Source organism: Episyrphus balteatus, chromosome 3 (assembly GCF_945859705.1).
Source record: "Episyrphus balteatus chromosome 3, idEpiBalt1.1, whole genome shotgun sequence".
NCBI lineage: Eukaryota > Metazoa > Arthropoda > Insecta > Diptera > Syrphidae > Episyrphus > Episyrphus balteatus.
In genome coordinates, this window is record NC_079136.1 from 76191030 (window position 1) to 76479387 (window position 288358).

Below are 288358 nucleotides of genomic sequence, written 5' to 3' on the forward strand. Positions count from 1 at the left end.
CTGGTGAGCTAAATCGAATTAAAAATTTATGGCTCGGGTGCATTTCTCCATTAGCCTACTTAAAGAGTTTTTTAGACGTGCAATCTGTCTCTATCTTTTCTCTGTAAGTAGAGTGAGATAGAAAAGTACACAGGTACAGCTTTTATCGATTTTAATTGGATCACCAAAAGTGTTATACTTTGTAGGGAACATTGACTGCTAGTCGTTTGACTTTTCCATACAAAAATTTGAAAAAAAATGATTCCACATCTTACTAGCTCTACTAGTGGTATAACCTTAGACGGCGAAAAGAGGAAACTTTTAGTGAATAACATCTGTCGTTAAAAGGTAGTGCTTTCTCTGTTTTTCTATATTTGTTCCTTTCGCACTTCGTCAAAAAAGTTGCACTTATTCTCCGCTTTTTTTTTAGGGCGCTAGTATCGCGAAGAAACAAGTGGAACCAACCTGAATATGCTTCTAGCAGTCCATATATCAATGGTAGGGAATCTATACTATCCAGTATTCCAGCTGAAAAACTGGATAGCGGATTCAATAGGTTGTACCTGCGCAGAATTCTATCGCACTTTTGTCAAAAGAAAAAAAGAGATTATTCAATTCGAGCCATCATTGTTATATGAGAGTCCACTATCCATTAATTTATAAAGATCAGTGCAGTGTTCCCATTCGTTTCATAACACACATGACGTCTTCGAAATGCCAGATGTCAGCTTTAATTGGATCAGCAAAACTGTAGTACTAAGTAGAGAATCTAGTATCCAGTGTTCTAGCAGAACCGTTCACTGATCTCTGTAATAGTGGATTTTAAAAAAAATGACTAATTGAAGGACTGTTATAATCAGTTCATCTTATTTCTTCTTTTGAGAAGAACGTGAGTGTACTCTGTCTCAATTTTGCTGTTAATATAGAAAGAGATGGACATTGTATGAGTATCACGTCAAAAATCAATAGGATTCAAGGAAACTGTTATAATTTGTATGAAATGCACTATACCCAGAGTATTACAGAGATCAGTGATTCACCCTTTTTGTAGAGTTCCTCGTAGCAAGTTGCGATTGTAAAAATCAGCAAGGAATAAAAAAAAAAATATCACCCAAAAGTCTGTCAAACTTCCTGTTCATTCGGGACTAGTGATACCATATTTCACGAACTACTACCCGTATGCATTGATGGTGGTTAGAGAAAAATATACAACAACAAACATTACAGAACTTATCTTCTATACGAGCAGGCGATGAAATGGCTAGGTAATGGAACCCCAGAGGGACGGGCAATAGAGGAAGATCTCTTCTAATACTTATGTTTCCACCTACCCTAAATCCGAGATTTAAGTAGATTTAGAATAAAGGTATAACTACAACGGCCACTTTTTGCAAAAAGTCAAAAAGTGAAAATTTTTAAACTCATTTTCTGCCAGTTTTTCCGACCAAAAAATTAAAAATAATGATGCAGAAAGCTTATTTTATGGTTTAAATTTTTGTAGTTGTTTCCGAAAACAAATAGCACTAGAAAGAAATAAAAAAAATTTACTTTTGTAAATTTTCCACTTTTTAGGTCATTGTAGTTATGGCTTAAATCTCGAGATTTAGAACCTAAATCCGCGATTTAGCGAAGTAGATTTTTAATATATCTCGAGATTTACGGCCATATTATTCACTCTGGATTTAGATTGAAGTTAATTTTAAATCCAATCGCTTAAATCTATATTTCATAAATTTAAGAATTCAATTTTTTGTTCATATTATTCACTCATAAAAAATCTTGTGATTATTAAATAAATTTTGTATAATTTGCAATTCTCTTTATTTTTCCTTCACAAAGTACTTGACAAAACAACTGAACACTGTGAAAAGAATTTTACATCTGGATTTATAAAGTTAAACAGACCTCCAGAGGGCAGTTTAAATTTATTTGGATTTAACGAGATTGGATTTAAGATTGGATTTAAGCAGTGAATATTATGAATTTGGATTTATTTTTGACATTTGACATTTCTTTACATCCAGATGTATTTTTAAACTAGTGAATAATGTATCCATTGTTCTAAATCTACTTATCTAAATGTGGGATTTAGGGTAGGTAGAAACGTAGTATAAAATGGCGCAAACAACTTGGAGTGTCTAACTGGCAGCAGCTGGCTAAGGATAGAGTTAGCTGAGAAAGCTTTTTATTATTTGAGGCCTAAATCCACAATGGATAGAAGCACCTGTCACCCTAAGAGGTTTATCCTTGTGTAGATTCTTTCACTCTGGGATATAAATTTCTGATGTTATCCCGCCTTGATAAATTGGGATGATGAACTCGATCAGCCTGTTCAGCTGCTCTAGGCCTGTTTAAGGTACGGATATTCTTTGTACCGATCTAAAATTCACTGTGCAAGGTCGTCAACATTTGGATTTTCCATATCCGAAACATCTAATTGGTTCATAACTTTCAGATTACTCCTACTTAGGATAGTTACCCCAGTGACAGCAGCCTCCATCCTGGAATGCTGATTCCTTCAACTCAATACTACGTTTCCACCTACCGTAAATCCGAGATTTAGCTAAGTAGATTTAGAATAAATCTCGAGATTTAAGCCCTAACTACATTGGCTCAAAAAGTGAAAAAGTACAAAAGTGAAAATTTTCAAACGCATTTTTGTATAGTTTTTCGGGCTGAAAAATTAAAACAAATGATGCATAGTAAGCTTATTTTATGGTCTAAAATACAATTTGTATACTCTTTTTCACAAAACAATTGCGCTAGCCATTTTCACTTTTGTACTTTTTCAAAAAGTGATGTATGTAGTTAAGCCTTTATTCTAAATATACTTCGCTTTATCACGGATTTGGGTTCATTTACCCTAAATCCAAGATTTTCAACCATTTTCAATCTGAGATTTAGAATAAATCTCGAGTTTTTTGTTAAATCTACTTAGCTAAATATCGGATTTAGCGTGGTATAAGGACGAGAGGTCAGTATTGCCACTCCTTATACTCAGAGTAGCCCATATTAGGTGTTCGTCTGCCAAGTAAATTGGCATTCTAGAATGTAACGATACCGTTGATTCCAAAAAATAATTCTTCTACTGCAGTCGGTCACAAAAGTAAGTAAGCACGTCAAAGCTTGCGGGGAAATTTGATTGTTTTGGCTGTTTAATTTTCATGGGATATTTGATATTACTTATTTGTTAAGTTCTTTACAATGGCAAGTCACAGGAGTGAATGTTTATTGAATGCGACTTTAATAAGCATAGTCTTATACACTTTACCTTGAACCTGTAAATATGACTTACATAGCTCTTTCAAATAATGTAGGCAAGATATTACGAATTATACATCTCTTGTCTCGGGAAAGTCCGGGTACATTGCGAATAAAATGTGAATATGATTAAGTGTTATATAATAAAAACAAAAATCGGTCGTTTGCAATTTGTTATACTAGACTAAAAGGTAACGTTTTAATAAGAGAAAATTGTTACTCTATAACAAACCATAAGATACAAACTGTTCTGAAACAAAAAAATTATTGTTAAAAAGTTAAAACAAAATTCTTGAAATGAGGTCTTCTATCTGTTTTTAATTTATTATTTAAATTAGTTTTCGTTTGTCTAGATACTAACAATTTTGGTAAAAAAAATCCTAAATAAGGATATAATGGGCATTAGTTTTCATTTAAATTAATCTCTTTATCATTATTTATTATAAGTATTTTTCAATAACCATAGAAAAATCCCATAAACAGTAGCAAATCATCAATCAGAAAACTTTTTGATATTGTGTTTGACTAAACAGGAACTTTTGATGTTACAAAATTCACCAGCTCATCGACACGTTCACTCATTCCTGCAAACATTTTTGGATGTGGTCCAATCATTTGAATGAATTGGCCAACGTCATTTGAAACCTGTAAAAAAATGTTCAAAATAGGAATTAATATATTTTGAATACACTTTAATAAAAAGCTTAAATGATTTAGGTATATAAGGGCCTGGCTACACAGTGTTGTGCCCAATCACTTTCCAATTCACATTTTCTAGGAACAAACGTCAAAAAGAGGAAAATCCTCACCCGTCTTGCCTACAAACTGACTGGTGAGGCGATTGAAAAATCACCGTGTAGCCCGGCACTAATAGGGGTATTCACGATCCGGGGCAACGAAAAAGTGTACAATTGCTAAATTTTATTTTTCTACTACAACAACTACAATATACAAATTTTACACCATTGTATTTTATATTTGCAATAGGGTTAGGGTATAGCAAAAGTGTAAACAAATTTTAGTCTGTATACAAGACCATTTGCATCGAATCGTGAATACAATAATATTTACTATCAAGAACGTACAAATTTTTCGCGGGAGAGGGGAGGGAGGATGGTGAATTATGAGTGATTGATATGATTTTGAAAATAATTTTTAACTTGAAGTATTTAATTGATAACATATTGCACTTTGCTTTTTATTTCAAACTCTTTTTTTTTTCAATTCTCAATATTTAAATTTTTTTTTTTTTGCTTCAATTTCAAAAATTTCAATGGGGGTATTCATGAAACGGTTTAAACTCTGGGTAAACTCTGTGAATTCATAAATGTGGTAAACGAACTGTCAAACTCATACAAATTTTTGACATATTTACCACTTTACAATGTTCAATATGTTTACCCAGAGTTTACACTGTTTCATGAACACTCCTTATACCCACAGTACACATAATAAGGTAATATATTCCGAACGTTGTCAAAATTTGTTTGTCAAAAATGGGCACCAATCTGTCAGGTCGGCCTTTAATTTTTATATTTCAATCGCAGTAAACAGGAAATTTGTTTTTGTTTTAATTTATAAAATGTCATTTAAAAATATTATAAATTGAAAAATAACAAATTTTCTTCGTGTTTCATCGCGGAAAATGGTAAATAATTGTTTAAAAATTAGTGGTGTGCGTGGTTTATCGGTTTTTGTGCGTTTTTCGTCGGTATTTTAAACAATTAAGAATTTGTTAGCTGACATTGGTCGCCAAAGTGTCATGTTTTGACAATCTGGCGACCAATGTCAGTTCGGAATATATTACCTTTTTATGTGTACTGTGCCATATACCTTAGTGCCTGGCTACACAGTGATTTTTCAATCGATTAAAAAATCGCATGTCATGGCTACACACTGTTGTGCTCAATCACGTTCCACTTTTACATTTTCTAGGAACAAATGTCAAAAAGAGAACAAATTTAGCAATGGAACTGTACTGCCCTCAGTTCCCTTCATGAGCATCTTCCCCCTTCACTCTTCATCCCTCTTGCCTACAAACTCACTACTTAGGCGATTGAAAAATCACCGTGTAGCCAGGCACTTAATATTTGTATTTTCAGAATCACATTTTTTTCATACTTAAATTCATTATAAATACAAAATATTATTTACGATTTTCTGAAGAAATTGGACTATACATGATTTATTCACTTCATACAAACATTTTTGCTTCTGTTAAGTTTTACTCAATCCACGGTTGCATCTGTAAAGCTTTATAAAAGCAAAATTGTTAGTCGGGATTCGAAAAGATGTCAGAAGACAGTAGCTTTAACCATTTGAAAGCTTTATGTGTAAAATTGATATATAAGACATTTGCCATTGAATAACTTATGACGCATGGTGAAAAAAAGATAATTCTTTCTAAAAATCTTTACTTCTTAAAGTTTTTTCTGCAGCAAATTTAAATTTTACGTGAGCTAATAAGACGTTTACTTACTTCCATAAATCGGACCAAAGCTTTTAAGGCTTTAAACACTTGTTCTTCATTTGGACTACTTGTGAAGAATTGAAGGATTGCCATCGCCACTTCTACTGCAACGTCATCGAAAACCTGAAAAAATTGTTTTATTAAAATATATTTGTTAATAAGATAAGAACTTATTTTAAATAAATAATAGCGGTATTCATGCAACGGTGTAAACTCTGGGTAAACCTGGTAAAATCCAAAATGTGGTACACGAACAGTAAATCCATACAAAATTTGGACATATGTACCATTTTACAAGGTTAACCAAGAGTTTACGCCGCTTCATGAATAAGGATTATGTCTCCGTTTTCATCTAGTAAGTCAATGTCTGGTTAGTCAAAGGAAGTGTAGTAAAAGATAATGCAAAGAAATGTCAGAAAACTATTTACAGTTTTTTTTTTTAACCTGCACGCTATGCGATGACTTGGTTGGGATAAAGCATCAACTCATCTGTCCCTGTTGCTAGGGGAAAATCTTAGCGAAAATGATTAGGTTAAAATATCTACAGTGAAATTTTCCAGGTCCATATTCAGTGATTTTTGATTCAGGAGGTTTTCTTTGATTTTTAATTTTGCAATATTTCAGGAACTCTATGTCTCAGGCATACAGGACTGTAAGTTTCAACTTGGTAATTTGGTAGCAGGACCAGAAATGCGGTTAAAAAAGATAGAGCAGCTGAATCAGCTGCTTTGCACGCTTAAAGTCCTTCGCCTCTTAAAGAACCGTTATGCCTACTATGAGAATTGTCACTTTAGTCACCCATGGCTTTTGTTCACATGAGTCGTATTAGGCCGAAAAGTCGACATTAGGGTCTTAAAATTAGGGTTCAAAAGGGATGAGTAAAGAGAATTCCTGGGGCATGGGCTAAGAGTTGATGTTTTGATGGACAATATAACTGTTATATTGTTTGATTGGGCATTCAAGAATCATTAGGATGATATGTGTTCATGTCGGTTTTCCTGGTGCTTTTCGGCATCGGGCTTCTTAACACAGCTGTCTAGTGATGTATGTCCTCAATTGGGAGCATTGTGGTGGCTGTCATTTACTCCAAACGAGGAGACTATTTGAATCTAATAATACGTTCTGTTTTGTAATCATATGCATGCGTTACATGTCAGCATAAATTAAAAAATTGTATAAGGAATTAAAATTGTCGTTCAAAATTTTAAACTTACCACAGTTTTTACTTCTTTGATGGCCAAGTTAAATAAAATTGATGTTCCAATATTTTTCAGAGTGGGGCAACTTGAAAGTACGCAATGGACTGTCACTTTTGTTGTTATCCTTATATTGGACAATGTTTGGTTGTTATTCTCCCATTCAGATATGTATAACAGCCATTCAGATGGGCTAGGATTAGCAAACAAATTACATATCTAAAAGATATAAATTATTGAATTAACAAAATAAAACAAACAAAAAAATCAAATTCTAACAAATATTCCCCATGCTTGTTGTTCTTCGGGACTGTGTTTGTCAAAGTCATTTGCAAAGTTCATTAAAGTATGATCCCTTCTGTCTTGGTGCAACAAAATAATAACATCATCCTTTAAGGCAGCATATGCAAGGATTCTTATCAAATGAACTCTGGTGGTTGAAGAAAATGCTGCATCTCTTAATACACGACCTAGAATAATAAAGTTCTTATATACCTCTGAATTATCTATTTATAGGTTTAATGTTTATTACCAACAAAAGTTAAAAAGTTATCACTCAGTGCCCAGCAACCGTCATCTTCAATTAAATATTGGTGCAGTTCTTCCATTGCGATTTCTTCTTCCTTGTATATTTTGCCATCTAAAAGTTTGACAAGGCTTTCTAATTCAGTTTCCACCTGTAAAAAGTGTATTTAAAGAATTAAGTAACACAATTAATTTTAACTTTATAAGTTAAGTAAAATTAGTATGATAAAAAAGTCCGATTCAACATAAACATGAAAATTTTCACTTTTTGACTTTTTGCAAAAACTAGTAATAACTTAATAATGCATAAAAGTAAAACTTTTGTAAGATGCTGTCTTAAGACTTGTGTAAGATGTTTCAAACAAAAACTCCTGTTAGTCCCCACTCCTGTCTAAATCTTTGCAAATATAGGTCTGCCTTTGCCGATAAACCAAGCGGCACCTCAGTCGTTTGGTTTCATGATTCTCATCAATGTTGCTATATACTTATACATTAGGGCGTTCGTTATTTTTGAATCAAGTTCCTAAGTGGAAAAACTGTTTCTAAATAATAAAAAAAAATCCCCTAATATTTTCAAATTTTTATTCTGACACTAGATGGCGCCCCAAGAGGGTTAAAGTTTTTTCTCATTTGAAAAAGGTATGTGTTGACTTATGAGGCCTTTTTTTTACATATAGAATTAAATCAAATATTTTTTATGAGGTTCTTGTCTATATTAAACAACGTTTTCAGAAAGGTATTAACCAATTTTCTAGGACCAGGGGTTCAGTCAGGGCATGCATGTTCTTTTTGGGTTTTATTTTATTTTTCATACTATTTCATATGCTTGTTTTAATGAAAGATGCTTGCTTTAATAAACCTAAAGAAAACATGCATCCAGACTGAACCCCTGGTCCTAGAAAAATGGTTTATAGATTTTGGAAAACGTTGTTTAATGTAGACAAGCACCTCATCAAATTTGAATGGCCTCATAAGTCAACTCATACCTATTTCAAATGAGAAAAAACTTAACCCTCTTGGGGCGCCATCTAGTGTCAAAATAAAAATCTGAAAAAATTATGGTATTTTTTTATTATTTAGAAACAGATTTTCCACTTAGGAACTTGATTCTGGAAAAAAAACTTAAATAACGAACACCCTATTATACATATACAAGGCATAAACATACATATACATACATATTTTTTTTCCTCCTTCATTCGGAAGATATTTTCGTATCAAAACCCCGAAACAAGTTTTGGTTTACAGATATGCGATCACAGTGATGAAGCCTATGCATTCATCTTAAAAAGATTTTCGAAAAGTATCCAAGGGGTACCCCTTGCCTAAAAAAAGGAATTTTCAAAAATTTTCTAATAATCCATAGATTGAGGCATCAAAAGAAAGTACTCTTTAGACTCTATTTATAACTGAAAACCAAAAGTTTGTATGAGTTCTGGTTGCTGAATTATTTGCAATCGAAATACCTACATATTTTTTTTCTTTATTCACTCGGAAGTAGATCATTTCGGCTCAAAGTCCCAAAACATGTTTTGGTTTATAGATATGAGATCACAGTGATTAGGTCTATTCATTCATTACAAATTTATTGTTTTAAGATTTTCGAAAATTATCCAAGGGGTACTTGTCTAAAAAAAAGCAATTTTCAGAGATTTTCTCCAAATTCATCGAATGAGACATCAAAATAAAGGGGTCTTTAGACACTATTCATAACTGAAAACCAAAAGTTTGCAGGAGTTCGGGTTGCTGAATAATTTGCAATCGAAATATATTTTTTTTTCCTCCTTCATTCGGAAGCTTTGGTTTACAGATATGAGATCACAGTGAAAGCATAGGGCTGCATTCAATTCAACTAAAAAATTACAAATTTATTTTTTTTAAGATTTTCGAAAATAATCTAAAAAAAGGAATTTTCAAACATTTTCTCCAAATCCATCGTATGAGACATCAAAAGATAGGACTCTATAGTGTTTAACTATATAAAAGAAAGATTTTGAATTTTTCTTTGAGTAGGATTTTTTTGTTTGTCAAAAATTTCTTTTCAAAAATTGATTTTTAAAAAGGTTTCGATTCATTGGATTTGAACATCTGAAGTGACCAATTATTTATTCAGCTTTCAGGCGTGCGTCGCCGCCGGTTCTTGTGTTAAAATTGGAATACTAAGTATGCTTGGAAAAACAACGACAACAAAATTTTTAATGTACATACCTCGAAAACCTATCCAAACATTTTTTTCCGATTTTTTTTTTTGTAAACTAGAGTAAATGATGAAAAAACACATGGACCATAGAAATTTGTTTTCCTAATAAGTACAACAGAATTCCTCATTAACATTCAATATTAAAACTCAATAAAATAAGAAACTAATTTACTTTTACAAAGTTCTCTCTGTAGTTGGATTTATTTTTTTTTATCGCCAACTGCGTGTAGCTTTTGTAATTCATTATTCATTTAAACTACACCACATAAGGAAAGATATGCCAAAAGAAAAACACCCGGCATGAATTATTTTTCCATATCAAAAATATGCAGGTATTTATAATGTATGTATGTATATTATAAAAAAAAAAACAAATATTTTTAATCACTTTTAAAAATAGTATTAATATTCACTCACGTCAATATTATTGTAGACGATTGCAGGCTCTTGAGGAACTTTTTCTCTCGATGAATTTCCATCCATTTCGTTATTGCCTTCAGAATTTCCAGAATTATTACCGTTTTCAGACATTTTTCTTAATTTAAACTAAAAACATATAAAAAAAATAAAATAATTTGCAAAATATGTTTCTTATTCTTATATTGTCTTCAAAATAGTATTCTATTTTAAGGCATTTTTTTAAATATAGAATGTATGGATATAATATATCCATCTGTCAGTACAGTTGGTAATAATTTATATTTTAAACACTTTTTAATTGATCAGAGTTATTACAAAGTTTATAGTTTTTTATATATTTTTTAAATTAATTAAATAAAAAGGTTATAATTTTATAGTTTGTCAATATACCTTAGAAACACGAGGACTTTGAATTTTTTTTCAGCTCAAAGAACTACCGAAATGTCTCCACGGCAGAAAACTATAACAAATGAAAAATAAATCTATATTTAGAAAACGAGTGAATAGATCGAATCAAAACACACTGCAGGGACCGGAAAAAGGAAAGTTCAAAAGTATCTGTCATCTTTTCTTACTAAAATTAACGCAATTTCATTATATTTGACAATCTTTAATACTTTAGAACTTTTCCTAAGATATTTTGGGATTCATACATAAATAAAATTAAAGATGTTTAAATTTAAAAATATTATAGGTTTTTAAATAATTTTTGGGTAGGTACCTAGCAAAAATTGCTTAAAATTTAAATTTCTAAAAAGACTATTTTAAATTATGTTTTATAGACAAATTTAATAAAATATAAATTTCCGTTTTAATATTACTAAAACATTTTAAATGATGCTTAGTTTTAAACCAAATATACCTACATATATTCGAACTTATTTCTTGTACCAGGGATGCAAAAGGCGCCCATTGCTTAAGATTTTTACTTGCGATACAGACACTTTATATCAAGCTATGGATTCGTTAAGATCAGGGCCGGCCCAACCCAAACGAGAGCCTTGTGCAAACTTAAGCTAAAAGGCCAGGGGAGTATGCTACTACGCATACTCGGACTTCTTATGGTCTTCTGAAATTATACTTACCCATACTAAATTTATCTTTAGAATTAAATTTTATAAATTTGACAATAATTAAAAAATAAGTTTGCGCAAGTGAATGATTGTTTGGTATTTAAGAAAACCGGAAGCAGGTAAAGTTTAAAAATTAGCTTGGGCAAGAATAATGAAAACACCCAGATGTTGGATGTTTAATATACTGAAATAAGATATCGACAGTTACAAAGACTAGTATTATATCTAAAATTTTAGTTATAAACGAAGTTTTGACATTTTGTATTGGAATAGCAGTTTTTTGTTGAAACAAGTAACAAAGTAACTTTGTACAACTTAAAGAATCTCAACTTTTGCTTTTTCTTCGAAAGTCTGAAAAAAATAAGTTTGTAGTTTTTTTACCTATACTTACACAAAGGCCTGTTCACTGTGATGTCATATCTTTAAATCAAATAACTCGAGTAAATCGAGTTAGGGAGATTTTTCTTGTTTAACTTTCCAGTCAACTTTCCAATAAAATTGGAAGGATTTTGATTGACCGCTAACCAATCAGAGACGCGAAAATTACCTTAATATTAAGTCTCTAATTTTTCTGAACCTGCCCAATCACCCCTTGCGAAAGATTTCCTCGCGTTACGTTGAAAAATCCATAATGCCGACTTTTCACGAGTAGATTTTAGCCGCACGATATGTAGGTCGACTAGGATTTTTCTATGGGGAATTTCACTTTAGTCGCCTGCGACTTACGTTCACACGAGTCGAAAAGCTTCGCCGCACGGCAAAAATCGACTCGTGAAAATTGCCCCAAGGTGCAGCGCCTGAGATGGCTAGGTCACGTGGAGCGCATGGACAACAATGCTCCGGCCCGGAAAGTTTTCGACTCCAACCCAGAGGGACAGCGCAGTAGAGGAAGACCTCGTCTGAGGTGGCGCAACTAAGTGGAAGGGGACCTCAATCAACTTGGCGTGCGCAACTGGAAGCAGCGAGCTAAGGATAGAGCTGGCTGGCGAAGCTTGTTGGTTGAGGCCCAAATCCACAGCGGATTGTAGCCTTACGGCGCTGGTCACCCTAAGTAAGTAAGTAAGAAAATTCCCCATAAGACCTTTTTCTGTCACTTTGACTTTCTGAAGGTTGTCAAAAAAAAACAGTCTATCACAAAATTATTGGGCCAAATCTTTCACATTTGAGTGAGTGAGCGAGTGGCTGTTATCATGTCCATGTCTGACAACGTGAAATATGTCAAAAAAGCAAGAAAAGGTTCAGCATAGATATCGTACTCGTGCTTTGTATATAAAATCTATAGTACTATCATGAAAAAAAACAGCGCCACCAAAAAAGTAAGCTAGCGAACGAACTAAAAAATATGTCAAATTTCAAACAGAAATGTATATCTCATCTCCTTACTCCCATTATTAATTCGATCTAAGCGCCCTCGCGACCACTCAGGTAACGAACAAACTAAAAAATTGCACTTCATGATAGTACTATAGGTTTTATATACAAAGTACTCGTGCCACTATAAAGATTGACGATTTCTATTTTTTAGTAAATTTATTTTTATTTGGTCAATTAAATATTTATTCAAGCATTTAGGCCCAATTTATTCACTCTCCATTATTTTTAAAGGCTCCATTAAAAATTATAAAACTGTCAAATCGCATACAAATTTTAAAATTTCCCTTTTTTAATGGCGACTTTAAATTTAATGGAGTGTGAATAAATTGGTAATAAAAAAATAGGTAGGGTAGAAGGGGGAGCATTTGCCAGTGGGGTGCCTTTGCCAGTCCAGGTTTTTTTCCAAACCAACAGAATATTAAATACCGAAAAATCATTTTCTGTTGCACATTTATGATTGAAAACTTTCCACAAAGTTTGACAGCTTTTGGCTGGACACGAAATAAATTAGACGCTTGTGTTTTTTTTTTTAGTTTTTTAATGTTGAAAACCAAAATATGAAGGCACATAATCGTCGTAAATTTTTAATATTTGTCTTGTTAAATTACTTTTTTATACAAATATCTTTTGAAAATTATGTGTACCATGCTGTGTAGAAGTGATTTTTTTATTGTTTAACTTATAAAAAAGTTATAAGTGAATTTTTGAAAGATTAGCTTGTGGGGTGCATTTGCCATTTGTTTTTGGGTAGGTTTTGCTCTGGCAAATGTACCCCATGGGGTACATTTGCCAGAAGCAAGCTTCCTCAAAAGAGGATGACAGAATCCTTAAAAATCAATCCCTTCTTCGTACTTTCAGCTAAAAAGAAGTTTTGTTTATGATTATTGGTTTTATTTGTATTAACTTTTATATTTAGGTAACTGGCAACCCCTCCCCACCCCCGTGGCAAAACCACCCACCTGGGGAGGCTTTGCCACATCACTTTTCGTTTTTTTGAATAAATTATTAAAAATATAAATAATTAATATATCAAGATGAAAAAAATATTTAAGTGAAGATGATAAAGTCAATAATAATATCAGATATAAAAAAATTAAAAGAAACGTAAAAACTTTGCGTTATATCAATTTTCCTAAATCCTGGCAAATCCTCCCCCTTCTACCCTAATAAGTTTATTACATTTTTATTAATAAATATTTTTTTTTTTATAATAAATTTTGTATTTATTTATTTGAAACAAAACTCAGCAAAAACTTAATTTCTTTCATATTGAAAAAATGGTGTGACGAGTCGTTCCGTATCTTAAAATAACAGTTGAGCCTTCGAGAAAAACAACTCTTGATTTCTACTTTTCGAAAAGTCTGTCATGTAATCAAATGGAAAAAACATTCTCCTAAAAAAATTAAAAAAAAAAAATACATTTGCTCATTTTTGCAAAAACGCTTCTCTATTGTATAAAAATTTTCAATTTACCAATATTTCATTAAGCTTTCTCTTATTAATTTTGTTATACTTAGACTTACCTCTATAAACAAAATGCAGAACTGGGTCACACAAACTTTCTGTTGTAGTTCAATATACTTGAACTTGAATGTAAAATTATATTATAACAACTATTAATGAAATATATGGGAAAAGCCAAAATCTGGGACAGCTTTTTTCAACGGAATTAAAACGCACTTCTGCTAAAACTACCTACAGTATTAAGGCTTAACTACATACAACACTTTTTGAAAAAGTACAAAAGTGAAAATATTTTTTTTCTGGCTAGCGCAATAATTGTTTTGTGAAAAAGAATGTACAAATAGTTTTATAGACCAAAAAATAAGCTTTCTGCATCATTTCTTTTAATTTTCCTTTCCCAAAAACTATACAAAAATTCTTTGAAAATGTTCACTTTTGTACTTTTTCACTTTTAGAACCAACTTTACGTATATCAAATTTAATCGAAATCCTTAGAGCAGTTTTGCAATAACTTTAAAAATTTGTATGGGAGGTACACGTTCTTAGGGCGATATTGAAAAAGAAAAAAAAAAAAAAACAAACAAACTTGGTAATAACGAACAGACCGACGAACGTATGGCGAAAAACTTTTTTTTAATGATAAATATTGAATGATGAATGATGAATGATGAGTGATGAATGATGAATGATGAATGATGAATGATGAATGATGAGTGATGAATGATGAATGATGAATGATGAATGATGAATGATGAATGATGAATGATGAATAATGAATGATGAATGATGAATGATGATTGATGAATGATGAATAATGAATAATGAATGATGAATGATGAATGGTGAGTGATGAATGATGATCATTGCAGCTGCTAAATTCAAGAAGTGGCGCTGACTCGACAGTAAAAGTGCTGTATTTTATAAATATTGTTTAACTTTTTATATATATGCATTACAATGCACTTACAATGACTGAAAAAGTAACAATAAAAACTTAACAAAAACATCACAATATTGTTTTCATTCATTTATTTTATAACATCGTGAAGAAGTACAAGCAACACCGTAAAATTACATACTTACATACATCCACTTTTAAATAAATATTTTAGTTATAATTTTAGTATTTATTAGTTTTTCTTATTACTCTTACGATTTCATACAGTAAAAGTCTCTTCAATTTATGTGTCATCATAAAATGTATACATTAATTTTTTCATATTTTGATAAATCTATACACCGAGTTCAATATTGTTTTTTTTTTTTGTTTTTCTATACCTAAAGCTATTTTTTTATATGTAGATGATCAATTTTTTACATCAGTTTTTTTTTTTGTTTTTTTGTTTTTACATTAATATACTAACGACGGATTTAACGTTACATATTAAAAAATATAACGTCAATTCTTAAGTCTTTATAAATTTAAAACGATCGTTCATTTTTAACCATTCATGACAATATTTTCAATGCGCTTCGAAATTGGGCAATGATCTCCAAACCTACCAAACCAAAAAAATCAAAAAAATCTGAAGTTGCATCAAGTGTTCGATGGAAAGTTAACTACTTTATTTTTTAACAATATTATTTGATATGAAAAAAGAATGACTCAATACGACAAAGTATAGGTATAATTGATTATTAGGATGGAAGACAATATGATCAATGAAACGCAGCGATCTTCGCTTTTTTTTAATGTCTTTGATCAAGTTGTTCATAATAATTAAACATTTATTTCGTTAATTTTCTGTCAAATTTATTTAATACAATGATTTTTTAAATTTATTTTATTTACATATTTCATAATATAGCAACCAAATATAGTATATTGATCCTTCCCGGAGATCTTATAATATTATTCCTTCTTCTTCTTTTCCAAATCAATTTTAATGATAAACACCAGTCTTTTTTAATCTTTTGATGAACTATGGGTTATTATGTACATTCTTAACGTTTACTTAGAAAGTCTTTATTTTTTGAATTTTACTAGTTTTTTTTTTTGTAATTCTTTTCTTATTACTGTTTTGAAAGATCATAATGTAGGGTGAACTGTCTCTGTTTGGTTTAATGTCAAATGAATTGTATCTTCGGTTTACTTTTTCTTGTATTTCATCAGAAAAATCTTTATAGAGATCTTGGGAAAATTCATTTATATTTTTTGTTTCTTGAATATTTTCGTAATTCAATAAGTTTTTCGTGTACAAAGTAGTGGTCACAACGAACTACAAAGTTGTTTAGAGTATATAAATTATGTACCAAAAAGTACATTTAACAAAAGGAACGAAGATGGCATGTGAGACATGACTCTTTTATCTTAATGTTTTTTTTTTTAATTTTAAATGAAGAATTTACGATATTTTAAAATTGTTTCTTTTGACCTATATAATGTCCAAAACATTTGCAATTTTGGGAAACCAATTTTGAGTCGCAAAATTAATTTCAGTGTATTTTACCAAAGTATAAAGGCAGAATTATTATAGTAGGAGGAAGCAGTCAAAAAGTCAAAAGCATAAGTTAGGTACCCATAGTTAAATAAATAAAAGGAATGCAAATCTGTTCTGCCTTAACACTTTGATAAGTTTAATTCAGTCAAGTGCGGTTCCGAATGCTGTTTCACTTTTTTCGTTAAGTTCTTATCCATTACATTTTCTATATTTGCACCCTGTAGCGTCAGCCACCTTCCGTCAATTATAGTTTTCCCTAAACATTTAAAAAAAAAGATAAGCTTAGGGCGACATCAATAAAACATCAAATTTTGCTTTCTGCGTAATTTGTACCTATTCCTAAAGTTTATAGTAAATTTATATGTACATTTGTATGTTTTGTTTATTAATACATGTACATTAAATATTAACTTGGTTACAATTTTTAAACAATTTGCACAACATATTTTAAGCTTTTTCATTGATCGGCAAGTATTGGTTTCATATCAAACCAATTTCGAGATTTCAAACAAAACCAATACTACGATGATTGAAACCAGTGTTCATAGTGTTTCGAAGAGAAATTCCTATTACAAATTTAAAAATTTCCTTATTTATTTTCTTAAGAAAAAGTTGATAAGAAAATAATTTTTTTAATTAAGTTAAGATTTAATTCTAAATCAAACTGATTAGAAACCGAAATATGTCCGGGACAAATCAGGACATTTGGTACCTAATTCGGAACAACCACTTTATGTTTCGGGACTAGCCCGCCAAAATCGGGACGTCTGATAGCCTGTGCGTGGACCACTAAACTTCTCTTTTAAAATTTAATTTAATTTTTCTAAGTGAGTGTCAGCTGGATCTTAAACACCATTGCCAGCTCATTTTTTTTTAGTGGACATTTAATTTTCTTTATATATGGATAAGTGATAAAAAGTGTAGATCTACCAGTAAATGTACTAGATCTACTACTCATGAGTTAATAACGGTTAAGATAAAAGAATCGTTTTTAAACAGAAAAAATGTCTTTAGGAATATGATTTTATAAATAACTCTGATACGGTTTGAATTATTCAAATAACCAAAGTGCCTGTTATATGAATTCTTTTAAAACAAAAAAGTGTTGAAAGAACAAATTAATATGGGTCAAAAGAAAATTCCCAATTTCAAAGTGAATTTCAACTCCCATCATAAATGAATTTTCGTAGTATTTAAAAAAATTTTAAACTTAAAAAAAAACTTTGGGAAATGCAAGTTCCGAAGAAGATTGATTGAAGAGAAACGCAAAAATAAATTTATTAGAAAAAACAATGTCGGCTGTTATATAAAAATAATATATATATATATTTTTTTCTCTCTATTAACAGGTACCTTTTAGAAGTATTTTATTTGTCAAACAAATGCGCGCAATTTAAATACCCTTTTAAATATATATTTTTTTTTCTAGATAAATTGTAATAGTTTTCATATTTTTAATTGTCACATGGAATAAAAATGAAGCTTAAAAGAATATATATTTTCAATGAAGAGGTGAAATTAAAAAAAAAATATATTTTTTTTTTACAAGCATGTTCTATATCCTACTGATATTTACCACAGTTTTGAATCACAACATTACTCTGCGGCTTTCCTGCAGAATCTCCTGTTTGACTTATTTTCTCAACTAATTCTAGACCATCAACAACGAATGCAAAAATGCCAGTAAATCCACGCATTTCTCGAAGTATTACACGAAATTGAGAACCAACCAAACCCATATTATCATGTCGTTTCTGACTGCGGCGCATACCGACTGAACCACGAATAGCTAAAATTTTTGTATCGTCAGGCATGAAAAAATTCTCTTCAAAAACCGACCGTCCACCACGGCCATTATTAAGCTCAAAATCACCAGTTATAATACTTTCATTTTCCCAGCACTGAAAAATTTGGCAACCTTTGTATCCAAATCCAAGTTCATGAGTGGCAAGTGCTCCAAAATTGTTAGCCATTTTTGGCGCAACATCGTTTCGAACTTCAATCAGTATACGCCCAATCGTTTGACCATTCATATCAATGTTAAAATAATAAATCGGATACACATGAATACTGGGACTGCATAAAAGATTAGCTGTTGTATTCGCTTGTTGCTGCTGTTGTCCTCTAGATTTTTGTATTTGGTTGGAATGTTGTTGTTGTTTTTGATGCATGTGTTGTATCATTGTAAGTGTTGGAACGGTCAAGCCATTAAAGTCATTACCTGCATAGGTATCTGTTGGAGGTGCTGACATTCGTACCCCATTAGGTGGAGCTACTGGTCCTAAACCACCTTCACCATGATGGTTTTCAAATACATTGTTAGATGATGTCGTACTGCTCGGGTGTTGATGATTTTGATTCGATTTTAGCGAACTGGTTGTTATATCGGCATAGGTTTTAACTTGAGCAGTTCCTCCTTCTTGTGGTGGGGACTGACTACTATGATTAGGTTGCGGTGGGACCTTGGCTTGTGATGATTGTGTATGATGAAGATTTGATTGATAGTAAACACTACTGCCATTACTAAGTAGTATTTGCTGTTGTTTCATAGTCAAAACGTGTCGAGAATATAGTTGTGAAATACAGTAATTTGCCAGCAATAACACTGGATTCTGATGGTGCATTGTTGCCCCATTCAAGGAGCTAAATGTATCAAAATTGCCACCACCTATAACGCAGCTATGTAATTGAACAAGGGCTTGTTTGATCAGATCAAAATCAAAAACAATGCCATAATTTTTAATCAAATCATCAAGTTTGCATTGTAGGAACATTTCTTGGTACCTGCTTATCAAACGTTGCTTCTCTAAATGTAATGTAGTATACAACTTAAGTGCATCGGCGGGCGACTGTTTATCCAGCATATCTAAACAAATTTTAGCTTTGCATAAACTTTCACGCATTTCAGCGATTTCAAGGGTGGGTATGTGATTGATTAACTCTGTTTCGATTTGAGTTTTTAATGCTGTACATGATTCTAAAATCTTAAGCAAAAAATCTCGTTGTTTCAAAACTAAATGTTGTACATCGTTTAGTGTTTTTTGCATTGAAAAAAGCTCATTAGAAATATCGGTTTGAATAGTTTCTTTAGCCTCGCCGTGGCTTTTAACTATATGGCTTCTGTGGTCCTCAGATGCTGCACATGCTCGACACACAAGTATACTGCATTTGGTGCACCATAACGTATTTGGCATTGCATGTGTCATGCAGTTTTCGCCCTTTTTAATTGTAGTATTTATGTTTGCTTGTGCTAATGTAACGTCTGATTGAGAACTGGAACTACCACTATTTCCGCTGGTAGTTGTTGAACTAGAATTACTGTTTGTGGTGGTGTTACCGCCGCCACAACCATTACCACCACCGCCATTGTTCGAATTAACAGATGATGTTGACGATGATGAACGCTGTTTGCCAGATGATATTTTCGGTTTACATATGCTCAGCATACTCATATTCTGTGTTAAAAATAATATTGCACCATATGTTGGCAGATTGTCCGGTTTCATTTCGGGACCGGGTACTTCCGTACGTTTCCAACAGTGCATACAATAAAGTTCGCTACCTTTTTGCATTAACGAATTGACACATTTTAAACAAAAATAATGACGACAACTTAAAAGTTTTGGAATGGAATCGGTGTCGTTGAAGGGCAAAAAGCAGCAACTACACAAAATAAGCTCTTCGAGCTCTGGTGGCACAGTTAAGTCCATCTGTAAGGAAATAAAAAAATAACATGTTGAAAACGATGTGTAATCTTTAAAATACGATTATATTTTCACCTAAAATACGAATAATTTTACATTAAAGATAGAATTTTAGTAGTTGGAAGTGATAACGGACAGAAAGTTACACAGCTATCATATTTCATACGTAAGGTGTACTCTTTATATTCGAAAGCAACATTTATCAAAACTAAACCAAGCAAAGCAAAACTCACAGAATCAGAAGCAGAATCACTCAAACATTCATACCATGTTTGCAGCACAAAAACAAATGAAATTTGGTGCGAATACACATATATGTGAAACATGTCAAACTCAACCAATACATTCACACCAAACTTCAGATTCTTCGGAATAAAAAAAATTCCGGATTGCCAATTAAAAACGCCATAAATTAGTAAAAAATAAAAAGAAAGAAATATCAGCACAATAAACTGAAACGTAAAATTCAGTCAATATTAATATTTAAATTGTCAAAGTGAAATTTTCACTATCAACTTAAAATTAAATAAAATGAACGACTGGGTCGCACGAACTTGCTCTTAGAGTTCAAGTTGCTTAAATGACCTTTTATAGAAAAATTTGGGAAATGTAGGTATAAAAAAAAATAAATAAATAAAATAAAACATAAATTTCGTTTTTCAAAGCAATAAAACAACATCTGAAATCAAACTGCCCTACAAAACAAGTATGCAGTTTTATTTGATATAATATATTGAAGTTTTTAAATAAAATGTTCAGTGTATTTCTATTTCATCATCTTACGATTTTGTGCTCCACAACCACGAATGAATGAATTTTATCAATTCCTTTTCTTTATAATATTATAACCATTGCACCTTTTCTTTAAAAAAAAGTTTTGCCCTCGCCCGGGCGCCATTAAAATTCGTAAGTAATCTTTACCACACAATATAATTGCCTTATACGCAATTCTTTTATTCAAATCCATCTCGTTTTATTTCTCGCTTTTTTAATTTTTTTAATTCGTGAAAAAAGTAAAAAAAGAACATTAATTCGTTAAAAGGATTACGAATTATCATACAAAATAATAACAAATATTTTGCGTAGCTGTAATATCGGATATGAATGGATTAGGTATAGATACTTCATATTTTGAAGGTTATCTATAGAATGACTGTAGTTAAAAAAAAAAAACTATTTTGAAAATGAATAAATTTATTCATTTAAGTCGCCATTAAAATTTGAAAATCTGTCAAATCACATACGAACTTTTAAATTTCCATTCTAAATGGCGACTTTAAATTTAATGAAGAGTGACTGAATTGGGTCTAAATTAATATTTTTTTTAATTAAAAAAAAAAACAGTATTTTAATGACGATTTTCAGTTTAATAGAAATTCAAATAATTTGCCCTAAATAAATCAATTTAAGCAACTAAAAAAATTCTATCATCTCCCATGGAATTGGCACCAAATTGACTTTAGAAGAAATGTTTAAGTAAGTAAGTAAGTAATTGCGAATAATTTTGCAGTTTAGTGAGTTGGAATTTCTTCCAAACTGATTGTTTGCGGACTATCCAAAATTATTAGATTTTGGTTTGTATTTTCAAAGTAGATACCTACTAAAATTTTCTTTCATGGTCAGTAACAATCATTTAATTTCAGCATACCTTTTAAAGAAAAAATTAATGCTGTTGAGTACGCACATATGGGTTATCCACTTCATATACATTCCTATCTTTTATATCGCGCGGGTCACTCGGAACTATTTCATGACAACGTATAGTCTTACTTATTATAGGGAATGGATCGAAGCTACAAATATTTTTTATTGATATGATGACGTAGAATATTGGAAAAAAAAAGACACAATACACAGAAGTACACAATGTTCGGAGATCGGACTTTTAATTTAATTTATCATAAACTTGTATATTTAGAGGTACATGAATAAAATACCTACTCCATCAAACTTTCAACGCCCCAATTGTTTATTTCTTTGTTGTTGTTTGGACTAAAGCAATCAGCGATGCACATATCTCTACACACACTTGACCTTGAAAGTTTGTGTGTCAGTGTGTGCAAAATAATTAAGTAATAAAAAGTAGTAGGTATAAGTATTTCAATCCTAGCATTTACATATGTATTTGTATTAACTCTTCCTATAATTGAGAACTGAAGGCTGTTTTTTTTTTCTTCAGATAGGTACCTATTCGTTTTTTTTTTCTTACACTTGTAGTAAAATTTCATGAATTCAAAAATCATACTGATTGTTTAATTTCTTTTTTTTTTTTTTTGGTGATGTCACAGAAGTAGATAGCTATACAACACTAACAATTTTATTATTATTGGATTTTCTTATCCTTATGGTTTGTTTGTTGTCGTTACTGTTTTAATTGTCTATGTTATTTTTTTATTATAATTGTAGTTTAATTAATGTTATTTCTTAATTTTATTGATTTTTGATAAAATTTTGTATGCACAAAACTTTCATAAATATAGTATAAGGTCTTCCAGGAAATATATCACGAAAAACATTGATTTTTTTGTATAAATTGTTTACTTAATTTAAATAGGAGCCAAAGCCATTTTGAATAATATATGTACCTAACAAATTTATTTTTCAAGTGTGCACTTTTACTTTCGAACCAATTGAAAAAAAAACATAACAGGAAACAGAATTAAATCAACAGCTTATCCATCCAATGTTTAAGGAACTTTGACCTTTCACATTTTTTTCTATTTCCTTTGTTCTTTTTTAAATACGAAATTTTTTTTTAAACTAATGAACTTGAAATTTTTTTGTTTATAGAAGATGAAATATTTTGTTTTATTTTGTAAACATGATTGTGAGAAAAACATGTTTAAAACACTTATTTTTTAAATAAAAATATTACATAACGAAATTTACTTTCATTTATACTAAATAAATAAATACAGATAAAAATAAAACAACATCAAGAAAAGAAAAATGTAAATAAAATTCAGCAAAATATTTTTCTGTGCCTTACACACCAAAATATTTGAATGCAAGGTTATTTGATTGTTGGACAGTAAAAAATGTTATAAAGTAAACAAAAATTAAAACCCAAACCGCAAATGCAACATCAAAAAGTAATCCTTGTCTTTTTGTGTTTAAATCTCATTTTTCCAAAAAACAATCGATGTTTTTTTTTTTCAAATCTATATTAATGTTATTTAAACTAGGTACTTTTTTTTTTCTTGGAACTTTTTATTACTTTTGAAAAATATTGTACGTCCTGTACCCATGATATCCGTCTACATGACTAGTGACTCTCTATCATATAAAATTGAACTTCACCGAGATGTTGTGCTCAATTTTCTTCAATTTGCCAGTGTGTATGTGCGTTTTTTCGATGACTCTCGAATAGTAGGAAAGATATTTGTGCTGCTATAGCTATTTAGGGGATGAATTAACAACAATACACAAAATTGTCTGTATATTAAAAATGTCTCCACGAATACACTAGGTTTGCAAATGAAGAAGAACCATGATAAGCCAGAATATATCATGGAGAGAAAAACTAGGAAAGCTCTATATTTCCAGCGCTTTTGGAGGTTAGAAGTATAATTTTTTAGTGACGCACGCGTTTTCTTATGTTTTCTTTAGCTTTTTTTTTTTTGTATTTTTGTACGTCGTATGAACAAGTTCAACATGAGCAACAGAGCAGCAACATAGAATTTTATGGAAGCTTTTTTAGTAGATATTGATACTTAATGCATCCTAGGCCCAACAATGAGTACATATATCTATGTTTATAATATTTATATGTGTATACTACGTTTTTAAATTGAGATGCTTACATGCAGAAAACGCTCAACAGATTGTTTGTTTCGAAAGGAAAGTTTAAGTTAACTTTTTTGCTGTATTGGTCTGAAATGTAGGTACCTATAGGTAGTAGCTACGTATTGTGAGGACAAGTTCAATTTAAATTTTTTTTTTCTTTCTCCTGAACTTGACCTTCAAAGCTTTATGATTGTTTTACTTTAAATATAAATTCTTATATATTTATATCGCAGATAAACATATATATTTGTTTATAATTGACTTAAAATAATTTAACTTTGCCATCTATGATAACAGTTAAAAAAGCATAATACATATATACAACCAACAAGTGCTTTTACCATACAACACCAATCTTAAGAATGCAATTTGTTATAGAGTTGTTAAAATTCTATGAATAATAAAAATGTTCATTACCGCAGCTTTGCTGCTGCCCACGCATAGTGGTCGATTTTGAGCTGAACATTAATTCTTTTTTGTCTTTTTGCTTTTGAAAAAGTTTTAATTCATTTAAAACAATTTCTATAACTTCCAAGGACTGGTATTCGTTTTGTCGAATTATAGCATTTCCTTCAATTCGGTTATTTTTGGGTCAGAAGAGATAAACATGCAATGGAGAAGATCAGTATGTGTCGCATTTCTGGACACTTTTTTTGAAAATCCGAATCTGTGCCCATGTTCTGTAACTTTTATCACTGGCGATAAAATATTTGAATGACTTTAAAAGAAATTTTGTTCCAGATCATAATTTATTAATTCATGATATCTGAATTTGAAAGACATTTTGCTTTATTTATGGAAGAAAATTGATTTTGAAGACGTTGAAAAACGTTTATCGCCAGTGATAAAGTTACAGAACAGGGGCCCTGAATATTAAAAAAAAAAAAACATCTTCTCAAGGCTATCTGATAGGGATTGGAAAGCTTACAATCAGACCAGCATCGTCCAATATAATTTTGTGTAAACTAACATGCATTTTAAACCAATAACACTGGTCAACAAGGTTTTTGCCACAACAACCAAAATATACTTTTCTAGTAGTTTTTGATGTGCTGCAGTCAGAAAATTGTTATTGGCCTCCGTTTTTTAAATATTACCGTAAGAAAATGTCAAAAAACGTCATTTTGGCTGATTTCCAGGTTATGTTTTTATGTGGGGTAATACATTATGATAAATAAATTTGTAACGGTGGCTATAAGAACTGATTTTATTCTTTCAAAAAATGTTTAAATCTTTCCGATATCTCTTTTACTGCCCGAGATATTTAAAATTTAAATAGCGGTCTTTGAATCAGAAACAACACTGGCCAACCAAATTAAACTTTTTTTGCCACAAGAATCAAAATATACTGTTCTGAAGGTTTTTGGGTTGCTGAGCTCGAATCCGCAATCAGAAAAATTTTATTAGCCTTAGTTCTTGAAATATTACCGTTATAAAATGCAAAATAAACGTTTTTTTTATAACGGTTATATTTCAAGAACGGAGACTAATAGAATTTTTCTGATTGCGGATTCGAGCTCAGCAACCCAAAAACCTTCAGAAAAGTATATTTTGGTTCTTGTGGCAAAAATTCTGTGACCAGTAACTTAATCTTTAAATTAAGTTTAGTTTCTCTTTGGCTTATTAACTGAAACTTAAGATATCTCTAGCAATAAAAAAGATATCGGGGAAATTTAAACAGTTTTTGAAAGTAGAATATCAGTTCTTATAATAACCGTTACAAATTTGTTTATAATGAATTACCCCACATAAAAACAGAACCTCGAAAACAGCAAAAATGACGTTTTTTAGCATTTTATAACGGTAATATTTCAAAAACGGATTCCATTAAAATTTTTCTGACTTCAGATTGGGATTTAGCACCCCAAAAAGTACTAGAAAAGTATATTTTGGTTCTTGTGGCAAAAAAAAAAGTCAAATTTTGTTGACCAGTGTAATTATATTATGAAATGATACAAACAATTTTGCTATATCAGAACTTATGTGTACCTTTCAATTTTCAAACCCGAAGATTGGGTTTTTATAACAATAGAAAACGTTCTAATGTCCAATATCATAAACAAACACTAAAATCACTTTGATGAGCAGAAAATCGGCATTAAGTTTGTAAGGGTGTTTAAAAGCTTATTGAATTTAAAAGTGCTTGGCGAAACGAAAAAATCCAATTTTGTATGTTTAAAAGTCCTTGGTGAAATCGGCCATTAGAGTTTTGAATATAGGTAGGTACACCAATAGTTTAATCATTTGTATTACCTTCACCTTGCTTTACAAAATCCTCTAAGATTTCCGATTCTGATCTCAATTGATTTGGTAAATATTTTTTTTCTTTTTATCTTTTTAGATCTAGAACATATAGATATTTGCCTGGTGTCCGAAACTCACTTCTCCAATGGACAAAGTCTAGATAATGTAATAGAAAACTATTCATGTTACCACGCTCCACATCCAGCTGACAAGGCAAGAGGTGGATCGGCGATTCTTATAAAAGAAAGCTTAAAACATTATGAAGAAACCAAGCTTACTAATGAAAATATGCAAGTAACAACTATTAGTATTGGTATGAAAAAGAAAGAGTTTAAGATAGCAGCTATATACTGCCCACCAAGGCGCTCCCCGACAGAAGATGACTATACAGATCTATTAAATCTTCTTGGGCATAACTTTCTTGTTGGTGAAGACTTCAATGCGAAACACACCCATTGGGGTTCAAGACTTATATCAACTAAAGGCAAAAGACTTTTCCAAGCAGGCCGTAAATACAATTGCGAATTCTATTCCTCCAGGTCGCCTACTTACTGGCCTTCCGATACTAACAAAATACCAGACCTTATTGACTTTTTCGTAGCTAAAGGAATCAAACGAAATCACATTAGTGTCGAAGGTAATTATGACTTGTCATCAGATCATACTCCAGTGATTCTATCACTAAGTGAATTGGAAGTAATAGAAAAAAGTAATCCAAAGCTTGTAAATAAGAAAACAAACTGGAGTGATTTTAGAGAAAGGCTTTTAAGTTTTATAAATTTAAGATCTCCTATGGATACAATCGAGCAAATTGACCATGAAGTGGAACAATTTATTGCTGATGTGCAACAGGCCGCTGAAGAAAGTACTCCAACATTTTCTAATAGAAGACAAAATGAAATAAAATATCCTTTAGAGATAAGAGAGTTGATAAAAGAGAAAAGAAGAGCTCGAAGAAAATGGCAAAATACTAGATTTCCAGATGATAAAACAACGTTTAACCGTATAAGCAACAATCTTAAAAAACAAATTTATAAATTCAAAAATGATTCACTCAGTACATTCCTAAAGAATTTAACGACTGATGCTTCAACCGATTTTTCGCTATGGAAAGCAGCCAAGCGCCTGAAAAGACCGCAGTTACTAAACTCTCCCTTGAAATCTCAAGATGGGAAATGGATCGGTAACCCAAAAGAAAAAGCTAACCTTTTCGCGGAGCATCTTGCGAATGTTTTTAAGCCATACCCAACAAACGCGGCTGAAAATAGCTTACAGCTTGTTGATAAGATAGATGAAAGTGAAATACCAATTGTAAGATTAAAAGAAGTAAAAAGTATGTGTTTACATCAACTATCAAATAAAAAATCACCAGGTTACGATCTTATTACTGCTCAGGTTATGAAAGAAATGCCTTTGAAAGCCTTCATAAAACTCCAATATATAATAAATGCATGCCTTAAGCAACGGTATGTCCCACACCATTGGAAAATTGCTGAAGTTATTGTCATACCCAAGCAAGGTAAGCCACCTACAGAAGTGACGTCTTACAGACCAATATCGCTTATACCAATTATGGCAAAAGTTTTTGAAAAACTGCTTCTGAAGAGACTTAGCAAAATTATAGAAGAAAGAAGGTTAATCCCAAATCATCAGTTTGGCTTTAGAAATAAACATTCCACGATAGACCAAGTTCATAGAATAACGGATGTAATAGAAAAAGCATTAGAAGAAAAACAAGTCTGTTCAGCTATTTTCTTAGATGTTGCTCAAGCCTTTGACAAGGTTTGGCATGAGGGACTTGAGTACAAACTGCAAAGGGATCTTCCCAGACAGTACTATGAAATATTAAAATCGTACATCTCAGACCGATTGTTTAGAGTAAGGTACGATCAAGAATATTCGGAATTGAAGAAAATAGAAGCCGGTGTACCACAAGGAAGTGTCCTAGGTCCTACCCTGTATTTACTATACACAAGGGATATCCCAGTTGGGAATCACACCATAATGGCTACTTTTGCAGATGATACCGCAATTTTGGTACCCGACAAATGTGTCTCTAGGGGAGCAGTAAAGCTGCAATATGCCGTCGACACAGTCAGAGATTGGACCGAAAAATGGCGTATCAAACTCAATGAAACAAAATCTTCACATATAAACTTTACAAATAAAAAGATAAACAATATTCCAATATTCATTAATAATCAAGCTGTACCTTACGCCAATACGGCCAAATACCTTGGAATGACTTTGGATGCAAAGCTAAAGTGGAAAGAGCACATCAAAAAGAAAAGAGAAGAACTAAACTTGAAATATAGAAAAATGTACTGGTTACTTGGTAACAACTCTGATTTATCAACCCAAAACAAAATAATGCTGTATAATCAAGTACTAAAGCCTGTTTGGACCTATGGTATCCAATTATGGGGCTGTACAAAGAAAACAAATACCGAAATCATCCAAAAATTCCAAAAAAAAGTCCTTCGTGGAATAGTTAATGCACCCTGGTACATAAGAAATAGCGATCTACATCGTGACTTACAAATAGAAACGGTTACAGAAGTTGTTAAAAAATACGCTGTATCCCATAATCAGAGACTGCAATGTCATACCAATTCTGAAATGGTGTCCGTCTTGAATACAAGAAACCATGTTCGGAGATTAAGAAGAACCAAGCCTCATGAGCTTATGGTCTAAAAAAACATGGGAAAGTATTAAATGTTTAAACTTCCCCCAAAGTGATTTTACAAAGTTAAGAAAGAAAAATCTGATGTCGATCTCTCAAGATTGGTCCTGATAAAGAGGTGGTTTTAGTGGTTAAGAGTCCCACACTACTTGGTGTCGAATACTGCCAAGTGTCTTTTGAAGATTTCCTCCCGTCAAAAAAAAAAAAAAAAAAAAAATCTAATTATTTGTTATTTTTTCTTTATCCTCATATCTCCTCCAGCATGTCAGCTTTTATTTTCAATTTCATAAGGTATCATATGCCCTTGCAAAAAAAAAATTAATTTCGTTCAAGATTTCGCTGTGCTATTTTTGTATGAAAACTTACGTTTCGATTAAGCTGCGTAGGTAGGTACTAGGCTTAGTAAACAAGTCTACCTTTTTTACTTTCAAATTTTTAAATTTTACTTTCAAATGAAATTTAACCATAAACGTCGGGACAAAAATTTATGTTTTAATTTTTATTTACATAAAGTACACAATTTTAGTTAAGAAGTATATTTATGGCCTCCTCTAAGTATTTTCCTCTTAAGTCTAGTACGCAGCTGAAGCGAAACGAAAAATGTTCAAGTCTCCAAAGTCGACAACGAAAATGCTAACGAAAAAATATCATCGAGTATTCTGTCAAAGTTAAAATAAAAAAAATTCCAAATTAATTTAAAATCAAGAAAAACAACAGAAAATTAATTAAAAGTAAGTGACAAATGAGTGAAAACTCTCCAATTTTTCGCTAGAAAAAACGAAATTTTTCGTTCAAGATTTCGTTATACTGTTTTTGTATTTTTGAAAATTTCGTTTTGCTTGAGCTGCGTACTAGACTTTATCCCGTCTTCAAAAAGCAGCATCTCTCTTTTGATGGCTTTAATTAGTGGCGTTTCATCAGCTGCTTCTATATTTTGGTGGGGTCCTGTGTTTTCGAGACTATTTTTATTTCATTTTCTAATTTTTCTTTCAAGGAAAGTTGATGTTTGCAGCTTAGAACAGCACCAGGTTAATTTTCTTGAATATTGACAGCACCCACACGTTTTAAAATTGATGCATTTTGCTTTATTGCTAGGACTCGAAAATAAATTTCTTACTTCTGGGCTTGAGTTTTCGAAAATTACTGTAGGTAAGCAAGAACACCAGATAGCTCTGCTCGCTGCCGCAAGCTCAAGCGATTAATGAAAGCTGTCTTCAACTTGTTACTTATTGTTGAAGTTTTTGACTCTAACTGCTTAAAAAAAAATGTAAGAGCACCATCAGCCCATGGTATAAAAAGACAAGGTATGATCATTAGAGCCGCCATCTTACAAAATGAGGTAATAAGGTTTTGACGTTTAATATTTGACAAAGTCAAAAGCAACAACAACTTCCAAGACAAATTTGTTTACAACAACCATTTCAATGGGCAGCTGTCAAAACCTTAAGTAGGCATTTTTAAGTTTTGACAGTTCTCGATACAGAGTTTTTTCTAATGATCATACCTTCTCTTTTTATACCATAGAGGAAGGAATACCTTTCCTTCCTCTATGTTTTATACCATGCCATCAGCCAGCTGTACACAAGTTAGAATCAGAACGGCAAAGAGATTCAACTGTTAATTTTATGGGAGCCAGCAGCCAGTACTTCAATTATCTCATTTATTAAATCAAAATCTGTTTCTTCAAACCTTATAGGGTGATTCAGATCGATAAGCGATTTTCGAATGCTCTGTTTTAAAATTGCAAAGCGTTCAATCATCGCTTTCCGACCTTGTTTTGCAATAAAGTAATAAGGAATGTTATTTCCCATGTTCCATTTTAACATTTTTTTGTAGAATTGCGTTATTTTTTGTTTGCGAATATTTAGCCACCAATCCCAAAAATCCCGGGATTGGAGAGCTAGAATCCCGGGATTTTCGGGATCAAAAAATGGGCTGGGATCCCGAATCCCGAGATTGCAATCTCTAATCAGGAGTTTTCTGTAAACATAATTCTGGATTATTCATATCCTTAGGCCTTGCTTTGCATATTACACCAAACTGCGCTTCCTCTGCTTCAGTGAAACAGTTTCTACACAATTAATTTCCGATTTCATGAGGGTAAGCTGTAAGCTCTCTTCTTATTGTCTCAATGTTTTCCTTTGTAGATTCAAAGTGCACTATAGGGTAGAGTTGCTAGTAACCGGCCTCTTAAGGATTTTGTCTTATAAAATAAAGCACAGAAACGTCAAATATCAACATTTTCGAATAATTCTTGAAATAAAATGTACTTTTTATAATAATTTTTTAGTATTCTGAAAGGTGGCCGGCTTCACATACAGGTTTTAAAACTATTAAAACTATAAAATTGTGTTACAACATTAAATGTTGTTTAAATTTTACACAGTGATAGATTTATGAAGCACGTTGTTTTTGTTTTAAATGTCACCTTTGTTTGTTTCATTTTATTTTATTAAACTCGCACTGAAGATGAACTTTTAATATTAAGTTCGAAATGCATTCGATAGAAAAATAAATATTTAAAAAATAAATTTCATCTTATGTTTTTATATTTGTATGTATCGATGTTTTGGGGTCAATAAAAAATAATATCATTCTGTTTTTAAATAAATTATAAGGACCACAAATTTACGTTGTTTTTAGTTTAGGTTATTGAATATCGATTTTTTTTTATAGAAAATAGTGATAGAATCTGAGTTTTTTTTTTACAAATAAAAATAAATTGCATTTAGAAATACTAGGAGTATTCATGATTCAGGGCATACTTTACCACATCGCAAAATGGAAAATTTTAACTTGCATGTTTCATGAACGCCCCTTAAATAAATGTGGTCGACGGTAATTTATTTGGGGTCTATTTGGAGTTATAAACTGAAAATAAGTAGAATTTAAAATGTTTTTTTTTTCTATTTTATTATATTTTTTTAAAGTTTATTCCAACCTCTTCAATAATTTTAGTTCAGTTTATCATCGAATTTATAGCCTTTTCACACCAAGCCAAAAACGCGGTTTTTGCGAAAAACCCCAAAAACCTATATCAAAAACACAAGTTTTTCCATACATTTTTCATAAACCACAAGTTTTCGTAAAACACAAGTTTTTGATTAAACTCGTCAAAAACCTGAAAATGAAAACATTCAACTCCAAACGAAATAACCAAACAAACCTTTTGAGGAATTCAGCAACAATTCAGCAGACAAAAAAAAAAGAACTGACAGCAGACAAAAAAAAAAAAAAAAACTGACAGGCAAAGATAACTAGTTGTTTTACAAATGCGGTTTGTTGATTTTTTTTGATAATATAAATCAAATTCGTTTTTTTATTTCTTTCATTAATTATTATAGAAAATGGTAGAGCAGAACAAGAAAAAACAAAAAAAAAAGATGTGGGGGACCGAAGATGCATCTTCTCTCTTCATGAAGAGTTTCTGTTGGAACTTTGTCTAAAGAATTTGAGGGGCGGCCAATATATTATTCTCCGGAAGAAATAAAAATGAAACTACATTATTTTACGACCAAATAAATAAAATTATATTTAAATTGTCAGAGTTTATTTTATTTGATCAATTTTGTGAGCTGATTTAAACAAAAATAAATAAATCCCACCCAAAAATTGACATTTGGATGTCAAAATATTTTAAATGTCAAACAAAAACCTGTAAACTTGTGGTGTGAACGCTTTTCAGGTTTTTGAAAACTTTTTGCCATAAACCGCGTTTTTGGGTTTGGTGTGAAAAGGCTATTAAGAAAGGCTCTATATCGTTGAGCCTATGAAGCTAAAAAGCTTAATTGAATTAATTTTCCATACAAAATTGCGTTAACGAAATCTTCAACGAAATTAAATTTGTTTTGTTTTTGCTTTAAAACTTATTTTCTGATGTTTTTTCATAAATTCTTTGATTTGAATTTTTATTATTTTTTCTTTGCTACCCGATGGTATTTTTTGGTTAACATGTTCGCTGTTGACTTTGGAGACTTCAAAATTTTTCGTTTCGCTTCAGCTACATACGTACTAGGCCCAAGAGCCAAGAAAGCCGTCATGCTAAAAATGGAACACCACCCACTCAGTTGGTATTGGCGTGTTCAAATGATACCCTGATGACAACCCAGTCAAAAGGCCAATATCATTACTACATTTACCATATACCAGGCTATACAGAATACAAGATATACATCATTTCAATGACGTCACGTGTATTATAAATCGAATGTGAACACTGCCTTAAAGATCAAAGGCAGTAATGGGGACTTTTCACTAGCCGATTTTTGCCGTGCGGCAAAGCTTTTCGACTCATGTGAACGTAAGTCGCAGGCGACTAAAGTGACATCCCCATAGAAAAATCCTAGTCGACCGACATATCGTGCGGCTAAAATCGACTCGCGAAAAGAAGGCATTATACTCGAACTCGTTATCTATGGAAAGCAACAATAACAACCCTTAAAGCAAACGAGTCCGACCTCGGTCCGAATCGGCTCCGAAGTGAGTTCGACCTCGACTACGAAACGGGTCCCACGGCGGCTCAAATTAGTATGGAAATTATAATCACCGCGGAGCCGATTGCATATGTGTTGGTGTGGTGAAAATCTGCACTCCAAGAAAACGGAGCCGAAGTCGTACCCGAGTCAGAACAGCGAAAACCTACCACAAAAAGGAACAAAAAAGGAATGACCTTTCGCATTTGAAGGTTGAAGCCATTTGCAACAAAAAAAAAAGAACACTATTTCTTACATTTCAGCAATGTGTACCTTTATTTTTAGTTAAAATTTTATAATTTGTTGAAAGAATTTTAATATTAATAACGAGCTACGACCACGACACGCGAGATACTGCAATCTGCAATAAATAAAAAAATGGCGCTTTGTCATTTTCTTGCCTTTGTCCTTCTTTCTTCAATTCTCCTTTTCGCACTTTTCACCACGCTTCTCCTTCGATTTTGTGTTCATACACAAAAAGTTGCAAGTGTGTGAGTGCAACCTCGTATTTCGCGTTTTGAGGTCGGATTGTCAGAAATGATCTCCGTTTTCTTGCTTGAAGAGAAGACACAACCATAGACAAACCACTACCAAGATCGTATGCTTTTATATGTTAAATCCATTGGGACTTCGGAAATAGCTTTCAACACCATCTACCACTTGAAGCGGAAACCTCAAAATGATATAGATTTTTTTTCGATTAGACGTTAATGTAGAAAAAGAAAAAAACAAAAAAGACCTCGAAAAACATTTATTTTACGAATTAATAAACAAAATAAAGAAACTATTTTGGTCTTTTTTTTTCAAAATTGTTGCAAATAAAAAAAAAGTGCTTATTTACTATTATTTGTGAAAAGGCAAAACAAATAAAAGAATAATTTAATAATTTCTATATTTTTATAGTATTTTTTGATGTTTTCAGGCAATTCGATTACACTTTTTGGAGCCAAATTACACAGATATTATTATACATTTTGATATATTTTAAACCTGATTTACGGACATATTATTCACTAGTTTAAAAAATACATCTGGATGTAAAGAAATTGAAATGTTAAAAATAAATCGAAATCCATGATAGGTATTCACTATCACACAGAGAAAAAAATAGTCATTTTTAACTATTTTTTAACTATTTTCATAGTTAAAATCGGGATAACTATTTTGGATTTGGATTTATTTTTGATATTTGACAATTTTACATACAGATGTATTTTTTAAACTAGTGAATAATATGGCCGTTAGATATAAAAACATATTATTATCATTTTACAATCATAGCATTGATACTCGTTCATATAAAATTAATTCGTAAAATAAATATTTCTTGAGGTATTTTTTTGTTTTTTTTCTTATGGAAACTACATTGAACGGCAAATCGGAAAATAATCTATGTAACTATGTAACGCTGTCCACCAGGTGCCGTGACTTCAAGTGTTAATAGGGATGGAGACAAATTTAGACAAAGAAATACCAAGATCGGAAAACATTGTTTGCTTTTATAAATTTCCCACTTTTTGCAAGAAATGCCCGTTGGTGTTGTCTGTGAATGTATGTGAAAACCACCGCTGTGGTAAATGACGTTAACACGCACAAATAGGTAGATTCCCGACATTCACCACACCTCCAACACTCACACATAGATAGATTCACGACATCAACACACCTCACAGCCCTTCAAGCAAACAAGTCCGACCCCGGTCCGAATCCGCTCCGCCTCAGGCGGAGCTGAGTCCGACTTCGGCTCAGAAACGGGTCCGAAGGCGGCTCAAATTAGTATGGGAATTATAATCACCGCGGAGCCAATTTTATATGTATTGGTTTTTTCACCATGATTTCTCCTTCGACTTTGTGTTCATACACAAAAAGTTGCAAGTGTGTGAGTGCAACCCCGTTTTTCTCGGTCGGAGGTCTTTTCTGAACTCCGTTTTCTTGCTTGAAGGGAGCTTCCCTTCAAGCAAACAAGTCCGACCTCGGTCCGAATCCGCTCCGCCTCGGGCGGAGCTGAGTCCGACTTCGGATCAGAAACTGGTCCGAAGGCGGCTCAAATTAGTATGGAAATTATAATTACCGCGAAGTCGATTGCATATGTATTGGTGTGGTGAAAATCTCCATTCCGAGAAAACGGAGCCGAAGTCGGACCCGAGGCGGAGTATCGAAAACCTACCAGAAAGAGGAACAAAAAAGGGATGACGTTTCGCATTTGCGACCAACAAAAGAACAAGATTTATTTTTTCTTTCACTGAAATTGTTTTATTTATTTAACTTTCACAAACACAAATGTTTACAATTATTTACTGGAGAAACAGCATACAGGCCAGCGCACAATGGGGCATAATGGCCCAATCGGTGGCAATAAATCGAAAAATGAAATTGCCTGTATGGGGTCATTGTTATTTTTATTTGATAGTCAAATATCCCACTGTTAATATTGTAAAAGCTTAAGACCGTTATCATAAACACATTTCGCATGACATGCATCGGCGCAAGCTATTCTTGTTCACAGATATCTGGTGTCAGTTGTGAGGAAATTTGTAAGGTGTTTTTAGCGGCAGGAATAATTGATTTTCCAAAATTTTATTTGTTGAATGTTGTTCGTGGTTGGTGGTGGAGTCAGGCTGCAGGAGAAGATGACTTCCTACGAAAAACATAAAAAAGATTAATAATTATTGATTAGAAATTTGCTAAGCTACATTTCATCAATGCATACCTGCTTTTTATTCCAATTAATATTAATAATATTGTTATTATTATTTTTGACGAGTCACGAGCACGACACGAGAGGAACTTCAACAAATAACAAATAAATAACAAAATGGCGCTTTGTCATTTTCTTGCCTTTGTCTTTCTTTCGTCAGTTCTCCTTTTCGCATTTTTCACCACGCTTCTCCTTCGACTTTTGTGTTCATACACAAAAAGTTGCAAGTGTGTGAGTGCAACCTCTTTTTTCGCGTTCTGAGGGACTCCGCCATCAGTCTTTGTTGAACTCAGTTTTCTTGCTTGAAGGGTTGTAGGCAAACGTCATTTGACTACTCAGTTTCCAGTTTTGGTATAGGTTGTCGATGCTCCATAGATTAAACATACGAAAATTTATAGTCCTGGTATTTGTTTGTCTATGGTTAAGTCTTGTATTTTTTTTTTGCTTTCCATAGATAAGACATTCAAATATGACTGCGACTGCCTTTAATCTGTAAGGCGGTGTTCGCATTTATTTTATAATACGTATGACGTCATCAAAATGGCTGGTGTTGGGCACAGTACACATAAAAAGGTAATATATTCCGAACTGACATTGGTCGCCAGATTGTCAAAACATGACACTTTGGCGACCAATGTCAGCTACCGAATTCTTAATTGTTTGAAATACCGACGAAAAACGCACAAAAACCGATAAACCACGCACACTACTAATTTGTAAACAACTATTTACCATTTTCCGCGATGAAACACGAAGAAAATTTGTTATTTTTCAATTTATAATATTTTTAAGTGACATTTTATAAATTAAAACAAAAACAAATTTCCTGTTTACTGCGATTGAAATATAAAAATTAAAGGCCGACCTGACAGATTGGTGCCCATTTTTGACAAACAAATTTTGACAACGTTCGGAATATATTACCTTATTATGTGTACTGTGGGTGTTGGGGTTCTTGTTTTCTTACACCTGGGACACACTGCTTCTGCTAGTATGGGGATCGTGAGTGAAAATTTACCTGAGAATGTTTTAAGAATGAGAATGATCATAAAAAGTATCCCTCGTAATTTATTGGTATCGGCAATCAATTTTCCAGGGGAAACAAATTGCTAGTGAGATTCACGGTTGCAAAAAAATATACAGAGGGGAACAAAATGTTCATAGAGATTCAAAAATTCACGATAGGACCCAATTAATAGTATGTTTTCACTAAGTCCTGGTACGCAGTTGGAGCTAAATTTTAGCCGAAATAAAATTCCCATACAAGTTATCGATAATTTGTATGGGATCCATTTTAGCTCAGATAAAATTTTTCGATAATTTGTATGGGAGCTTAAATTTAGCGCGAGCTGCGTACCAGGCTACACGGAGAAAAAAGTGTCACCTTAAAATAAGATGATGCGTACATTAAATTTCACCACCATAAAATAAGGTGATATCCTCTTAAAATAAGGTGATTCCGCTTAAACTCAGTAAAATTTAATGTAAACTTCATCTTATTTTAATGTGAATGTTCATCTTAAAAAAACCGACCAAAAATAAAAATAATAAAATTATAGTATATATTATCATACTCATTTCCAACACTGAGATAGCTCAGTGGTAAGGCAATTGCCTAGTAACCCAACAGTTGTAGGTTAGATCCCCGGTGGCTGCAAGTTTTTTTTTTTTTTAATTTGCGCATTCAACAAATTAATGTGACTTGTCACCTTAATTTAAGGTGATACCACCTGAATTTAAGGTGAAAGTCATCTTAGCAAAAAACTATGCAGAAATCCGCTTATGTCGAATTCCTTTCAATGCAAAAATCGAATTTTCGGCGATCTCGAAGCGAATTTTTTCTGAAAATCATGTTCCATAGAAAAAAAATTCGCCTCAAACGAAGCAGAATTCGAATTTTTTTTAATCCCTCTTTTTTGAGAGATTTACACGGATTTGCACACACACTTGGAACATTTGACATTTCTCAAACGTCAAGCTGAAAGATTCCTTCGTGTTGTTTGTTTATTTGGGAATACCAACTTCAAATAAGGAGTAAATTATAATGGAATATCGTGTTTTATTGCGGAAAATTATGAAATAAATAAAAAAAAAACAATGTGCGATCAAAATATAATTTTTCTTGGCATAGTTCTTGTGAAAAAGTCAAATTACTGTGACTTTTCTTCTCGTGATTATCTTCAGGAAATTTTTTTCTCTGTAAAACCACAGCATACGGCCAAATAATTAACCTTTTACTTCATCTTCATTCAGATCTTAATAATATCTGCAATTTCCTATTGATTTGGATTAAATTAAATTTATATTACCGAAGCAAATAAACAAAATTATTGATCAAAGGAACTTTTGGTTTTATTTTACAGAAATTGTTTTGATTTCAGCTTGACGTTCGTGTAAAAATTGTTGTCAAATGACACACACACAATCGCAAAAAGAATTCGGTTTGTTTTCATGTTCCTTTTTAACACCAAAAATTCCATTTTTTTGAGGCGATTCTAAAAATTGAAAGGAATTCGACATTAAATTAAGGTGCGATCCCCTTAAATCTATGTGGTCTGGTTTTCTCCGTATACACACAAAACTAAAGAACACAACACCTTTTTTAAGATCTTTCATAAAAACATAGAAAAAAGTGCTGTTTATGAAAGAAGCTTTACCGCTGGTAAATTTTCTTATTTGTGATGATTCAGTTTAATACTTCCAATGCTTCGCTTACTAAAAAAACTTAAACAAAAATGCCGTTCTAGATCTGTGGTTTTCTCGTGTATTTCATGCTTTGGGCAATTGAATCATTTATTTGCAAAACATGATAAGTCCATGATTTTAAATTTTTCAGGAGAAGAAAAAAACGTTCTATTTTCTTTTAATATGCGTAGAAAAATTTATAAAAAATATATTCTGTAGAACTCTTGCCTAGCTACAAAATACCGTTTCGTTTTTAATTTTTGGATCGATAGCTCAAAAGATAAAAAATAAAAACGCTTTTGGACTTATCATACTTTGAAAATAAACGGATGTGAAATTGGTTTTAAATGGATATGCAATTTTGCTTTTAGCTCCAATCTATCAAACAATTGTATTTGAGAATAAAATACAATGTCCGGACTGCTTATTTAACTTTAAAGTAGCTTTAAACTTAAGATTTTCAGCCATTAATCTAATATACCATTTACACAAAAAGAAGCTGTTGTTTATTTTCAAAAGATGATAAGTCCGGGACTTATTCTGTTTTTGATACTAAAAAAATATTTCGCGTAGCTGTAAAATCGGATATAGATTGAGTAGATACTTCATATTTTAAAGACAGACGTGGTTATCCCTGGAGTACAAATTTAGTCAAAAAAACGAATTTTGAAAAAAGTGGACTTATCATATTTTGCAAATAAATGATTCAATTGTTATCGCTATGATTTGAGTACTCGCACTAGTTCTAATTTGGCAGTTTATTTTTAAACCCCAACGCTTGTAAAACTCCAACTAGTATCGAGGATATAGAATTTTCGTATGTTGGGGAATCAAAGGCAGAGAAAAGGTTATCCACGTTCTCAGTAGCCTGGGGTTCGAATCACGGCACACGATTACGATCATACGTTAACGTTTTGACTATCGCCGTCTCTATTTAATCAGTAGAAAAAGATAGGGATAGAGAGCGTCCATACGAATTCGATCGTTTAAGGAGGCGAATGTAAAGTTTTGTATTATTATTTTCGCTTTCGTCTACTCTATCGTTTAACCTTCCCATCGATTTACGACTGGCAAAAGAAATTTTTGCTACAGTTTTTTGCTAAAATTTCATAGACATTACAAAAGTGCCGGGCTACACGGTGATTTTTCAATCACCTAACCAGTCAGTTTGTTCCTAGAAAATGTGAATTGGAACGTGATTGGGCACAACACTGTGTAGCCAGGCCCAAACAAATCTAATGAATCCGGCTTTCTTTTGGAAATATTTGCTTCGGCTGTTTTTTGGCTGGAATATTGGAAATATTCGCGAGCAATTCGAGATGAGTCAAAAAGGAGATATGGAATCTTCAACGATCGACTTCGTATTTCATAATCAGCCCACAGGTCCGGTCCCAGGTGAATATTTGAATGGCTCTAGTTTGGATCCTTGTGAAAAACCGGCTCTTATGGTGGAGATTGACAGCTTCCGATTAAACCCTAGTATTCATATAGGGATGAATTTAAGCTCCTATACAAAAATCTTTTCAAATTTTAGCCCAGCTAATACATATGTATTCAAGAATTTCAGCCGACTTGTGCGCAGCTTAAATTTATTTATTTATTTATCAACTTATGTGTTATGTCTAAGTTGTTTTAAAAGTTTAGGCTAAGATTTTTGTTATGTATGAATAGAAAACAGATATATGTATGTATAACAGAAAAAAAAAACAATAAAAATAACAATTAACAGGATAACAATATTTGTTTAAAATCGTTTTTAGATAAATTAAAACGTTTAAGTTTATAAAAATCAAAGGACATTAAATTAACTTCCAAGCGATCAGGACTTGGTATTAACATTGATGAAAGAGTACCCAGCTTTGTAAACTTCTTCAACGTGATGGGTTTTGTTTTGGCCATACGTGATGTATCTGTCTGAACATGGGTTTATGTTTAAAGCACCAATACTTGCCAGCTTCAAAGCACGGCAGACTGTGATTTTAGAATTTTTCCAGTAAGTCTGAAATGAAATGATATTTGTTAGTCAAAATTACTTGACGAATTATTTTAACTAACCATTATTCAGCTAAGATTACTGCCACCTAATTAAAAAGGTCTAATATCACATAAATGGGACAGAACAATTTTGAATTGATAACGTTTGATTTGAATTGAGTTTACTCACTGGAGCTCATTTTTTGAAGACATTCTGAATACCGAAATCTGTAGACATGCAATAACAACCAGGATAAATTCATTTTCGATAATTTTCTGCTCGTACACCTGTCTTCGAAACATAGAACGCAGCCAATTAAGTAATTTCTATAAGCTCCTCTGATTTCTCTTTTTTCAGGAACAACTTAGGATATACAGTGTCGTGTTTTGATATGGTCATCTTCCAATGCCTACGATAGAGCATTTATTTTTAAATCGATTTCCGATAAACCGTCTTTAGCCTGTTTTAAAAATTTAAGTACCAGGAATAAAAGTTTTCCAAATTGAAGATCAAAGGGCAAAAAAAACCAACCGTTTTCGCTGTTTTTATTTTGTCGGCCTATTGCTATTAAAAAGATTTAAAATTATTTATGTTTATATAGAAGAGTTAATCTCTGTTACATGAAGTTGTACAACATTAATGTATATCCTCGTATCTGCAGCCAATTATTTAATTTTTTGTCAGCTATTTCCATTTTCACAATTATATTCTATTTTTAAAAGAAAAAGAGTAGTATTGTGCGTCACACGAATATGAATGAATAAAATATCAGAATTTATGACAATAGGTACTACAATAAATTATTCATTTATGAAAAATATTTATAAACAATTTAAATACAAATTATCGATAACTAAACCAATTTTTTGTTCTACCCCGTTCAAAGAGTTAATTTCCGATAATTCTCGGGGCTTTGCATCTAACCACCCGGGAGTTAAGTTATTGTTATTTTTACATATAAATTTCTTAGATTTTCACTATGTACAAAGGCGGAAAAGAAGTCTAATTGCAAAAAACAAGTTGACTGTATTTTTAATGACTTTAGCAAAGCATTCGACAAGCTTTGCCTTCATATACTTTTAAATGTTCTGAATGGTGGCTACCCCAGGGTACCCACCTTGGTCCGTTATTATTTGTACTATATATTAATGATATTCCGTCCTAGTTAATTGTAGGTATGTGTCTTTTTTGTGTGTATTTTTCGTACAATCATCCCTGTAGAAGACTGTGATCTTTTAAACAAAGACCTTCAAAGTTTCTGGGAATGGTGCAATAAAGTTTCAAATATTTACAAGTGTAAAAAGAATGTCTTCTATACGCAAGAAATATGTGATTGTCTATAAATATGCTGTTCGGCCTTATCACGAATTCCATTCGTATCGGAAATTTGCTACGATTCCCGAAAACAAAAACAATCACGGAATCCGTTCGTAATGGAAAATTTCATACAAATCGTCACTACGATCGGAATTTGTTTTGTTTTTTTCGGGATAAGGTCGATTAATTTGTCAACATCGTAATTTGTATAGTCTTACTGACCTTGGGATAGTGTTGAACTCAAAATTACATTTTGTTAACCATATTATTATCAAGTCTAACATGACTCTTGGTTTTATTAAAAGATTTGCTCGAGAATTTCGTTATAATGTTTTATAAATACTCTTTATGTCTCATACGTAAGATTCTTCTTAGAGTATGGTTATGTTGTATGGGCGCATTTTACGCGATTCATAAAATAGATTGGATTTCGTTCAAAGAAGATCTATGAGATTTTGCTTAAGATTCATACCATTGTCGAATCGAATTATCTTTTCACCTTACGTTCAACATATTCAATTAATAAATCTTCCATCTCTAAAGAGTCACAGAGTTTATCTATTTTTTCAGCTCCATATTGATCCTCTGTCGATTTAATTTCATTGCTATAGTCATTATAGTTTGAGAAGGCACTTCCCAGTTTGTATTTAGTCATACACCATTAAATTTAGAGTCGCCATTTGAGAGTGAATTTTTAAATGTGTATGCAATATAACAGCTTTCTAATATTTTAAAAAGGGATTTTAAATATGATGGAGACTAAATAAATTGGGGCCAAATCTTTTAACTACTATATTTAAAAAAAAAAAAAAAAAAAAAAACAATATAATTTATTCCAGCAATAACAATGTAAGATCACTTAACTAAAGGAAAAAAATTGTTTATTGAAAACAATACATATTGTACACTAGATCTAAGTTTTTCTTGTATATGGTTATTTTTTTTACTATGTATCAACCGTTAGTTTTTAACGAATTAAACCAAAAAAACTTAAGCTACGAGTATTTTCTATTTTTTTAGGTGTTTGAATAATAATCTATTCGTTTTTCTTCGCTAAATATTGCAAAAAAATACTGTTATTGCACGAAAACCCTAATAGTTTCGCATTTCTTGTTGCCATAGGCTGAATTCATAAACGCATCACAATTTTTTGTATGGAAAGAAACACTACCTTACCTACAAAGCATCACGTTTGCACCAGAAATATTTTGGTTCCAAATTTTTGATGCGTTAATGGGGAAGGGTATAGCCCGACTCAGGACAACACGACTCACGACAGCCCGACTCAACCCATAGCCCGACTCAAGATAACCCGACTCATCGCAACTCGACTCAGGTCGAGTTCTTACCTGAGTCGAGTTGCGATGAGTCGGGCTGTGGGTTGAGTCGGGCTGTGGGTTGAGTCGGGCTGTCGTGAGTCGGGGTGTACAAAGTCGTGTTGTCCTGAGTCGGGCTGTGCTTCTACTGCGTTAATGAATTCAGCCATACACATTTTCCTCATTATATAATTTTCACTGACACAATTCTATTAATTTTCGAAATATTTAAAGTTAAATTCAATTAGCACATTTTCATGTTTATCCTATCAATACTTATGTACATTTTTTCGGCATGGCCTCCCCCTACGAAGCAATTCGGATTCAGAATAAAAATCGTCGTTTGTATACCTGGAGTTCTTGATACATATGTACATACCAAAAACCATCGTTTGTCCACCCTTTTCTAGGAAAATATTGATTTATTTTACCAAAATAAATGATACTTACCATATAACTAGTTTTATGTGTATATGTTGGAAAAGTCTATTTTATTTAAAAAGTTCCTAGTTTTAAATTTGTACCTATTTTTTTTTTTTTTTTTCGAAAAGGGATCTAGGTACAAATTTTTGTCTACTTTTTCTTTTAGGTAAAAACTGTAACTCTTAGATAAAAAATTGTTTTTTTTTCTATTGGAAAACCAAAATATATAATGAGCTCTTAAAAAAGTAAATTTAAGTATTAGGTAATTAATATACATACATAGATTTGTTAAGATTAAAGAAAAAACCTACGTAGAATATCCTAAATTAAAACTCAGTCCAAAAAAACTATATTTTATCTGCACCTAAACAAACTAATTTTTACTAAAGATATTTTTATAACATCTTTTTAAGATTTTTACTCATTTTCATAATTGACATTGTGTTCAACGATTGATATTGATATTTTTGCCACGCAGTACGTACACTAAATACTCCTCATTAAAAACACCTCTAAACCGTTTATTAACTTTAAGATGTTTATGAAATATTTTAGATTTTGTTTTAATCAATTTACCATCCCATCTAATGGCTTTTCGATGATAATTTTACTGTTATAGGTACTCCCAATACTCATAATATACTACAAAATCCTAAAAATTACCATAACTTTCGCTATGGTTGTTCGTCGGTATTAGTATTGGCCTCTTTGGATTTGGCATTTAAAAGTACCCTGAGTTCCAGTTTATGTGTCTCATGGTGAAAACACGAGAAAATATTTTTTCTAAAACACATTACCAACCAACCTGCACTTCCAGGTTGGTTGAAAATTGCGACTTGCCGGATTAAAAATCGCGACTTTCCGGGGACCTTTTTCTTGACTTTTGAGATATGTTACAGAATATCCAAACAGAGATATTTATATTTCTAGGCTTACCCTTCTTTTTGCCTAATTTGACAATATTATATGTTAGCTTTGAACATACATGAACATTAGAGCTAAATGGCGCCCCAAGAGAGTTAAATTTTTTCTCATTTGAAATATTTGGAACAGTTTGCCAGTTCAAATAAAAAGTATGAATAGCTTCAATAATTTTAGCAGCTCCTTACTTGAACATATAAAAAATCCATACACAGCTTTGCGTTTTCACGCTTTATTCGTATATTAAATAATTTTTCAAAGATACTAGTTTTCTTTTCTTATTTTAAGTTAATAATTTTTTTTTATTAAACATTTTGCAAAAATGTTTGTAAATATGTAAATATGAATAGAATTTTGTTTATATAGTTTTTAAGTCATAAATGAGATTTCATCTCACGGCTTTTAAAATAAATAAAAATGAAATTAGGAGGGTATTTTTTTAAATATAGCCTTAAAGTAAAATTTTTTGATGAGGTTCTTGTCTTCATTAAACACCGTTTTCAAAAAGGTATAAACCATTTTTCTAAGACTAGGGGTTTAGTCAGGACATGCATGCTTTTTTTTTGTGTTGTAATTTTATTTTTCATTCTACTCATATGTTTGTTTTAATAAAACATGCTCTCTTTAATGAACCCAAAAAAATATGCATGTCCTGACTAAACCCCTAGTTCTAGAAAAATGGTTTATACCTTTTTGAAAACGGTGTTTAATGAAGACAAGAACCCCATCAAAAATTTATACTTTAAGGCTATATCTAATTTTTGCTTAAAGGCTATATCTAAAAAAATAGTCTCATAGGAAAACATTATACATATGTAGCTATTTCAAATGAGAAAAAATTTAAACCCTCTTGGGACGCCATCTAACGTCAAAATAAAAATCTGAAGAAATTAGGAGTTTTTTTTATTATTTAAAAACAATTTTTTCCACCTAGGAACTTGTTTCTCGAAAAAAAAACCTAAATAATGAACATACATGCATACATACTTTTAGTGCATATTATTTCATTTAGAAGCTAATTTGAACGAAATAATCTCATTTGTTCTAGTCGAGACAGGCTATTAGAAATATTTTTTTGTTTAATTTAACTTGATATTTAACACGAATGATAGAAAATATGTCAGAGTTGCCCGCGCTTGTATTCATGGTGAGGAGCTCATGGCTTTTATAGTTGAGCCTTTAGGAAAGTTGAGGGCGCGAAGATTTTTTCCTTCCAATCGCTTCAGTTACAGAAAAAAATAACACCACTCTTGAAATCGTTCATTGTAAATGTGCTCATACATTTGCTTCATAGAACTTGTTTAAACTATTACTCTACTCCACCACACGATGAACATATCCTAGAGTAATCAATGCTACGAATATTTTTATAAAATATTCGACACTCGAAAATTTTATCCGCAACTAGATTCTATTATCGGCAGTTGCGAGTAGTTTTTCTAATACATGTAAGCTCCCACTGCGAATACGGATACCTATACCAAAAAAAAGCACGCCAATTGCTGGATCTAGCTTTTAGTTTTCGATTTCAAATCAATCCTTAATTTCACTTCCTCACGATTAATAGTAATAATAATAAGAAGTTTTATATTTCCCATCAAAATTAATTTACAACAACTCTCAGTTCATTTAATCATTGGAAACCATAAAAAACAAAAACATTTATTTCATACATGTGGAATGCTGCAAAAAAAAGTAATAAATTCATATTTCCTTAAAAAAAAATTAATTTCATTTTTTACTTTTTTTTCAGATTGTCATGTTTTACAGCAGTATTTAAATAAATTCAACGTTTCATCTATGAGTATCTTCTAAGAAAAAAGTTGTGAATACAAAAATTTAAAAAGGCGTTCTAAAACAACATGTTTAAATACATTTATTTCTGCCAAATATTTACAATATTAAACAAGTAGCTAAAAATATTAATAACTACTAGATATTTTGTTATTCTTTTCAGTTTTTTTTTTACCGCAATAGAAAGAAAAACCCAAATAGATATATATTTTTAAGCAGACAAATTTAAATATTAAGTTAATAATATAATTAATTAATAAAAAAAAAAACATTCAACTGAATCATTTATTACTACAAAATAATTTTTTTTTAAAAAATACTGATATTGGAAATGTTTGTATGAAATAACACGTTAGACAAAGTTTGAAGGAAAAATTTAAAAATGTTTGTAATTATTTGTGTAATGCCCATGTCATGATTTTTTAATTTTTTTTTGTTTCTTAAGCTAGGTCTTAAGGAGATTATAAGAAGTCGAAGGGACACATGATAATAATTAATAATAACGATAGTGAAATTTCTCAATCTGTCGAATATGGTATACATGATAATTTCTTTAGTTTTGGTTATAAGAAATATTATTTTTTTTTTATCAACACATAACAACAGTTTATTTCAAAACACTACAGCTAATCAAACAAAATTAAAATCCTTATTCTAGTATCTATTGCGTTATACTTTATGGTGTAGTCTGAAATCAATTGTTAATCAGTCAGTCTGAAAGATAATAGTTTCTACAGATAATATTTTTTTGTTTTGTTATTTCTTATTAAGTACCTTTAATAGTGATTTTTTTTTTGTTTTTTTTTTAAGAAAAAAGGTAAATACAATTTGGTATGCACTTTTTCTACGGTATTTTTTTTTTTGTTTTTTTAATTCTTTCATATTGGAATCAATCGCAATCACAATCGGTGGTTTTGAGATGTTTTTTTTTTTTTTTTTGTTTGTTCATAATTATATTCTTATAATTAAAAAAAAATTAAGTTTGAACTTAATTTTGTTTACTTAATTAGAGATGTGTGAGTGTGTAGTAAGATTATTACTTCTTAAAAATTAATTTACTTGTAAAAATTCAGATAAGTCCTGCCAGAATTGCCAGTGTCTGCATTATTTGTAATTTGGTAAATTAATTCGCTTAGTTATTTTACAAAAATTATAAACCTAAAATACTTTTAATTTTTTGTTTTTTAAGAGATTAAGAAAATTCTTTGAATTCAGGCAAGTTAAACAAAAATAACTAAAAAAAAAATGTTAATTATGCAAACAAACTACATACTTTTGACTTTTTAAATACCATTTTGAAGTAGCAACTCACTACCCCTAAACATACATTCCCATACCGTACATTGATCCCCAGTCAACGCCTTGAAAGCTTGACATATCGACATTCGCTAAAGCATAGCTTTGATATGGATTACCAGTAGCTGCTGCGGCTACTGCTGCATGAGCATTCATTGGATTTGATGCAACTAGAGCTGCCTGTTGCGCAGCCGCAACATGTGCTGCTGAGTTCGCTGCATGAGCAGCTGTATTTGCCGCTACTGCTGCATGATTTGTTGCTTGATTAGCCGTATGCTGATTGACGGCATTTTGTTGTTGCTGATGGTGATGATGTTGCTGATGTTGTTGAGCAGCCGCAACTGCTGCTGCAGCGCTAGCTGGAATTGGATATGGTGCATACCTAAATAAATAAAAGGAATATTATACAGATTTTAAAATTTTTACTGAAAATATTAATATTATTAATATTTAAACATTAGCTGTGTTTTATTTTTCTCGTGATCCAGATCAGAAAATTGTATTTATTTGCGAAACAACAACAACAAAAAAAAAAATCATGAGGAAAATAAAACACAGCTATTATTTTCAACTACACGTACGCAGATTTTTCATTCATTTTTCCCGGTTGAGCTTTCCATGAAAGATCTTGCGATTTTTGATTGATTTTTTTTTGATAACTGATAGTAACATTCAAAAACTACATTCTCCCGTACAGTGATTTTAAACCAGTTGCGCTAACGGATTTCCCGTCAAGACAACTCACGGAAGCAAACCGGGTCATCAATGAAGATAAGTTTTGGTATATACGGACGGGTCCAAAGGAGTAGTGTTAGGTACCTTTTCAGGTAACTCTAACATTAACAGGTCAATAAAACTCCCGAACTTTTGTAGTCTTTCAGGCGGAAGTTTATGCGGTTTGTGAATCCGCATAATTACTTTGCACAGTTGAATTGAATGGGCCATATCTAATTCATAAGCCGATTCTAAGAAAGAATGGGGTTTATCCTATTCAAATAACATTGAATAAACCCCAGTCTAACATAAACTGGTGTCTAAAATGTCTATGCATTTATAGAAAGCTAGGCGGTAATCATGTCCATTTCTTCAACTGTCACGAAGTCCAAACTTGTTTATTGATGAAGACAACGAACACAGTTACCCTTCCCTTGTTTTCGCATCTTATGGTAGTCCTAATTTTTGATATTTTGTGAGAAAAGTGACATACGTCCTTTTTGCTTAGTAAAACACCTAAGAAGTGGATATGTGCGCTTTTTGCTAAGTGAAAAAACTGATTTATGTTTGTATTTTTGTATAAGAATCAAAAATTTGAAAGACATTTTAAAAACATAAACAGTAAAAAGATTACGAGTGACTCCAAAACAAAGAAAGCAGTGCTATGACAGGTACCATAAGTATTTATTTTTGTTTTTACTTTGAAAGAACGATTTTACACACAAAAATTTTAATCAAAATCGTTACATCCTTTTTTGAGGAAATTCAGTTTTTTTTTTTCATTTTGTTAATTTTGCAGGTACCATTAATTTTGGTTATAAAAATGAAATTTCAATTTCGCATCTAAGGAATCTCAGAAAACTCATACATACATATGTAACTACCATGTTTGAAGAAAATCGCTGCAGTAGTTTGAGCTCTAGTTCAATATAGAAATACAGAAAGACCGACAGAAACGCAGTACCCAGGATGATGCAAAGAATTAAAAAAAAGAACAAAGAGTTTTTTTTAAAAATGCGGGTAAGCGTAAGTAAAAAAAGGCACTTAAGCGTATGTGCCCTTTTTCCTTTTTGCTAAGTAAAATTATGGAAAGTGGTGGTATGTCTTTTTTCATTCACTCATTTTTTATTGTTTACTCTTATAACCTTTTTGCTTACACGGCAGTGCTGTAAGGTTGCTTTAAGACGAATACCTGAGTTGTTGGTAAGCATAAGCAAATTTTATAGTTTCAGAAATTTTATAGGTTTAGAAATTCTAACAATTTCTTATATTTAGGAAAACATTAATATGTATATCAGTGTTTACGAGTTCTAATAAGTTTTACCTACAAGTCTTTTAGAATGCATGTTTATGTTTTATGTTTTTCCCTATCGCTTTTTGCAATTTTTTTTTCGTTGCATCGAAATATAATATGTATAAACAAAAATTCTGAGTTTTCTCTTTTTTAAATAAAGTTTATGCCAAACATTTTTTTTCCTATCCGAGTGAAATACACTTTTAGACATTATATCTATTTTACTGTGAGCGAAACTATACACAAAACTCACCTTCATTATAGTCCAAGCAGCGACCGTCGAGTAACTTAGCTCATAAGGTTAGAGCTTAAAATTGTTGTCAAATGAAAGTTAAGTTGACACTGAAAATTAATTAAAGAGGTTTGCCACTTTTAAAATGGAAACTCCTATGTGGCAGCCCTATTATCAAAAGCCTAAATAGTGAAAAAGAATTAATAAAATATTGTTAGGAATTTTGTCCTAAAAATATGGCAACCATATTCAAATTAAAAAAAAAAACACTACTTTTTATTCACTAAAAGCCTTAATAATTACACCAAACTTTAGCTGACACTCACTTCTATCTAAAGAAACACTAAAAATACTATTTTTTCAGCCAAAATGTATGATATTTCATAGAGTTGAAGCCTTAAACTTACATAATATTTAAGATGAGACTTTTTTCTTTGTTAAAAATGTCTGGTGCCAGGTTTAAAATACAGACATGTACTCGGCATTCCTACGCTAATACTAAAAAACACTAAAAATACTAATTTTTTTCAGCCAAAATGTTGATAGAGTTAAAGACTAAAACATACAGTATCGGACAAAACAGTTGCAATTCAAAGTAAAATTAAACAATTTGTTCAGTTTGCGAAAGCTCAGTATTTTAAGAAAATAAAGTTACATAATTTTCAAAATAATAATAAATAAAATATAAATTACGCTGAATTCTATAGGGTATCCTCAAATTAACATGCGACAAAACAATTGCAACTTCTTATTCAACTACACATAAACTAAAAATATAAATCAATACCTATTTAGTGGCAAAAGGTTTGTTTTCTGTCACGGCATTCCACCGACGAGGTATTTCATTTTAAGACTTGTCATATCTTCGTCTGCACTTCTAACATTTTCTCGATTGATTTATCGTTTGACGATCTCCTACAGGGTATCTACTTTGCTCAAATAGTGTGACTGAAATGTACAATCCATAACTTCGATATTGTCATACACTTCCGTATTTTAGGAATGGCTCCTGAGTCCTGACTCAAATTTTAAGATAGAAGAGGGTGTCAGCTAAAGTTTGGTATATAGTTTAGCATTTTATTGTATACAAAATTGTACTCTTTTGTTTGAAGACGAACATTCAAAAAAGTTTTTTTTATTCAAATAGGGTTCTCATATTTGCAGGCCTACATTCCTTATAGTATTTATTTTTCACTATTTCACTGTTTATTCTTTTGTTTGGTATTTCAAAAATTTTATTTGACCAAACTACAAAGTTTTAGTTATGTTACAATTTTTCCATTGAAATAGGGTGGCAACATAAAAGTTCCCATTTTAAAAGTAGCTATCCTATTTTTTTCATTTTGAAGGTTCATTCATTTATTTGAAACCTATTTTAACCTCTAATCTTATGACCTAAGTATAACACTACGGTCGCGGGGTTGCCTCTCCGACTATTAGTGTCTCTTGAACATGAACATCTACAGGGATATTTATTAGATTTTTTTCTACCTAAACACTGCTTTACTTTTTTCAAATTGTAGGAAATATTTTTCATTTAATAAAAGTAAATACATATCACACTATTCAAAGTTAAGACAGTATTTATTTAGACAACAAGTTTGACAGCTATAAAATAGGAAAAACATGGTTTTTGAGGACATTTTCCAAATCTAAGCAGTTGTTTAAAGTTAAACAACGTTTATAAATAATAGCACTAATCTTTTTTCAGTTATTTTTGTATTTATTTTTGTTATTTTTATTCTAATTCAGGAGAATTATAAGACAAATCAAAATGGCGATTTTGAATGAAGTCGATATTCGAGTTCAAGTTGTTTGCGATAGCTTGGCGTTCCACTGTAAAAGAATTATATGCATTCAACAGCATGGCTTTATGCAAAAACGATCGACCGACGGTTACAAACTTGCTTACTTTTTTACATAAGTGTTCAAATACGTTAGAAAATGGACAGGAACTTGACTGTATCTATACGGACTATTCTAAGACTTTTGACCAACTCTCCCATGACATTATAAAGTTTAAAATTAAAAACTCTAGGTTTCCCTTTAGGCTTCGTTAATTGGATTTCTTCTTATCTTGAAAATAGATCTTATCAAGTGAAGTTCAGAGACGCTCTCTCAAAATCGTTCATCGCAAAATCAGGTGTTCCGCAAGGAAGTCATTTAGGACCTCTTCTTTTTATTCTAGCTATAAATGATGCCCCATTATGTATTCACCATAGCGAAATTCTCATTTCTGCAGATGACATGAAAATTTATAAAAGTATCAAATCGGTTAATGATCGGAGGCTTCTGCAAGAGAACATTAATCATTTTTCTATATGGTGTAGTAAGAATAGCTTAGTTTTGAATTCAATAAAATGTCAGACAATGACTTTCAAAAAAACGTGCTCCTAGTTTGTATGAATATAAAATATCCCAACACACATTACAGCGTGTTCAGAGCTTTAAAGACCTAGGGGTTAGTTTTAGTTATAATCTTGATTTTTCCGACCATATCAACGTCATCGTGAATAAGGCCTTCTCTATGCTAGGTTTTGTGAAGCGTTGGTCAAAAGAATTTCAAGATTCTTATGTGACTCTTTCCCTCAACAATTGTTTAGTACGCCCCCACCTTAAGTACGTATCCCAAGTCTGGACTCCTTTTTACGAGACCCATAATGTAAGACTGGAATCAGTACAACGTAATTTCATTTGTTTCGCCTTAAAAGGACTGCCATGGTCTGATCCTTATAATCTTCCTTCTTATGAACATCGGATTAATCTCCTTCAGATTCAAACTTTGGCTTAAAGGAGGGTTAACAATGACATAATCTTCATTCACCAGTTAATCACAGGCGTAATTGATGCACCAAATTTACTTAATTCTGTTGGTTTTAACTATCGAGGGGGTGCTTATAGCCTCCGATGCTTGGATTTAATGAATATTCTACCACACCGAACAAATTATGGCTTGCATGAACCTTTAACACGCATGTGCAAACTTTTAAATTTAAATTCAAACATTTTTGATTTAAACTTTAATAAAAATAGATTAAAAACTGTCTTAAAAACCAGTGTACCACGCTCATAAATGTTTGTGTTTATTTGTATGTCTTTTTGTGGCTCAAGTAATTATTTTGTTTGTATTTCTTTAATGTTTGTTTCATTTAATATTGAATTCAATGTTTTTTTCTTAGTGTACGTTTTTTGTAGTTATTATTTGCTTACTAACTACTAACACTGCACTAAGTGATGAGCCGGATAACACAGTTTTGTGTTGGCAAATGGTCGAAAGACGGTGCTTGCTATAAGCGCTCTTCGGCTATGAACTGATAGTGTAAAAAAAAAAAAATATCTACAAAACTCGCCGCTAAAGAGCAGAAATGGCATTATCAAATTAATCTGTTTTATATGTAAATTTAGAAGTACTTTAAAAAAAACCGATCACTTTTCTCAATTATTATTTTTTTTCGGCAACGACGGTAAAGATTTCGATTAATTTTTCTTTTAGGCGAATACAAAATTTTGGAAGTACTACTTTAATATACAGTACCTGGGTGACCGAGCTTTGCTCGGTATCTTTAAATGTTATAACTTTCAGTAAAAAAAGTCAAATGTAAACAGCAATTTTTTGGAGTGGGTTTGAGTTAGCAATGACCAGTTTTTTCGCGGGTTACAAAACACCACATTCCCACTTTATAATCCAGTTTATTTACGTTTGAATACATACGACGATCAGCAATAAATAGAAGGGTTACAGGAATCTGCATTATCGAAAATGCCTACAGCAATGAGATCCCTTTTTGTTCAAATTTTAATTTACGGGTCAGTGGATGGTGTACATAAAGTTAATATTTTTTTCAAGTTTAGCCTTGTCGGCAAAGCTTAGTATGAAGAAATACTATTTTTTATCCCTGTCTCTGTTTTATTTTGTATCAGTGGATGCTTTACTTCTTTATTTTTTTTACTTAGGTATATATGTATTATAAGATTGACATTAGATCAATGGTGTTGCTTATTGTGAGTTATTTTATTTTTATACGTTAACAATAGTTGCATTAAAACAAAAGAAAAACGTTAAACAAAGATAGTATGTGATACCAAATTAACAAATTACTTAAAAGTTTCAATACATGATCAAAAAAGTCATGATCTAAAAAATTTTGTTTAGTTATTGTGACAAAAAGAAAAAGAACAATGCATAAAAAATGGAATCATCTTTCAAAATTTTATTGAAATTGTTGAATCTGTCTCCGCGAAAAAAAGCTAATGTAAGAGAAAATACTTCCAAAATGTTGTATTTGCCTAGAGGAAAAAACTCTCAAAATTTCATCGAAATCTTTAAAGCAATTACCCAAAAAACTTATATGTGAGAAAAATAAGCGTAGCTGCGGGCGGATATTTCTAAAAGTACTTCCAAAACATTTTATTCGGCTAGGAGACCAAACCCTCGAAATTTCATCGAAATCCTTAGTTGTTACCAAAAAAATTCCATGTTAAAAAAGTGGGCGTGGCAGTGGGCGGATTTTTCAAAAAATACTTTCCAAACTTTTGACTCACTTAGATATACAAACCCTGACAATTTCATCAATATCGTTAGAGCCGTTTCCGAAAAAACTTATATTTTAAAAAAGTGGGTGTGGCAGTGGGCGGATTTTTCAAAAAAAAAACTTCCAAAACTTTTGACTCGCTTAGATAAACAAACCCTGAAAATTTCATCGAAATCGTTAGAGCCGTTCCCGAAAAAACTTATATGTTAAAAAAGTGGGCGTGGCAGTGGGCGGATTTTTCCAAAAATACTTCCAAAATTTTTTACTCGCTGAGATGAACAAACTCTGAAAATTTCATCGAAATCGTTAGAGCCGTTTCCGAGATCCCAATTTTATATATATATATATATATATATATATATATAAACAATTTTATCTCGTTTAAAGTTATAAGATAAGATATCGTCGGTCTCATGAGAAAACCTCGTAACTCCCAAAATCAAAATTTTACAGGAGAGACGAAAGAGTAAACAAACAACAGAGTAGTTGGGAAGAAACGCGCTGTGCAAAATTTGAATTTAAGTCTATTTAGAGTTTTCGGAATGACCCCAAATTTTCTGGGTTGCTCCGCTGACATATTTTCTAAAGAATGGCATTCAAAAGGAATTACGAGGTTTTCTCATGAGACCGACGATACTTGCGGAAACGGATTCAACAATTTCAATAAAACGTGCACGGTTTCTTACTCTTAACTTTTTTTAGACGTTTTTGGTCATGAACCTTTAAAGTTATTTATTTATATAAAATTGATCACGATAGAAAAGAAGAGCATACGTTATTTTTATTTTACGTATTTAATTTATCTAAATACATGTTGTATAACGTGGCTATTGTTAACATTTTGGAATTGAAAGGCTAATTTTGAGTTTTATTGGTCGAATTACTTTGTTTGATAGACTTCGGAATAATAACAGGGAATAAGTCCGCATATTAAAAATGTAAATAAAATTGGATATATTGTAATATAAATGTTTTCATCCTCGAAACCTAAGAATGCCGCGAAAAAAAACTTGTCACTCATCCGAATCTGTAAACAATACGCATACCTATAAAGCAACAAATTCAAATCTACTCCAAAAATTTGAAGTTGGCTATTAGACTATAGGCATTGGATCTTTATACTTTTTTTCACCGAAAGTTGTAACATTTAAAGATACCTAGCAAAACTCGATCATTTTTACTAAACTCCCTCCAAACGTGCTCCACTTTTTTTGTAACTCAGATGAAAACTGCTCATATAAGTTTTTTTTTTTTGAAAAACAAATTTACAAAATTTTTGATTTTTTTTTTACATAATTCTTAATTTTAATTTTAAAAAATGGCATCATTTTTAATTCCGGACGATAAAAAATAACTAAAAATCCGAGTTGTTCGACCCGATTCCGAGATAAGTTATGTAGAACTCTTAAATCTTCAAGAAGATAGTTAGATGACTGGAGTTGAGAAACGTCAGTTTAATCTTGACACACACTCTAAAATAAGTTTACCAGTTAATTTAAGATTATTAAATTTATGTTGTATACATAATAATATTTAACATATCCAATTTCCATTAAAGATAAATTAAGTTTATAAAAATCAATAATAGGTTGAATCACCGACCCTCCCAATAAATTGAAAACTATATAACATAAATAAAATATAAAAGAAAACATTTAAGGAAAATCTAAAACAAGCTAGTATAAATAAGATAAAAGAATTAAATATAATACAAATAAATATAACTAACTGAAGTTAGTTAGTCAGTTAGATGCAGTTGAAATTTAAACTTAATAAGCAGGTTTTATAAACTTTCTTCAACCATCTACCAGTGGCCTATTGCAAAAAAAACTATAAATTACGATCCGATCAGATTATTTTAACTATTTTACTGTTGTGGGGGAAAAAGTGCTTGTTAATTGTAGTTTATAAAAGATCGTTTTAGCGACCATAGAAGACGAAACAAATACAAACATATGTACATACTTTATTTTATTTAGAATAGACTTACCTTAAACTATGAAGTGTTGTTTGCGGGTAGGTTGCCAACAGTTTTCCATATCCTGAGTTAACAGCTGCAGCTGTATTTTGTACGGAAAAAGGATTATGCATCATGGCGGCTTGCGCGGCATGTGCTTGAGCTGCTTGTTGCGACTGTAACAACGCTAATGGGTTAACTGCAGCAACAGTTTGAGTAGCCCCTGGTCCCCCAACTAGCTGTCCTGGGTTAGTTGGTAATCGAACGCCTAATGTACCAAACATCAAACGTTTCTGTAGCAATTGTGCTGCAGGTGTAACTGCTTCTTTTGGCTGAGCTTTCTTGCATTCAACTTTCTTATTTTTGATTGTATGAAAGTGAATTTCGCAAACACGATCAACGACATCCTCATTTTCGAATGTGACAAATCCAAATCCTCGATGGCGTTTTGTCTGTTGGTCCATTAGCATAACTGTTTCCTCGACATTGCCGAATTGACCGAAATATGCTTTTACTTCATCTGCGGATGTTTCTTGTGAAACACCACCGACAAATATTTTCTTAGTCTTGTTCGCTTGTCTTGGTCGATTTTTTGGAGTAGCATGCTTTGGATCGATTTTTTTGCCATCGAGTGTGTGAATTGGCACCTTAAGAACTTTGTCAACGCTGTTTGGTTCTTTAAATGTTATAAACCCGAAACCGCGACTTCTCTGCAAAATTAAAAGTTATATAGAAAAAATAAGTTAGTTACAGACATATACATAACTCTATTATTTGATATTTTAATATTATTACTATTATTATTATGGTTATAGTTTTGTCTTATATGTCTTAATAATTTTAAAGATGATTTTAGATTGTCAATTATTGTATTGAATGTGTGCTAACTAAAAATGTACCAAATACTTAATGCAGTATTTTTCCATACCCATATAATACCCTCAGTACATAGCAGAACAAACCAGCGACTATCGATTTCGGGTACAAAAAAATGCTGTTTTGACTCTGAGTTTATTTTCTCCCTTCCAAGAAAGTTGAGAACAAATAAACAAAAATATCAATTTTATTGGCTCATTACGACGAATCAAATCAAAAATAACAACAAATCACACTTGTTTGAATGAATGAAATGCTAGAGAAAACAATAAACAAACGACAAATCTGATTTTTTTTACTAATGATTTCTTTGGTAATGACTCAAAAATAATTGAAAAATAATAAGAAGATATTTACTGCTCAATTATACAAATGAAAAGAACGAAATAGAATTTTATGTTATGAATTATTATCATATAAACTGGATATTTGTGATGCATCTTCACCCAGTCCTTTAACAATATCTTCGGTAAACGTATCCCTTATTTATCCTGATAAATAATCAAATAATTGTACGCTTTTTTGTATTGCCCGCGGATATGAAACTATGCATACGGGAGAGACTTTTCTCCGCTTTCTGAGGTTAACCCAGCGAATCTCACAGATGACGGATCAATTAATTAAAAAAACGATATCAAGAACTACTGTTCTTTATTATTTTATCGTAATTTTAGAAAATGTTCAGCTGCGTCATAAATGCTTACTTATAGTGAGCAAATGAGATTTTTTTATTTTTTGCTCAATTTTCCATGGGACTTTTGATTTGAAACGACCTGTATTTTTTTATCCTTGTCCCTAGGTTTTTATCCTACCACCAAGTTCTAATGGCTAGAGTTACGGCAAGCTTTAATTGCAAATGGTTATCCCAAGATTATGGACATACAAACTATTTGTTTTTTCATCTAAAAATACCAAGAAATTGTGACTGTCGTAAAATTACCAATCACACCTGGTTTTTACGTGTTTTATTGTCCTTTAGTCACAGGAACTGGTTTTTTTTGCAGTTCTTTGTCGCTATTCATGTTTTTATTCTTCGCTAGAATCTTTGTTTCTCAAAGTAATAATACATCACATTTAAACTGTTTTTTTTTTTTTTTTTTTTTTTTTTTTTAATGTAGGTAGCATATCTTGTGAGTTCTTTATTCATTAATCAATATTTATGATAGTTAAATTGCACTGAGAAAACTCCAATTATTGGTTTTATGTGTAAGTTACTTCAGAATTCACAAAAAGACCGGAAAATAAAGACTCAATTTTTTGTGATGCATTAAGGACATATCTGAGCCTACACATTGACCCAGTTTGGAAAGGTTTAACAATTCATTATGTCCATTTGAAACGTATAGTCAAGATATGTTAAACGTCTTGATCAACCTGGTGTGGACCCATCTTTACAATTCGCACATTTTTTTTGACACAAAACTCAAACTGGTTTAGATCAAGTTACACTAGGAAATAGGAATACTTGCTTACGCATACCTACCTATTAACTATCTACATATATTTGAAAAAAAAAATCCCTATTCATTCGTTGCACTCTGTGTATTTTTTCCTTATTCCTTATCCAAGGACAAATTCTAAAAAGTAAAATCTAATAGAATATTCGTTTCGATAAAGAAGATCGAATGCTGTTCAGTGTTTGATTTTCCTGGAGTGAGTCAATATCATTGGAATTTATTTGGAATTAAAACCACTGAAAAAGTGTACCCGTTTGGGAAGACAAAAAAGTGAATGGATTCATGCAGACTTCTAATATTAAAATTCTCAACTACAGGATATACCTACTTATTTATTACGCTTCTATCGTGCTTTCCCTTGTTCAAAATTTGAAGAGTAGGGTGTCCTATCATTTTATGAAGATTTTTTGTTTTTGCTTCTATTTTATCAAAAGTGGCATCAAAAGTTGCTTATTAAACATTAGTAACTTCTAAATTTGATCTTACTTTTTAATTTGAATTCATCTTTTTAGGATCTGCTAGTCTCTTAAGGGTAAAAATGGGGTATTTATAAAACCGCTGGTAGAGGCCAGAAAGTTAACTCTAAAATAAAAAGTAAATAGGTACATCCTCAGTATCTTCTCGCCAATATGCATCATTTGAGATTTCTTGCGAATAAATAGACTCCTAAATAGAATTTATTTTCGCAAAAGTTTCCAAAGTGTATTGAAAAAAAAGGGTAGGCATGTTATTAAACTGCGGACAAAAATAAGTATTATTATCGATCTTCACTGTGAAGGAAAAATCTTTCTCAAATAGAATTCGCTAAAATTAGCTGAATTTTTCGCGTAAATAAAATTTTTAATTCTGAAAATAAATTGGGAAAGGTTCCCCATGAAAATTTCCACACGTGTTGATAGAGCGATCAAAATTTATCTTGCACGATTATTTGGCGAAGAAAGTGTCAAAGAAGGACACTTAATGATGCTGAGTTGTATAGACGGGAAAGCAAGAAAAACTCAATGTTATAAAAAAAAAACATCATGTAATTTTGAATAAGAGCTTTTAAGAGTGATGAAAATGAAAAAAAAAACCTAAATGTATTGAACCCGATGTATAACATTTCCCCTTCGCCCTAACCCCCTGAATACAATGTTGTAGCTGTGGCTGTAGCTTATAGCGCAAGTTGAAGAATTCTCAACTTTTTGCTCAGTTGCCGCCAACTTTTGTTGTTGTTTCCCTCAGTAAAATTTTGCTGATACCCCTTATAACCCTTTTTTCTTTGCTTCTCTAACTTATGCAAATGAAAAATTTCAATAATGCATTTCAATGATAGCTATAACTGGCCCCTAAGGATTGGGGAAGCAAAATTCAAACGATATTTGGGCTGGAATCAAAGAAGCGTGCCATCCTACTCCATAAAGTAGATGCCAGACGTTAGTTGAAAGTGTACCAAAGAGGTGCCAAGCAACTCGAGGTCAGCTAACAAAGCACATACTAACTTGGCAATACTGGGGTCGAATCACGGCACACGATTACGATGATAAGTTAACGTTTTGACTATTTCTGTCTCTATTTACTTAGTAGATAGGGACACATAGCGACCACACGTTAACGAACATATGCTGTAATTCGACCCCTGAATTTATGGAAATGTATGAATTTTTACTTGGAAATGATTTTTTTTTTACTCAAGAAAAAAGGAAATCTTTACAAATTGTAATTTTGAAAGTTGAAATCATCCCGGAATGAGATTAGAAGATTTTGGGGGATGATTCTTGGGTAGGTATATTCTAAGAAAAAAATGTTTCTACAGTAACTCTCTGGGCCTTACCAATAATCAAATTTAAAGCTCACTTAAATATTTAACCCTTTCGAACCCAAGCTATGAAAATCAATATTAAAAAATGTTTTACATCACAACTAAGAATTATGAATAGCAAAAAGTTATTTTCCAAAATAATAAATAGCAAAACTAATGTGTTTTTCTCATGTTACATTTAAGTAAAATGCACTGCCTATGACCACCAAAAAAAGTCGGAGAACTGAGAAAATAACTTTTTATGAAACTATAATGTATGCTACTTCTTCTAAGCAAAAAAAACAAAACACTTTCTGCATTAACATTTTTTATATCCTTTTTTAAAAATTATGACCATATATAAAAAAAAAAATTTTTTGCAAAAAAAAAAAAATGTGAATTTCAGTCCCTTTCTCAGTAAAAAAAAATTAAAAGTATGATATTTGACTAACTTTTTGTAATAATCCAGTAACTAGGCATTATTATCTTTCAATTAAGCCATCGTAACCTAAAAAATTGTTTAATTTAATATTTTTTACGAATTTTTAAAAAAATGTTACATGAGAGTAACGCTAGGACCGAAAGGGTTAACTGAATTCTACATTTTTCACCCTACCAAAAACCAATTTTATAGTGAGGTTAGAGGCTAACGCTCGGTTAAATTTTGTTGTTGGAAAACTCGACTATAAAATTTAACCGAGCGTTAGCCTTTAATCCCACTATCAAGTTGGTTTTTAGTAGGGTGAAAAATGGAGAATTCAGTTAAATATTTAAGTGAGCTTTAAATTTGATTATTGGTAAGGCCCTATATCTATAAAGTTGATACCCTTAAGCTATGATTTAAGAAAACGCTTACTTTGGTATGCCTTTTCTCTTGTTAATGTTAATAACTCTGTTAATACTTTTGATAAAAACTTCATTAATGTCTTGATTTTTAAAAATCAAGACATTAATGAAGTTTTTACCAAAAGTATAAAAATAAAAACTTCATTAATGTCTTGAATTTTAAAAATCAAGACATTAATGAAGTTTTTACCAAAAGTATTAACGGAGTTATTAACATTAACATTAGTAAAGGCATACCAAAGTAAGCGTTTTCTTAAATCATCGCTAAAGGGTATCAACTTTGCAGATAGAGAGTTACTGTAGAAGCATTTTTTTCTTAGAATATATACCCAAGAATCATCCCCCAAAATCTTCTTATCTCATTCCGGGACATCCTGTATACCTATTTTATGAATCCTCATAAGCTAATTTATATCCTGAAATAAAAATTATCATACCCAAGTTCATAGGTTCCAAATAAATTCAATTTTTGTCAGAAAAATCAAGTGTCCTATTTCTTTGTTCATAGCTGTATTGTACATTCAAAGACCAAATTTAGAAGCTACTCTTTGATACGCAAATTTTGTCATTTTGTCATAGAAGCAAAAACAAAATTCTTCATAAAATGACAGGATACTCTATTGTACAGTACTACAAACTACAGCTAGTTATATTTTGCTCCCATTGTATTCATCCAATTGTTAATCCCCGTAAAAAAAAAAAACATAGGCATACCTAGAATTATTTCAAGTTTTATATATATATGTATTCTTTTCTTACCTGCGTAACCGGGTCCTTCATTATCAAAACATCTGTGACTGTTCCAAACATATTAAAATATTCCTTCAATTTCTCCGAAGATGTTTGCCAGCTGAGACCACCGACAAAAAGTTTACCAGGTGCTGGATCTGTACTACAATTGTTTGGTGTTGATCTGCCTGACGATGTTGATTTCGCAGAGTTGTTTAAATTTATGGTCCCATTTAAAGCATTTATTTGCTGTTGTTGTTGTTGTTGTAATTGCTGTTGAGATTGTTGTTGTTGTTGTTGTGTCTGCTGCTGGACCAAGCAGCTGACATTTTTATTTTGTAACGGTGAATTAGTAGTTACAGCAGCTGGGGTAATAGCCCCATTCACTGCTACACTATTATTTATTGTCGCCACTAAAGCACTATGTAAATCGCGACTATGTTGATCAATTAATCCAGAATTTTCGATCGGATTACTGTGGGTAGAATAAAAAAACGAAGATTCGTCCTTTATATGATGTTGCAACATATTTATAGATTTGTTTTTCAGTTTTTTTATAAAATATGTTTTATTAATTAAAATAATTAATAAGCAAATAAAAAATGAGGCACTTTTCAAATGATTTTTATTTTATTTAACCAAAAAATGTATGTATTTCTTCTTGTCTATTTCATCAAATCGATTGCAAAATAATAATTGTAATTAGAACAATAAAATAACGTTGCCTTGGCAAAGGGCATATTTGGTTGCTAATATAAATAAGAAAGTCAATTGATTTGTTGTCGCGCGCACGTATCTTGTTTCATTTGTTTCTTTATAAAATAAAAATATAATTTAAATCAAAATTAAGTAATCCATGTGTTTTCTTCTTCACTGAAACAGTTATGATTAGTAAATGGAAAGGACAAAAATGCGTTAAGTTAGGGTTGAATTTTAACTAAGAACTGAGGTTATTTCCTTTCATTTTGCAGAAGGACCATGAGCACACTGCTGGATTATTATTTTTTGTTTCGTAGTTAACTGTTGTATTGTATGGGTATTGTAAAAACGTATCGGTATTTCGGTTATTCGGTTGTGTGGAAGAAAGAGAACAAGAGAAGATAAGTCTTTCAAGAAACCAACAAAAAAAAAATAACAACAACAACAAAATACCAGCAAAGTTACTACTATATGACGTCATTAAGTGTTGTCAAACAGACTGATAAATTTTGTGTATGCGATATAAACACTCATACATTTGCAATATATTTCAAGTAGCTGTTATTTTCTTTTAAATTCAGTTTCAAAACTCAGTTCGAGTTTGAGATGTAGCAAAAAATAATACAAAGCAAACATGTTTTATTGTTTTGTTGTAAAAAAGACACACACACATATATTTTTAACTGTGAATCCTTTGGAGTGCACATTTTTAACAACCCTAACTTTAATACAATACATAAATCAGTAATGCATACACACACAAAGATTATGCTTAAACAAAAAACCACTGTGTGTTTACAAAGAAAGACGAAAAATTAAACAACATCTGCGCATTGCCATGAGCCGAAAGCCGATGAACGACGACGTAATGGGATCATTTTTTGTTGTTGTTTTTTTTTTTTTATTTATGAACCAGTTTTATAAAAGTAGGGGTTCTCTTCACATTATACATTTTTTGCTTTCAAACATGTTTGATGTGAATATCGATTTTGGATACGATCGAGTTTTTAAAATTTCTGTCAAACCAAAACAACAACAACAACAACAAAAAAACAATGTGAAATTCATCAAACATGCTTGACAAACATATTGTGTAGTGTGAACTGTGTGAATGTGAACCCCCGAAAAGTGATAGTGACAGAGACAGTACCATACCATATCCATACACTTTAATATCTGTGTTGTAAACAAAAATAACTACCAAAATGTGTGTAGTTCTCAAATAAAAATTCTAGTGTTCGCAGATCGTGGTAAATTTTAGATTGTGTGTGTGAGAATTGGGTGTGAATTACAGTGCCGTCGAAAGTCATCCGATACGAGTATGTATAATACTTACGGTGACCATATTTCTGGAAGTGAAACCCGGGACATACGAAAAATGTATTAAAGCCCTATTCCTTTGGGAGGTAGCAAAGTACTACTAGTAGTTTACTAGCGATATTTTCAATGGAACGCACTTTCAACGAAACGGAAAGAAGAGCATGAGTAGATGATAGTACTAGATTAACCAAAACATCTACGATTAGTAGACTACCACCTCCAATGGACTACCACCTCCAACAGGAATAAAATCGTAACAAAATGCACGATTGGATCGTATGATTAAAGTTGCTTAGAATATTAAAGCTTTTTTATGTAATAATTCAAGCAAAAATATTTTAAAGGGGAAAGTACGTTAATTAAGGCGATGAAAATTAGTTACGGATTCTTGTAGAGGAGTCATATATGTACTAGCATTTTTTTACTATGGCAGGGGGGGTCTATCTCCACCCGTTTAGGAGGCAGAGGCAATTTTCTGAGGGCAATAGCTACAGTTATGAATGATATTTTTTCAAAAGCCACTATTTCACACTTTATTTTAGTTTTTAATAGTAGAGTATCTAAAGCAATTTATTAGGGAACCCGGCCGAACAGCTCTGATTTTGACGATTTTTTTTTTCAAACGTAGGTAATTAAAAATACTTTAAAGTCTATAGATTAAAAATTGCCGGTGTTGCCGTTTTGATTTTTAAAATTAAAATTAATTTTTTTTTTAACTAAACCATTTTTTTTGCTTAAATTTCATAAAACAAATGATAGCAAAAGATTCTCTAGGTAATTTAAGGAAAATATATAAAAGGCAGTAAGGGACAATCTTCCATCGTTTAAGCGATAAATGCAATTTTCTAACATTCTGACCTCAAACACAAAAAAAATATTTTGAAAACAACGGCAACACCTACAATATTTTAAAATACATTTTTAAAAAGCCAGAAGCTCATTCATATCTCTTAAATTTAAATCCACTAAATTTAATCAAGACTTTTTGAAAAAATGGTCCTCAAACTCAGAATTAAAAAAAAAAATGTTATTAGAAAAATTTAAAATGACTTTTTTCCAAACTTTTTCTAATAAAATATGAATTTATTTAAAAAAAATTTTTGGCCATAAATATTATCAGTTGAATTTCGAAGCCTAAAAAGGTAAAATATATCACACTTTTGAAAAAAAAAAAAATGAAAAATTACTTCAATTTCAATGGTTTTTTTTTATTAAAACTGAATGTTTGCATTGAAATAATTAATTTTCTCAAAGACTGTGGTAAATAGGAACTTTAAATGTTTGCTATTTAACTTTCAACAGTAAGGGTTATTAAATGAATAAAAAATAATTTAATGTTTAGATGTTGAACTTTAAAAAAAAAATAAGTTACATTTTTTTCAAAACTTTTATTAAAAAAAGTTCTTTGAAAATGAAATACTTTTTAATTTTTTTCATAAACCGTAATACATATTGACATTTTCTTTTATAATTTGAAATCATAATAAATGCGGCCAAAAAAAATTGAAAATAAATGCATTTTATATTACGACCAAGTTTAAAAAACGACATGTTAAAATTTTTTCAATAATTTTTTTTTTCAAAAATCTGAGTTCAATTACCATTCTTTCAAAAGCCGTTCATTCAATTAACTGAATTTTAATTTTACATATGTGACTAAGCTTCTAGCTTTTAAAAAATGTTTATTTGAATATTGTAGGTGTTGCCATTGTGTTAAAATATTTTTTTTTTGTGTTTGAAGTCAATTAATAAGAAAATTGCATCTATCGCTTGAACTATGGAAGATTGTCCCTCACGCCCATATATTTTTTTTCCTTGAGTTTCCTAGACAATCTTTTGGCATCAATTAATTTATGAAATTTAAGAAAAATTTTTGAAAAAAATTTGTTTTTGTTCACAAAAATCTTCAATTAAATTTAAAAAATCAAAACGGCAACACCGGCAATTTTTAAACTATAGACTTTAAAGTATTTTTAATTACCGACGTTTGAAAAAAAAGATCATCAAAATCTAAGCTGTTCGGCCGGGTTCCCTAATATTGCCAATTTTTGAGCTTTAGTTACTCCACTATAAATCAAGTAATTTCAATCAATAGTTTTTGAAATAATCGATTTCAAATCAAAATTTGATAAAAAAAAAGTTTAAAAAATTATATATATTTCGTTTTGACGCAGCTGCGTAGGCTAGAGTTGCCTATTTGCGGCCGTCTCCAGTTACCGGCCACCTTTCGGAAAATCGTTATAACTAGTGATTTCAAAAGGGTTTATTCCAAATTTTCAATCGTATGCTGTTCTAACATATAAGAGAACAGCATAAGAGCAAGATTTTGGAATAAACCCTACGAAATCCGTAGTTATAACGATTTTCCGAAAGGTGGCCGGAAACTGGAGACGGCCGAAAATAGGCAACTCTACCCTACTAGGCTCAAAACGAAATTTTTCTTACAAGATTTCGTTGTGCTATGTAATTTTTTTATGGAAATGGAGCTGAAGGGAAACGAAATAAATCTAGTGATATATTAAAAGAAAGGTCACTTTGTGCTTAATTCGTAACTAAAAACCAAAAGTTTCTTGCTGAATTATTTGCAATTGAAAAATTTTATTTTTTTTTACATTCTTACTCTCGGAAGCAGATATTTTCAGATCAAGGTCCCGAAACAAGTTTTGGTTTACAGATATGAGTTCACAATGAGCAGGCGTATAAATTTAGGTAAAAAATTACAAATCTATTTTTTAAAGATTTTCGAGAAAAAATCAAGGTTAACCCCTTGCCTAAAAATAATCCATTTTCAAGTTTACAGATATGAATACCCAATGAGCAGACCTATAAATTTAAGTAAAAAAATTACAAATTTATTTTTTAGTGATTTTCGAGAAAAAATCAAGGTTAACCCCTTGCCTAAAAATAATGCATTTTCAAAAAAGTCCTCCGATTCGATCGAGTCATCAAAAGAAAGGTCACTTTGTGCTTTATTAATAACTAAAAACCAAAAGTTTCTTGTTGAATTATTTGCAATTGAAAAATTTAATTTTTTTTACATTCTCTTTCTCGGAAGCAGATATTTTCGGATCAAGGTCTCGAAACAAGTTTTGGTTTACAGATATGAGTTCACAATGAGCAGGCGTATAAATTTAGTTAAAAAAATTACAAATCCATTTTTTAAAGATTTTCGAGAAAAAATCAAGGTTAACCCCTTGCCTAAAAATAATGAATTTCAAAAAAAGTCCTCCGATTCGATCGAGTGATACATCAAAAGAAAGGCATCTTTAAGCTTTATTCATAACTGAAAACCAAAAGTTTCTTGCAGGTCTGGTTGCTGAATTATGCACAATCGATTTTTTTTTTAATTTTCTTACATTCTTACATTCGGAAGCAGATATTTTCAGATCAAGGTCTCGAAACAAGTTTTGGTTTACAGATATGAATACCCAATGAGCGGACCTGCGCTGACTGCAACATACATAGCTGATAATGCTCCGTGTTTTTGGTTGCAAAAGGACCTTGTTCCGAGTCAACAGGGAAAGAAATTGGAGTCGTGCGTTCGTTGGATATGGTCCGAATGGAAACTCGAAAAATTTTTACTGCACATGATGGTAAGTTTGACGAAACTTATTTCCCCTTGAAAATTATATCCAAATTGGAAAAAAAGGAAGAAATGATAAATTTCATTTAACCACGAGCAAGAAGGGAAAGTCTAGTTTGAAATACTAGAGGGCTCTGGTAATGATCATAGTTCAAATTAATTTTTTTGAAGTTTAGAAGGACTTCGCTGAGGAAGATCTTACAGTTTGCGATGGTGCAGTTCCGCTCCCTTCACAGAATGACAACAATAATTTTCTTGTTGAGGTTAGTGAAACCCAAGTGATTTTTCCAAATAAAGCTAAACTAAGTAGGAGAGCCCAAAAAATATAAAACAAGATTGGTAGTTAAGGGATATGTATTTGCAAAAGGCAAATCCATATACGGTTTAAAATAAGCATCTCTATGTTGAAAAAAAAAGCTTAACGATTTTCTCATTCAATTGGGATTTACAAGTTCAAATACCATTACTGTCTCTATACCAAGTTGGGATAAAAAACAGTTGACAATATCCTACTAATACTGTATGTTGATGATTTACTTATTGCTAGAAAAAGAATAAATCAAATATGTCGAAGTATTGCAAAGAAATTTGGAAAAGATATTCAAAATAAAGAAATATTTCCTGGCAATAAAGATTAATGTGCAACAAAAGAAAATACAAGCCGTGTAGTTCAGTAAAATTTTACATGGGAAACAACAACAGATGATTTCTAAGGATAACCGAAAGTTTTTTATTTGTTGATCTACAGAAAAAAATTTTTTTCTTATCTTATTCATTTTTGACCCTTCAACAATAAAGGATTATTAATAATAAATAAAATTAATCGTTTGTTGTTACAGTGTATAATATTTAGTCAGTAAAATACTGAGGACCTATAAAACAAGCCTGCAATTATCAAAAGTATCTAGAATTGATAAGCTGCTAACCAAGTTTGTAATAGAAGACAGTGTTGAAAGAGCCGGCTATATGTATATAGCCAAATAGGTTCCTTGAACATTTCAGTCGCTCCTTAAAATTTTGATTTCCGATTTATCGGAATTTGGCTCTTTTCATTTTGAACTTGGCGATTTATGGCTACTTTAAAATCCAAGCTTTTACAACAAAAATTCACCAGAGATGTGAACAGAAACAACTAATTTACATACATTTTTCGTTTTTATGTATTACGCCTGTCTATGAGCATACAAAATAGAATATATCAATAAAATTAAATACCAATAAAATTTAAACTGAAGACTGCTTAGCAAAGGCTATCTGAAAATAAAAAAAAAAATTATAATCTCTTACAAAAACAAAATTGTTCGCGTTTTTTTTGACCATTTTTGAAAGCGGCTATTTTTGGCTCCAAGATTTTTCAAAATCGGCTTCTTGCCTCTAAAATATTCTGGAACTGTGGCAACAATGATGGAAGAATGTAATTTTTTAAAAAGTCTTATGGAAAAGGAATTTCAACTACAACCAACTAAAACGGACCAAACATTCGACAAGCTCTATAGAGAATTGCTTGGAAACTTGATGTTTATTATCTCTGTGTGGAGAGATATCAGCAGATGAAAAACATTGGTAACACGTATGGTTAGATATATCTATAAGGGCCAGTTGAACAAATATTTAATCCGTGGATCAGCAACTTTTATCTTCTGAAATCGGTAGCAAGGCGGAAGTTTGGCACTGGTTCAAGGTTCATATATGTACAAATAGCCACATTCATGCTTGAACCGAAGTTGACCCGCAGCTAATCCGCCGAAATCGGTGGGTAAAATTCCTGAACCAAGGCTGATCCACGTTTGTACAACTGGCACTAAGGGACAAAAAAGAAAACAACTTATTTTCCAAGTAAAAAAAAAAATTGTATGAAAAATACAAAATTTAATTAATTTACCTAATAATTAAATAATTTTTTGAAATTGTGCATGTGGTTAATAGATGTTGATTAATAAAAAACACAATAATATTGTTCAAATTTGTTTTCAAAAAATTAAAATACTGTATAATCCAGTCAAATAAGGGTTTAACCTCGGAATGAATGTTAATAGAAATTTTTTTTTGCTCAATATCTTCGTTTTGGCATTCTATAACTTATCTCAAAAGTCTAGAAAAATCTCATGTCCGCAAGTTGTGATTTTGAAGGTCAAAGCGCGAAATGAAGATTTTCAAAAATAGACGATAGTATTATTTACACATAATGATACATTTTGTATGCTGATTTTTAATGCTGATTCCAAAAAATCAAGGCAATCGGACGTCTCTGAAAAAAGTTTTACCTGTTTTTCATCTGTCAACCAATATTATTATAACAGTTTCTAACTTACTACCGAAAAACTCTTAAAAGTTATGGCAGCGGAACCAAATTTTGCACGAAGTTTTTGTATCCATTATCATTAAGAATCAAAATAAATGCAATGCAAAAAACATTCATATTTATGACAAAATGGTATTTTTTGAGAAAAGAGGAAATTTTGGGATATGCACTAAAAAACATCCTGGTACAATCTAGGAATTAGTGCTAATAGGCTAATTTTTTTGTTTCTATCTTTGTTTGGATATTCTGTAACCTATGTCAAAAATCTAAAAAAATCTCATGTCCGCAAGTCCTAATTTTTCTGGTTTGAAGATAAGGTGCATATTTTAAATAATTGAAAAACTACACTTCAGATATTTGTGTCAGATCAACAAATAATAAGGTACATTACTTTACAGGGATGGTCAGATTGATTTGTTTGTGGGTCTTGTTGGAATCAACGTTAAAAAATTTCTTGAAATCATATGGGTTATGTTGGTATACATATAAGAATCTAAAGTTTTCTTATTATTTTTTTTTAAATCTGCACCTAACTTTAGTTTAACCTGGAAAATTAGAACTTGCGGATTTTTGACATAAATTAAAGAATATCCAAACAAACATAGAAACCAAAAAATTAGTCTATTAGCACTAATTCCAAGATTGTATCGGGATGTTTTTAGTGCATATCCTAAAAATTTCCCCTTTCTCGAAAAATACCATTTGTTCATAGATTAATATGCTTTTTTCATTGCATTGTTTTGATTCTTAATGATAGTGGATATGAAAACCCTCATGCAAAATTTGGTTCCTCTACCATAACTTTTAAGAGTTTTTCGGTAGTAAGTTAGCAACTGTTATAATTATATGGGTTGACAGATGAAAAACAGGTATAACTTTTTTCAGAGACGTCAGATTGCCTTGATTTTTTGGAATCAGCATTAAAAATCAGCATACAAAATGTATCATATGTGTATGTATATGCTTTCATTCCGAGGTTTACCCCTTTTTTCACCTTATTTGACTACCTATGTTAGTATGTTTCTTTGTAAGGAACTAATTTTTTCTTTTTTTTTTTTTTACTTAATCTGTATATTAAAGTTTTAACAAATTGTAGTACCTACCTAACTTGAACTCTAAAAGTAACTTCCTGCGTTACAGTCAGCACAAAAATGAGAATACTCTATTCCGAATCCTGTATGTACCTATCTTTGACCAAGAAAAATCCGTAAGTATTTAAGTTAAAAAAAAAAAAAATATATGAAGGGGGAGGGGCCTCGAAAAAAAATTTGGATACAGGGCCCCCAAAGGGCTAGGTACGCCTCCGTTAAAACACTAAAAGTATGTTCCCCCTAAAAAAAACATACCGTCAAAATTGTATCCATAGTTTTATGTATGTCTTGATTTTATCGGCAGATGCGTATTGTACTTCTAATAGGTACATCAAAACTCCAATTGCACACTGCACTGCGAGCTGCGACTGCATTAAACTTTGTCAAAAACACACCTATTGGTACAGATGAGTTAAATTCACAATGTTTTGCAAACAAAATTATGAAAAGAGTTAATGGAGAGTGAATAAATTGGGGGGCCTTATAGTTCTAATATCCTACCTTTTTTAGCTACAGGAAAACTATCTCTGGTAAATCTTTAAAATAAAAAAGTAAAGTTGCTAAGCTTCCAAATTAAAAAATTGTTGAAATCAGGTTATTTGGTTGGAGAAAGATTTGAAAAAACCAAAAAAGAAAAACTTTTTACCCCTAAGAAGAGGATATGATGGGATGGTTCTATGTAAACATAATTAAATTATGTATCTAATATCTCATTTGATTCTATCTGTCTTTTAACTGATAACAGATATTTTAATTTTGTAAATAAAGAACGAACATATTTTTTTTTATATATAGAATTGGTATTTTCGGTATTCTCTGGCCTTTGAAAAACGCTTAAAAAGCAGTATCAAATATACACTTAAAAACACTCTTATACACTCTATACACCAAAGATAACATTACTATGCTTAATTGTTTCGATTTCGAGTCAGTGATTAATTGAAACAGAAATGAGCTTAAATAATAAATAAAATTTCATTTAAAGTACCTACTAGTTAAAAATCAAATAACTCAAACATACTATGCTTAACTAACGATGTTTAATAGGTACCTATTATCCTTGAATCAAAAAAATACGTATACGACCGAGTCGTCGTGCATTTCATCTATATTGATTTCGGAAAAATATGACATTTAATTTCGGAAGGAATTGGCATTTCCCGGTTCTTAATGAATTTGATTATACAAAATGCATTTAACGTTGTTGTTAAGCTTTAAATCTATTTGTTTCAATAATATTTTAGTTTAGTTTTAAAAAAATTATCGCGCCGAGTTCTTATGATTTACTAACCTGTATATTCATATAAAAAATTGTTTGTAGCGTCTCAATTTTTGGATATAAGCGAAGCTTATTATCACAGAAATTTATTTTTAACACAGCGACTGTGCTACAACTAGAGGAGCATGTTGTGAAAATCACATATATTTGTCAATGTATTAATGAAACAACCATGCACTAGGAATAGGGGTTGCATAGAAGAGAAAATAAAATGTTCTTTTCGTTAAGTGGTTTTGCGCATGTTCATTAACAAAAAAAAAAAAAACATTAATAAACCTATTTTTCACAAGTATAAGGGAAGAAAACATAACGAAACCAATTTCCAATCGATTTTTTCCACTGCTTGGAGAATATTTTAATTTGTCATTTTTTTTTTTTTGCAAGTATCTAGATTCTAGATATGTTTGAATTTTGAGAAAAAAAAATGAAAGTTACAATTTATCGAAAAAAAATAAAATTCTATTGAAATAAAGTGTTCTTCATGAACTTTATGGAGTAACGAACGTAGATGATTATAAATACAGCATGTACATATCCATATTTCAACAATTTCATATTTCTAATACATAATGAGGAAAATGTCACATTTCACTTGACATACAAACTTTATCCTAAATACATACATATATTTAGTATATATGTATTTTTTTTTGTGGTGGGAGTGTTTATTTCATGTGTCAGAGGTGTGTGTCACAGACGTTTATTTGCTCTTTTTTAAGATAAACTTTCTTAGATTTTAACTAAAAACTTTCAATTATTGTTATAATTATAAAATGTTTCATGTAATTACAAATTCGTCAAGTTATTATAACGAGGATATCAGAGTTATTAAAAAAAAAACTGTGTTATATATAAAACTTATCTTAATCGTGTGGATATGAAAAAAATAGGTTTGCCACTTTTGAAAAATAATTATAAGCATGTGGCAATCTTTTTTTTTTTAAAGTAAAAAAGCTATATCACTTTATTCACATAATACAAATAAGCAGGTATATTTTATACCTATGTCAAACAAACGATGGAAAAAATGTTTAATTTTGAAGAACTTCGATCTTCGAAAAGGGCTCAATTTAAAGGTGTAGACCATTTTTAACCCTTTCGGACCCAGCGTTACTCTCATGTAACATTTTTTTTTAAATTCCTAAAAAATATTAAATTAAACAATTTTTTAGGTTACGATTGCTTAATTGAAAGATAATAATGCCTAGTTACTGGATTATTACAAAAAGTTAGTCAAATATCATACTTTTAATTTTTCTTTTACTGAGAAAGGGACTGAAATTCACATTTTTTTTTTTTTTTTTGCAAAAAATTTTTTTTTTATATATGGTCATAATTTTGAAAAAAGGATATTAAAAATGTTAATGCACAAAGTGTTTTGTTTTTTTGCTTAGAAGAAGTAGCATACATTATAGTTTCATAAAAAGTTATTTTCTCAGTTCTCCGACTTTTTTTGGTGGTCATAGGCAGTGCATTTTACTTACATGTAACATGAGAAAAACACATTAGTTTTGCTATTTATTATTTTGGAAAATAACTTTTTGCTATTCATAATTCTTAGTTGTAATGTATTTGACCCGATAATACCGAAAAAACATTTTTTAATATTAATTTTCATAGCTTGGGTTCGAAAAGGTTAAGGTGTGGAGGCCCTTTGGCAACAAAAAAGTGCAGACCCCTCTTTTACCTAATTATGTACAAATTAAAATGAAGATATTGTTGGTCCAGTTAAAAAAATTTACCTATTGCGAATTCAAATAAGAATATCGACAAGATGTCAGCACTGTTGATGAATGTAGAGAGTTTTGTTTTTAAGAAAAACCTTTGATATTGCTGAATTCGAGCACTCGTAAAAAACAGCTTTAAATGCTGTGGAGAATGTGTACCTTGCAAGCTTGCAATTATCTAAAAGGGGCTTTTACCCGGTTTCCGGTCCGATTTTCTGCTTCGTGTGAAATTGTCCCCAGTGTTGTTAAGCATTGAAATCCTTTATTCCATTGATCAAGTTCATTACTTAAAAACTTAGTTGGTAACTAACGTCAAAATTAGTTTGAAGAAACTAATATCGAAAACTTGTCAAAATTGTTTCTAATTGAAAAATGACAGCGTATTCTCCATACAAACATACTTTGGTGTAGGTATCAAATTTCACGATTTTTCGTCAAATAATTTTTGATGTACATAAACATGCAAAAGGCACTTTGCTTTTTGGTAGGTAGTTACAGGTACAGGTTAGAAGGCACTTACAAAAACAATTATTACTATCCGAATTAAACTTAGAAAAAAGTTTGCTTTTAGAAAAAGAATCAAGAACCAAACGAGTCTACAAAAAAAAAATTGGGTGGGAGGGTGATTTTTCGCTGGAGAGAGGGAGGGGTTAAAGGTCATAAAAACACTGAAAAAATTGTTTGTAGAATTAAAAAACTGAGACTTATTCACTTAAACATTCCTTCCTCGAAAAAGCAAGTATCCCTTCGTCAAATCACACCAATAACTTTTCTTAGAGCAAGCTTTTTGACTTGATGTTGATGTCGTTAGATAAAGCATCAAAAAATAACTTAAAAACATGTATCATATATTTATATTCCAACGAAATTTTTTTTCATTGTTTTGATGACCTTCAGTCCCCCTCCCTGTTTCCCACGAAAAAGCAACATTCCACCCAATTTTCCTTTATATTTGATCTTTGATTTTTATTCCAAAACTTTTTGCCAATTTCAATAGGATTATTAATTTTTTTTATTTAATGAGTTTTTGTACTACATATATTTTACCTTTACCTACTATTTTAAAGTTAAAAAAAAAAAAAATAATAAGATAGTTTGAAAGGAAAACTGTAGTAAAAACACTTGTTTATTACTTCTTCAATTGTTTCAAGAAAGAAATCCTATTTAATCGTTTTAAATGGAATATGTTTTGGTTGGAGAATGCAAGAAGTGACTTACTCGGTCCACTTTTATAACCGAGGACACATTTTTTTTAATGAGGTATTTACTTGTAGGAATTCAAATTACATTATGCCTATTCTGGATGCTCCCATTTTTTGGAGGCACTGGGCTGTAGCCCCTGTCTTCAAAAATAGTAACAAACAAAAATTTGGTTGAAAACACAAATAAGTTAATTATCCAAGAACAATTATTCAAAATCCAGTTGGGACCCATTTTCGATAAGACTAAATTGGGCTTTGGCAACATACTCAACTTCATAATCAATTTATTATCTTACAAACAATACCGAGAGACCTTAGAGTAAGTCCACACAAGTTTTAAAAATATTGCTTTGATGCCAAGCCTACAAAAACCACATTGATTCATCTATATTTCGGAATGTTTTTGCGTTGAAGACAATAATTCTAAAATCAATGTAGAACATAGTTAGTTTAAAGTGGTTTGTCGTTTTAAAACATCCTTAATTCCAAGCATCAATTTAAATAAAATAAAAAAAAATTGGCAGCCACTTGGAATCGTAACTACAACTCTTGGGTCACTAGGCGAATGCTTTACCAACGTGCTTACTCACTGTTGGAAATAAGCTAAAATCCGACAAAAATTCAATTTTTTTAACGTTGTTTCAATTTTAATTTAAAGAAGTTTCATGTTAAGCCTGAACTACATCAAAACACAAAGTCAAAAAAGTAAACACGATGTTTTTTCTTGTTCCCCCTAGTAGCTTGTTTGTATATCTCCCTTTCATTTTAAAAAAGTATTCGATTCAAAAAGCTTGAACAAGACCAAGCTTTCAATTTTCACAAATTTTTAAAAACAAATACACTCAAACTATATTTTATATCCTTTCCGTAAGGTAGCTCGTCGATCACATAGTTCCTGTCATTTTGCGAAAAAAAGCTCTTTTGACAAACAATTGAAATTTCAAATACAGTCGATTCCTTATAAGTCGTACTTCCTTTAGGTCAAATTTTTCTCTAACTCAAATTTTTTTAAAGTTTAAATGAAACCGACTGCAGCAGAAAGATTAAAAAGATTCCTCTTAGTCGAATTTCCCTCTAACTCGAACCAATTTTGGTGTCCTGTGACGATTCGACTAAGATGGAGTTGACTGTAATTTGTTTATTTTTCATTTTTTTTTTATTTGAAATTTAAAACTTCAAAAACAAAAGAGCTTTTTTAATTAATTTTTTTCCAATAGATGTCAGGTAAATACAGGGTGTCCCACAGTCACCGCCCCAAACGAAAACCATGGATTCCTGAGGTCATTTTAAGTCGAAAAACTTAAGAGGTAATTTTCTCGTTTTCGTCCCGTTTTCGAGTTACCACGGTTTTTATGATTTTTGTTCCCTTTTCCCTTATCTAGCTTTATCTTTGCCAAACTACGTTTGATTTGAAAAATTTTTTTTACAACCAATCAAGAATTTATTACAGTTTTAGTTTGTCTCAAAACTTTTTTTTCTGCGGACAACCGTTTCTCCACAATTTTGCATCAAACACAATTTTCTTCGTTTTTTAAGTTGTTTTTTACACTTTCATATCATTTAAGTCAAAAAAACACGTTAATGAGTATTAATTTTTTGTGCTTTTTATTAAAGCCCAGTTTATTTTCATAAAAAAAATAAGTTTTATTTCATAAAAAAGGCTACTGAAAGTAATTAAAAAAAAATAAACAAACTGAGTGAATTAAAAAAAAAATAATTTTTAAATAAAAAATTAGTTTAAATGAATTAAAAACTTTTTCTGAGCTATTGTGGTTAAGAAAAGAACAAATAAATAAAGCTCAGAAAAAGTTTTAATTCATTTAAATAAATTTTGTATTTAAAAATTATTTTTTTTTTTAATTCACTCAGTTTGTTTATTTTTTTTAATTAATTTCAGCAGCCTTTTTTATGAAATAAAACTTATTTTTTTTATGAAAATAAACTGGGCTTTAATAAAAAGCACAAAAAATTAATACTCATTAACGTGTTTTTTTGACTTAAATGATATGAAAGTGTAAAAAACAACTTAAAAAACGAAGAAAATTGTGTTTGATGCAAAATTGTGGAGAAACGGTTGTCCGCAGAAAAAAAAGTTTTGAGACAAACTAAAACTGTAATAAATTCTTGATTGGTTGTAAAAAAAATTTTTCAAATCAAACGTAGTTTGGCAAAGATAAAGCTAGATAAGGGAAAAGGGAACAAAAATCATAAAAACCGTGGTAACTCGAAAACGGGACGAAAACGAGAAAATTACCTCTTAAGTTTTTCGACTTAAAATGACCTCAGGAATCCATGGTTTTCGTTTGGGGCGGTGACTGTGGGACACCCTGTATATATGTGATTTTTATATTTTGAGCTTTTTTTTACTTTTTTGTACTTTTTTGACTTTGTGTTTTGATGTAGTTCAGGCTTTAGTTTTTTCATCATTAAAGCTGCTGAAGCGAAACGAAAAATTTTGAAGTCTCCAAAGTTAACAGCGAACATGTTAACAAAAAAATACTATCGATTACTTTAGCCTATAGCAGAGTAAGAATAATAAAACTACAAAAAAAAAAAATTCAAGAAAATTTCAATTCAAGATTTCGTTAACGAAACTTTGTATAGAAAATTTCGTTTCGCTTCAGCTGCATACTAGGCTTAAATCAACGTTGAGCATATTACATTTTACGTTGTGTTTTTTCCCTCTGTGTACATAGAAAGGCTAGATAGCAATTACTCCTACTCTATTGTTAATATAGGGATCCATTACGTGAGCCTTGTTTCCAATCGGGTTGCTAAGCGAGAAGGCGAAGGAGACAAAAATAAGAATTTTAAATCCTATAGAGATTTTTTTTTCAGGAAAAATTTCTAGACTAGATAACATAATCGACATTATCAACAGATTAACTCAAAAACTTTATTAGTTTGGGGCATCGCACAGTGGGTACCACCATAGGTCAAAAATAAAAAAAAGTAAATGTCAGTTTTTTTTAAATCCAATGATTAAACAACGTTCTACAATCTCCCATCGAACCAAAACCAAAAAAAGTTTGACGGTTACCCTTTTTTTCATTTCTTAATAGCCATTCAAAGTCGGTATATAAAAAAAAGGTACAGTTTTTTTTTATCGCTGCAGTTATAAGGTGTGAACTTGCGATAGTGATAGCGGGTGTTAAAAAATTGTGAACAGTATTAAATTGTTATGGATATTAAACGAGAAGGTTAATACTTTCTAAAAACATAAATTATATTGTTAAATAACATTAAGGCTAATTGTAATGGGGCTCGTTAGCGAAGCAATTTTAATCATTTTTATTTAGCTCAATTTTCATTAAATTAGAGATTTAGTTGGTTTGCCTTCGAGTGCCCTCTACAATTAATGTTCTCAAATGAAGAAAACCGTCCTACCTTTCGAAATAATAGCGGCGTTTTTTCCCCTTTGTTCCCCTTTTCGAGTAATACGAGTTTAAATGACGATACACGGAGAAAAAAAAATTACAACGTAAAACTTAAAAAAATTACTTTTTGGCACTATTATTTTTATAAAAGACTGAACTAGAGGGTAAGGGTAAAGTGCTCCACTGACAGTCAGGTCCATTTCCGGCATTAACTATTTTTTTATATTTTCAAAAAAAAAAAAAATTGTTTTACCTTCTTTTTATTTTTCTTGAAAATAACAAAAATTTAAAAAAAAACTGACTTGATGCATTTTTTTGCAATAATAAATAATATAAAATGATAATACAGGCGTTTTATTATAAAAAAAATGGTCATTATATTTTTGACCGCACTTTGTATGGGAGGGTACCCACTGTGCATCGCTTCCCTTACGATACTTTCCCCCAGTGTGCGACAGTAAACTATAATTCTAGATACGATTTCCACCCCATATCACCTTGAACAAGGACTTGTTGTAATCTGCTCCAGCAATGTTTAAAGTTTTTAAAATTTATTAAGATTATAATTAGTTGGTCAGCGAAATCGGTTAAGACCTTAAAACTCCGACGTCACCAAAAAACCATTCTGTAATGTGAAACCTCAAAACTTTTTATCAGTCAGCGGGAGGTACCTATGTGTCTTGTGTCATCCTTATCGTACCCATTAATGCGTTGAAAACATGTTTGGTTGACGATCACACGACAAAACACCCTTAGGACTGATTTTGTTGAAATTCTATAAATTTATTTTATGGGTTAGCATTTAAATTTAAACTAAAAACAGCTTCGTCTAATGAGTTAATTTTTCCCACAGTCGCTTCTTATTTCATAGACCAACTTCCTGTATCCTGTTCCTACTATACCTCGATTTCTTTCACCCCTATGTGTACATACGGTTCTTATGCAGTTGTAAAACGCGACACTTGGTGCGAGCGAAATTATTGTTGATGAGGTAAACTCATCTAAATAAATAAATAAATAAATTCCGAGCTGCTGTTGCTATTTGGATTTGTTTTTGCAAACTTTTTTTTTCTAGCTACTTTCTCCTGTTTCTGATTAAGTAAAAATTTCTTTCAGAAAACTTTTTACGCACCTTATTTCTTATCCCATGTTGTACCACTGTGCGTGGGGCCTTTTGGCTTTTTAGTTGAATTTGAAAAACATATTGACAAAAGTATATGTTGTTGAATTTATAGCTTTCCTTTCCATCGTTCCCTGTTTTTTTTTTTTTGATTTATTCTCTTGTTAAAGCTTTTTTTAATTTTCTTGTTTGGTCAGACTGAGTTTTTGACAATATACAATAGTATCTTACTATTTTTTTTGTATTGATTTTGCAAATTCCTTGAAGTTCCCAGTAATACCTTTTCTATAACCTGGAGAAAATAATGCGGATTGCTATTATTTCGCTCATTTATATAGATACATGCACATCATTGAAACATTATTTTCAACATCTTCAACAATATAACTAGAAAAATGTTTGAAAATTCTTTTAGCTAGAGAGAATCTTTATCTTATGGAGAAAGTGGGTTACATCTCTATTCCAGTGAAAATTTCAACCCTCGTTCAATTATTGTAAATACAAATAACCGCTCCCTCTTATTCATAAATATTCTGATACTTACTCCTGTATGTTTGTGTGTATGTGTGTGTGTGTGAATACCTCATACCCTTATATTATTTCTGTACGCACATACATCCATGAAATTTTCACCCCTTTTATGTATGTCTTTTGTACTTTGTACGAACAAAAAAAAAAAAAACTCCTTACGAAGAAGATAGTGTATACGTGTATAATATCGTTAAACCAGTGTGCCCAACTTTACTTTAGGTATCTGGTTTCAGGAGCTTTAAAAAAAAAAAAATAAAGGAATATTGTCGCTGAACAAGTTTCTTCCTTTATTTTTTATATATATGTATGTATGTATGTATATCTACATAAATAATGCTATGTCGACCCAGGAACTTAAACACAATGTGAACACCCTCAAAGTTCATAGTGTATGGCATGGTGGAGGCATATTCCATTCCAACCAGCAGCAGCAGCAGCAGCATTACAAACTTGTATATGTGCACTTGAGTTAAATTTTTATTTAACGAAACGAAACGAGAATCCTGCTTTGGTTTTTCGTTAGGAAAATTTTCACCATCAATTGAAATGCAGATGGGGTCTTTCAGTCAGCTTTTGATATTCGTCGGATGTAAGAGGTTTCCTTGATGTCGTCGACTTGCTTGAAAAAAATATCCTCTTTCATATCGGTATATACCTACTTATATTAATTTTTTTCGGATACGGGATATAGATAATTTTTTTTTTTTTTTCAAACGCGCTTTATTATAATTTAGTTTCTATAAAATTATAGTTTTCGCTTTTAGTGAAAAAATAATTATCATCAACAAATAAAATAGAGAGCCAGTGATATTGTCCTGTCACAGCAGTATGAAATTTTAAAAGTTTACTGCTGTACCGGGACATTAACATTGTTTTTCTACACAATATCATCATCAAAAAAAAAACATGGATTATGGATTATTTATATGAAAAACTCATCATTTCCTGCTAATAAAAAATATAAATTTTCTTAAAAAAAAAAAAAATATTGAAAAACGAACACCAGTACCTACCTATTTCTTCATACAAAGGAGGAACAATATGGAATTTGAATATAAAAAAAAGAAACACACCTTATGTGATTTTACATCGTGAAAAGTTTTTTTTTTGTCGAAAGCTTAAGAAGACAATATGAGAAATTGAAACAAAAAAAAAAAAAAATTATATATTTAAAATCACTGTAGTTTTGAAAAAGAAGAAACAATTTTTCAAAAAAAGAACAAAAACACTATTATTCTTAAAATTTTCAAAGAAAATAATAGTGTTTTAGGTAGGTATAGAGTATTTATATATCTATTTTTTTGATTTAAGTTTTTGAAATACCTATAAGGAATTTTAGAATATTTTCTTTGTATATGTAAAAGTTCAAAAATGACGTTGCTTAGTCTTTTTTTCTTTGAAAATTGATATTAATTTCAATTAAATATTCATAAATAAAAATTCGTAAAGCAAGTTCAATAAAAAAAAAAAATGAATTCAAAGTTTCAACAAGTCTTCTTTTTGATTCATATAATAAAAAAAACTATGTGCTTTATGCTTTCATGCCGTTTTTAAACTTATGTAATCCTTTTTTTTTATAAATAATTTATTTGCAAAATATAATGGTTTTCATTTATATAAAAAAAAAAATTAAGAAATGTAGACTCATTTTTTTGCAAAAAAAAAGAAGAAAATTCAATATGCCACTCCCTTAAATCGACTGTACAACAAGCACATCTCCTGTTCCAGTTCACCAATCGCACCACCATCACCACCACCACCACCCACTTTTCTTCCACTCCTCTCCACCCCACCCCATGTTATAATATAGCTTTTAGGTCCATAAAAGAAAATAAGAAAACACACAAAAGGTATGGAGTGGGTAATGAAAAGAAAAAGAATATTTCATAGAAACAATTACCGGACTCTCCTCAGCCAAAAGGTGGCTCCAAGGGATGAATTTTATGTGATATATATACCTATATAATACCTAATGGAACTCTCGTATATACATATAAAGTAAAAAAAAAATAAATAAATGAAATATATAGGGGATGAATGATTTCACATGAGAATTTATAGTTTGAAAATTCTAATTTCTAAAAAGGATAACAGTGAGCTTTGAAAGAAAGATACATACAAAACTGTGAGAAGGGACAGCAGACGAGAGATATAATTTTTAACAAAATTTGTTTGAAATTCGATTACATTTAAAATAATTTTGAACCAAACAAAAAAAAAAACTTAAAAAATCTAAAAGTGTGTTTTTCAAGTAAAACTATCTGCAGTATAATTTTTTTTATACGAACCAAGATCAATAAACCGAGAAACTAATACAATATATCAAAATTTTTTTGCAAAGTTGGATTTAACTTCTATTTTTATCGGCAGCTGCGTACTAATTGTTTTTGTAAAAAAAAACGTTTTTTTCACCCTCTATTTAAATTTTGGGGGTGTAGTGGAATTTTTTCATTACCGTTTCAGTGTGACAAGTCCTTAAAAAACCATTAGATAAATTATTCACTCGAATATATACTTTTTTAGTGTTGCATAGTTATTATGTGAGTATTATGTATGTTGTCTACTTATATGTTTGGAAATATAAATAAAGTTAAATATGAAAATATCAATTTTATTATTATAGACACCAAATAAGAAAATCAGCTAATGTTCGATATTTATCAATCACTCACTTCCTGTAGAGTCGTTTGGTGTAAGTGTGAGCACTTTTGAAATTAAAGAAGAATAACAAGTAAAATAAAGAATGTACATCAATTGATTTATTGGAGATACATGTTTTGACTCCTTAATTTCATAATTAAGGTATATAAAATTAATTATATTTTTTTAAGAAAACCAAAAACAGATCATATTGCCTACACTTGCCCCTGTCAAGAGGTAAGTGTGCACACAGCGCAGGGTGTACGGTAAGTGTGCGCAGGTATTTGCACTTGTTTTTGCTTAGTGAACTTATTGAATATCATTCCGTGAAAAGCATTGATTACACTTGTCGGCAACGGACCAAACCCTACTTTTCGAGAGGAATTGTGTGTGCTGAGTCCGAATCCGAAGTCAAAATTTTCCTGGCACGTCACTTTTTTGAAATAATTGAATATTAATAGGTCAAAAACGCGTGTTTTTGGGTACATTTGACATCGAATTACATCACCGTTAATTTTTTTTTTTTTGTAAAACTACTTATGCAATCTCAAAACGCCATATCAACAGGCCTAAAGGTATTTATATTTTTTCAAAATTATTTTTTTTTCTCAAAGATATTGAAAAAAGAAATATATGATAGATATCTCAAAATCTTGATTATTTTTTTCAAAGTAATGAATGGTTTTTTGAATCAAATTCCATCTTGCGTCTTCTGATTTGGACTTATAAAGAGCAACATATTACGGAAAATATATATTTTTGACTAAACATAAAAAAAACTCAATTAAAAATTAATTTTTGAAGCTTTATAGCCAAAAATAGTGATAAGTATAGCTCAAAAACTAGACGTGATAGAAAAAATCTGTAAACAGTTTTGAATTCAGCACACTAAAGTCAATCAAAATCACCTTATAAAGTTCTTGCTCCCGACTTTTTTAGTTTTTTGCCGACCAGTGTTATTGGAAAGGGAATACCCGAATTCCCTATTCTCTTTACCATATTCTACTTTACAGTTATTTGGTTTACACGTCCAAGAAATGAGTGTTTCTTGGCAAATAATGTCGATAATGGCAAATGGATGGATTTAGTAGGTATTGATAGGTCCGAACACTGCAGATATTAACAAATACATACGAATCTTGTATCCTCTTATAAATGAAAATTCTAAACTGTACAAAGTTAACAAGTTAATACTATAGAAATCATTTTTTAACCATCTTTACTTTACGGGGCTCCTGCTTAGTACAATTGAGCGAAAACTTATAAAAATGAGTTTCAAATATGCCAAAACAAAGTTTTAAAAACAATGCTTTGTATAACATGACTTTTTCTAATACCTACATAATTGCAATGAATATTTCCTGTGCAAAGTTTGATCACAATCGTTCGAATCGTTTTCGAGAAAATTGCAAAAACTTAAAAAAAACATTGTGTGGGAGATACAGTGGCGGATCTAGGGTTGCTGGCGCCCCACTTTTTTTTAATTAAGTTTAGCTAGATTGTCACTTTTTTTAAATTAAGTTTAGCTAGATTGGCAAAATTGCACACTGTGCACGGTGAAAAGTATCCGCCCCTTATAGCAAATTATCATGCCGACAAATGTGTTTTATATGGCTCTAACCATGAAATTAATAAAAATATTCTTTTTGGAGTGAGATTAAGAGTTTCTCTCTTTTTATTGACTCTTTTCAGAAGATAAATGCGGCATCTTTGAAATCGTCAAACAATTCCTTTCCATTTAAATGAATAGTTTTCTATTCAAAATTTCATTATTGTCGTCGAGATATTCTTTGAAGTCGAAGATAAATCCGAAGCGCTCATTCAACACTTTCAAGCTAGGAAAGCGTGTAGAAACTTCGATCGAAAAGCGTTTTGTTTCACCATTGGCATTTTACGTTTTCAATTGACTCAAATTCGTTTTCAGAATATCAAAGAAAAAATGAACATAAAATGAAATATAATCTAATAATTAACACAAAAAGCATTAAGTACGCTGATAAAATACTGCAAAAGAAGAACTCTATTTCAAGTCAAGTCGATTAAAACCTCGAATTTTTTTCGACACGAAACGAATATTCGAGCAAGTAAAAAACAGACTGACACTTTTATACAAAAACAACAAAACGTAGGTACTTAATTTATTTTAGAGGACACGATGCAACTAAAACCGGTATGTTAAATAGAGACATTTTACTATAAAACAAATGGAAAATAATCAGAACGGGACAGGCTGAAAATTTAAAGTTAGTTTCTTTTATATTTTAATGAAACCAAATCTCAGTTTTCCTTTTGTAGAACCAAAGTTTTTGAGGTTTGTTAATTTTTTTGTCAAAAAATCTCAATATTCGATTTTTAAACTAACACGACCAAAAATGTATTTTGTTGAATTTAAACAAAAATACACATGTAAACGCTTCAAAAATGGCTACCGACGTTCTTATCTATTGTCGAAAAGTGTCAACGCAGAAATTGTACGCCACAACGGTAAAGCCGTTTTTAAATGAAAAACAAACAGCAAGAAAAAATTAGCATTTGCTTAAAACGAACAAGACAAGGAATTGGAATTTTGATAATCTGTTATTTTTGCGGAGAAAAAAACCACAGGTAAAATCAAAGGGAAAAATTGATGTTTTTTAAAATAATAATTCTCAACCTTTTTTTTTCAATTCGATTTGTACTGTTTTCGTTTTAAAATTACATGAATTATACTTTTTCGAAGATAAGATAGTGCAAATGTGACGTAGTTTTTTTTTAGATACATAAATAAGTTGTTTTAACAGGAATGGAATCCTTTCAAAATAATCCGAAACACCTATGGAGCAAAATCATAGGTAAAATTATGATGAATCATGTTTATTTTTAATGATTTTACCTTGTTTTTTTTTTTCTGTGTGAATGTGTTTGGATCTAACGGCCCAGGGGCCTATTTCACTGCTTACTACATCAGTTACATCAGCTACATCAAAGACTTAACATGAATTAGTGCGGCGTGCGGACTGTTGAACTTCTCCAATTTAGACCATAACAAGTATTTCTCGACATTCAATCCGACTCAACTATTGATTTTTAAGGGCACTGATTTAGTAAGCTCTGAAACAGGCCCCAGGTAAAGTTTGGCGCAAAGTTAATACTGAGCTGTACAAAGAAAACCTTTTACCGACTGTAAAATATGGTGTAGGTTGTCATAGTGAAGGGCTATAATATGTTCTACTAGTCTAAGAGCCAGCGACCTAAAGTTTGCAGGTAATTGCTTAGTATTCACCCCTATGAAATATGTTTAAGGACATCCCCAGGCATGTTACTGCAAAAAAAAAAGTCTCGTGAGACGTGGCAAAAACGGTCTGCCAAGCACTTGAATGTGAAAAAAATATTAAATTAAGAACTCGACCTTAAAACAAAAAAAAAATATTTAAAGAGAACGGCAACACTTACAAAACTAAACGATACCTTTTTTTAAAGGTAAAAAGTTATACTACTTTTTGGTTTTTATATAAATGTTTTTTGATGAATAGTTTTTGAAACAAAAAATTTCAAACACAAAATTTTGAAAAAAAATTCAAAAAAAGTTCAAACAGTTTTTTTTTTTCATAAAATTTACCCAATCAAGTATTATTTTTTTTTTGTTTTAATTTCTCTTATATATTTTGAGTCAAACACCGAAAACTAAAAGTCAAAATCTCTTTTACTTTTCGAGAAAACTGAAAATTACCAAACCTTCTATTTTTTCACCAACGCCAAAATTACGGCTATTAATTATGTCTTTCAGAAAGGAAGTAAGATGTTCACGGGTTTTATTGCAGGAATCGTTCAATGGGTTATAAAAAAGATAAAACCGCGGAGTGCTATTAAATGAGAGGGTGGGAACTGGAGATAGGGGTGCAAAAGCCCCCATTTTGGTTTTTTCAATATATCTCGTAAACAAAGCATAATTTTGAGATATTGTTCTTAATAAGTTTTGTAGAGAATAAAATTTCCTATAATAATAATGTTTTTTAAAAATTTATAAAAAAAATTTTCTTAACAAAACAGTCAAAACAAACAAAAAAAAAATCAAACAAAATCAATTTTTTTCTTTTTTTTACTTTTTTGGTTGTGTCTCTTATTTGGGCTGAGATAGACATTAACATTGCTCTAATAAAACATAGAAGATTAAATTTTCTTTGAAATGCTGGTCTCATCAAATTTTTTCATTGAAAATTAACCAAAATATGGCCATTTGAACATATCTTTTTTTCGCAGATTTAGTTTTTCTCAAGTAAAAAAGAAAAATTTGAGGGGAAAGTACTATAACTTAGCAACCAAGAATTGATAGCGGTTTTTTGTAGAAGGGTTAAATACAATCATTTTTTACTATGGGAGGGGGTGTCTATCTTCCCCCGTTTAGGCGGAAGGGGTTATTAAAAAAAAGAAAAATACTTAAAATCAAAAAAATTTATTAAAAAACAACGGTAACACTTACAGTTATGAACGATACTTTTTTCAAAAGCTAAAATTATACACTTAATTTAAATTTTTAAGTTAAGTTATTTAAATCAGTTGTTTTCAAAATAAATGAATGAGCCTGGTAAAGAAAGTAGTTTTTGCATTTTTTAATTTTTTAAGGAAAACAAGAAGGCATAGGAACATAATGATTTTCAGTTTTTGATAAGAAATCAATTGAGGTTGTTTACTTTATGGATAAACTTCGTATTGAAACCCAAAGTCATTCTTAAAATAGTAATCAACGTGTTTTTTAAACTTTTTTTTCTAAAATTTTGACTTTGAAATCGTTTATTTCGAAATAGTCGGTTTAAATAACTTAACTTAAAAATTTAAATTTAGTGTATAATGTTAGCTTTTGAAAAAAGTATCGTTCATAACTGTAAGTGTTACCGTTGTTTTTTAATTAATTTTTTTGATTTTAAGTATTTTTCTTTTTTTTAATAACCCCTTCCGCCTAAACGGGGGAAGATAGACACCCCCTCCCATAGTAAAAAATGATTGTATTTAACCCTTCTACAAAAAACCGCTATCAATTCTTGGTTGCTAAGTTATAGTACTTTCCCCTCAAATTTTTCTTTTTTACTTGAGAAAAACTGAATCTGCGAAAAAAAGATAGGTTCAAATGGCCATATTTTGGTTAATTTTCAATGAAAAAATTTGATGAGACCAGCATTTCAAAGAAAATTTAATCTTCTATGTTTTATTAGAGCAATGTTAATGTCTATCTCAGCCCAAATAAGAGACACAACCAAAAAAGTAAAAAAAAGAAAAAAATTGATTTTGTTTGATTTTTTTTTTGTTTGTTTTGACTGTTTTGTTAAGAAAATTTTTTTTATAAATTTTTAAAAAACATTATTATTATAGCAAATTTTATTCTCTACAAAACTTATTAAGAACAATATCTCAAAATTATGCTTTGTTTACGAGATATATTGAAAAAACCAAAATGGGGGCTTTTGCACCCCTATCTCCAGTTCCCACCCTCTCATTTAATAGCACTCCGCGGTTTTATCTTTTTTATAACCCATTGAACGATTCCTGCAATAAAACCCGTGAACATCTTACTTCCTTTCTGAAAGACATAATTAATAGCCGTAATTTTGGCGTTGGTGAAAAAATAGAAGGTTTGGTAATTTTCAGTTTTCTCGAAAAGTAAAAGAGATTTTGACTTTTAGTTTTCGGTGTTTGACTCAAAATATATAAGAGAAATTAAAACAAAAAAAAAATAATACTTGATTGGGTAAATTTTATTAAAAAAAAAAACTGTTTGAACTTTTTTTGAATTTTTTTTCAAAATTTTGTGTTTGAAATTTTTTGTTTCAAAAACTATTCATCAAAAAACATTTATATAAAAACCAAAAAGTAGTATAACTTTTTACCTTTAAAAAAAGGTATCGTTTAGTTTTGTAAGTGTTGCCGTTCTCTTTAAATATTTTTTTTTTTGATTTAAGGTCGAGTTCTTAATTTAAAATTTTTTTCACATTCAAGTGCTTGGCAGACCGTTTTTGCCACGTCTCACGAGACTTTTTTTTTTGCAGTAACATGCCTGGGGATGTCCTTAAACATATTTCATAGGGGTGAATACTAAGCAATTACCTGCAAACTTTAGGTCGCTGGCTCTCGGTCTATACGTGGGAGTTGGCAGTTTAGTCTTTATAGACGAAATTATGAGTCAATTTGAATGTTTGAATATTCTAAAGCAAAATTTACAATAAAGTGCTGCAAAATTGGTATTTGGAAGTAATTTTCAATTTTAAAACAATACAGGAATGGCTGCTTACAAATTGCCCCAAAAGTAATCGAAACACCACCTCAGACTCCGGATTTAAGTCCGGTTAATTTATGGTTAGTTCTCAAACGTGCGGTGTGGTAAGAAAACATATCATAAGCAACAAACCTGGCCTAAAGAAGGTACTACTAGAAGAATGGGAAAAAATAAGGGAAGCAACGACGCAAAACTAATCAAACAGAAGGGTTAACCAAAAAAATGTTGAAAGAAGCTAAAACTGTATTGTTCAAGTGTGTGCTCTATACTGAGTTTTGTTTATTTTTTTATAACGAAAGAATATTATGTATTGTGTTTAATTTTGTTCTTGTTACCAATGGATAGAAAAATAAATTGAGTTTTTTTTTTATTTTTAACATATTTTATGTGTTTCTATTCATTTTTCCACATTCTATCTAAGAGAAAAGCTGTTTATCCCAACTATTTTGTGACTCACAGTAATGTATGTAAGCACCGGCGGATCCAGGGGGGGGGGGGGCACGGGGACACGTGCCCCCCCCCCCCCCCCTTCAGAACTGGTTCATACTTAAATCAAATTATACGAGTTGTTAAAATATATGAATAATAACAGAAAGAACTTGAGTGAAACTCTTGTCTATTTCTGGCTGAAAATGCGAATTTTATTGTTTGTTGCTCCACCTCACAAATAAATAAATCACTATTTGTTGGGTAAACACGATTTTTTTTCGATTTAAAAAAAAAAAAATTTTCTAAGTGTTTTTTTTTTTTTTAACTTCAAAGTGATTTTGGTGAAAAATTTTAATACAATTAAGGTATGAATTGTATTCTAAAAAAAAATTTAATTGTTTATGCAACTCTCTTTTTTCATAAGGAGGGGTTGAAATAGGGTAGAGTTGCTAGTAGCCGGCCACTTAAGGATTTTGTCTCATAAAATCAAGCACAGAAACGTCAAATATCAACATTTTCGAACAATTCTTGAAATAAAATGTACTTTATTTGTTAATAATAGTTCCCAAAAATGTTTTATTTAAGTTTTTGTATAAAAAAAAGTCCGATTCTCCTAAATCCGTCCTTTGTTTCCTATTTTCGGCCATCTAGTATCCCATTTCCGGCCACTGACTTTATTAGGTCAAGCTCAAATAAATTGAATGTTTTTCATTAAAATGTTTGTGTTTTAAGAATTTAGAAACAATTTTGATTGTTAATAAGTTATAACATCGAATGATTCAAAAATGTATATATTTTCCCCCATTTTTTAAACTTTTATCAATAAAAGGGGGCCGAATACAGGAAACTCTTGAATTTCAAAGCTTTTTTTTGTGTTCTATCACCGGCCCCCCTTATAATTACCAAAATTCACATTTTTTCCTATTTAAAACTTATTTTATTTAAAGAATAATATATATTTAATAAGAAAAACAATATTTCAAAGCATTAGCTCTGAAATTGTTTCCACAAAACACTAATTACGATAGTAGGTTTCGGCAGTAAAATTACAAAAAAACCATACCCGATTGGATCACTTCACAAAAAGTTATTTTTTCTAAGAAAACTGAATAACAAGAATAATAAGAATAATGTAATTTTAGGAGAGACATTTCAAAGAACAGCATAAGAGCAAAAATTTGGAATAAATCCTACTAAATCACTAGTTATAACGATTTTTCTAAAAGGTGGCCGGCTACTGAAGGGCCGGAATTAGGCAACTCTACCCTACATCCTTAAAATTTTTTTTTAGATTAGTGTTTTTAAAATAGCGCAACCCGCCACAACATTGCATAACCTATATATTATTGAACTGCTGGATATGTAAAACAATCTTGCATTTCAAGAGTTTGCCCAAGTTTGCACCCCTGAATATAAAGACCCCTTGAAAAAAAGCGACCCTTACTTATAGACTTTTATAAATATTATGTTATTGAGAAAATTTCTCCAGGGATACCTTTATCCTTATATGTAAAGAAATAGTGTTCCAAATTTCAAAAGAATCGGTGCAGTAGTTTTGAAGTTATGAGGGGCACCGGCATGAAAACATTAGTTGTGGGGAGAACGATTTAAAGTTTTGAACCCTGGACTAAAACGTTCGTAAGCGAAGTATTAAAATACTCATAACTTGGTCAATTTGGCTCCAATAGACCTACAATTTGAACACAATATTCTTGAGATATAAAAAAATTGTATTGCAAATAAAAACAACAAAACTGGGTATCCCAGGAAAAAAGTACCTATGTTTCAGTTTTTTTTTTTTACTCTTAGGAACTTTAATATTTTTTATTAGAATGAAGTCTTTAGTATTTGACTAAAAACTACGAGGTCATTAAAAAATGGTATAAATATGTCCATAATATTGCAAAATTTTATACAAAATCAATTAAAAAACGAAAACATTTTTTTTCTACATTTCATCTTTAAAACCTAATTTCTCAAAAACTATTTAATGAAACAACTTGACTCAAAAAATAAAATAAGTAACTAACTATAAGAAAAGTTAAAGCACAGGGTTGTACGTGCATTTTATGATTTTTAATATTTTTTTTCTCCCGGCTAATCGGGAGGTAAATGGGTAAGCACTTAAGTGGCTTTTACTGTACCAAGAAAATGAAAATTTTTCCTTCCTTGTGGAAAATGTGCCCAAATATTTTTGGCCAGGTTTTAGACTAAAAAACAGCACTGTGCGTCGTTAAAATTCGTTGCTTGTCAGTCAGTCGTATGATACTTCACTTTATTTCTAACTGTTATCGCTGATTTTTTCAATCCGTTCCTTGTGCCCCCCCTTACTTATGTTACTGGCAGCTTACAAAAATAAGAAATTTATAACCTAATAGATAAGAGTTGAGAAAAATAGTCAGAGAAAGGAAAAAAATGTAACAGGCTGATTTTTGGAATGCAGGTTGGTATTGCAGTGTTTTTATGTTCTGCAAACTTGTAATTTATAACTAAAATTGTCATATAATGCTTTTTGTATTACCCATCAATTAGATATTATAACACTTCAAATTTCAAATCGATAAATCGTAGTTGAGTGCGACTTCAAGCGGTGCGGGTCACCGCTGCTTAAATGCATAAATGCTAAACGTGAATTGGGAAGTGTAGAAATTAACATTAATTTGTGTAATCAAACGCGAACAGTGAAATGGAATCCCTCTTCAATTCTCCAGTCTCCATTTCTTTCATATTGGAGCAAGAAATTGACAAAAAGATTCTTTTAAAAAAGGAGCGACCCAATATTGAGGCTTTGAGTTAGCAGCTCAAATGTAATAATCGCGAGTATATTTTGTTTAGACATGAAAAAAAAAGCAAGGAACTTGATTTGAAATCTATTGTCTACATTGGATGTGACGACACTCTATCAAATATTTTTTGGAAAGGAAGTGTTATATCTTGAATGGAAAAGCAGTGGACGGATCAACTCCGGGACCTCGCGAGTATTCTGGCCTGATAGGCAAGGCACTAATTGATTGTGAAAATACCACTGTTGCTCAATTTCACCTGTTATGGGCAAAGATCCTTGGCCAGAATCGCACATAACTTTAAACCATTTCAGTTCACTACACTTTTGTTTCAAAGTTAAACAAGCCATAAAAAACAAATCCTCCAGATGTATTTATACGGCCCTAGCGAGGTAATCCGTCGGAGCGGAATTCTCCGATTTCATATTAAATATGCTTCAAGGTGTGTTTCCGACAGGTAAAAACTGTCCGATTTGGATGAAATAGTACAACGCTCCGACGGATTACATCGCTAGGGCCGATTTTTTTTTTTATCAAATAACCATTTGTCTGGACTAATATAAGTTATTACTCTTATCCTAAACCGGCAAACGGGCCGGAAATTGAAAATTTCGTAGTTCTTTTGTATAAACCGAAAAATATCATGTTTTTAAAAAGCAAACTCAAACAAAAATATCATTACATATTTGGTTCTAAGATCTGGTATACACTTATTTAAAAATTTCTTACCAAGCCAAAGTATATGTCATTGCATCCATATTCATTGTGTTTACTGGAGATACATACCTGAAATTAAAATAAAAACAAATATTATTTTAAATTCTAAGTGTTGAGTGCTCAAATGTTCAGTTAGGTTCAAACAGAATACAAAATAGTACAATCCTAATTTTAATTTATCGTCAATAATAGCTGGGTTTTATTTTCCTCGTGATCCGGATCAGATGATTTATTTATTTGCGAAACAATAACAAAATAAAATCCTGCTTTTGTTGTAAAGCTAATAAAAACAATGATCTGAGCCGGATCACGAGAAAAATAAAACACAGCTAATAAAAAAAGTTAAACAAAGCGTTCCCCAAAAAAGCGGAGATGTTTTTAAAAACGACTGCAGGGGTCTAGAATTGTGTAAACTTTCATGATTGGTGTGGTTCGGTGTTCAAGAAAATATCCTACTGAGCAGCTACACAGGTTGCGGGAAATTGAGGAACCATAACCAAAATGCTCGTAGTTCACAAAAGGTTCCACACTTAAAAAAGAAAACACATAGCCAAAAGAATGAAGTTTGCGTGAAATCATTTAGGAAGATCTTTTTAAAAGTGGAAGAGTATTCTCTGGACTGATGAGAGCAAGGGGTTTATTTATGGTGTTAACGGGTCTCGGCACTTTGTGAGATAAAAGATGACCACCGAACACGGAATTTAGCCCTAGAAAAACCACAAAAACCATTAAACATGGAGGATGCAGTATTATAATGGTTTGGGGAAGCTTCTTCGATTATTTAACCGTAATCAAGGGCTCATTGTCTCTCATTGTAAGCTTGGTTCAAATTTTGTTATCACCAAAAATAGCCGTTATAATGGGCATACTCATCAAGTCTCTCAATCAATGATTAAATTAAGTCTTTAATTCGCAATAGTGGTAAAAATACATGTTTTAATAATGTCACCAAAACTGCACAAAGATTTTTTAGTTTTCCATCTTGAAAAATTATCCGAGATATGACTACCTACGGAGAAAGAAGTAATACAATCAATTTTATTTGAGAAGTGTAATTCAATTATAAAGACTCCAGTTATAGTGACAAAAATTGCATCAAACATCTAAGAAATATGGTGAAAACAATAATACCCGTAGTTTAAAATTCAACAATTTAAAGAGGTAGTCACTGGAAAGCAGGTATTCAAGCCTTTTAATAACAAAGTACGCAAAAAAAAAAAAAACATTTTTGGTCGATGGCAGATAAATTCAAAAAGGATGCTTCAAAAAACATATTTATTATTCTTTGCAGATGAAAAAATGTTTACGCTTGCAAATGTGATAAATGATCCAAAATTCCTGCGAACGAGATAGATTTTTTTGTTGATCAAAAACCTTCTAGGCTAATGGTTCTCGGAAATGTTAGTAAAATAAATTGCACGACTGGGGTCGCACGTACTTGCTCTTATGCTTAAAGTAACTATAATGTTAAAGCTTTTTATTCAAGAAATTTAAAATTTGATATTTTGAAGAAATTTCATAAGTAGTATAAAAAAATTAAATCTGTTTTTATAATTAATAAAACACCGTTTTAAAATATCTTAAAAAAAAAAACAAATATGCCATTTTATTTCTCGTATAAAAAGGTATTTTTAGAAAAAAAATTTTTAAAAATTGTAGGAGCCGTTTTTTTAAAAAATAATTTTTTATATGTATATAAAATTTTTTTAACATTTTTCAAAAAAAAAGTTGGTATGCCATTTTGAAGAAATAATTAATTTACACATAAAAACTAAATTTCAAAATTTTTCATTGATCCGTTTTCAAAAAATTGATTTTTCAAAAAAAAATTTTGAAATATTTTTTAAAAAACCAAAAATGCGTTTTTTGAAAATTTTCTAAAATTTTAATATTATCTTTACTTACACACTTTTGTATACAAATTTTCATTTAAATCAGGTTAATTTTGTACGAGATATTCAGAAACGAAAAAAACCGTTCTATGACAGGTACCGTTAATAACGGTACAAAAAATATTTTTTTTATTTAAAAAGTTGGCCCTTATGTGTAATACTACACACAAAAATTTTAATCAAAATCGTTAGAGCCGTTTTTGAAAAAAATTACCTTTTCTATTTCCGTTATATGGCAGGTACCGTTAGTTTTGGTGATAAAAAAAAATTTCAATTTCCCCTCTAGGGAATCACCAAAAACTGCTAACTACCAAGTTTGAAGAAAATCACTTCACTCGTTTAGGCTGCAGCTCCAGATAGAGACAGACACACAGACAGACAGAATTGCCGGACCCACTTTTTTGGCATTCTCCATCATCGTAATGTCATGTAAAATTGTTATCTCGAGTTCGATTTTTTTTACGAATCCTAAACTTGCCCTATAGTACCTATATCGCAAGTAAAAATTAATTGACAAAATTAATCGATCCCAAAATATTGGAGAAAATGAATGCATTCCAGTTTCCAATGGAAATTTGAAATTGAAAAATATTCAACTTGAAACCGATTCTTTCATCCCGAAAAAAAATATGAAACTGAATTTCTGACCGAGCTGGAGCAACATATTTTGAAAGATCTGAGCATTGACCAAAGATGTCTTTATGATATGGTTGATGCAATAAAAACCAGCAACGTAAATGAGTCCTTTAGAGCGAAGAAACCTGGCCCAATTTTAATGGCACGGTGGTTATTGTTGACATCGAGGACGTTGAGACTACTCTCTAGAATTTATTAGCAGAGCTGGATTTCATGGTAGAACTACCAGGATAAAACCATTAATCGCTTATAAGAATAAGAAGGTTCGTTTCGTTCGCAGTCTGCACACACCTTTGTTATGAAGGATGTTTCGTTCTGGAAAAATGTTATAGATGTTTAAAAATGAAATAAAGAATAACAATTTTGGATCAGATGCTAGGGTCAATATATAAATAAATAAATGAAGTGTAATGAAGAGTTGAATCCAAAGCGTTTGCGTTCTACAGTAAAACACGTGTCGGTGGTTTTGGATGCGTGCTCCACTTGTGGGGTAGCAAAATTACACTTTATTTATGAAATCATGGACAGGTATTAATATCTTGACATTAAAAAAAAATTGGTTGATTGTGTCCGAAAAATTGAAAACACTTATCATTTTTATCAGGATAACAATTAATGGTTAGAAAACAACTGTCTAATGGAAATCAACTCAATTCTCGATTATAAATACACTTGAAAATTTGTGGCAAAAATTAAAATTCGAAAACACGAGATTTCCAAAATTGGTGGAATCTATACCAGAACGGCTTAAATCAGTCACAAGACAAAACCCATTTTCTACAAATAATTGAAGTTCACCAGAAATCTTTTATTCATACATAAGTTGGTTAACTTTTATTATTCATTGTGACTATGAATTGTTGATATTTGCTTTTTTTTGTTCTACTGAGAAGAATTTAATGTCGTTTTCGATTGGTTTCACTCGAGGATTCACTCCTTCTGAAATCCAATAAAACGGTGTGAATCGCTTTCACTCAATTCTGTTTTTTTGCGTTTGTGTAAAATTTTAAATGTCAAAAATTTGAATTAATTTTTTTTCTGGCAAACGAATGACATGGTATTAAAGTTGAAAAATTATAGTTATGAGGACGACGACGAAGAAGATGATGATAATAAATAATTCCACCGCTTTAATGCATTCATTTCTATTTTTTAATGAGTTTCAATTTCAGAAAAGAACTGATTGAGTTTTTTTTTGGCATTTGAATATTCATGTAGTAGTACTTTTTGAGTGGATCCTGATTTGAAATCGAGAAGAGAATTTCTCTTCTCAGAATCGTTCTAGCTGTCATTTTCATGCCAATAAAATGGTTTCAGAACGCTTCTGAATGATTCCGGATTCTTCCGGAGAGCCAATCGAAAACGACATAAGTTTATTTATATTTTTTAAACAACAATGAAATTATTTATTTAAACTATAATTTTTTTTTAGTTTAATTTTATTTAATTTTTTTCATTGGTAAAGAATTTATCACTTGGTAGGCCGTTTTCACTATAATTCATTGTAAGTAACTACATGTGCCTTTATAATTTAAATACGTCCCTCATACGTATTATTTTCTTGGTTTGGAATGATTTTTTTTGTATTTAAGTGGTTTTAATTATGGTTTTTCATTTTATATTTCATTTTATATTTTCATTTTTAAGACATTGAAATTAAAACACATAAAATTAAAGATATGTACTCGAAAACGCTTATAGCCTTACATTTTAATAAATCAATTGAAGAATTTAAGTATTGGGCCGCTTAGAGCCTAACATTTTAATAAATCAGTTCATTGACTAAGCATTTCATTATCACTCTTCACTGAATATTTGTTTAACAATTCTTCCATGACATAACTAAAGATATGATTGATTTATTTAAAGATATTATTTATTTTGTAGAACGTTATTTTGTTACAGTAATTTTAGTCAAAAACATTTAACACAAATAGTCTCTTTTTCCCAACAAAATTTTGTATACACAAACTTTTTTTTGTTTCAAGTGAAACCCACTAAGTTCAAAGGTATCACTGTTATGTATATTTTTAAATTTACAAGACTCCTGCGAAAGAACTCTTTTTTTTAACACATTCGACAAATGCGCCAAGAAATGTAAGGAATCGCGAAAGACAACCAACTATTCATAGCCTTTAAATGAATAAGTAATACTACAGCCATATAGCCCGTAAGTGGATCTCGAAAGTGTTGTAAAAAGGAAAACAATAAATTAAATCAAGAGGGTAGAAATAGCAATTCAAGAAGTAGTAGTCTGCATTCGAAAGTTTTTCTACAGCTTTGTTCGTGTAGGATGGTTCTGTCTAATTGGATGCACATGACATGGCATTTCAAAAGAAACCATCAGCGGACAACGACAACACCCTCTCCTTTCGATATGCAGTAGGTATATATGGATAAAAAGAACCATGAAAATTTTGTTCAACGGTTTTTGTTTCTAGGTTCAATAAAATAAAAGCTTAGTTACCTAACTTCATTCAAACATACGTAGGGCATACCATTTTTATGTATTATAATTATGTGTGTTTGCATGTACCTACTTAGTTATTTATAAATATAATGTGGGTTGATATAAGTGTTTACTTAAATTTAACAACTTTTCATATTACCCGAGTTTTCGTGAGACTTAGGCCTGTTTCACAAGAAGCCGAGAACCGTCTAAACGGTTTAGTTAGACGGTTGCTGGCTGCTCCTTTACTCGAGCAAAATGAAAACGAATGTAAAAAACCGGATAAGCGGGCCGTTAAGACCGACTTCGTGTGAATTGGACTTGCGAAGTCCAGTCAGTAAAAACTTCAACAACAAAAACTTAAAGTTAATTCAATTAATTTTCTTGCAGTAAAGTCAGTTGGGATAAATGCTTTGGTTTTAAAATCTGATTGATTTTGAATCGCAAAAAGTGACTCAAACCTTGACTGAATCGCGTCGAAGGAATGTGTAATGACAGGCGCACAGTGGCCCGTTTTGACTTTTTTGCTTGCAAAATTAATATCTTCTAAACAAATAAAGACATCGCCACAATTTTTTTTTTATCTTGAAGGAAATTTCCAAGGCTATGAAAACTGTGAGTTTCAAAAAAAAAAACTTTACAGGGTGTTTCAGAATTTGGTGTTAAAATAAGAAGTTTTAGATAAGGTTGTAAACATAATGGTATTTTGATTACAATCGTCAAAAATCAATTTCTGAAGTAATCTGAGTTAGGTGACACAGGGGAAAAAGGAAAGGAACCAATTCGAGTGAAACAGTGGGGAGAAAAGTATTTTTTTTGTTTTTTATTTGTATGCAATTTTTGATTTTTCTTTATAGAAGAGTACATTTATAATGTATTTCAGTGATATATTACAAGTCAAACAGTGGAAAAAGATAAAAGTAACAAATTAAGACATAAAAAACACTAGATTTCTTTAAAACTATCATCTAAGTCCGGGGTAATTTGTAATTAACTCATCATTTCTGGAGAGTATTGTTCTTGCAGATCTTTTTGGTTTCTTAAGGAAGGAATAGGTGTATCCGATGAGGTTGCAGGCATGTTAAATAGGTCTTCATTCTGCCGAATCCTTGAAACTTTGCACGTATTTTGATATCTGTACTTCTTGTGGTCTTTAACTTTGCACTCCTGGGCTTCTTCTGACAGTTCTCCAAGTGGAAGTGATTGATATTCGATGATATTTTGACTATGGACCATTATTTTGTGAAGAGTAGGCGTGAGTAGTTTTTCAGGATACTTTTTTTTAGAAGCTCTGCTGTTTTCTTAGTATACTCTCCAAATTTAACTGCATTCACTACTTCCCTGCAATTCAAAACATTCAGTAGGTATTATTTTCAGCATCATAATAACTTCTCCATTGACTCCAGTTATTCGAGCGGTTGCATCTGATTGTTCTCCTTGAAGTGTTTCCATTATTAGTATTTCCATAGCCTTTCTTTGGTTTATCCACATCAAGTCCAAGCTCTTCTCGAAAACGCGTTTGGATCGCTTGTTTTCTTCTCTTTTCCATCTCCTTGGTCCCAATATATTCATAAAAAATCATGTTATTGAAATCCACCACTTACAAAACAAAGAACTCTAATTTTCCAAGATTTTATTTTCACACATGAAAAAAAAAATGTCGAAAAAATGACTGACCTTTTCAAATCAAATCGCTCTAGCTCAGTTGGATGCAAAATGACGCAACTGAGCTTTTGGATTTTTATTAGGAAATATATAAGGATTTTGAATCAGCTGAGCTTGGTTTGATTACGTAGGAATCTTTTTTTTCTATGCAATTTGAAGTCGAAAAAGTGTGCAAAAAACAGTGTTTCAAAAAACATTAAATTAAACAATTAAAAAATAATTTTTTTAATTTTTGGTTTAAATATTTACACAGCATTTGAAAAAAAAATAAAAATCAAAACGTTTTAGGAGCCCTCCTCCTAGTTTTAACACTCAAAGCTAAAAAAAAAACAGATTTGGTTTTTCATAGTAAAAAATTATTAACTTTGACTTGCTCTATAAGGCACACTAATAACCCAAATTGAAAATTTTTTTCGAATACTCGAGCTTCAACCATTTGTGAATCCAGTGATCTAAAAGTTTTTCATTATCGACCCACCCGAAAAATGAATATTGCAAGCACTTTTGTCTAAATGGGCCACTGTGAGACGGTTCGGGCCTTTATAAGTCCTTGCCAGGTGAAAGGAAAGATGTACGACAACTTGGGCAACAACAAATATTGCAATTCTTGTACATTAATAAAATATCTGACATAATAGTCATTTAACAGTGCCAACGGTTCTTAAACCTGAGAAAATGGTTGGAACTTTATCGATGAAAGCTGTTTTTTCAATTGGTTTGAAGGCGATACAGTTCTTAATTCTATCTTCGAGATTTTACTTCTACAGCCTACTGATACTGCTGAGAATGAAGTTTTTATTACGGTCGGGGTTTGAAAATTTAATAGGGTTTTATTTATAAGTAACTAAAAAATAAGATTCTCAAAAAGACGGATAATAATTTTGGTAGGAATTTCTACATACTTGCTGATCCAATAAATTATATATATGTATTCTGTAGAGCTATAGACAAGCTTTAGTATGAGAGAGAGCCATAAAATCTGTCGCATGAGTTACGTCGCCGCATTCAACTGACAGATCGATAAAATACACAAGTTCTTATGGGAACCGACCGATAAATCGCATCCGCCGAGAAAAAATTGTGTATTTTTATCGAGATGTAGTCAGTTCAATCCGTCGTCGTAACGGATGCTACGGATTCCATGGGTTGGCCCCTTTACTATTAGCTCTGGTGAGGTAACGTGACTTACAATAGCTTCGAGGTTTCTAGTCGGAATTTCGGAGTCATTACTTTGAGTCGTTCAATTTTAACATAGGTGCTAAACGTCTTTTATAAGCAAAATAATTTCAAAATGTCTGGTGTAAAATTAGTTTGTGTTATTTGCAAAAAGAACACGATAATAAAATGATTGCTTTTGTTGAGAAAAAAAGCCATGAAGTTTTAGACATCCGTAAACATCATGAAATAAAATACTATAATTACACCGGCACACAAAATAAAAAAAGTGTCATGTACCAGGAACCAGACCTATCTTTCTATATGTTTTTGGGCACGCTGAATCCGAATTTCAAGTCCGTTTGGCCCGGTCACCCTCCAGTTTTGTGCTGTGACTGCATTTTGTTTGGATTTTTATGACTTTTTTGGAGGTTTTTGCATTTTTCTCAAAACTGAAGGATGTTCGGGCAAAACGGACTTGAAATTTGAATTCAGCGAGTCCAAAAACATATAGAAAGATAGGTGTGGTTCCTGGTACATGGAACTTTTTTTTTTTGTGTGCCGGGGATGAAAGCGAAATTTCGCGACAGTGCCAGCACACCAAAAAAAAAGTTGTATGTACCAGGAACAAGACCTATCTTTCTATATGTTTTTGGACCCTCTGAATCCGAATTTCAAGTCCGTTTTGCCCGGTCGCCCTCCAGTTTTGAGAATAATGTAAAAAAGACACCAAAAAAGGCAAAAAACTTCCTTTTTTTTTAGTTTTTTGCATTTAACTCAAAACTGGAGGGTGACAGGGCCAAACAGACTTGAAATTCAAATTCAGCGTGCCCAAAAACATATAGAAAGATAGGTCTGGTTCCTGGTACATGACACTTTTTTTATTTTGTGTGCCGTTGTTATCATACAAATTGTTATAAGAATTTTGTATCGTTAATAAAAAAAAATATATATGGCAATATTGTGATTGGATATAATCTCTTATGTTTCTACTCCTACAAAAGGTATTGTATTAGTTACATGGTAATATTTATTGGCAACACATTTAAAGTTAAAATATGATTCGTGTTATTAATATGTTGTAAAAAATAGTGCTGTTGAAATGACTATTGATGACGATATGACCTACATAATAACAATCACGAAGAAAGCTAATAGTACACACCATGTGTGTAACCTCGAAGACGCATTTATAATAATCATGCTTGGAAATATGGACCATCTTCAAAGCGATGAGCTCAAAATTTGAATGGAACTTGGAACTCTTAAACAGGGCTACCTTCGAAGATTTTCAAAAAGAGGCCAAAATAGAGGATTTTGATAAAAAAAAGAGGCCCCGATAAAAAAATGTAAAAATAGAATAAGTGAAGTACCTATTTTTTTACAATTGAGGCCTGGTACGCTGTTCGCGCTAAACTTTAGCCGACATAAAATTCCCATACAAGTTATCGATAGTTTGTATGCGATCGATTTTAGCTCGGCTAAAATTTTTCGATAATTTGTTTGGGAGCTAAAATTTAGCGCGAGCTGCGTACCAGGCTTGAGTCGTTATAATTGAAAGTGGTATAAGTCACATTTTGCTTGATTTTCAAAAAAAATGTCAATTTTTTTTAATAAAACGTAGATATGTTATTTAAAAAAAGAGGAAAAAGAGGAACCAAAATATCAAAAAGAGGGATTCTTTGACAATTTTTAAAAAGTGGAGGAAAAGTGGATTGGGTGGAAAAAGAGGAAAATCGCCTCTTTAGAGGCGCAAAGGTAGCCCTGCTCTTAAAGGTAATGTACCAAAATTACACATAAAATTACGGCCATCTTAATGTATGTACATATGTACGTGTTTACCCGGTTTTCATAATGCAAACTATTGAGAAAACGACGAGAATATCACAGCTTCTGCACATTCGTGTTCCGAAAAACGAAGATTATATATACCTAAGGAAGATCCAAGAAGATCGCAATGCAAACCCGTGTTTGCTCAACAGAGTTCACTTACCATTAGAGAAAGTGATTGCACTAATTCAAATTACTCCAGTAAGGGTTTCCTTCATGACTGCTATCGAAGCAAGTTATAAAGCAAAGAAGCGATAAAGAAACGACTTTAGTCTCTGCTTCGAAATACAATCTCGAATGTTCTTCTAAAGAATCGTGTACTTGTTAGACATTGGCAGCGGAAACTAAGTTCGTTACAATGATGTTACATTTAAATGTAGTTCAAATTCTTCGGCCTACTCACGCCCGCCCTGGCCAACATTTTGAGCAGCAATGATGTGAGCACATCTATGGAAAGATCTTTGATGCATTAGATATTAGACCCGATGAGTCTATAATTGTAAACTGTCGAATGTAATAATTAACACGCCGAACTTAATAACTGGAGTCGGAATTATTCCATTACTTTGTTAAAGAAACATTTTTGACATTCAATTTAAGAATTATAATTGCTGAAAAAGTACATATATTTATTTAATTTTTGTTGCTATAAATTTTTTAAAGAAGTGTTGCCTATCGAGGAGCTCCCGTGTCTCCCAGGAGAGAATTTGATTTTAAAGTTGCTTAAAAGTTGAAAGTTTTTCCAATACATATTTCTTCTTAATGGAATCACCATATATTTTTCATTGAAGAAAAATTATTTGGAAGACAAAAGGGCCCAAGTGGAAGGTCAGAGTACGCCCCTGAACGGTCACCTATCTTTACCATGAGTGTGCTCCATCGGCTCTGAAGCATTTCGTACTACTTGAACGTTGAACCACAGTGTTGAAGTTGTTGAAATCAGTCAAAAGTAGCAGTAGAAAATGGAACTCAAAAGAACGCACCAAATATATTACAAACATTGAAATTAGGCATAAATAAGTAGTTGGCTTGATAAACGAAATAAAATTTCTAAAAAAAAAAGCGCTTTTTATACCTAAAACAAATATGAGAACTTACATTTATAACCAAAGCCATTTATTCATTCTAAAGAATTTTAAAAGCTTTCACATTAGGTATATACCTGCAACGTTTTCTTCACAATTTTGAACACATTTCTTGCTACAATGACACAAGGGCATTGGTTTCACTATATTTTTATGTCTATGTAAGTAGATATGTAAACAACCAACCATAAGTACACCCTCATACATTCAATGAAAGAAGCCTTAACAAAGATATCCATTAAATTGGATTATTATATTATGAAGGTTCTACGTTTTTTTTTTTTTTAACAGCCGCTGCACTTTTTCATATATTTGTTTTAGAGCTATTATATAAATAAAACAAAAGAGTGCACTGTACATTTAGTTACACATAGAGTTCGAGTTAAAAAAAAGAGGTTTCAAAAGAAAAGGAAAGAAAAATAGGGAGAAAACATATATGATTGGTTCTTCGCATAAAAATCTACGATAAATAAAACCAAAAAAGCAAACAACAAGCCTTAAAAACCTATAGAGGACTTGAAATGTGAGGGATATGCTAACATTGATTTTTGAACTAGCTTTCTTATGTTTTAATTATTAACTAGTTTAAAAAATACATCTGGATGTAAAGAAATTGAAAAATCAAAAATAAATCCATAATATTCACTATCACACAGAGAAAAAAATAGTCATTTTTAACTATTTTCATAGTTAAAATCGGGATAACTATTTTGGATTTGGATTTATTTTTGACATTTGACAATTTTACATCCAGATGTAATTTTTAAACTAGTATAGGGTTGCCAGATATATTTTGACGAAACTAGTAATCGAGATGTAAAATCCCGGACTTTCCCGGACAAATAAGGACACAAAAAAGAGTACAAATCTAGGACAAAAGGAATGCATAGTTTTATAAAAACAAAAAAAAAGCGGAACAATCTTTTCAAAATTTAACTAAAAATCACATTTTTAACCCTTGTTCCCGTAGCATTTTTTTCTTATTTTTTTCACAAAAAAAATAAAAGTAAAAATTTTAGCTAATATTACAAAAGTTAAAATGTACATAGTTACAGTAAAAAAAAAAATTTAAAATTCCATTAAAATCCAATTGCTCAAAATTTTAAACGATTAAGAGCCAATTTTTTAATCTTCTAATAAACAGTCAGTTAACTGTTCGACGAATAAAGTTATTAGGCTCATCAACAATCAGATAAAAACATTGAATTTTTCATCAATAATAATTTATTCTACAGAATAACAAAAAAAAATTGTCAAATTCAAAAATATTTAAAATTAAACGTCATTTTTATTCATGATTGTTTTTGTTTTCTTGTGTTCCACAGTATTTTTTTTCAAAATTCTTTCAAAACAGCTTTGACAACTGACACAATATTTTTGTTGAGATTATTCCTTAGAATAATTTTTATTCGTCTCTGAAAGAAGCAGATAGTTTTATTCTAAGGAATAAGCTATATCTGCTTGTTGAAAAATTGATTTTTTCTCTATCCTTAGGAATAAGTACTAAATGACTGTTTAACTGACTATTGAAAAATTGGCTCTTAGTTAAATGCTAATAGAATTTTTAGTAAGTTACTATTTAAGTTATGAAATGGTCTTTTTGACTTAGCAACTTACTTAAGCGGCCTTATATTTTTCTTAATCGTTTAAAATTTTGCACCTTGAGTCTTACAATAAGGTACCTACTGTAATAAATAATAAAATTTAAATAAATTATTAAAATAAATTTTTGTTGGTCAGAGAATTCACTAACCAGTACCTCATACGCACATTTTTGAGTTTTGATTATATTGGAGCAGAACACAAAAAAGAATTTAGCAGATAATAGACCAAAATAAAAACGCCTCGCTTTTAATGAACTCGATTCGTTTTTTGAATAAGGAATGAATTAAGAGTAGCATACAAAAAGTGAGATTTTTAAAGGCTTCAAAAGAGTACAATCCCGGACAATTGATAGAAACTATCCCGGACGTCCCCCACACAGCCAAAAAAAAAGTACATGTCCGGGAAAACCCGGACGCATGGCAACCCTAAACTAGTAAATAAAGTCGTATTTATTAGGTTTTTGTCTAGGCACTTAGGCACTGTCTTACTTTTTTCAAATTGTATGAAAATACTTTATTTAGTAAAACTAAATATAACATTATTCATGGTTAAGACAACCTACTCTTGTGTCTTAGTTTTACAGCTATAACCAAACATTATATAAAACAAGGTTCCTGAAGACATTTTCCAACTTTAAACTGTTCAAAGTTAGACAACTTTTATAAATACGACCGTAATTGCTTTGATACTTTAACTCCTTTTACCTGTTTGAATGTTATCTTTATAAAAAAATACTTTTAGTACACGGAAAACCTAAAAACAAGCGAATTAAGCGGAAATCCACTTAATTTAAGATGAAAATCTTTTCAATTTTATGATATCCACAACTAAACCCAACCCTTATCATCCTGTGGAAGCACTGGCATTTATGGTAAATGCAAAACAATCCAAGCATTCTTATCAAAGGATGCGAAAACGTAACGCTCCAATTTATCCTCCATTCTATCGCGTCTTGGAAGCAAAAAACGAAAGCTATCCCTCATCAATTATTATAACTGAAAGTTTAGGGGAAGGGGAGCTTTTGTCATTATTAGATCATACGATTCAACGCCTTTTTGTTATCCTAGATAATGATGCTTTAAAAAGTACATTAAGCTGTGACCTTCAAATAATTTTTAAATAGGGCTTTGATGGCAGCTCTGGTCAAGGGCTCTAAAAGCAAAAATTTGCAGACGGAAATACCTCTGACTTATTTGTTGCGTCATTAGTAACTGTAAAACTAGACACTGTTACCGATGATATAACTTTGTGGAATAATCCAAGTCCAGCATCACCATGGTATTGTAGGCCAATCAAGATTTTATTCAAGAAAAAGACAACACAAATATCCAAAGAGATCACGACAACCTACGGACACAAACAATTTTTTTTTTAACACCTTTTCTGGTAAATTAAATTTATCACAGAATACTTTTAACAATGGTTGATGGCAAAGTATACAATGCAATATCAAGAAGTTCATCCCAATGTTGCTAAATTAATAAAGCTACCCCAAATTATGAATAAAATTGCGGTGGAGAGTACACATTAAAAAAGCCAGTCAACGAAAAAAATTATGCGTTTGGAATTTCCACCCTTCAATAAAGGATCCGTTTCTTTGAATTTTGTTTCTTGTTTACCTATTTCCTACAAACTTCCAATCCAAAAATAGCAAGCTAAAATGGATGCAGAAAAACAACTGTACGAGAATAAAAGAAACGGATCCAAGAACAATTTCGTACAAAAATGGAATTGTTAGTGGCTGTACAAAAGCCTGGAAGTGGCACGACTAACAATGGCAATACTTCTCGCCGTTTTTTCCAAAATACTTTTCCGGCGACGATCACGGGATTCTTCATATGATTTCGTGGGGGAAACCGACGAAGTTATGAATACCAGAGTTATGCGCGTCAAATCGAAGTTATGAAGTTACGCGCGCAAAATCGAAGTTACGCAAAACCGAAGTTGACTGTGCAAATAATATTAATTCATGGGAATGATTTTGTTCAAAATTCATTAGAAAATTTATTGGAAAATTAACAGAGAAGGCCCAAGAAGCCAGAAATAACGATTGCAAATATTTCTCCGCAAAATAAGCAGGGTAAGTAACGTTCAAGATTGGTTGTATATGCTTTTTATTTCATGATATCCTATGTTGAGCTATTATCCTGTTTGAGAATAAGTTTCATTTCGTTCGAAAAAAAATATTAAAATAATTTTTTGCTTTTTATTTTTGTGTACCTTTTCGATCAGAAACAATCCTCAAAATAAGATCATTTTTGTTTTTCTATTAAATCATTACATACTAAGTACCAATTAACAAGTAGTTTAAAATCGAAAATAAAATAGAATATAAAAAACCTGAATAAGTGAATAGGATAATTTTGTTAAAAAGTCATAAGAAAATTAAATAAACATATAAAACCTTCCGTTATTTTTTTTTATAAGGAAAAGCATGAAAAAAGAAATGGTAAATGTTAAGTAGAAATGGTTTCTCATGTTTTGCACAACACTGTATATAATAGTTTGGCTATAGATCTATAAATAATAATTAAAATCTGATGAAAGAATCCTTCCACATCAATTCAAAAATGCTCAGGGATAGAGATTTTTGGTAAAGAGCCAAGTAGGCGAAATAGTTTTGATCTGGCACAAAAATGTTATAGCAAAGCAGATAAGTACTAATATCCACTGTGTTGATGCCACATCAACAAAATTTATTTCAAAAGTTAAGTGTTTTGAAGTTATACCTTATTACAGGCATTTTTATACAGGGTGCGCTTAATGTAATTGTCCAAACGGAATAAAAACTGCAATAACAGGACAAGTTTTTATAATGGTAAACTAATGTAACACAATACAATTTCTTTCCAGGGTGATGCTTTAAAAAATTAAATAAATTAAAGTTGAATTTGAATTTGATTAAAACTTGGAACTATTAATCTATTAATAGCAAAATGTCGCAGGAAATAAAAAATATTTTGTATGCGTAAAATTATCGTCCGTAAACGTAAACCCACATTACAGACAACCACATTTTTTTTTAACTATATATGTACTAAGTCTCTTGGCTCTACTTACCTTGCAGCTGCTAAACAGGCAAACGCTTTAATTGGAGTCTGAAACCTGTAACAATAAATAAAACAAAATTTGTTTGCTAAAGTTTTGAATTATTTATATGATATATATCTATGTATTAGAATGATACAACGATGTATACTACACATATAAATCTAGTTGGAGGTAATGAAATAATTATTATATGCAAATTATTATGAATTCAGTATGAAACATGAACTAGAACAATAAGGTGGAATAGAATCAGCTTAGGTTATTATAGTGACTGTGTTGATAGCCAAGAATTTATTTGATTTATACAGAACTATATTTAATATTTCATTAAATGAGGCATATTGAGAAAAGCTTCAAAAAATTACCCAAAAACGTGTGATCGCGTGGTCGTCATTTTGAAAAATGCGTTTTCTTGATTTAATTGGCTTTTTTTTGTCTAGTTTAGTAAAAATTCATATTCTCTAATTTGATATGCTGTAAGTATTACTTAACATTAAAAAAAACAGTCGGAAGGTTGATGAATTTGCACAAGAAACAGTGTGAATATCCCGAAAAAATGAAAATATCGCGAATCTATCCAAGGCAAGGTAATTAACTATTGTGACTCTGCCAATACGTGTATTAACATAAAGTGGGCTCTATACCATAAAATATCGAAAAAATAAAGTCTACATGGATTTAGGACCATTAAGAAGTGCTAGTGAGCTAGTGAGTTTTTATTTCGCTTTATGGAGGCAAGAAGAGAGAAAAATCAATTAAAAAATTGCGTCACAAATTGTTCATAAGATCAGTAGCAAAAAACAAATTCATTTTATCATCACTTCCCCCAACGGAAACCGAAGACGCCTTAGGATTACATAATTTAAGAACAATATCATCAGGTCCAATCGTGGCTTGGAAATGATCTCGCAATTGATTGGGGTTGGAAAAAATCAACTAGAATGTTCACCCAAAAGAAAAAAGAAATTTTTGAAAAAAAAAATCTGAAAACCGTTAGAGCCGTTTTTTGTTTTTAAACATTTTATACACCTATAAAAAGTTTCTAACCTAAAAAAAAAAAATTGGTATGCCGTCCTTAACAAAATATTCATTAACATTTAAAACCAAAATTCCAAAAAAATACACTAAACCGTTTTCAAGAAATTGATTTTTCAGAAAAAAAATTTAATTTTTTTAATCCGAAAATTTTACTTATATTTGAATCTAAAGTTACTAAAATGCGCATCCTAACAAAACCGTGTGTGGTGCCATTACATAGGTGATCACAAAAGTGTGGTTTGTATGAACAACTTAAGGCCTAATTTTCTTGTTGGTCCGTGGTTGTATCGAGAGCTTTGTATAATAATGCCTTTTTGATGGTGTGTGAGCTGCCTTTAAGGAAGATTTATGTATATATATTTAACTTTTGTTATTTTTTTTATAACATTGGTAATTAGATATTAATAATTGTGAACCTTGATTAAAAATGTATTTAAAATAATCAGATATAAGTGCCTATCTAATACAAACTTTGTACCTACTAAAATGTTCATAAACTCAAAAATTTAATTTACAAAAACATATCCGAAGTTCCGCGCCCACTTTTTCCAAGGGCAAAATACAGACACAGAGACATAAATAAATAAAATATAAAATATTATGTACGTATACAAAAATACCTCAATACCATCACATTGCATAGGCATCTAAACTTACATAATATGTATATGTCTTTCCATATTGCTACCCCAAGATCTACTTATTGCACAACGTTAAGCTGTAATGCATTAACCAAAACTGGAACACATTTCTTTTTTAGTTGAAGAGCAGTATCCATCTCCATTAAGGACGGAACCACTAAAAAACATTTTTTCTTCACAAAGAAAGCAAAAAAATATGTTCCAAAATAGGAAAAGAAGAAACAATTATTTCTAAAGCTTTTGTTTTATTGCTTGTATACAGAGGAAATGGATTTTCCTGCCAATGTTTTTCTATACAACTAAGTCACCTACTCTTGAGAAAACTTAATTACACGATGAGTTCAAATATTGTTTTGCCTTTTGTTTTTAAATAACTTGTGGTCAATTTCTCTTATACATAAGTTGGCAAAAACTTTTAAATGCGCGTTCTACATCTTTATTTCAAAATAATTTTTTACATGTATTAAATCGTTTCATAAAATATAATGTAGGTACTAGAAAGGATTTCACAAAGGGGTTTGACAACTTTTAGTTTTCTTTGTAAGCACACCCTTAAACCAATGAGTTAACCATTATCTAATACCAAAACCAGGGTTGTAAAAAATCATTTTTTTTTTAACTTTTTTTGCATTACAAATAAAAAAAATGAATATGTATTGCAACTGAAAAAATGGCATCGAAAAAAAAATATTTGTTTTAAATGAAGAAAAATTGCATTAAAAAATATTGCAACTCAAAGATAGGTATTTGAATTAAAAAAAAAATTTGTGACATTAAAAAAAATTGTATTGCAAATACAAAATGTTCTGCATTGAAAAGTTCAATGCAAAATGTGTGCATTAAATATTTTTTTTTAATATTAGTCGAATTTTTGCAATTTTTTCTATTTGATCATAAATTAGGTATTGAACCAAATGTAAGGCCAAATAGTCAAAATTGTAAGAAATTCCACAAATACAAACAAAAATATTTAATGCACACATTTTGCATTTAATTTTTTCTATCAATGGAAAACATTTTTCAGTTGCAATAACATTTTTTTTAATAAAAAAAAATTTTTAGTTGCAATAAATATTTTTCAGTTGCAAATATTTTTTTTAAATGCCAAATAGGCCTGTTGATTATGAACTCATATTTTTGATTGAAACTCAACTTCGAGATTTTAGTCAAAAGATATCGGCCTCGGAATGTAGTCGTAAGATAAAAAAAAAGAAATCAAAAAGTTTGTTTTGTAATAACACAGGAAGCAGGCCTCCAAGAAACTTTTGGTTTTCAATGAATATAGCTTTAACGAAACCATTCTTTTGATATCTCACTCGATCGATTGGAGGAAATTTTTAAAAATGTATATTGGAAAGGATTTTCTTCGAAAACCAAATTAAATAGATTTGTAATTTTTATCTGGATACAAAGGCCTGTTGATTAAGAACTAATACAAATTATTATCTAAATCAATTTCGAGATTTCGTTGCAAAAATATTGGGTTCGGAATGTAAGAAAAAAAGATTTGGTTGGAAATATCTCAGGAACCAGACTTCCAAAACAACTTTTAGTTTCAGATATGAAAGTGACCTTTCATTTGATGTCTCACTCGATAGATCTTTAAATGCATTTTTTGTGGAAAGGATTTTTTTCGAAAATAAAAAAAATAGATTTGATTTTTTTTTATCTGAATGCTTGCCTTTTCACACCAAACCCAAAAACGCGGTTTATGGCAAAAAGTTTTCAAAAACCTGAAAAGCGTCCACACCACAAGTTTACAGGTTTTTGTTTGACGTTTATAATGTTTTGACATCCAAATGTCAAGTTTTCAGTGGGATTTATTTATTTTTGTTGTTACAATCAGCTTGAGCTCACAAAATTGATCAAATAAAATAAACTCTGACAATTTAAATACAATTTTATTTATTTGGTCGTTAAATTATGTAGTTTCATTTTAATATAGAGAGAATAATAAATTGGCCGCCTCTCAAATTCTTTAGACAAAGTTCCAACAGGAACTCCTCATCTTTGGTCCCCCACATCATTTTTTGTTTTTGTTTTTTTTTGTGCTATGCCATTTTCTGTAATTAATGAAAGAAATAAAAAAACGAATTTGATTTATATTATCAAAAAAAATTAACAAACCGCATTTGTAAAACTACTAGTTATCTTTGCCTGTCAGTTCTTTTTTTTTTTGTCTGCTGTCAGTTCTTTTTTTTTTTTGTGTGCTGAATTGTTGCTGAATTTCTCAAAAGGTTTGTTTGGTTATTTCGTTTGGAGTTGAATGTTTTCATTTTCAGGTTTTTGACGAGTTTAATCAAAAACTTGTGTTTTACGAAAACTTGTGGTTTATGAAAAATGTATGGAAAAACTTGTGTTTTTGATATAGGTTTTTGGGGTTTTTCGCAAAAACCGCGTTTTTGGCTTGGTGTGAAAAGGCTATAAAAGAAATAATATCTTTAATTTTAAACCAATTTCGAGACTTTGGTCAATAGATATCGACTTCGGAATGTAAGAAAAAGGGAGAAAAACAGTTCTTGGTTGAAAATATCTCCGGAACCAGACCTCCAAGAAACTTTCAGCTTTCAATTAATAATAGAGCTTGAACAGGTCTTTGTTTTGCTCCCGGCAGCTCAACGTAGGGAAGCTGTATTTATAATAATATAATATTTCATTTTATCTTCTACTGATAAGAATGATTTGAAGATTTAAAAAAAATCAATATTCCCATCGAAGTGAAAAGCTGCTTCACTGTGATGTTGGAGATAACAAACAAAATTGTATACTTAAAATCAAATCTTGATGTGTCACAAAAAAAAATGTTCGTCATAAGTACCAAAAGACGTTGGAGGTTACATTCCAAGTTAAACTGCCGTGATGATAGTGTTAATGCTAAGGATTCATGTTCCACGCCAGTTAAGGACTTTGCAAAATGTTGTGATCATTTTCTTTCTACATTTCAACTTCTGACGATTATTCGGCTATCGGCAAAACTGAGAGAAGACCAATATGAAATTCTACAAAAAACTACAAAGGTAATAGGTCACAATATCTTCCCTTTATAATAAGAAAATAACTGAAGCGAGAAAAAAGTTCTACGCAAGCAACGCAACTCCTAATGAAACTTCTGCCATGTAGGAAGATTTGCAAAGTAATGTAGGTAATTAATCACTCGAGACTACGGTGAGAGGAAGGTGAATCTGACGAATATTATTTATTCCTTACACCGATGGTTCCTTAAAAATTTGTTCAACAAGAAAACTTTTGGAAAAATTCCCGGCCGTCTTCAGCCGAGACAATGAAATTGAATGGTTTGAGGTCAAAAATTTGTATGTATGTGTGCCTGTGCCAAAATTCGGATTCCAAAATTCTGTATTCCAAAATTCTGTATTCCAAAATTCTGTCTTTTAAAATTCTGTAAACTCAAAATTTTGTATTTTATAATTCTGTGAATTCAAAATTCTGTAAATACAAGATTCTGGATTTAAAAATTTTGCATTCAAATTCTGTAAATGATAAAAGAAAACTTATTTTGTGCAGTTTATTTCATTATCTCATATAATTAGCAGAATTTTTCTCATAGTAGCATTTTTGGCTGAGGCATACTTTAACTGTGAGGAATCACATTCAGCAATGAAAACTCTTGAACTAGTTTGATCCTTTCAAAAGGGGCTAATTCCATAAGAGCAAATTGGCATATTTTTTTTATGTTTTTTGCTCTTATTTATTCACCTATTCCCTAAATTTAGTACATATTTTAATATAATAACACTTAGTATATTAATTTGTTTAATTATTTCTAATATCACCTAAACGTATTCTAACTATTGCGGTGTTTGAATATTCAAATAAGATAAAACGGCTGTGATTTTCGTAAGTCATGGAATTACCCAAGGGTAAATTTAATAGACTATTATTTCTAATTTCTTCTCAATAAATGAGTTAATATCTTCAATTTTGTTGTGTACAAAGTCACGGACATACTCATTTTCGTTATCAGCATTATTTTGATTATGATTTAATCTTGAAAATTAAGTTAAGGTCTTAAACAGAGGAAAAGTGCTACCAGAAGATATATTTTTTAAGCTAAATATGGCTTTAAATATCAACAAGAAGTGATTTCTACATGGTAAATATACCAAATTTGTTTCCAGCGACTGCTCCAATAAAGTTGCAGCATCTGTTAAGCGCCCCAAATTAAAAGATGTTGTTAGATTTAATAGAGCTAACTAATTTCCAATCCGTGATAACTTCGAAAATTGCGTTAGCTTGAGTACTTTCCTATGACATGCTCGAGTTCTGGTAGAAATAAAATTTCTAAAATATGAATTAATAAATCCAAAATATGCTGCAAAAATACTCAAAAAGTAAATAAAAAAAAAAAACATTTAAATAAAATAAAAAATGATTCAGTCTTTTATAATAAAAGTTTTATTAATGGAAAGTTCTCACAGAAAACAGTAAATTAAATAAACATAAAATTCAGCTAGGTTTAATAAAAAATATATCATTTATATAATATGTAAATACATTAGTTTCGAAATGTTTCCTGAAGTTTTCAAAACTAAACCGTTGGGATTTGGTCTTAAAAAACTTTTATACATGGAAAATGACCTCTCCACGTCCACAGACGTTAGTGGAGCATTTATTAAAGAGCTAATCTCATTTATAGAATATTGACTATCCAAGCACTCTTCATTTTCATTTAGGGATAACATGGTGGAGAAATTCTTCATTTGTATGTATCCTTCGTTTTTTTTTTTAACCTTCCGAAGGCAAGGCTTTTTTCTACGTGGATAACATTATCATTGTAAATACTAATTAATTTTTTTATAAAATAAAAAATAAAAACTTACAACAACATTTTAATGAAAGTAACTAACTGACTTCAATATAAATAAATTCTTGACCGATCGATAGAGAATTACAGAACCAGAAGCAAAAGAATACACCTTTTTTCAAGTGGTGGGGTGATGGGTAACCCCACTTGCCTTCGGAAGGTTAAGAACATTTTCTATTTTTTTACAAATGGACTGACCCATTGAAGACTCTACTGCATTTATTTTCGAAATTGCTTCCTCCATCAAACTTACTTGTTTATTAAGCGAGTTCTAACCCTCTAGTTTTACTATAGTCTCACTGAGAAACCCATAGTTTGAACTTATGAAAGTCATCTGGAATTGTGCATAGTGCTGCCAAGTTCTCAACAGTATTCTTTTTCAGAGAAATTAGTTTAAGGTTTTTAAAGTTTATTTTTCTTAAAATATGCTCGAAAAATATGCATTTATTGTGAAAATATGGTCAGTAAGCCAGAATATGCATTTATACCAAAATATGCAAAAATATGCGCTAATGATTGAATGCCACTTTAAAGCAAATCTCTTGATTCAAAAAACTATCTGTTTTATTATATTTTCTTCACCGCTCAAAACTAGTTAAACGTTGTCGTCTGAAAGATATAAAACATAATTTCATTTAATTTTAATTTTAATAATTCATCTAATGCTGTTTTTCTTCTTTTTATTTTCTGAAATAAAAATGGGTTTCTTTACCAAGCTGAATCTCCGAAATTATAACAACTAAAAATCTGAAAAAAAACAGACGATAACTTCAACCTATAAGGTTTAAGTCTTTAAAGTTTCAAATTTTTAAAACAAATAGTTTGGCTGGAATTTATTTTGTTTTATTATGTTGTTTCCATAAGAAACTTCAACTTCTTGGAGGCACGGGTTAGAAATAGGATAAAGTCTTGATTCTTGGGGAAAATTTATTTTTATTTATTTGGGAGCATACAAATTCAATTTTATTTTAAATAACGACCACCCTAACGTAACATATTTTCGTAGTATAATTTCCAATTTGTATTGGACGAACACACATTGTACATTTTCATTTATTTTTATTTTAGTCTGTAATTTATTTTTTTTTTTTTTTGGATAAAGCGAATAAATCTCAAGACTAAAATTTTGAAAACCATAACCATTCACGAGATTTTTATTACGAGTTATAATTTTTTTAAAAGTTTGCATTAAAGAAGAAAGATCCCCTTTGTCAGAATCCTCGCTATTAATACAGTTGTATTTTGTAGCACCCTCTCGTCACCATCAGCATCAGTTTCTATCGCTTTCAACATGAATAATAATTCAGGCCTGTAAAATTAAAATATGAAAATACTTTCCAAATGTAAGTAATGTTATCTGCAATGCAGCAAATACAAATCTATGAATTTACCTGCATTATTGATTTTTAAAAGATTCTCTATTACTACTTCAATGACTAAATTTATTGATTTATTTTCACCATCGAACCTTCTTATTCTTATTTCTCGATTTAGTTCAATAGTTTTTATTTTGACGTAGATTGTTATATTCTATCGAATTATACATTGTTGTTGCCAGAGTCTTTACTGAACAATATCGATTTAGAAAATCTTGTGTCTGTTGAGCTCGCTGATCTTTATTTTAATAAACCAGCTTCTAGCAGGTAAGGTTTTCAATATTATAACCGAACCATCTAGTAACACAATCGCCGGGGTTACTAAAACTGTTTTTGGGTCGTTGTTGCAGAAAAGACTGCACAAAATTCTCCTAGTTTTAATAAAGGTATCAAGACTTAATGTAAGCAGCTGGATCATTCACAACAATTTTATCTTTTTAGTGGAAAATTCTGATATAACCTATAGGGAGAAAAAAGTGTCACCTTAAAATAAGATGATGCGCACATTAAATTTCACCACCTTAAAATAAGGTGATATCCGCTTAAAATAAGCTGATTCCACTTAAACTCAGTTAAATTTAATGTGAACTTCATTTTATTTTAATGTGAATGTTCATCTTAAAAAAATTGACCAAAAATAAAAATTTTAAAATTATAGTCACACTTTGCTTTAGTTGCAGTTTATCATACTCATTTCCAACATTGAGATAGCACAGTGGTAAGGCACTGTCCTAGTAAGCCAACAGTTGTAGGTTCGATCCCCGGTGGCTGAAAGTTTTTTTGTTTTTAATTTACGCATTCAAGAAATTAATGTGACTTGTCACCTTAATTTAAGGTGATGTCACCTTAATTTAATGTGAAAGTCATCTTAGCAAAAAACCATGCAGAAATCCTCTTAAATTAAGGTGCCATCCGCTTAATTCTATGTGGTAAGTTTTCTCCGTGTATCAATCCATGAGCATCGTGCAGGAGAGTTTTTTCAAAAAACGCATGAAAGACTTCTTGATAGTTATAATGTTTATCGATGGGTTTTTGTCGTTAGGTCATATGGAAGAAGTTTCTGCTGCTGAAATATACCAATCTTCCTACAAGCCGTACTATCTTCCTCATCATGCGGTATTTAAGGACTTCTGGTTGGACCAATTATACAACGTGACATCTTTTCTGTTTGTCTATGCACGGTTTAAACGACATTTTTACACATCATGTTAAAAGACATCGAGGAGACAGACAAATTAGGATTTCACGTGATGATTGCGATTATCAAAGAGCCTGTGAGGAACCCGGAATATTTTTGTTCGCCCGGAATCTAAAAACCTATCGTGAATTTCACATCAAGAGAATTTCCGCTAAACTAGTTCCTTGTTCGGCACCAAAATTTAAGTGAGAAAAGAGCTGTCGACTACCTCCTATAATATAATTAATATTATTTTTATTACCTAAGAATATTATTACCTAAAAAAAAGTTCAAAATACCGGTAGATATCGGAACGCGAACAATTTTTCGCTCGGAACTCATAATAAGGAAAAAGTTAAATTCAATCACAGTACACATAAAAAGTTAATATCTTCCAAACTGACATTGGTCGCCAGCTACCGTAATTCTTAATTGTTTTAAATTACCGAGGAAAAACGCACAAAAACCGAAAAACCACGCACACCATTAATTTTTTTTTTTTTTACAATTATTGACCATTTTCTGAGAAGAAACACGAAGAAAATTTTTATTTTTTTAATTTATAATTTTTTCAAATGACATTTTATAAATTAAAACAAAAACTAATTTTCTGTTAACTGCGATTAAAATATAAAAATTAAAGGCCGACCTGACAGATTCTTGCCCATTTTTGACAAAAAAATTTTGACTACGTTAGGAAGATATTACCTTATTTATGTGTACTGGGAAATTCAATTTTTCCGGATGGAATCTTATTCACGTAAAACAAAAAACAGTCTACTCAAAACTACGCCAAAAAAATTACGGAGGCTGTTGCAAACATCATCTCAAGCAGATTCTTCCACAGATCGTTTTTAAGAATATGTAGGTCTTGAATTGCAGTTGGAGGCAAGCAATATGAACATTTGCTATAGCTAATAAACAAATATAAAAAAAAAAAATAAAACTATACTTTCTTCAATATACTCAATTCGTAATCAAAAAGGTCACGAAAGGAGGAACTAATCTAAATAAACTTTAGAGGTGTACAACGAAAATAGAAAAAAATAAATTTCGTTCATGATTTCGGTCCTCGGTGTTCTATTTTTGTATGGATTTAATACGCATAATCGCATCCATTTTTTTGTTTATCGTTGTTACTTTTAGAAGTCAATTGTTACACATTTCGATTTTTCTGGAAAAAAAAAAAATGGATACCACGCCTGTAGAAGTTGCACAAGTTATCTCACTACTACGACAGCGTGCGGTGGCCCTACAACTTCATCTAAGCCGATCCTGTATAAGTATATCAAAGGTCTACAGATCTACAGAAGGTTCAGAAAAACTGGAGATTTTGTGCGAATGCCAGGATCTCGACGTCGCCGGTGCACTAGTGAGAGAGATGACAGATTCGTCCTAATGACTTCTTTAAGAAATCGTCATTTTACAGGCGTTAACATCCAAGAACAGCTCAGATAGGTAAGGGAAAGAGTTGTTAGTACATGGCCAGTAAGGGGATGTCATAAAGAAGTAAATCTTACCCCGAAGCGTCCTGCTATGGGACCTAAATTAACTGCTAATCACCGGCCAGCTGGACTACGATTTGCTCACACACACCTATTGGGGATGGGAATTTGAGGAATGGAGGCCAGTTATGTTCTCGGATAAGTGCAGAATATGTCTCCATGGAAGCGATCGAAGATGCAGAGTATACAGACGACCTGTCTAGCGATTTGCACAATGATGTATGATATGGGCTGGCATTTCATTTGTGCCTGGTGGTTGTAGAGGAAGAGGTTTAATTGCGAATCGGTACAACTCTGATATTCTGACAGATCATGTCGTTCCTTATGTTGAAAATATTGGCCAGGATTTCATGCTATTGCACAATAACGCTCGATGCCACACTATGCGAGTAACGACCGAATTCTTTAGGGAAGTCGGTATTGCTACTATGGACGGACTTAGCCGAGACTAAAACCCAATCGAGCATTTGTGGGACGAGCTTAAGCGAAGAGTTCAAGCTCCAGAAATCATTAGTGAATAGAAAGAGGCACTGGAAAAAGAATAAGAAGGAGTACCGCAGGATATAGTCAATAAACTCATCAGGTCGATGAAAAATCGTTTACGGACTGGAATTAGAGCTAGAAGGGGCAATACAAAATATTGAAACAGTAAACTGCACTTCATTTTGTTTAATGTTAATTTTTCCAGACACTATCTGTCTTAATTTCAGTCTTTTTTTCCTTATACATACATCATTTATGCTGATTATAATTGGATCTTTATAAAGTGAACAGATTTTTAAGTTTTTAGCATTGACTTAAAGCTTTTCTTTCAAGCTTTTTAATGGTACCATTAACATTCATACATGTATGTATGTGAAATACATCCTGATCAATTATCATTTTTACAGAACGCAAAAGTTTGATTTGTTTTGCTCCTAAGGCTCAATTTATTCACTCTCCATTATATTTAAAATCTCAATTAAAAATTATAAATCTGTCAAATCGCATACAAATTTTAAAATTTCCCTTTTTAAATGGCGACTTTAAATTTAATGGAGTGTGAATAAATTGAGCCTAAGGCCCAATTTATTCACTCTCCATTATTTTTAAAGGCTCCATTAAAAATTATAAAACTGTCAAATCGCATACAAATTTTAAAATTTCCCTTTTTTAATGGCGACTTTAAATTTAATGGAGTGTGAATAAATTGGACCTAAGTGTAATTTAATTTGTTTAAAATCATTTTTACAACATTTTAATAAGCATTTAAGAACCTTAAATAAAAAAAAATACCCATTTTGACAGCTATCATGCTTATACCAAAGACAACAAATATATAATATACATAATACATAATAAGGGTTATATACATATAAATAAATAATGTAAAATGCATGTAAAATATATATACTACTGTTGAATTCTTGCATAACTCTTTTGAATTTTAAATTTTACAGCTCATGAATATTTTACCTTAAAGTATAGTAGAATAAAAAAAAAATTGCAATGTTATTCTTGTTATGTACCAATTTTTTTTCCACACATTTGTCAAAGATACATTTGAATATCTACCTAGATACAAAACAAATAGCTATGCTCTAAATAAATACATATTAAAAATAAACTACAAGGCAAAAATTCGTATATGCGCTTACCTTAGGCTGGGAACGGCAGCTGCTGCGGCCTGTATCGGTGGCGGCACATTATACGGAAACGGAAGTTTTGCTGCTACAGCTGGATTTTCGAACAACATTTTGGCAGAATTTGTATGTAAATCAATTTTTAAATCAAGTTGAAGAATATCCTTTATGGTTTTAATTTATTGTGAGGATTTTCTAAAAGCGAAAACGTGTTTTCTTTTATTTACTTTTTTTTTTTTTGTTTGTTCGAACAAATGTCTAGATATATCTTTGAATTTATTTTGAACTTTATGTACTTTTGCAAAACAGATTAAAATATATTTGCAGAATAAAAAAAAAACAATACACAAACGATTTACAATATTAGAGAAGGTATTTCTATAACAATCAAAAGCTTAATTATTTTTTTACATTTACACCCTTTTTCAAATATAGTGATTATATACAAATTTACTGTTTTATTTTACGTGCATCTAAAAAAAACAAGAAGAAAAAGAAATAGATTTGCAAATTAGAATAGTTACACTTTCTAATTGTCCTCAAATCAAAGAAACTCCCACAATAAAAACAAAAAAAAAATCAAAAAAAAAAAAAAGTTGTAAGATTCTTTCTTCATGTACGTTCTTTTATGTCTGTTTCATTTGTCGTAGTTTTTTCTTTCCTTCGTCTCTCTTGCCAACTTACTGATTTATAAATGCATGCACTAATAATTTCCAAAGAAAGGAAAAAAGAACAGCACAAAATCTAAAGCAATTTTTATGACAAAGAAACTACAAACTGTAGGTATTTTTGATACAAAGTCATTCACAATATACATATATTGTTATTAATAAACATAAACTACTTAGAAGTATGATTTTAATTATTCTATACTAAACACTTCAATTGAATTATCATCCGAATCTTAAATGTAATGGAACAATTTCCTTTCACATCTACGTTTATTTTAATTCGCCGCCCGATTGGACCTATGTCGTTTCATTCCCTCGCAATACCTTTCCATTGGTGGAAGCAGGTAAGATAATAGTTTTGCGAAATTTTAGTGAGACAAAGCTATTTCATGAGATCTCACAAAACCACTTTGCATTTGCGAAGTGCAGTGTTTTTTTGTAAGTTGCTTTGTTTTTTTTTCCTTTCGTCTTTTTTTTTTTTGTCAACGGCGACACGGAATGCGAATATCAAGTCCGAACATAAATTACAACTTCACTTCCTTATTTTTACTTAATTTTGTGAGAAATACCTTTTGCACATTTATGAAATCACAATATTTGTTGGAACAAATAAATCTTGCAAATTAGAACAAGGTAAAATTCTGTAAAAGAAAATATAAATTTTTGACGAAAAATTAAATAACATTCTAATATTTGGAATCAGAAAATCGATTTCTTTCTCAAAACAAAAAAGACGTGACAATACAACAGTCGAAACCAGACTAGGAGCTTCGCCTTCGTTTCCAAATCGGTTTTTCATTTTTCATGTTTGCTCTTTCGCTTCGCCTTCTTTTGTGTTGTTTTTATTATTTTCAGTGTGAGTGGAATGTGGAATGAAACAAAATAGAAATAGAAAACAGCATGCAAGATGCCAACTATATAAACGAGATATCACTGCTGTGTGTAAGTAGTAGGTATACAAATCAGAATGGTTGTCCTTTTCAATCCCATGTTGAAGTTTTTTTTTTTTTTTTTTTGTCCAGATTTCGGAATCGGAAGTATGTTACGGAGTTGCCATCAGTGGCAATTTTTGTTTGAATTGTGATGCTTGATGGCAAAATTTCAAAACATGATACCACTCTATTTCTGTAAAGACTGAGAGGAAAGCGGGGTTGTTTTTAATGTTTTCGGGGGATGAGAAATGAAACTATGTTGCAAGTTTCTGCAAATGCCATTAATAAATTAGGGTGATTTTTGCAAATGACAAAGCGTGTCATGTGGTAAAGAGTAGCCGTGTTTTTGTGGTAAAAATATTTGCATCGTAAACAACAACAAATAAAGAAAACTATGCGTTTCATAATTCCGAAGCAAGAATTGCTATTATACCTATTTGTTGCAGTTAAAGAAATTGCTGACGAGATGGATTTGCAATAGGTAGTTACCAGGGATGGGACTTTTTGAAAAAAATGTCGAAGTAGATTTGAACAAATAACGCAGTAGATTCATTTTTATCGCAGTAGATTTTTATATTTTTAGAATTTCATAAAAAATAACAAAAACTAAACATTCATTTCTTATTAGAAAATATAACAAAAACGGAGCAAAACAAAAATGTATGCATTGTTGTATTAATTATACGTAAAAATACACGTTACGTATTAGAATGAGATTGACTGCATTCAGAATAACGATCAAACAAATAATATAAATAATATCGTCGGCACAAAGCCAAAACCGCGAATCTGCATTTTTGGACATTTTCACTTTAATGCGTCATTTAACTTGCTATCGGTCCCTCTATCCACTGCTTCGACCCCAATAATCCATCTGTTCCCTAAAAGCCTAAAATATCAATTTTCGTAGCACGAGTTCCCATAAGATTGCATGAATTTCCAAAACTTTGAAGTCGTTTTTCTCAAAACTACAATTTTGCAGATTCGTGGTTTTAGCTGATATGCTGATATTTTTACATGAGATTCACGTGGAAATTTTCCACACAAAACATTTTTGTTGGCATGGAATTTAAAAACGGCAAAACAAGTTCTTTGTTCGCCAAAAAAACTTTAAGTGAGAAGAGATCTGTCGACTACCTCGCAGAGTGTTGCCAGAATATTTAAGAAGCAAGGAGCCGATTTTGAAAAATCTTGGAGCCAAAAATAGCCTTTTTAAAATATGGCCTAAAAAACGCATACAGTTTTTTTTTTTGCTATTAGATTTGTTGATATTTGTATATTCTGGTTTTTATGCTCATTGACGGGCATGAAATTAAATTAGTAGTAGTTAATAATGAAAAATGTATGCAAATTGCTTATCTCTGTTCACATCTCTAATGGATTTTTGTTGTAAAATGCTTTGATTTCAAAGGAGCCTTAAGTCGCCAAGTTCAAAATTAAAAGAGCGAAATTCCGATAAATCGAAAATCAAAATTTTAAGTAGCCAGTGAAATGTTCAAGGAGCTTGTTTGGCGATAAATAGCCGGCTCTGGCCACACTGCCTCGCACATTACCTGAAATAATCATTTTTATCAAAAAAACAAAACCGACTTCCATGGTTAAAAACTTTTATGGCTTTTATGGTTTTTCTCATAGCCAGAACTGTACAAAATTGAAATGGGACCACACTGCAGGCCCCAGCTTTCTAATATAAAAAGAATCATCAAAATTAGTTTACTCAGTCCAAAGTTATGAGGTAACAAACATAACAAACAAACAAAAAATACAGACGAATTAAATACCTCCTCCTTTTTGGAAGTCGGTAAAAATACGGGGACAACTTTTTTCACGGAACTCATAATAGAAATAAAAGTAAAATTCAATTTTTTCGGGTGAAATCTTGTTCACATGAAATTCACAATAGGCTGATAATTTTTTTTTTGTAAAACAAAAAGTGCAGTAGATTTTATTTAAAGGCAGTAGATTTGTTTCTTGAAGAAAATGCAGCAGATCTACTGCAGCAAAGTCCCATCCCTGGTAGTTACCATTGAATTATTACAAAATAGAAGAAGATACCCTTCATTACGACCGCTTGTTATGTTGGTGGCGTTACTTGTTAATCATATGAGATTTGTGTATTAAATAAATTAAAAAAAAAAAAAAGATTTTTTTCAAAATAATAGCTCATGGAGATAAACCTCGTTAAAGGGAAGGGCAGTATTCAAATTTTACATAAAAGATTAGTATTAATTATAAAAAAGAAAAATGAATATATATTAAACAGCTATCAATTTTTAATGAAGGTTTAAGAAAATGATAAGTTGTGGCGCAACCCTATAATTTAGTTCATCTTTCTTTCGATGCCAATTCTTTTTTTTTTTTCCTTTTAAGAAAATTATTGCAAGTAACTCGATTTTGTGAGGATTTATTTTTCACAAACTTCTTATTAGCAAAAGTCTAACTTGTGAGGTCTACAGATATTTTATAAAGATGTGACCATTTTTGTAACGATATAAAAGTTCGACTCTTTTTGTTACTTTTCGAGTTTTTGCCTATAACTGAATTTAAAAATTTTTATTAATAAACTTTTTGTAGAAATTTAAATAAAAAAAAAAAAATAAAAAAATAATATACTTAAAAAATATTTTCAAAATAAAAGAAAAGAACGACATTTTTAATGTTCTTACAAAATAATTTGTTTTATACTTTGAGCAATTATAGATATTGAACATGTGTGAATGATAAGAAGATGCTTCATCAACATTATGGCCAAACAAATTAAATACGGCTAAAATTGGATAAAATATGGACTACTTTTTTTTGGTCTTTCTGAACTATTGAAAATAAAAATATATAATTGAACTTGATCATTTTCTGCTCTACTAATTTGTTAAAAAAATTGTTTTTATGCTGTAAAGTATGCAGTTTTGGCTAGTTTAGTTTATTTAAAGTAGTTTAGGTATAGTGTTTTCGTGACAAAAAAAAAAAAAAAAAACGAATTTAAGGTGTTTGTAATAATACCAAAAAAAGAATGAGCAAGCAAAAAAAGGGTCTCTATCAGACTCGTAAATTATTTTTTGTAAATTATAAAAATTAACATTTATACTCATAATTACGTGCTATACCTTTTTGTAAAGCCAGTGACCTTTTTATTTATTTTGTTTTTTGAATAAACCTATTATAAAGAATACTTTTTAAAAATTTATTTTCAAACTAAAAAATTGAAGAAAAAAATTTTAGAATAATTTTTTTTCAAAATAGAGGCTGGTTAATTAGTTTATTATTCTTCTTCTGCCTTTTTTTCGGCGCTGTTATAATCTCGGTGTCAAGGGAATCATAAATCCCTCGTATCTGCTTCACACTAGTGATCCGCCTGTGGGCTTCGCCGGGTTGACCTCAGAAATCGGCGGCAAGCCTCCTGTTTTTGCATTTGCTTGTACCAGGAGTTTTAAGGCCTACCTTTCTTTTTATTTCGGGTTGGAACGTTATACCTAAGCCTCGTTCATATAATAGCCAAGGTTCTGGCGCCAGTCAAAAACCATGAAAGATCAGTAAAATTACCAGTTTTTCAAAAATTGTTTTTTATTCAGCGATCATTTATTACGTCATTTAAAATGCCGTTTCAAACAAAAAGATATCTATAATAACATAAAAATGACGTTTTTCAAAAGTTAGAATGCAGGCAGCGGGAAAACCAAGCAACTGAAAATTAAATCATCATGGATTTGCTCTCTACAGTCCTAGAGAAAATCCTGACAATGTTTAAGCAAAATATAAAATGAGACAACAATTCCGATTGAACGATTTCATACGGAATGACATATTTTTCAGTAAACGGTCCTTAAAAATTGTTTTAATCGAGAGCGGTGATATTTTTTTAAAAACTTTCTTCTTCGACCTTTTAACTGAAAACCGACCAGTCTTGGCTTTTTCTGATAAATGCACCAGAGGATATAGTAGCAGTTTTGATTGAAGCACGTTTTTAAAGCAAGGAATCATATCCATCAATAAAAACTCTTTATTGAATTTGTACCATTCAATAGGGACCATTCAGTAGTTTCCATAGGGTCCTCTTGCCATTCCGCAAATGCCGAGTGCGTTTTGTTAGGGTGAAGAGGTAGTTTATTTTTGGTAGTTGTGAAAGAGCTGCTGAAAGTTGTCCATTGGGAGTGGAAGTGGAAGGATTATGTACCTACTTATCACATTTTCCCACTACAAATGACAGTTTTTCAGTTATTCCTCTTATTGTTCATGGCCCATTATCACCATTTGAAGCGTATCTTCTTTTTCCTTTGCTTTATTCATGTTTTTTTCTTTGGTTTTGCGTTTTTGTTAGTTGCCTGATTACGGCAGCAGGACTGACGACGACGTAAGATCAAGATCATCATGACGACAACGTAAGGTCTACAAAAGTATAAAAGTATAGATGCGTTTGCTAAAAATGAAATGAGCAAGATAACACAAATTATATTTTATATAACGATCTTTATTTTTAGTATACACAAATAAACATAGTACTTATTTACTTAAACATAATTGATTTATGAGACAATGCATGTTACTATCGACATAATTATGAGAGCTAGCTACATATGTTTTTTTTTTTTTTTTTTGTTCAATTCTATATTACAAATGTTTTCTATTTATATGCTGGAATGAAAGTACAATAAAAAATAAAAACGATTTAATGAGAGTAATATAAAATTTGAGAGTAATACTTGCTCCCTAATGGTACAATAATAAAGCGTTGTCCTCAATACTTTTTTAGTGACGTTAGGGAGTAATAATTATAATTAATGTAAGAAATGGCATTTTATTAGGAAATTACAAAAAAATTCACATGAAGTAGATGTTTTTTTTTTTTTCTATAACATAAGAATTTACCCTTTAATATTCGAACTATTCCAACTATACGCCTAAAACTAAACCTAAACGAGCTGAAATTGCACATCGACCGCAATATCCTCCACAAAACGCTCTACGATTCGTGCTTGAAAGATGAAACTGAAAAAAAAAAAAATAATATATAAATTAATTGTTTTTTTTTTTAGGGAGAAATAATATATGTTTTTATTAAATAAAATCAATTTGAAAGATGATTGATGACCATGGACCAATAAACTTGAGCGTAAATAAGTTAGATCACAAAAATAAAATTAAAAGTATAAGTTCTATATTTACCTCCGTTTAAATGGGAATTTTCTAAGGAAAAATATGCACGACTGGGTTATACGTATTAGTTCTTATAGCATTCATGAAGAAATAGTTTTAATTAAATTTTATCATTATTTTTAAGGGAAATGTAAAAACTTATTAAAAATCTGTTTTTAAATTTACGAAAACATTTTTTTAAATTAATTCTTCAACTAAAATTAAATTTTTTTTTAAATCCAAAATTGATATTTTTGCCTCTGAGGTATTATCCAAAACCCATAGCCACCAAGTTTGAAGTAAACCTTTTCAGACAAAATTTTAAGACTCATTTTTTTGAAATTCCCCAAAACTGAAAACCAAAATTTTTTGGAGGTCTGGTTGCTGAGTTTTTTGCATCCAAGCAATTTTTTCTTACATTCGGAGGTAGATACGAGTTAACAATGAAGGGCTATGCAATGAATTTAAGTAAAAAAATTATTCTTATATTTTTTTGGATTTTCGAAAAAAAAACAAGATTAACCCCTTGAAAAAAAAACTGAATTTTTTAAAAATTTCCTCGAAATTCATCGAGTTAGACATCAAAAGAAAGCTTTTTTTAAGCTCTATTCAGAACTGAAAACCAAAAATTTCTTTGATGTGTGGTTGCTGAGTTATTTGCATCCAAACATTTTTTTCTTACATTCGGAGGTAGATATGAGTTTACAGTGAACAGGCCTAAGTATTTAAGTAAAAAATTTATACTTATATTTTTTTCGATTTTCGAGAAAAAATCAAGGCCCCTTGCCAAAAAAAAAAATGCATTTTAAAAGCTAATTTTTCATCTCCTTTTGGAACTTAGAGCATCTCTGTACTCTGTCCATTTCTGCATAACTAATATGGATGTTACATATGTTCTTCCATTAGTCTGATCTTTTAATTAGGGTATGTACTTTTAATTTCATAATTAGTAAATCACATTTTCGAAAGGTTTCTTTATCAGGGTGGTTAAAATAAATTAAAATCTTTCTTGAAAAATTTTCTGCATATTTGCTCGATCAGAAATAATAATAATTCCAAATTTACAGTTATTAAACTAATCTTATAAGAAAATATGGACATATACCACTTTAAAAAAAAAAACGGTTCATATTTCCTTTTTTTTTAACATAATGTGGTACCTACATAATGTGGTACCTACTAATGATCGACAAAATAAGAAAGTTGTAAAAAAAGTTGTTATATTTTTTGTTAAGACTACAATATCTTCATATAATACTTACGTCATTTGGTGTTTTTATAACAGCTCTATTCCCAAACATATCCCATCTAGTTTTCGGACTTATGGTGAAACCCGTCATATTAAAGTTAATAGAAAAGTCTCCTTGTGGACATTCTCCATTCGTATTATAACAATCACCAGCAGATCCAAATGGTTGTTCAGTTCCAACAGTATCAGCAAACGTAAAATCGTTTTCGATAATACGAAGGGTCGCAATATCAATTGCTACTTTGTGAAAATGCGTTCGACCAAATTTAACTGTGTAATCTTTGTATTCGAAATTTCTCGACTCCGGAGGGCACATATTAGGATACTTTGTTTTATTATCATAATATATTGAATAGTTTTCTGAAGGATTCAGGGTAATATATTCTTTTGGCTTGCTATTCATTTTGTGGCAGTAAATTTTCATTGGTTTTTGCTTTATAAATATAGTATATTCTCGATCATGAAGCATTCTGTGAGACCGTCTAATATCGGCACACGATTTGGGAAAACATTCTTCAGGAGGTCTACATTTCTCCTTTAGAATTTTTTGTCTATTAGGACATTGAATTGTTTTTCCATAAGTATCACTACATACTACACGTCTTTTTCTATAACCTTCGCAATTGCACTGAAAGAAAAATTAGCATCAAATTTTAAAAATTAAAAAATTAAAATGTTTACCTTTGTTATTTTGTATTCTCTACGAACACAATGTGAGCACATTTGTTTTGGTACTGGTTTTTTAGTTGATTCACAAAATTTGCCTGGTATTTGTCTACCAGCCATATTAGTACAGTTAACTGATCTTGTTTGATATTCAATGTGACAATTACTAGGACATGTTGACCAGGCATCTGAAATCCATTTGCAAGTTATCTTGCAACTTTTTTTAAAACGCTTTGGTGTTGGTACTCTAAGACTACTGCAGTATTTTGAATCAACTTGCTGCCTTTTATTGCGCGATCCTTTTTTCTCAGATTTGTAAACTTTCGCACAAAAGAACTCTTTTCTTCTAGTTCCGACGCCACATTCTACAGAGCACTAAAAAATTAAAATATTTTTATTATTTAAATATCTTTCGAATTGTGTCTTTGACCCTAGAGGACTCGTGTGACTTGGAAGAACACGAGAGTTCGCGCGTGAGCACTTTTTTCACATTGCTTTTTTCCATACTGTTTTTCTGATTTCGATTAGATTCTGTCAACCTGCACTGGTCAACAAAATTTTTGCCACAAGAACCAAAAAATATAGTTTTCTATATTTACCGAACTCGAATCCGAAGTTACTTAGTTTTTGAAATATTACCGTTATAAAGTGCTACAAAAACCTTATTTTGATTGTTTTTAAGGTAATGCTTTACTGTGTTTTCTTCTTCAAAAAACTGTTTAAATCTTTCCGATAACTCTTTTATTTTGCGAAATCTTTATTTTAAGTCAATAAGCCAGGGACATTTTAGTTGATCTTAAGTAAATTAAAAGAGTTAGGTACTGAAACTAAAGATATATCGAGCAAAAAAGAGAAATTGGAAAGATTAAAACAGTTTTTTAAGAAGAAAATCTTTTATTATAAATTTTTAATATAAATTCAAATAAATCATCTCGCATTACAAAAAAACCTTAAAACAATAAAAAATAAACATTTTTTTCCATTTTATAAATGTAGCATTTCAAAAACAGTGGCCAATAGAATATTTCTGACTTTAGATACAAGTTCAGCAGACTTAGAAAATAGAAAAGTATGTTTTTGGTGCTTGTGGCAAAAACCTTCTTACAATTTAGTATTTAGGGTAGAGTTGCCTATTTTCGGCCGTCTCCAGTTACCGGACACCTTTCGGACAATCGTTATAACTAGTGGTTTATTCCAAATTTTCACTATGCTGTTCTAACATGTAAGAGAACAGCTTAAGAGCAAAATTTTGGAATAAACCCTACGAAATCACTAGTTATAAGGATTTTCCGAAAGGTGGCCGGAAACTAGAGATAGCCGAAAATAGGCAACTCTACCCTAGTTAGTTTTTGGCTTATTAAATTTAAGATATCTCTCTTTTTCAAAATTGGTTAGTAAGAAGCAAAACAAAAAAAGTTTAAGAGTTATGATTTTTGAACATAACAGTAAATAAATTACTTACCGGAGACCAAGTCTGAATATATTTTATCACACAGCATTTCTTTTTCGCAATCGGTTTCGTTTCCGGTGGGCATCTATTACCATTTGAACAGGATACAGTTCTGATCTTTTCACAGTTATCATCGCAATCTCCCCATTCACCAGTTATCCAATAATGATTGTTTCTGTCCTGTCAAGTTTAAAAAGTTTATATATTTAACATTATATATTTTCCCAAATCAACATGAAGCATTGGCAGCGTTTTTCATAAAAAAAAAAATAATTAAAATAAATCAACCAATCAAAACCAACCATCCAACCAAACACTTTGAAGCACATCCGATCTTTTCAGAACTTTTCGATCGTTTCAAGTTTTTTTTTTCGTGAGAACGAAATCCGACAAAAATTAAACATATTTCCGATATTATCTTCTCACGAATTATAAAAAGAGAAAAAAATATAATTTAATTCGTTCCGAGAGAGAACTGAAATTTTCAGATACCGAGAAATGTATCTGTATGATATTTTATTTTTTTTTGGATCGTGAGAAGATCGGAAAAATGTGAGAAGTATCGATATTTTTCAATTCGCGAATGATGTTTTATGAACCCTGCCAAAAACTAAGAGTTAAGATTTTCTAACACCATTCTTTAAGTTTAAAAAAAAAAATTAAAGTCTATTTTTTTGTTCCAACGAAAATTTCTATCTTTCCTGTACAACTATAGAAGTTGAGGCGCTTGGCACTATGTCTATCATTGACACAGATCAGTTTTATAAACTTTATTAACTGTTATAACTGCTATACGAAAATTGGCACTTTCCTCAAAACCCATGATCTTTATAAAAGAGGATAGACAATAGGGTATTCTATTCATACACTAGTACAAATTTAAGGTTATTTGAAGAATTGGTCATTGTTTAATTTATTCATAAATATAGAGAACAAAATGTTTGAGGATACGCTGCGACGTACTAATGGCGAAAACACGCACACATAGAAACTCGAAATGGCAAACAAAATTTGATTTGCAGTTTGGTGGCAAACTTACTTGAAAGTTAGGTTTGGGGTTCTAGTAGTTATTTGTCTTTGGAACTTACATGCTCTATCGATTGACATAAATCGTTTTATGCGCATGCCCTTAAATAGCTTAATTGAATAATATAAAAGGGTATGTCCATTTTACTTTGAGTCTTGTCCCCCAGTGTACGAGGACGAGTTTGGTATCAAATGAGGAGTGATTTGTAAGTGAAATATTTTCAAAATCATTTGTAGGAAAGTCGAGATTTTTGAGGTTGAAGTGAATGAATTCAATTTCAAAGAATTGATTGTAGAATGCGTTAGAAATAAGATTTAAAAAATCTTGTAAGGATCTAATGAGACAAGGATTTTTCTTTTTGTAAATGTGTAACATGCGGTATTTACTTCTAAAAAAGCGATATTTAGCGATGCCTTTGGCTCATCGAATAATCAAAATATTCTTATTTTGGTTTCATATCACGCTTAGTTTCAGATATAGTCGAATTAAGCTAGAATAATTAGCTAGACACAACTAGCTTATTCTCTGGCCTTGTCATGTCCTAACATACTCGTTGTTTACTCGGTCGAATATGAACAATATTTCCTTTTTTTCCTTTTTTTCTTGACTTCAAATGAAGTTTCAAAAAATTCATCAACCCGTTTTCGAAAAACAGATTTTTCAAAAAAAAATTTTTTTTTTTTTTTTTCAAATCCAAAAATGTGTTTTTCATATTTTTTATTGAAGGTTATACATTTTTTGCATTCTCTATCAGGCACAACTGATAGTTATTTCAATCTCACTTTTTCTACGAATACTAAACTTGCCCTATAGTACCTATATCGCAATTAAAAAGCCAATACAAAAAAAAAATAGCACGTATACGCCACAGTGTTCGTGGACAACGAGCAAATACATACATAATATGAATTACAACTTTGCCCTGGATACTAACACACCCTTATCTTAATTAAAAAAAACTTGCACTCAATAATTGAACAAAATGTTCATTTTCTTGGCGTTAGTGTTAATAAATAAATAGGAAAACAAATTCCTTTCAAAGAAGAATCAAAAATTTTAAAAAATTTCTTCAGTCTCTATGAATCTGCTTATTTTACAAAACCAACAAATAAATAAATACAAACGTAACACAAAACAAAATAAATACAAAAAAGCGAATATAAATAGCATTGATTTTTGTTGGAAATTTATTCAAAATTTCAAAACACTCCTTAATTTTCTTGTCCCTCAATTTTTTATCAAAATATTTTCCTCGGCTTATTATTAAGTCGAATTGAAGCGACCTACATATATGAAAAAATAATTACCTCGGACTCCGCAATTGTTAGCCAGTCTTGACAAGGATTCAAATTGCATGAACGAATCCTAGCGTTGTAGCCTGATCTTTTATTGATATCACATTGAGTATTTTCCACTTGACTTCCATTGAAGAAGCATGCCACAGATCTTATTTGTTGTCCATTTCCACACGTTTGCGAACACTGAAAAAATAAATATTTATGTTATTAAGGTCCAATTTTTCAACAGTCAGATAAAGCTCCAGTTAGAGCTCATTCCTAGGAATAAATTTTTTTTTATATTGACATTTATTCTTCAGATAGTCTAACTGACGATTGAAAAATCATTACTAAGATAAATAGATAATATCGATCTGAAGAAATTTTTAAGCTAAAAAATTTGTGCAGCCAAACAGTCACTTAACCGACTGCAGTTTAAATACAGTTCGATTCGCTTATAATAAAAAAAAAAACTTACCGGGGACCAGTCGGAATAGTCCCAGCAGGCTTCCCGACACTCCTCATCAAAAGTTATTTCAAATCTGGGCTCACAGAAAGCAAGCTCAACAATTTGAGATACTTTTGTTTCGTAGTATGTTTGTATACAGTTGTAGGTTTTATGTCTTTTTCCAAGCATTCCACATGATGCTGAACACTCAGATATACTTGATACATTTAATCTGTGAAAATATGACATGTTTTGTAATGCTGGTTATTACCACCCGATGCGTTAGAACGTGGTCTACTTACGTAATATAACAGTCCGTGTTGCATGCTTTGTATTGAGCCCGAGGCTTCTTGGAAGAATCACAAAAAGGTGGAGAAACTTTGAGTCCCGATATTGTGTTTATGCAATCAGCTGTTTGATAAGATGATCCTTGACATAATGCGTCACATGAACTCCAATCCTTCATTTCCCATTCATAAGGTTCCAATTTATTACGTTTTTCGGCAGTGTATGAATATGATAAAAGTATCGAATCATTTTTCATAGATTCTATATTCAATGAGATTATCTGAAAATTGTTTCTTTGTTGTAGTATTTTATAGTACAAGAAGTAGAAAAAAGTAATGTATACATACTTCAACAATCAAATCCTTTTTCAATTTTCTAGAATATGTGCTATTGACTTTTTCAATAGTGTTGTTTGATCCATTGTACTCGAAAGATACTCCAGCGTAAAAAAAGACATACCTGTAAACGTTGATCACACGGTCTCCATTTAAAAGAGAATTTTTGTTGGAACTATGAAGAACTGCAAATATTAAAAATTGGAAAATGTATGTAGGTACACACGATTATGACCATTAAAATGTTGGTAAAAATCTTTTTTTTTAACAAACCCACCCATTTCCCATTTAAATATCGCTTTTACACTACAAACATTTTTTTATTAATGGGAGGGAAAGTTTGAAATTCTGTCCATTATTTTAAGCCCTTTTTCACTTAGGGCTCTATCACGTTTGTCAAGAAAGAAATCTGCTAAGAAATTCTTCTTTTAATAAAACTATGATTTCGGTATGTTGATTCCGAATCCAAAGTCAGAATCGCTTAAGCACATCAGGTTTCTTAAATATTTAAGTAAGAAACCCCGTTTTTTGTTGTACAAAGTCAACCGAATCTAAAAGGGTTATTTTCTACAAACTACTTATTTTCAAAAATCATAAAAAAAAATTCCTGAACCAGATTTACGGCCATTTTGTTCACACTCGATTATCTTTTAATCATTAATTATTCCAAGGAAAATCCTTGATTAAAAGAAACACTAGTTTACAACAAAAAATTAAAAATTTTTGGACACCAAGTGCCGTTATACTCTTTTGTTACTTTTTTACTTTTTGCCTATAACTTTAAAAGCAAGCCGAATTTGAAAATTTTTATAATGTAATTTCCTATCGATATGTATCCTTTTAAAAAATTTTTAAATTAAAATATTTAAAAAAACATGAAAATATATTCAAGAAAGGGAAAAAAAACGATATTTTTTGAAGGTCAAAATTCCCCTCTAACTGCACTAATTTGAGTCTTTTATTTTAATTAAGCAAGTTTTTAAGGTGGGATAATTCTATTACCATATATTTATCGTGTTACCAACTTACCAATATAATTCTGAGTATGGTATCCAGGTTGAGTTATCACAATATTAGAGGCACCTTAAAAAATTGAATTTCATGATGAAATAAAAAAAAAATTAAAAAATAAATAATTTTATTAAACTACCTTTTGGAATAGTAGTCACGTAATAATACATTGAATTGGTCTTGTTCGATAGGTCTGATTTGTAAAAATGCCCTGAATATTCTTCGCACGTATTATTTTTTCCTTCACATACTCCGCATTTATCTTAAAAAGTAAATAAATAAGAGTAATATTAAAAGCTGCTGATTTTAATAAATCTTATTTTTATGTTAAAAAACTTTGGGCACTAGGCCCAAAAACATAAAAAAAAAAAAAACTTTTAATAAAAACTTCAACAAACCTATTGTTGCAACGGAGTTCAATTCATTGTCGCATCCAGCTGGTCGGCAAATACCATTCACACACTTATCGAAGCTATCAAAAGAACATGTTGTTCCATCTTTAACCTTGTCACCAAGTTGGAAATATGCACTTGTTGTATCCCAACGGCAATATAATTTACACTTGTCTCTCCCAATTACTGAAAGAACAAATTTAAATTTCTACGTTTTCGACTATTTGATATTCCTTACGTCCATATTTTGGTATCCATCGAACTGAAGAATCAATGCCCTTTAAGCCAAAATTATTTCCATTCATATCATAGCACTGTTGTTCCCTTGAATCAAGCGATCCTTGAGGGCAATTCTGTGTGTTGCATGATCTATATTTTTTTCTACTTCCTCCACAGTATTTGCCTCCATTACTGGGAAAAGGATTGTTACATTCTCTTTTGGATTCCTGAACACCTCCACCGCAAGTCATACTACAGGGTGTAAATGCACTCCATGGACCCCAACCACCATTTACGGCTTGACGGTTTATCCTGTCACGTGGCAGACAATTTCCCTGCTGGCACCAATGCGTGCGCTGATTTCCACAGGGTGTTCCATCGGCCCATGGCAGATTACTTGACCTACAACTAGGTAGATGCTTTTCGGCTTTACACCAAAGTCGTGTACATTCCTATAGAATGCAAATTTAATAAGAAACAATTTATGTATATGCAACAAAATTTTTCTTACGCCTTCTATAGAACAATATTTAGAATGGTTCCCATGTATAAGTCCACACTGTTCATCAAGAGTGTATTGCTCGCCTGGAAGTTTCAAATTCAAATTCGGAACCATTACTTGTGGAGTATCTTCTAAACAAGTAGTGTCTTCCTTTCTTTGAAAGAGATTTAAATTAAAATAAGTAGATACAGTATCTAGATTAACCTACTCACTCGAGGAACTCTGAAACATAATGTCTTGAACAGTCTGACCAAGACCACGGATGAATGTCATCTCCCATTGTACTTGACATAATGTGTAATGTACTCTTTCCATATGGTTTGAAATCAAGACATCGGTTATCATCATCATGGGGCATGTTAAGTCTAAAAAAAAAAGATAATATGTGTAAGAAACGAATTCTTTGTTCTTGAGAGGAATATAGATAATATGTATCTACAAGGACATCTGAAGAATATTTGGAACACAAAACTTCTTAAACAGCAATTCTTAAGATTTAAAAATTATTTTTATAATTATCAATCAACGGACGAATCAGGAAAATTAACAGATGAACGCGGCAAATCTACGGGTGAACCCGGTAAACCAGCGGACGAATTCGGCAAAACACAGGCGAACCTGGCGAAGCAACGGGCGAATCCGTTTGCCCGTTAATTTGCCAGGTGAATCCGGCAAATCAGCGATCGAGCTAAACAAATAAGCAAACGAATCCGGCAAATTAACGGACGAATCCTGAAAATCAACCGGTGAACGTGGCAAACCAACTGGCGTACTTGGCAAATAAACGTTCGATCCGGTAAACTGAACTGGTAAACTTGGCAAATCAACGGGCGAGCCCGGCAAATCAGCGGATGAATCCGAAATATGAATCGGTAAACCTGGCAAATCAATGGGTGAGTCCTGCAAATCAAGTAGTGAATCTGGAAAATCAACAGGCGTAACTGGTAAATCAATGGTCGAGCCCGGGAAATTAACGGAAGAACCCGACAAATCAACGAACGAATCCTAAAAATCAACCGGTGAACCTGCCAAATCAGCAGATGAACCCGGTAAATCAACGGACAAATCCAGCAAATCAACGGGCGAATCTGGAAAATCAACGGGCGAACCCGGCAAATCAACGGGGGAACCCAACAAATCAAAGGATGATTCCGCCAAAAGCTTAGTTTTTATAAAACCCCTAACCACTGGTGTGGTGAGGTTCAGTGCAGTCAGTGCCTGCAGTCGTACGTAAAGTATTTATGAAGGAAGGTTGTAGGAAATGTAATGCTTCATTATAGTATTTTAGTTTATTTCTTTACTTAAATTAAAAGTCAACTTCTGTTGAAATTATGACTAATATACTCACATATGTCCAAGTTCATGAGCGATAGTAAAAGCAGCTGGTAGTCCATTATCTTGTACTATTGAACAGGAATGCCTTTTACAAACTGTGCCTAATTCTGCGAGCCCAAGAGTATCACATTTAGTTTCACGTTCATTTCGACAAATTTGATCTCTTTAATTAAATAAACGTATAACATTTTCGTTAAGTTTAAAATTGTTTTAAAGTATATTGTTTTCTTACCTTGTAAGCATTATAGCTGTATCATAATGAATACCTTTTTTCGTTAAAAATGAACAAAATTGTTTTAATAGCTGAGATGCTGATGTAGCTATAAAATAAATTGTATGTTATTTTCATTTTGAATTTTAACAGCAATAATATTACTTTTTTGGGAACGCGATGTATGTATATCATCTTTAAGCAACAGAATTGTAGGAACCGATATATTTATTGAATTTCCAATACTAGCATCCGCGAAAATATTGGAAACCTAATATTGGAAAATAAGGCTAATTATTATTATTACTTTACGATTTAATAAAAAAATAAATAAAACAAATAGTCGTATCAAATATATATAACATAATTCTATAATAGTCATTTAAAGCTATTATTTGTCTATAGTCTTATCTAAACTAAAAATTAGAAACATTAATATAGTTTTATAATAGTCATTTAGAGCTATTTGTCGAGTTTAACACAAATCATCGTTCTCCACATACTGTTTTGCACTTCATTTTATCTTTATACTTTAGTGAGTATACAGATAATTTAGACCCTGAAAAAAGTCCTTAGTGGATACGTTCAAGTTAGAAATATTAATACCATTATACACTGTTGGCAGAGGAGGACCAGTGCTGTCAATGAGCTCTACAAATGAAAAAGAACGGAGGAACATCGACTTATCAGGAGAAAAAAAGGACCGATCGATCAAATAGAGGGATGGTATTGCTGCAATGAGTTTCGGAAGTTTTACCGAAAAAAAAATGACGATGGACAACGCACGCTACTCCGTAAGGATCGGAAAAATTCTTCGGGCTGTTTTTGGTCCCATCTGGATTATTATTGGTAGTGACATGGCGTGCAAAACTAGAAGCGGCTAGTTAAAGATAGAGCTGGCTGTAGAAGCTTGTTGGTTGAGACCCAAACCTAAATTTGATTGTAAGTACCTGAAGAATCTGGTCACCCTATGTAAGTACGTAAGTATTTAAAAATGACGTTTCTTAGAAATAACATTAACGAAAACGTATGTATAAGTTAGGGTGGTTCAAAAATTCGAAACTTTTTTTTTATTTTATACCTACTCCGAAAAAACGATTGCTAGACAAATATGAGCTTCGCAGTTTTTTATTTTTACATCAATCTCATACTAAAAAAATAATTTTTTTTTATAAATCGACTTTCAAGCAAATTTTTCACTGACGTGAGAAAAGCCATAATATCACTAAACAAGATAAATGAATGAAATCAGTTCCATTTTCAGTTTGTATACTACGGTGGTTCTTATTAGGGACATGCATAATGCATATTCTTGTAGGAAATTGAACGCCCTACAAAAAAGCCCTATACACTTTATTCGTTTATCTAATCGTTTAAAAGATATTTGGGGTCCAAAATTTAAGAAAATCTTTAAAAATTCGTTTTTTGTTATTTATTTTATAACAAATTGAAAAATTATAATAATCAAACGGGCAAGACATATTCTTGTATAGCAAACAGATTGCTCCACAAAAAAATTAAATTAAAAATTTTAAAAACATTTTTTTTACTTTTCAAAATTTTCTGATTCACTGAAAAGTCATTATTATCAAATTATTAATTTGTATTTTTTTATATGTGCTCAAAAACGTTCTACAAAAAAGTCCTTGGCATTAAATCTATTGCTTTAACTGTTTAGAAGAGTTTCGTACCCAAACCCTAATGCTCACTTGTTTTTTATGAACAGTTATCTTCTAAATATTTAAGATTATAAAAAAAAAATGTTTTTAAAATTATTATTTAATTTTGACCTCGAATATCTTTCAAATAAAAAAATTTGCTTGAAAGCCGATTTATAAAAAAAAATTATTTTTTTTTAGTATGAGATTGTGGTAAAAATGGAAAACTACGAAGCAGAGGATCTTCTCATTAATATTAAGAGCTCATATTTGGTGAGTATATTCTTAAGGTGTCTACCATTATAAAGTATCGAGTATAAAATAAATAAAAAAAAAAAGAATTTCGATTTTTTGGACACACCCTAATGTAAGTACAACATATTCTTGTATTCATCTATAAATACCAATTTTAATAATTTTGGTTCAAGTAAATTTAAATTGAATGTGTAACATAAAACACAAAAATAATGTAATCGTTTAAGATGTCAATATAGTTCATACGCAGAAAGAAACTACCTGCTTTATAAATTTGAAGTTTCATTTTAAATACAAAAAAAGTAGCAAGAACCTACAATCGATATAAGGGTAAGAATATAAGTTTTTAAATCCGAGCTATGAAACTCGCTCATCGATTTGTCTACTGCGACTAGGACTTCCATTGTAAATAATTGCGTATCTACAAAATTTCGTCTTTTTCTAATAAGCGTAGAAAATGATTTCTTCTGTTTATAATTAGCTTCTGAGTTATGATCATCTGAAAAAAAAAAAAATTAAAATGTTATTTGTTAAAATCAACCGCAAAAATATTAAAATAAATTTGTGAGTTTACCTGGAACAAGAACTCTTACATGGCGTTTGGTATGTCTCCAAACTTTATGTAATATGGCATGATCGTATTCGGTGGAATTATTAACTGGTTGTATCAAAAGTGAACCAAAACTCGTTTTTATATGACCTGTCTACAAAGCTGTTTAAGAAATATATAATTTTTCTCAAAATTCAACATGAAAATACCATTCCGTTACATAGGGAAACTGCAACTGCTGATTGATTATCACCTTGAACGTAGCCTTTGTAGTAACAACCCAAAACGTGATCTTCATCTTCTTGAATTTCTGTATTGTTGTTTAAAATTCGAATGACCTAAAAGAAATTTTTAAATAATTTTTCTTTAACACAATAATTTGATATAGATATTTTTATGTAAATAATTGTGATTTAAAGAAATTTTTTTAGAAAATCCAATAATAGGAGAAAAGTAAAAGCATTTAATAATTATATGCATATAGAAGTCACACCCGGAAAAAATCCCCTATATGAATGAGAGGTGTAGTGCCACAGTCGTTTTTTTACAGGATTGGAAATGTGATAACCAAAAAATCCCCGAAAAGGACCTTTTGGTTACCAAGTTACCAAAACTGTAATACAAAATACTATTTATATTTTGTTTTATTAGTTTTTTTTTTTGTATTAGGATTGTATTTATTATTTTTTTATGTTTGTAATATTTTAAAAACAATCAGAATTAACGAGGCTTAAGATATTTTTTTAATTTTTTGATTTTTATTTGCAAGTACATAATATTTATTAACACTGACGACAAGCAGATGAACATTTTGTTCAATTATTGAGTGCATGTGTTCATTTTATAACGATTAAAGTGCGTTCCATTTAGTTCCAAGTAAATTTATTTGCATATTTTCTACGTACACTGTGGCGTATACGTACTCTTTTTTACTGACTTTTTTTAAACCGCAAGATTTGTGGAAATGAGTGGGTTTGCAACTTGTACCAAAACATCCTCTGAGTAAAATGCAACACACGTGAAACATATTTAACCCTCTGTAGGCACACCCTGCGTGAAAGGCACACGGGTGCGAATTTGGTTGGTACTTTTTCATGTCGCTATAAATTTTTTCGGTTTCAATATTTGATTGGTATATTATTATATTTTTTTTATATTTTTCGAAGAAATCGAATATTGTATTCACAATTCTTAAAAAATATATTGTCGCCATTATAATGACAATGTTTTGCGAACACTTTTTCTAATTTTAAAATTGTGTCCAGCCAAATTCGCACCCGTGTGCCGATAGAGGGGTTTTAAGTGCAAAAAAATATGTTCATTTTTGTTTGTTTTTTGCTCTGAAAAACCCTGCGCTGTTGAATTCAAATTGTAATAAAATTCTTTCTTACTTTAATTTGGATACTTTTAAATTTAATTTTTTGTGAAAACTGTTATAACTGTACAGGTTTTAAAAAAGAAGAACGAGTGTCAAACCATAAAAATATAAAAATTGTTTACAGGGTGTTGCTTTTAAATAAAAGTAAGAAACTGAGTTGTATTAAAACTTCGAACTGTTAACTAATTTGTAGCGAAATGGAAAACAAAATAAAAAACGTTTTGATTATTTAATTTAATTGTTCTCAAATAATATGTCAGCTGTTGACTCAATTTTTTTGTTTGATATTTGTTTCATTTTGTATTTATGAGTGAAATTTCCTTTTTTTCCTTGCCAAATTTTTGAAAACAAAATTATCTAGGACGAGTGCGTCTTATTCCCAAATGAATTTAATTTGTAGCGCTTGAGAAAGTATTTGTGTCATTTTTATACATATATACCTAATTATTCAATGGTAAAAGTAAGGAATCAGTTGAAAGTTCCCAATTGAAAAATTTTAAGCATTCCGGATCGGTGCCATGCAGCATACGGAGTTATATTGTATTTTTTGTTTCTTTTTTAATTAATAAAATTAACTTAAATATTTTCTTACACGAAAGGAGTGTGGTGTTATGAAGGAATTATCCTGATGTAGAACTAAATGCAAATTATTTCCAAAGGCAGTCAATTTATATTCAGGATGTGGATCCCAGATCCGATTGAATTTACTTCGATAATTCCCAGTTACGCTGTAAGCTGAAAAATAGTCTGAAATTTCATAGAATATAATTTTTCAAAATTATTTAATTTAAAAAAAAAAAATTAACTCGTTTTACCGTTTTTACTTTCGTTCCTTTTAGATTCATAAAGCAGGTCATCAGAATTTAATGAACAATTATGCACCTTTATTGGTTTCACAAAATCACTAGCTAAATTCTCCATGTCTAAATCTTCATTATTTGTTTCAGTATAGTCTAAAAATATTTAAGCGTTTCATAATGTAATAGACTCAAAAGTTATTATTTTTTGGTTAAAAAATTTTAGTTTTTTTTTACGATATTTTTTAGTTGAAGCATTATGTATACAATAGCTTACCTTGAACTATCCAGTCAGTGTTGTTCATTTTCTTATTGTCGATGGAGCTTTGTACACTATCATTTATATATGAGAATACTGGCTGAGTTCTAGATTTCCTCATTGGTAAACATAAAAATATTACTAATCCAAAAATTAATAGTATACACGTTGTGCATAAGATAATGCATTTATTTTGTTTCCAATGAATTGACATGATTTTAAACAGTCTGTTGCTTAAACTATGACAGGATTTCGTTTGCTCCAACTGCAACTGTAAAAGAAAATATATTTTATAAATCAGGTGGTATTGCATCAAATTTTTATTGATCACATAAACCTTTGTATTAAATGTTTGTTAGTATTTAAATTTAATCTTAAATTTTAAAGTAAGTATTAAACGAATTAAATAAATAAATATTTGTATTTCGTAATTTTCAGTGGATAAGCATAACCGGACCACCATGAAAAATTCAATTTAGTGGACAAATGAAGCAAATAGCTGTCGGGTATAGATTTTTATGTTTGGGCATCTTAAAGAATCTTATTTGAGCAAAAAGCTAAATTAAATAAAAAATAATCCTGTGATATTTTCATTTATAAAAACAAAAATTTTTTATTCCGTCTGCTTCTTAGCTGTGCTACTTAGTTTTGTGGAGAAGAAGGAAAATAAAGTCTTAAAGTCAGCGAAAAAGATCATCATTACGTAACTCCTAACTCAGTTCCACTTCTAAAAACTTTGGTTAAATCCTGATCAAAGATGGTTTATGATTGTTAAAGCACTCAAAACATTGATACTAGCCGTGTTTTTGTGCACAGAGAAAAATAGACCACATAAAATAGAACAAAAACAATAAGATTTCTCAATGGTTTCCATCCAAGTAGGAAATCTTGTTAAAACAATCGAGTTTTCCTTATTGTTTTAAAACTGCGCTTGTAGAGTTTTACCAAGAAAATAAACAAAAATACGATCATGCCGGGAATTGAACTGAAGACTTCAACTCTAGTCATACACCTTACCACCTTAACCAAATCACTATACAAATAAAAAAGTCACAATTTTTATTCTAGGGCCAAGATAAAAAATTAATTAACTTTTTACTCAAATTTTAAGAAGAATTTCTCCATTAAAATAATAATATATTTCTGTGGAAAAACCTCATTAATCGTTGAGTTTAATAAGGCTTCTTCATACAAAGTTTCAATAAGGCAATCTGTTAGTTTGTAGGTGGACACATTTTTCTCTGTGTGGTAACTCAGTATTTAGCTTAGTTAATTTTTGAAACGCAAACAAAAACAATGATTGCTAAACATAAATAAAAGTATTCGATTGTTGTGGTTTATAGAAAAAATTTGTTTTCTAAACTTATACATTTTTGACCCTTCAACAACAAATGATAATGAATACCTAATAAAAATAAATATTGTGGCACGACATGTCATACATGCGACCCCCTTTAAAGTAGCAATGCCTAGTGACTTACAACTATCAACCATTCTTGTGTGCGTGTAATTTCAAGAATAGAAAATATGAATAATAAATATGTTAAACTAATAGTTTGTTGTTGCTTACCCCATACGCCATACCACAAAAACACGGCTAGTATTGAAATAATCATTTTTATCAAAAAACAAAACCGACTTCCATGGATCAAAACTGGGTTTTATGGTTTTTCTCATAGTTTCTATAGCCAGAACTAAACGAAATTGAAATGGGACCACACTGCAGCCACCAGCTTTCCAATAAAAGAAAATTGGTTAACTTAGTCCAAAGTTATGAAGTAACAAACACATAAAAAAAAATTAAAAAAAAAAAATACAGGCGAATTGAATACCTCCTCCTTATTGGAAGTCGGTAAAAATAAAAATGATGGCTGTTCGTATAACTAAGAACTATTCAATGAATACATTACAGATATGGCATGTCTTAGCGATAGAATGAAAATTACTCTAGTTTCTAGTATATGTACTAGGGTGAAGCGAAATTCAACTAGCCAGGCAAGTTACAGCTTAAACATGTCTTCAAGGTCCAAGGTGGAAAGAGTCGACATTTTTCGAAGTTTGCAAAGTCTGACAAATTGCAAATTATCAAGCAAGATATGGACCACCCACGACAAAAACAGAACATTTTTTTGAAACTTCACAGAATTTGAATGCATTTAGACAACCGCAATTTTCTTCCTATTACCGAAGCTATCCCTATCCTAATAAATCCTAATTAAATCATAATCCAAATAATTTCCAGCAAAGAATCTTCTATCAAGTAACAAACCGATTAAACCTTTCCAACCAAATCCATTTATAAACAGAAACCTTTGGCGCACAGAATTCCCGCACAACAGAAAGACGCATTTATAATCTGAAACATTTGAATTGGTCCTTGCAAAGTAAGAGCACAGTTACCCAAAAATTCCCAACATGTCATCAACAGAATTTTAATATTGACTCTACTGTTCTCCGCCTACTGAAGACAGCCAATCCAGGTCAGATCATAGTATTTATTTGCGTTACAACAAAAGCAGAATTTCGGTCTGTTTTTAAAACCCAAATAAATACAATGATCTGATTTGGATCAGGGGGAAAATAAAACACGGTTTTGGACAATCAATCAGTAAGAAAATTTAAAGCCACTTGTAAGAGAATTTCAAAATCTATTTTGCGAACGCAATTCACTAGAAAAGAAAATTAAAAATCCGACCATCGACGGATGTTCTAGTTTATAGTAGATTTATTATCCTTTCCCTATGACACTCAAATCTTAAGTTGAAAAACTGATTCAGACACTCTTACTGAGTGCAAATGTTAATTAATTTAAATATGGATGTGTGACAAAGTTCTAATTCACATTATTTTTACATTGTACTGGTTTTTTTTTAACCCCATGAGTAAAGGGCTAGATGCTAGAAAAGTTATATTATAAGATCTGGCCAAATGAATGAATAAACGAAACTATTTTCTAATGCTGAATGAAATGATACTCGATACTACCACTTTAAAATAACATCCTTTTTATTAAAAAAAAAAAAATAAAAATCACTTAAAAGGAGATAATGTTCGTTTATTTAATTGCAAATTAGGTGATAGTAATGGAAGTTCTTAGGGTGGTGCTAAAAACAAGCATAGATTGTGGGTTGCAACACATAATCTTTCATTTTAAAAGTGGTGATTCTATTCCTTAAATTAAAAACTTAAAATTTTAATCATGAAAATATGATTAAAAATTAGAGGGAGTTCATCTTTAAAAGAGTTAACAAAACTTTTTATTTTCAGCGTGATCCAGATCAGATCATTGAATTTATTAGCGTTACAATAAAAGCAGGATTTCGCTTTGTTACTTTAACGCAAATACAATGATCTGAACTAGATCAACGGGGAAAATAAAACACAGACATTATAATGTTTTTAAGAAAAGAATTCAAGTTATTTGTTTTTTTTTTTTTTGTATTATAGTATCTTTTTATTAATTGCATAAAAAAATTAAGCTACAACGCCAAACATAAATTAAATGCAATATATTTGTAAAAAGAAACTAATTAATTACAGAGTAATTTATTACTGACTCAAACCAATCCACAGGCGCAACACGTGCGTATCAAAAATTCAGTTATTTTTTTTTATTATACGAAAAAAAAAACCGAAAACAATCACACGAAAATATGCCACACCCAAAATTTTATTTTGAATACTTTGCATTTTTTTTGCAAATTTTTGATTACAGTATGTATTTATATTTTTTCATAAGCAATTACATATTAGAAAAAGAAATAAAAAGGCATTTCTTGTCCATAATTTATTTTTTTAACTCGATTCTTAATATTCTCAATTAGATTTTAAAACTATCACTACTATCTATCTATCTACTACATAAGAGTATTAAAATCTCAATGTTTGAAGAAATTGCATTATTAAAACAAAACAAAACAAATAAATCCCCTCTACACTAAAATTTTCTATTTTCGTGCACATAGTTTTTTTTTTTAAAACACATTTATGTATCAAATCTATCAAATAATTTACATATTTTAAGGAAATGCATATTCGCGAATAATTGGTAGGTATATTACCTGTAATATGCTACAGCATCTATTTTTTAGAGTCGAATAATTTTCGAATATTTCGTGAATGATTTCAGAAAAACTTTCCACATTTCAACGAAAAGATTATATACCTTCTTGTTGCGAATATAACCTACTATCAACTAAAACAGTTTTCAGGAAACCACTACTAATTTTTCGACGTACTAATTTTGAAAGACATAAATAGATTTTCTATATTTAAAAAATATCTACTCGTACATAAATGAAAATGAAAACAAAAAAAAAAAAAAACATTGAATGTAAGATTTATTATTGCTGGAATAAAAAGTCTTTGAACATTTAACAAAGTGCGAATAGAAAGTTGTACGTAGTTCGTTTTTTGTTTTCTTTTAGATAAATAAGATTCATTTTAAAATTTTCAGCATAAAGAAATGGGTGCTTTTATATGTGTTTAGTTCCATCGCACAGTGCGTCGAGATGGAGATGGTGGACAAAAATCAAATTTCCAGAAATAAATGTAAAATAAATGTAATAAGAAAAAATTGTAAAATTTAATGAAATTTCCACACCCCTTGCCACGCCCACTTTCGTATACAATTTATATCTTAAAATTCGTTTGCACCATTTCAATAAAACTTGAGAGATTTGACTATCTAGATGAGTTAAAAAACACAAAATTGTTTCGATTATACTCGCCCCTTGCCAAACCCAGAGTTAAGAGTTAAAAGTTTTCCTTTTTTTATAAGCACCTACACACCAGCCTGTCGAGTTTTCGTATCTATCTCCCCGATGGGCAACGTGGAAGAAGAAGACTTCATCTTACGTTGTGCTATCAGTTGAACCTTAACCAACTTGATGTGCGATACAGGAGAAAACTGCCTAGGGACTGAGCTGAGTGGAGAGGGTTTTTGCTTGAGGCCGAGATCCATCCTGGACTGAGAGCGCCTTCTTAAGAAATTAAGTGAGGATGACGAAAAGGGCCAAAGTGCAAATTCAAGGTGCGACTTATTGCTCAAGAGTTTTCCCATCGATCCAAAAAAAAAAAAATAATAATAATAAAAATATATTAAAATTTTTATAAAACATCTTCGAGGATTTGATATATAAGGTTGAGAACATCAAGTTTGATTGCTTTACAAAAGTATTTATGGATTAAAACAATTTTCGAAGAGAATCAAAGATGTGGAAGTTGGGAATGTCAACCAAAGATACATACATGTTGATAAAAGATATCAGTTCTTTCGTGACTTTGTATCTAAAGAATTAACTAAAAGAACGATTGAGGAAAAATGTTGAAGTGTGCAATGTGCATTAGGGTGGGTCAAAAAAATCGAAATCGCAATGCATACGGGTCATAAGAAAACTATTGAAATCAGTGAGCATTGGAGCTCATATTTGGTGTGTATATTCTAGAGGGGTCTAGCAATCGATTTTTCGGAGTACCAATTCAAAAAAAAGAATTTCGATTTTTTTGACCCACCCTTGTGCATTCTTGTTTTTTATTTTTGTAGTGTGCATTACTGTCTTATATTCTTCGAATTGCGCTCCCTACCTAACTAACGATAGTTTTCTTCCCTGCTTGAATAATACAGCCTTGGCCCAAAAGTTTTAGGAAAACAAAGCAAAATGATAAGAGAAAAAAAATAAGTATGGAATCGATTAGTTATCACTAATTGGGTTGTAAACACAAATTATTTTTAACTATTATTTACTGTTATGAATGAAATGAGTGTAAGTTTTGGTTTTATCTAATTTTATAGTTATAGTGTGATTATTAGTGTTTGTTTGTTACAACAATAATTGTTTAAAGACAACTTGTAAGCAATTTTTTCGTTGTTAAAATCCCTATTGAAAATGCAAAAAAAAGTTAGTTTTTTTTTTCAAAACGCATTCAAATTCAATTATTATTATCTGAATTGGCCAAAAACCAATGTGAAATTGCGAAAGAAGTGAAAAGTTCAAGTTGTGCGGTACAAAAAAAAAAAAAAATACAGACGAATTGATAACCTCCTCCTTTTTGGAAGTCGCACATAGAGGTATTTGACCCAAAAAACTGATCAAAATTATTTGTTCGGATTTTCAAATGAAAAAGATTCTTAAGAAGTTTAATTAATAAATACAAAAATTACTTACCATATTTTACAATTTTTGTAATTTGTATTAACCAATAACATATTTCAATATAAAAAGTAACACATACGCCACAGTGACCCGAAATTAATACGCAAACAAAATACAAAATAAAACAAATTTATAGCTGACTAAACAATTACATCAGTTATTAACCATTAAATGAATGTCAAAATTTTGCATATATGGGATGCGAAGATTTCGAAGTTATAAAAAGAAATTTGCTTAGTTAATTTTTTACATATTTTCTGCTAGGTCCAACAATACGCGAGTTATGTGAAAAAGTAAAATAAATCAATTTTCAGAAAAACTGCATTTTCGAGACCGTCTGCAGGGGGTTTGGCCCCACTTAAAATGTCTGCCATGGGTATTTTTGTTATCGGGGAGTCCACCGCTACAGGTTGCGACTAATTTTAGGTGGTTACCCTAAAGTCTAAAAACGCCAAAAAAAAAACGCATTTTCGAGACCGTCTGCCGGTGGTTTGGCCCCACTTAAAATGTCTGCCATGGGTATATTTGTTATCAGTGAGTATGTGGCGTTGGTTATCTATAAATTTTAAGTGGTTACACTCACTAAATCGATTTTCAGAAAACGGTACTTTTGATGCGCTTTTTATCTACAACGCCCCTAATAAATGCAGGCAGACTAAGATATTCTTCATCACCATGACCCAGACTAGCTCTTACATTCATATGAATCGGTGACCTCTCACGCAAGAAATCTGATCCCGGCTCTTGAACTAAAAAAAGAAACGGATCGACATAGGATGCTTAATATGGTTGTCAAACGATTCAGTGCCTATTTATGTACCTATGACACAACGGTGAAACTTTCATGTTAAACTTCATTTTTTTTTTTATACTTTTTGATCAGCTTTTTGGTATAAATACGCCTATGTGAGTCGGTTCAAAATCGGAAACAAGCGTTAAATGAACTGCCTGCTGACGTAAGGAAACAGTTTGGAAAATAAATTTCGACAAGAATATTTGTAACCCTATTACGGTGTTGTCAAATCTCAACTGATTGACAAACAATACAAACTATCAATTGACAAAAAAAATTATTATTGCGTTTTTGATAGATTTGCGAATCATTAGATGTGTTTTTTTGGCATTGGTATCCGTATCCGCTGCTGATGTCGATAAGAATAGAAGCTAGGTCCAACTGCTAATAGAATTTTGGCAAAGTAGATAGGTATATTGGATATTTTTATTCTTTGTTTAAATAAATCCACACGTGCTCCAAAAGACTTCAAGCTCAAGGAGGTAAGCATTACAACGAACCTTCAAACCTGAAAACATAAAAAATGGTTTAGAATTGTCATCCATTTTGTTTAGCCTTTGAAAAAGGTTATTTTTTCAGTTCTTTGGTAATCCTGGTGTAACCTATTTTAAACGAAGGGTTGTGAAGAATACAACCCAGAAAGAATAGTTCCAACTCTTAAACATGAAGGAAACAGTGTTATGATCTGGGGTCCATGGCTGCAGACGGAGTGGAAAAATGTTGGTTTGTGAAGGTCGTACCCGTATGAAATCAAACAAACAAAAAAAAAAAAAACATCAAGTTATGGAAACAAATATACGTCTTATTCCAGCAAGACAATGCATCATGTCACAATGAGCTGATCTGCAGAAATTATAATTGCATTGACCTGCTTCCATGGCATGCGCAGTCCCCAATTGAGCATTAATAGGGAATTTTGAAACGAAAGATTCGCAAGTATCCAACAACAAAACAGATGCTCAAAAATGTATTGCAACAAGAATGGAACAAAATAAGTTCAGTTCAGACAAATGCCGTAAACAAGAAAGGTCGTTGCCTAAATGGAAAACAGCTGTCATAAAAGCGAGAGGGGCAAAACTTAATATTAATTTTTTTTTGAAAAAAAAAAAAAAATAAATACAAAAAATATGTCTGCATTTCTGCTTTGTTTGTAAATTATGGAAACTTTTTATGAGTTTCTAATACTTTTGGCCAAGACTGTATCTTTGCAACAAGGCGAATGTTATGTTTTCTTTTTTTTTTCTAACAATTTCTTATTACTCTATAGTAATAAAGGATAAATCATTTATTTAAGAAGTTGAAAAGAATCGCAACTAAACCTTGGGTAATTCATTGAAAGAAAAAGAAGACAAAGACAATTATTGTTTTTTTTTTTTTTTTATTCTCTTACAATAATTGGAAAAATCGTTTAATGTAAATCCAGACTAAGAAATACGAACTATAAATAAACAGAAGAGTGTGGATGATTTCTCAGTGTTCGTTGTTTAATGAGAAACAATGAAAACTGAAGACTGAACAATGAAGAATGAATCTATGGTAAGTATCTGTATCTTTACACTTGAGAGGTCTTCAAACAAGACATCATTTAGATCATTGAAAATTTCGACATTTTACACCCTCCCCCATTTCCAAGCCAACCTTTGCTAGAGAAGCTTACACTATACAGATCAAATACATTAGAGCGTCAATCATCATATCTATCTCTTTTAACAGTATCATCATTCTAATCTGTCTGTTTAAAGTGTTTAGATTAGAAATAATAAAAAAAAAAAAAAAAAAACACTGTCTGTCAGTTTGAAAACAACCTGCAACTAAGTTCAGTGAAGAAGCTCTTTATTTATTTTATACTATGCGAACATGTATACGAACTTGAATTAATTATGTCACTTTTTTTATGGCTAAATGAACACATGTGCTTTATAAATGTGATATTAAAAATGATAAGCATAATAAAGAAGAGTAGGAGGTTAAAAAATCTTATATATGTTAATTATTATAAAATGTATATTATACTAAATAAGGGAAAAATGAGAAAGAGAATGGGTGAATTACACCAGGTATACATACCAACATATGTTTGCAATTTTTTGGAGTATCACCGATCGCCTCGGAATGTCGAAGCACATATTTATTATTCATGTAAACTTTAGATGCAAACTTACTATGTGTACTTGTCGAATATGCCATCATTGGCTTAACTTTAAAAGCTTGCTCTCAGGATTTTGATATTGGAACAATACAAAAAAAAAAACTTTGATGATTTGATTCCATTGCTTGAACCACACCTTACACATAAAAAACGATATATATATAGAGGCTTTAGTATATTTAAATAACTATTTTTTTTTTCGAATATAAACAAGCATGCACTTAATTGATTTTCGGTTTCACTTCATACTATATTCTTTTGTAGACACGAACTACTTTTTTTTTTTTTTTTTTTTTTGCTTTTTATGCTTAAAAATGGTATTCTAATTAACAAAAGATATATTTTTTCTTTTATGATTTTAATAGTGATCGAATCATTTTTTGTGATATTTAACTGCTTTTAAAAAGACCAGAACACTTTATTAAATTTTTGACTCAAAATATACAAATTTATTTAATAAAATACACATTTTTTTTTTTCTTCAACAACATATATGGGAGTATACACGGTTCATATAACCCAACAACCGAGAGCAGAGAACTTGAATTATAAAAATATCTAGAAATGACAAGCAAACAATGTGAATGTGGAAATGAAAATGGAAAGAAACAAAGTAAAATACATGTTCAGCTCTTCGCCTATGTACTGAGACACTCTGAGATACTCTACCTAAACCAAAACCGAACCCATCGCGATCGCATCACATATAATTACAAAACAATAATATACTGTCTGTATGAGATCAAGGAGTACGAAAAATGTTACGGAGATCGGAGAATATACACAAAAATTTGTGTTTTGTATCTCTCTTTTCAATATAAGCCTATATTTGCTGGGTTTATGAAAGATCTTCACAAATTTTATACACGAAAGAAAACAAAAAAAAAAAAAAAATTAAAGAGTATAGATACTTAATGAAGTTGTTTGGTATGAGATTATCATTGATGATCATGACTAAGTGAAACAGAGATCTTTGTTTCTTCTTTCATGAATATAAAATGAATTAAAACAAAAGTTCAGTTTTGGTATTTTTTTTTTTTTTTGAAAAACAAACATTTAAAATAAAATATTTGGATTACATTTTTAAAGATGTATTCAAGTCTATTTGGTATATGAGTTTAATAAGCATATAAATATACACTGCCAGTCAATAGAATAGGTTCACTCTATAAACGACGAAAAATTAAAATCTTCATCTACAAAAACTGAAGAAAAAAAAATGTGCAACGCTGAAGAATTTTTTTTAAATTTTGGATTCTTATTTAAATTGTGTTTTTCTGTTTAATTATAAACACTGACAACAAAAAGATGAAGATTTTACTCAGTCACTGAGTATATAATTTCGATTAGGGTGTATTAGCATTTAGGCTAAAGTTGTAATTCACATTATGTGCACGCTGCTCAGGTGAACTGTGGCGTATACGTGCTTTTCTTGTATTGGCTCCTTTTAATTTTGGATTCTTACAACCATGATGACAACAAGATGAAGTACAATTATTATGTACATACATATATAATATCGATTACGATGTTTTAACATCTAGGACAAAGTTGTAATTCACATTATTTGCACGTTATTCACAGGCACTGTGGCGTATACGTGCTATTCTTTTTGTATTGGCTTTTTTTAAAATCACATATGGAAGAGTAGGGGAGGATAAAGCGGTTGATCAAGCAAAACATTTATGTTCATGCAATCTAGCAATATGACACGTTATTATTCAAAGTATTTTATAATGCTAGCTAAATGGAAAAGAACCACTTCAAAAAAGTTTATAATTTTTTTTTTATAAAAAATGGATTTGTATTCTTATTTTAAAAGCAACATTAAAAATTTTTTTCAATGTTTGATATTTAGATAAAAATATGGGGTTCGTTCACTTATATTTTTGCACGTTTAAACCATGTACTATGTTGTGCTTCCATTGCTCCAAAATTAAATTTAAGTAGTAAAATCAAACTTTTCTTCTCTAAATTCTCCCATTTCCAATATGTTCACATTTTTTTCGAAAAAAAAAAATGATATGACATTTTTAAGAAAATAGACCGAAAGCCCACAGAAAATTTTGGGAGATGATGTATAACTTAAACGTGAGTATGCAGTTTTATAGCCTTATGCGTTCTTATAAAGAATTTCAATATCTGGTAGCGCATTAAATCGCGGTTTTTTATAGTTTCGGGGTGGGGGCGGGGGTATGCTAAATTAACAAAAATTCCCATTCTGAACATAAGGACCTCCTATTGACCTCCGAGCAACAGGTCACGAGATATATGCGAAAAACTGATTTTCGTGACCTTTTGACCTCTATAACTTCTAACGCGGACGCTATATCAATGTCGATTTTCACATCTTCATAACAACGCCGTAACGAAAGTCTATACCAAAATCGAGCCCAGTAGGAATTTTTCCGCAGATAAAACCTAAAATTACTGGACTATATTAGACCGAGAGCCCACAGCAAATTTTGGGAGCGGAGGTATAACCAGCCTTATGCGTTTTAATAACGAACTCAAAAGTCTGGCAGCTTTAAATCGTGACTTTATATGGTTTCCGAGGGATTAAATATTGCGATTTTTCCAATTAATCTGAGCAGGCTAAATTAACACTAAATAACAGTCTGAGTATAAGGACTGATGCTCTGTCATTTCCCCTAAGCCTGAAGACGTCAATATTGACGATGCGATGAGTAGAACTCAAGATATTAGCTGTTTTGAAAATTTTGAAAAAAAAAGTAAAAATTGCTTTTATTAATATTTTTTTACTTTTGACCTCGAATATCTTTCCAATGGTTACATGTACCTATTTGAAAAAAGTATAGGTACAAGATCTTTTTTGTATAAAATTTTATTTCCTATATGAATATGATATGCTCTTTTGATTATTATAATTGTTCAATTTTGTACAAAATTAAGAAAAAAATGTATTTTTGATAATTTTATCAAACTTTTGACCTCGAATATATTTTAAATGGTTAGAAAAACGAAAAAATTGTACAACGCCTTTTTTTTGTCCCTAGAGCGTTCAATTTTCTATAAGAATATTTAAAGAAATTTTCGAAAAAGTCGATTGATAAAAAAAAAAATTGATTTTTTTTAAATATCAGATTGAAATAAATTGCACGACTGGGGCCGCACGTACTTGCTCTTATGCTTAAAGTAACTATAATATTAAAGCTTTTTATTCAAGAAATTTAAAATTTGATATTTTGAAGAAATTTCATAGTATAAAAAAATTAAATCTGTTTTTATAATTAATTAAACTCCGTTGTAAATTATCTTAAAAAAAACAAAAAATATGCCATTTTGTTTCTTGTATAAAAAGGTATTTTTAGAAAAAAATTTTCGAAAATTGTAGGAGCCGTTTTTTAAAAAAATAATTTTTTATGTATAAAATTTTTTTAACATTTTTCAAAAAAAAGTTGGTATGCCATTTTTAAGAAATAATTAATTTACACATAAAAACTAAATTTCAAAATTTTTCATTGATCCGTTTTCAAAAAATTGATTTTTCAAAAAAAAATTTTGAAATATTTTTAAAAAAACCAAAAATGCGTTTTTTGAAAATTTTCTAAAATTTTAATATTATCTTTACTTACACACTTTTGTATAAAAATTTTCATTTAAATCGGGTTAATGTTGTTCGAGATATTCAGAAACGAAAAAAACCGTTCTATGACAGGTACCGTTAATAACGGTACAAAAAATATTTTTTTTATTTAAAAAGTTGGCTCTTATGTGTAGTACTACACACAAAAATTTTAATCAAAATCGTTAGAGCCGTTTTTGAAAAAAATTAACTTTTCTATTTCCGTTATATGGCAGGTACCGTTAGTTTTGGTCATAAAAAAAAAATTTCAATTTCCCCTCTAGGGAATCGCCAAAAACTGCTATCTACCAAGTTTGAAGAAAATCACTTCACTCGTTTAGGCTGCAGCTCCAGATAGAGACAGACACACAGACAGACAGACAGACAGAATTGCCGGACCCACTTTTTTGGCATTCTCCATCATCGTAATGTCATGTAAAATTGTTATCTCGAGTTCGATTTTTTTTACGAATCCTAAACTTGCCCTATAGTACCTATATCGCAAGTAAAAATGAAAAACTCCGAACGGAAGATCTTCCAATTTTATTAAGAGCTCATATTTGGTGAGTACCTATGTTCTACAGGTGTGGTGTAGCAATCGATTTTTCGGAGTATGAAACCAAAAAAAAAGATATTCGATTTTTTTGACCCATCCTAATCTACATCTTTCTGACTTATATTTAGAAAAGACAACATGCTTTGAGACTCTATTCACAAAAGGTTTTTGTAAAGCTCTTCTTTGCCGTTTACGAGATCAACCTAATCTATTGACCGGCAGTGTATGTATCTAGGTACCTGGAAGTGAAATAATTTGTTGAAACATTATTTTTTTAAAATAAATATAAATAATCGTGTATATTGTTCTCAAGAGACAAAAGTTCTCATACAAAAATAACGCAACGAAATACTAAACTTAAAATTTCGTTATGCTTTCCGTTTCACAGATCAAGAGACCGCTACTTTACAAAACGAAATTCGTAAGTGTACTAGATTATTTGGAGAGTTTTTTTCACTGTCTTACTTGCGATATAGGTTGTGAGGGGCTGTTTGTCATAGGCTGGGGTATATTTGTTGGGTCCAGGGTTTAACAGTCCAGTGCATTTATAATTTGACCCAGCAGTTTGTACCACCCCCAAATTTGTTTTGCTCATTCGATAGAGCATTGGCTGAATATCATTACCCTGATTTTTCGCACTCGAGAAATTCACCTTTCGGCCGCCATCTTGAATTTTATCGATTTCTATTTATCCTATATTAAAGTCGTGTATGCAAGAAACGTAGGAAATTAAATTTCGCGTCTTTTATGTTTTGAACACTTTTTCGATATTCTGAATATTAAAAAAGTTACAAGCGAACAAAGTAAAAAAAAACAGAAAAAAGTGACAATTTTAATGTTTTGAGCACTTTTTATCAAAATTATGAAAAAACCTTCCAAGATAAGATTATTCACCTTAAAATTTTCTACAACTCTGCTATTCAACTTTTTTTTCTATCGCTATAAATACAAAAGTTATTAATACTTTTTTTGTTAAAAATGCTCTTTTTTGTTTGTGTTTTTTATCTTTACTTTTTTCTTATTTTTTTTTTTTTTACCAAATCTTGAATTTTAAATGATTAGTGAGTATTTTATAGGTTAATGTTATACCTAAGAGAAAATTCAAGACCTGCAATTTTTTTATATTTAAGTCTCTCTTATTTCGTAAAAAAGGGGTATTTTTTAACAAAAAAGTATTAATAACCTTATTAATTATAGCGATACAAGAAAAAGTTGTATATCAGAGTTGTACAGAATTTTAAGGCAAATAATCTTTTTTCGATACGTTTTTTCATAATTTTGATAAAAAGTGCTCAAATCTTTAAAATTGTCATTTTTTTCGGTTTTTTTTACTTTTTTTGCTTGTAACTTTTTTAATATTCAGAATATCGAAAAAGTTTTTAACATAAAAGACGCGAAATTTAATTACCTACGTTTCTTGTATACACAACTTTTATGTAGGATAAATAGAAATCGAGATATTCAACAAAAACTAAAATCCAAGATGGCGGCCGAAAGGTGAATTTCGCGAGTGCGAAAAATCAGGGTATTGATATTCAGCCAATGCTCTATCGAATGAGAAAAAAAAATTTGGGGGTGGTACAAACTGCTGGGTCGCCCATATATGAACATCATAAATGCACTGGACTATAACTAAAGAAGCAACAAACTTTGAGGCTATTCTTTGTGCATTTCCCTTTTTAAAAAGTTTTTAGTTTTAACAATGGTTTTACAATGATTAACTTTATTTCATAGTGTTATGCATTATACAATTCAAATTGATAAACTTAAGTTTAAATCAACTGAGATAGCAGTGTACACTATGAATCATAATCTGAGATAGCAGACGTCATATAAATCACAATCCAAGATACCAGACGTCACTAGAAACTACAGTCGCATATAGCGTCACTATACCTAAAGATAAACTACTGTCTGAGATAGCAGACGTAACTCTAACTACTTTACAACCTGAGATTTCACTTATGGATGCTTACATGGAGAATAAAAGGGCACCTTAATATAAGATGATGCTCATCTTAAATCCCACCCGCTTAAAATGAGTGGAATCCGCTTAAATTCTTTTAAGGTGAACTTCATTTCATCTTAAAAAACCAAGAAAAAATTAAAAATTAAAAACTATAATCAGGCTTAGTAGCAGTTTGTCATACTTATTTTCAGCAGCGATGATTTACGATGGTAAGGCACTTGCCTAGACAGCCAACAATTGTAGGTTCGATCCCGAGTGGCCGCCAGTTTTATTTTTTATTAACATGTTTCCACATAAAAATAAGAGGATTTCCGCTTAATTTCTTTCAAATTTGTGCATTCAAGAAATAAAGAAGATTTTTACGCTTAATTTATAACGGAAGTCATCTTTTTTGGTCATTTGGATGGATCGATGATAAAAACCCAGAAAAATGGTTTTTTCGTAGACATCTTGAAAAAACAACTGTAGCATTCCTCCAAGTAACCTCGATGTTACTACAACTGATAGACCGAGAGCCGACAGCATATTTTGGCAGTTTTGATATAACCGAAATTCGAGTGTGCACATATCTAGATATGCACCACAGTATATCAACGGAACAAGTCTGGCAGTGATCTTTTTCAGCTTTCCCTTGCCAGACGCATCCAAAGTGCAGCAAAAAATCAATTTTTGGCGTTTTAGTATAACCGAATAAATGATACACCAAAAAATCATAAAAAATCCCCTGATTTCGAATCTGTGGGTACCGCAAGTTTCTTTTTCAGCTTTCCCCCCGCCAGACCGCTTTAAAGCTTTTTTAAGTGCATTTTTCTAATAAAAAACCTAATTACTTATTTTCTGTTAGGTATAACCGTATGATGGTAACAAATTAATATTCAATGTCTATTCCAGGTCTAGAAAATATAAGTTTAAGCCAGATATTTTTCAGCCTTCCCTCTGCCAGACGCAGCCAAAGTGCAGTCAAAAATCAACTTTTTGCGTTTTACTAGGTATTACCCTAATAAATGATACACCAAAAAATCATAAAAAATCCCCTGATTTCAAAAATGTGGGTACCAGAAGTTTTTTTTTTAGCTTTCGCCCCGCCAGACCGCTTTGAAGCATTTTTAAATGCATTTTTCTAATAAAAAACCTAATAGCTTATTTTCTGTTGGGTATAACCGTATGATGGTAACAAATTAAAATTCTATGTCTATTCCTGGTTTAGAAAACATAAGTTTAAGCCAGATATTTTTCAGCCTTCCCTCTGCCAGACGCCCTTAAAGGTTTCCCAAACAGGTTTTTCCATAGAAAAAACACCTAGTTTCTGTTTTTTTCTTATAAAATTGAAATAATATTTTTTTGTTTAGAGTAACCATATGATGGCCAAATATTAACTTTGTCTGCCTTTTTCTGATTTAGAAAATGTAAGTTTAAGCCAGTTTTGTTTCAGCCTACCCTCTGCCAGACGCCCTAAAAGGTATCTCAATAGTACGGGAAAGTTAGATTTTGCTATATGGGTCTGGGAAAAAATCCGAAATGCATTTTGTCTTCAAGGATTAAAAGAGCATAAACCCAGGGATCGAAAGAGTCTAAAACCACATTTTGTACAACCGCACCAAAAATCATTTCGTTTGTCCCTATAAAAAAAATTGCAATTTTTTGAAGTTTTTTGCCTACAGATCGAAAACGGTCCGTCAAATCGAAAAACCAATACTGCAACAAATGAAGGTAATTAAAAGATCTACAACTTTTACAACGAACAAATTTTTTAAAAAACGCTCAAGTAAAAGAGATATGACAAAAATAAGAAAATCACTTTTTGACGTGTTAAAAAAAAAACACCCCAACTTTTAAACCTAAGGGATAATCGAAAAATGTTATTTAACATATATTGTAGAAAATTAAATTATTTCAAGTTTGTCATACATTGTTTTTTTTTGTAGGTTCAAAAATACGCGAGTTATGTGAAAAACTAAAATTTGTATTAAAAAAAAAATTGCTGCCAAATGACTCTTAGTGCGATTGAACAAAATTTGGTTTACGACTCGTGTCTTTATGCCTTTCGAGCCCTGAAGTCAAAATGCATTTCGGATTTCCCAGACCCATATAGCAAAATCTAACTTTCCCGTACTATTGAGATACCTTTTAGGGCGTCTGGCAGAGGGTAGGCTGAAACAAAACTGGCTTAAACTTACATTTTCTAAATCAGGAAAAGGCAGACAAAGTTAATATTTGGCCATCATATGGTTACTCTAAACAAAAAAATATTATTTCAATTTTATAAGAAAAAAACAGAAACTAGGTGTTTTTTCTATGGAAAAACCTGTTTGGGAAACCTTTAAGGGCGTCTGGCAGAGGGAAGGCTGAAAAATATCTGGCTTAAACTTATGTTTTCTAAACCAGGAATAGACATAGAATTTTAATTTGTTACCATCATACGGTTATACCCAACAGAAAATAAGCTATTAGGTTTTTTATTAGAAAAATGCATTTAAAAATGCTTCAAAGCGGTCTGGCGGGGCGAAAGCTAAAAAAAAACTTCTGGTACCCACATTTTTGAAATCAGGGGATTTTTTTATGATTTTTTGGTGTATCATTTATTAGGGTAATACCTAGTAAAACGCCAAAAGTTGATTTTTGACTGCACTTTGGCTGCGTCTGGCAGAGGGAAGGCTGAAAAATATCTGGCTTAAACTTATATTTTCTAGACCTGGAATAGACATTGAATATTAATTTGTTACCATCATACGGTTATACCTAACAGAAAATAAGTAATTAGGTTTTTTATTAGAAAAATGCACTTAAAAAAGCTTTAAAGCGGTCTGGCGGGGGGAAAGCTGAAAAAGAAACTTGCGGTACCCACAGATTCGAAATCAGGGGATTTTTTATGATTTTTTGGTGTATCATTTATTCGGTTATACCAAAACGCCAAAAATTGATTTTTTGCTGCACTTTGGATGCGTCTGGCAAGGGAAAGCTGAAAAAGATCACTGCCAGACTTGTTCCGTTGATATACTGTGGTGCATATCTAGATATGTGCACACTCGAATTTCGGTTATATCAAAACTGCCAAAATATGCTGCCGGCTCTTAGACTATGAAGGCCGTCTGACACATACGTACCTACATTTGTTTAATTAAAAAAAAAAAGGTGAAGGGTATTTAGGTATGACAAGCTTATGGTTAGTCTATTTTATATATTGAGTAGAAAATGTGATTGAATTCATAAACGCATCTCTGCTTGTGCATCAAAACTTTTTGTATGGAAAGAAAACACTACCTTATGTACAAAGCATCACGTATCAAGTTTGCACCAGAATCAGAAATATATTTGATGCAATGGATCACTGCGTTAATGAATTTCTGAATACTTTAAGGACGTGAGGCAGAAGAATGGCTGAGTACCAGAAGTTTTACACATACATACATTTTTGAAATAAGGAAAAATTTCATAGTATTTCGGTGTGACCAGCTCATGGTTAGGTCGAGAAAAAAAATTGGATGCCTGTAAAGTCGGTTAACGGACGATTATATCTACGTGATATTAAATCAGGTTGTGTGCTTTATTAGGCTATTGATTATGTCGAAAAAAAAAAAACATGGTAATAAGGAACTAAGACGTATAGCCGGCCCTGGCAACACTTTTCAACACTATTATCTACTTTTTCTTTTTTCGTCATCATCTCTAATTTTTTAACACTAAAGCCTAGTACGCAGCTGGAGCGAAACGAAAAATGTTGAAGTCTCCAAAGTGAACAGCGGACATGTTAACGAATAAATACCATCGGGTATTATAGCAAAGTAAAAATAATAAAAATACAAATAAAAAAATTCAAGAAAAAACATCAGAAAATCAGCCTTATTGTGAGTTTCACGTGAACAAGATTCCACCCGGAAAAATTGAATTTCACTTTATCCCTATTGGAAGTTCCGGGCGAAAAGTTGTTCACGTTTGGACATCTCCTTGTATTTTCAACATTTTTTTCAGGTAATTTGTCAGGTAGCTCTCTTCTCACTAAAATTTTGATAGCATGATAGCTTTTTAAATTTCGGGCGAACAAAAATATTCCGGGCGAAAAACATTCCACGTGAAACTCCAATAGGGCTGAATAAGTTTTAAAGCAAAAACAAAACAAATTTAATTTAGTTCAAGATTTCGTTAACGAAATTTTATATGGAAAATTTGGTTTCGCTTCAGCTGCGTACAAGGCTTAATTGTTTTTATAAATTAATGATTTTATTCAAAAAATACAACTACTTAATAAATTTTTAATCAAATTCCAAAAAGGAGGATGTTATAAATTCGTTTGTATTTTTTTTTTTGTTTGTTACCACATAACTTTGGACTGGGTGAACCAATTTTGATAATTATTTTTGTATTCGAAAGCTGTGCCTGCAGTGTGGTTCCATTTCAATTTCATCCAGTTCTAATTTTAGAATCTTCTATGAGAAAACCATAAATTCAAGTTTCGATCCATTTTGTTTGATATAAACGATTATTTTTGTTTTTTTTTTTTTTTTTTTTTTCAGCTTCAACTTTAATTCTTGTCGCGTTTTACTATTGTGTACTTCCTTTGCTTCAAAGTGTGCGATTTTAATTTCAACTTCACCTTTTTTACAGCTTAAAGCTTTATACATACCATTGTGTTCAGGCGGTTACTTTAAACTAATACAAAAAGTTCCTGTTGTAGTTTTCTTAGGATCCGCATCATTTCATGTTTTTAAACGTCTTCCACACATTCATCAATCCTCGTATTAATAATTCCATTTAATAAACTAATGCAAATGCTGGCGCTGTATCATTGTGTATTTGATTAATATGTACAATAATGTGAATTTTTTATTCCGGAACAAAAAAAAAAAATTAAGACAATTAAAAAAATGATCAGTTTGGATAAGTTGCTTAGGTTTTTTCAACACTGTATATTTATGTATAAATATATATACTATAAATATGATTTACATATATATCTATATATATATTTATATACACATATAATAACGAAACCACTGAAGCTTTCTTTTTTTTTCTTTTAATTCACATTTTATTATTATGTATGTTGTATTATTTACTGTTTAAGCCACAGAGGCATCTTCTGAATTAAGCACGGAAGTTCACTGTGCTGGGTGTTGAGGCATTAGTATCTGATATTGCTGATGTGGATTTTGGGGTGTTCCCTGGTGATAATAGTTGGGAACCAATTGGGGGTGAATAACGGGACACATAACATGGTAGGGTTGAGCCGATGTTCCAAAAGCCGTCTGTGGTCCCCCGCCTGCAGGAGAAGGTTGTGGTGGCGGGTGGAATTGTTGATGTGGCTGACCTGGTGAAGGAGTAGTGGATGGGGGTGTTTGCGCTAAAAATTGTATTGACTGTGGAGGCGGTTCATGAAACATTCGCACCTATAAATTATATAGTTTAATATAAAAAAAGTTTCTTATTCATCTATTCAAGTGATTATTTTACCATTGGTTGATATGGTTGCGTCGGGAAATGTGGCGGATGCGGCGCTTGTTGATAATGGATAAATTGTTGTAATGGAGCCGCTGTTAGTAATGGCTGACCCGTTGCAGCAGCAGCTGAAACATGCATTTGTGAAGTCGCAACTGGACCTAGTTTAAAAAAAAAAGAAAAAAGTAATTTAGACATTTGTATTTCTAGAAAAAGAAGAACCAAAATAAAGGAGAATTTGGAAATTATATGGACGTTTTTCGGCAAAAGATGACTTTGTTATTTATTGAAATTCAAAGTCTGTGACATTTTTCACAGTAAGAATGAAATTGAATATTTTTTCCTGATAGTTGTTTGAAGCGATTAGGAAAATTATTTCTGTTGGCAAGCCACACAGTCTAGCTAGCCAGTAGAACAGGAAAAAATTATAACTCTTGAACGATTTGTTTGATTTTTATTGAAATATCAATCAGTCAATCAAACAGTCAATCAATCAAAAATTCTCCTAATCACAATAACCGGCATCTAGGGGCGAAAATCAGGGTTAACGGTAATATTTAACGTTTTAGTAATCCCACAAAGGTTAAGGATAAATCCGAAAAGACGATGATAAAAGTGAGTATTTTTTTAAAGATATGTAACAAAAGTATACAGCCGTAACTTAGCTTTACCAAGAGCGTTTAAAGGAACCCAAAAGATTTTTTTGATACAGAATTCAAATGTATTTTTATTTCATAGATCATAACCTACGTATTTCAAAGAAAAAATAAGTCAGATGAACGAAACTAGAATGAAAACAGAAAAAAAAACTAAAAAAGTACAAAATTTATACCGCAAAACGAAGTATACAGAGAAAAATAACCATGAAAAAGGATGGTCAAATTACAAACTCCTTAACTTTTTTTTAAGGAATTAATACTTTTTATTTCTAGGGTACCTCCTAGATCTGACGAGGGCAAACTTTTTAATCAAACCGAATCTTAACCACTCTTCCTATAACTGCTTTTGAATGCTTCCTAACTTTTCGCACCAAATAGTTTAATATATGCCCAAAAGCATTCAAATCGGGCAACTAGGGTGTATTTAGAGCTAGCTTTGAAAGCAGCTGACCAAGCATTCACTTAGGGTCGTTACCTTTATGGAGGATAAACGATCCATTTTAGCCGAATATTTTTGCACTCTGGTGCAGATTGTTCTTTAGATTGTCATCCATTATTTCCTCAATGAAGATTGAGTTATCCACTCCAGAAGTAAGCATATATATCACTATATGATAGTCCCACTGCCGTTTTTTCGTTTCCGTAAAATGACCTTATTTTTACTAACGCTATGGATTCCTTAACGCTTTGCATTCATACACGTTCGAATGTTTCCATGAACGAACATTGACTTTAACCACTACCTAGGCTAGAAGTAGCAAATGAGGAGTTCAGAGTAATAATGGATCTAGTCAACTTCTCTACAAGTGGGATATTTTAAGGTCATACAAATTAAAAGTTTTGCTTTATCTTAAATAGAATAAATATTTGGGAGATATAGAGCTATTGATCTCTGAACTATTTTTTTTTTTTTTTTCAAAATAAAAAGCTTCTCAAAGTTCTGTATAATGCACAAATTTTAAATGGACTTGAGCCATAATAATTGTAAACGCTCCATATGTGAGGAGGTTCGATGTCGAGCAAACGTCTCACTGTACCTCATACAAAGTAAAGAGAGCCAGTGGCAACATTGCTTAGGAGCCATCACAGTTGATGCCTCTGATGTTCTTTTCTTCTTCTAAATCTACAATGGGCATGAAAAAACCAATTCCGCTTCGTTAAAGAAAGATACCCAACAACGACGTATTGGACAAAATGTCACCATTTATAGTCATAACTTTGAGGTAGTGAAGGACTTTGAATTGATTTTCCGTATATTAAATCATTAACAGTAGGTGCTATCGAATAGTAGTAGTAGTAGTAGAAGCAAAAAATTTATGAATTTGTGTTTCCCTACAAAATGGTTTTCAATTTTTTTTTAATAAAAATAAAAAGTAAAAAAAAAAAACTGTATTTTTTTAAATTTACTTACTTTGTTTTTTGTATGTATAACATTATTAATAATGAAAAACGTTTTTCCCTAATAAACTAATTTTTTTTTTAACGTTTTCATGCAATAATAAATTGAAATAACACACAAAATAATTTTGACCTAGATTTTGGGAAAACTAACCTGTGTGGTAATGTTCAAATAAAAAACCACTGTCAAACAACAGGGTGCTGTTCTAAAAAAACAAGACTATAATCTACTTTTCGTCGCCGTAAAGCAAAATTGTTCTAAGTCACAAAAAGCAAATTTTAAGCCTGAACTACATTAAAACACAAAGTCAAAAAAGTACGAAAAAGTAAACAAAGCTCAAAATATAAAAATCACATGTATATTTACCTGACATCTATTGGAAAAAATTAACTAAAAAAGCTCTTTTGTTTTTGAAGTTTTGAAATTTCAAATAAAAAAAAATTGAAATAGTAAACAAATTACAGTCAAATCCATCTAAGTCGAACTGTCACGGGACACGAAATTGGTTCGAGTTAGGAAAAAATTCGACTAAGAGGATTCTATTTAATCTTTTTGCTGCAGGCGGTTTCATTAAAAACGGTAAAAAAAATTTGAGTTAGAGGAAAATTTGACCTAAATGAAGTACGACTTATAGGGAATCGACTGTTTTTGAAATTTCAATTGTTTGTCAAAAGAGCTTTTTTTCACAAAATGACAGGAACTATGTGATCGAAGAGCTACCTTGCGGAAAGGATATAAAATATTGTTTGAGTGTATTTGTTCTTAAGACTTTGTGAAAGTTGAAAGCTTGGTCTTGTTCAAGCTTTTTGAATCGAACACTTTTTTAAAATGAAAGGGAGATATACAAAGAAGCTACTAGGGGGAAGAAGAAAAAACATCGTGTTTACTTTTTTGTACTTTTTTGACTTTGTGTTTTGATGTACAGTAGCGAGCAAAAAAAATGCAAACAATAAAAACATTTGCATTTTTTTGCTCGTCTAAAATCGCATGTTTAGGTAAACTTTTGACCAAATAATGGTTTTGGAGTAAAATATTCCACAAATTGAATCTGTTTAATGAAAATAAAACAGTTTCAATATGCCAAATTTGGTAACTTAGTTCGTGTTCAAAACTCTTTAAACTTTTTTCGTTTGCATTTTTTTTGCTCGCTACTGTAGTTCAGGCTTTACAAGGCAAGATTTTTAAGTTTCAAATTGGTTTAGGCTAGGCGCACACATGCGATTTTAGACGCGCGAAAATTTGAAAATTGTGTCTACAGTCATTGAAATTGTTGTCATCTAATTTGCGACTGAATAATCGCGCGATCAAAATCGCATGTGTGCGCCTAGCGACAATTATCTGCTCGTTTGCCATTCAAGTTATGTTTTTTTATAAAGTTTGTTCTTTTCTCTTGAATAAAATATACAAGTTTACCTTTAGTAGGTGCATACTATTTCTAAATATTTTTTAAAACTAAAAACCCAAAATGGGAGATAGAACAATTCCTATACAAGTACGTTTTTTCCTTAAATAAAAAGTGGACTTAGAACAAAATATGATGGGACTTAGAACAATCAAGAATACTCGGGCTCATCAAAAGGCTACTTCCCTGTATTTATTGTTCTATGTCCCATTAAATTATATTATCTATGGAATGAATTTTTTTGGCAAAAACGGTTTTCAAATTCGGAAAAAGCACTCTCAAATTAGTAAAACTGCATCATTAACTCATTTTTGGTAAAAAGTGGATTTAAGAAAGAAAGATTGTAAGGAAAAGAGCTTACTTTTTAAAATGAAATTCCGACACATTACAAGAAATTCATGAGTTTTTACCCAATCCTTCCATTGGAGATTTCTTTTAATAGAAATATATGGTGCGAAATTAATTTGGAAAACTATTTTTCATACGAAATGAACTGATAATTTTATAACACTAACAAAATAATCAAAATAATTATTGTATCAGTTTTTAACAGAATTTCTAATTAGAAATTAATACTATTCATTAAAATAACTTATTAATAAATGAATTTTCTATTTGATTTAAAAATATGTCATGATATTGTGACAGGGAATTAGGCCAATTTCTAAAATTATAATATGTAACCTATACAAAATCCTCGTTTTTTATTTAATTGCACGTGTCCAAAAATTAAATTAAAAAAAAAATGTATTTATACATCACCTCTTCGAAGCCTTGGTTGTTGAACAGCATTTGGATGAGAGTGCTGTTGTGGTTGCATCAAGTAAAACGAAGTTTGACTATTACCAACATGTGATCCAGTTGAATAAATTCCATTAATTGACTGAACCGGTGTCTGTGGTGTATGTGGACGAGAAGGATTTGGTGTACTTGGACTCCTCGGAGTAAACGGTTTAGCTGATGGATTAAGCACATGGGTTTTCTTTGTTATCGTAGTTTTAGATGCAGTTTTGTCTGCCGACAACAGCTCTGTATTATTTTTGTTCGCATTATTACTAAACGGATTATTCATATTGTTTGTATTGGAACTGTTACTGTTATTATTCGCTTGTGAAGAAGACATTGCCGAGTCGATGCTACTTGTTCCAGGTGATACAACTGGCGATGTTTGTTTTGCAATTTGCTGCTGTGAATGATTTTGGTATAGAGATTTCTCTTGTGATTGAGTTGGATGCGAAAACTGAGCGGACTTTTGTGGTTGCGATATATTAGAATTATCAGCCTGTTTTATATTCAGGTGGTGCATCTGTCCGGACTGCATTAATTGCGCATGATTATGCATAGATGTTGGATTATGAGGCGAAGTGTGTTGTTGAATAGATGGCTGAGGTTGTGGTGGTGACCTCGATTGCTGTGCTTGATGACCAGTCAAGTTTGATGTTTTATTTGAACTTAACGGCATTTGGTGTTGAGAATTTGGAGGATTCATTCCAGATAGATGGAAATCTTGTTGGAATTTCCTTAAATCTTGAATTTGATCGTCACGACCTCGCATTGGTCTCTGTGGTAATGGCGGCTGTGTTCCTAATTGTAAATTCGCTGTTTGTTGTCCCATATGATTAGTATGCAACGGTGGAGAATTATTTGTCTCTTGAATGTGTCCTGTACCTGCTGCATTTTGATTATGCGACGGAAGAATCGACTTCGAAATGGTCATCTAAAATAAAGAAAATAAATATGTAGATACATATGTACTTTTTTTATTCAATAGAAACACAAAAGGGCGTGTCTGTAATTTGATTGTCTTATAATATATGTATTGATAAAAAACTTTAACGAAACTAAATAATTAAACTGGTTTGCATAAAAAAAATTAGTGTACTTGGACCCACGAATTAATTGACAAAATTGCACACTGTGCGGTGCGAATAAAATAAATTTACACGATATTGAATTGATGTTGAAAACTTTGTACTTCACCAAAAACGCTGGGTCAAATTAGTAAGTCACATTTTTGCGGGACAATTTTTTATTTCATGAAATGTGTTCAGGTGTATGTATATCCTTATCATACAAATCATTTTTTTGGGATGATACGAGGTCGGGAGCAGTCGCCAACTTGGAAAAGAGGTTGGTATCCTTTTTTTTTAGTAGCTCCGTTTTTACTAATTTTGACCAAAACTGACCAAGAACTGACTTATTAACAATAATGAGGTTTTCGTTTGGTACAAAAATACAATTTTTTTTGGATTTAGATCTGTCAAAAAACTGATATTGACAATTTTTGCCTTCGTTTGGCCAAAAAAATTGGTTTATTTTTTGATCTTAGATCAATTTTCCATATCTGGATTCTTCAGCAGATTTAACCCCCTTTCACTAACAGCACTATGCATGGATCATTATTGGCATCCATCTGTCTAACAAGTTTTTGTTTGATAATAATTTGTTTCGGTTTCAAGAAAAAATTAAAATAGTTTTGAATTCAAATGGAAGTAGTTTTAAGTGAATTAATTTATTGGTCCAGCTCATCTTCGGATACAAAATCAACGGTCGAATCTATATTTGACAACTGCGATCGCTGCTTGGTTCACAGACACAAATACCCACCAATACTATAGCAAATAAAAATTAATCTGAAAACGTATTCGTTTCGTAACGAAAAAAATCAATTTATAGATCAAAATTTACCAAACGAAAACCCCATAATACTAAGACAGACAGAGTCTATCAGTTTGCTAATAGTTTTGGGAACCATAAAATAAGAAGTAAAATTAATTCAAAAATAATATAAAGCTTAATATTAATTCCATAACATAAAATATACATACATAACATATTATAGCAAGTATTGAACTACTTTTATTTTTAATTACCTGTTGTGGATTGTATTCTACATAACATTGAGTACCATAAGTTCTGACTATTCTCTGTGAAGTGTTTTTAACAGCTATATTAGGAATATCGCCGTTCAACTTTGTTTGTGGGGCATTCCCTTGATGCCTATATGATGTAGAACTGAAAAACAAAAATATAAAATAAAAATCTTATTAGTAATTTACGTAAGCAGCGATTTTAAATATATTTTTTTGTTAAAATAACTGTTTAAGGGAGATGTATAAATATTTTATTAATTTTTTTGTGACAACCACAATTGGTACAAAAAAAAAATTAAAATTGATTGTGCACTTTAAATAATAGTTTAGTGCATAGATATAGTGTCAATCATCCATATTAGTGGGACGGAATGTTGAAATATAAAATTCATTAACGACACTGTTCTATGTAATAATTTGGTTTTTCATAAATTGTTAGGTGACCTTAATATATTTTTTCAGGCAATCATCAAATTTGACTTAAAAATTGCTTTAGAGAAACGCGAACCTCAAAACTTTCCAATAGTTAAAAAATTATTTAAGAAAAATATTTTGGTTATGAGAGCAATTATGTAAAGTTGGCACCCCGAATGCATATTTTTGTTGCAAACCTGCGTGGTTTGTTGGCCCAAGAAAAGCCCACCATTTTCTTTCGTTTTCATTTTCTTTTTTTTCACAAAATTTTTGTTTGTTCAGTGCAAAAATCGTTGATTTTTCAGTATAGTTCGTTTTCCCAAGGTTAGCCCAATCTAAACCACATTTTTTGTCATTATAACTTTAATTACAAGCTTAAGTGAATTTTTTTTTTGTTTGAAGCTACCAACTATCAACAAACTATCAACTATCAACTTTGGGCAAAAACCAACGTTTTAAGCTAACGATATTTTCACAGGAAAAAAAAAATCATAATTTTTTCGGTTTCTGAAATAAAAACTGTTTTTTTTTTTTTTTGTATCTTTTGAAACAATGGGCTGACGTTGGGCAAACGAACCACGCAGGTTTGCAAAAAAAAAATCTCCACCTACGGGTGCCAACTTCACATAGCTCCTTTTTTTAAACTCTTCCCTGTTCTAATCTTAAAGTAATGCGAAAAAGCTTTTTGTGAAAGAATTTAAATTTGCAAAATAAAATAAATATTTACGTATTGGTAAAATTGAGCAGTAAATATCATCTTCTGTATAATTAAGGGGTCATTACCATAGGAATCGTTAATAAACAAAAAATTCAGATTTTTCGTTTGTTTATTGTTTTCTCTAGCATTTCTTTCATTCAAATAATCATGATTTTTTGTGAGTTTTGAGTTGATTTGTCGTAATGAGCCAATAAAATTGAGTTTCTCTTCAAAATTGAGTTTTTTGTTTATTTGCTCTCAATTTTTTTGGAAGGTAGACTTTTGATTTGAAACGCGCTGTAGTTATCTTATTTTAAACAAAAAAAATATGCGCTCATGATTATGAAAGTAGACTAATTGTTTAAAGAAAAACTTACTTAAAAAATTTCTTATAACGATTTAATTGTGTTTCTTTTTTGAAATCACTGAAGGAGCAATAAAGAAGTTTATTTACTGCAATTTCACTTTCAAATTAACTTAGCCCCTTAAATAATAATTATTTTTATATGATTGTTTTTTTAGGAGTGACTTAGTCCGCTTTCATAATTCAGAACACATGCATATATGTAGATTAAAAAAAAAAACGAATCAATTTACATAATATTTCTACAATTTCTATGAAATCCAGAGCGCTATGTAAGTAATGATAATTTTTTTTTTATTGAGAATAGTCAAAACAAAATATTTATCGAGACCACTTTTGAGCTATCTCATATCTTTTATAATTTTTACTTACCCTGCCATTATTGGAGAGTAGCCTTGATTAATTGCAAAAGAAGTTGTCCCTTGTATTTGCACCGTTTGGTAATTTGGTAGCTTTGCATTGTTTGAACTTTGCTGTGAAACGGTATTTGAAGCGGTTGATGGTCGTAATATTTTGTTATTATTAGTTGGCGCAGCTTTCCGCTTGGGAATTTGGACAAATTTCTCCGTAACAGAAGTATTTCTCTGAGTCATTACAATATGATGTTGATTTGGAATAATCGTTTGGGGCATTATATTTGTGTTTGGAGGCCGCGATAGTGCTGATGCAGCAGCAGCAGCATTATTATTCTTATTCATCATGGTTGTATCTTCTCTATTGTTTTCTATTGGCCTTTCAACAGCTGCATATAAGGCTTCTTCATCACCATTTTCTAAATCTAAACGTTCTCTGCATATAGGATTCTTTTCAATTTCTTGAGCAAGTTTTTCTGCTTTAGCTTCAGCCTCTTTAAATTCATCAGTTTCTCTTTTTTCAATCTGAACAGTGTAGTCAGATAAAGAATCATCGAATGTCGATTGAACTCCAAATGTTTTTTCATTCTTTATGAACATATCATTGGCATCCCAGCCATTTGTGCCTCCATCTAGTTCAAATTCTATTTCACCATTCATACCCGATGCATCCCATGGCTCCAATTCCTTCTCATCGAGATGAGACACTATCAACAAATAAATTTGTGTTATTATCTGTTTAACATCAAAAAGAATAATCAGACATACCAAATTTTTCCGAAATCGCGTTATCAGTTTGAAAAGCACCACCTGTAGCATAATTCGGATCAAACTCTTTAGCCACAATACTAACAACGTTATCAGATGTAAATATCATACAATTTGGAACAGGCTTTTCTTCATCTAATGTATTTATATTGCTCTTAATGCAAAATGGCAGTTCTAAAGCAATCTGCAATAAAATAATATAAATAAATTCTTAAAAACAAAATAATGGTTGACGAACTTACATCAAAATTTGGAGAAAATGTTCGAAAAACTCCTTCATACAAATTTCCAGACCTTAAGTGAACTTGAACTAAGTTACCAACAAGTGCGGTCGCAGCATGCATAAAATAAGTATTATTATAAACGCCTTGCGCTTGAACTGATTTTCCTTTAGATTGACGGTTATCACTCGCGTACCTAAAATACATGCTCACAAAATAATTAATAAACAGGCAAACATACTATAAAAATCTCTCAACTGCTACACCTACACCTAAGCTTGGATTTACATTAAACGATTTTTCAAGAGATGACTTGTATTTGGATTTACATTGAACGATTTTTCAAGTGATGACTTGTATTTCGATGGCAGAGAGTGATAAGGAGGTGAAGGAAAACATGGCTATTGTCTGGCCTATTGCCTCGCCCATTTCGGCCCATTTTATTTCATCAGTTCTACTTCCAGTTTTTTTGTAATTCTTTTCATTTGATATTTTTAAAAATCAAATAAATTTTAAAATGTATGGTTTTTACGTACATAATAAAAAATAAATAGAAAATTTTGTGTATTCAAAGAAATTGATTGAACAAATTTTCCTGTCAGCTCAATAAGCAGCCTTCAATTTAAGCTGTCGGTGAGCTGAGTTGAATAGTTTAGACGTCTAGAGAATTTTATGTTACCATATTAAGGTAAGTCAATCCTAAGTTCAATCCTAAGTAAGATAATCATTTTATGTGTTTTTTTTTTTATTTAATTTGATTAAGAGAAAAATTAACACAAATTCAATGCAGATAAAATTATTAAAATTATTTTTGTTACAAGAAATATCCATTTTTCAATTTTTCGAAAAATATAGAAGAATCTTGGAAAACCGACATCCGACACTTGGAAAATCGTTTAATGAAAATCCATGTTAACCTTAACCTTAAAATCGACATAATAAAATGCCAAGAACCCTTAACTTGTCGACAAAGGCCCTAACGAATCGATCTTGATGATCGACCGGCTGTTAATCGGAAAGTATTTCAAAAAGGGAACAAAGCTTTCAAACTTAAAGTATATGTAAAAGAGCGAATACACATATTCCCACAAAGATGCAAATGCATTATGCGAGACAAGTGAAGCAGCAGAAAAATAAAACAGATAATAAAAAACGATGCTGATAAATTAATTAATTTTAAATTAATTAAACTGTCGAAATTTTTAACAATATTTATCGAGTTTTCATTAAAGAACATTTTTTAAAGCTCAAAATCCGACACACACAACTATACGATTAATAAAATAATATTAACTTGAGTATAGAGATAAATGACGAACCACTTTCAATAACAATTTTTAATATAATCTTTTTGGAATTAGAGTATTCTGAACATTAGACATAAAAATCGGTAAATAGTACGTATGTTATGAAACTTCTGAATTCTTATTATTGGTGACTTAAAAAAATAAATTAGTTCGAGAAAAGGGGATTTAAATGTTGTAAAATTATTGCGACTTGAAAGATCTGGGCAGTGAATGTTTGAATTGTTCAATAGAAATCGACAATCTATTTTACCAGAAAGGATCTTATATAAAAAAGTTCATCAAGTACACACTTAAGCTGCGTTCCTTTGGAAATATTATTATTATTATTATTTATTAACAAGAAATTACAAATTTAATGTTAAAAAAAAAGAAAGAGCACTAGCTACAGGAGCTTTCCACTCGAAAGTAATATATATACTATAAAATTATATTGTTTGTATGAAGATAATTATTAATAATTGTTATGTTTTCAATGCTTATGGTATTTTAAAATGAGTATATGGATTGATTATTTTTTAGGATATTGTTTATTTGTTTTGATTCTGTACATGATGAGAGGCCGATTAGGTGTGAGATGTTAATGGCGTTGTTGCAGGTTGGGCATAATGGTGGATTTTCTTTTCTTAAAATATGCTGGTGTGTAAGAATGCTATGTCCCAAGCGAAGACGAATAAAATTTGATATATATTTGCTGGAATTAGAAGCTGGATCCATAGGAGCGTTGCAGTCAGTGTTGATTTGCGAGTAGTGTTTATTTTGACTTTTCCAATTTAAGAACTTGTTAGTTTTGAGTGTGTGTGTTATTTTTCTTTGAAGATCCATTTTTGAAAATACATCAAACACAAAAACTGTTTTTTTATAGCATAGTTTTGCCGCTTCATCTGCATATTCGTTCCCTGGTATCCCAATATGAGCAGGTACCCACATTAGCTTTAGCTTGTTTGGGTTCTTTATAAGAAGATCTCTTATATTGTTGATAAGATTGGTGTTGTTGTTAGGGTTGACTACTGCATTTATTACGGACAAGCTATCAGAACAAATTATCGTTTTTGTCTTTATATGAAGCATTGTTTTGGCAGCTTCAAGGATAGCTACTGATTCGGCAGTGAAAATTGATGCATATTCACTTAAAATTCCAGTTTTCAATAAGTATCCACTTTCATTTGTTACAGCAAATGAACAGTTGTAGGCTGATTTTGACCCATCTGTGAAAACAGGGTTCCAGCCATTGGATTTTAAATTGTCAATTATGTTATTAAAGTTTGCATGATAGATGATGTTGGCGGTATTTTCTTTATTATATTTGGATAGATTTAACACACAAGATGTAGGTTCCAATTTCCAAGATGGTAGAGTTATATTGTTGGATTTGATACGTTTAAAAGGTAGACCCATTTGTTTCGCAGTTGTTAGAGATTTTACAATGGTTGAAGGGAATCGCATGTTTCTGCTTGAGTTGTTTGTAGAGTCTATGTTCTTGTCAATGATAGAGTTACATGAAAATAATAGTTTAGCGAGGATCTTCACAATAGATTCGGACTGACGCTGCTCTAATGTATTAAGACCGGCCTCTGCCATGATGTTAATTATTCTGGTTGTGCGGTAAGCATTAATACTTTTTCTTGCTGCTTGATGGTAAGTTGATTTGAGCACATTTAGAGTTGATATAGGACATTTACCATAAATGCAAAGGCCATAAACTACTTTTGCTATACTGAAAAAGTAGTTCAAAGCAGCTTTAAGTACTAAACAGTAGATAAATATTTCCAAAGAAACGCAGCTTTAGATATTAGTTGAATATTGCCTAAACACTTTGTATTCTAAATATCTTGTAAATTTCTTTTGATGTTTTTTTCAATTCCACCTGAATATGTTTTATAAACAGTATTTTTACATTCACTACAGAAAATTAAACAAATTTTCGTCAGGTCATTAGTTAGTGAACTTTCGCTAAGTTGGAAAATGAATCGGAGAGACAAAATTAATGTATGGATAAAACGAACTTAATATTCCCAAGAGCACTTTTGTAACGAATGCCTTCTGGGTTCTAATATATTTAATCATCCACCTTTAATTTTTTCCCAAAAATGAAAAAAAGCTTCCAAGAAAAAAAAAACCGATGAAGTCGGGAACATGAACATGTGCCTTTTTTTGAAGAGCTTGACAAACAACAATTTTTGCACAGTCTATGAACTTTTCTATTTATGTTTGGTAACTCGGTACTTAGCTCAGTAAAATTTTCCACGGTAAGCAACAGCAAATAATTGTTAAAGATAAACAAAAGTACTTAGTCTTTTGTTGTAGTTTACAGAGATTTTTTTTTTTTTTTCTAAACTTATATATTTTTGACCCTTCAGCAAAGAATTTATTAATAATACAAAAAAGTAAGTTAATAATGAATAACCATAAAAACAAGGCTAATGATAAAAATCTCATGTCCCAATTGTTGTATTATTTAATTGACAATATTTTATAAACTCAGACAATTGAGACAAATTTGTTACATGTGAATTTGTCCCAAACAAGTAAAATCTATGTAAAGTGTTAAATGTGATCGACCATTTGCGATCATAAACATAAAGTTTATATTATATTCTACAATCTCGGTCTCGATTGGCTATCGATTCTAAAAAATGTTCATGTTAAACTATGAGACATTCAGAATAATAGTGTCCACTTCTCTAAAAGTTAGATGGTTTAAGGTCTTATAAAATTAGTGCTTATTTCTTAAATAAATGGTAAAAATAAACTTCATTTTTCAAAATTTCTCTGTTTCTTAAAAAGAGCTTCTCATCGTGTATAATGCACATATTTTAAATGGACTTATTATTCTGAACACCTCATATGTACATAAGTGGGAATGGATTAACTCAGCTTTTAGAAAAATCTTTAATATTCTATCTCCAAACTACCATATTTCTTCTTGAAGACACACATTTACATAATTGAAAGGAATTCTTCCTTAAATGTATTTAAAAACAGTTTGGGCGAGTTCATAAATGCAGGACTCCAGCAGTGCTGCAAAAAAGAGTTCATAAAATTACGAGTGAATTTTGACTAATTTAGTACTCGTTCTTAGGAACAAAGTTCCAATAAGTTTGATACATTTTTCAACAGACAGTTCTTGGCCGAATAAATGGATGTTCTATTTTGCAGAACTATTGCAGTCCTGCATTTATGAATTCGCCTTTTATTGAAACAAAACTTTAGCACTTAAGTTCAACATAAAATCTTATGAGACATTTATCGTACGAGTCTATTTTAGCCGTACGACTAAAGTCGACTGTGACTCTACTATGAGAGTTGTAACTTTAGTCACCTGCGGCTTATGTTCAGACGAATTGACTTAAAGCTTGACCACACCGAAAGGGTATGCGGTAGCGATACGGGCATTTGTATGAAAAAAAAAAAAAAAAAATCTGAACGGGAACATCAATATTCAGGTGTGAAATTTTGTTCATACCGGTCCAGGTAGCTGTACGGGTACCGCTACCCGTACCAATACCGCAAACATTGCGGTGTGGTCAAGCCTTTACACCGAAAAGATTTGCCGCACCTCAAAAATAAATTCGGCATGGGAGTTTATGTTCTAAGTTTCGTTTCAGCAAATGATCTTTTGGGCAGGATTTAAATTACTTTGCATAATCAAAGCCAAATAAAGTAGGTATTACAATACAGATTTTCAGGCCTTCAGTCCATACAAAAATTTGGCATTTCTTCCCGGTGGAGCTCATTTGGACTCATCAGTTGACTTATCGTGAGACACCTTGTTAATACCTACGCAATTTTTTTTTTTTTTTTATTCAGTTTAACTTACATTGATTTTACAACAAAAACCTAATGTGAATGTGAACTAGGTATATCCAGCAAGATTAAGATTTTAATCCTTAAAACGGCATTACATTACATTGCTTTCACTAGGCCGAAGAAAAACAATTACACTCTATGAAAATACCTACCCCATATACCTACTAAATTTCCTGAAACGAATTAATTTAGAGGAGAAGGTGTAATATAAGGAACCAGTTTAGCCAGCTTAAAAGTGGGACACAATAGATCTTATAAGTCGCAGAACATCTTACACCCCAAATACCTTTGAATCAATCAAATGGCTCATAATTATACATTATTTTATGTAATTTTTGTCAAAATTTAGATCATAATTATAATTTTATGCAGAGATATAAATAAAACTATAAATAAAGGCATATTTAAGAGAATGTTTGAAAGTCTACACATATACAGTGATGGACAAAACAATAAGACAATTTCGTCTTACTTTAAAAACAAATCATAAAACACACATTTTTCATTGTTTTTAAAAGAAAAAAAATTATTAATATAAAATTTACAGTATCGGGAACTTAAATCAATTCATTATCTAACAAGATTTTTTGTTTAAATAAAAAAAATAAATAAATACGAAAATAAATTGATTTCTAAAGCGGTCAAAACAATAGGACCACTACTCAAAAAATGGAAATTATTTCATATTTCAATTCTTTTTCTGGTCAAAACCAATAAATTGTCGAAAAGCCCTTATTTACCATCACCGCACATACTTTTGGAGGCTTTAATTCCACTAATTTGCGAGAAGTTCGTCTCGGTATTACATACCAAGTCTCTTGAAGTTTTTGCCACAACTCATCCTTATTTCTCGACTTTTTTGCACCCAATGAGTTCTCAAAGATAGCCCACAAATTTTCAATTGGACTTGGGTCCGGCGATCGGGCAAACCAAGACATAACATTAATTCTATGCCCCTTAAGCCATATTTGAACTGGACCGAATGTATATTTACGGTCATTATAATGCATAAACTGCCATTTTAGGGACATTTTTCATTCCGTATAGGGAAAAAAATCTTCTTTTAAGAAATTGGGATACAAATGCTGGTCCATGTTTTCTTTAATCCAAAAAATTATACCTACTACGTGCCAAGAAAAATACCTCCACACGATGATGTTTCTACCACCGTGTTTAAGCGTTTGTCTTGTGTATTGCGGTTTGAATTCTGCGTACTCTGGACGCCTTATCCATCTTTTTCCATCTGATCCCACTAATTTGACATTACTTTCGTCGGGCTACAGAACATTGCGCCATTTTTTCTTCATTATCTGGACCAATCCAATTAAAATGGTTTTTTGCAAAATTGATTCGGTTTTTGCGATGCCTCTTGCTGAGGAGTGAAACTTTCCTGGGGATTCTGTGGAAGAGTTACTTTTCTTATGATCTTCTTCTGAGCGTTTTCTCACTTATTAGCAAGTTAAGCTCTAATTTAATGTCCAAAGATGACCTGAAAGTGTCTTTTTATGACAATCGCATTATTTCTAAGACGTGTTTTTGTGAGGTTTTTCGCTTTGTTCCTATTTTAAAATTTTCTTTTGGGGGCTCTAGTGCGTTTAATACAAACTTTTTTAATTAACCAATAGTTTCGGTAATTTCCCGTTCTGATTTGCCTTCTCTTGTCAGTTAATGCATCAATTCTCTCACGGCTGAAGAACAATGGACTCCACGACCCATTTGAATGTTTTCCCAACTTTTTTTTTGCTCCACTAATATTAAATGATCTCAGAAGAGTATTCTATTTAAAATATTGTTTAAATTTTGAATCCTAGGCAGTGTTGCCAGAATATTTTAAAGGCATGGAGCCGATTTTGAAAAATCTTGGAGCCAAAAATAGCCGCTTTCAAAAATGGTCAAAAAAAAACGCAAAAAATGTTTGTGGCATGAGATTTAAAAATTTTTTTTGAATTTTCAAAAAATTTTTGCTCATCAGACTTCAAGTAGGTACCTATAATTTTTTTTTTTTTTCATTTTTGTTATATATTCTGGTTTTCATGCTCGTTTACGGGCGTAAATTTTGAATGAAAATCAAATGAAAAATGTATGCAAATTGGATGTCTGTTCACATTTTTGGTGAATTTTTGCTGTAAAATGCTTTGATTTTAAAGGAGCCTTAATCGCCAAGTTCAAAATTAAAAGAGCCGTAATCCGATAAATCGAAAATCAAAATTTTTAGGAGCGAGTTAAAAGTTCAAGGAGCCTGTTTGGCGATAAATAGCCGGCTCTGGCAACACTGATCCTAGGTAATACAAAAATAAATGACTTCACTTGGTCCTATTGTTTTGTCCACACGATTTGAGAGTTCTTTTTAGTTTATACATTTATTTTTTGCATCAAATTATCTGTGCATGTTCTTTTTCTTTTATTTCATAATAGTTCCCTTATTTTAAGCAGAATATAATAAAAAGAGCCTTTTTATATAATTTTAAAAAGAGATAGAGAGAATATTTTAAGAGTGATAGAGGTGGTCTTATTGTTTTGTCCGTCACTGTAATTCTTAACTGGAACATAAACTTTCTAAAAATTGACTTAACTTGTATTTATTAAATGAGATGTTTTCTCCGAAAATTAGGTTCATATTTTCGATTTATCGCCCCATTCTCTGAAATATCAGACAAATCAACTGGCTAATAACTACCTAAACAAAAGTAATTTAAGGACTATAGTGAGAATCCTTCAGAAATATTTTTTTTAATTGATAGCTATACGAGCAAGTTGCAATTTGATGTTATTGATTGGGTTCACCACCCATAAAGTAAAAAACATATTAAATTATGTTTTTTTTTTTTCTCTCCCCCAACAAAACACTAATCAAGTGCAGAAAACAAGAAAAGAAAAAGATGTTTATGAAAAACTGTAACCAAAGTAACAAAGGTAAAAAAAAAAAAAAATAAAGATGATAAAACTTATTTTAATATTTTGTGGAACATGTTTCATAAAAAATAATTGCTTAAGTTTTTTTTTTAATAAGAATTAGGTATATTTTTATTTTTTCTCTACAAATTTATTGTTAATTTATAAAAAATATTTAATACAAAAAAAAATTTAATACAAGTATATATATATAAGTATATAAGTACATTGAATATGCATTTATGTATACACCCATATGTATATAGTATACATATTTAATAAAAAAAAAAAAAAACATATATATAATCACACAAAAAAATGAATTTATATATGTTCATATATGCATAATATACTTAATATATATATCTACCTATTGTGAATGCAACGTATATGTCAATAGAAGAGATATGCGAAAAATTGACATATAATTGCAAACATTTTTTATTTCTATGCAGTTATTTTTATTACAAATTTATTAACACCTTGACAAGCCTGCGGGACGACTTTTCCTTTTACTGCCGTTCATAATGCCGATGCGTGTAATTTGAAAACAAAAAAGAAATGTATTTTATATTTTTCTTTTTTTTTTGTTTTTTCTTAATTCTTTTGGAAGAATTTTATTCTTTTCCGTATTTTTTTTCGTAAGGGTGTATTGCAATTTTTTTTTTTTTAAGTACTCCTCAATTAGTTGAACTTTTTTTTTTTTTCTTTCTTTCTTTTTTAAAAGTTGTCTAACTTCATGCAATTATATCTTCAAAGATGAAGAATCAACAACGAACAAACTTTTATAATTACTTTGAAGAATTAAACGCATTCTCTTTTTCTTTTTAATCAATTAATAGTTTTTTTTTTTTTTTTTTTTTCTTCACAAAAATATATAATTTTTACACGAACCCTTAAAACTGACACATCAATTAAGTTTTTTTTAGATTATATATAACTGGAGTATGAACTTTTACATACCATTCATAATAATTTGCATTTATATGCAGGTGTTGGAAGTTTGAGTTGACTTAGGTCAAAGATATTACAAAAAGAGATACGGAATCTTCATAGACTTTATAATCCTCAGAAATAATAGGCTCTTGCAATATTTGTCTTTGTTGTTTCTCTTTCTTCCACACAACCAATGATCTTTTTTTATACGAGATTTCACTAAAATGTATAACAGCTTTTATTAGGAAAAGATATATTTGTTGAACATTCACATCACTGATCATTCTATATAAATGGATAAAAAAAAAAATTTGACTCCATTTGAAAAACTTGATAGCAGTGGTTATGCCTATTTTATGTATGACAGTTTGAAAGCTTATAACAGTGCTAGGAGGTTTTCAAGAAATGTTGAGGCTAGCTCAAACCACAGTACACATACACTCGATTCAGCTTTACAGGGGTTAGAATAGTTGTTTGAGCTCACAGTACACATAAAAAGGTAATATATTCCGAACTGACATTGGTCGCCAGATTGTCAAAACATGACACTTTGGCGACCAATGTCAGCTACCGAATTCTTAATTGTTTAAAATACCGACGAAAAACGCACAAAAACCGATAAACCACGCACACCACTAATTTTTAAACAATTATTTATAATTGTCCGCGATGAAACACGGCGAAAATTTGTTATTTTTTAATTTATAATATTTTTAAATGACATTTTATAAATTAAAACAAAAACAAATTTCCTGTTTACTGCGATTGAAATCTAAAAATTAAAGGCCAACCTGACAGATTGGTGCCCATTTTTGACAAACAAATTTTGACAACGTTCGGAATATATTACCTTATTATGTGTACTGTGGATTGCATATGTATTGGTGTGGTGAAAATCTCCATTCCGAGAAAACGGAGCCGAAGTCGGACCCGAGGCGGAGTAGCGAAAACCTACCAGAAAGAGGAACAAAAAAGGGATGACGTTTCGCATTTGCGACCAAAAAAGAACCAGATTTATTTTTTTTTTTCACTGAAATTGTTTTATTTATTTAACTTTCACAAACACAAATGTTTACAATTATTTTCTGGAGAAACAGCATACAGGCCAGCGGCAGGAATAATTGATTTTCCAAAATTTTATTTGTTGAATGTTGTACGTGGTTGGTGGTGGCGTCAGGCTGCAGGAGAAGATGACTTCCTACGAAAAACATAAAAAAGATTAATTATTGATTAGAAATTTGCTAAGCTACATTTCAGCAATGCATACCTGCTTTTTATTCCAATTAATATTAATAATATTATTATTATTATTTTTGACGAGTCACGAGCACGACACGCGAGGAACTTCAACAAATAATAAATAAATAACAAAATGGCGCTTCGTCATTTTCTTGCCTTTGTCTTTCTTTCGTCAGTTCTCCTTTTCGCACTTTCACCACGCTTCTCCTTCGACTTTTGTGTTCATACATAAAAAGTTGCAAGTGTGTGAGTGCAACCCCTTTTTTCGCGTTCTGAGGTCGGAGTGTCTTTGTTGAATTCAGTTTTCTTGCTTGAAGGGGAGTTTTTTCTAATGATCATACCCTTCAAGCAAGAAAACGGAGTCCAGAAAAGACAGTCCGACCTCCGACCGAGAAAGGCGGGGTTGCACTCACACACTTGCAACTTTTTGTGTATGAACACAAAGTCTAAGAGAATCGTGGTGAAAACTGAGAAAAGGAAAAAAAAGTAGACAGACATAGCCAACAAGAGCAAAAGCGTCATTTTGTTATTTTTTGTTGAAGTGTTTAGTCGCCATGGTATAAAAAGACAAGGTATGATCATTAGAGCCGCCATCTTACAAAATGGGGTAATAAGGTTTTGACGTCTGGCATTTGGCAAAGTCAAAAGCAACAACAATTTCCAAGACAAATTTGTTTACAACAACAATTTCAATGGGCTGGGCTGTCAAAACACTAAGTAGCCATCTTTTTTTCTTTCATTTGACAGTTCTCGATACTGAGTTTTTTCTAATGATCATACCTTCTTTTTTTATACCATGTTTAGTCGCGTCGTGTCTCGTGTCGTTGTTAATAAAATATAAGTATAATTATAATCAATTATATCAAACTATTAACAATATGGAAACAAAAAAAGGTATGTTGTATATATCGCTCAAAGTGTTTGGATTAAAGTGATGTGTTTCTGTTTGTGTTGTAGATGTAATCTCGAATGATGAAGAAAAAGGCAGAAGGTGAAACATGCATCTAAAGAAACACCAACAACAGCAGCAACAACAAATAAAATAAAATGAAAAAAATGTATTGTATTTTATATTGTATATATTGTGAAAATTTCGTTTGCCAAAATAAAATAAAAAATAAAACAGTTTCAGTGAAAAAAAAAATAAATCTTGTTTTTTTTTTGGTCGCAAATGCTTGAAGGGTACCTTCTCTTTTTATACCATGAACTCGATTACTCGATCATCCAACCCTGAATGAAAACGTTGTTGATCCTTGAGTGAAAAGAACAAAGTTTAAAATCCTTCTAATTGTTGATCTATGGTTAAAACAAATATAAACAAAAAAAAAAAAACAAAATAAATACATTTTTTAAATAATTTTGTTATTTTTATGAAATAAAACAGAAATAATTACAATAAGCATGTCTCTCAGTAAAATTTATAGTAAAGTTTTTGGCGAACAAATTCTCAATGAATCGTTAAATAATGAAAATGATAGAAATTCATTTACAAATCAACCGGATCCTCCACTTATAGAGTAAAATATATACAAATAAAATTTAAACTTTTTATTTTGAAAAATTATTTAAAAAAAATATTGATCAGACTTCATACCTAATAAAAAAATCTTCTTGGTTTTAAAGACAAATTCGCTTAGTAAGATTATGGCTAGATCGAAAATTACAAGTCACCGGAGAAAATTGCGAAAACATAATTTCCCAACATGAATCGCAAAATAGTTCCCGGCTAGGTCCGGAAAAAGTAATGTTCGACACATATGAAAGTTCTACCATACGAATATCCTGCGATAGATTAAGTATACGCTCCCATGGCAGTTTTAATACAATAAAAGCAAATGTTTGTGTTTTTGAAGGAAAGTGGATGTACGAAGTAAGTTTTGGTTTGGTTTGTCTTCAAATTGATTGAATATTGTTTATATTTTTATTAGGTTCAATTACATAGTAAAGGTGTCATGCAAATTGGATGGTGTTCCAACAATTGCACTTTCAATGAAAATAGTGGTGTTGGAGATACTGTACACAGTTATGGCTATGATGGGAGTAAACAACAAAAGTGGCATATGTCTTCAAACAAGTAATAATCTTTTATGCTTATGTTCATTTCAAAATATGGTATTATTATTGATTATTATGGTAAAGGTAAAATAGTACAAGCAATCAGCAAATAAAAAACAAATTTCTTACCTTTATGAAATATGACAAAATGTTGGCCTTTGGGTACAAAAGTTTCAGATATAGAACATTTGATGCAATGATTCCTGTATAACGTCTAAGGACTTAGGGTAAAGGCACTACTATCCGGACAGTTAAGGTACTTCTGAACTTTGACGTCGAATAGTTTTATTGTTGTTCTAGCTATAGCAAACATTTTGGTAGTTTCTTGAAGTTTGGCATTTTTGTAATAATGATACATTCACATAATTTTTAAATAAAACATTTTAGTATTTAAAAATAAAAATAATAAAAAAAAAGTTCGATTTGCACTAGTGTCCGGACGCAAAATTTAGTTTCCGCACAAATTTATTTTAGTATCCGGACACGATAATTTTGTATGAATTTATGGTTCTTTTTTCGTTTTTATGAAATAAAACATCTTTTGTTTTTGAAAAAAATATGAACATATAACAACAAAAAAATTATTAAAAAAATTACTTGTTGAAAAAAACTATTAAAAACACAAAAATGTTTTTAATAAAAGTTATCACTAAGAAATTAACAAAAAGGACACACTAACAGCTTATATTTCGTCCCGTTTCTGCTTGAACCTCGTAAGTGCATTTTTTTAAAAGATTTAATTTTCTGTTAAACATTGCTCTTACACAAGGAATAGATACAAAGGTTTAAGTGTAGAAACAACTTAATCAATATGTCATAAACATAACTTGATTTCCCTTTGTTCAATTCATATTTTTAACTTTGAGAAAAATGTATATTTATTTTAAGAACTGAACAAAATTTGCTGTGTAGATACGTGGTTCAGACAGAAACGGGACGATTTGTCAAAAGAATTAATAATAATTCATTTCAGTTTTAAAAAAAATCCTATAGATAGGTACTACAAAACAAACGAAAAGTAGTTCTTATAACAAGGGTAACAATCCACTTTTCTTAGTAAACTTTTCGTTAAAACAATTATAAATAAGGACTTAGGTACGTTTATGTTAAAACGAGGTTCTTGGGATGAAATTGAAACTTCGTTTGGAACCGAAGGAATTGTCAAAATTGGTAGGCTTGGAGATAGATTGAAGCACGGAACGAATGTGACTTATGTCCATCACAGGATGTTCCACTTTGTCATCAAGCAAGCGTTTGTGTCCGCAGTTTGCAACATAATCAAAAAAGGTTTCGCTCCTTATCCAGTAGTAGTCTTAATAGATAAATATTTATGTAGCCTAAGAAGGCTACACAGAGAAAATAACTAAGGGATAACTTTACTTCTGGTATATTTAACTTTATTTCTGGTACATTTTACTAATTTCTAATATATTTAACTATATTATGATTAAATATACCAGAAGTTATGTTTTTTCCGTAATATAATTTTGCTATTAGAGACAAAAGCGGGGTCGAATTACGGCACACGCTCGTTAACGTATGGGAGCTATGTGTCCCTCTTTTTTTCCACTAATTAAATAGAGACAGAAATAGTCAAAACGTTAACGTATGATCGTAATCGTGTGCCGTGATTCGACCTCCTGTTTTCATCGCCATTTAATATCATACTCGAGTCATAAATGGAAATAAGTTCCTGGCCAATACTTTTCAAATAATTTTAAAGCTATTCAAACCATTTTAAAATGCTGCCTTGTCTAAAAACTGCTGTTCCTTGCCTACTAATGTTTTCAGCTTCTCTTAAAGCTAGAATTGGACTTATATAAATCCTTGTATCCTCTAAGGTGGTTTTTGATATGTTTTTTTAATTCATTCCTTATAAGATAACAAGTTTAAAAGTACAAAAATACTTAAAATTACATTAAAAACAAGGGTGTCCGGAAATTGAATCTAGTTTTTCAGTATCCGGACACACATATTTTAACTAAGGAAACCCTGTCCGAATACTGAAACATTGAGAGAGATATGCAATTCTCTTGCATTAAAATCCAAAATATGTTCCAAACTACAATTTAAGAGCCTAAAAAAGCGATTTTTCCGTTTCCCTCATATTTTCAGTATCCAGACACTTTGTCCGGGAACTAAAAAAAGTCTAAAATTTTAGTTTTAGTATCCGGACATTAAAAAATATAATAAAAAAAAAACTTTTTGACTTTTTTATTAATAAATTATCAAAATGTATCATATTTACTCAAAGCTAACAATTTCCTTTTAAAATAAAATCAATAAACAGGTCTCAATTTTCTTAGTTTTTACAAATGCTTCCACAATTTTTTTCTTACACAAAATCATTTTCACAACCTCACCCCTGATGTCGGACTCTTAACTGAAGTACATATCGTCCCGTTTCTGCTTGAACCTCGTAAGTACATTTTTGTTTAAGATTTTTTTTTCTGTTAAAATTTGCTCTAGAACTTAAAAAAAGAATAGATACAAAGGTTTTAGTTTAGAAACAACTCAATCAATATGTCATAAACATAACTTGATTTCCTTTTGTTCAATTCATAATTTTAATTTTTAGAAAAATGTATATTTCTTTTAAGAACAGAACAAAATTTGCTATGTAGATACGTGGTTCACGCAGAAACGGGACGATATATCTCTTAAACCATATAGGTTATCTGCTTGAAACTTTGGATATATATCTGAAATACATTAGAGAAAGTATATTTGTGGTTATATTCGAATTTATTAGGATGATTTACCTATTAATCGCAAAAAAATCACAAAGTGTCCGGATACTAACACTGTCCGGATACTGGCGCCTTTACCCTAATAAACGTTCAATTTTGGATTGAAAAAAAAACTACCTATTGGCTTTGGGACCACTTACAGATTTTACTGTCTCTTCGAAAAAAAAACACCTTTCCACCCAAATTTTCTTTTTCTATTCTAAATGCAACGTTTTTACCAAATTTCATTAAAGTGGCCAATGAATTTTGTTTTAACTAAAAAAAAACACCCATTTAACAATGATAATGTGCCCTTAATTATGAAAGTGGACTAAGTCACTCCTAAAAATGGCCTCAAATCTAGCCTTAAAATTATTATTATTTAAATAGTAAAGTTTATTTGAAAGCGAAATTGCAGTAAATAAACTTCTTTATTGCTCCTCTAGTGATTTTATAAAAGAAATATAATTAAATCGTTATAAGAAAAATATTATGTACGGTTTTCTTTAAACAATGCAAAAAGTGACTTAGTCCACTTTCATAATCATGGGCACATATACATGTTTATAGACACTTTAGATTAACTCAAAAGTAACATAATTGCTGAATTTCAATGGGGTAACACTATTATTTCTTAGTTTTTCCAATATATGTACCTACATATTATCTACACCTTACACCTAAAAAACAAACACCATTTCACATTAAAAAAAATGTATAGACAATTTTTATTGTAATTCCCTCCCACGGGCCAGAAAACATTTTTAATAAACTTCGTAAACTTATCGCGGATTTTCCTTATTTCCCAAAAAAAAACCCCTTTCACCTTAGACTCTTGTTTTTGTTAAAAATAATACATTTTTACTAATTCTCATTGGGGTTACATATTTGACCAAGTTTTTGTGGCACTAATAATAATAATTTTGTAGACTTAAGATTCTTACTTTTTATAACAGACGAAATTTAAAAACTTAACATTTATGTCAGCTGTTATGATACCTTCCTCACACTTAACCCCTCAAAAAATCACCCTTTCACCAAAAATATTTTTAAGTACTTTATGGATAATTTGTTCCTGATTTATGTCAAACCTTCATCTCGAATTTCATTTCGTTTCGGTAAAATCCAACTGTTAAAACTGTTGAGATCAAAAAAAGGCACCCTTTTTTTAATCAGCAATGACTTTTCTTATAGCAATCTTTGACTTTGTTTTTATGTCATTAGTTTCAGCATGAAAAAATATCTTAAAAACATGTGTCATATCATTATATTCCACAAAAAAAATTTTTTACTATATGTTTGACCTTCACCCCCTCCCTCTTTTCCGCGAAGAAAAACACCCTTCCATCCAATTTTTGTATAGACTTTTTTGATCCTTGGTTCTTAACCCAAAAGGAAACTTTTAGCAAAGTTTCATGTGGGTAACGGTTTTTTTTTTTAATGTCTATGCTACCTGTATTATTAACGGAGTTATCACAATTAAAATTGAGAAACGTTTTTGAGTTTTTGAGTAACGTTTGAGAAACTCAACAAATGTTTTTTTTAAAGTTTTTCCGGAGAAGATTTTTTGTTTCCTATTTTAATACAAAAACGACTTTCCAAAAAGTAGAAACTAGAAGTTGTTCTTTCTTGCATAGCTAATCGTTATTTTAAGATTTGGAACGATTTGTGCTTATTTTTAAAACGAAAACACGGCGTTTTTTATTAAAGTGAAACAAATCCAAACGTACACTTTTTACTACCCATTGTTATAACCTTTTATGCATAATGAGTAACTTAAAGCAATCAACCCATGTATAAACTACAATAATAATATTTGATATTTAAGGAACGATAAGTGTTTCCAACAACAGGCAAACTTTATTGAGTTTGGCAAAAACCTGCAATTTTGTTTAGTTTTGCAAAACTTTGTAATATTTTGTTGAGTTTTGCAAAACCTCCAAAAATTTTGTATTGTTTTTTTTTAGTTTTGAAAAAAAAATTTTGAAAGAACAATCTTAAATTTTTTTTTAAATAAAAACTGTTAGTTTTTAATAAATAATAAAACAATATTAGTTTCAGTTAGTTTTTATATTTTTTTTATTTCTACATCTTGTGCGTCTGGTCATGCCCAAAATTTTGATACCAATATCTCATTTTTGGATTTTTGGCGTTTTGAAAAAAACGTTCCTCAATTACTATGTTATAAATTTAGAGCACAAGCACCATAAAGGATAGTTAGTGTCTTACGCAAGGTGACAAGCTCCTTGGCGGCTTCAAAACCATAGTGGAGCTCTAACCTTAGTTAGACGAGGTCTTCCTCTTGTACGCCGTCCGCTGGGTTAAAGTGGAAAGTCTTCCGGGCTAGAGAGTAGGTAGACGAAGTTCTTTACTATCTCGATGTTGAGTGTCCTTTTTAGACGACAGCATATAATTGGTTTTGTCCTTATTGACCTTTAAACTTTTTGCCGCTTCCGCTTCGATGCTTACATTACATATTATGTCAATATCGTCGGCATATGCAAGCAGCTGGACGGGACTTTTAAAAGATGATGCCTCTGATGTTGACGTTAAATTTCTGTATAATTCTTTCAAAGATGATGGCCTTGCCTAAAACATTTTTCGATATCAAAGCATCGCTTAGGTCTTTAACGACGCAGCGTGCATTCTCCATCGCCATCCTGCACAGCCGGGCGAGCTTCACAAGGATGCCATAATTAGACATGGCTCTAGACAGCTCGTCTCTATAGATGGTGTCATACGCGGCCTTAAAATCGATGAACAGGTGGGGGGTATCGAATTTTTGTAAAATGATTTGTAAAATTTCTATACATTTTTGACCGTGAATCAAGTTGGAAGCTAATGTCAAAATCAGAAGTCAAGTTTCATTCCGATACGTTAAAAGTAAAAGTTAGTAATAATCGAAACGACTCTTTAATATTTTTAAGAAAACAATTTTTTTTGGTTCCTTCTTTATAGGAAAAAAATGTAAATTATGCTACGTACTTTCTTCTTCTTCTCGGAAATATTTTAAATTTAACATAAACACATTCAACGAAAAGTTTTGAAAAATAAACACAATAATGCCTTTGCCAAAAATGAAAATCAAGTCACCTAGTTCTTGTATTCAGGGGGCGATATGATAAAATCAAATAGGACCGTTTGGCTTTAAGTGTACCAACCAATATTCAAAATTTATTCAAACGGACATTATGTCAAATACATTTGTGCAATTATTATTTTCCAATATTTCATTAAAATAATTTTTTCATTTTCATTTCAGATATGGTGAAATTTGGCAAATAGGGGACATCATAGGCGTGTGCTTGGACATTAACAAAAGCATTATAGAATATTATAGGAACGGCGTATCAATGGGAATAGCTTTTAAAAATATAGAAAAAGGGCCAGGAATTGTCTTTTTTCCTGCTGTATCTTTGGGTTACAGAGAAGGTCTTAAGGCTAACTTTGGAAACTCTCCTCATCGTTTTCCTGTATCTGACTATAATACTTTACAAATTAAACCTTTTATAAAGTTAGAAAAAGCAGAGCTTTTACTCCGGTACACTATTAACTTAGCTGGCATTATTTCACGTCCGAAATATAAAGAAAAGGAAAAGAAAACGCAGGATGGCCGATTTTCAACCAAAAAAATTATTCATGTTCTTCTTAGCTCATTAGTTATTGAATATTTAGCAAAAAATATCTTAGACCCATATGTAATTGAGGAAATATTTCTTCCATATATAATGCATTTGTGTGTTGTAAGGTGAGCAAGTTTGTATTCTATAATATTTAGAGTGAATTATTATTATGATCTCTGCTTTAGTTCTGACGTACATAAAGGCAACGCTCTATTATCTGCCAGCTTAGATAGCACACTCGGTACATTTCTTAATATGCTTTGGAATTATCTTCAATATGATGAAATGAGTTTTGTCATGAAACAGCTTTTGAATATTCTGTTAAGTAGGTTTAGTCAAACAGCGCAAGGACTTGAAAACGAGACACAATGTAAAGTTATTTTCGTTTTAAATTCTCTTTGCGCTCATCCTATAACAAGAAAATTTTATTTGGAGAACAAACTTTTTAAGAAACATTGGTAAGAAATATTGAATCGACGATTTATAGTTTTTTTTTAAATCTTGTTTTTTGTTTTAGTTTAGCAATTTTGATGTACTTAAGACCCCCTGAGTACTCAGCTATGATAAAAGTTCTGCCCGATGATATAGTGTGGACCAAGGGTAAACTTTATTCGTTTGATAACTGATAAATGAAAAATTTAATATTTTCAATTTTAGGAATAGGTGGTTCAAAAGAAGAATATTCACTGGCTTCAAATAGCTTAGCGAAATCTGTTGACGCTCTATATACTTTGCAAATAAATTTTCTCCGAACTTTGCTTACAAATACTGATGGTGATTCATCATTTCCTTCGAGTAGAAAAATTTTTACAAATAAATTAAGAAGATACGTAATTGATGCTAGCATGGAACAAAAGGTAAATACATTTGAGTCATAATACCATTGAATAATTGCAAATAGAAGCAGGCATCCTGCAAAACGACTTTTCACTTGTCAATTTTTGGTTAATAGAGATAGGTCAAAAAGTTTGAAGAATGGCAAAATTACAATATTTTCTCTTTTAATTAGTTGATTTGCAGGAAATTTTTGAAAATTCCTTTTTTTAGACAAGGGGATAGTTTTCTAAAATCTTAAAAAAATATATTTGTAATTTTTTAGCTGAATGCATAGGCCTGTTCACTGTCATCTCATATCTGCAAACCAAAACTGATTTCGGGACTTTGATCCGAATGAAGGACGAAAATAATTATTTCGATTGAAAATAATTCAGCAACCCGAACTTCTAGAAACTTTTGGTTTTAAGTTATGAATAGAGTCTAAAGAGTCCCTTCTTTTGATGTCTCATTCGATGGATTTGCAGAAAATGTTGGAAAATTCCTTTTTTTAGACAAGGGGTGTCTTGGATAATTTTCGAAAAACCAAAAAAAATAAACTTTTAATTTTTTTAAGCTGAATGCATAGGCCTGTTCACTGTGATCTCTTATCTGTATTCCGAAACTTGTTGCGGGATTTTGATCCAAAAATATCTTCCGAACGGAGGAGGAAAAAAAAACATTTTTGAAAATTCCTTTTGTTTTTAGACAAGGGGTGTACGTTCCCCTTGGATAATTTTCGAAAATCTAAAAAAAATAAACATGTAATTTTTTAGCTGAATGCATAGGCCTGTTCATTGTTAGAGTGTTGATATAAATTTTTGGCGCCATGGTTTTCGCTTGACCCATTTTACCTTAAAATATCTTAAAATTACTATTACCTATTCGGCATGAAGTTTAAATTTTTTGTCGTCAAAAAATTTAAATTTAAATACACATTTTTAAAAAGCTAGAGCTTATTCCTATCTGTTAAATTTAAATCAAATAAATTAAAAGAAAGAGTTTTTGAAAGAAAAATCCTCAAATTCAGAACTTTGAAAGAATAAAATTATTAAAAAAGTTTTAAATTACTTATTGTTCAAACTTTTTCGTAATAAAATATGAATTATCTTTAAAAAGTTCTTTGATTATGAAATACTTATTAATTTATTGTATAAATTGTAATACATATTGACATTTCATTTTCTGAATTCAAATAACAATAAATATGGCAACAAAAAAAATTGAAAAATAAATCAATATTTTAACGAAGACATTTTTAAATTTGTTCAATAAATTTTTTTTTTCTTCCAAAATTCTGAGTTCGAGGAAAAGTTCTTCAAAAATACTTCATTCAATTCACTTAATTTAAATTTTACAAATAGGAATAATCTTCTAGCTTTTTTAAAATGAGTTTTTAAGTATTATATGTGTTGCTGTTGAGAACAATTTGTTTTTTTGTGTCTGAAGTAAATTTGTGAGATAACTACATCTATCGATTAAACGATGGGAGATTGTGCCTCACTTTTATATGTTTTTTTTTCCTTTAAATTACCTAGATAATCTTTTGGTATCATTTAATTAATGAAATTTAAGCACTAGTGGGAGAAAATCAAATCCATTTGATAATCGTCTATCAGAGAATATAAGAAAATGATTACTAATCGCATGGTACAAGAAAATACAATATTAAATATTTTTTACAAAATTATACGTAAAAGATGTACAAGGTGCATGCTAAAAAGAAGTTTCACAAAACGACGCGCTGTGTTTCAAAAGTAAACTAAATTTAAACATCCCGAATTTGCAAAAAAAAATAGTATTGGAAAATCTTAAATGAGGTTTAACGCATCTGAAATGTTCGTTTATGATGTGGCCTTAAGTCTGTTTTTATTGATCTGAAGATACGATTCGTCACATCTTCATTCTTAATCCGACAGTCAGATGTCGAACTTAATTTTTTTGAATTTGAATTTTAAATACTAATGATTTTTTTTTTTTTTCATTTCATTCCAGCCGTTGCAGTCGCTTTTTTTGATGCAAAGTAGTATCCATCATCCCATTGAATCACCTGTGGCTCTATCCTTTCTTTGCATACTTCTTAATGTTTTCCAACAATTACTGAGAGAAGAGACAACTTGTCCATCATTAGCAATTGATCCAAAGTTATTCTTCGACGGAACTTTGGAATACCAACATTTTGATAGAGTAGGAGGTGTCTTGTCACATCTATATAAAGTTCATAGAAATGAACTGGCAAATGAAATAGGAAACGATAGAGTTACAGCTTTAAGCCACCAGGAAAGTAATTTTATATATAGTAGTGATATGGGTATGTATGTCAAATTAATAATACAATATTGATAAATTCTCGAGCTCTTTGTTTTTCATAGATACATCGATACTCATAACTCCAGCTAATTTAAATAGCAGCTCAATACATGGCCAGACTGCAAGGTACACTCTTCAATAATATTTGGAATTTTAACACTTTTATTCCTTTTCTTTAAACAGGAATACAACCGCTGGAGTATCACATATACTATACAATAGTCATCAAATGGAAAATCCCAATCCAGGAAATGCAGCTACAATTCAATCGCTATATGAACTTCTTGATATTGGAACTTTGTATTATTACTCTGTTGGTCATAAATATATTGTAAAGGTAAATATAATATAATTTTATAATTAATCACTCATCCTAGCTGGTTCCGACGTTGCTAATTGAGTCAAAGACAAAAAAAAAAAGAAAATGAAATAAAAAATCACAAAAAAAAAAAAAATTCAAATTAAATTCAATGAATAAAACCAAAATTTCAGCAAGAAAATATTAAATTTTCTTCTTTCAGATATCTTCTGTTCGTGATGAACTAGCTGCTTTGAATGATAATCTGGTTAGAACCAAGAGAAGTAGATGTGATGTTGAAAAGTTAGTTAGCGATTTAACAAATATGAGTATATCCAACTTTAACGCAATAAGAAATGAAATGATATTTGAGCTTAGTGAGCAATTTGGTCAGCGTGAAAATGTTTTTACTGTAAGTAATTTCGTTAATAATTATTATTTTTCATTCTCACATATTTTTGTTTAATAGAAACGGTCTCTTGAACTAGCTCGAAAACAAGCATGGTACCGGTCTGTTGCTCTTGGTAAACAAAGGAGAAAACTTTTAATATGGCTGTTGAATGCTACATTGTACACATTGAAAGTAATGCTTTTAAATTACTAATTTAAATAATTTTTATTGAAAATCTTTTTAAAGAAATCATCGGAAATGGGAACATTATTTGCTTTTGTGCCTGAAGTATACATTAATATTTTACCAATTCTCTTAGATACTGTTTTAGATTTCAGTTTTCATGATCTCAGCCTGCAATTTGATATCAGTGGTAATCACATCAAACAATGCATATATTTTGGGTCATTCATAAAATACAAAACGTAGAATGTCATTTTCATTCGTTACATTTTCAAGAATCATCTTATAAATGTGACCACACAAAAGTCAGACCCCATTCGCTAATTTTATTTTCTTTTGCGATAAATAATAACATACCATCTAATTTTCACCTTATTAAAAATTCACGATTTTTAACGATACCTAAATAATAACATACAATTCGATACATAACATTATACAATTTCAAACATAAATACATCTACGTAAGTACCAGTACCGTCCCACATAATTAAAGATTTTAATTTAATTTGAGTTTTGTTGATAACTACAATATTTGGTTTCGTTTTTCTTAGTTGAATTATTTATTATTTTATTTAAGTACAACCATTAATACTCATTTACCTTTAGATGTGAAAGACTAGACTATAACCTCTCAGAATTAAGTAACTTAACCATCTCGAACTATGTATAAGATTTTTGTATTAACTTATGTTTACCTTAAAAAAAATCCTCTCATTCCGCTGATTGATCAACTGTACATGGTTTTTCGGAAACATTTGTCCTGGCATTTTTGAAAAATATTTTCATGATGAATCATTTAGTAGATATGATCTTCGATAGGTTATATCTCAGTGAAAAATGGCCATATCATAATAAAACAAAAAGCATGTGAAAGCTACCATATTTAGTTTTATGATTTAATTCTTAATATTTTTACTTGTTGTATAGGGCAAGTATTGGTTTCGTGTCGAACAAAATTTGAGGTTTTAATCAAAACCAACATTACGATGATGGAGAAGTTCGAAAAATCTAGTTTCGTCCGTGAGTCTGTGCGTCTGTACATTCATCTGAGGATTAATTATTGAAGATTAATATATTTAAAATATGTCTGCAAATTTACAGATTAATTCATCAAACAGTTTTTCCGTTCTGATGAAATAAAACACCACATTTTTGCAGTTGTAAATGACTTACTTCGAATCACTATAAAATGAGCAAAATCAAGCAAAATTCTATTGAGTTTATTTAATCATTTTATCAATAAATATCTTTTAAATTTTAGATAAACCAAAGAAAAAATTTAAAATTTGCAAATTAAATATTGAAAAAAAACATACTTTTCCTTATTTTAAAAAATTTAAATTTGTTTATCTAAAATTTAAACCATATGAATGCGGGTTAGGGTGGTCCAATTTTTTGGTTTTTACATTTCCGTTGTTCCCCACTCAAAAATTGGTTGCATATGTGTTTTGTATTACACACGTGAAATTTCAGCTTTTTAGGTGAAGTGTAAATGGGCGCTCAACAGGCTCAAAGTTTTTGCTCACATGCTGTTATAGCTGGGTCCTCATGCCTAGTAATTAACTCTTGTTTTGATTTATCAAGTAGATTAAGTTATGATGTGGTAAAGTTTTTCATAAAAAACCAATAGTTAAGTGATATTTTCACAGATAATAATTTTTGTTCATTTAAATTCGTCTGTAAGTATTTTTTGCTTAAAGTTAACAAAACAGAATTAATCAATGAAATACGAGCTAGTGACTCAAAACCAAAGAAACATGAAAATCATTTACATGGTTGTCGGGAACATGCGTGCTTATCATGTTTAAGCCAAATTCCAACCTCAAGCCAAGTCCTAATACAATATAATCAGATATTAAGGGTAAGGTAAGGGTAGCAAAGTCTAATATTCCAAAGCTGATGAGCGCCCTCTTCTTTTTTTGAGGGCTAAAGCTTTCAGCATGTGTTGGTATTGATGTCTGTAGCAAAATAATGCGTGGGAAACTAATGAATTATATGGTTTATTTTTTTGCCTTATAACGTGGACCATACTAATGCGGGTGGAAGCACTTTTCAATCTAATAAAAAAGTTTAAAAGTCTTAATTAGAATTCTAACCACATTAGGAATGTTCTACGTTTTTATTTAGAGGTTAAGAAACAAAATTATTCAAATAAGTTTTTAATTAGTTTTCGGTTGTTTTGAAAAAAAAACTCCAAACAAAAAGAGCAAAGTAACCCCGTTTTCGGGGAGTGTATAGAAATTAAGCTTTTGAAGTCCGCAAGTTTAACTACTTTTCTTTCTTTCTTTCTTTTTTTCATGCTTTCTTTCTTTTTTTATTTCTTTATCTGTTTCTGTTATTTGTTTCTCAATTTATTTTCCGTTCTTTCCTTCTCCCTTATAAAATATTATCGGACTCGGTCTTTTCTTACTTGCGAATGTATTTTATGAATAGGCCCTTTATGTATTTTTGTGTAGGTATTGTTAAATTTTGTTTTTGAATATGTTTTTTTTTTCTTGTAATTTAAGATGCATCCGAGGAGATTTCATTAGCTGGAGCTTTTCTTAGTGAACATTCTGCCGACCCTAGAATAATACTAGCTTCGTGTAAAGATTCTCTTTTGCAAGCTTTGGGAACATTGATTTGCCACGAAGCAGGTATTCGAGCATTGGAAGCTTCTCCAAAGAGATGGTAAGTTTAATTAGAGAAAAAGGATGTAAGGGTAAAAGTATTAACATATATTATAATCTATTTTTTATTAAACTACGATTGTTAGAATTGCATCATTTTAAATTAAAGTTTTTAAATATTTTAAACAAAAAATTAAAATTAACTAATTTATAAAAAATTATATTTACATTCTAGCCAAGAATCACTAATACAAGCTTTACTTAGGCCATATGAAAACAGAGCCTGGGGCCAAAGTAATTGGATTTTACTTCGATGTTGGTTAGGCGATGGATTTGCATATAAAGACTCTCGGCAACCTAGTATTTGGCAAGGATGCAATGATCAGTTAATAATGGGCTTATGTAGAAGACGAGCAAAGAGTGAAACACATACAGGACTTTTACATCATGTTGCCCCAGCATATCCGTCCAAATATTTCCAAGAATTGATTGGTCAGCGGTTAGTTGAAAACGAACCTTATGCAACAGCATTTTTAAATTCAGTATTAAGCCAGCTTAATTGGGCATTTTCTGAATTCATATTGCTTCTACAAGAGGTAAAATATAAATTCTTAGTTTATATATTTAATATAGTCTGTGCAAAAGCCCTTACAGCGGCAATTCGACTTATTTTTAATTAAAATATTCGATTGCTAATATCCTTTGACTATTTTTGTTTTAAAATATTTTGTTCTTTTTCGTCGGCTACAGGTCTGATTTGAATATATATTTTTTACCTAGTTCTCGATCGACGTTTCGATTGTGGTTACAATCTTCTTCAGGATCTAAGAATAATATTTCTAAAAATTGCTATTATAAATAAAATTTATACTTATCTTAAAGCTTTCATATTAATGGATTTCTTTTTATTCTTGTTTGATTTGACAAGAATAAAAAGAAATCCATTAATATAAAAGCTTTAAGATAAGTATAAATTTTATTTATAATAGCAATTTTTAGAAATATTATTCTTAGATCCTGAAGAAGATTGTAACCACAATCGAAACGTCGATCGAGAACTAGGTAAAAAATATATATTCAAATCAGACCTGTAGCCGACGAAAAAGAACAAAATATTTTAATAAAGAAAGGTCACGAAATAAGGAAGAATTTATTTTTGTTTTATTTTTTATTTCAGATTCAAAATACAGCAAACCGACAAGAAAGTACCGTATTTGATTCGAAGCAATTCAAAATTTGTTCCATGTGTTTTGAGCTAACAGTTTCACTTATGCGTTGCTTAGAAATGGTTATATCTGTTGCTCCAGACATTGTACAAGAATCATCGCGAACAAATAGTGATTTAATATTAAATAGAACTTGTCAGTTGATAAGCCAAGTAATGTCACGAGTATGCGTAGCACCTGGATGTTTTCAATTCATCGTTGATATGTGTTCACCAGACTTGAACTCTGTAACCCATTTTGCTATTATTACGGCAGCAATTGGAATTTTGCTCGCCTTGATGAAAAACGAAATAAACGAAGATCAAAAACCAACGAAGGTAGGTATTCAATTTTTTTTATTTCACTCACTGTTAACAACCGTTTTAGATAAATCTTAGTCCATTCAATTTTATCAAATATCAATTGATAGTTAACAACTGTAATAGGGGTGTGTGTATTTAGCAAATGAATTTAGTGTTTGGATTATTAAAATTTTCCAATATTATTTGACAGTTTTTTCTATTTAATGTGTTTTAAGATTACTCGTGTCGCACGCTCACTACTTACCGAACCAAGTTTTCAAATAGCAAATTTAGAATTTGCTATTGGCGAATTCATAACACCTATTCCGCAAAAAATTGATATTCCCAGGGGAAATTTTAATCCACATGCCAGAGCTCATATTGATCCACTTACAAATGATGTTCGAGTGCCAATACCATCAACATCTAATAAACGGATGCGATCAGAGCCATCTGTAGTTATGTTCTCATTATATGACTGTAAGTAATAACATATGTAACATAGATGTAAAGCAAGTTTCTTAAAATTAATTTTTGGTGCATTGTAGATCCTACCCACGTTACGGAGGAAGAAATTAAAAAATTCAGAAAGCTAATTGAAATACTCCGTATTAAACAATCGCTTTTGTCTGACATAACTTTGCCGTCTGAAGATTCACTGTGTCCCATTTGTTGTGCCAAACCGGTTGCTGCAACCTTTAATCCATGCAAACACCAATCATGCAGGTAAGTTATTTTTGTTTTCTGTCATCAATTACAAACAGTGGGAAGATTTTTGTTAAATTAAATGGTAAATAATATCAATTTTTGATATACACTTGAGGAGTGACTTTTCAAAAGTGGATAACATAATTTTTCACTTTTTTTCAAACCAAGTATGTAGTTCTGTTCTCTCTGTTTTTTTTTACCATTTCGAATAGAACTGGCCCTTAAATGAAAATAAAAAAATACATTTCATTTTTAGGGGCCAGTTATAGCTATCATTGAAATCAATCCGGGAAAATTTTTGAATGGATATTTGACTATGTTGCCCTTTGATTAGAAATGCAAATTATGTATTGATCGATTGGAAATCACACAAAAAAATTTGTATGAGAAAAAAAAAAGTTTGATTGAATAATTATTTTTTGCTATAAATGTGTTTTTCTTTTTCTCGGACGGAAATTCATTTCCCTGAACAGCTGATTCATAACATCAAAAACTGAAACGAATTATTTCCACGGATTTCACACAGTTTCACTGATACATTTCTTTGTCAGATAAAATTTATCGGCTGGATTTCAACCAGTAAAATTGAAATTTTCAATGACAGAAATTTTTGAATGATTGCTATAAACGACCTGTCATAAAAATTCCAATGATTGGTTTCAATGATGAAAACCAATGATAGGTTTAACTGGCCCCTTACGATCGGTTCGTGAATGGATCTTTTACCGATTTTCTGCGATAATTTCGTAAACGCATTTAATTTTTCGGCTCCGAAAAAATTTAATTCGTTTCAAAGATCCGAAAAATAAAATTCGCCGACGAATTAAAAATTTAATATTGAATTGAATTTTTCGATCGCGAATCGCGATCGTTCTCTGGACCCTAGGTTGAATTCGGCTAAGGTGATCCTCTTATCCAAAGTGTATATCATGTTAATTACATGAGGTTTAAAATGTGAAAAATGACAAGTAAGTTTAAGGTTGTGTTTGCATACATTTTTCAACAATTCATCATATTACTTTAGTAACCCTTTTGTAAAGCATCTTATTTAAAGAGTAAAGTAATAGCGTTTTCGTTTGGTAATTCTTAGAAGGGTCCGGGACTGTCCGATTCGGAATGCCAAACGAACAAACTTATATACTTCTTTTTGATTCTGAAGTTTGGGTTTCTTTGTATTTGTGAATCATCAAACAATGCGAAAGTTTTGTTTTGTTATTTTTGTTTATTTCATAAAAAGTTATCTTTTATTTTTGTTTTCTTCACTTTTTATAATATAATTTAAAGTTTGGCGTAGTAAAAAGTCTCAATTTTCAGAAATAAGCAATAAGGGCAATTCCATGGTAACTCACGTTACATTCACAAAAATTTCCAACACATAAATAATTTTTTTTTTTGTCAATTTTAATGTAAATTGATACGAAATTACAATCCATGAATGGAGCATAACTATTACTTTCATAATTAAGTAAAAAAATGTACTTTATTTTTAACATTTGCTTGGGAAAAATAAAAGTTTGATGGTAACTCACGTTACAAAAATCGGACACGAATTTTAAGAGTCCGACAGTATAAAGTTTTTATGTGAAATTAAGAATCTTTATTTGTTTTAAATGAAGATTCCATACATAAAAAATTACAAGCTTTTAATATAAGTGACAAAATGAAACATTTTTTCAATATTTCGAGGAAAAATTTTAAAATATTTTGGTAACTCACGTTACATTATTTTGGTAACTCATGTTACCTGTGATTTGTGGTTGTAAATGTAAAGAAAAGATGCATTTTCGCTCAAGTTTTTTTTAAATCGAATATTGTGTAACGAAGCTTGCTTAAATGTTAATTTATTTTACCAATAACGAGGGGGTGTTGTCATCGTCACTATTAGACTCATCATGTTTTTAGTTTCCTTGTTTTTCCGTCATTTTCATCTGAAATTCTTCTGTTGTTGGCAAGCTTATGCTATAAAAATGCTATAAGATTATTTAAACTCCCTGAATTTGATGTCTATCCATAAGGGAATACAACAAAGAATCTTTTCTTGCAACTTGCAAAAAGAGTTGACGTTTGTAAATAGTAATTTGCTAATAAAAATTAGTAAAAAAGACTGCATAATTTGTTCAAAATTCGTGTCCACTTTTTCATGGAATTACCCATAAACAAAAACACTTTATTACTTTGACGTCTCATGTGTGAACTTGTGTGCGTGATTCTCGTTTTGATTCTGCCTTAAAATTCGGAATTGATTTTCTCTTCTTTTCAGAATTAGAACTGTCATTTAGTGCCAAACGATCAGTTTCAGAATCGTTCGGAGTAATTCCGGACGCTTCCGGACGACCAAACGAAAACGCTATAAGTAAACTCAACTAAAATTTGGCAATAGAGAGGATGTACATTATATAAAACAAAATATTTATTTTTAATTAAATAAAAACATTCGTGAAACATATTAATTGTCATATATTTTTTATATTTTATATTTCTATTCTCAGTAATTGCATCCTGCAACATCTCATGAACAGCAAACTCTGTTTTTACTGCAAGACATTAATAAAAGATATCGAAAATGGAGATGGTAAAATTATATATGGACCTCTGGTTTACGAATAAATACAATTTCTGACTGAGCAGTGACGCGTTTATGCATTAAAATTTTTTAATTAAATTCAATTATATAGGTGATTAAATTTTGTAAATTTTTTTTTAAGAAATTGATTATTTATTGTAGAAATTATTTCTTTTAGAGATATTATGATTAAATAAATTAAAAATAGATTTATCTATTACGGATTTTAACTACAAATATATTTTATATTAAAATGCTTATTAAAACTGTTGTTTTCTTTTGCAATTTATTTTATTTGTTAGCAAAGTGGTTAGTAAATGAAATGACACAACTGCCCCACTAATTCTAACGCACACTAGTCATAAAAAAGCTATTGAAATCAGTGGGCATTAGAGTTCGGATACGAATGTCTTCTTAACGGTTAAAGTAATCGATTTAATACCAAAAACCTTTTTTGTAGAACATTTGATCCCCTACAAGAATACATCTTGCAAATGGTTAGATTAATGACAAATGTCAAAACTTTTTCTGAAGAGCAATCTGTTTCCTACCGAATAAACCGATTTTTTAATAATTTTCTCAAACTTTGGACCTAGTAAAGATATTCGGTTAGATAAAAAAAGTTCTCTCATCTAACAACAAGAGATTTGCACAGCCTGGACCAGTCGTGATGATGGATTGCAAGCAGTCCGAAATGCATTCGTCTTTTTGATTGTTTTTTTGCCTCGTTACTTTAATGTTTACGTGCGTATATTATATGCATATCGTGAATATTTTAATTTTCCTCGTTAAATAAATCTTTAACTAAGAGTTTAAATTTGTTTAAGATGTTTAAATTTGTTTAAATTGGATATTGCATGTTTCCTCACAAGATACTAACGAATATTTTAGCTATGAACTTTCAAAATCACTGACTTCATTATTTGACCAAAGTACCTACTCAATTATGAGGTAAAGTATAATATTTATGTCCTTGATTGGCGGTTCATTAATTCATCAGATTTTCCGATCCACAAGCATAACATTTAGTGATGTATAAGCAAAATATGAATCCAAGATCAGAAAAAGAAATGGGAGATAGTTATTATAGTGTTTGATGGCTATGGGCAATCAAATATTAAAGACATGAGCACCGACTACGGATGAAACAATCATTGCTCACTGTTAAATAAATAAATGTTTAAATAAAATACACGACTGGGTCTCACGAACTTATTCTTTGAATTCAAGTTGCTAAAACTTTAATAACTTTTTATACCTATTTAAATGTTAAGGTGTTCCTTATCCGGGACATGCAGTTGGATAGCCGCCAATCGGTTAGAACTATTAAGAAACAATTTTCCTAATTTTTGTTTGACTTCCTTCCTCTTCCAGATTTAACGTGAAATTTTCATGTCGAACTTTTCCTTTGTTTTTTTCATGGGTAATTTTATATGGGGTATTACATTAGACTCGCTGATTGTACCGGGAGACTTAGCAGTCGAAATAAAAATCCTCAAAAATAAGAGAATTTTTGTTTCGCTATTTAGAACTAATGATATTCATCCACTTTGGAATTTTAGAAAATAACATTATAAGGACCACCTAAATTTACATAATGTATATGAAACAAAAATAAATACAAATAAATATAAAACCCGTTCTTAGATGAAAAAAAAAAAAAATGTTTTAAATTTAAATTGACCTAAAAAAAAAATGTTTAAGTACCATAACTAGTAACTTTTTAAAAGGTAAGTGATACAAGAAAACTTTTGAGGGCTATTTTATGTAAAATCAACTCAGCTACAAACGGGTCTAGCGGACGCAGAAACTTTTAGGACACAGACTGTAAACCACTTCAATACCAAGTTGGTATTACCAACCTATATACCAAAAATCAGCCTATTACGAATTTGTTCCTTGAACAAATCTATTCTTACTGGGCTATAACATCAAAATGTAATAAACAAAAATATTAAAAAAAATAATAGAGCTCCTATCTAGAAGAAACAAATAAGATTTTTTGGCTTACTGAGCCAAAATACAACGATTTCAACAAAAAAATTTTAAGAAATCAGTGTCAATATTCAAAACTTTCTTAAAAATCCACAATATTGTTGGAGTAGTTTTCGAGATAATTAAACTTTTTTAAAATTGGTAAATGACAGGTAGGGTTATTTTTGGTTCAAAAATGCCTCTGGAGCGTCCAAAAACACTATACCAAGTTAGAAGTTAATCTGTCCATTCGTTTAAACTGTACAGACAGATAGACGGACTTGCAAAAATTAGTTCGACCTCAAATGCCTATTTTATTGTTATTATGCATAACGAGTGCAAAAAAAAAAAAAAAAAAATTTTTTTTGCGAAATACCTACTTCAAATAACAAACCACCCTGATAAATCCTTGCCCCATACTCCCCCATACTCTATTAAACTTATAACTTTAAGATATTAAAAAAAAAGTACAAGTACCTACCTAAACAATTTTAAATATTCTTTCCTTTTCCTCAAAAAACTTAAAAAAAAAAAAGTCGATTAAAACTTATTTGAACTTTTGAACGTGAAAAATTATGCAAATTATTTATTTTAAGGCTTATGCAATACCAAACCAACCTACACCTTTTTTTTTTGTTTCTTATCTTATACCTATACTTTCCCTGTTTGAAATGCATTACATCATGAGTCGCCTTTAAGTTGGACAATTTATACTCAATATCTTTTATATGCATAAGGATAATATCCTTTTATAGACACGTTATTACCAGTAGCACAAAACTAAATCTATATCTTGTGGAGGAAAAATTTAAATAGCGAGCATAAAAGATGAATACTTTTACCATCCTCATTCATTTCTAAAGCATCTATTTCTCTTGTCTTAGACGACGACGAAGAAGAAATGTGTTGATCTGGCTTGCAGTTTTTGTAAAATTTTTAGTTGCGGTTGAAGTATTCAGTTGTTCACATTGTCGCATAGTTGTTAGATATTAGATAAAAATATTCGACAGTTTTGAAAAAAAAAAAAACAGAAAATATAACATACTTTGAATTTTTTGTTTGTTTACGTGAAATTTGGCATAACTATCTTAATAAACAAAAAAACAAAAATGCATCGCCCGTACGTTATAATCTGTAAGTGATTTTAAGAAGTAAAATGTTGAAATATTTTTAAAAATATGTTTAAACGTTTTAGATATTTTGTGTATAACTCTTGTATGTTGCTATGGTATTCCTTGTGATTCATGCGGAAATGAGTGTGCTAGTGCTTGCGGTACAAAACATTTCAGGTACCTAATTGTTCCATTCATAATGCTAATGTTAATTGTATTTATTTTTAAAAACAATTATAATACTTTGTGTAAATATAGGTCATGCTGTTTTAATTACTTGAGAAAGAGATCTGAAGTAAAAACCATTAAATTGGTTTCAAATAAAAAACTTACGGATTATATAATGCTACAAGGAAAAACAATGTTTACACGAAACGAAATGAGCAGCCGACATGCAAATATATTACTTACAAGTACAAATAATTCCACACATAATGCGCGCAAACCAAATAAACAAATATATAACTATAATAAGCGATGCTTGGAAAATATTTCGAACTGTATCAATTATTAATCTTACATTTCTATTGTATTAAAGCATGCCTTTCAAACATTGTTAAATAAGAGCAGTTATAAAAGAAAATTTAAAAAAAATTATTAATAAAGTCTGATTTTTTTTTCAATTTATTTTTTGAAAATATATAAATATGCATAATCTTCCACACTAATACTTACTTTTTTTTTTTTGAAATTTTATAAAGGTTCTTAAAGTCATTGTCGAAAAAAGAAAAACGGATGTGTTGTGTTAGGGTAAATTCACAAACGTCAAATTTTTTGGTAGTGATTACGCATCACTGCTTTTTTGCTATGCTGATCGTTGCTCAAGTGATAACGATGCGATGCTGATTGACAAAAAGTTTTACGTTTAAAAACAATTTTTGCTTAGTGATGGACGTGATACTAATAAAAACTTTTTGTTGCAATTACAATCTGGAGCCACACATTTTATCTCCTCCAGAACTTTCCTCCATAATACTGTCTTCGATTTTCAGCCTGCCATAAATTCACCTTCATATTTTAATCTGGTTTCTATTAGTTGTACAATTTGTGCGCTGTTAAAATATTCCCAAAAGGAGAATGGGCAAATTTGTATGGAACGTGGAGGTTACGCGGCCATTAATGAATTTGTTATTTTATGATGTAATTAAGTCTTATATATGTTTTGCAGAAGTTCTATCCTTATGGCGTACGTCAGAAACTGATAAAATGCATTTTTGCATTTAACAACTTATGCAGATTGTCTTTATGTTGTAACTTTAATTTTAAGTGCATATTATGTTACTCTGTCATTTTCCCTGACTCTGATGACCTTAATCTTGAATATCCAACCACTACAACCCAAACTATTAGCATTTTTAAAAAACGATTTCAAGCTTATTTTGAGAGATTTGTTGTTCAATTTTTTTGTTAGTTTGAATTAGTGAAGCGGCTTAGCAACAAAATCGTGCACTTTGTGATAAAAGCATGAAATTAACATCGTTGGTAGTACTCAATATAAGAGTTATTTTGAGATATTGGGCCACCTTGTATTCCATCCGGAAGGGTAGATACAAGACTTTTTCTGTGTTGCACTCGATTTGTTGCATATCATAGTATAGGCAATGAAACCTTTTTATTAATATGATACATGATTTCGAGGTAATTTTTAACGGCCGATCGAATAAAGTCAATACTAAAATGTCTCGACCATCATGTAAAAAGTTATTGGACTCTTTATGAATTGTCTTTTACTCAAAGATCAAGAGTCAGATTATTACCAAGTACTCCTTGAAAAAAAGTGGTAGGTTGATAAAATTTCGTGTGGACGTTTCATATACCATAGAAAAAAATAATAAAATATGTCCATCAAAAAACTTCAGGTCAAAGGGTGTTTTTTTTAGCGAGAAAGAACACTTTTGAAATGGTACCATTGCAGCGCATGGAAAATTTTTGCATTTTTTTGAACCGCATATATATTTTATACATCGTATGAGAATCAAAAATAATCAAAAAATGAATTACATTTACCATGGAATGTTGAATTTTCATGCAAAACTTAAATTGCTTGCTTTTATTTTTTATTAAAATTTCACACAAATAAATGTTTTGAAGGAGTGAGGTGCAAAAGTAAAAGTATGAAAAATAATTGTGCCGTTTGTGATAAAAGGATCAAATTAATAGGATTGTTAGTACAATATGTAACCCTCATTTGAAGATATTGGGCCACCTAATATTTTACCTATAAGGGTGTTTATAACGATGCACAGAAAGCTATTTAAATGCAATTTTGTGAAATTTGGGGTTATTAGATGGCTCATGTACATCCTCATCCTCATAACGTCCACACGAAATTTTATCAACCTACCACTTTTTTTCAAGGAGTACTTGGTAATAATCTGACTCTTGATCTTTGAGTAAAAGACAATTCATAAAGAGTCCAATAACTTTTTATATGATGGTCGAGACATTTTAGTATTGACTTTATTCGATCGGCCGTTAAAAATTACCTCGAAATCATGTATCATATTAATAAAAAGGTTTCATTGCCTATACTATGATATGCAACAAATCGAGTGCAACACAGAAAAAGTCTTGTATCTACCCTTCCGGATGGAATACAAGGTGGCCCAATATCTCAAAATAACTCTTATATTGAGTACTACCAACGATGTTAATTTCATGCTTTTATCACAAAGTGCACGATTGAACTCTTTTTTAATGCTAAGCCGCCTCACTAAATAGTTTGAAAAACTGTCGAACAAAAAAAAAAAGTGGTTGACTTAAAAATCTTATATTATGAGTTCTGTTGGTCGGATTTTCAAGATCAATGTTTTCAGGGTCAGGAAAAATGACAGAGCTTTATATTATATATTTAAACAATAAATATAATTAAATTTTTCCCTCACACATTAAACGATGCATTACAATACTAATATTGCAATATCTTGCATTCAATACAATCTTGCAGCAATACATCGAAATTTCCAATGTAAAAGTTTTTCCTAAGCTATAGCTCTTTCATATGATACCAATTTCATTAATGGCCGCTCAACGTCCAATATGCCCATTCTCCTTTATCAAATTTATTAATTTATAAACAATTTAGAATTTGACTATATACTTTTCATTGTCCTTTTCCTCCAAATCGCGTCGGCATCAACAACTTATCAAGAAAATTCTTGATACTTTTTTGTTTGATATTTGCGCATCAGTTTATCCAAATTTGCAATAATGAACGATTGACATTTTAAGTGATGCTATTTTTATTTGCGTTAATGAACGTGCTACAGGAATGATCGCAAATCACCTCTGCAGTGATGCGTTTGTAAATTTACACTTAAAGTTGCGAGAACACATTGTGTTTGATACGCTCTTATGGTTTAACTTTTTTGTTCCCTGTGATTGCGAAAATTTTACGAAATCTAACGATTGCCATATTTTTAATCAAATAAAAAGTTTAAAGAAGAAAACACCCATTTCGTTATGAAAAACAGAATTGATCAAACTATAAATTTTTTTTTACAGATTAAAATTTTAAAACTTTACTTTAACGTTGTAACCATATAAAATCTTTTTTTATGGACCTAGAAACCTGTTGTAAAGTTTTTCATATATAAAAGAAATGTTTTTTTTGGCAAAGCTGTCCGCAGTAGAATTTGCATTTAACAAAAGAAAATATAAAATAAAAGAAAAATTAATCTTGGATTATTAAAAACAAATTTTTTTTTTTTTTTGAAAAACTACGACCGAATTTTTAACCATGTTATTTATTTTTTTTTTTTTAATTATTTTAAAAATAAATGCAGAATTAAGGAGACTAAAGAAAAAAATTAATTTTTGAGCTCTGTTATTCACTCCCTTTCGCATAGGATATAATCCGGACCTAGAAAGACTCACCTGAAAAAAATAACATTTGTTTTTGCAAAAACCGCTGTATCTCAGCCGATATGCGTTATTTTAAGGTCAAACTTAGAAAAATCCCGACCTCCTTAAAATCAAAACTAATCATCCAAAACTTATAAAAAATACATTTTGGAGCTCTGTTATTCACTCCTTTTCGCATAAGATAAAAACAATTTGAAAATCATTATTAGCGGTACCTGGCATAGAACCGTTTTTTTTTTTTTAATCCTAATTCTCCGAAACTACTAATTCGATTTCAACGAAACTTTTTTTAATTTTCATATAATTTTGCTATAAGCCAAAAAAAAAAAAATTGAAAAAATTAATTTTTGGATTTAAAAAAAAAATATTAAAATTTTTTTTTTTTTAAATCAAAATTTCGAAATTTTTTGAAATTTTGGTTTTAGATGTTGATCAGTGATTTCTGCAAAATGTCATAGGTACCAATTTTATTTTAAAACTTTTTTTTTCAAATAATTTTATTTATACAAAATTAGTTTAAAAAAAAAAACGGCTTTAACGATTTCGTGCGTGCATTTTATTTTGTGACGCTTTTGGCTAATATTGTTTACGCTCTCACTATTCATATGATTTATTTGTGTACCTACATTTTAAAATTAAAAAAAAGAAGGATCATACGGGTTTAAAGCTCGTATTATGATTTGTAGAATTAACAAGGCTGAAGAAATATTTTTTATTTTCTTATTCTTATTTGAAAGGATTTTGTTTCTCTATTTTATTTATGAACTAGACCAGGGTCGATAATTTTTGAAACCAAAAATAATCATAGTAGAATGAAATCCATTGGAAAGGGAGGTGAATATGATGAAAATTAAAGGAAAAATAAATTACGGGCGAGCCGAGTTCGGGAAGTGGGTGGGTTGAGTTTTTAATGGTAAAAAATGGTATATCTCGATTTCCGGCAAAACTACAAATCCTATAGAAAAAAGTTGTATGGCAAAGTTGTAGGTAATACAAAGATCTACGACTTTTGTATCAACATTTTTTCACATAACCTCAAAATTTATGTGAAAAATTCAAAAAACCGAGTTTTTGGTTTTTTATTTTTATCTTTTTTAAAAACAAAAATTTTTCTACGAAATTTAGTGAAAACTTACCTTATTATGTTCCAAATACACAGTAATTTATTTGATTTAAAATATTAATTTGTTCACCTTATTTCGACTTAATACCAAAAAATCACCCTAATTTTCAATCGAAAATTCACGTGTCAAAATATCAGCTTTTTTCAAAAAGTCGGTGGCCATTTCGTTCGTTAAAATGTCTATTTTCTGAAGGTGTAAAAAAAATTTTACATTAGTATACTTTAGAACATGTTTTAGTAAAATTCAAAAAATGAAAAAAGCTTGAATTCGAAAAAAATTTTTTATCATTGTTTACAATTTTGGCCATTTTATTCAAATTTACACTTTAATTACTCAAAAAACGTAAGATTAATCAATGTTACATGAAATCTTACGTTTTTTGAGTAATTAAAGTGTAAATTTGAATAAAATGGCCAAAATTGTAAACAATGATAAAAAATTTTTTTCGAATTCAAGCTTTTTTCATTTTTTGAATTTTACTAAAACATGTTCTAAAGTATACTAATGTAAAATTTTTTTTACACCTTCAGAAAATAGACATTTTAACGAACGAAATGGCCACCGACTTTTTGAAAAAAGCTGATATTTTGACACGTGAATTTTCGATTGAAAATTAGGGTGATTTTTTGGTATTAAGTCGAAATAAGGTGAACAAATTAATATTTTAAATCAAATAAATTACTGTGTATTTGGAACATAATAAGGTAAGTTTTCACTAAATTTCGTAGAAAAATTTTTGTTTTTAAAAAAGATAAAAATAAAAAACCAAAAACTCGGTTTTTTGAATTTTTCACATAAATTTTGAGGTTATGTGAAAAAAATGTTGATACAAAAGTCGTACATCTTTGTATTACCTACAACTTTGCCATACAACTTTTTTCTATAGGATTTGTAGTTTTGCCGGAAATCGAGATATACCATTTTTTACCATTAAAAACTCAACCCACCCACTTCCCGAACTCGGCTCGCCCGTAATTTATTTTTCCTTTCATTCTTATCATATTCCCCTCCTTTTCCAATGGGTTTCATCCTACTATGATTTTTTTGTACTTTTTAATGTTTTTGAAGGCATCGGCACTGGTCTAAACACTCACGACAAGAAAATAAACTTTTTATTCAATTACATGATTCATTAATGAGTTACAAGTGTTTATTTAGATTCGATTAATGCGTGTTAGCATCTAGGGCAAAGTTGCAATTCATATTATTTGCACTTTATCTACGTACACTGTGGCGTATACGTGCTCTTTTAAGTGTTTTCTTTTGAAGTGCATATATGTATGTAAGAGTAGGGAAAGAGAAGACGGTTGATCAAGTTAGATTAATGCAATCATGACACATTATTTTAAAGTTCTTAATAATGCTGAATGGTATGAGACCCGAGAAGACCACTTTAAAAAAGTTTGTAAAATCTTTTTTATAAAAAGATGAATATTTTTTGAGTTTGTCTTTTTCTTAATAATTTGTGTTTTGGCTAAAATTGCTACAATAATTATTTACAATCCAAATCAAACTTTTTATAAAAATCGGTTGAGAATTGTCTGAGAAAGAAAATGTACATACATAGGTACATACAGCCACTTGAATCGGTTGAAAATTGAAGACGCGACGCTAGAATTTTGTCTATGTCTGACTTTGATCTTTAAATATATTTGTGTATCCTCGATGAATATAAAATCCCAACGGAAAACGAGAAATGAGTTTACTTTACCACGCACTTAACCTTAAAATCGCTGCTGGACAATCTGGACGAAACGCCCATAGGACAACCTAGTCAACAGACTTTTTATTTTTAAGCCTTTGTGCAAACAAATTTTATGTCTTATAAGCGGTATTGTAAATATCACGTACAATAAAACAAACTGAATTTAATTGAATTTGTATGCAGCGAAAAATTATATTTTGAAAAATCATATCTCCCTGAAATTATTTCTGAATATACCCCCTCAACACAATTTCAATCCCAAACAACGGATTCAATCCATTGAATATAGTTAAACACTCGCGTATATATTCCAGGATATCCAATAGTACCACATCCTTGCCCATAAGATGTTATTCCAATTATTGAATACATGCACGGATGATTCGGATGAACGGTTTGCAGAGGACCTCCCGAATCGCCTTGACATGTGTCTTTCATTGCCTGCTTAGAGCCAGCACATATCTGAGTCCTATCTTGCACTCCATAAATAAGCTCATCCTCATAATTCGTTCCATTTTCAGTGAAAATTGCATTGCATTCGGCATGTTCAAATTCTTCAACAGCTGCTTTTTGAAGATGTGCTGCATTCCCCTGAGCTGGCAGTTTACTACCCCAACCAGTAACAATCAATTGTGAGTGATTGTTAAAATCTTGATATGGCAAGCATGCAGGTCTTATATAGTCAGTAAATCGTACATCTTCTTCCAATTCAACTAAAGCGATGTCATTATATTTTAGAGATGAATTGTATTGTGGATGGTGTAAGAAACGTTTGACTTTATATTCTTTTGGATCAGCATCATCGGTGTCGATTTCCACATTTAAGTCTCCAAGGCGAACAATAAGTTCCTTACTGTAAAAAAAAATAAAATGGATTTTAATTTTTGTTTCTGACATAAAAGAACTATTTACTTTAGTATAAATTATTATATGTATTTGAAATGCAATGAAGTTTTAGAAATGTAAAGCTAATGTTAAGTTTTGAAAAATGGGAGATTAAAGGAAGGAAATTCGAGGAGGTGGAGTCAGAGCGGAAAATTAGGCTCTTCGAAACCTTGGTGTGGACGGTGTAAGGACGTATGTATATGGGAAGAGAGGCAAGAAATGGAAAGGGTGCAACAGATGTACCTCAAATCCGTAATATTTGAAAGCGTATTGGAAGACTGCAAGAACAAAGAGAATATCAAGAGTCAGGCTAGAGAATGAGGTTTTTTTTTTGCTTTCGAATACATTGTGCTAGTTTAAAAACCTACAGATGGCGCAACTTTGAAAATTTTTTTTTGGGAAATTTGTTAGGATTGTAAACCTTGATCAGGGTAAGTTTTGTTCTCAACAAATTGATTTGAATAATTGAAAACCTCATAGTCATAACATCGCATTCTCAAAATTGTTGATTTTTCTGTTTAATACTTATATCTTACCATTTGCTAGTTTCAGTGCAATGTGCAGCTGTTAAAACATAATTCGGGCTTATAAGAGAACCACCGCAATCCCACATATATTTTCCTTTACTGCCCGGGCATCCCATTAATGCCATGTGTGGAAATTCTCTCGGATTTGCATCTTCTCCACCAACTACTAAAGGAAACGTGTAATTGGCACATTTTGAAGTTGTCTTTATTATTGGTTGGGGTTCAGAAGTAAGTCTCTGCCAAAATCTTACTTGATCGAATGATTTCGCTTTATATTCTTCACATTCTGAAAACGAAAAAGTATACAAAACAAAGTTAGTTGGTAATATTTATAACACCTAGTAACAAGAAAAAAAGTTTTTCATTTCAGAACAGCAGGAAAAGCAATTAATGTCCAAATAAAATAAACTACTCAAAACTAAATAGGGCCCACCAAGGTTTTTTTAACTTTTTTTTTGGACGCAAAAAAGGGTCAACTCCGTGAATGCACGGGTCGGTAAAACGTTCGCCTTGTCTTCTCCACCCGCGCGCGAACTGGTTTGTGAAAAACTGAATATTGCATTCGTCTGTAAAGAGTACAGACCTTCAATCGTTTATAGGCTAATGCGAATGCTCATAAGCGCACCTAAAGCTAGCCGCCCGATTGGTCACTGTCAGTTTTTGCCAAAAACACGTACTCAAGAATTTTGTCCATCTTTGTGGAGTCTATTACGGATTGTTTGATCACTGACTTCAGTGTCAGTTGACTGCTGGTAGGATTTTAAATATCCGGGCAGTTACGATATGCTCCCGTCAGGTGAAGTAAGTCGGGTTTTTAGAAAAAAATAGAGTTTTTCAATTTTATTTGGTAATAATTTCTTCATCTCGTTTTCGTTCCTCACTACCGCTCTATGTCCTGACTTTCGTTTCCCTGCCCTGGGTTTCGTTTTTTCTGACGTTCGTTTTGTAATACACAATAAGGGCCCAGTGTTTTAAAGCGATCAGTTTTGAAAAGCAACAACAGATGGTGATGGAGCTAAACCTGATTCGGTGGTTTTAGTACCTGCTCAAAGTAATGCGTTCACCAATTCTTCTTTTCACTATTAACAGAACTCACTTTTTACGTATTTCTTGGAAGTATCAGGAGGAGATTTATTTACGTTTGTAAACAAAGTTCTTTCCGCGCAGCATACTATTTCTTCTTTGCCATTATATCCACATTTAGTATAACTTCCGCCATTGAGCTTGCGGTGAATAACATGATTGCATTGAATAATACCCTTGCAGGTCCCGCTTAGATTATTAGTTGTATCAATACATGTTTCACCTGAAATAAAGAGTACATATAATTTATTTTGTATAGTTTATAGGTAATGTTATGATATGAATATTAAGGTTATGAGAGATAAAGACAGGTAGGATTATTTAAAATGATGAAAGTTCACAATTGTGAATGCAAAAGCTATGAAGAAGGAGATGGCATACGGTATTTATTGGGTTGCTTATGAGCTGGCAATAATCAACAGGGTATGCTCCCAATAAAGATAGGAATTCAATAAAATCTAATACAAAAATGAAAATGATTGAAAATTGGTAAAAAACGCTTTAGTTAGGACAGAAAACAATATTTTTGTGAAAATCCACAATAAAATAAGTCCGTCAAAATCAATGGTACCTTTACGAACTTTATTAAAAATTTTGTATTGGCCATGGAAATTACGAATAAAATAAGTCTATCATATAAAAGGGTGTTTATCTGAATTGTAGAGAAAATATAGGTAGGTATATTACAAAAACTTAGAAGTAAAAATAATGTACCCTATTAAATTAACAATATGATAGGTACTATTGAGATTGTAAGCAAGAATATTAAGTTTCTATAAGAAAGTCATGGTTAAAACAGTATTTTTTTATGGAAAACAAAATTGATGTGCCACCCTAATGAAATTTGGTACAAAGGGTCATCTTTTATTTTGCGCAAATTTATCATTCTACATAATTTTTCGGGATTTCGATTTCGATGTTAAGAAGTGATCACCCAAAAAACAATATCAGCCCTTTTCTGCTATTCGATTCACGTGAAAGTCTAAAAAAAGAAGTGTTTAAAAGGTGGTTAAAATTAAATCTAGACAATTTTGTTTTCTTTAGAATCTAAAACAGGCGGGAACAACACATTGCTAATGAAAGTTAGAAGTTTTTCAACGCCAATTTGACATGAGAAAGAAAGGGAATCCTTCGATTCACGTGAATCGAATAGCAGAATAGGGCTGTATAACTGTACAATTCCCTTAATATCTCTTTGAACATTATTTTAAGATCAAATTGTTATTTCAGCAGTGTTGTTTTTGTGTTGTGATTGAGTTAAGTGGGAAAAAATCGTTGAACTAAAATCAATACATTTGTGAGTTTTAATATTTAAATTATAATAATTATTGTATGTTTAAATTGTTATTTAATTGGTGTTTTATTGAATGATTCACTTAAAGTTTCAGATTTCAGTGAACAAACAATTTTGAAAAGTTTTTTTTTTGCTTTTACAGTTTTATTTTTGGGACTCTGGCCTTTCTGGATTTTGGGTTTTCGGGAATTTGATTATTAAGGATTCTGGGTTTTCAGGATTTTGAATTTTCGGGATTCTGGGTTTTCTGGATTTGAAATTTCGGGATTGTGTCCGTCTCGCGGCAAAAAATGAAAAAAAAAGTCCAGAGCAAAAACTAGGATATGTGATTTTAATTCAGTTTAGTGTGCTAAACTCAAAACCTTTTACATTTAAATTATGGGCTAATATTTCGGGTGGAAAAATTTCCACGTAAAGCTCACAATAGGGCTGATTAAAATTTTAAATTTTATTTCTAAAATAATGAAATTTTATGAAAACATACATAGTTCTTAACGACAGTTTCAACAAAATGTTTATAAATTAGAAATTATAAAGTAAAATTTATATCAAACGTGCAAAGAAAGCCAAAGTTTAAAAAAACTACGTTGGCAATCTTGCTCCTACAGCTTTAAATGTAACGGTCAATGTGTGGGAAGAAGAAATCAAGTAAAAATTGTAGTTGTATAGTAATATGGGTGAGGGTATCCAAGTGTTTGCAATGGCGCATATACGCAACCGAATTCTAAGGCTACGACCTATTGTTAGATTTTTAAATCATAATTTTTCAAAATGACTTTTTAGCTCAGAATATGGAACCAAACCAAAAGGCAAGTTTTCAGGTGTTATCAATGAAAAAAGTTGATCAATTCAGGGTTAATCCAATACTGTGTCACTTTATTGTATCCTTATTTAAGTCTGAATGTTTAAAAAATAATTGACGAATGGTAAATGTTTCATAAATTAATTTATCGACAAGTCCAGCTACGTGAAAACAGAAAATAAAGAGGTTTTTTATAAAAAAGTAGTTTTGGTTTTTTGTTAATTTCTCGAAAATGACAAAATATTTTGGAATCCGCACTGAACCAAATCCTTACGTAAATACAAAGAAAACATTCGTTGAGCCAACGAAAATTTAATTAATTTTCAGCCGATGAAAAATTTAATTGGCTCAACGAAATGGCTTTCATACGTTAATGAAGAACTTCATCAACCAACGAAAACTATAGTATTTTAATGAAATTTTTCATAAAAATTTTTGATCGAGAATTAATGAATTTTTACATCACTTTACGAAATTTTTTCATCGATTAACGTAAAATTTAATTAACCACGATGATATTTTTCGTTAGTCAATGTATTTTTTGATTAATTTATGAAAGAACTTTCGTTAGCTAACGAATTTTTTCGTAAATTTTATGAATATTTTATTTAAATTACGAAAAAATATTCGTTAGCTAACGAAACTTTTCGTTGTATTACTTATTTTTTTTTTAAGATTATATATATTTATTGGACTTGTTACATTATTAACAGTCCAAACAAAAAATTGGCGTTTCGACCCGGTGGAGCTCACTTGGACTCATCAGTTGACTTATCCGTGAGACACCTTGTCAATACGCAAATATTTTTTATATTCAGCTCAACTTACATAGATTTTTAAACAACAACCTAATGTGAACTATATCCAGCAAGATTAAATTTTTAATCCATAAAACAGAAATGCACCCAAGTCTACGTTTTCTACGATTTTTTTTCGTTAACTGATGTATTTCTTCATAAGCCAATGTAATATTTCATTAGTATATGAAGAATTTTCATAAACTTATGAAGATTTTCGTTAGTTAATGTTGAATTTCATAAGTTAATGAATTTTTTCGTTACTTAATTAAAACTTTGATAAAGTAAGGAAAAAATTCTTATTTTTATTCTTTAAAATGAGTATGAAATTTTTCGTTAATTGATGAATCTTTTCATTGAATTGGATTTTTTGGCACTAAAAAGGGAGAAAAAGTGTATGAAACGTTTTCATTAATTGATGAAGGTTTTCATATTACGAAAAATTACATATTTTCGTTGAGCCAACGAAAGTTTCGTTGGGCCAACGAAAATGTAGTGTATGAAACAATTTTCGTAATTTTACGAAATTTATTATTTTCAGTGCGGTTTTCTGTTTTTGTTTAAAAACAAATAAGAGCATCGAATTTTAAGAACTTAATTAATACTTAATTACATACAATTTTGAGAAAAATTAGTTTGAAATTTTTTTTTCCAATTTTTTTTTTCAAAATTTTGAATTTGAAAATTAATTTTTCAAAAACTGTACCATAAAATGGCTTTATTTAAAATTTTTGTAAAAGACTAAGTTTTTAGCTTTACAAAAAGGTATAGCACGTTGTTTTAGATGTAACCGTTGATTTTTAATAATTTTTTTTCCAAATTAAGTAAATTTTTTTTTAAATTGCCCCTCCCCGCTAAACGAAGGGGAATAGACCCCCCCCTCCTATACAATTTTTTTCTTGTCTCTACCCAACCTACACGCTCCATCTTTTTGGCACATTACTCCTGAATCACCCTGTATAGAGTAGAATTTCGACAATGCTTTCATTTCTTCCATTCTTTCCACTTCGCTTTCTTTTTTCGCTGAGTTTGATTTGTTGCTCATCCCGCCAAAAACACAGTCGGTTCAGACCCATTGTACCTTGGCATGCATCAGATAACCAATTTTGCTGTTAGCTCCTATACTAAGCGTTATTTTAATTGTCTCCTAAGCATCTAATCGAAAACCTATGTTATTTAAAATAAATTCAGGCAGTTAGCAGTTTACTCAAAATTGTTTTGAAGTCGATTTGAAGTTTACGTCAAAATTACTGTCAAAGTGCACACACATACAAAAAGGAAAAAATAAGATTGGCTTACGATTTGTTTTGTACCTATCAAAACAAATATTTAAGACGCGATTTAAAAGAATAAGTTCTATTTTCGAAAAAAAAAATGTTTTATATATTTTATAATAACTTTTTTAATGAAAAAGCACAAATTATCAAAATTTAAAATCAAAAACAATAAAATATCCGTATCAATATTTTTAACCTTTCAGTCATGAGGTCATCACTTAGTAAAGCTAAGCTTCTTGTTTTTGTTGCAAACAATTGTTGCTATCAATATTAAATGAACATAGAAAGAAATACATTTTTTTTTGTATTTTAATAAGATATGTTTTAATTACATTTAATGTGTATTACCTATTTCTTTTGAAATAAGTTGTTCAGGAAAATATAAAAAATACAGGAAAAATAAAAACAACGATCTCAAAGATTGCATTTTAAAATTGATAAACACCGAACGTCACTTCTCTGCGGTGTTTTAAGTCTCACTGAAACCTGAAATCAAAATATAATTAATTAGAGTTCGAAAAGTTGTCAACATTTTGTTGTATAAGAAGAGAGAGAAATCAACGCACAAATGAATATGAGATTATAACACACTTAACACTGAATGTTTTGTATTAATTTTGCTTTTGTAAATTCTTAGTTAATATTTTAAGTATCATCGCCCGAGAAATGGTTTGTTGTAAACGGAAAAATGCAATATCTTTAAACTGGATTGGATGGATATACAAGAATAGGTTTTTTAAGTTGCAATGTAGGTAAGTTGGTTAGTTGTAGTAAATGATGCCGTTGTGAGACTTAAGTTTCATTTTGACCCCTTTTCTTTGCCACTATTTTCACCCTTTTTAAAATTATCCTGGAATTTTATGACACTATCTATAGAAAATATGAATGGACAAAATTAGTTCTTTTTTTTTAAACATTGCAAATGCAAACTTTGATCAAAATACAACATTTATTAACCTTAAAAATTCAATCCGATCTTCTAATCAAAAATTGGACTAACTATAGCTAAAAAATGGCAATATTAAGGATTAAGATGATTTTTTTTTTTTCGAAACGTGTCGGTAATGAAATTAAAATGCACGATTCGGTCGCACGTGCTTGCTCTTGTAGGTATCTTTTTCCTAAATATTTATTGGAAATTAAAGATTTTGTTAAGTTTCGAGAAATTATTTGAGGGAAAGTATGATTACTAAGGAACCAAGAATAATTGGTTTTTGTTTATTATGGAAGGGGCAATTTTCTAAAAAAAATACTTAAAATCAAAAAAAAATTATTATACAAAAACGGCAACACTTACAGTTTTGAATGATACTTTTTTTCGAAAGGTATACACTTGCGGCCATATTATTCACTAGTTTAAAAAATACATCTGGATGTAAAGAAATTGAAATGTCAAAAATAAATCCAAATCTATGATATTCACTATCACACAGAGAAAAAAATAGTCATTTTTAACAATTTTTTTTTTAACTATTTTCATAATTAAAATCGGGATAACTATTTTGGATTTGGATATATTTTTGACATTTGACAATTTTACATCCAGATGCATTTTTTAAACTAGTGAATAATATGGCCGTTAATTTTAATTGTTAAATAAGGTTATTTCAAACAATCGCTTTCAAAACAAATGAGTGAGTCTGATAAAGAAAGTAGTTTTACTTGTTTCGATAGCTCATATTTTACCTTGAGTTGCAAGTGTTCCAATGTTTATAATGTTTAGATCCAAATTAATATTTGATATAATATTTATTTCCGTTAAGACAAATTAAAAGTTTTGATTCAGAAGATATTTTACAATAATAAAATTTGTGACAAAATTTAGAAAACAAAAACTAAATATTAAATAACTTAAAAAACAACAAGAAAATATATTTCTATTCAAAGAACTTGTAGTCGTCTATAAAAAGCCAATTCCATTTGCTACTGCTGGCGGCAACACATTCCCCCCCGTGAATGCTCTGCTTCACTTTCAGTTTCTAACGGCAGTCGAAACAGTTTTTGTATCGGACGTTCCCCGATTATGAAAGAAACGTTTTTCTCTACTCCCAGTTATTCGAAATTTATTACTTTCATGATGCCTTTCACTTCTCGACGGAGCGCAATAACTTGAACTTGTTTCTGACAACTGAGATAATAGACTTGCTCGTAATTCAAGGAAACGAAACATTCCTGAGAGGGTTGGTAATTCTTCAGGTGATCGATGTACTGACCATTGCACTTGGCTCTCAGAATCCAAAAGTGTTTCAAGCTTGTAAAGAAGCATATGTTCCGCTAGTAAACCTGATGTCAGCAATAGCTGCAATTGACGAAAAGCATTTCGTGCAGAATCAAGCATTTTTCGCATTTCATCACATGTCGGACGATGTAACGGCTTCAGTGCTGATAACGCTCTCATATGGGCACGAATCGTGTTATATTCGTTGCCATATTGCGTGCATAGTTCCTTCCATAAGTGTTCATAAGTACTGCCGTCACCGATTGGCCAGTTTTTGTATATTGCCTCAGCTTGACCTTTTAGTGCTCCCAAGAGGTGTCGCATTTTTTGGGAATTGGAAAATTTAGACTTGCAGTGCACCTCTGCTTCGAATATTGCTCGAAAATTAGCCCAGTCGCTTTCCAAACCGGAAAATTTAGGTATGCGTGGAGGATCTGAAATCTGAATGTGAATAGGAGAAACTTCAAAAGGTGTGGCTAGAGTTGTGACCGACTCGATCCATGAAATTTGTCTGCGTAGCTTGAATTTATAGGATAAATATTCTTCTTCAGCATCTGCTAAAAAGGCACTGCAACCAGCCAATTGTTCTTCAGTAAGTTGCTGTTGTTGACCTAGCAATGGCCAATCTGTTTCAAATTTAGACCAAACCTCTTCAATGCGATTGAGACGAATCGTTGCTTCATCAGCCGACCATTGAGCGATTTCCTCATTGGTGTGACTATTTACAGCACGTCGCAAGGTATCACGGTACAGTCTCATTGATTGTGGTACCAAGTTTTTAACCTGTTGTGGTAATGACTGACAATTAAAATTAACTACCTCTTCCTCGATTGTATGAGAAGCATCTATTTCTGCTTGATGTTCTCGTGTTATTCGGACAAACGCTCCGGACGAACCTTTAAAATAAAAGATAATAATAAACGAAAACTTCCAAAAAATAACTGCATTGCATTGCAATATTACAATCTGCTTTTTTGACTACAACTTGGGAACAATATAATGAAATCAAGTAGTATAAATTCTCTAGAAACAAAAAAAATTCTTAATTGTAGGCGCAATAACGTATTCAAAGGCATAAATAGCTCCCAATATTTTCTGTATGAACGCACTTTCACTTAAAAATAGGGAACTATTAGCACTACAGCATACAAAAATATTTAGCAAACGCACTTTCACTAAAAATTTCTGCCTGAAATTGAATGGTGTCAGCGCAACACGAAACAATCTATAATCCATAAAGCTCTTTACGCACAACAGCATACCAAAAACTTTTAGCAAACGCACTTTCACCAAAATATTTTTAGGTATCTGAAATCGAATGGTGTTAGCGCAACACAAAACGATCTAATCCATAAAGCTCTTTATTTTCTCGATTTTCAGACTTGAAATTCCAAATTCAAGTTTTGTCAGCGCAACAAAAACTCGAATTGGAACTTTCAAACTCTGAACTTTTGAGATTATTTTATTTTCCATACCTGCGCCGCTTTGGCTGCAATTTTCATTTCCGTCCAAATATATTTCGTTTCTGAACTCACCCTCATCTTGATTCATTTTGTTCTTGTTCTTGATAAAAACACAAAAATATTAATAACAATACATAAATACCTACACAATTATGATCAAAATGCAATTTTTCATTTTCTGATCTTTCACAAAATTCATGTAAAACCCAATTTAAAATATCCACAACATTGAGAATTCGTTCATAGTATCCGGCTCGAAGGACCATGTTTCGATAGCTCATATTTTACCTTGAGTTGCAAGTGTTCCAATGTTTATAATGTTTAGATCCAAATTAATATTTGATATAATATTTATTTCCGTTAAGACAAATTAAAAGTTTTGATTCAGAAGATATTTTACAATAATAAAATTTGTTGCAAAATTTAGAAAACAAAAACTAAATATTAAATAACTTAAAAAGCAACAAGTAAATATATTTCTATTCAAAGAACTTGTAGTCGTCTATAAAAAGCCAATTCCATTTGCTACTGCTGGCGGCAACATTACTATTTTTCAATTTTCTAAAAAACAAGAATTCATAGAAACACACGATTTCAAGAGTTTGATAAGAAATCAATTGAGGCAGTTTACTTTATAGATCAATTTCGTATTGAAATCCACAGTCTTTACTAAATAGTAGGGCGGCTTAGCAACAAAAAAGTGCACTTTGTGATAAAAGCATGAAATTTACATCGTTGGTACTACTCATTATAAGAGTTTTTTGAAATATTGGGCCATCTTGAAGGAAGGGTAGATACAAGAGATTTTCTGTGTTGCACTCGCTTTGTTGCCTATATCATACATAGTATCGGCAATGAAATATTTGTATTAATATTATGATACATGTCTACCGTGGTCATGGTATAAGAAGAGAAGGTATGATCATTAGAAAAAACTCAGTATCGAGAACTGTCAAATGAAAGAAAAAAAGATGGCTACTTAAGGTTTTGACAGCCCAGCCCATTGAAATTGTTGTTGTAAACAAATTTGTCTTGGAAATTGTTGTTGCTTTTGACTTTGCCAAATGCCAAACGTCAAAACACTATTACCCCATTTTGTAAGATGGCGGCTCTAATGATCATACCTTGTCTTTTTATACCATGTACCGTGGTAGGCTGATAAAAATTTTGTTAGGATTAGGACGTTTCATATACCATAGAAAAAAATAGTAAAATATGTCCATCAAAATATTTCCTGTTAAAGGGTGTTTTTTAGCGATAAAGAACACCTTTAAAATGGTACCATATTGCACCACATGGAAAATTCATGCATTTTTTGTACTTCATATTTGCATATAGATGTCAAAATAGTATGAGAACCAAAAATAAAAAAAGTATTTGATAATATTTACCATGGAATATTTAATTTTCATGACAAACTCAAAGTAAAAGTTTGAAATATAACTGTTCCTTTTGTGATAAAAGGATTCCTCCCTCCCATAGTCAACAATAAGTATGTTCAACGAGGATTTTTCTAGATCAGAACAGGACAGGACAGCACAGTTTCGTGAGAAACGTCAGAACAAGTTAGAACAGTCATTTAAACGTCAGTTGTCAAAATTAAAAAAAAAAACGAATTATACGAATTTTTTGTTTATCGTTTTTTTGTATTTTTACTGCGAAAAATATAAATAAAAATTGTTTTTAGCTATGAAAACCACGAGCACTCGAGAAATATTCGCAAAATTAAATCAAAACAAAAACAAAAAATGACAGCTTTGCTTTTGACACTTCTCACGAATCTGTTCTAACCTGATCTGACTCAAAAGCAAGAACAGAAAATCCTGTTCTAAACTGTTCTAGTTTTGTCAATGAACAGCAAACTAGAACAGTTCAGCACAGAAAAAATCTCAATGAACAGCAAAAAGTTGTACTTTTCTGCCTAGAACAGTCCAGCACAGCGTCAGTGAACAGACTTAATGATTGTATTTTACCCCTCTACAAAAAATTATTAGGTTTGTTCGTTTTGAGCTCTAGGGCACTCTGGGTCTGAACGTTCCCTATTGCTGTTTTTTTCGACATACAATAGCCTACTATAGGCCAGTCATTATGTCGGAAAAAAACGGCTTAGAAATGCAAAATGACCTAGAAAGCTAAATTTTGGATATGTTGTAGAGGATGCTTAAAAAAGCTTAACTTGAAGTTTTCGACCAAGATTTCCGCCATTTTGAAAAAAATATTCATCACCCAAAAATAGAATATGTCAAAAAACAAATAGAATGTCCTAAATTTTTGACTTTTTTAATCGATATCTCGAAAACGGTTCATGATACACACAAAATGTGTATGCATGAATTGTAGAACTCGTTAAAAGCTACAAAAAAAGCTTCTTGTAAAATTTTCGCATCTCGTCAGTTAGCCGAGTTATTGTCAAAAAACCTTTTTATCCTTTTTTTCAAGATGGCGGAAAAAGCTCATAGGAAATCTTGGTCGAAAACTTCAAGTTAAGCTTTTTTAAGCATCCTCTACAACATATCCAAAATTTAGCTTTCTCGGTCATTTTGCATTTCCAAATGTATATAATGACTGGCCTACTAGGGACCTTTGTACTTTGGTCTTTAAATATTTTGGTATCCTTGATGAATATGAAATCCCAACGGACAACGAGAAAGGAATTTACTTTACAACGCACTTAACCTTACTTAACATTGCTGCTGGACAATTTGGACGAAACACGCCGAGGACAACCTAGTCAGCGGACTTTGTGCAAACAAAAATATCTATGAATATCGACATTTCTCAAATTGTTCAGGAAACGCAAAAAACAAAATTATTCTGTGAGGAAATGTATGGGCTGCACAATTTTATTCTATATAGTTTCATTTGTTTACATGATGATGATAGAACAACAAAAATGGTACCTACCAAAACGTGGCCCTTAACTCGTAGTATATTTCCACATCAAAAAGTCATTTTCGAAAAAATGTCGCTTAATACATTCTTACGGGAAGGTATCGATATGTACATATGTCTTATTAGTAGTCATTTACAACTTTGTTTTATGATACAAATTTCATGCTTAAATGTTCGCTTTAGCCATAATTTGTCGGTTCATGAACGGGCAGAGCACAAAAATGTATATTTTTTAATTTACCGCAAAACCCCAAAAATTAGTACCTAGTAGGTACTACCTACCTACTAGAAAAATGATCCTCAAAATGGTGGTGATCTATTCAAAACGACTTTAGAGGTCTAGACATAGTATCAATGTGAATGATATATGTACCTATTATTATATTAAGGCAGTAGGTCTTAAATAAATCAAATCTTTGCCGCCGGGTATAAAGGGGTTAAGTCATAAATGATAGTTTGCCAGGAAACGCGAAGTTGAGCTAATCGATGAATTTTTGAGCATTGATCCTCTTATTTTCATAGGAAAGAGTTGTTCAAAATTTATGTTTTTGATACCAAATAAAAGAGGAAAAAGAGGTTATTCTTATTTCATCGAAAACCGAAAAGTGCAATCTTGTGACTTAACCCCTTTGTACCCGGCGGCAAAGAAACATATCTTTATTTTTTGGGGCACAGACAGATTTCTTCAAAAAAATGCTTTTATGCACATCCGAAACACTTACGCCATAAGTACACGGAGAAAACATAACGCCAGGGATAACTTTACTTCTAGTATATTTAATCAGAATAAAGTTGAATATACCAGAAATAAAGTTAAATATACCAGAAGCATAGTCATCCCTGCCTTATTTTTTCTCTGTGTATTTTTTTCTTTTTTTTTTTTAATTTTTTTGATAAAAGCGTATATTGCATAGGATACTGAGTAAAAATACCTAAAATATCCAAATTATGAGTGTAAGACAACATTATTAATTCAGATTCTAAGAGCGTTCCCGGAAATGACGTTTTGACCTTAATTTATTTTTATTTTTTATGTTACAAAGTAAAACGAAATATTTTTGAGATTATATTGTAGTGGCCTCGATTTTTGATCATAATACCACCAACACAGCTTCAATCCCAAACAACGGATTCAATCCATGGAATATAGTTAAACACTCGCGTATATACTGCAGGATATCCAATAGTACCACATCCTTGCCCGTAAGATGTTATGCCAATAATTGAATACATACACGGATGATTCGGATGCACGATTTGCAGAGGACCTCCCGAATCGCCTTGACATGTGTCTTTCATTGCCTGCTTAGAACCAGCACATATCTGTGTTCTATTTTGCACTCCATTAATAAGGTTAGCTCGATATTCCATTCCATTTTCAGTGTAAATTTTATTGCACTCGGCATGATCAAATTCTTCAACAGCTGCTTTTTGAAGATGTGCAACATTAAGGCCAACCGTTAAATTACTACCCCAACCAATAACAAACAATTGTGAATGATTGTTAAAATCCTGATATGGCAAGCATGCAGGTCTTATATAGTCAGTAAATGGTACATGTACTTCCAATTCAACTAATGCGATATCATTATAATCAAGTGATGAATTGTATTGTGGATGGTGTAAGAAACGTTTGACTTTATATTCTTTTGGATCAGCATCATCGGTGTCGATTTCCACATTCAAGTCTCCAAGGCGAACAATTAGTTCCTCATCCTTACTGTAAAAAAAAAAAAAATGGATTTAAATTTTTGTATCTGACATGAAAGAACTATTTACTGTAGTATAAATTAATATATTTGAAATGTAAATAAGTTCGTTTTAAAAGTGTAAGTTTTGAAGCATGGGGGATTGGAAGAAGGAAATTCCAGAAACAGGGGCGAACGCAGAAAAAAATTTCGGGGGGGGGGGGGGGGGGTTCAAAAAATTAACTTACATATGTACTATTTTTTTTTGTATTATTAATCAGCCCTTTTGAGTTTCAAGTGGACAATTTTTCGCTCGAAATTATTTTGTTCACCGGAAATTTAAAAAGCTATTGCAAGTTTCATCGGAATAAAAGTAGCACTTTCCGCAAAACTGTTTTTTTTTTATTTTTTACCAAAATTTAAGTGAGCTGGGTCCAATTCCGCAAGTGTGATTTTTTTGCGTGAGTTTTTCTGTGTGTTTTTTTGTCGCCTTCAACTAATAATACCTAGAAAAAAAGAGAAATTGAATTTTTCCAGGTGGAATCTTGTTGACGTGAAACTCACAATAGTGCTGAATATGTTTTTTGGGGAACATATCGTCACTTGAAAAGCAAAGTGACTGTTGCCAACTTAATTCGGAACTAGTGCGAGCGGGGCCTTAAGGTAGTGGGTGGTTGAAATGGGACTCACTACCAGAACGACTCAACGAACAAACCAAGCTCTGTCAATTTTTTAAGTGTATAAATGGTTCAAAAACGGAACACAGACCGACCTACGAAAATACTCTTCCTTCATAATTGTCTCGGTACCTTTGTTTTACGATAATGTGTGTACTTCCATATCCATAACTGCAGCAAATATATGCTTCCAAATCATTCTTCGTAAAGTAGTTAAGTCAATGGAGAAAATATGAAAAAAGTTTCAACCCCAAACCCCCCCCTCCCCCTGCGTTCGCCCCTGTCGAGAAGGCATTACAGTTGAAAATAAGCCTCATCGACACCCTGGTGTGGGAGGTGATGCAAGAAATGGAAAGGGTGCATGGATACATAGCCCAGTTGGGATGTACCTACAAAAAATTAAGTTGAAATGGAAAAAATTAGATAGTGCAATTTTTTCTCATTGGACGGTAGAGGGGATCACTGAGAGCTTAAAACCAGTTTTTCGGGAAAATCTAGCTTGATCCAAAGCCGCCATCTTGGATTTAAGGAAAAACAAGGTTTAGTGAATAACTCGGCCATTTTTTAGTGTCATTTTAAACAAAATGGGTTAATATTATAGCTGATGTCTAGCAAGACAATAAAGTTTTTGAATTTTTCAAATCCGTTCATTAATGCCTGAGATAATATAAAATAATTATAAAATTTCAGGAATTTGCAAAAACTAACATTGCAAATAGATTTCTCATCCCCAAAAACATAAAAAAATCTATACTCAAAGCGGATATAACGATTAAGCTGAGAAAGGGAAAAGTTTTTTCAAATTAACTCGAAAAGTACGGGTCATATAGAAAAATTTATTAAGATAAAAGTTATAGAAAATAAAATTTTGTACAAGTTTTATCCATGTCTTTTTGTCGAAAATCAAAAATGGCCGAGTTATTCACTAAAACTTGTTTTTCCTTAAATCCAAGATGGCGGCTTTGGCTCAAGCTCGATTTCCCCGAAAAACTGATTTTAAGCTCTCAGTCCTATGAAAAAAATTGCACGATCTAATTTTTTCCATTTGAAATGCTTAATTCGACTGGGCTAACTGGATTAAACAAAAAGAGATACAAAAATGATAAAAACAAGAAAAAGGGCATGGGAGTATGAAGAGTAAATAGCAGGTGGAAAAAGAAGCGAAATAGCAAAGGAATGTTTGGAGGAGATAAAAGTAAGACAGAGTGAGGATCACAATGGGAACAAAGGAAAGAAGAAATTAATGAAGGAACGGCAGAGAAGATAGTAGGACCGTATACGAGGAATTAGAAAGAGAAGGAAGAAGAGATCATGAAAAGGGCAGACGGGAATTAATAAAAGATTTAACGCATAGCAGGGGGCAGAGAACTAAGTCCACGAGACCTTAGTCCACTGAGGACTCCCTGCACCTATAACAGGTGTGCCTTAGTAGGTTTTTGTGGAGGATTTTTTGGAAAAATTGTTAGTATTGGAAACCATAATCAAGGCAAGTTTTGTTCTTCGTTCTCAACAGTATGATTTGATTACAAACTCAAAATTGTTGATTTTTTTAAATATTCTTTTTTAATACTTATCTTACCAACTGATCATCTTAGTACAATGTGCGGCTGTTAAAACATAATTCGGGCTTATAAGAGAACCTCCGCAACGCCACATATATTTTCCTTCTTTGGCCGGGCATCCAATTGCTGCCATGTGAGGAAATTCTCTTGGATTTGCATCTACTCCACCAACTACTAAAGGAAACGTGTAATTTTCACATTTTGAAGTTGTCTTATTTATTGGTTGGGTTTCAGAAGTAAGTTTCTGCAAATCTTGATCGAATGATTTCGCTTTATAATCTTCACATTCTGAAAATGAAATGTATTCAAAACAAAGTTAATTAGTATTAATAACACTTAGCCCTGATTTTTCAATCGTCAGTTAGACTATCAGAAGAAATGGTAAATGTCAATATAAAAAAAACTTTTATTCCTAGGAATAAGCTCTATCTGAGGTTTATCTGACTATTGAAAAATTGACCATTAGTAACAAGAAACAAATCTCCAAAATAGGAGAAAAAATAATAAAAAAGTTAAAATAATAAAATACAGTTCAGTAAGTTCTTTTTTTAAATTTATAAATACAACATGTTATAACAATCTGTTTAAGGTTTTACAGCTACTTATCATGAACTCTTTGAGAAGCTTATTCTAATGCTTCCATAGTCAGACCAATCACCAATTCTTCGTGAAGTGTTCTTTTTCCAGCAGTTCAGATTGCTCTCTGAAGGGCTGAAGTAAGACCGTCGATATCAGTTTGGAGCTTCTTCAAAATGTCTCTTCTTTTCGGAACACGAGTATTTAGATGGACTCGGAAGACTTATTGCATCTCAACGGAAGAACCAGACTATATATTTTTCTTGGTCATCCCAGCCGTTTGTAACTGCAACTGTCTCAAACGGCTTCTTGTGAATGCATGGTAAATGCATTTTCTTCTTTTTCGAGAAATCGCCAGAGCTTTCTCGGCGTTTTATTCGAGCCCTGTCAAAATCTTTAGGAATACCTTGGATTTTATTTACGAATTGTATGTTCTTTGCCAACAAGAAATTCTTCAATTTGTTTCAATTTTTTTGTTTTACTCCTTTGTACAGTGTTTTACAGAGATCAGTATTTAAAAGCTACAACAGAGAGTGCTTAACTTGATTCAGTGGTTGTAGTACCTACTATAAGTAATGCGTTCACCAATTCTTATTTACACTATTAACGGAACTCACTTTTAATGTATTTCTTAGAAGTATCAGGAGGAGTTTTATATTCATTTGAAAACATGGTTCTTTCCCCGCAGCATACTATTTCTACTGTGCCATTATATCCACATTTAGTATAACTTAGTTCATCTTCATGGAGCTTGATTTGTAAAACATGAAAGCAGTCAAAAATAACCTTGCAGGTTCCGCTTAGATTATTAGTTGAATCAATACATGTGTCACCTGAAATAAAAATCATAAATCATTTATTCATTTCTCTATGGGCTGTATGTAAAAAAAAGCTTGAACTCTTCTTACATTTCAGAACATTTTCTTGAGATCGATCTCAAGCAAATGTTCTGAAAAGTTAGAAGGGAGTTCAAGTTCATTTTTTGCTTATGACCCTCTATATCTTAACAAAGAAAAACTGACAAAGTTATCAGCTTACTTCATCAACAACATCAGCGACTTCAAAAATCAGTTGATGAATCCTATTTGACACTTTTTATGGTCTTAATAGTGTAAATATGTAAAATATGCTTGGAAAAGTCCAATAAATGATATAACTAATGTAGTTTGTTCTGAAACAGGCTCCAGGATACCATTTATAAAAAAAAAACACCCTTTTACATAAAAAAAAATTATAAACTTATTTTATTCGGAATTTCCTTAACAAATAAAACATTTTTACTGATATTCTTAAGAGTACCATTTATACAATTATTTATTTTAATGAACTTCCAAAATTGAAATTTTTACAGGACCAATATTAATGGTTCCTGACATACATAGGTATAACCAAACCAAAACAAATTGACTTCTCAAATCTAAAGATTTTGATTATAACTTTTATGAAAGGTCGTACGAAGCGGAAAAAAATTTTACCCACAGGAAAATCAATTTTGAGATGTGAAAATAAAAATTCGCATGAGTTTTTATTTTCACACCTCAAAATTGAAAAAAAAAGTCTAATGATCAGTTTAGTAAAACCCTTTTAAATATTTATCAGACTTTTACATCTTAAAATGACGTTTCTACCAAAACAAATAATTTTTTCATACAAAAAGATTTTTTTTTTGTCTTAACAACTTCAACCGATTTGAGCGAGCCAAATACGAACGATATTATAATACTTTTTTACAAATTATCAAACCTCAGACCCTAATACAACTTTTGATAACTATTAGGTACATTGCAAAATTAGAGAACTTTTTTTCGGCCATACAAAAGTGACACACCCTTATATACATACATACATGAGTTGCAATGGCATGTACGGTAACTCAAGTCTGAACCACGATCTGTTGTTAGATTTAAGAAAAAAATACAGAATCTAATCAGGGGCGGATCCAGGATTTTTTTCTGGGGGGGGGGGGCACAAGGGACGGGTTGGCAAAAAAAAACAGCAATAACAGTTAGAAATAAAGTGAAGTACCATACGACTGACTAACAAGCAGAAAATTTTAACGACCCACAGTGGTCTAAAACCTGGCCAAAAATATTTAGGCACATTTCCCACATCAAATAGGTACCAAATGACCAAAAAGTTATTCGGAAGGAAAAATTTTCATTTTCTTGTTACAGTAAAAGCCACTTAAGTGCTAACCCTCTTACTCCTGGATTAGCCGGAAGAAAAAAAATATAAAAAATCAGAAAATGCACGTACAATTCTTTTATTTAATTTTTTGACTTAAGTTGTTTCACCAAATAGTTTTTGAGAAATTAAGTTTTAAAGATGAAATTTTGAAAAAAAAAAATGTTTACGTTTTTTAATTGATTTTGTATAAAATTTTGCAATATTATGGACATAATTATACCATTAGTTAATGACCTAGTAGTTTTTAGTCAAATACTAAAGACTTCATTCTAATAAATATTAAAGTTCCTAAGAATAACAAAAAAAAACTGAATCATACTTTTTTGCCGGGAAACCCAGTTTTGTTTTTTTTTATTTGCATTAACCTTTTGTAACCCAAGGTCGTAAATTTAAAAATTAATAAGTCAATCGATTGGCCTTTATCTTTAATAAAACACGTATTTTTTAAAAATTCAATAAAGTCATTATTTACTTAGTTATTTCGATATTTTGCACTCAAAAAATTTCATGTGTAAATAGTACTAATAACTGCGTACATTCTACGAATTTTATTCGTGGTTTTCAGCCACGAATATTATTCGTAAAATGCACGTTTATTAGTACTTTTACCAATATTTTATTAGTATTCGTAGAAAATCATGCGTATATTGTACGAATACTATTAGTAGATTTACTTTCCCATTCGTAGATTGTACGAATAATTTGTAGTATTTACTAATGCTTTTCTGATTCATTCGTACATTTTACAGTAGTATTCGTATATTGTACGAATAGCATTGTAATATTTACGAATGGCTTTACTAATAATTCGTACATTATACAGTGCTATTCGTATATTGTACGAATGTTATTCATTGTAGAACTTTCAGCCATTGAATTTTGTTCTTGAAATTTCCTGAAATATGAATTGTTGAAATAATTACCCAAGCAAAACTGTACTTCAAACTATAAAAATATATTGCATTAATTTTTCACATTTATAAAAATATAATGAAGGTTTTTTTGATCTTGAATATTATACCACATATATTCCACGGTGTTCATATTCTGTGTTATGGAAGGCCACTGAAAATATACAAACAATTAACATTGAAAATTGCTCGAAAAAATGTCTATACTTACAATAAATATTTTTAGAAAAGCACCAGTAACTTTGAAGTGATATGGGCCGCCATTTGCCATTGGTAAAGCTGATTGTTGATAAATTCCCTATGCCAATCTTGAAAGAATATTCTAAAACGAAAAGTCAGAAAATAAGTTATGATTAATGAAATAACCTGTATATTATGTTATTATAACACTTGTGTTTCATACACCTATACCATAAAGTATAATGATTTAATTAATTTTAAACAAAAATTACTCACCTGGTTTTTGTTGTAATTGTAGTTGTTCAGTCGTTCCTCGGTTTTGTAAATACTTCATGTATAGATAGTAAAATTTACGTTAAACAATGATTTACACCACTGCTTAACTACAAGCACTTTTTTTTCCGCACTGAACGAAAGTAAACTATTTTTACAAACTCTGTATTTCTTAAATATATTTATTTTATGAAATTATATTTTCCATTTAATATGTATAAATGTTCTGCCATCGACGACGCGCGTATTCCAACTAACATTTTTTATGGTATTTAGGAATGGAAAACGTTTAACAAATAACGGAAATAACGGATATTTCGGTTTAAAAATCAACGAATTATTCGTATATTCTACGAATAATGCGTACAGGCACCCTACGAATAAATTTCTCTACGAATATTAGTATTTACTTAGTAAATAGTACGAATTTATTAGTAAATACTACGAATACAATGCAAGAAATTACGAATGCATTCGTACGAAGAATTTACGAATGTTATTAGTTATATGTACGCAATAATTCGTACAATGTACTAATAAAAGTTGTTTAATTTTTCTTTACGAATAAAATTAGTACATTGAACGAATAAATTCGTGGATATTACTACAGTTATTCGTAAAATTTTACTAATGCATTCGTAAATTTTCTACTGCACGAATACTGCGTGTATTTTACGAATATGAGTACAATGCACGAATATTTTTGTTACGAATGCCATTCGTAGCCGTTTTACTAATAAATTTTTTGAGTGTGGGAGTAAAAAAAAGTTTAAATAATTTATTTTTATATAAAAATGCAAAAATTCAAGCAAAAAACTATCTAATATTAATTTTTAGGCACTTTCCTAAAATCCAAAAATAAAACCCCGTGGGGTTTACTAACAAAAACTATTTTTTTTCTGAATTTCGTAGTTTTTACACAAATTTGCTTATTTTCAAAAAAAGCCCAACTTTCAACATTAACTGTCAATTAAAAACTATTGGTGCTATTTATTAGAAATTTGAAGTACTATTTCGATAAAGCAATACTTTAAGATTATAATATTAGAAGCTTCAAAAGAAAAAAAAAAATAGTTTGTAGAGCTTTTATGCAATCTTTTTCGGTTTGTTACAGAAATGTCACATGGGGCTACAAGGGGTTAAATTGTTTTATACCTCAAGAATATTGTGTTCAAATTGTAGGTCTCTTGGAGCCAAATTGACCAAGTTATGAGTATTTTAATACTTCCCTTAGGAACGTTTTAGTCTTTTAGTCCAGAGTTCAAAAATTTAAATCGTTATCCCCACAACTAATGTTTTCAACGCCGGTGCTCCTCATAACTTCAAAACTACTGCACCGATTTTTTTGAAATTTGGAACACTATTTTTTTTACATATTTTTAGAGGTATCCCTGGAGAAATTTTCTCAATAAAATAATATTTATAAAAATCTATAAGTAAGGGTCGCTTTTGAGGAGTTTTTTTTTCAAGGGGTCTTTATTTTCGGGGTGCAAACTTGGGCAAACTTCTGAAATGCAAGTTTGTTCTACATATCCAGCAGTTCTATAATATATAGTTTATGCAATTTTGTGACGTGTTCCGCTATTTTAAAAACACTAATGTTAAAAAAAAAAAACAACGAAAAAAGTGCAAATTTTTTGACCCCCCTGTATGAAAAAATAGAGTTGCATAGAGTTGTATACAATTATTTTTTTTTATATCATTCAATGTCATTCGATGTCCATATCAAAATTTTTCACCAAAATCACTTTGAAAATTCACTTTTTTTTAAATCGAAAAAAAAATTCGTGTGTACCCAACAAATAGCCGTTTATTTATTTGTGAGGTGGAGCTATTCATGGGAAAGGGATGCAACAATCAACAAAATTCGCATTTTCAGCCAGAAATAGACAAGAGTTTCACTCAAGTTCTTTCTGTTATTATTCATATATTTTTAAAACTCTTATAGTTTGATTTCCTTTAAGTATGAACTTTAAGTTCTGTGGGGGGCACGTGCCCCCGTGCCCCCCCCTGGATCCGCCTATGAATCTAATTAAATCAATATGACTTTCTAGCTCAGAAGATGTAATGATTTTTAAACAAAAAGGCGTCATATAGAGTAGAATTTGAGTTGTTGCTCATCCCGCCAAAACACAGCCGGCTCAAACCCATTGCACGTTGCACCTTGGCATGAATTCGATAACACATTTTTTCAAAGTCTATGTTGTTAGCTTCTATACTAAGGGCGGGTTTGTTCCCACTCAATTATCTTTTAATCCAGGATTTTTCTACGGAACAATCCTCGATTAAAAGATAATCGACTGTGAACAAACTGGCCCTAAGCGTTATTTAATTGTCTTAAAAACATCTAATCGAAAAGTTATTTAAAATAAATTTAGACAGTTAGCAGTTTACTCAAAATTGTTTTGAAATCGATTTGAAGCTTACGTCAAAATAACTGTCAAAATACTCACATAAAAAAAGGAAACAAAAATGGTTCGCTTACGAATTAATTTGTATCAAAATAAACATTTTAAACGCGATTTAAAAGAATAAGTTTTATATTCGAAACAAATTTTTTTTATTTATTTTATCATAACTTTTTTTAATGAAAAAGCACTAATTTCCAAACATTGAAATAAAAAACAATAAAATATCCGTAATAATATTTTAACTTAGTAAAGCTAAGATTCTTGTTTTTGTTGCAAACAATTATTGTTGCTATCAATATTAAATGAACATAGAAAGAAATATGTTTTAATTATTTTTAATGTATATTACCTATTTCTTTTGAAACAAGTTGTTCAGGAAAATATAAAAAATACAGGAAGTATAAAAATAACGATCTCAAAGATTGCATTTTAAAATTTATAAACACTGAACGTCTTCTCTCTGCGGTGTTTTAAGTCTCACTGAAATTTCTTAAAACTGGATTAGATGGATATACAAGAATAGTTTTTTTTTTTAAGTTGCGATTAGGTAAGCTTAGAGTTCTAGTAAATGTTGCCGTTGTGTGAGTAGTCTCATTTTGACACCTTTTCTTGGAATTATATACTGGAATTTTTGACAGCATCTATAGAAAATATGTGTTGGAGACTATAACGTCACCAAGTGGATCACACTGAATGCATTCACACTAACTAGATGTTATTAATGCCCTCAGATCTTAAATGTCATTTTTTGTATTCATTATAAATGTACTAATTTAATGTCAATTTACTTTATGTCATTTTTTTGCCTATATATTGGTCTTTTAATATACTTTTATAACCTGTCCAAAAAGGTCATACTGTTTTATTTCTCTGTACTATTTATAGTCAGTCTTTGTCAAATAAGTTTTTTTGTCTTTTTACATACGTCGTTTCAAGTTCTGAAGCCGAACAATATGAATGGACAAAATTAGTTCTTTTTTTGATAAAAACATTGCAAACTTCCGTCGAAATAATAAATTTATTAACCTTTAAAATTCAACTCGTTCTTAAAATCCATGTAAAAATCCCATTAAAATTGACTTTAAAACTAATCGCAAATTAACGGTATCTCTTTTCCAAATACAATTTTGCAGTCAGTAGATGGGTTTTTTATTCGTTTTTATATTTGAGCATAAGACAATTTTTTTCAAAATATTTGCTTCAATTTCACAAAATTTAGGGAATAAAAGGTTGATTGTGCGGTAGAAACACTTTTAAATGCATTACATCTCCTGCGTCGCCATAGAATTGGTTTGTCGTGTATATGTACATTAGCTATTTAATTTTCAAATGTATGTAGGTAATAGCTATTAAAAGTTGCATTGATTATCAAAATTAAATCCTGCGTTTACAATTTTCATTTTAATTAATATCTTTGGCTCGCTCAAAATAAAGGAAGAAATCGAAGAAATTTGTATTTTTAGAGATTTTTGAAATATGTTTTTTTTTTAAATTGCGCCGTTTAGTTACAAAAAAATATTATTAAATATCTTAAGGCTTTCTGATGAAAAATAATTCCAAGAAAAAACTTTTAAGCCTATATTTGTTGAAATTGAACACTATAGTAAATAAGCTAGGAAATAATCCAGAACAATCTGCTCTACAAACTTAAACATTTCAAATAATTTAGATCTTATTAATGTTTACTACCAAAATGCTGGTGGTCTTCGAACAAAAACTAACGAATTACCTATATATTCTAGCTAAGCTTAGAGTTCTAGTAAATGTTGCCGTTGTGTGACTAGTTTCATTTTGACACCTTTTCTTGGCCAATATTTTCACATTTTTTATTTTAATTATACTGGAATTTTTTGACAGCATCTATAGAAAATATGAGTGGACAAAATTATAGTTCTCTTCTTGATAAAAATATTGCAAACTTTCATCGAAATAGTAAATTTATTTACCTTAAAAATTCAACTCGATCTTCTGATCAAAAAACTTAAAATTTAAATTAAAATTAAAAATAAAATTTGAGTCGTTATATTTGAAAGTGGTATAAGTCCATGTTAAAAAAAAAAACTATTAAGGTTGACTTTTAATTTAATCGCAAAATAACGGTATCTCTTTTTCAAATACAATTTTGCAGCCAGTAAGATGGGTTTTATTCGTTTTTATATTTGAGCATAAGATTCCGTTAAATTGTTGTTTTTGATTGAATAAATTAATATTTTTTGGAAAGGAAGTTAAATGTGACTTACACCATTTTCAAATATAACGAATCATTTTTGGGATTAAATACATTTTTTTTCAAAATATTTGCTTCAATTTCACAAAATTTAGTGAATAAAAGGTTGATTGTGCGGTAGAAGCAATTTTCTCACAAATTGACTTCGAACATAAACTAATATTTGAACAGAAGGGCAACACCTACAATATTAAGAAACATTTACAAACAAATCTTAAAGTTTATTTCAATTTTCTAATTTTAAACTAATTTAAATTAAGTCTTTTTTTTTTTTTTTTGAAAAACTGGTCCTCAAACCTAGAATTTGTAAAAAAAATGAATACAACAAATTTTACCTGTTTTTTTTTCAATATTTTTCGTTATATACACTTAGTAGCAAAAAAAATTGAATCAAACTTTGCGTTCTGTTAAAACGAATTGATCAGGACAGGATGTAATTGACATACATGAATGTTATTGGTATCATAGAAATAAGTTATTTTAAGTCAATTGTAAATAGCAAGTTCAATGAACCAAAATTGAATTGAAATTTAACCATTGAAAAGCTTGAAACAAAAGCTTTAAGTCAATGATAAGAACTTAAAAATTCGTTCACTTTATAAAGATATAATCAACATAAATGAAGTATGTAAGGAAAAAAAGACTGCAATTGAAACAGAAAGTATCTGGAAAATTAAACATTGAAAAAATAAAAATGAAGTGCAGTTTATTGATAGATGGCGCTAATACCTACTATCGTATGCATTTTTATGTTTTTACCAACAATTCAAGGTACAAAATTTAAGCTTTAAAATGAGACCATGACACTGTGAAGAAAAAATGTTTATCCATTTTGTTTTTAATTTACAGTCACGAAATTACTGGCCCAAAACTTTATCTTGAGTTATAAATGTCGAAAAAAATGAAGAAGGAAGGAATATATATCAGCATATTATTGTAAATATTTGTTTTTTTATTTGCATTAGGCCCAATATTTATGTGAGTTACTGTATTGTATATAATTTATTTGATTCCCGTTTTTTGCTCCCAAGTGTATTATGATGATACAATGGAGATAAACGATTTATCCTAGATTTATTTTCTGCATTTTGGTGCAGGTGCTTCTTTAAAATGTCTAAATAAACATACCCATACCCCATTATTTTCTCAATGAGCCAAGTTACACACAGCAAAAGTTAGCATACATCCCCATACCATAATCGATGTTGAGCTGTGTTTGCAAGCTATAGCTCAAAAAACTTCCAGTCACCTGATTTGAATGCTATTGCGGATCATATAAACTATTTGGAGAGAAAAGTTGTTTACTGAAACGGTTTCTACAGGAAGAGTAGTTAAGATTCGGCCCATATGTTAAATCAGTTTGTCTTTGTCCTCGTCAGGTCTAAGGGAAAATATTAGTTCCTAAAAAAAAATGTTAAGGATTTGTACTTATAACTTAATATTTTTCCTTCTCTATATACTTTTTACATTAGGTATATCTTTAGTTTTTTTTTTAGGTCATGGAATTCATTTTTTGAGAACATTATTGTGTTTTGTGTTGTTTTTTTTTTTTTTGTTTCAAAGAAAAAAATAGATAAAGTGAGGCACCTGTGACCACATAATGTTCAAGATCAATTAGAGATGTTGCACCGCTTCACTACTTAAAGGACTTCATAGATGTGAAATTGTTAACTTCGATCTACCTTGTTCATTTAATAAGCGGTTTACACATTTTACTACCAAATAAGAAAGGACCCCGCATTATTTGCATGAAAAAGTGGTTTCGGTCAAACGTTCCAATTTTTTGCACAGAGCTTGCTTTTAATTACCCAAAACAAAAGTCTCATAGGTCACAACAAAATCGTATCACCAGATTTTGAGTTATGGGTCAGTAAAAGTGTACTCCTTATGTACATTTGTATGCCTTTACTCATGTTAATAATAAATTTTCTGTTAATAATAACTCTTAACTTGGTAGAGAACTTAATTTTTAGAAAAAATATTATTCCTTGTAACTGCGTTTACAAAATGTTGATATCTTTTTCGGTTGCTCAGATATTAATTTTTAAAGGCAGATCATTTTTAAGGGACATTGCGCTAAATGCAAATTGTTTTTAATGCGAGATTTTGATATACCCAGCGAGATTTTGATATGGCGTGATTTTTTTTTTTTTGTTAAAAAGCGTAATATTGATTTGCATGATTTTGAAAATGCAAGATTTTCTTATGTGACATTTTTAATTTTGTTTTGCATTTTTTTTTTTTTTTTTGCAAAAATGCGAAATTTCGTTATAAGAGATTTTAGTTCGCGTGCCGCTCTCGTTTTACATCCAGTTTCATTCATTTGATAATTTTTTTTTTCTTTGAAATATGCAGGACATTTACGAAAACTTGTTCGATTTCTTTAAAAGTCCTTGATGAGAGATTTATGATTTATGTATAGAAGTAGATTTTGGAATAATTTTTTTGGATCAAAAATACCATTGACCAACTTTAAAAAGGAATTTTTTTGAGCTGCATTTAGCATAGTCGCAATACTTCAATGATTATTATGCTTAAAAAAATAACTTCAAATTCATACTATCTGTGGATAAAAACTTTTCAAAATTTGAACTGCTTGACATAAAACTAAACTAGGTATAAAACTCTTTTTGAATGAGTATTTTATAGTTTCAAATTATTCCAAAGCATTTATCCCAACTTGTTTTTACTGGACTACGAAGTCTTACTCAAGTACGCCTTGTGCCTACCTATATTCAGCCCTATCGAGGTATCCGTTCGGAGAAAATTCCGAAACGATAGTTCCGATCGGACCATACATATTTTTCACTTCAGATTCTTTGATGTAGTAAGCTTAGAACAAGCTTTTAACTACAATCAGAGGCTCATCATAAGTGCATGTTAGTGGTTAGTAGACAAAAAATACAACCTCCCACATGCACAATATAAAAACAAAATAATTACAAACAAATTTACAAGTTATAAAATTATAAGTACAAAAAATCCAACATTTATTTAAAACATTGATTAACAGTCACGATTGTGGAGCACTGGTTCGAAACAATGTTTTTAAACCCATTTTCGTCAAATTAAAGTCTAAGGATGAATGGTTCAAGTTAAAAAGTTTACTCATGCGACTAAGAGGCTCATTAATACCATAGTTTGTTCTATGAAAGTCGATATGCAAAGGTTCAAATCTTCGTAGGAGGTGAGATCCACCCGGATAATTTATACCAATACAAGCTAATATATCAGGGGCGTCAATTTGGGAATTAATAAGCTGATGAAGAAAGATTAAATCATTATTTACACGTCTCTGTGCTAAAGTTTGTATCTGAAGAAGTTGAATGCGATGTTCATAAGGTGGCAAGTTGAAAGGGTCGGTCCAAGGAAGACCTTTTAGAGCGAAGCGTACAAAATTGTGTTGAATAGATTCGATTCGGTTTTTATGAACTTCATAAAAAGGACTCCATACTTGAGAAGCGTACTCAAGATGGGGTCGAACGTAGCAGTTGTACAAAGATAGAGTAACAAATGGATCATCAAATTCCTTTGCCCAACGTTTAATAAAACCAAGCATTGAGCTCGCTTTATTTACTATAAAATTGATGTGTTCAGTAAATCCTAAATTTGAACTAAATTGGACACCCAAGTCTTTGAAGCTAAATACTCTACATAGCTTATGTTGCAAGATGTAGTAATCAAAAATATTAATGACTCGTTTTCTCGAGAATGTAATTGTTTGGCATTTAGCTGGGTTAAGTGAAAGGCCATTTTTACCACACCAAACATTAAAACTGTTAATATCGCTTTGTAGAAGGATACGGTCATTGTCAGACTTAATTTCTTTAAAAATCTTCATATCATCAGCAAATATGAGAATATCACTTGAAGTTATGCACGAGATTACGTCGTTTATAGCTAAAATGAATAAAAATGGGCCTAGGTGACTTCCCTGAGGGACGCCAGAGTTGGCTATAAAAAGATCTGAAAGACAGTTTCTAAATTTGACCTGATAGGATCTTTGGTTAAGATAAGATTCCACCCAGGCAATAAAAATACGTGGAAAACCAAAAGCTTTTAATTTGAAGATTATTATTTTATGACTAAGTTGATCAAATGCCTTTGAAAAGTCAGTGTAAACGCAGTCAACTTCATTACCTTTTTCTAATGCATTTGAACATTTATTTAAGAAGCTAAGAAGATTAGTTGTAGTAGATCTTTTTCTTACAAAGCCATGCTGCTTTTCACTTATCAGATTTTTACTATAAAATGCTAGACTATCACAAACAACTTGCTCAAAAACCTTTGGAATGCAGGATAGTTTCGAGATAGGCCTATAATTCTTTATATCTGTCTTATCACCCTTCTTGAAAACAGGAGTGAGGAATGACTTTTTCCAGATGGAGGGAAATTTTCCTGACTTGATGGAAAGTTTGAATAAAAATGTTAGAGGCTGAACTAGGGAGTTTCTACAGTTTTTTAATACTATTGGTGGCACACCATCTGGGCCAGCAGAACAATCATCATTTAAGGATGAAAGAAGGTCTAACACAGTACTTTGCAGTACAGGGATGTTCGTACAACTCGTTTCGGAATATGAATGTAAATTTTTGAAATAGATTTCGTCAACATCAACAGTCTCATTAACAAATGAATTACGAAAGTTATTGGCGAAAGCATTGCAAATGTCAAATGTTTGATGTAATGTAATATCGTCATGAATGAAGTTTGCCGGATATCCATCTGAGTTTTTCTTTGAGTTAACAAGGTTCCAAAATGACTTTGGATCTTTTCTTAGGGAATTTCCTTTCTCAATTATGTAGTCGGTGTACAAATTTTTTGAATGAGTTTGAATTCTTCGAATAGTTCAACGTAAGAAGCGTGATCAACTGGGGAAAGGGTTCTTAAAAAAAGTTTCCATGCTTTATTTCGTTTATTTCTTAGTATTTTTAGGTCTTTTGTGTACCAAGGGTGACTAAAATTATTATTATTATTATTTGATTTTTTCATGGAAATGGAATTTACAAGGCAGCTGTTAAGGATGTTATAAAAATTTGTAACTGCTTCATCAATATTAGATAATGTAAGTATATTTTCTATCCCTGAACTAGATATGTTTTCAGAAAGCAACTCAAAATTTGCTTTTTTAAAATCAAGAGTATAAGAGCAATCAAAATCGTTACTGTTTTCAGTAATATGATTGCTCCATTCAAAGAAGATATCCAAAGGTGGATGGTAACCGTCTATATTAGTGATACCAGTTCTAGACTCTAGAACAAGAGTACTAATAGCGTCAGAGGAAAATACTAAATCGAGAATTCGATTTTTATAGTTTTTAATACAGCTTATCTGCTGTAAGTCAGTATACAAAATTTTGTCTAATAAAGCAAGCTCATTTTGTGAAGATGTTAGTGAAGCTTCTTGATATGTTTCATCATCGGAAGGGACCCAATCAATGTGAGGTAAATTGAAGTCTCCTAAAAGTAATATGTTGCTATTGGAGCAAGACAAGTCAAGTACGTAATCTAAAGCCATCGAAAGCTCTGTATAAGAGCATGATGTACTTTTTGGAGGAATATATACATTTAGAATATAAATTGATTTAGTCATTGAAGAAATTTTAACGCAGATTAAGTCAATTGAGAGCTTAAACGGGAATGATATGGAAGAAGAAACAAATTTATTTCGAACCGCTACTAAGACACCACCTCCGAGTTCCTTTGCATTTCCGGCGTGGCGATCTTTTCTGTAAACTAAGAACTCTTGACAAAATAGTTCCGTGTCTAAAAAGCTAGCATTTAACCAAGTTTCTGTTAAAATAAATATATCATGTGGAAATGTTTGTGAATTCATGAAAATGTCAGCGGCTTTGCTTCGTACATATCTTTCAAGGTATCCACTTCTGAACAAAAAACAGAAGTATACAATTGGGCTTTTAACCCTTTCGAACCCAAGCCATGAAAATCAATATTATAAAATGTTTTTTCGGTATTATCGGGTCAAAAACATCACAACTAAGAATTATGAATAGCAAAAAGTTATTTTCCAAAATAATAAATAGCAAAACTAGTGTGTTATTCTCATGTTACATGTAAGTAACATGCACAGCTTATGACCACCAAAAAAAGTCGGAGAACTGAGAAAATAACTTTTTATGAAACTATAATGTATGTTACTTCTTCTAAGCAAAAAAACAAAACACTTTCTGCATTAACATTTTTTATATCGTTTTTTTCAAAATTATGACCATATATCAAAAAAAAAATGTGAATTTCAGTCTCTTTTTCGATAAAAAAAAATTAAAGGTATGATATTTGACTAACTTTGTAATAATCCAGTAACTAGGCATTATTATCTTTCAATTAAGCTATCGAAACCTTAAAAATTGTTTAATTTAATATTTTTTGCGAATTTTTAAAAAAATATTACATGAGAGTAACGCTGGGTCCGAAAGGGTTAAGCAATCTGTCTTTGTCTTTTTCCTTTCTATCATAACTGTTTATTAAAGAAGTACAAGAAAAAAACAACCAATCAAATCAAGTCAATTCTGAGGAAAACAAAAGCGTACATGCATAATACACTCCACTTTTCCTCAGAATTGAAATGTCAAAAGTGTTTTTTTCTGTTTTTTTTTTTTATTTTTTCTTCGACATTGACGTCTTCTAAATTTCAACCAACCTCTCTTGCTGAGGCTTTATCACTATTTTTTATTAATCTACACTAAAAAATCAAAATTATATTTCCATTTTTATATTTCTTTTTGTGAAATTCCAATTTTCTTAAAATATTCCGCAACTATTTTATGTCGGAGAATTTCCGATGAAATTCAAAGCACAACTGTCAACAAATCTTTGTTGAACAAACTTCATCGCAATGGGTTGATAGGCGCCATTTTTCATCATAAAATTCTCCGATATGTCAATCGGAACGGATACCTCGATAGAAAATTCTCCGATTTCGAACAAATCGGAAAAAAATTTTCTCCGAACGGATACCTCGAAAGGAAATGGTAACGGAGTTATGAATAACAGAGTTACGCGCGACAGAGTTACGGCCGTCAAAGTTACGCGAAACCGAAGTTACGAAAAACTAGAGTTACGAATTCTAAAGTTATGTTAAGCTATGACATGTGATTTTTGGGTTGGCAACAATTGCGAGGAACCATATGGAATTATGGAAACATAAATAAGAGAATATCGATACGTAGGTGCAATATTAGTTGGACAAATAAGAAGTTGATAATTTATAATTGGGCTTGATGATCGATATGAAAAAATGCAATCAATTAAAAAACTAATTCATTCTTTTTCCCAACGTTTCTCCGGTTTTTTCCGGCTTCATCAGGGGGTTTGGATTTATTAGTTCTTAAAGAAACAATTAACAATGAAATGTTTGATGAATGAAAAACTAATAATAATTTGTACATTTAAATAATTTAAACAATTTGATTACTATTGCACTTACTTTTGTTGTTAATAAATTACATTGAAGAACAATTTATATAAAATAAAATTAAAAATAAACTTTTAAAACTTTACAGAAAATAAAACACTTCTTCTGTAAAGTTTTAAAAGTTTATTTTTAATTTTATTTTATATAAATTGTTCTTCAATGTAATTTATTAACAACAAAAGTAAGTGCAATAGTAATCAAATTGTTTAAATTATTTAAATGTACAAATTATTATTAGTTTTTCATTCATCAAACATTTCATTGTTAATTGTTTCTTTAAGAACTAATAAATCCAAACCCCCTGATGAAGCCGGAAAAAACCGGAGAAACGTTGGGAAAAAGAATGAATTAGTTTTTTAATTGATTGCATTTTTTCATATCGATCATCAAGCCCAATTATAAATTATCAAAAGTTAAATATATATGATCAAAAACCAATATACAAATAAGAAGTTAATTTCAATTATGTCCCCCAAACTTACATAAGTATACTTATGTTTTTTTTCTATTTCAACATTTTTGCGATCTTCTCACAAAAACAAAACCATTATGTATATCTATACCTATCCAATCAAAATTTTACAAGATTAAATAACACCCATTTTCGCTTTACTCATTTAGTTCTGACCAATGAGAAAAATGTTAATCTCTTGTTTGTATTTCCATAATTCCATATCGTTCCTCGCAATTGTTGCCAACCCAAAAATCACATGTCATAGCTTAACATAACTTTAGAATTCGTAACTCTAGTTTTTCGTAACTTCGGTTTCGCGTAACTTTGACGCTCGTAACTCTGTCGCCCGTAACTCTGGTATTCGTAACTTCGTCGGTTTCCCCCTTGAAAGGCATATCTGCGCCTAGCTGTCCGTATGCTTCCATTCCTTCACAAACATTCAACATTTTTGAGCAATCATTGGCGTTTGTTTAAAAAGAAAACACAAAATGCAAGAAAATTAAGTGTTTATATTTCCTATGGAAATTATGTTAGTTTTTCATTTTTAACTTAATATATTTAAATCTATTTTGCTAGTTAATTTGTACATAACAATACAATAATTATGACTATCTAAATACGATAAATTAAACATAATGAATCAAAAACCATATCATGAATTAAAAAAAATTAAAATAAAAAAAATTCGCTTAGCATTGTTTCTATTCGCAAAAGATGTGTATTGTCTGTCGTTTAAAGAGGTAAAATTGACTAGATACTTTGTGGCAATGATTATATTATCCACAAAACTCTTTACATTTTTCTTTCAATTGATTCTTCGTATTGAAGATTATACCAGGACTGGATAATTAAAGGATTTCACAGGCATTTGAATGAACACGGTTGTGTCGTCCGTTTGCATGTTGACCAAAAGCTGAACAGCATTGATGCTCACGGGAGTGACTAAAGCTTTGACTAGTAGACATTTTTGATTCATGATGACATGTATTCATTGAATGACCGTGTGTGTGTCTACTAAACATTTTTAATAAAAAACAAAAAACATTATTACACAATTATTATTAAAATTTTCTTATATAATTTACCCATGACTGCACATTCCAGATTCGGACAGTGAATTGGGCAAAGGTGGTAAACTGAATGGACACAATTGGGGAAGATCTGTTTCTAAGACTTCTTCAACCATTTTGTCGAGTTTTTCAATTGCCTTGGACTGCTTCGCGGCCATCATCGCTTTTCGAGTTGCTTTTGAGGAGCTGTTTGTTGTGTTTGAACTAGCCCTTTTTTCCTCTTTGCTTTTACTGCTGCTTGTGTTTTTATATGACATATTTTTAGTTCTGAAATCCGATAAAACTATCTTTAAATTTTAAGTTTTCATTTGAAATTTTCTAGCAAGTAAATTTCATAAAAAAGCAATAATAAGGCTTGTTATGTAAAAAAAAAAAAATACTAAAGATAAAAGATACCAGTGCAGAAGGTAAGAGCACCATTTTTTGGTGGTTAGTCTAAATCATTCCTAAATGGAAAGAGTACATCTACAAAGTTTTACGTTTAAAAACAATTTTTGCTTAATGATAGAAATGTACTTATAAAAACTCTTTGCCTGGAGCCACACATTTTATCTCTCAAAGAACTTTCCTCCACAATACTGACTTCGATTTTCTGCCTGCCATAAATTCACCTTCATAATTTATCAAATTAATTAATTTAGAATTTGATTAAATACTTTTCATTGTCCTTTTCCGCCTTTTTTTACTCCAAATCGCGTTTGCATCAACAACTTATGAAGAACATTTTTGATGCTTTTTTTTATATTTGCGCATCAGTTGATCAAATTTCGCAATAATGAACAATTGACATTTTAAGTGATGCTTATTATTTGCGTTTATGAATGTGCTACAAGAATAGGTTAGGTTAGGTAGAAATGGCTGTCAGGAAAACAACTGACACACTTAGACCATTTATTGGTCCGTTGTGATACCATGATTTTGTGAGGAAATTCCTCACTAATTAAACCAGTTGGAGCTTTTAATAAAGCGGTGAAGGTTGAAGATATCAGTATTGATTAGTTCACTGGTATCTTCTAAGAAATATTTTTCCAGGTATTTTTTACGTCTACTGGAAAGGGCAGGACATGAGCAGAGAAGATGTTGTTTCTTCTTCTTCCTCATCAAGGCAACTTCTACAGAAGTCGTTAGAGATTACGCCAAGTCTTATGGCGTGTCTACCTATGAGACAGTGTCCTGTTAAGACACCTATTACTGAGCTGATATGCAATCTGCTTAGAGACAACAAATTTTTTGAACGTTTTGGATCTAGCCTAGGCCAGATCTGCTTGGTCGTTTGGCAAGTTATAATGTTTGACCATCGTATGTTTGTTGCCTCTATAGCTTCTTGCTTCAGCATGAGTTTGCACGTTGCGGTGCTACAAGAATGATCGCAAATCATCTCTGCAGTGATGCGTTTGTGAATTTACACCATACTATCACTTGATCAAAATCAGCATTCGACACGGATAGCATTGTTTTTTTCTCGCAAATAAAACTATAAATCAAAATTTAAAAAAAAGCATTCATATGTATATATTCTCGTCATAAATATGTATGTATGTACATTGAAACGAAACTAATAAATTGGTAAATTTTTTTGCAGTTTTTATTTACATATTAAAAAACGGTGATTTGAATATTTTGTTATCTTATTTTGTTATTTTGTTTACTAAAATAATTAATGTTGTCCATGATTTTTCATCATTTTTATCTAATTTTAGAGCTTGTTTCTATTCAAGTGACGCAAAAAAACACTGTTTTTTGTGAAGTTATGCGAAAAAATGCAACTAGCAGCCATACGGTTTCTGTTTTGGGTTTTTTGTTTTTACAACATTGTTTGTTAAAACTTCCTCTTTGAAAATGCAAAACCAAAAACCTACTAAGTTACCTCACCAAAGCGCCAATCGCTATTTTCTAAAAAAAAAAAAAGTGGTTTCTATTCAAGTGACGCGCAGTGTATTTCAAAGGATTTTGTTATCAGTTTATTTATTAATGCCTGATTCACAATATTGCGAGACGACGAGACGAGAGCATTGTGAGAGTAAAATTGATATCTAGTTTTCGATGTTTGGCCAAATAATTTCCTTCTTTTTACACATATTCTTCTATTTCCTGTCAAAAATAGACAATTACCCATACAAAATCTTAACATTACCATTATCATGGCTTACGATTTAAATGACCAAGAAAAAATCTTGTCTGGCTCTCGTCTCGCAATATTGTAAATCAGGCATAACACTGACAACAAGAAAATGAATATTTTGTTCTATTATTTTGGTGTAAGTGTTTATTTAATTTCGATTCGGATGTTTAAGAATCCAGGCCAAAGTGGGTATTCAAATTATTAGCACTGTGGCGTATACGTGCTCTTTTTTGTATTGTTTTTTTTTTTTAAAGCGCATATTATGCTAGGGTAGAGGAGGAGAAAGCAGTTGATAAAGCTTCCAGTTCATACAATCTGGTCATATGACACATTATTTCATAATGCTGAATTCAATGATACATGAATCCTTGTTATGGAAATATTTATATTATTTGAGTAGGGGTGAGCGGGATTAAAAGATTAACAAAGGTGAGAAGTAACAGATAGAGCTAACACTGTTCCTCTTAAAATTAAGAATTCCGTCAAAGAGAAAATATTCGTATTTTGCATAGCTATCGGCCCAATCAAAATTTAACTGATGCAAATGGTTATGTGTTATGTTTTTGATAGCACTTACCGTTTGGATGTTATGCAAAATAAATCGATACTTTTTACATTTGACTTATGACGCGGACATGCACTTTTGTGGAGTTATTCAGGACACGACCGTCATATTATATCCAAAAAACACTAAAACACTTCTTATGAATTATTCCAAACAAAGATCCCATATTCAAAGGTCTAGTTTCTATTATTTTTTGAGAATAACTGGCAATACAAAAACTAAGATTTAAACACCAAACTTAATCATTTTTAGAATACTTGATTGAAACCCATATATAGAATATAAAATCTTTGAAAAATGCCAATTGTATAAAAACAGCATACTCATACTCAATCGAAAAAAAACGTATATAACTCACCTTGTTTTATTTGAATTGTGGGCTGAAATAACTGTAGAATTCGTCTGTGTTGGCGGAGCTGTTGTGGGCGGGGTTGGTTGTTCCATCGAGGCCAGTTCTTCCTCAGTAAGTTGATCCGGATTATTTGATCTTGGTTTAGATGGGGCTGTTCCAATTCTAAACGGTGGAATCGGACTAAAACATGCTGACGAACTAGGTGACGAAGAATTGTAAACATTGTTTACTAAAGAATTACGATGAGTAGAAGACTTGCAAATATCTTCTAAGAATTCTTCTGTATCACTTATAAGAGAGCCAAAAACATCGCTAGGTGAACGCATAAAAACATGCCCTGTTGAGTTTGATCGTGATTCTCTACCTTTTTCTGCACTAAATAAACTTCTTACTGGGGAATTAGCAATGCTTCGTTCAACAACATCTTTAAATGTTACAGGTGAATATATACGACGGTCTTCTAAAGCGGAATTAATATTTATTGGGCTTGATACAAGGCCAGCACAGCTTGTTTGACCAAGGCTTACACGTCGATCCAATGAGCCCATCGCACCATTCGGCTGCTTGGTTGCAAAACTGGTCATTGGATTAAGAACTGCTGGTCCCAATTGCAGAGTTTTACGATTTTCTCTTTCATCCAGCCAATAAGTTTTCATTGTACCTTTGCCCTTTACATCAATTTCACCACGATCACTTACTCTGTAGCTGGGGCCTAGTAAATCTTTGGTAGATTCAGATATGTGTATCTTCATGGCGGAGCTAGTGGACTCCATTCTGGAAGCAGTGTTCACTGAATCACCAAAAAGGCAATATCTTGGCATTTTCAACCCGACAATACCAGCTACTACGGCTCCAGAATGGACTCCTACACGTATCCTTAAGTGTTGTCCCGTTGATGGGTCTTTCAAATCTGTTATGGCATCAACCATATCTAATGCCATGTCACAAACTTTTTCAGCATGATTAGCATCTTTTTCTGGTGCTCCTGATACTACCATATACGCGTCACCAATAGTTTCCACTTTATATACGTTGTTTCTTTCGGTGAGTGTATCAAATATGGAATACATAGCATTAAGCATTGATACAACTTCCATGGGAGTTATTCTGCTACAAATTTCGGTAAACGTTACAACATCAGAAAAAAGTATTGAAACACTATCAAACATCTGTGTGGTAAAAAGGATACATTTTTAATAAATCAAAAAAGAAATGAAAATAATAATAGAAACATACTTCACAAGTATCTATAGGGTTTTCTCCTCTTCTGAGACGATCAGCTACTTGTTTCGGTATCATTTGATATAGTAGTTCATCAGTTCTTCGCATTTCTTCATCTAATTTTCTCATTGACTCTTCAAGTTTCTTAGATTTTTGTTGTTCTTGATCTAGTGCTAATTTCAGTTCTACCGATTGTTGGGTTCCAGCTAACATAAGATCTCTAAATTAAAGAAATTAATAAATGTTGCCCTGTTTTTGTTCAAAAAATAAAAAAATAAAACTCATACGAACCTACTGAAATCATGCATTGATAAGTCATTTATGTACAGTCCGGTTGTTATTAATGAGGTTAAATCTGGCATTACTGGTGTTCCCAAGAACATAATCATCCTCCAGTTGTCCATGTAAACCATTTGACCTTAATTTTCGAATGAATTATGTATGAGTTTAATTTTGTTTTAATTTGTAACAAAGCAATTCCACACGGAATCTCATTAATTTAAAGAAAGAAAGCCGGCTTTTCTAGTTGGATTGGTGGTGTATTTTGTGCTTCGCTTGATTTGGGCTTCAAAGCTCGTTCGCTTGAGCTTTAACCATTCTTTTTTAGCGAACTGGGTAGTAAACGAGGATTTTATAGGTAGCGACCACCACTATATTGTTTTTGACCTGGAGTATAACCAAAAAGCCCTAAACCATTGCTACCAACCTCGGGCTCCAAGATAGAGTTTGAGCAGGTTAAACGCCGATCGTTTTAAGGGAGGTATCGAGGAAGGTGCAGAGCTTTGCTCCCAACACAGGGACTTGCTGAAACGAAAGCTGAAGCCACGATGCAACTAATTTAGCTCGGTTGCGATTCCTCAATGCCCCGAACTAGAAATGCCAAGCAAAACAGATAAACTGAGACAGAGAGATACCTTGCTGCGTCCAACAAAGAACGAAAAAAAAAGATAATTTTGCTGGCAATGCTTAACCTACAAAATGCCTTCAACTCGATTAGGTGGAGCGATATACTAAATGCGCTTGAACGGAGATTTCAAGCACCACATATGATACCGTGAATGAAGGAAGTAACATCTAGGGCAACGCAGGGATCGATCTTTGGATCGGACCTCTGGAACATATCCTACGACGAGCAATCTCATAAATGGAAGAGCATGGACTCAGCTTAGGCACAGAGAACATTGAAATAGTTCCTCCGACGAGGGAAAGGATTCCCACTCAAATCGACACGGCGGCAGCGGTGAAGTAGGTACTTGGGACACTTGGGACACCATAAAGCTTAAGTACTAGCAACGAATATAGTTAGCAACGGAAAGAGTTTCAAAAACAACTTCATCACTAAGCAGGCAAATAGTGAGCGTGGGGGGACCAACGGCTAGTAAGCGAATACTTCTTATGGCGTCAACACATTCCATACATTCTGTACTTAAACAAGAGAAGTACCGGAAACAGATGGCGGCAGTGCAAAGATGAGGAACTCTACATGTGGCCCGTTGTTTCCGAACGGTGTCAGAATCAGCCGACTTTTTATTCGATGGAGTGACCCCTATCGATCTCTTAGCGACGGAAAGAGGAAGTACGTCCACGACAAAAAGGCGGAAATGGGAGCGGAGGCAGCTTCCGAGGAAGCTTAGCAGCTGTCTATACAGAAGTGGAAAGAGCGTTGGAGCTCGGATAGCAGAGGGTGTTGGACGGCGAGGCTGATCAGATTTGTGTGAGTGAAAGAACCGGAAATGTGATGAGGTTAACCATTAGGTACGTCACCTAGTTCTTCATCAGACACGGATACTTCAACGCCTTTCTCCACAGGATCGGCAAAACTAGGAGTCCAGTCTGCAAGTGCGGGGACTCCCAAGAAGACGATGCGCAATATACCTTCTTCGTCTGCAGCAGATGGGTAACCGAAAGATTAGAACTGGAGCGAAACATCGGCAAAAAGATGCTAGCCAGCGAACAGAACTGGACACCTACCTTCTCAAAAGGAAAAAAAAAAAGAGAAAGAATAGTTTAGTGAGCCCTAAATCGGAACTACAACAGGACCGTTTCTTGAAGTAAAAAGTGGTCCCAAGGGGGTGATCTTCGAGACAGTTTTGGAGGTTTAGCCGTTTTAAGGTTGAAATCAATTGAGAGTCCGGCACATGGGGAGATTTTTAAAACCTTCTTAGGGTGTGTAACATATTCTTCCAAAAGTTAAAACAAAAATTCTTTTTTAACGTTATGCCTAAACTTTCTAATTCTACTAGTCAATAATCCCAAGAAAATATTCTGAAAAGTGAGAAAACAGCAAAAGCTTATGTTTTTGCATACGATCCTGTGAGTCCGGTCTAGTTAAGCTGAAAATTTTTCTTCTTCCCTACCCTACAAACAAAATAATTCGATGATGATCTAATTTACTTACCCTTCAGTCGGAGAGTTTTTTCTAAGTCACTACCATCGTCGTTGAATAGTAGTTCCTTCTTTTTTTGAGCATCAACTCGTTCAGGCACCGGCTCCACGGTTACTAACTCGAATATATTATTTGTCCTATTCAAAATCTATAAAAAGGATTACATTCCACAAAATCGTTCCCATAAATTTTTTTAAAGGCTTTAACTTACAGTTTGAAATTTAAAGGCAATTAATGGTCGAACCAAATCAAACCAATTTGTGATTTTGTTTCCTATCAGTTCCGGCAAAATAACCATTAACGAATTACCTATGCTTCTTATCACCATGTCCGACCTGAAAATAGTTAGTGATAGCATCAAATAACTCTTATTATGTTTGTGTTGGTAAAATCGATGAACCTACCCGAAGACAATACAAAAAGGAAATATTTCAAATAATACATGAGCACTTATTGGAAGATGTTTTTCCTCCCTTGTCATCGCTAAAGATGCCAACGTAAATGCTCTATTATCAAAGGTTAGCTGAAACGTAACATGAACAGTATCGAAAAGAATCTCTTCCCGTACTAATTCAATGTGCATTTCCTTATGATAAAAATGGCGAGCCACCTATGATAACAAGAATTGAAAAAAAAAATATGATTTATTTACTTTTCTCATGATGGAAACTGAACTTACCTCTCTGATTTGCCCCATTGTATAGTACACAAACCCCCGTCTTTTCGATCGATAATGCAATGTTAGTCCTTGTTTTGTTTCGTTCTCACAGATAAAAGATGGAGCTCTCATTCTTGGATATGAGAATTTAAGATACTCATGCAAATTATCCAAGCCATTGAGAAAATCTCTCATATGCCGCCCAAGAACGGATAGCACCCGATCATATCCATATTGTCCAACAAAACCAACAAAATAGACTCCCATTTGGTCCATAAATTCACGTTCTGATACGCCAAGTACCTGTTGTGCTTTTTTTGCCAGCTTGTTGAGTAAATTTTCTGGATAAACTTGATGCACACTAAATGATGGAGAATCAATACCAGCTTGGCGACGAATATCTTCCCATTTTTCTTCTCCATAAACGGACTTGATGTATTCCGATAAATTTTCTAAGAGTAGCCCATACATTTTGTAAGATTTCTTTCTACTTTGTCACCTGGTAAAAAAAAAAAAAAATAGATATATGAACATCGCAATTTCTTATTTATTACACAATATACAAAAAGGTTATACAGCAGTTAAAACATATAATGTATCAATAGAGAGTTTGCCAGATATATTTTGACGAAACTAGTAATCGAGATGCAAAATCCCGGACTTTCATGGACAAATAAGGACTAAAAAAAAATTAGGAAAAAAACGAATGCACCATTTTATTGAAAAAAAAAACAATCTTATTAAAATTTAAAAAAAAACACATTTTTAATCCTTTGTTCCAGAAGCAACATTTTTTCTTATTTTTACACAAAAAATAAAAAAAAACATGTGACAAAACCTGGCATTTTGTGAATGCACGGCAGAAGGAAAAAAAAACATTATAATACAAGTAATAACATTTTATTAGTTACTTGTGAGCTAATACGCAAAATGTTGCAATGCATTTTTCAATAAAAAAAATTAAAAAAATGCCTTAAATAAGGGTTTATAAACTACTAATGAAATTGGAAGAGTAAATCTTCTCACTAAAAAAATGTTTACATATTCTTTATATTGCCGAACCATTACAATCGTTTTCTTTCAATGTTAATTTTGTAGCTTGAAAGTTACATCAAAAATTCAGAGGACCCGTAGAATTAACGTAGTTTTAAACTTTAAACTTACAGATTCCAAATTTTGTTGTTGATCAAAGAATTCAATTAGCAATATCTCATTATGTTATTTTTTATGTTTTTATTATTGGAACAGAAAATAAAAAAAAAATTGAGCAGATAATAATAAACCAAAATATATACGCCTCGCTTTAAAAAATTTATGAATTTAGAGTAGCATACAACCCTACTATAAGGACAAAGCACATAAACAAATAGCTTTATAAGTTACAAAACATCAATTCTGAAAGCCTCTTTTGTAGAGCCTAAAGAAATATTAGTGGCGTGCACCTTTAAATATAAGGTTAACCTCTCAATAACTTATGTAATTTTTAAACAAATCATTGTATAATTGTGTCTTGCCTGACATTAACTTTGTTTATCTTTTCTTTTGATTTTGAATTCATATCACAAGACAAAAGAGTTAAAGAGGATGTTGTCTTATGGTACCGCGGTGGCAGTGTTAGGCTGCTTCCAATAAGACAAATTCAAGTGGAAAAAAACAAGGATTCTTGCTATGTTCACAAAGCTAGATCTGACCAAATAAAAATATGAATAGCTTATACACTGGTTACGAAATGGTAACGGAGTTACGAATAACAGAGTTACGCGCGACAGAGTTACGGCCGTCAAAGTTACGCGAAACCGAAGTTACGAAAAACTAGAGTTACGAATTCTAAAGTTATGTTAAGCTATGACATGTGATTTTTGGATTGGCAACAATTGCGAGGAAATACAAATACAAACAAGAGATTAACATTTTTCTCATTGGTCAGAACTAAATGAGTTAAGCGAAAATGGGTGTTATTTAATCTTGTAAAATTTTGATTGGATAGGTATAGGTATAGATATACAATGTGGGTATTACAAAATAATTAATAGAAAAAAAAAATACGTAGGTGCAATATTAGTTGGACAAATAAGAAGTTAATTTCAATTATGCCCCCCAACCTTACATAAGTATACTTATGTTTTTTTTTTCTATTTCAACGTTTTTGCGATCTTCTCACAAAAACAAAACCATATATGTATATCTATACCTATCCAATCAAAATTTTACAAGATTAAATAACACCCATTTTCGATAACTCATTTAGTTCTGACCAATGAGAAAAATGTTAATCTCTTGTTTGTATTTCCATAATTCCATATCGTTCCTCGCAATTGTTGCCAACCCAAAAATCACATGTCATAGCTTAGCATAACTTTAGAACTCGTAACTCTAGTTTTTCGTAACTTCGGTTTCGCGTAACTTTGAAGCTCGTAACTCTGTCGCCCGTAACTCTGGTATTCGTAACTTCGTCGGTTTCCCACTGGTTACAACCAACAAAGTGAAGGATAATGACATTCTTGTGCTCAACAATATGCTCTCAAGTGATCTAAAATTTAACCAGAAAGTTTTTCCATTACAGAACGTTCAGCAAGCATTTCCTTACAAAAGCTTTTAGATCATACTGCTAAGGGAATTCTGGAGTCAACAAAATAAAGGTCAAAATCTCACATTATACTTATGTAATATGAGCTTGTGATGGAGCCTCAGGGCAGAGTGAGTATCAACAAGAGTTTTCATCTCTTCACCGAAAAAAAAAAACCAATATCAATTTAACATTTTTTAAATATCAAAGTAACATTTTTTAAATATCAGCCAAAAATGCTCTATAAAATGTGTTTTATGATATTTAAAATGTTAAAACAATATTTCTATAATCAGGATGATATTTAAATGTCACATTTTGGAATTTTTTTTTTGATATTTGAGTATCATTTTTTCATATCAATTTCTCATTCCAAATTATTGAAAAATATTAAATAAAAAATTCTTAATGTGTACTAATTTAAAGGCGCTTTGTGTTTTTTCGAAGTAAAATGTATGATTTACTGAGAAAATTTGATCGGGAATAAGATTTAACTTCACATAGTTTGGGAGAAAATAATAAAACAATTATATACATAATCTATAATAGAAAAAATAATATCACCACTATTTTGTAAAGAATATTCACTTTCAGTAATGTTTTGAAAAAAGAAAGAAAATACTTTTATTAATAAGAATAATAAAAAAGAAAAAGAAAGAAATAGGTTTCATTATAATAAACTAAAACGTAAAATCTAGTCAACACTGATATTTTAATTGTCAAAGTGAAATTTTCACTATCCACCTAAAATTTAAAAATGTCAAAATGATATGATAAAATATCAAAATTGATATTTTAATTGTTGGACGACTTTTGTCACCCAAAAATGTTAATTTGATAGCTGTTATTATCAAATTTTTTTTTTGTGTTGCTTTGGGATATATGTATTTAAATTTAAATTTAATTTTTAATTTTGGTTATATTATTATTAGCAAAACTCGTTCTTAACAAAAAAAAAAATTAATTGTAATAAAACAAACATGTAACTTCTAAACTTAGAATTGGCTTGGAACTAGGAAAAAGTTTATTTTAAAATCATAGCACTTTTTTAATTTGGAAGTGAGATGGATTTTTTATTTTTTGTTAAAATCGAGTTTTTGTTAAATTCAGGTCTATTAGATACAAGATAAGGGCCTTTTTTTTACATTGTGAGATAAAAAACAATTGTGATCAAAACATCATTTCCGGGAACGCATAATGTAGGTCCTGATTAAATAATGTAGGTAACTTTTACCGAAATAATACTGCCTTTATTTAGTCAGAATCCTATCCAGGCATGGCTAGAATATAAACTCTTATCAAAATTACCAAAAAACTTATTTTTTGTGCTCTGCTCGTTAATGAACCGATAAATGTTGGGTACTATAGCTAACTTTTACTCACTTTCACAGGGTGTTGAAAAATTTATAAAATCATTACTTTTTGTGAATATTGTTTCTTAAAAAGTTCTGATCTGTCTGAATTTTTCAACGGTAATTCAACGGAGGCCGTACAAATTATTGGTAATTTTATTGGTTGGTGCTTTTATCTATCCTACAAACTCCAGTCTTAAATGTTATTAACCACATGCAATTGAACTAGGTGGACAATTTGTCCACGGTTAAGATAAACGTATGCGTATAAAATAAATAGGATATTATTTCATCTATGATACGAGGATTGATAATGTCTTTTATTTTTGTTACTCAATTTGTTAAATTTTCAGTTCAATTATTTCCACTTCAAAATACTTTTAAGGTATTCTCATTTTGCAATTATAAAACAGCACTTTAAAAAATTCAAATTAATTAGGTCTCTACTAAAAAACAAAAAAAAAAAACAATTCTTACAATCCGGTTTTATTCTGTTTGGTAAAATTTCTTTTGTAGGACTAAAATCCACTTTAAATTTAATCCCAATCTTTTTCCTCTGAAATATTTTATTAAAATAACTTCAAAGAAAATCAAATATATTGAAAATAAATTCCGTGTGCCAAAATCAACAAAAATAAGTCATTATTGACGATTCGTTTCAATGATAAACACAAAAACAAAAATTTGCTTAAATTAATTAAGTTCCCTTTCTTCATATGTAGGTTCATACACTTAAATACAAAAAAAATCAAAAACAAACAAAAAAAAAAAATTGGTAAAAATGTCCACCACGAACGATTCATTTTTATTATGGGTGCAGAAAACAGACAATCAATGGAGTAAAAATGTTGCAGTTGCAGCACAATAATAAGCAATCAATCAATCAATCTCTTCTCATAAATTTATTAAGTTTAGTGGGTAGGTCAAAAGCATCAATTATGTTTTTTTCTTATTTCTGACAATGGATTTTTTGGCACCTCTTAAACAGGCTCACAAAATATAACCTCCTTATATTCATGAGGAAATCCGCCTCTTAGTTATCAATTTTTACTTCAGTTGCATATTAAAAAAAACACACTTCTTCATTAATTAAATGTTAAGCAAATTTCTAAAAATATTTTGTAGAAAACTGAACATTCTGGCGAAAAAGATGAATTTGAACACTTCTGGTCTCTGGTGGCGAGTTTTGTGGATAGAGCACGAATATTTGACTCGAATAATGACTTAATTTAAAATCGACATTTTAAATAACTCTATTGTTGATGGTATATACTAAAAACTGTAGCCCGTTGTGAAAATATTTAAGGTTCAGCTTAAGTGCACCATAATTCCCGGAGTAACTCTATATGTATCCCTGTTGGCAAATCCTAAATATAACATTCGAAAAAGTTCTTTTTGTGTGTGTTTGTAAGTCGGTGTTTCTGAGGTGCGATTGAATATCCCATCAAAGAGATTTAATTAAATAAGCTAATTCAAATAGTATCATTTCATGTCCTTCTCTTTAGTGCTTTATATATTCCAGTGTTTCAGAGCAATAATTGGATGCCCCGTCAAATCGAGATTCAATTCATAATCTTGATGTCACGTTTGTATTCAGTTATAAATAGAAACAAGTAGCATACTGCGTACATGAACTGAACATACGACAGTATTTTAAGGACTATGAAATGTTATTTTAAATCAGAGTTTGCTGTATAACAATTTTACATGAATAGAAACCACAAATTAAACTATATTTATACAAAAAGCATTGATCTATTCATTAAAATAAATCCATGTACTTACAGGGCAAAATCATGGATGCAAACAAACGTTTCCGGAACACTTTCATAAATTCTAAAATGATTTTCTATAAAGTCTTATAAACACATTAATATTTTTGGTAGGTACATATTTCTTTTTTTTAGCACTATACTTATACACAATAGTCTGCATGAACTTTTACATGTCTAAAAAATAAAATAATATAAAATGCAAAAAAATTTCCGAAAAAATATTTCACCTTGTAGGAAAAAAATTTATTATAAAACCTCCCTACGTGTATCATTATTTTCATTATCATCAGCTCTAAGTCTCATGAAGCACATTTGATTCATATTATTCATTTTTGAGTTGCTTTTAGCGTAGCGTAGCATGAATCATATATGATACATTCTCATATTTCAATAAAATGGAATTTAATGTTTCCATACAAACTCCTTGAAAATCATCTCTACATACCTTACTTTTTTTCCAAAAAAAATAGCATTACTAAGGTACTATTTACAAAGAATGCAATCAGAATTCGTTTTCTATTTGAACAATGTAAATAAATTTACTAACCCTAAGTAATGGGAATTATATTAAACTTATCAAATTATCCTTTGAATTTATTGCATTTCGTTGTAAAAACAAATAAACATAATACATAATAATATTTTCAAACAAGGATTTAAACGAGATACATATTTATCAGCATAACATTGACAGTGAAGTTTTCAGTTTCGGATCGGAAGTGATGAGGAATTAGACTCTTTATATGATCTAACTAAAAGTGAAGACGATTTTCTTCCTAGAATTGAAAAAATGGAGAAAATGAAATTCAACAGGATAATAATCAAGAATCAATTTCCTTTGCTACGCTACCTCCCACCCCACTTAGAAATGCAAAACGCAAAAGACTACTTACAAGATTTATTCTTTGAATAAGAAAACTAGTGGCCAACTTTCGTTCAACTTCTGAAATACTCATATTTTATAATACTACATTCAAATTTTGATGTCTTTAAAACGTTTCCCAGATTTTTTAATACAAAATTAAGTTAAATGAATTAAAAACTTTTTCTGCGTTGAGAAAAGAACAAATAGGTAAGGCTCAGAAAAAGTTTTAATTCATTTAAATTATGCATTCATATAAATTTTTTATTTAAAAATTATTTTTTTTTTAATTCACTCAATTTATTAATTTTTTTAAATTACTTTCAGTAGTCTTTTTTATGAAAAAAAAAAACTTTTTTTAGAAAATAAACTGGGCTTTAATAATAAGCACAAAAAATTAATACTTATTTACGTGTTTTTTTTTTTACTTAAATGATATGAAAGTGTAAAAAACAACTTAAAAAACGAAGAAAATTGTTTTTGTTGCAAACGGTTGTACGCAGAAAAAAAAGTTTTGAAACAAACTTTAACTGTATCAAATTCTTGATTGGTTCTAAAAAAAATCTTTCAAATCAGACGTATTTTGGCAAAGATAAAGCCAGTTAAAGGAATGGAGAGCAAAAATCATTAAAACCGTCATAACTCGAAAACGGGACGAAAACGAGAAAATTACCTCTTAAGTTTTTCGACTTAAAATTACCTCAGGAATCCATGGTTTTCGTTTGGGGCGGTGACTGTATGAAACCCTGTATATGTACATAGCTACTAACTTCTCTCAAAATAAAAAAGAAATTCTCCAAAAAAAGCAAATATTAATTTGTTTATGAAAAAAAATTTCAGGCAAATTAGTCAAAATATGTCCATGAAATCGCATTGCGGGACAAAATTTTTTCATTGAATTATTTCGGCTGTATGTCCTTATCATAAAAATCAATTTGTTGGGATGATAGGATGCAGGGAGCAACCTCCATCTTGGAAAAAAGGTTAGTACAGTTTTTTATTAATAGCTCCATTATTAATCATTTTACCCTATGTTTCCACCTACCCTAAATCCGAGCTTAAGCTAAGTAGATTTAGAATAAATCTCGGGATCTATTCGCTAAATCACGGATTTGGGTTCACCTTCCCTAAATCAAAGATTTTAACCTAGGTACCCTAAATCCGAGATTTATTCTTAATCTACTTAGCTAAATCTCGGATTTAGGGTAGGTGGAAGCGTAGCATTAAGCAAAAATGGTCAAGGACAGAATTATTACACCGGCACACAAAATAAAAAAAGTGTCATGTACCAGGAACCAGACCTATCTTTCTATATGTTTTTGGGCACGCTGAATCCGAATTTTAAGTCCGTTTGGCCCGGTCACCCTCCAGTTTTGAGCTGTGACTGCATTTTGTTTGGATTTTTATGACTTTTTTGGTGTTTTTTGCATTTTTCTCAAAACTGAAGGGTGTTCGGGCAAAACGGACTTCAAATTCGGATTCAGCGGGTCCAAAAACATATAGAAAGATGGGTCTTGTTCCTGGTACATACAACTTTTTTTTTGGTGTGCCGGGGATGAAAGCGACATTTCGCGACAGTGTCAGCACACCAAAAAAAAATTTGTATGTACCAGGAACAAGACCCATCTTTCTATATGTTTTTGGACCCGCTGAATCCGAATTTCAAGTCCGTTTTGCCCGGTCACCCTCCAGTTTTGAGAAAAATATAAAAAAGACCCCAAAAAAGGCAAAAAACTTCCTTTTTTGAGTTTTTTTGTATTTAACTCAAAACTGGAGGGTGACAGGGTCAAACGGACTTGAAATTCGGATTCAGCGTGCCCGAAAATATATAGAAAGATAGGTCTGGTTCCTGGTACATGACACTTTTTTTATTTTGTGTGCCGGTGTTATTAACAAAATTATCTACAAAAAAATTATATACAAAAAAATTCCTTGGGTTTATTAAAATCATTTTTATAGTTGGTCAAAGTCCGAGTTTGTGTCGCGACGCAAGGTGAGGGCAAAATGATTTTTTTTTTTTCAGATATCTGATGAACTTCTAGCTTATCGTGGTTTTTAATATATAAACAAACGAAATCTCCAAAACATAATGGCTTAAACAGCAAAACAGCTTATATCTTCAGTTCTACTAATCGCATCGACGAGATTGGGGTGTTCAAAATTAGAAAAAAAGACAGTGTCAGTTCTTATATTAAGAATTTAAAATAGTGTCAATTTACCCTTTTCATATTGATTATAGAAAACTCGCGTTACAAAACCCCCAAAAACCATTTATAAAGTTCAACATTAAAGTTTCCAAACTTATGAATTCGATATTGTGACGCATATAGCTAAACAAATGCTTACTTATATTTTGGTTATACCTCTACTGCCAAAATTTGCTGGGTCTAATAGAAGAAAACTTACTTTGTTTGCGCGTGTTGAGAAACTTCTGAATTATAGGAATATAAACTAATCTTCAGCTAATATATTTAAATTTAACAACACCATTACAAAACTTACGCATAAAAAAATTAATGAATATATTTAGTTATGCGTATAGAATTATATTTGAAATTTCTGTACGAGTTTTATCAAAATTTGTATAATAAATCAAATTTCTTCTTATTCTCGTATAGGATTAAATTTTATTGCTAGTCAGTATATTTTAAGAAGGCAGTTGCCAATTTCAAAAATGTACAGTAGATCAAACTAATGTGCTAATAGCCCTTTAAAGCTTTTAATTAATATTTACAATAAAAATTCAAATATTACATAACTCCAGCATTGACAATATAAAATCACTTAACTTTAGAGAAATACATATTCTTTATTCAAAATAACCCATAATGTAGGTACATTAGATGTAAGTTTTTCTTTTAGTTTTGTAATAATATAATATATATTTTAAATTTTAAGAAAATGTACCGTTTAACGTTAGTATTTAACGAAATAAACTTAAATATAATTTTTGTACGAGGATAAGAAAAAAATTTGGTTTAGTGAATAAAATTTATAAAATTTAGTAAAGATTCATTTTATATAATATGTAGACTAAAAAATACAGCCATACCTTAAAATGCATCGATAAATTCTAAGACCCCCAGTGCCGTAAAAAATACGACATTAGCATGCGGCGAAGTAAACACTGCTGTCGCACGTCAATTCATTTACATACATTTGCATATTAATAGTTTTAAAATATCCAAAACAATATTATTTTTTTTTAGATTCACTATGTAGGTGGTAACATTCAAATTTTTGGTTGATATGATGAAATTGATGATTTCCTGATATCCATTCTATATAATAACTTTTCTTTTATCACAATTGCCGTTTTGAGCGCGGATTCTTAAAATTGATTTAATAAATGTATAAAAACTTAATTATTCACTCATTGAATAGTATGTACTACCGATGTTCTCGGATTTTACATAAAACGCACAATATTTAAAACTAAAACTCGACTCTATCTTATTCCCGCCAACACAAGACTGTTTTTCAAAGAAGTACCCAAAATTATTGAACCAAACTAATAAACATCAATATTTTATTAAATAACAAAAAGTTATTTCACGCTAACGCTTATTTTTTACGTCAAATGAATTTTAATTAACTTCAGCTGCCCAAAATCTGTAATATAATAGTAATAAAAAAAATTATTAATTATTATATTCAATTCTATTGTATTTATTATATTAAAAGAGAATAAGTACGTTAGAATGTAACGATCTTAATAATATTCATATACTTTTAACTTCTTATTCACTTTGCAACTTAATCATAATACTGATAATAACTCTGAATTTGGGTGCTGACTGCGTGTTTTCATTAGCTGGTTATTCTATTGTATACTTTGTGTTATTCATGAAGTAATTAATCGAAATCAATAAAGGAACCGATATGGAAAGTATTTACTTGTATACAATATAACTTTTATTTTTGTTAAAGCTAATACCAAATATTTTGAACATTGAACTGCAATTGAACTTCCGTAAAAGAATCGTATTACTCCATACTCTTTTAAGCTGTGGAAATTAAATAAAATGGTCCAAAAAGTAGGAAAATACGTATAGTTCATATTTTGTTGGCCAAGAGTGCAAACAAATTCCTACGAAATTGTCTAAATTGGTCTGAAGAAAACCTTGAAACTTTGATTTCAAATTCGATATGAATCGATAACTCATGTTATTGATGCAGATATATCCGTTTTTGACCGCGGAACAGATTGGAGTTGAAGAGGTTTCTCCTGAAAAAGAGGAAATTGGTAACTTTCAAAACCTTGAAAAACATCAAGTAAAACCGAAAAAATAGTTTGCCAAAAACAAATCTTCGCAAGGAAAAGAGGGAAATAATACTTTGTGCAAAAAGAAAGTTGACAAGGTATGGGAATACAAAGTTCAGAAAGACCCCCAATTTCAAAAAAATCGTTGCAATTTAAAAACAAAAGAAACCACTTCACTAAAATAGGAGATTTTACTGAAGAAGATAGAGAAAATATATTTAAAGAATTCTGGGGTGAAAAGAAAGTGTACTATAAAAATGGATCAAAATTTACTGCTAAAATTCAAAACATGTCATAAAGGCTCATTTGTTCATACGGATCATAAATTTGAATCAAAGCTAGGTCGAACAAACTCTTATGTTTATTTCAAGTTGCTAAAAAATATTTATGTTCAACCTATCAATAATTTAGTTTTTATGCTAGAAATCCCTGGGAATTTTAATCATGTAAAATAAATTTTAAATTTAATTATTTTTCATGAATTTTTTTTAATAAAAATTAATAAATGTTTTTAAAGGCTGAACTGTTTGTGTTTGTCCTTTTTTGGAAAAATTAACAAAATTTAAAAAATAAATCATAATATTATGATGTAACAACTTGTGTCGGAAAGTTGTATAGAGAAAACTAGAGAACTAAATTTTTTTTATTAAAAAGTCAAAAAGAAAGACTGTTACCTACTCCAAAAGAAGCATCGAAAAGCTAAAAAAAAAAAAACAAACCAGAAAACAGAATAATAAAAAATTAAATACGTCACATAAACCTTAAGTAGTGAATAAGTTGGATGAACTGTCAACCTTGTGAGCTCCAAATTGTTGCATAGAAAAGTTTGCCATCTACGAATGATTAGTATGGAAAACGTGTTTGCATGTAAATTATTATTATTATTATTTAACCACCCATGGCATTTTTTAATTCATGTTTCCCCGTATTTCTAAAATAAATGTGCTTAAGTAGAACATAAATTATGTTCAACATTATGTAGTGATATTCAAGCTTTAGTTTGATGTTCGTGGAAGTTAGCAGTTTATGTTTTAAGTAATTTAGGGCCATTTTTTTTCACTACTGCTCAGCTTGAAGCAAACTCTCGAGTTTGCCAACTTGAGAGTTGTCTCCAGTTGAAGATCTAAAGTTGGACAACTTCAAGTTTGAAAAATATCCTTGGGATATTTACGAAATATGGAACAAAAACTGTCATTTATATAAATTACAATTTGAATCTGTCATATCGATAGCATATTTGTTTTCTATTTTGTGTTTAATTGTGTTAAATTGTTAAAAAATATCAAATTATTATGACTGAAAAAAACGTAAAACTAAAGAAATGCACAAAATTTTTCTAGTAAAATTTCTAGTTTCCTCAGCCAACTTTTTTCAAGAGTTGAGAAATCTAAAGTTTATCAACTCTCGAGCTGAGAATCAAAAGTTGGAAACGTCAACTTCAAATTCCTCAAGTTATGTTTAACTTCGAGTGAGAAAAATGGACCTAAGTATCGTATCAGCAAATTTGCCTAATACTACGTTTCCACCTACCCTAAATCCGATATTTATCTAAGTAGATTTAGAATAAATCTCGGATTTAGGGTAGGTGGAAACATAGTATAACAGTGAAATAAAAACTCGTGTTTTGCCTGGAAAACAATATGGTATCATTTGATGTTTCTATTTGTTTCAACAGTATTTCAACAAATAGCTCTTCAAGGTATAGAACTATATTTTGACATTCGCATAAAAGATAAAACGAAATTCCAAAAACATCAAATTCATAAAAAGAATTTCAACTTCAAAGGAAGAATTATTGTAACAAGAATGAAAAAGGCGTTCCACAGTCTTAGGTGGCATAATGTTGACGACTATTTAACTGCTATACCAAAAGAGTAATGTTCTTTTTACTTTTAAATAATGGAGATAACGAAACTAAGGGGAACCCACGAAGTTATGAATACCAGAGTTATGTGCGTCAAAGTTATGAAAAACTGAAGTTATGAAAAACCGAAGTTAGGAAAGACCAAGGCTATGAACACCAAACCTATGAAAAGTAGGTTTTGGGTTGACAACCATTGAAAAGAACGATATACGGGAGGAAAAGTACCAAAAAGCTAGAGCGTGTAGGTTGCGTCAAGACAAGAAAAAATTGTATGGAACGGGCTATCTATTTCTGGGCCTGGGCCGGGAAGGGCAATTTAAAAAAAAATTAACTTAATTTGGAAAAAAAATTATTAAAAATCAACGGTTACACCAACAATAACGTGCTGTACCTTTTTGAAAAGCCAAAATCTGTTTTTAAATAAAGCTGTTTAATGGACTAGTTTTTGAAAAATTAATTTTCAAAAAAAATATATGGCTTTTTTAAGTGTGTATACTGAATTTAAAAATATTATAATTTATAGCTGTAAGTATTGCCGTTGCTTTTGTGTGTTTTTATCAATTGTTTTTTTTTTTTTTTATGTAGATACCCTCCTCCTAAACCGGGAAAGCTAGACCCCACATCTTATATTAAAAAATACTTGTATTTTAACCTTCTACAAAAATTCATTAACATTTTTAAGTCTCCAGTTTTTGGGTTTTAACCGTCCAAAACTTGTTTTTTGCTTCAACAGAATAAAAGATCGAATTTTTCTATATGTAGGGCCAGATACTGATTTTCAAACACTTCAACCATTTAAATTTCCATAAAAATGCAGTTTTAGAAAAATATTTATATAAAAAACTTAATTTGTATAAAATAGTAAATATTATAACAAAAATAGTAAAATTAAAATACTAGGCGACATTCATTTGAAGAAAACTATCGAATATTAGCATACAAAAATTGAATTTCGGAGGTATCCTAGTAAATTGGTTTTCATAAGATGGATAGTCATAAAATGTTGAAAGTTAAATAATATTTTAAAGTTATATACAGGGTGTCCCACAGTCACCGCCCCAAACGAAAACCATGGATTCCTGAGGTCATTTTAAGTCGAAAAACTTAAGAGGTAATATTCTCGTTTTCGTCCCGTTTTCGAGTTACCACGGTTTGTATGATTTTTGTTTTTTTTCCCTTATCTGGCTTTATCTTTGCCAAACTACGTTTGATTTGAAAAATTTTTTTTACAACCAATCAAGAATTTATTACAGTTTTAGTTTGTCTCAAAACTTTTTTTTCTGTGGACAACCGTTTCTCCACAATTTTGCATCAAACACGATTTTCTTCGTTTTTTAAGCTGTTTTTTACACTTTCATATCATTTAACTCAAAAAAACACGTTAATGAGTATTAATTTTTTGTGCTTTTTATTAAAGCCCAGTTTATTTTCATAAAAAAAAACAAGTTTTATTTCATAAAAAAGGCTACTGAAATTAATTAAAAAAAATAAACAAACTGAGTGAATTAAAAAAAAAATAATTTTTAAATACAAAATTTATTTAAATGAATTAAAACTTTTTCTGAGCTTTATTTATTTGTTCTTTTCTTAACCACAATAGCTCAGAAAAAGTTTTTAATTCATTTAAATTATTTTTTTTTTTTTAATTATTTTTTTTTTAATTCACTCAGTTTGTTTATTTTTTTTAATTACTTTCAGTAGCCTTTTTTATGAAATAAAACTTATTTCTTTTATGAAAATAAACTGGGGTTTAATAAAAAACACAAAAAATTAATACTCATTAACGTGTTTTTTTTACTTAAATGATATGAAAGTGTAAAAAACAACTTAAAAAACGAAGAAAATTGTGTTTGATGCAAAATTGTGGAGAAACGGTTGTCCGCAGAAAAAAAAGTTTTGAGACAAACTAAAACTGTAATAAATTCTTGATTGGTTGTAAAAAAAATTTTTCAAATCAAACGTAGTTTGGCAAAGATAAAGCCAGATAAGGGAAAAGAAAACAAAAATCATACAAACCGTGGTAACTCGAAAACGGGACGAAAACGAAAAAATTAGCTCTTAAGTTTTTCGACTTAAAATGACCTCAGGAATCCATGGTTTTCATTTGGGGCGGTGACTGTGGGACACCCTGTATTGCGTTTCATTCAAAACTTGAACATAAATCTTTCTCTCTCATATAAAAAACATTGTCAAACAATTCGAACGTTCCAATACATATGAAACATATTGGATTGTAAAACAACAAGAAATATAGCAATTTAATTTTTATAAGCTTACCAATTCAAGATATAGAAATCCAAAATTTTGCAGAATGGAACAAAATGGATGTTTTGTATTAAATTCTATCCATTTCCGTTATGACACTGATCTCTAATTTATTCATTGTTACGTCCAGTAATTCATTTTGAAAGATCAGCTTTTCGATGTTTCAGTTGGAGTAACAGTCTTTCTTATTAACTTTTTAATAAACAAATTTTAGTTCTTTGGTTTTCTCAATACAACTTTCCGACACCAGTTGTTACGTCACAATATTATGATTTATAGGATTGATAGTATATAAACAATAGAATATACTTTTTTATTGGACAACCAAGACAATTACTTCAAGGTTGTGCTTTTATATTTCTTTATTCTTAAGCTGGAAGTAGGTACTTCTTCACTCTATTTGTCTTATCACTTACACATACACATTCAATTCAACGATACATACATTTCATTTGTATGTACCTATAATTTTTTTTTAAATTATTATTTTTATGATTTGTTTTTGAAGGATATTCATTTTAATAGATATATAATATAACAATATTATACATAAAAAATGCAAACGTAGATAATAGAACTTGATGGAAAATTTGGAAATTTTAAAGTTAAAAAGGTTTAAAAAAAATAGTACAGCAGACTGTTTTTAATTACATAAGCAGGTTTCATGCACAACAACAGGTGTATAACTAATATATCTATTGACCAAAGATTTTAAAAACTATTTTTTTTAAGCTGATCCTATTCAGCTGACAATTAATTTGAGTTGAAAAATAAATATATCCATTCACTAAAATATTGGTGTAGATAAGCATATTTTTTCCCAATAACTCTATAAATTGGATAGTACAATATTAATTCTCTTGATTACACCATAAGCCAAAATTATTCAACACGTTGATGGTAAGTGCTCGGTTCAAGGACGAAAGAATACCCTTGAATATTATCTATCTTAATAAGTTAAGATATGTTTTTTTTTATGGACTTTACAAAAAGATGAGAAAAAGTTTAATAATTTCTATTTTTTTTTTTATTAATTTGCGATTAAGAAATTAATAAAACACATAACACACTGTTAAAAATTTATATATTTTTTTTTAATAAGGGTAATTTTTAATATAGGTATTGAAGTATCCGTAAGACTTTTTTTTATTTACCTCCGAGATAAACAAAGAAGCGAGTTTTCAAAGATACATCCTCGTACTGATGTTTATGAGATTGGTTCAGGATGTTTGAAGTATCATCCACTACTTTTGCCTGCTCATGCTCAAGGGAGAACCTGCGCAGTTCTTATCAAAAATATAGTTGGAGTTAGGGTTGTCAAATTTTCTTATGCTGTACAACGGACATCTTTTGCAGGAAAAAAAAAAAACAAAAGTTCTAAAAATATTTTCGAAATATAAAAATACATAATTATATTCTTTAATACGTTGGGTACCTTGATGGACTAGCAAAAAAAAAAAGGATCAACGGATCTAGGTTCTCCATGAATTTTGGCAGTTAACCTTTATTAAAATTCGATTCATCTGTTATTTAGCAACTCAGAAATTGTTAGGTACATACAAAATGAGTGGAAGATTTGTTGTTAGTACCACACAAACTTACTTAGAACCAAATAAAAGGCATTTATCATTATTATTTTTTCTTCTGCTACAATGCATTTTATTAACTATTCTAAATTGGTTAGTTGATGTTTAATTACCTATGACCCTTATAAAAGATCACATTTTATTTATGTAAACAAAACTACCAGATATTTAGGTTTTTACTGTTAAGTTTTTAAAAAATCTTAAAGAACCTTTCAAGATTAATTACAAAAGACCTAGAAATTAAAAAAAAAACCTTATTAGAAATTATCCAATTTATTTGAATTCAATAACTTAATCTGCAGTTGAAATATGTATATTGTAGATATATTTTGTAGAAAAGTGTCAGATTTGTACTTATTTTATGTTGAACCTCATTGTCCTTTTTATAGATGCGTTTTTAATTTTACAATGATTGGAAATATTTTCTGATAACTGTTAACATGGATAAAATTGAATAGGTACATTTCAAGATTTTTATTAGTGATAGTTGAACAAATAAGATACGCACGGTTATAAATTCTGGAGTATTTTTTAATACTTTTTGGTTTACATATAGGTCTTCACCAGAAATGTATTAGAATTTAATACATGACAAATATTAAAATTTTTTAGCTAGTACAAAATGTATTAAAATTTAATATAGTTGTATTAAAAAGTAATGCAGTTTATATTAGAATTTATTACCAAATGTATTAAATTTCAACTAGGCCTATCTGCGGCCGTCTCCAGTTTCCGACCACCTTTCGCTCTTATGCTGTTCTTTCATATAAATGAACAGTATAAGAGCAAAATTTTGGAATAAAGCCTTCAAAATCACTAGTTATAAAGATTTTTCGAAAGGTGGCCGGAAACTGGAGACGGCCGCAAAAAGGCAACTCTACCCTATTACATATTAAAATATAATATTTTTATATTAATTCTAATAAGAATTTTATTAAAAGATAATACAAAAATATCTCAATTCAATATTAAATGTAAATAAAGTTAGTAAAATGTGTTCTTTTTCCAAAATTCATTACTGAAAATAAATATTTATCATAAACAATATAATAATGGTTATATTGTTGTCTCTATTTTATCTGTTTCACAAACTTTGGCTTGTAAAATCTTATTGCCGATCAAAATTCATCTGCAATGTATGCATTTTGCTTCAAAAAAACACAAAGCGCCTTCAAATTAGCACAAATTTACAGTTTTTGATTTAATTTTTTTTAGAAAAGGTAACTCAAACAATGGATTTTTTTCTTTTTTAAAATGGCTGCTGGCGTCGTTTGATTAAAATTTAATATTCTTGTATTACAATTTAATACTTTTTATATCATTTTTTAATAAATTTGTATTACATTTTAATACAATTATATTAAAATTGAATACAATTATATTAAAATGTAGGGGAAGTGGGGGCAAGACGGTTTTCGTACTATGTTGTATGAAAAAAGTAAAATTGGCAACACTTGCAATATAAAATAGGTGCCCTTTGGTACGATCGATCACGTCTGTAAGTTTTAGCAATTTCGGTTTAGACGCCGAAGAGTTACGGTAAATTCTGTGATTTTTCATCAAATTGCTATCGTTCATGTGAAAAGTCAGTTGTATTTTTGACACTGAAATAATACAAATTTTTTACTTTTCCTTTTTTTATAATAGAAAGTGAATATTAAAAAGTATTTTCTGCGAAAGAAGGAGTCATAAAGATAAATTACAAAAAAAAAATAATACAGAACATCAAATATGATATGACTGGGGCAAGACCGCCCATGGGCGAAATTGGAAGCTCTGGTAGCTTAAACAAAGTGAAAAAAGAAATTCACCGTTAAATCTTCCAAAAAGCTAAGCAACAGCCGCCAAACAATACTGTAGGTAATTGATGATTCTGATGAAGAGGACTTTGCAGATTGTATTTGTACCTTCTATCTGCAAGTGTTTTCTTGATCCAATCCAAAGTATTGTTGGATTAAGTGCAAAATGTGTACCAAATGGTACCAAAAAGCTTGTGCTGGAGTGAGAACTAATGAAAATATAACAATAGAAACGGTCTTTCTACCAACAAAATTTGATAGGGTGGTCTTACCCCCATGTTTGATGTTTGATGTTTTTTCAAAACGTATTATCTTTTGTTCAGTATTTTTTATTTTTTTTATAATAATGAGAGTTTCTGCAAAAAACATTAAACTTAATGAATAAAAACTTTATTCTATTTAAAAGATGTTTTTTATTGGTTTTTAAGACAGTCAAACACTAAGTGGGCGGTCTTGCCCCACTTTCCCTTATACAATATATTAAAAAATATTAATTTTAATCAATACAACATTAGAATTTAACCCACGTAGGTTATTTTCTAATAATTTTTGTATTACAAGTAGTAAACTTAATACTTTAATATTGAAACTTAATACAGAAAAGATTAAAAATAGTTTTAATATCTTTAATACAAGAGCTGTATTAAAAAATACTCCAGAATTTTTAACCGTGCGGATATGTATCAAAATACACTGGACGTTCAACAAGGTTTTTAGAACAGAAATCGAATTATACATTGATCGGAATAAGTATTTTGACAAAGTGGACATTGACGATTATTTTTAAATTGTAAGCTAAATTAGACTCTTACCCACTGCCTAGTTTTGAATGGTTTTTCCTTGAGATGCATTGAAATCTAACTCAACACACTGGACTTAGCACAGGGTACTGAACGAATAAGTATATGGATTTTTATGATTTTCTTTATAAATAAAATCAATTAAATTAGTTTTGAGTTTATAAAAGAAGTTGTTTCTAAGAGAAAACGATTTCGTAAGTGCAACAATTATAAATAGTAAAGTAATTGCTGCGTTTATTATGAAAATAGAGAATAAAATGGGATTTTCTAAACACTATAGATGCTAGAGTGTTTCTCTCTTTTAAACCTAATCTATTTTGGAGCCTTTCATCAATTAAGCTATATTTTGCTCGAGAAATTTGCCTAGGAAGGTCATTTAAGGAATAAATCAAACAATTCGTGGGTAACTGTGGTGTATGCGTACGGTGACCATCCGTCCCGGTTTACCCGGGACTGTCCCGTATTTCTAAAGCTTGTCCCGGGTTTTATTCAGGAAACCCGGGACGTATAAGTGTCCCGTATTTTGTAATTTGTCCCGTGTTTGTCCCGTATTTGAAAATTCTCTGATTTTTGTTTTACTCAAAATTAAAAAAAAATGTACGGAAAACTAGAACAAGAAAACAGTGGTTGAAAATTAAAAGTTTTTCTAATTTTTCGGATCAAAGCATTAAGTCTAGTATGCTGCTGAAACAAAACGAAAATTTTTCCAAGTAAAAAACTCTGTTGGAGCAAGAAAAATTACCTGGACAGCTAAATGTGTGTGACAAACGACAGAAAACTCCAAATATTCCAGCACTGGTCAAATTTCGTTGGTTAAGCTGCGTAATGTGCAACGAAAAGCAAAATTTTCGTTTACGATTTCGTTGTGCTGTATGAAAATTTTCGTTTCGCCTCTAGACTAGGCTTTAATTTTTAAAAATTTTCGTCAATTTTTTAATTCCAGCTTGTATTTGTCAAGTTGAAAAGCTATACTAGGAAAAGTTTTTTTTTTCGAATAATGGACAACATATGGAAGAGTAAAGAACCCAGCTACATAAATTTCATTTCAAATTTTTTTTTTTTTTGAAAATCATTCTTTTCAAAACGATCCAACAAATTTTGTATCCGTCCCGGGTTTTGCTTCTAGAAATATGGTCACCGTAGGTATGTATGCGTGATATATTTTTTGTATAAGAAAAGTTAGAAAATTCTAAACTTGACCAATAACACTATTCGACACTATATTTAAACAAAACTGTTTAAATATTTATTCTATCAACAGATTTTTGATATGTTGTTTTAGTTACTGTTAGGATAGATACCAAGAGAATAAAATCAAGTTTGTCAAAAAACCTGCTCTAATTGCGTGGCATGTAAAAAACTGCGAAATTTTTGGAATTTTTTTCAGATTTTTTTTAATATAAAATTTTCTACTTCAGAAAACTTTTAAGCATTTAAGCAAACACTAAAAAAAGAGTTAAATTATTTCACATTTATACCACAATAGTTAAATTTTAAACAAAATTTAATGCAACAGTTAATAAACAATTATTTCATCACCATACTTTTGACATCATTATTTGTCAAATCAAAAAAGTTTAAATATCACAATTTTTTCTTTTTTTTTTCATAAGAGACGATAGCTCTTCAACGTTCACCGTCTGCTCACTGTTTTCTTTTTTTTTTGTTTTGAACTTTATCCTTATATTGAAACAAATGGAATTTTTATTTGCAAATCCTTTGGAATTTGTGAAGATTTCCATCTCTACTGCTTTTTTTATGAGTTTTTACTTGCTCCAAGAGCATGTATTGGTCTCGTATAAAAAAAGCTTTTGTCTAAAGGGCGGCTTAAAAATTTTACGGTTTAATCAGATTATACATCGTTTTCGTTCATTCAAAAAATCTTATCTTATATCCTTGAATTGAAGCAAAACTCGAGATTTTGGCATATAAACAAAATGTATGAAACTCACTTTGATTCCGTTCAATCTCATTGTTAACATATTTCGCAAGTCTTTAACTTTTAATCCCAATATCTGTTCAAACTGTTTATCATTTTTTTAGAACATTTGCTTGGGTTCAATCTGAATTAAATACCTGCTCTGCAAAGTGAGTTAGAAGCTTGATTTCACCTTTTACAATACGACCTAATTGATAGAGCAAGTGAACACAACCAAACTGTGGGTTTATTACCATGAATCAGTACATCTACAATAAATGATAACCAATATTCCCATACTGAGAAAACTTTGAATGTATTCGATTCGAAGCTGAAACAGTATGACGGGGTTTGTTGTTGGATGTGTGTAGTGAGACTGACGATGGTAAGCGCTCCTTGAAACTTTATCGGATTGTAATATTCATGGACTTAAATTTTTCGTATTGAAAACTATGGAAACTTTGTTTCTATAGAACAATAGCAATAATAATTTTGTGGTTAGCTAAAGAACTTAAAAGCACGTTTATAAAACTAAAGAAAACAAAAACATAGACCTATTCTTATCATGGCAAAGGGAGTTAGGATAGCAAAGAAAAAAAATTGTTTGTAAGAAGGTGTTTTCGAGGACGAAGGAAAATTGTCGCATAAGAAAAATATTTCATTAGGAATCAGATGAAAAATGCACTTTTTTCTATTTTGGTGTTGAGGATAGATAAAATAGCCACTTCAAATCAAAAGTACGCATACGTTCTTTTTTAGAGATCCTGTATCCTATTTAGTATTTTTTTTTACTTAAAAAGGACAGTAAATTTTCTTCTTTTTATTATATCGTACTTCTAATATTCTTTTTTCATTTCAATAAATTCTTCATTAAGTAAACAAAAAGCAAACAAGTGCATTTATTTGCACAGTACGCACCTAGACCAACAAAATTCTTAACTGTGCTAGAATATTTGGAGAATTTTCAATCGTTTTTACTTACATTTAACTGTCCAGGTCATTTTTCTTGGCCCAACAAAAAAAAAAAAAAACATATATTTAAAATTGTATTATTTTTTTTGACAAGTCCATCTAAGAGGAGACAGTTTTTATAGAGGACATAAACATATTTTTTCTATTTTTCAAAAAGTGAATTAAAATTATACTTTCAAAAATATCGCACTTCTCTTTAAATTTGTACAGGGATCTGTATCATTTTTTAAATGGCTTTGAATTTCTTCTTTGAATTTTTGTGTGTTTCTTTACTTCATATCTAGTAGAAAAAATGCTTAACAGTCAGTTATAAAGGTCAACTGATTTCATTATGAGTTTGGCCAAAAAACATCCTTTTTTTTAATATACAAAAATTTGTTTGAAAAAAAATGTTACATATACGCCACAGTGACCATTTCAATTTCAGCCAGGGTTGTAAAAACGCATTTTCTTTATAATGCATTTCCTTTAAATAGCAAATTGAAAGTAAAATATTTATGAAAAATAAAAAAAAATTCCATACAAAAAATTATTAGGTACATCCATAAACTTATTGCAAATAGAAAATATTTGCATTAAAAAAATGTTATGGCAAAAAATTAAATTCTACATTGAAAAAAAAAAAACAATATGAAATGTGTGCATTATTTGAACATGAATTTACTATTTCAGCTATAATCTTGTATCTTAAGTCAGACCAAATAGTCAAAATTGTAAGAAATTCAAAGAATATTAAAAAAAATTAATGCAAACATTTTGCATTGATATTTTATTTTCAATGCGGAAAATTTTCAATAACACTTTTTATACACCTACATAATTATCTTTGCCACATTATTAGCTCGCACTTCCTCATGTGCCAGCTATCACTCTTCATTTGTTTGTGAATTATGAGAAAAAATATCAAAATCATTTTTAACGATCTAAAACAATTGTAATTTTTTGATCGAAGTTTTACTTAAAATGATCAAGTAATCTTTAATCTTAAAATCATTTTCCCAGTTAACCTTGTCCTTAGATACCTATTTATTTAATTTTGCATATAACACAGATTTTTGAAAGAAAATGCTTTCTAAAAATAACACTAAACTGAAATAGACTTATGATTTTCCTTTCACTTTGTGTGAATCAGATCAGATGTTTTGCTTTAATGTATACATACATACACATGTGAATTTGGTAATTGTATGTTTTGGGTGAATTTGATTTAAAACGTAATTATTTAAGGTGGCCCTATTGTATTCTATCGGTGTACTTAAAAACTAAAGTTTTCGTTTCGATCAAATTGAAGATATAAATGTATGTTTATATTTAATGTACACACATATACAATATACAATTACATAGTAGGTTGAAGTAATATGTGTTTAAAAACTCCAAGTCTTTTAAAATGCAATTGATCATGACCGAGTGATTGCTGTTTATTCGTTGATGCAAAACTATTTTAAGCATGCAACGGTGACGTTTCATTCTTACCAAAACAAAGACATCCGCTTGGTTATTTTTTTGTTTGTTTCGAAAATAACATATAAGCAAGTTTTTTTTAAGGTTATATTAACCTAATGCAGGGGAGTTGGGGCCCTTTGGGCTCCGATAAAATGCAGCAATTGGACAGTAACACCAAAATAGGATTTTTTAATACCTATGTTTAGTGTCACTTAAGCTGATTAATATTAAATTTAGATTAGACTTTCTATTAGATTTATTCACAAAAAATATTGGGGCCTATTTAATCAAGTAAAAGCATCAGTACCAAAATGCCCCACTCACGGCATACATTGATATGTGTCGGGCTTACTTAGATTCATAGCGTTATTAGATGTGTATACAATGTTATTTGCAATTGAAGGCAGCCTGCTGTTTCCTGTTTTCAATATAATGTCTGCTGGTATCTACATATCCATGTGCCCCATGTATCATTGGACCCCATCTCCCCCTATTTCAGGTGTAATTTTTTTTAATCAATCGATGCCAATATATTCTTTGTTTAATTCTGACCTTTTATTAGTTTGGGTCACGCTGTCTTTGTTCATAGATTGGCACTGAACCAAATAGTAAGTTACTTTAGTAAAAGAAATTTTCCTTTTCAGGAAAATTTTTGCAAAGTGAAAAGAGAGGTTAAAAAGGATAGCCAAATAAAATTGTGTTTGACTTTGAATGATTGTTTTTTGTTTTTAATTTGACATTGAAATTAGGTTAATGACGGTATTCTGTCGTTTCGGATGATAAACAATAATTGTAACGTAGTTTTATTATTTCCTTTACAAATTTTAGTTTTTTTTAAATATTTAATAAAAAATGCATCAAATGTAAATTATAAAAGTTCTAGTAACCTCTTTTCCAAAATGTTCCTTATTTTTTCTTTAGTAAGGTAAAACATTAACTTATACCCAACTCACCTTGTTGATTGTGCAGAGGAAGACTGTTAATCAAATTCGGAAGTTTACATTTTTTCCACAGTAGTTAATAGCTATTGATTCATGGCATAGGTATTAACTTCTGTGCAAATGGTTTTGTCAAACATGCAAAAAATTTTCCAAAGTACCCGATTTTTTTTTTGTTGATTTAATCTTTCAAAGGCTAAGTTGCTAAGGTTTTGCTTTTGATAGAAACCGAAAATTTTGTACATGTACCTACATTATTTTTAGTACAAAGTACAAGTGCCTAGTCCAGTGCCAGTCAATGAGTCATTTTGAATCAAATATCGTTTTCGTTTGCTAACACAGCAACACAAAAATAAAAAATACTTCTGACCTGGGGTGCGACTATGTAAATCATATGTTTTTTGGGTCGCTGAAACTCTATTCACTCTATCACGTCACGGTTTTTGAGATAACCTCAAAAAAGATTTTCGCTTTTAAGGGTGTTTGTGAACACTTTTTATGTAGAAAACCTGACATATATAGGTAAAATGGGCTTCGGATTCGGTTTCAGTGACCCAAAAAAACAAATCATTGACTAAGCGCACCCCAGGTCACATTTTTTGGTGGGGCTGTGTTATTACAAATATCCTTTTGATAAAAAGTAATTTTTAAATCAGGGGTGGAATCGGCTGACTCGATATTCGATAGTTGATGGTCAAAAATCATCGGTTTTGATTATCAATTTGATCGACTATCGCGTTCGATTTGACACCAGCTTTACTAATCATCAATCTGCATTTTTTCTTTGAAAATCCATCTTATTATCAAGTGAGAGATAGATATAAATGTAACAAAAATAATATAATGTAATTCTTTTAAAAAGATACAAGCAAGTACATTTCCATACAATTGTATTTTTATCAATGTTGATTTGATGAACAGGGACCCAAGAAGCTTAATTTTTTGCTTGATAAACAATTTGGTTTTTCAGACCATCTCTTAGATTCCAGCAGTAATCTGCTATCATATGGGTAAATTCACCCATGTTGACCACCAACAGGTAAAAAATTAAAGTGGAAGTAAAAGAAATTAATGATGGTATTTAAGTACTTATCCTTTTTACTTTAATATTTAGATATTAAAACAAATTTTTTTACCTCAATTTAAAAATTCAAAAAAATGTGAAATTCTTGAGTAAAAGATAGGTAAAATTAACATTCTAAAACCTATTACGAAGCTGAAGTGAAACAAAACTATACATAGAAAAATAGCACAGCGAAATCTTGAACGAAATTTAATTTTGTTTGTTTTTGTTTTAAAACTTACTTTCTGATTATTTCTATCCTCAAGCCCACTTAGGAGTTAATATCTTATTTTCTGATGTTTTTCTTGAATTTTTTATTCTTTTTTTTATTATTTTGACTTGGCGTAATACTCGATGGTATTTTTTGGTTAATATGTTCGCTGTTTACTTTGGAGACTTAAATTTTTTCGTTTGACTTCAGCTTCGTACTAGGCTTAAAAGTTTTCAAAGCAAGAAGAACGCGCATTTTTACTCAAAATTGAAAAAAAAAATTGCTCAAAAAAATTTCAAGACAATAATTCAGATGATTCAGAGAGATTCTGACCCTTATAATTTTTTATGGTGCAAATAGTGCTTAAATATTTTAAATTTGAAGTTATTGATTTTTATATGTATATTTTATAAATTCATTTTTTCTTACAGTGTCACAGCCGTTACAAAAATATGTCATCCCCGTTACATTTTTGAATTGTCATTATTATTATTTCCCTTGAAATATATGCTTACTGGATACGTAATAAAATCTTCTTCCAAATTGAATAAGATATCCTTGACTTTTCGTTCAAAGTCATCGAAGCAGGCCGAATCGGTTTTCTAACGTCCCTTAATTTACATCTAATCTTAAGAGTTTGTGACGTTGAAAGACAGGTTAGCAAAATGTTATTTTAAATATATAATAACAAGTAAATATATAAGGTGTTGAAGCCATTAATCACTTCATTTAGTGAGTACTACACCAGCCAGGAACAAGAAATGAAGTAACTGTGTCACACCCGTTACAATGGAAATACCCATATATAATCCCATTTGGCCTGGTATTGTTTTCCTATTGCCCTTATATTTTCGTGAAATCTTTACTCATAATTTTCACTCAAGTCTCCCAAGTTTTCAGGAAACCGATACAATTGTTTTTGCACGTAATGTACCTAGCATCCAAACTTTAGAAATGTAGTGTGTATGTTCTGATTCTGAACTATTTCATTATATAATTTCAAACTTTCTTGTTGCCTAGAAATTTTCGACTGACACAAATGATGTCATTCATAAATTCAACTAGTGTCCTGCATTAAATTCCTGATTTTAGGGCAATCGTACTTGCCAGATTTTATTTTTTCAATGCTTAATCCTTGTATCTTTGTAGTAATTTAAAACATACTTATCCTTACCTAGAGTCTTAACAAATTGCTTCATTGAGCCAAGTTTTATATGAAGTGGAGACAGGATTGTTTTATTCCGATCAACCAAAAACTCTCTTTCAGTCCAGTCTTTTTTACCCATTGATCTTTTATTTATTTTAAAATCAACACAAATGACCCATTCATGTTCTTCATTCCTAATCTTTTCCAAGACGTTAGCTACGTATATTTTTTTGTGTCTTTTATATTTGTTTGTTTATTGTAGAAATGGCGTTATAACACAAAAATTATGTAATTTGAATTGGATCGCAGGAAATGATATTTGTTTTAATATCTTATCTAAAAAGCCAAAATTAGTTAGGATTGATATGTTTTTTTTTTAACTCTTCCTTTTCTTGCCTTATAAAAATTAAGAATCACTTTGTTTACATTAAATAATCAATGTCAAACACCACATAACTTTTTTATGAAGTCCTATGGATGTGTATTGCCAATATAGTTGAGAGAAGGTAAGGTGGAAGTTCAATAGTCCAAATATTATATTTTCAATAATTTTATTATACATTGTATTATGCTTTAAAACAAAAAAATTATCATAGAATTGTTTTTATAATTGAAAGAAAAACAAGAGAAAAAAAAGGTATTCCTATTTATAATTATAAAAAGTTTTATTAAATAAAAATAAAAAAAAAAATTATTACGAATGACTAAAATAGATTTTTTATCACATATGCGCGGATGTCCCACTATCATAAAACAGGTTGGAATTGTTTAGAACTAGATCATCATTCTTTTATGAAATGTGTAGATTGCAATGATGAATATAAATATGTAGTTACAGTACATATGTACATTAAAATCCATAAATACAATGCATACAAATTCAGAATGTATTCTCCTATAAAATTTGCTCATGTGTTGTAAATTTTAGTAATAGAAATGATCTTGAAGTTGAGCGTTTTTTTTTTCTGTATAGGTAAACATCCACCTTGTGAATTTAAAGTATAAGACAAATTAAGAAAAATATTAAAATTTATCTTTGTGTTTTTGTATTTATTCAAAAATATTCGCTGCCAAAAAAACAAAAATACAAAAAAGAAAAGGAGGGATCAAAAAATTCTAAAAGTAAAAATGTATATATTTTCATCTCTTATGTAGTTTTTGGTCGAACAAATTTCATGAAACCAAATTAAATTTGTGGGCAGTTTGAAAAAATTCATCGCTGAGGAAAGATCGCTAGTTTTTAGGAATTTAAAATGTAAGATAAAAATGAAACTATATCAACCAAAATAAAAAAAGACTGTGCACTTGACATTAAAATTAAAAAAAAAAAAGTATCAGAATTTACCTGAACAATAAAAAAATTAATGGTGAATTTTAGTGAAATAAAATAAAAGTTAAAAAAAAAACGATGCGACTAAAAAAATATTATACCTACTAAAAATTTCGTGTGTGGCTATTTATGACATTCTGAAATGTATCGTTTAAAAAGTTTCATAAGCTAATATACCTATAAAAAAAAAGTGGAACAGTTTTTTAAGTTATAAAAGCTTATATATTAAAATTTATTTTCTATCATAGAAAAATAATACAAATTTCGCTTTCTTACATTTACAGCGAACGAGTCTAGGAATCGAATAAAAAAAATATATCTTTATTTATTTACTGTGAATAAAAAAAATCGTCAATATGTTTAAAAATCATTTGGAAATGATTGGGAGAAATGAAACCCCCAGCAAAAAAGCTAAATTCTGGCAATCATACATCAGATCATTGAAAGGTTTGTAAAGCAAAGAAAATGTGTAATTCAGCTAATGTTTTTGAGATTCCAAAAATTTTCATAATCTTCAAAAAAAAAAAAAAAAAAAAAAAAACGGTTCCTTCAGAAAGATTAAGAAAAAATATTTTTGCATTCATTTTATCAATTTTGAAGAGAAGAAATACAAACTCACTAGATATTTATTTTTTTTTTCCTGAAAATAATTCAAAAGTCATATAACTTAAGCAAGGGAATCATTCTTGTTAAGAAAATATAAAATTATAATAAAAAAAATCTAAAAATAGATTTCATTTTGCTACACAATAACTTTTCGCCACATTTATTTTGGAATGCCCATGACAAATAATATAAATGTTTTCACTGGTTGAGTGCAATAATAATATTTTCTTCAAAAGTAAAAACGAAAAAAAAAATTAAAATAAACTTTTGTAAAAGTTTAATTAATGTTAAATAAAATAAAAATTAAATATTTTAATAAATAAAACCTTTTGGTATCTCAAAGTTTACCTAAATAGCTCATTTGCCCGAAATTATTTGTTTTGATGTATACATACATATAATATCTCAGTATTATTACAATTTTACTATAATATTTGTTTATATATTTAAATTAAAGGATCTGAAGATATCCGTGCCCATGATACACCAAAAGCACGTTCATTTAGGCCATACAGTGCATACGTTGACTCGCCATCGACCTACCGCAGCATTTTTGATGAGCCTGCAACTCCATCTGAAAGAATTCAATCCCTCGGATACAGATACCAACCCGTTTCTAGGGATACATACGGATACTCTCCACGCGCTATCTATGATCACCACTACAGCAGAACAAGTAAGTTTTTATTTTGTGTAAAATAAACATTTCTCTATATACGCTTTAAGTTTTTTTTTGTTTTTTTTTTTTGTTAATGCAAATTTATAGAGAAACGCTTTTAGGAAGGCGGAATGAGCGAACATAAGAACTATAAATAAATTTAAATAAATTACGTCACACATAATATACTTTTGGCCCTTCTCAGTGTATAGATTCCGATAAAGTTTTATTCAAAAAAAAATACCTACTTTTGATTTTGCAATTTTATAGTGAATCACAAAGTTTTTTTTTTTTTTTTTAATAATATTTGTATATTATTTCCGAAATTCCATCTCAATAATTTTTAAGTTATCAACATACACTTTTGAATATTATTTTTTTGTGGTAGATATTTTATACGATAATCATCAAAAATTTTTGACGTATTTATAAAATTTTTTCATCAGTTTTTCGTGTATAAACATTTTTGTGTGTTGTATATTATTTTGCTAAATCTAATTTTAAAATGTGGCTCATGGCAATAATATTGCGGGATTGCGGCAGATATACACAAATGAAGTATAAGGTTACAATTGTTAAAAATATATACATGCAAAGATGATGATTTTTAAAATGAAAATTTGCTGGATTTTGTGTGATTCTTTTTAAATTGAAATATAAGAAACTCTACTCAACACTTAAAAAAAAAATCCAAATAATATAAATACAAAGAAAGAATTTTTGATTTTGGTTGCATTCAAAATTGATTTTTTTTTTTGGAACATGAAACTGTCAAATATCTGTCTGTTTTGATTGTATACAATAATCAATAAAATTAATACAAGTTCGTTTAAAACGTCCTTGTAAAGATTACAACTATAAATTCAGATTTTCAAAACTTGAGATTTTTTCAACTCTCGAAAATATTTGAGAAAACTTGAGAGTTTACTTCAAAATAATGTTGACTCATTATTTTTCTTTGATCTTGAAAATGGTTCTTTTCAGTTGTTGTCATAACTAAAAAAATAATAAACAAATTAATATTTTTGCAAACGTTATGCATATGTATTTCTTTTTGATAAATGGAGCAACTTCTTATAATAAAGAAAATTATGTAACAATATAAATATAATTATATGAACCATTATATGAAACGAGTAGGTATATTGATAGAGTAGTGAATAGGGATAGTTGGATGGTGCGCATTTGACACAAACCAAACCTTACATATTTTAGAGTAAACAAATAAATAATAATTAATTAAATAAATAGATAATTTAATAAATTGATTAATAAACGAATACAATAATTGAATAAGAAGCAAATTTTAGGACATACATAAATGAATCAAGGAGTAAAATAAAAATTATTAAGTAATAAGTAATTATTAATTAATAATGAATTTAAAAAAAATTAAATAATTTAATAATATACTAATCAATAACAACAACAATGAATGAATACATTAATAAATAAATAACAATTAAAAAAATAAATAAAAAGCAAATAAATAAATCAATGAATAGATAAGTAAATAAATAAAATAAAATGATAAATTAATAAAGAAATAATTAAATACATAAATGGAAAATATAATTTAATAAATAAATATATGAATAAATAAATAAATTACTAAAACATAATAACAATATATGTTTTAAATTAAATAGCAAGGTATGTGATCAAAGTGTTTTCGAAATACATTGTATTCAATATTAACAATTTGATGCAGTTCTTCGGTTTATAAAGCCCATGTTAACTTAAAAATCATTTTCAAGACTTTGTTTTGGGCTACGAATGTGTATTTTTTTTAACAATTTCCCCAGGCAGGTGTAATCTTCTCTCTTTCGTGAAAAAGCTTCGAAATCATAACATAGCTTGACACACGCCACGCATTAATTTTTGAAATATTTTCAAATTCTCAATTCAAATGACATAATTCTCGAAAAAAAAAACAGAAAATTGCAAGCACTTTAATTCGAATTTATTAGATTTAGCGGTGATTACCTTCAGACGAAAAAATACAAATAAAAACAACTGATTCACGGTTATACTATTTACATTTCTTGCACTAAATCTACGAAGCAAGCAAGTTTTCACTAACTTTACTAATATAAATTGTTATTATTATTAATTAACTAAAAAAATAGCAAAATTGCTTCCAAAAATAAGAACGACAAAGAAGAACTCAGTTAGAAAATTCTATCGTTTATTGATTAATTCATATTTGACAACTACTGTAGGTAATAGGGCTGTGACACGACACTTTTCCATTTTCACTCGGCTACTGCCAGCTCAAACAAATTACACTCCTGCTCAAATTTAACGCACATCATATTTATTTTACAAAAAAGTCCTACTATTACTTTATCTCACAGTATCGTGGTTATTTTCTCAAATAAGACAGGAGTTAGCTTAAATTGAAGGTATGGAATAAAATGTTTGTGGGGAAGATTTGGAGAGGTATGCTGAAGTCTATCTGTCAACCCGCGAACCTTTTAGAGATGAGTCATAAATTTTCATGGAGTAAACTCTGCCTCACAACACCTACGGAGTTAGTGAGATCTCCTAGACCTAATTTAAGTACCCAAAGATACTTGGCTGATATTCTCGAACAGCATGCGGTTCCAATCACCCCTAGATTTGGTCCACAAATCAGTCTGATGGACGATAATGCATGCTAGAGTGGTTTGAGAATATTTTCATGATTAAAATATGCCACCTTTGAATTGACCACACAGATATCCGGATGTTAATTCAATAGAACATGTCTAGGAAATGTTGAAAAAAATGCATTTGCGGCCGAAATTAACCTCCAAGCATTCTTGATTAACAGAAAACTGCAGTGAAAGAAAAGTTACCGTAACATGGGGTTACTTTGCCCCGGCGGGAGTAACTTTGCGCCACTGACGAAAAAAGTTAGTTTCTTGATTCACGCTCAGAAATGTTAGATTCTCTATATCGAAGCTACTGTAATATACACACACACATATATACATCTGCCACGTGTTGCAACGGACCATCTGCCGGCAGTTTTTAAGGAGCAGTTGACCTGTGAATTTGAGGTAGGAAATTCGTGTTTTTTTTGTGGTGAAAAATTTGGTGTGTAAAACCAGTTGTGTGATAATTTACAAAGTAAGAACAAATATTCTAGTTATGATATTATTTTGTTATTACTCTGCGCTTGTCATTTGTTTGTTTAATTATTAAATAATAATTATTGCATTTTTTTTATGTGACTAAGCAGTTTTTTGTTTGTTTTGGGGTTACTTTGCCCCAGGAGCAATTTATTTTTATAATTAAATGTGTTTTTAATTCTATGTATGTTTTTATTGTTTTTAAAAGTGAACTATTTTTTCGTTTGTAAATTGTTATTCATGTTTATTTTAAACTTATTTTAGTTAAATTAATGAAGTTTTCTGTTTTTTTCTTTAAACTCGTATTTATTTATAATCAATTGATGAAATAAAAGAGACTGTTTTGTTTTTTTTGTAAAAAAAGAGTTGTGTGTGTACCTACAAATTTTTTTTCTGACAGATTTGAAGCTTTGATCCAGGGCTTTTAAAATACAATACTAACTTTGCTCAAGCTCTTTAAATACAGGCAGTATAGTTAAAAACTTCAGGTGGAGCAAAGTAACCCCGTCCCTTGGACTACTTTGCCCCACTTTTCAACTTAAAAAACAAAATATTTTTACTGTTATTTGAATGTTTTTTTTAGAATTAATGCATTATTTCATTCTTATCAATGAATTAAAAGAAAAAAACAAATAGATACAAAAATGTCTCTACCATTTTTAAGAGGTTTTCTAAAAATAGTGCAAAAAACGGAGCAAAGTAACCCCATGTTACGGTACAACAAAACCTTCAAAACTTAATTCGTGGAATGAATAGACGACTCCAAATTACCATATGCGCTAGAGGAGACAATGCCAAGTATTGAATAAAATTATTGGAAAGAACTGTCACGCGTTTCCATTTTTTTAAATTTTTTTTCTTAAAAAACAAAAATTATTTTAATATCAGTTTTCAGACCTTGAATTGCTAAATTTGGTTTATCTTTTTTTTGGTTAATAATACTGTTGCAATTTAGCATTTTTCTGACTTGCTAAACAATAAGCAAACACAAAAAAATACAACAAATAATTTTAAAGCCATTTCAAACAAGATGCAGGGGTATAACTAAAGAAAAAAAAAGTGTGCGTTAATTTTGAGCAGGAGTGTATAAAAATAAACAGACAATCAATTTAAATTAATGACTAAATTGTTCATCTATTTGAATGTAAATTTGTTTGAAATTTATTTCAGATTGAATATGCAGCTACAAAGCACCTGAAAACTTGTTCATTTAGTAATCATATGTTTTAATTGGAAAATTTAAAATACATAGATATCCTTTTACTAATAAAAGTTAAATTTGTCAAGATACACAGAGAAAAATCTTAAAATAATA

At 30.6% G+C, this 288358-nt stretch overlaps 10 protein-coding genes and 5 long non-coding RNA genes across 43 annotated transcripts in view; 5 read left to right on the forward strand and 10 right to left on the reverse strand.

Moving 5' to 3' along the window:
• Positions 1-3538: 3538 nt before the first annotated feature.
• Positions 3539-10511, reverse strand: LOC129913717 (uncharacterized). The gene is made up of 7 exons (XM_055992524.1): positions 10442-10511; positions 10049-10177; positions 7439-7583; positions 7186-7376; positions 6925-7125; positions 5720-5833; positions 3539-3885 (listed from the first exon to the last, which is right to left on the reverse strand). The coding sequence occupies exons 2-7, from the start codon at positions 10160-10162 to the stop codon at positions 3766-3768; spliced, it is 885 nt and encodes a 294-aa protein (XP_055848499.1). The 5' UTR covers positions 10163-10177; positions 10442-10511; the 3' UTR covers positions 3539-3765.
• A 5392-nt stretch (positions 10512-15903) lies between these two features.
• LOC129914795 (uncharacterized) lies at positions 15904-23587 on the reverse strand. Of its 5 annotated transcripts, none has more exons than XM_055994189.1 (2): positions 23325-23587; positions 15904-20113 (listed from the first exon to the last, which is right to left on the reverse strand). In XM_055994189.1, the coding sequence occupies exon 2, from the start codon at positions 20111-20113 to the stop codon at positions 17966-17968; it is 2148 nt and encodes a 715-aa protein (XP_055850164.1). In that variant the 5' UTR covers positions 23325-23587; the 3' UTR covers positions 15904-17965. The 5 variants fall into 5 exon arrangements, with proteins under 5 accessions (XP_055850164.1, XP_055850166.1, XP_055850167.1 ...); XM_055994191.1 differs by lacking the exon at positions 23325-23587 and adding an exon at positions 23180-23306; XM_055994192.1 differs by lacking the exon at positions 23325-23587 and adding an exon at positions 23101-23289.
• On the forward strand, positions 21186-22064 carry LOC129914796 (uncharacterized). Its single transcript, XR_008772249.1, has 2 exons — positions 21186-21583; positions 21751-22064. It is a non-coding gene; the product is annotated as an uncharacterized LOC129914796 (long non-coding RNA).
• A 16870-nt stretch (positions 23588-40457) lies between the features above and the next one.
• LOC129916493 (uncharacterized) lies at positions 40458-41198 on the reverse strand. The gene is made up of 3 exons (XR_008772472.1): positions 41182-41198; positions 40731-41110; positions 40458-40674 (listed from the first exon to the last, which is right to left on the reverse strand). It is a non-coding gene; the product is annotated as an uncharacterized LOC129916493 (long non-coding RNA).
• LOC129916489 (RNA-binding protein Musashi homolog Rbp6) lies at positions 41198-122146 on the reverse strand. 13 transcript variants are annotated; one of them, XR_008772464.1, is made up of 9 exons: positions 121971-122146; positions 120746-120925; positions 108559-108603; positions 93194-93250; positions 62165-62609; positions 56480-57156; positions 47759-48099; positions 41271-41359; positions 41198-41214 (listed from the first exon to the last, which is right to left on the reverse strand). XR_008772464.1 is itself a non-coding variant. In XM_055996482.1 (8 exons), the coding sequence occupies exons 2-8, from the start codon at positions 120841-120843 to the stop codon at positions 41353-41355; spliced, it is 1680 nt and encodes a 559-aa protein (XP_055852457.1). In that variant the 5' UTR covers positions 120844-120925; positions 121609-121822; the 3' UTR covers positions 41271-41352. The 13 variants fall into 13 exon arrangements, 3 of the variants coding, with proteins under 3 accessions (XP_055852457.1, XP_055852456.1, XP_055852458.1); XR_008772465.1 differs by lacking the exon at positions 121971-122146 and adding an exon at positions 121726-121839; XR_008772462.1 differs by lacking the exon at positions 121971-122146 and adding an exon at positions 121609-121822.
• On the reverse strand, positions 115212-118570 carry LOC129916494 (uncharacterized). 4 transcript variants are annotated; one of them, XR_008772476.1, is made up of 6 exons: positions 117903-118569; positions 117251-117835; positions 117117-117194; positions 116947-117043; positions 116442-116886; positions 115212-116359 (listed from the first exon to the last, which is right to left on the reverse strand). It is a non-coding gene; the product is annotated as an uncharacterized LOC129916494 (long non-coding RNA). The 4 variants fall into 4 exon arrangements; XR_008772474.1 differs by having other exon boundaries at positions 117117-117835; positions 117903-118570; XR_008772475.1 differs by lacking the exon at positions 116947-117043 and having other exon boundaries at positions 117089-117194; positions 117903-118568.
• Positions 122147-122257: 111 nt separating the features above from the next.
• On the forward strand, positions 122258-122665 carry LOC129916495 (uncharacterized). Its single transcript, XR_008772477.1, has 2 exons — positions 122258-122354; positions 122424-122665. It is a non-coding gene; the product is annotated as an uncharacterized LOC129916495 (long non-coding RNA).
• Positions 122666-127109: 4444 nt separating this feature from the next.
• LOC129916492 (A disintegrin and metalloproteinase with thrombospondin motifs 9) lies at positions 127110-152534 on the reverse strand. The gene is made up of 24 exons (XM_055996484.1): positions 151786-152534; positions 142789-143041; positions 142530-142667; positions 142307-142461; positions 140546-140674; positions 140361-140490; positions 140104-140285; positions 138039-138144; positions 137895-137982; positions 137676-137825; positions 136540-136692; positions 136337-136481; positions 135845-136277; positions 135613-135792; positions 135354-135476; positions 135233-135286; positions 134216-134388; positions 133883-134148; positions 133611-133812; positions 133163-133336; positions 130841-131008; positions 129394-129753; positions 128726-129340; positions 127110-127316 (listed from the first exon to the last, which is right to left on the reverse strand). Exons 1-24 carry the CDS (start codon positions 151906-151908, stop codon positions 127221-127223), a joined length of 4596 nt encoding a protein of 1531 aa, XP_055852459.1. The 5' UTR covers positions 151909-152534; the 3' UTR covers positions 127110-127220.
• Positions 152535-162848: 10314 nt separating this feature from the next.
• On the reverse strand, positions 162849-181423 carry LOC129913709 (ataxin-2 homolog). 4 transcript variants are annotated; one of them, XM_055992511.1, is made up of 8 exons: positions 181050-181423; positions 172583-172757; positions 172341-172524; positions 171592-172279; positions 169745-169886; positions 167634-168588; positions 163427-163572; positions 162849-163362 (listed from the first exon to the last, which is right to left on the reverse strand). In XM_055992511.1, the coding sequence occupies exons 1-8, from the start codon at positions 181091-181093 to the stop codon at positions 163075-163077; spliced, it is 2622 nt and encodes an 873-aa protein (XP_055848486.1). In that variant the 5' UTR covers positions 181094-181423; the 3' UTR covers positions 162849-163074. The 4 variants fall into 4 exon arrangements, with proteins under 4 accessions (XP_055848486.1, XP_055848487.1, XP_055848488.1 ...); XM_055992512.1 differs by having other exon boundaries at positions 181036-181422; XM_055992513.1 differs by having other exon boundaries at positions 180938-181069.
• A 2630-nt stretch (positions 181424-184053) lies between these two features.
• LOC129914627 (E3 ubiquitin-protein ligase RNF123) lies at positions 184054-202800 on the forward strand. 2 transcript variants are annotated; one of them, XM_055993963.1, is made up of 19 exons: positions 184057-184259; positions 184366-184612; positions 184671-184816; positions 190789-191274; positions 191335-191607; positions 191667-191749; positions 191807-192006; positions 193958-194273; positions 194335-194398; positions 194456-194609; positions 194794-194982; positions 195040-195153; positions 195208-195334; positions 197655-197817; positions 197992-198352; positions 198934-199299; positions 199500-199743; positions 199812-199989; positions 202461-202800. In XM_055993963.1, the coding sequence occupies exons 1-19, from the start codon at positions 184144-184146 to the stop codon at positions 202576-202578; spliced, it is 3945 nt and encodes a 1314-aa protein (XP_055849938.1). In that variant the 5' UTR covers positions 184057-184143; the 3' UTR covers positions 202579-202800. The 2 variants fall into 2 exon arrangements, with proteins under 2 accessions (XP_055849939.1, XP_055849938.1); XM_055993964.1 differs by lacking the exons at positions 199812-199989; positions 202461-202800 and having other exon boundaries at positions 184054-184259; positions 199475-199584.
• Positions 202801-205158: 2358 nt separating this feature from the next.
• On the forward strand, positions 205159-206208 carry LOC129916362 (trissin). The gene is made up of 3 exons (XM_055996247.1): positions 205159-205642; positions 205704-205797; positions 205879-206208. Exons 1-3 carry the CDS (start codon positions 205618-205620, stop codon positions 206132-206134), a joined length of 375 nt encoding a protein of 124 aa, XP_055852222.1. The 5' UTR covers positions 205159-205617; the 3' UTR covers positions 206135-206208.
• Positions 206209-212475: 6267 nt separating this feature from the next.
• LOC129914355 (venom protease-like) lies at positions 212476-236575 on the reverse strand. Of its 3 annotated transcripts, none has more exons than XM_055993559.1 (4): positions 236366-236483; positions 214822-215031; positions 213735-214011; positions 212476-213166 (listed from the first exon to the last, which is right to left on the reverse strand). In XM_055993559.1, the coding sequence occupies exons 1-4, from the start codon at positions 236442-236444 to the stop codon at positions 212566-212568; spliced, it is 1167 nt and encodes a 388-aa protein (XP_055849534.1). In that variant the 5' UTR covers positions 236445-236483; the 3' UTR covers positions 212476-212565. The 3 variants fall into 3 exon arrangements, with proteins under 3 accessions (XP_055849534.1, XP_055849533.1, XP_055849532.1); XM_055993558.1 differs by lacking the exon at positions 236366-236483 and adding an exon at positions 219327-219464; XM_055993557.1 differs by lacking the exons at positions 212476-213166; positions 213735-214011; positions 214822-215031 and adding exons at positions 226456-227271; positions 229496-229766; positions 230672-230887 and having other exon boundaries at positions 236366-236575.
• Positions 232927-234142, reverse strand: LOC129914356 (uncharacterized). The gene is made up of 3 exons (XR_008772173.1): positions 233609-234142; positions 233364-233474; positions 232927-233306 (listed from the first exon to the last, which is right to left on the reverse strand). It is a non-coding gene; the product is annotated as an uncharacterized LOC129914356 (long non-coding RNA).
• A 9604-nt stretch (positions 236576-246179) lies between the features above and the next one.
• On the reverse strand, positions 246180-270155 carry LOC129914483 (soluble guanylate cyclase 88E). Of its 2 annotated transcripts, none has more exons than XM_055993760.1 (10): positions 269466-270155; positions 254527-255004; positions 254252-254457; positions 254059-254182; positions 253860-253995; positions 251753-251879; positions 251477-251681; positions 250247-251409; positions 247217-247468; positions 246180-247145 (listed from the first exon to the last, which is right to left on the reverse strand). In XM_055993760.1, exons 2-10 carry the CDS (start codon positions 254974-254976, stop codon positions 246980-246982), a joined length of 2829 nt encoding a protein of 942 aa, XP_055849735.1. In that variant the 5' UTR covers positions 254977-255004; positions 269466-270155; the 3' UTR covers positions 246180-246979. The 2 variants fall into 2 exon arrangements, with proteins under 2 accessions (XP_055849735.1, XP_055849736.1); XM_055993761.1 differs by lacking the exon at positions 269466-270155 and adding an exon at positions 264113-264531.
• Positions 270156-282430: 12275 nt separating this feature from the next.
• The window catches only part of LOC129913128 (uncharacterized), a 16426-nt gene continuing 10498 nt past the window's right edge, over positions 282431-288358 (forward strand). For all 3 annotated transcript variants that reach the window (XR_008771984.1, XM_055991647.1, XM_055991648.1), the window contains exons 1-3: positions 282431-282588; positions 282948-283110; positions 283727-283945. Coding sequence is in view for 2 of the 3 variants with exons in the window: in XM_055991647.1 (XP_055847622.1) it covers positions 283020-283110; positions 283727-283945 (310 nt within the window). In the remaining variant the exon portion in view is untranslated. The remainder of the gene's footprint in view (positions 282589-282947; positions 283111-283726; positions 283946-288358) is intronic.

Bases quoted from the DNA above. Each gene is read 5' to 3' on its own strand.
- LOC129913717 (XM_055992524.1), bottom strand. From the start codon at position 10,162: ATGTCTGAAAACGGTAATAATTCTGGAAATTCTGAAGGCAATAACGAA. The intron at 7,584-10,048 runs GTGAGTGAATAT...CACTTTTTACAG, and splicing joins TCGTCTACAATAATATTGAC to GTGGAAACTGAATTAGAAAG. The intron at 3,886-5,719 runs GTAAGTAAACGT...ATTTTTTTACAG, and splicing joins CTTTGGTCCGATTTATGGAA to GTTTCAAATGACGTTGGCCA.
- LOC129914795 (XM_055994189.1), bottom strand. From the start codon at position 20,113: ATGGACTTAACTGTGCCACCAGAGCTCGAAGAGCTTATTTTGTGTAGT.
- LOC129916489 (XM_055996481.1), bottom strand. From the start codon at position 120,843: ATGTTGTTCGAAAATCCAGCTGTAGCAGCAAAACTTCCGTTTCCGTAT. The intron at 108,604-120,745 runs GTAAGCGCATAT...TTATTGTTACAG, and splicing joins GCTGCCGTTCCCAGCCTAAG to GTTTCAGACTCCAATTAAAG. The intron at 48,100-56,479 runs GTAAGTCTATTC...TTATTTATTTAG, and splicing joins ACAACACTTCATAGTTTAAG to GTATGCACCATATCCAATTC.
- LOC129916492 (XM_055996484.1), bottom strand. From the start codon at position 151,908: ATGATGGCATATTCGACAAGTACACATAGTAAGTTTGCATCTAAAGTT. The intron at 137,826-137,894 runs GTAAGAAAACAA...ATTTAATTAAAG, and splicing joins ACAGCTATAATGCTTACAAG to AGATCAAATTTGTCGAAATG. The intron at 129,341-129,393 runs GTAAACATTTTA...TTTTTCTTTCAG, and splicing joins GAGAATACAAAATAACAAAG to TGCAATTGCGAAGGTTATAG.
- LOC129913709 (XM_055992511.1), bottom strand. From the start codon at position 181,093: ATGAACGGCAGTAAAAGGAAAAGTCGTCCCGCAGGCTTGTCAAG. The intron at 168,589-169,744 runs GTAATTAAAAAT...TCTTTATTTTAG, and splicing joins TAGAATACAATCCACAACAG to ATGACCATTTCGAAGTCGAT. The intron at 163,573-167,633 runs GTGATGTATAAA...TTTTTAAACTAG, and splicing joins ACAACCAAGGCTTCGAAGAG to GTCCAGTTGCGACTTCACAA.
- LOC129914627 (XM_055993963.1), top strand. From the start codon at position 184,144: ATGTCTCTCAGTAAAATTTATAGTAAAGTTTTTGGCGAACAAATTCTC. The intron at 194,274-194,334 runs GTATGTATGTCA...TGTTTTTCATAG, and splicing joins TATATATAGTAGTGATATGG to ATACATCGATACTCATAACT. The intron at 194,399-194,455 runs GTACACTCTTCA...TTCTTTAAACAG, and splicing joins ATACATGGCCAGACTGCAAG to GAATACAACCGCTGGAGTAT.
- LOC129916362 (XM_055996247.1), top strand. From the start codon at position 205,618: ATGCATCGCCCGTACGTTATAATCT. The intron at 205,643-205,703 runs GTAAGTGATTTT...TAAACGTTTTAG, and splicing joins TCGCCCGTACGTTATAATCT to ATATTTTGTGTATAACTCTT. The intron at 205,798-205,878 runs GTACCTAATTGT...GTGTAAATATAG, and splicing joins TGCGGTACAAAACATTTCAG to GTCATGCTGTTTTAATTACT.
- LOC129914355 (XM_055993557.1), bottom strand. From the start codon at position 236,444: ATGCAATCTTTGAGATCGTTATTTTTATACTTCCTGTATTTTTTATAT. The intron at 230,888-236,365 runs GTAATATACATT...TTTTTATTTCAG, and splicing joins ACTTGTTTCAAAAGAAATAG to GTGACACATGTATTGATTCA. The intron at 227,272-229,495 runs GTAAGATAAGTA...TTTTTTTTACAG, and splicing joins TGTACTAAGATGATCAGTTG to TAAGGATGAGGAACTAATTG.
- LOC129914483 (XM_055993760.1), bottom strand. From the start codon at position 254,976: ATGTATGGGCTACTCTTAGAAAATTTATCGGAATACATCAAGTCCGTT. The intron at 251,682-251,752 runs GTTCGTATGAGT...TCTTTAATTTAG, and splicing joins TCAATGCATGATTTCAGTAG to AGATCTTATGTTAGCTGGAA. The intron at 251,410-251,476 runs GTATGTTTCTAT...TTTACCACACAG, and splicing joins ACCCTATAGATACTTGTGAA to ATGTTTGATAGTGTTTCAAT.